This window comes from Phyllostomus hastatus, unplaced genomic scaffold (genome assembly GCF_019186645.2).
Source record: "Phyllostomus hastatus isolate PE091 unplaced genomic scaffold, TTU_PhHast_1.1 phas_scaffold_39, whole genome shotgun sequence".
Classification (NCBI taxonomy): domain Eukaryota; kingdom Metazoa; phylum Chordata; class Mammalia; order Chiroptera; family Phyllostomidae; genus Phyllostomus; species Phyllostomus hastatus.
This window is the reverse complement of record NW_025334028.1, coordinates 7,120,749-7,356,712: the sequence shown is the minus strand read 5'-3', so window position 1 is coordinate 7,356,712 and position 235,964 is coordinate 7,120,749. Positions and strand designations below refer to the sequence as shown.

Sequence of the window (235,964 nt, the reverse complement as noted above, 5' to 3'; positions counted from 1 at the left end):
TCTCTATTATTATTACTACAAAGAAGAGAATCAGCTTTGTCCAGAATTACACAGTCAGTGAGTAAGGAGTATTTCTGGTGCTCATTTAATTGCAGGTACGTTTTCATTCAGGCTCTGGCTCCAGTTCCCTTGGCTCCATTCAGTCCTCCCCCATTAGTCTTCTGTCTGCATCTCAGCAAAACTGATGGAGAAGCTGTGAACTCAGGCCAGCAGATGGACAGCTTGGATTTTAGCATTTAAAAAATATTTCTGGAGCTTCTAGATAAGACCAAGAGACTGGGAGGACAGTCATCAGAAGACAGGAGAGAGGTCAACAACTTTCTAGAAGATGGAAAGAGGATGGAGGAATGGTAATTGAAGAAAAACATAGCAGAAACTCTACTTGTAGAGGAAGCCAAAAAAAAAAAAAATGGGGAGATCCTCTTTCCTGTAAAATCCTGGAGACTCTTGTTTCAGCAATGCTGAAAACAATGGAAGATGGAATTAAAACATGCACTGTCATCAGAAGCAATAACTGAAAGAATATGAGATTTCTTTGTGCTGAAGGACATGTATTGTTTGAGTGAAAGGGCCCCTAAAGGACCCAGCATGATGAAAGAGGGAAATTCTACAACTAGATACCTCACCATGAAATTTCAAAAACACAAGGATAAAGAAGAAAATACTAATGCTTAAAAACGTATCTCTTCCAAAGGAATGAGAATTAGATAGACTTCTCATCAGTCACACCAGCTGATAGAAGACCATGGAGCAATGGAGCAATACTTTCAAATTTCTCAAGGCAATTTACTGACAAGAGTACACATAAGAGGCCCTGACCAGTGTGGCTCAGTTGTTTGGGAATCATCCCACAAAGCTACAGGTCACTGGTTCAATTCCCAGCCATGGCACATGCCTGGGTTGTGGGTTGTAGGTACAAGAGGCAACAAACTGATGTTTCTTTTGCATCGATGTTCTTCTCCCTCTCTTTTTCCATCCCTTCCCCTCTCTCTAAAAGTAAATAAATAAATTTTAAATAGTACACATAACATAAAACAAGGCTTAAAAATAATTATAAAATGAATATCCACGAACCCACCGCTCTGCTAACGATATTTTATATCACCAATATGTGTGATACATCTGAGGACCTGCTCTGATTTTGCCCCCTCTTTCTCTGCCAAAAGTAATCTAAATTGGGCTCTAATAATTTCCTTGATTTCCTTGACAATTTCACCACATATGCATGTATTGTTGACCAATATAATTTTGGCTTTGAAATATATATTTTCATAAAACCTGTATTCTGTATATAAAGTTTCTATAAATATCTTTATACCACATGTACCCTTCTGACTTGCTTTTTCTACTCATTGTATTTTTGGGCTCACCCATGTTAATACAAACAGATGAGGTTCATCCACTTTCACTTCACTGTAATATTATATGTCTGATTTTAATATAACAATATTAGCTTATTGTTGGCTGATTAACTGGTAGAATTTTATCTATCTCTTTACTTTTAAAGTTTCTGTGTATTATGGTCTGCCAAATCTTGATAAGAAACACAGCTAGATTTTTGTGTTTATTTTTAAAATCTGATCTGATAATTTTTGTTTTAACTGATATATTTAATGTGATTATTAATACATTTTGGGTAAATCTACCATCTTATTTTCTGCTTTCTACTTTTCTTTTTCTATGTCTTCCCCTTTCCTTTTTTAACCTTCTTTTGCATTGAGACCCTCTCCTATCTCATCCTCCCCCCACCCCACAGAGGAAAATGTATTTTAAACATAGAATTCTAAATCTAATTAAAATATAAAAGTGTGAGGAATCAAAATATTTTCAGACATGGAAAAACTCCAAAAATGTACTTCCCAGCACCCCCTGTCTTAGGAAGTCCCATTCAATATGATGTAGCCAAATGAGACAGTAAACTAACAAAGATGACTTGGAATCCAAAAACCTTGGAGAAAAATAAAGGAAAGTTCCAGATGGCTAGAAGCACAGCAGGTCTAGAGAACGTATGGTTTCACTTATATGTAGAATCTAATGAACAAAATATAGAAAGACTCACAGATGCAGAGAACAGACTGGCAGCTGTCAAAGGGAAAGAAAGCAAGGGACTGGGTGAAAGATGAGAAGGGAGGAAGCAAAAAAAACAACCTCATGTACACAGACAACAGTATGGTGGTTACCAGGATGAAGGGGGGACAGGTTGGAAGAGGGTAAAGGGAAGATAAATGGTGACTAAAGGAGACTAGACTTTGAATGGTGAGCATTCAGTGCAATGTGCAGATAATGTATTGCAGAATCGTACAGTTGAAACTATATAATTTTATTGACCAATGTAACCCCAATAAATTCAATCAATAAAGAGAACAATCCATCCAAATTGGAGCAAGAAGGTCAAGATTTCAGATAAGAGCTATCAGGGAAAACAGATTCCAAAATCTGTAACCTTTAGCAAGTCACTTAACTTCTCTGCCTGGCAGTTATATCACTCATAAAATAAGGCTAATAATAGAGCTTCCTCATAGGGCTAAGTTGGTTAATAATTGTAAAGCTAGAAAAGTATACAGCAATTAGTGAGGGCATATTAAATTGATAAAGAAAAATGGAGCTTTGTTATGCCTTTAACAATAGTTACGATCATGTTAATACTGCTTCCTGAACTACTTAGATTCAACCATTAGGAAAGTAAAAATTATTTAATTATGGTTACAGAACAGAATGTAAGCTTTATCAACTTTCAAAATACAAAAGTAAAAATAGAGATTGCAGAAGTTGGGAGGTAGAACTGGGGAGGAGAAAAGAAGGAAATCGTAAGGACACTGCACTTCTCATCTTTCAAAACAGGAAATCAAGGAATGCTGTCTAAATTAGAACAAAAATAAAGGTCTACCGATAGCATTTAAAGTTATAAAGGAATTAAAGTGGGAACCAAAAATCATGCTGGGACTATACTGAGAGGACAGAGGAAGGAGAAAGTTATAAATGCATAATACTCCTGCATCATGCAAAAAGTTATAGACAATGACTGAAACTACTAATTAAGAAATAAAAGTATAGCCCTGGCTGGTGTGGCTCAGTGGATTGAGTGCTGGCCTGCAAACCAAAGGGTCACCAGTTTGATTCCCAGTCAGGGCACATGCCTGGGTTGCAGGCCAGGTCAGGTCCCTAGTAGGGGGCACATGAGAGGCAATCACACATTGATGTTTCTCTCCCTCTCTTTCTCTCTCCCTTCCTCTCTGTCTAAAATAAATAAATAAAATCTTAAGAAAAGAAAGAAAAAAAGAAAAGTATAGCCCTGGCTGCTGTAGCTCTATGGATTGAGCACAGGGTGAACCAAAGGGTTGCTGGTTCGATTCTTAGTTGGGGCACATGCCTGTGTTGCAGGCCAGGTCTTGGGTAGGGGGCGTGAAAGAGGAAACCACACATTGATACTTCTCTCCCTCTCTTTCTCCCTCCCTTCCCCTCTACTAAAAATAAATAAATAAAATCTTCTTAAAAACTTTTAAAAAAGAAATAAAAGTATAATATATTAGACAGATTCATAGAGATAAGTCCCAGGAAAACTAAAAACAGAAACAGAAATAATTGAGTGAAAATTATTTCCCTCTGTAGAGCAGGACTGAGACAATAGAAGGGTAGGAGAAGGAGCATCTGCTTTTCTTTATAAACCCTTCTGTATTATTTGAAAAATTTTAATCATTTACATGTGCTACTTTGAAGCAAAATGAAAACTTTTAAAAATATATTTATAATTTTTCTTGAGAAAATTTTGCAATTGTCAAGTTTTTAAGTGGTTACTATAATTCGCCATCATTGACATCCTAAATTGTTTTCAACTTCCTAAACAAAGATTAAATTTCTCCATGATGTGGGGAAAAGGTTGGAATGTGGAACAAATATTCCTCAGTTTGAAGGGGTACAAATTACTAGCTTTTCTAGGGAAATTCTCAAGTTTTGGTTTCTCACTGTTTTAATTATATATTATTTTTATTTTTTCCTTTCTCAAGAATTGGCAGATTTGCATAATAATTAAAGTTTTCTAAGCCTCCAAAAGCTTCTGTGACTGCTACAATTTCTTATATACACTTTGTTCTCTTTCTTACTTGAGATGAGGAGAAAGCTAAAAGGAATCAATGGACTTTCTTGATTTAGGGGAGGGATCTAAAGATCTCTTGAGGGTCCACTAGCCCAGTGACTGAGCTAAGTTCAACAGTCTTAGAACATCTGAGAATGCCATCATGCCAGTGAAGCCAGGAACACACAGCCAAGATTCCAGGTTCCTACTGAGCCATTCCACAGGGACCATGGGACACACTAGGGCATCTGTGTCTTCTTCAGCATACTTCTCCCAAGTTCCAGGGAAGCTTGTGCTATCATAAGTTGAATCTCTGTGGTTTCTGCCACAGCCTGTATAGAGGTATACTGCCACTTGACACAGTTTGGTCTACCCGGAACCATATGCTCACTCCCTACTTCAGAGAATGCCAGTCTGCAATCAAAGAGAACAAAGATAAGAAACAGAAAGAGATCTCAACCCTGTTCAAGTCCTGGATTCTTGTTATTTTGGAGGGCTATTCATATCCAGGCCCTCAGGCTCTTGTTTATTAATTTTTGTGTTGTCTGGGAAAGAAGGGCAAGTAAGTGGGTTCAGTTACCTGCGACCTACACATGGTCTCCCCCTAATGAGGGTTCTCAAATTTCGTGAAGAAACCTGGGTCTGCCCGCAGGCTATTGGGCATGGAGACAGTGTTTCCCCAAGAAATGGAGAATCTTCCATCTTGCTTCACTCAGACAGAAATTTAATCTAAAATTAGGAGCTCCACAACAAAGATAACATTTGCCCAGGGAATTTCACAGTCTCTTCCATAGCACCTACTCATTACCATAAAAACATATTCTCCATTTCAACCTTCTAGAAATGTACCTTACGTTGCAGGCATGAACTAACTGAAAGTGGATAAGGATCTAACCACAGACATAGATTTCCAAAGAATAGTTTCTATAATAGTTTTATAAATAGTTTTATAATATTTATCTTCTCCTTTACCAAGTGAGTTGTAAATCATTTGGTCTTTATCTATCTCATTTTCCCTCTCCCTGAGAGAATGTTTAGGGGGTACCTATGACAGCTTTTCCGTTCTGTGCTTTGGTCAGCGCAGGTTCTGCCACATTTGGAAGACACAGGCTCTTCGGTCTTCGATTCCCATTAAGCTTAATGATGCATATTTAAATTGTTTGCTTTAACTAAAAACAAAAGATACTAAGTAAAAATGAAGTTTGGCATCACATTCCTTTCAGGATATTACTTCATCTGGAGAAATGCCACGATTTTCTAACATTGTTTACAGCAAGGGGCCCAGAGTAAAAGCAGAGGAAATTAAGATTTATTTATACAGGATGTGATACAGGCTAGTTTAAAAATATAAATATTTTTTCCTCATTCACATCTGGAAATGTTATTAATTTTTCTATGAAAATGTTTACACAATGGTCAATTTTTGGTTAGAAGAATGTTAGTTGATTATAATTTCACAAGAAGCTGGCCTTTTGTTTGACAGGAACAACAATTCTAGAACTCTCCACACACCAGATGCTGGTTAGAAAAATGCATGGAATATAGAGTTTAGCTCCAGCTTTTGATTTTCTTTTTAAGAATGAAAAGAAAAGGATTTCTAACTCAAACTTTTCAAAAAATTGAGGATAATTTGTATACCATAAAATTCACCATTCTAAAGTACACTTTCACAATTTGGAGCATCATTTGGGGTGACAGAGCTATTCAATCATCACCACTATCTGATCCAGAATATTTTCTTTTTTAGAAGCTCCTCCCCTGAACCTCTGCCAACCACTTTCTGCCTCACTTCACAGTTTTGTTGGAATTTTTCATGATCCATATAAACCACAAAATTAAGCATTAAATGCTTATATATGTTAGAGTGGACAATAAATAAAAAACCAAAGAATTAAATAAGTTGCTGATAAATATACATATATATTTAATACACATAGTAAATGTCACAATGTTTATTTGTTCATTCATCATTTAACAATTGATTATTTAAAACCTTTTATCATTGTAAGCATAAGCTAGATGTAGGGACACATACAAAGACACACATAGGAGGAAGTAAGACAACAAATTAAAGTACAACAGAAAACAGTACAATAGAAAAGACCATGTGATATATAGCAGCCACATGCTCTGGTGTCAAGCCCAGAATAGAAAAAGGTGAACTTTATTTCTGATAATGTAAAAGTGTCTTATGTAAATATATGTCACATTATAAATGATAGAGAATATATTATTGTTTCTTTTGAAATAAATGGGTAATGGAACAATGAAGGGAAGGAAACTGGGACTCAAATTAATGATTTGGAGCAGAAGGAAGAAATAAATATTCAACCAGAACAGAACAAAGAAACAGGAATTCAAAAAAATGAGGAGAGGCTTAGGAACCTCCAGGACAATTTTGAACATTCAAACATCTGAATCATATGGGTGCCAGAAGGAGAAAACGACGAGCAAGAAATTGAAAACTTATTTGAAAAAATAATGAAGAACTTCCCTAATCTGGCAAAGGAAATAGACTTCCAGGAAGTCCAGGAAGCTCAGAGAATCTCAAAGAAGTTTGGACCCAAGGAAGCACACACCAAGGCACATCATAATTACATTACCCAAGATTAAAGAGAAAGAGAGAATCTTAAAAGCAGCAAGAGAAAAGGAGAGAGTTACCTACAAAAAAGTTCCCATAAGGCCATCAGCTAATTTCTCCAAAGAAACCTTGCAGGCAAGAGGGCGCTGGAAAGAAGTATTCAAAGTTATGAAAGGCAAGGACCTACATCCTAGATTACTCTACCCAGCAAAGCTATCATTTAGAATGGAAGGGCAGATAAAGTGCTCCCCAGATAAGGTCAAATTGAAGGAGTTCATCATCACCAAGCCCTTATTATATAAAATGTTAAAGAGACTTATCTAAGAAAAAGAAAAAGACCAAAAATACAAACAGTAAAATGACAACAAAGTCACAACTATTAACAACTGAACAAAAACAAAAACAAGAATAAAAATAAACTATGCAAACAAATAGGACAGGAAAAAAATCACAGGAATAGAGATCATATGGGTGGTTATCAGCAGGAAGTTGGAGGGAGTAGAATGGAGGAAAGGCACAGGGAATAAGAAGCATCAATTGTAGGTACAAAATAGACAGAGGGAGGTTAAGAATAGTATGGGAAATGGAGAAGTCAAAGAATTTATATCTATGATCCGTGGACATGAAATAAGATGGAGGGGTGATGGTGGGTGGGGGAGTACAGGGCAGAGGGGAATAAAGGGGAGAAAAAATGGGAGAACTGTAATAGCATAATCAATAAAATATATTTTTTAAAAAAACTTGTGCAAAAATAGTAATAGGAACATAATTCATAGTAACCCAAAAAGTAGAAACAACCTTACTGTCCATCAGCCAATGAATGGATAAATGCAAAATGGTATATCCACACATTATTCAGCAGTGACTATGTACTGATTCAAGCTACAACTTGGATAAATCTTATTATTTTAACTGAAAGAAGTCAGTCACAAAAGACTACATATTCTATGAATCCATTTACATGAAGGGTCTAGAATGAGCAAACCAACAGAAACAAAAAACAGGTTAGGGCTTGTTTGGAACTGGGGAAGGTGAGTAGAAATTAGAAGTGCTGACTACTAACAAATATGGGGCTTTTTTAGGGAATATGTGCTAAAATATTCTAAAATTAGATTATGGTCATGTGCAACTATGAATATCCTAAAATCATTGGACTGTACATTTTAAATAAGTGAATTTTATAATTTGCAAAATATATCTCAATAGAGCTATAAAATAAATAGCACACAGAATCCCCATATACACTTCCCCCAGGTTCCCAATTCTTAATATTTTACATAACATAGTATAAATATGAAAACCAGGAAATTAACGTTGATAAACTACTATTAGGTAATTAATCTACAGATCTTTTTCAAATTTGACCAATTGTTCCACTAATACACTGAGGAAGAAAAAAAGCAGCCCTCACCATCCGGGAGCTGGCCAGGCGCTGTCAGCAAGGCTTCAGTGCTGCTGCAAGGTGGCCTGGCAAATGGACCCGGTCTGTCGTTTTTATTAATTGAGGTATGATGGATACATAATATTATGTTAGTTTCAGATCAACAACATAATGATTTGATATTTGTATATGTGGCAAGATGATCACCACAATAAGTCTAGTTAACATCCATCACTGCCCAGTTACAAATTTTTTTCTTGTGTAAGAACTTTTAAGATTTATTCTCTTAGCAACTCTCAAATATTACAATACAGTATTATTAACTGCAGTCACCATGCTGTACATTACATCCTCAGGACTTATTAATTAATTTTACAATTGGAAGTTTGAACCTTTTGAATCTCTTCATCCTTTGCACCCATCCCCAACCCCCACCTCTGACAACCACAAATCTGTTCTCTGTATCTATAAATTTGGCTTGTTTGTTTTAGATTCCACGTATAAGTGAGATCATATTGTACTTGTCTTTTCCACCCGACTTACTTCATTTAGCACAATGCCCTCAAGGTCCATCCATGTTGTTAGTCACACCAGATTTTCTTTTGTCTTGTACATAAAGTCTCACAAAGGATCAACATCAGATAAGGCTACTCTGTGACCATAATGGATCGATATAAAAACACTAGCATTCCATAATTATATTTGAATGCAGATGAATTTCAAACATTCTCCAAGTCACAAAAGGCCAATGTTTTTCTTTCCTGGCTAATGTGAGTGACTGCTGGTGCTTTGGCTATTGCAGGGTTAGCCTTACTCTATAGAGCCTATAGATAAGATTTATTAATATACCCAATCATAGAGTTGTCTCCACTTTCTGGAACACTTCTGTCTCCTTGATCCTCCTCTGAATCACCCAATCAAAATACAAAAATTCTTTCCTGAAATTTTCTTATTGAAACACCCCAGAGTTCCTATGGTGTGCCTTCTCCTAGGCTAACAAGCCCAACCTGTCCAGCTCCAGATGTGCTCATGTTGGGCTCTAGCTAAAGAGCTTTGACAGTCCTTTTTGTGTTCCAGGATTCAATTCAGGATCCCAAATAGCATTTAGTCACCACATCTCCTGGGTCTCCGTCCACCTGGAATTTTTCTTTAGGCTTTATTTGTCACTTACAATACTGACACTTTTAAAAGAGTACTGGCCAGTTATATTGTAGCATGTCCCTTCCTTTGCATATTTGTTTGATACTTTCTCATTATTAGATTCCAATTATACAGTTTGGACAGGAATAACACAGAAGTGATATTGTGTCCTTCGTTGCATGATAATAAAGAGACACATAATGTCAATAGGTTCCATTACTGATAATATTAAGTTTGATCACTTGACTAAGATAGAGTCTGCCGTATTTACAGGCTATAAAGTTGCTACTTTTACCTTTGTAATGAATTAGTAGCCTGCGGGAAGATAATTTGAGATCACATAAATATCCTGTTTATGGATATTTTATTTCCATACTCATTTTAGCCTCCATCCATGAGTCTTGACTGCCACAACTAATACTGTGGAGTCTGCCAAACGGTGATCTTGTATTTCATCACTCCTACATTCACTAATGGGAATTCTACCATAAGAAAGCACTATCCCTTTCCCCTCATTTTTAAATTTTTAAAAGTTATATCAGCACGGATTCATGAATAATTATTTCAGTCTACAAGCTATAACCTAATATTAACATTATTTTGTTTCTCAACTTGTCTCACACTTGGCCACTGGGAGAGCTACCAGGTGGGCTCTAGGATCCTGTCTCTAATCATCTTTGAACCTTTCTTACTTGTTTGTCCCCACAAGGTGTTCCAGGCTTAGCATGTACTTTCCCTGCCCCAGCTCTGGAGCCAGCCATTTCTCCAATGAACTCTGGTTCTTTTGAATTGGAAAATAGTATTTACACATCAAGATTTGGGCATGAGGAATGTTCATTGATGCTGAGGTTGTTGCTTCTATGTCCTGTCAATGGAAAACACTAGGAAATATATTTATGTATATATACATGTACACCCATTTCCATTGGGCTGGCCAAAAAGTTTGTTTAGTTTTGTCCGTACAATGGCTCTAGTAGTGCTTAGTTGTCTTTAACTTTATTCGAAACAATTTTGTTAGATTGTATGGTGACAGCTTATATATCAGCATGCATTTAAAAAAATTTTAAAAACTCACCAAAATTGGTGAATTTTTGTGCAGCCATTTTAATATTGAAGAAGGAAGAAGATATGCAACATATTTGGTATGTGATGCTTTATTATTTCAAGAAAGGTAAAAACACAACTGAAATGCAAAAAAGCTTTGTGCAGTATATGGAGAAGGTACTATGACTGATGGAACATGTCAAAAGGAACTTTCAAAGTTTCTTGGTACTATTGACATTGTAGCCAAATAATTCTTTGCTGTGAGGCTGTCTTATGCATTGGAAGACATTTAGCAGCACCTCTGGCCTCTACCCACCGGAAGTCAATAGCAGGGAGATAGCCAACATACTGAAAATATCCAAATCAATGAAGTTATTGATGAAAATGAAAAATGTGTCATTTATTTACGGAAAAGCTAACGGACTTTTTGGCCAACCTTGTGTGTGTGTGTGTGTGTGTGTGTGTGTGTGTGTGTAAATAGCCATCGGTTCATATCTCTGATTCCAATCCACCAGCACAAGACTCATACTAACCTTCTTCCTTTTCTTATTCATAATTCCTTTCTCTGACAGTGAAAATTCTCAATTTCATTATTCACAATACATTCACTTGTTCAAGCCATATAAGGAATTTTCAGAATTGCTAATCCATATGCCTGTGAAAAACAATTTATTAACTAGAGTACAGTATTTGTTGATTCTTATTGTCCTTAGCTTTATATTATATAGTCAAAATACTGTTTTCCAAAGTTACTTAGGTTAATTTTTCTTTCCTACTCCCTTCAGTGTGGTTATAAAGTTAATTTTAATATAGTTAGGTCCATTTGTTACTGTTTATATTTTGTATCCCTTCACATTCTGGTTGATTTCATTTATTTACATGTTGACTTTATATGTGAAATAGTGTGGTTAAAAGAGTCAGAGCCATGCAAAAAGGTGCACTTAGAGAAGTGTCAACCCCATCCCTACCACTTCATCCCCACTCTTTCCACCCATTTGCTCTGAATGTAACAAATTTCATTTCTTTCTGGTTTATGCTTCCTATAATTCTCATTGCCCAATTAAACACACACTACATGTGTGTTTTCTTATATCCCTGCATTTCTTACATGAAAGATATCATATGATATTCTTTCATACTTTTCTTTTTTCACTTCACTTACATCATGGAAGTCATTCCATATCAGTTTATAGAGATTTTTCTCATTCTTTTTCTGATAGCTTCATAACACTTTGTTGTGTGGATGTACCATAGTTTTATTCAACCACTCTCCCATATATAAGCATTTGGATTCTTTACACTATTTTGCAAAAACAAACAATGCTGCTCTGAATAACTTCATGTATATATATTTTTGTATTGTTTGAGGTATATTTTTAGGGTAAATTTGTAGAAGTCACATTACTGGGTCAAATGATAACTGCATATATAGTTTTGTTTGGTATTCCAAAACTTCCCTCTGAATGGTTGTACCAGTTTGCATTCCCACCAGCAATATGTTAGAGTGCCTGCTTCTCCACCACCTTCCCAAAAGATTGTGTTGCATATTTTTTTTATTTTTGCCACTCTGACTACTGTTTAATTTGTACTTTTTTAATACTTAGTGGGTTTGAACATTTTTAATATATTTATGGGTCATTTTCTTTTTTAAGTATATTTTATTGATTATGCTATTACAGTTATATCAATTTTTCTTTTATCCCCCTCTTCCCTGCACCCCAATCCTACCTCCATTGCCCCCTTTAGTTCATGTCCATGGGTCACACATATAAGCTCTGTGGCTTCTTTATTTCCTATACTATTCTTACCCTCCCTCTGTCTATTTTGTACCTACAAATTATGCTTCTTATTCCCTGTAACTTTTTCCCCATTCTCCCCCTGCCCCCTCCCAACTGATAACCCTCCATGTGATCTCCATTTCTGTGATTCTGTTTGTGTTCCAGTTGTTTGCTTAGTTGGTTTCTGTTTTTGTTTTTAGGTTCAGTTGTTGATAGTTGTGAGTTTGTTGTCACTTTACTGTTCATAGTTTTGATCATCTTCTTGTTATTAGATAAGTCCCTTTAACATTTTATATATAATAAACGCTTGGTGATGGTGAACTCCTTCAACTTGACCTTATCTAGGAGGCACTTTATCTTCCCTTCCATTCTAAATGGTGGCTTTGCTGGAGAAAGTAATGTAGGATGTAGGTCCTTGCCTTTCATGACTTTGAATACTTCTTTCCAGCCCCTTCTTACCTGCAAGGTTTTTTTTTGGAGAAATCAGCTGATAGTCTAATGAGAACACCTTTGTAGATACCTGTTGAGAACCACCCTGCCTGGTTTCAGAAGCTGTAATCCCCCCAAGGCTAAGGCTGAGGGATCGACCTTCATGAACCATAAGCAATTAAGGAGACAAAGCTTATCTCCCTGGAAGGAGATGGCTTCTGCTCCTTTTACTTCATCCATAACTGGCCCCCAATGCTTGGTCAGTTAGTCAATGATGGGTAAGATTCCCCAAGGGAAGAATGACCTAAGACAGGCACAACCACATGGGAAGCCCCCAAGGAAGGACTTGGGGGGCTACAGTAAAAGGGGGTGATGGACCCTCGCCCCTTGGCTTTGACAAAGCCTAAGTCTTTATCCTGAGAGAAGTCTCCTAATCTCTTGGCTGCCTTACTTCCTCTGCCTGACAATGACAGAGGGTGGTGCAGCCCTGTGCTGGAAAGGGCGGGCTCCCTGGGTGATCAGGCCTAAGAAAGAATATGTAAAATCCTGTGAAAACTGCTTTGTTTAGAATGCTCTCAATTAAAAGATAAGGGTCCAAGAAAGAAGTGAGTTTGTTCCTCAAAGTTTTATAGCTCTTTAGCTATCTGACCCTGATTCAAAATAGGCCCTCAGAGTTCTTTGCTATCTATTGTTTGATCCTTACTGCCTGACAATGATTAATGAGCTTTACCTGTATTCTTGTGCAAAATGAACCTAATAAAAGCCCATTGAGGAAAAGGCTCTTGGCCCTTCTCCTTTGAGAGATTGGCCACTTTTCCTCCCCAGGAAGATCATGTCTTGGTAGACTTATTCTCATCCATGGTGACCGGAGGCCCCCCAACCCCCCACACAGATACTTCTCTCCTTTTCTCTTGGTGCTTTTAAAATTATCTCCTTATCTTTAATCTTAGATAATGTAATTATGGCTTGTCTTGGTGTGTTCCTCCTTTGGGTCCAACTTCTTTGGACCTCTCTAAGCTTCCTGGACTTCCTAGAAGTCCATTTCCTTTGCCAGATTGGGGAAGTTCTCCTTCATTATTTTGTTCAAATGAGTTTTCAATTTCTTGTTCTTCCTCTTCTCCTTCTGGAACCCCCATGATTTGGATGTTGGAATGTTCAAAGTTGTCCTGGGGGTTCCTAAGCCTCTCATTTTTTTGAATTCTTATTTCTTCATTCTGTTGTGGTTGAATGTTTATTTTTTCCATCTATTCCAAATTATTGATATGAGTCCTGGTTTCCTTCCCTTCACTCTGGGTTCCCTGTATATTTTTCTTTATTTCACTTTGCATATCTTCACTTCTCCCTCTATTTTGCAACTGTACTCAACCAATTCTGTGAGCATCCTAATTACCAGTGTTTTGAACTCTATATCTGATAGGTTGGCTATCTCCTTGTCACTTAGTTCTTTTTCTGGAGTTTCCATATGTGTTTTCATTTGGGGCATATTTCTTTATCTCAGTGTATCTGTTACATTGCAAGGCATAGAATCTTAGGTGTTTGCCAGGGTGGGGCAACCCTTCACTGTCACTGTTGCACTGTATGAGGGTGAGAGGTCAGACAGGGAACAATGCCACTTGCTTGGCTCTCACCCAGCTTTCAGTCACTTCCTCTGCTACCCACAAGCAAATTGGGCCCTTCTGTTGCTGATTCCCAGGTGGGTGGGTTTGTGTACATTCTAGGACCCTGTGGGTCTCTCCAATGAACTCTCCTGTGAGGCTAGGAGTTTCTCCCTCCACTGCAATCCCCGCATATTTTTACAGTAACAGGTTTTGAGGCTTTCTTTTCCTATGGTGGGATCCTGGATTGTGCAATTTGTCTCATTCCCCAGTTGTTCCCCACGGTTTATCTGCATGTGAATGTGGGACTGCCCACTCCACCAGCTGCCACCTTTCTGGCATGGTCTGTTGTCTTGTAGTGTATCCTCTCCACCCCAGCTGCCCATCTCCACCCCTCCTACTAGTCTAGATGAATGTTTCTTCTTTAACTCCTTGATTGTCAGACTTCTGCATGGTTCAATTATCTGGAAGTTCTGGTTGTTTTTTGTTTTTTAATTTGTTGTTGTCCTTCTTTTGGTTGTGTGGGAAAGCAAAGCATATGTACCTATGCTTCCATCTTGGCTAGAAGCTTATTTATGGGTAATTTCCATGTCTTCTTTCATAAATTTTCTGTTTCTGCCTTTCTATCATTTTCTCAACTTTGGTGCTTTTAAATGCATCTCATTTTAGAGGGTTTAAAAAAAACTTAATATCACATTTTGTACTCATTTTGTGTACTTATGATCATTTTACCAAAACTGAATAAAAAAAAATGTAGTGTTTACATGCTACACACACTAATGGGAGGGGAACTACCTAGAACTATTTTCTGATGATAATGATTTCAACAGCTACAAACATTTAAAAAAATATTTCAAGTCCTTTTCCTTCTTTCAAAAAAGATAATAAACTGATTTTATCCATATCCAAAATAACTGAGCATCCTTTTCATGAGGTTGTTTGCTGGGACGCAGAGGCAGGTTTAGGCATGTTTGAACCATTCCTGCAGGATGTACTTTCAGTTGCGCGAAGAAATATCCAAGATGATACTCTGCTTTTAAAACTGCCCCTGGTTTCACACACTGCTCTCTTGTTGAAGGAAACTGCCAGTCTAACCAGGTTTCACTAAACAATGAGATCTAGAAAGAAATAAGCGACTTCCGGCCAAGATAGAGGCATAGGTAGACACACTGTGCTTCCACACACAACCAAGATAGGGACAACAACAATTCAGAAATAGAATAACAACCAGAACTGACAGAAGATTGAACCGTATGGAAGTCCAAAATCCAAGGAGTTAAAATAGACACATTCATCCAGAACGGCAGGAGGGGCGGAGTCAGGCACTCAGGTGGAGAGGGGTCTCGGCACAAAGAGTGGTGGGACCGGGCGCAGAAGGCATACGGGGCATGCAGGACCTCAGTGGGTGGACCCTGGGTGCGAAGGTGGTGGCTGGCAGACCCTGGCCACAGGGTGGCAACCAGCAGATCCAGCAAGGCAGCGATTGTGCAGAGAGGCACTGTGAGCAACCCAGGGTCCCAAAGCCAGGAAATAGAGCCTTGGGGCACTGATTGAAAACACTTGTGGGGGTTGAGGTGCCGGGAGAGACTGCCAGCCTCACAGGAGAGTTCGTTGGAGAGACGCATGGGGTCCCAGAATGTGCACAAGCCCATCCACATGGTAATTAGCAGAAAGGCCCAGTTTTCTTGGAGGAAGAGGCAGAAGGGACTGAAATCCAACAGAGAGCTGAACAAATGCCATTGTTCCCTCTGACCCCGCCCCCATGTACAGTGTCACAGCCCAGCAACTGGGTTGTCCTGCCCTAGCCAACACCTAAGATTCCGCCCCTCATACGTAACAGGTGAGACAAGACAGAAAAAAAAAATGGCCCAAACAGAAGAACAGATCAAAGAGCCAGAGCAAATACAACTAAGGAACCAACAGGTAGCCAACCTAGCAGATGCACAGTTCAAAGCACTGGTGATCAGGATGCTCACAGAATTGGTTGAATTTGGTCACAAATTAGATGAAAAAATGAAGGCTACACTAAGTGAACTGAAGGAAAATGCACAGGGAACCAATAGTGATGGGAAGAAAACTGGGACTCATATCAATGGAGTGGACCAGAAGGAAGAAGGAAACAACCAAACAGAAAAGGATGAAGAAACAAGAATTCAAAAAAATGAGGAGTGGCTTAGGAACCTCCAGGACATCTTTAAACATTCCAACATCCGAATTATAGGGGTACCAGAAGGGGAAGAGGAAGAGCAACAAGTGGAAACATTATTTGAACAAATAATAAAGGAGAAGTTCCCCAATCTAGCAAAGGAAATAGACTTCCAGGAAGTTCAGGAAGCTCAGAGAGTCCCAAAGAAGTTGGACCCAAGAAGGAACATACCAAGGCACATCATAATTACATTAGCCAAGATTAAAATAAAGGAGAGAATCGTAAAAGCAGCAAGAGGAAAGGAGGCAGTTACCTACAAAGGAGTTCCCATCAGATTGTCAGCTGATTTCTCAAAAGAGACCTTGCAGGCAAGAAGGGGCTGGAAAGAAATATTCCAAGTCATGAAAGGCAAGGACCTACATCCAAGATTACTCTATCCAGCAAAGCTATCATTTAGAATGGAAGGGCAGATAAAGTGCTTCCCAGGTAAGTTCAAGTTAAAGTAGTTCATCATCACCAAGCCCTTATTACATGAAATGTTATAGGAACTTATCTAAGAAAAAGAAGATAAAAGACATGTATAGTAAAATGACAGCAAGCTCACAATTATTAACAACCACACCTAAAACAAAAACAAAAACAAACTAAGCAAACAACTAGAACAGGAACAGAGACACAGAATTGGATATCACATGGAGGGTTAGCAACAGAAGAGTGGGAGGAGGAGAGAGGGGAGGAAAAAGTACAGAGAATAAGTAGCATAAATGGTAGGTAGAAAATAGACAGGGGAAAGCAAGAATAGCATGGGAAATGTAGACACTAAAGAACTTATGTCACATGGAGATGAACTAAAGGCGGAAATATGGGTGGGAGTGGGTATACAGGATGGAGGGGAATGAAGGAGGGTTAGTGGGACAACTGGAATAGCATAATCAGTAAAATATATTTTTAAAAAATCAATAAAATTGCTTTTGACCTAAAAAAAAGAAATAAGCCTATTCAAGAAATAAAGAAGTGTAAAATAATAGGGAACAATAAGGGTAACTTGCTTGCTTTTGACCCTGCTCTCTCTATGAAGGAAATAATACTAAAAAAGTAAATAATATAATCACATAGCCTGCGTATCTGGAGATACTGTTTTTTATTTTAGTGTTTTTCTTTATTTTGTGCTTTTTAAAACACACCCTGAGCTCTGAAGTGGGAGTGTTTTACATCTCAATGACTAGCACACTGTAAGGGAATCAAGCATGTTATGAGTATTTAATTCAGCACGACAATGAAAATTATGTTTTGCGAGCCTAACTTTGTGCTTGGCACTCAAGGAATAAATATGAAAAGAGGGTTCCAGTCATCAAGAGTACAACAAACCAATGACAATGTGACACTGTAATAAGTGCCAGGATGGAGTAGAGCTCTACAGCTGAGGGGCACAGGGAGGAACAGGGAATATGAAGTGAGCCAGAGAAGGATTTGCAATTCAGTCTACTTAAGCTCATGAGCCTCCATTTCCCTATTAAGTCTTAAAGATAATCTCTACTTTGCAGGGGTGTTGCAAGATAAAGTGGACAATGTGAGTTTAGTACAGTGTCTGATATCAAGTAGACTCTCAATGAATATTAGTTGATATTATTGCCAAGAAATGTATGTGCACATCATCAAAAGAAATATCCTTGCTACATGATGCCCATGTTCCCTTATATTTATCTGATTCTTTTTTTTTTAAATAAAGATTTTATTTATTTATTTTTAGAGAGAGGGAAAGAGAGAGAGAAAAAGAGAGCGAAACATCAATGTATGGTTGCCTCTCCCACACCCCACACTGGGGACTTGGCCCACAACCCACGCATGTGCCCTGACTGGGAATTGAACTGGCAACCCTTTGGTTCACAGTCTGGCACTCAATCCACTGAGACACACCAGCCAGGGCTATTTAGCTGATTCTTTATCATTCATTAAACTCATTCCCAGACTTTATCTTATTTAATTCTCTCAATAAACAGCAGGTGACAAAGTCAGAAACCATTTATATTTTACAGATTAGTAAGTGGAAATTTAAATGACTGGTTAGACTTGGCCAGTATGGCTCAGTTGGTTGAAGCATCATCCCCTAATGGAAAGATTGTGGGTTTCGTTCCCAGATAGAGTACATACCTGTATTGCCAGTTTTATCACTGGTCGGATGCGCTGGAAAGGCAACCGAGGCTTCTCTCTCACATCAATGCTTCTCTCTCTCCCTTCAATGAAAAGAAAACGTCCTCAAGTGGAGATAAAAAACAAAATAAAGAAATGACTGGCTAAATGACCAGGCTATTAAATGACTACTCTAAAGATCACACAATTCAAGAAACCAGGATTTGAACAAAGATAGTCTCACTCCAAATATAATCCATATTCCATGGCCCCACACTGCTTCTCATGATGGAGAGAAATTAAGACTAACCCAACAAAATGTACTTCATAATAAACTTTGCAGGAACATACTGTTAGGGCTTGCCCCTAATACCTGTCAAAGGTCTGTCAAGCTAGCACTGACATTGGGGTACAGGCTCCAGGTAAGTTGAAGTGAAGGACCAGTGTGGATGCATGAAGATTGTAGAGGACTGCTGTGACATTGTGATCTGCAATAAGAAACTGCAACCTGTATATTTGGTCTTCACCCCTGTTTATGGCACAAAGCTGTTAAATTCTGTTATTTCTTAAGTGATAAGAGTAATAAAGGTCTTAACAAGCCTCTCTCAACCACAGAGGAGTTTATCTTAATGAAGTGATGTTTGGAAAGTGCTTGAGGATGGAGGCTAGTTGCCAGGGAAACAACCTTGTGATGAGAGGACTGGAACTTTCAGCTCTACCTCCCAGACCTCCAGGAAAGGGAGATGGGGCTAGAGACTGAGTTCACTCTCCAATGGCCAATGATTTCATCAATCATGCCTATATAATGAAGCTTCTATGAAAACCCAAAGGACGAGGTTCAGAGAGCTTTGGGGTTGAGGTGCCAGGAGGGTGGCACATTTCAAACTCTACAGGTTCTTAATATTGCCCTAGGTATCCCTTGATCTGGTTGCTCATTTGCATCCTTTAATATCCTTTGCAATATCTCACTTCCTTTCTTAAATGAATAACTGTATAAGTTAAAAATAACCTTTGGAAGATATGTAAGAATTTTTCATTTATATAGCAAATAATGTATCAAACAGCTAGTACTATGCAGGACACATTTAGGTGCTGTGAGGGACAAAAATAAGCTGGTCCTCATGTCCTTAGAGGCTTCATACTCAAAAAGAAGGGATTTGACAAGCAAGCACTTAAAATGCAAAGTTTGACTAATTTCTTTATCCAAAGTACTATTCTATGTTCAGAGGGAGAAAAGATAATATTCTGTGAGATGGACAAGTGAAAGTTTCTTGAAAAAAGTGATTCTTGATTCCAATGAGGAAGTGACTAACAGGGTCACAATAGAAAATACATGGCACGCAAATTGTGATGACACAAGAATTTAATGAAGACCACTTATAAAGGTATGGGTGAGAGGTGTAGGGAAATGACAAGGAATGGGGAGTAATCTGAGCCAGCAACAGCTACTGAACTGTTACTACCCCTAGGCCTCCAAGAGGAGAGAAGGGAGAAGTTCCCTGAATCCCAAAGGAGAGAGCTCTGTGAAGAAGGCTGCTCTGAGAGGAACAGTAACCTCTCAAAAGAGGGTCATGAGCAGCCTGAAGCAACCCCCTCAGGACTGAGTCAAGGGAATAAATTACCCAGACCTCACTCTCTGATGTCCTTCTGGACTTCCCATTGGGTGAACCCACCAGGAGGGCAGAGGTACAAAAGTATTGCTGTAGTCAACAGGTCAGCAGCCCAGGGCCCAGAGCAGGGCCCACAACAGTGGAAATGGATCCGATGGAGCAAACGGAAGATCTCTGACACAAAATGTGATTTTATTTACTAGAAATAGATGTTGCTTATAATAGCAACACATTAGTGAAACTATATAAGCAAAAAAGATATCTTTATGAACTTAGGTCCAACTTGGTAGGAACAAAATATACCAATAGGAAAATAATGAGAAATGAAAGATTTTTAGAAATGAGTTGGGGCTTTGGCAGGCAATGTCATGAATATTAGGCCAATTATTTGCTGTTTTATTTGCTAAGAAATGGGGAGTTATTTTAGGCTTTAATTAAGGGAGTTACATAACACAGACTAGACAGGATGAGATCAGAAGTAAAGATGTGAAATCAGACCATTTTCAACACTGTGTGTTCAAATAAATACAGGAGATAATTTAAATAAAATATCTACCCACACGGACAGGGTGGGGCAAAAGTAGGTTTATAATTGTTCACATGGAAAATAATATAATAATAAATAATAATGCAAGAATATACCGTGTTTCATGTGCTCATAACTGTAAATCTACTTTTGCCCTACCCTATACACAGTAATGAATCCTAACACCTGAACTTTTATGTTTTTAGCCTTAGAGAAATAATGTCACCAAATCTCTGAATTGATGTGAAGTCAAATATCTTGGTGGTCCTAATTTCTGCTCATCAACTTGAACCCTACAGTGTTTACAGACAATAAAACTTTAGATATACAAATATCTGATAAGGGAGACTCAAGAGACAAAAAACAAAGAATAATATGATTTGCATTAAAAACATATTGAGACAGAGATATAGGAACCAATCAAAAAAGCTACCAATAGGCAAATTAACATTAAGGCACATTCTACAAAATACCAGTCCTCCTCAAAACTGTGAAGTCATCAAAACAAGGTAAGTCCCAGAAACAAAGTTTAGAGGAGCAAGAAAATATAATGCCTAAATATAATGTGCTATCCTGGATGGGATTCTGGAACAGAAAAATGACATTAGGTCAAATCAGAGAAATCTAAATGAAGTATGGATCAATTAATAATAACATGGATTCATTATTTGTCACAAACTGACCATAGTAAAATGTCAACCTATAGAGAAACTGGTACAGGGTATGTGGGAAATTTCTGCTATCTGTGCAACTCTTCTGTGAATCTGAAGTGATTCTAAAGTTAAAAGTTTATTAAAAATAAAAAAGTATATTGAGAAAATTTAAATCTATTTTTTTGTGTGTGTCTCTTATAAGTGAAGAGCTCTTATCAAAGCAACTAAAATCTGCAGACACTTCTTCAGCTTGGGTCCATCTCCACTTTATGCAACTGAAATATGATTAATTTCAACCAATATGTTTAATTACAACCAATGGAGTAAAAAATGGAATTTTGATTTATTTTAAATGAATTTTGTCCCTTAGTTTTGCTAAATGGTCCAGCTTAGTTTCTTCTTGCTTTCAGATTATTAAATTTTCTAGTTTATGAATTTTATATTACATCTTAAATATAAACCAAAAAGATTTCACTAATGCAATTCTTTATGCCTCTTTGCTCTCAATAAAATGTGTCTGTCATTAATTTCAACAGTCAATATCATCATTTTGTTCTCATAGTTTGGTTTATTAATTGGAGATTTTGGTCCACAACAACCCAGCTATCTTTCACCTAAGAACTTTAAAACAGAGGAGAAAAGACTGCAAATAACTATTTTAAGATACTTATGGCGCCTTTAGCCAACTTTTTTTTCCTTTTTCATATTATCTGTAAGATTATTAATGCTGACAAAGCAACAATGTACTATTCTCTGCTTCTCAGTGCATATCTGATGGGTTCCTTGTTATGTTGTGCATTTTCTTTCTCTTTTTAATATGAAGTATCAGAGCAAGTACTACAAATTCAATCATTAAATTCAGTATGACTCAATTTTCATTAAATATTGGTAAATGTGTGAAGCAATTTTTTTACACATTTCTTATCCCATTTGATCCATCTGCAACAGTTTGCCCTGATAGAAAGGCCACTTCCTAATTTCCTTTAGTTCTCTTACACTTCTGAGTCTTTATCATTTGTTGGGGGAGAAGGAGGAAAAATTATCTACTGTATAAGTATATTGTAAAATTTTATTGAGATATAATGTAAAAACACCTGGAATTTAATAAGTATTCAACAAATTGCAGTGCTTTGCCCCTTCCACTACTTACCTTATAGATGTAGGTGCTTTGCAAGATGTAGGTAGGTTCTGTCCTAAGTCCACTCCTTTCACACCTGTTCTTGGCATCATCTACTGCCATGGCTTCCATGGCCTCCTATATTCAAGGACTGTATTTCCAGTTTCTCCCTTACCATTAATCTTCAAAACATCTCTTTAGCTGCCCACTGAATAAGTCCATCTGGATATCCCCTGGGCCTTTAATCAGATACTAATTTCTGTCAGACTTCACTTAATAAACCCCAATGGATGATCTATTTTGTTTGTGACTAAAATAATGCCCGACACCTAGTAGATAAGTACTCAAATCATGTGTTGAATGAATTAACTTGTCCTCGCCTCTTTGTCTTCACTGCCATGGATGTAATCCAAACCCTCATTATCTTTGAACTGGTTTCTCTGCCTCTAGGCATCCAGCTCCCATTACTGTCCCTCCAGTCCATGCTGTACACTGCCTGCCACAAATTAAATTGTGAACATTTGAAAAAAGAGACCCCAAATTTCCCTGGTTTTTCAAAGTATAGCTTCAATTTACCTCTTTAGCCTATTCTACCCCTTCTTCACTCAAAATTTCCTAGATAGGGGGAACACTTTCTGAAGTATACAACTGTCTAACCACTATACTGTACCAAAACAAAACAATATTGAAAGTAAACTGTAATTAAAATAATAAAAATGCTCAAAAATGTGTCCTATTTTCTCTTTCAGCACATATTTTTAAAATTTCAAATTCTAAGCGTCCGTTGATACATATGAGAAATAATTGACTTTTGTATATTAACCTTGTATCCTGTAACTTTGCTATAATTTTTTCCCTAGTTTCCTAAAGTGGAAGCTTCAATTATTTATTTTAGATCTTTCTTCTTTTCTAGTATATGCACTGCTTCCACTGCATCTTATACATTTTTTAAATTGTATTTTCACTTTCATTTAATTCAATCTTTTTAAAAATTTCTCTTGAAAATTTTTCTTTGACCCATATATTATTTAGAAGCGAACTGTTTAATCTCCAAGTATTTGGGGATTTCCCAGCTATCTTTCTGTTACTGATTTGATGTTTAATTTCATTGTGGTCTGAGAACACACATTGTATGATTTCTATTCTTTTTAATTTGTTAAGGTGTGTTTTACAGCCCAGGATGTGATCTATCTTGTTGATGTTTTATATGAACTTAAGAATGTGTTCTCTGCTGTTGTTAGATGAAGTACATTGTAGTCTATAGATGCAATTATATCCAGTTGATTGATGGTGCTCTTGAGTTCAACCATGTTCTTACCAATTTTCTGCCTGCTGGATGTGTCCATTGCTCTTAGAAGGATTACAAAGTCTCCAAGTATAATAGTGAATATATCTATTTCTCCTTGCAGTTCTATCAGTTTTTGCCTCAGGGATTTTGATGCTGTTTTTAATTGAGCATTTTATTATTCCATTTCTTTCTCCTCTCTTATCAATTGCATTTCTTTTTATAAAATGTACAGCGGTTTCCCTAGAGTTTGCAATATACATTTACAACCAATCTACATGCACATTTAAATAACACTATACTGCACCATACAACAGAATATTCCCAATTCCTTCTTTCTATCATTGCTGTCATTCATTTCACTCATCCATATGCAATAATTATCCAAAATTGTTATTATTTTGAACAAAGTTATATATTAGGCTATCTAAAAATAAGAAAAAATTATTTTACCTTCACTGTTTCTACTCTGAAGCTCTTCTTTTCTACATGTAGACCTGAGTTTCTAACCCATATCATTTTCATTCTCTCTGAAGAACTTCTTTTAATATTTCTTACAAGGCAGATCTCCTAGCAACAAATATCTTCAGTTTTGTTGAGTCTTTATTTCTCCTTCATTTTTGAAGAATAATTTTGCTGTATAAAATTCTTTATTGGAGGGGTTTTTATCACCATCTTAAGTATTTCCACTCTGTTCTTGCTTGCATGGTTTCTGTCCAAATAATCCAATATAATTCTCATCCATGCCTCTCTGTAAGTAAGGTGTTTTACCCTCCATAGCTTAAGATTTTCTCTTCATCTTTGGTTTCTGCAGTTTGAATATGATATGCTTAGGTGTAGATTTTTTGGTATGTAGATTTTTTGGCATCCTAGATCTATATTTTGGTGTCTATCATTAATTTTGGAAAACTGTCAGCACTTACTATTTCAAATATTTCTTCTGTTCCATTCCCTCTCCTTCTGGTATTCCCATTATACCTATGTTGTTACACTTCATATAATTGTCCTATATCTCTTGGATATTCTGTTCCATCTTTTTCTTTAAATATGTTTATTGATTTTAAAGTAAGAGGGAGAGGGAAGAGAGAGACATCAATGTGGGAGAGAAGCATCGATTGGTTGCCTCCTGTAGGCACACCGATCAGGGATTGGAATTGCAACATAGATATGTGCCAAAAATCAACCTTCAAACATTTGGTGTACAGGATGACCCTTCAACTGAGCCACACTGGCCAGGGCTCTTGGTTCCTTCTCGTATGTGCCTAGATGATGGATTGGACTCACAACCCAGGCATGTGACCCATCCAGAATAAAACCCACAACCCTTTGGCTATGAGACAGTGCTCCAACCATCTGAGCCACAATGGCCAGGGCTGTTCCTTCTTTTTTGTTTTCCTATCTGTATTAAGTTTGGGAAGTTTCTCTCTTTTTTTTTAATTTTATAAGAGCTTATTTTGGTTTTATGAACCAATGTCACACCAATAAATTCAATTAAAAATAAAGTTTGAGTCAAGTTTTTGAGGACATGCTCAGAAGCAAGATGTCAACAGAATGAGAATATGTCAGCAGGGATATCCAACCTTTTGGCATCTCTGGGCCACACTGGAATAAGAAAAGTTGTCCTGGGCCACAAATTAAATACACAAACAATAATGAAAACTGATAAGCAAAAAAAAGGTTTTAAGTAAACATACAACTTTTGTGTTAGGCCACATTCATAGCCATCCTGGGCCACATGAGGTCTGTGGGCCATGGGATGGACACCCTGCAAATGGCAGCTCTGAGTTCCTTTTATGCTCTTAGAATCAAAGGAGAAAACAAAAGGTAGGTACATGAAATCCGCTGGTGGTAGATTAAAGAAGCAGGAGAAAGCAAAGTGTGGAAATCTCTAGAACTGAATTAAAAGAGGAAATGGAGAAACTCACACTTCTGTTACAGTGGCAGATAAGGATCGTTATTAACGTCTAACAATACACAGACATGGTGTGGAGTGCTGGTGGCTGGTGAGGTGAGGGAACAAGATAACAATGGTGCATTCTGTGGTCTGGTGCTCTGCTGCTTTTATGCTCTGGTACCTGCAGTTTTGCCTTCAAGAGGTCTGGAAAAGGAAATTACCCTGACATCTCAAAGATACGTTATCTTAGATGTAGGGAAGTTTCTATTCACATATCTTCAAACTCACTGATCTTTCCTCAGGCATATCCAGTCTAATGATGGCTGCTCAAAAGCATCTCCATTTCTGTTGTGGTGATTTTTTGAGTTGTAGCATCACCTTTTAATTCTTAGTTTTCATCTCTCTGCTTATATTACCCACCCATTCTTGAATATTGTCTACTTTTTCCATTAGAGCCTTTAGCAGATCAACAGTTGTTTTAATCCCCTGATCTGATAACTCCAACATCTGTGCCATAGCTGAGTCTGATTATGATGCTTAATCTGTCTCTTCAGATTGTTTTGTCATGCTTTGTAATTTTTTTGGATTAAAGCCAGACATAATGTATCAAGTAATAGAAACTGAGGTAATTTAGGCTTTAGCATAAGGTCTCATATTAACCTGGGTAGGAGTTGTGCTGCACTTAATGTTTGCTACAGCTGTAAGTGGCGTTCTTCTGTATCCTCTATTTCCCTTGTTTTTCTTCTTCGTTGTGTTGTTTCTCTAGGAAATCTTACTTAAAAAGTCTTGAAGCTCTGTCATAACCCATTAACTATGCTCTACAGGGTGAATATTCTATAATCTTATGATTATACCTCTATTTTTAATTTTTTTTTATCCTCAGCTGAGGACCTTGTTTTTCATTGCTTTTCTAGAGAGAGAGGGAGAAACATTGATGAGAGAGAACAGCACTGATTGGTTGCCTCCTGCACGAGACCAGACCAGCAATTAAACCCACAACCTTTTGGTTGCAGGACAACAGTTCCAACCAACTGAATCAGCCACACAGGCCAAGGCTATACCTCGATTTTTTGTTTTTATTTGTTCTGAGTCCCTGGGCTGTGACCTTCAAATGTTTCCTAGCCTTTTTTTCCTCCTCTTGATGTGAGGCAGAAATGCTAACAGAGCCTGGACTTACCTAACTACCTTTTCCCCAGGTCAGATAAGGCTCTGAAGAAGTAGTTTCCCTTATAGCCTTTATCATGGAAAATGATCTGGGTGCTATTTCCAAAGAGTTACTTTCTTCTCCCATGATCTGTGTAAAATACAGAGGAATCCCTGATCTTAATCATGAGAACTTATGTGGTTTCTGAGAGTAAATTCTAGAAAGTATAGAGGTTTCTCCAAGAGTGGGCCACTTGGGGTTTTAACTGTCAAGCTAGTCTACAGTAGGACTCCGGTAATCTGTCAGTTACCATTTCACTGTTCACCTCTGTTACTGGCTCAAGTAAATTCTATTTCTAGAAAGATAATTGCTACTGTGATTCTATTTGCCTGTCTCTCCAGTTTTTGGAGTAGTGCTTTGCTCTGTGACCTCAATTCTGTGGTGTAGCTAATAAAAGCCATTGACTTTCAGTCTCTTCAACTATCTTCATATTGTGTGGAGTGATAATTTGCAAGCTTGTTACGTGCTGGAGCTGAAACTGACAGTCACCCACAAGCTTTTTTGAAAGTCTTTTCCCAATTTCTCTATAAAGTTAGGCTGAAAGAATGCTCTCTGAGGAGCCTTCCTTGATCTTTCTCTGCTAAATGCACCAGTACTTGGTACAACTATATATAAGTATTACACTCATTATCTATTGGCTCAGTGATTATGAATTCCTGGAGAAAAGGCATAATGGCTTATCTTTGCATTTCTAGCATAAGGTAAAATTATCTGCTTAACTGAAAGGAAAAAGGAAGAAAAACCACTGCTCATTAATTAAAAACAAAGTACTACTTTAATTTGGCTCACTTCTCCATTTATTAGAATAACCACATTTGGAGAGTCACAAAGCACTTCAGTTTTACATGACTACAAAGTTATCACAAATCCCAAACTTTTTAGCCACAGATATTTCACTTACTCTGTTTAAAGTAAAAGCTTTCAAAACATCTGAGTTAGCTTGATACACAGAGACCTTGAATATATGGGAACTACATTTTTAAATGTTTGTATGTCCTGCTCTAATAATGTCTTCTTTAAGAGGAATCCAGCATCAAAGGGATTGAAATAGATATGCAAATGTTTTAGAGATAGTGAAATTAATCTGTACCACATGGAAAAGGGTGTAGTTCTACAAGGTGTCACTGAGCCATCTGGGCTTCCATGGCTTGTGCTGTCCATTCTGGTGCTGTCTGACTAATTTTCTCCAAAAGGTTATTCACTTGGAAACAAAGCGATTGGATCTGTTTGTCCCACGTTGGCAGGGCTTCCCGTGCTAAAGAAAAAAGAAATAATGTAAAAAACTGAAATTACTCCTTTGCATTCACAGCAAATATCTTAAAAAATAAATATAGAAATATTACTTTTTTAAAAGTTTACTCCAAAAATATTGGCTAATAAAGTTAAGCTAATAAACTAAAAGCTAAGAAAACTACCTAAATCACTGGCACAAAATGATTTAAAATAAAAAATGTGTACACACAATTATTATTCATGAAAGCAAAATAAAACCAACCAACCAACCTCAACCACCACAATAAAAAGATAGCTTCAGTGAAGCTATCACCAATGACTTGTAAGACACTGCCATCTACTGGGGAAAATAGATCTATTTATATATTCCAGGCTGTCTCAACTTGACTCTCAAAAATAAATTATTTTAATATTTAAACCCAAAGCAAACAAATAACAACTCATCATGAATCAATGATGAAGGAACTGTAAATCTTCATCAAGAACATAAGTAACTTAACATAAAATAACTCGCCCTGGATGGTATGGTTCAGTGGATTGAGCGTCGACCTGTGAACCAGTGTCGCTGGTTCCATTCCCAGTCAGGGCACATGCCTGGGTTGCAAGCCAGGTCCCCAGTAGGGGGTGCTCAAGAGGCAACCACACCTTGATGCTTCTTTCCCTCTGTCTCCCCCTTCCCCTTTCTAAACATAAATAAATAAATAAAATCTTTAAAAAAAATAAGTTCACTGTATTGGTTCTTTTCAATTGATATGTAAATTTAAAGAGATTGCAAAGACAATCCTCCTTTTCTTTGTTTTACTTTCTAAGCAGGACAATATTATAATTTTGAAAATAAAAAACAGTAGCAGAATTTTGGTATATCTATACAATGCAATATTATCCAGGCTTAAAAAGGAATGAACTACTGACTACATGCTACAACATGAATGGAACTTGGAAACATCATGTTAAATGACAGAAGCCAAAGGGTCACATATTGTATTATTCCTATTTTATGAAATATCCAGAATTGGTATATCCACAGAGACAGAATACAGACTAGTGGTTGCCATGGGCTGGAGAGAGGGAGGAATGAGGAGGAACTGCTAAACGGGCATGGGATGTTCTTTTGGAGAGATGAAAATGTTTTGGAACTAGGTAGAGACAGTGGTTACACAACATTGTAAGCATGCTGTGAACCTGAATTGTTTTCACTTTAAAATGATTAATTTTAAGTTATGTGAACTTTAACTTTGATTAAAAAAATAGTAGTGAGAGGTTAAGAGATGTTCTACAAATAGTAAAATTTACTATAACTTTATTACCATAGTCTTAGAAATAAGTAGAATTAAATTGAGTATACAAATAGATCCAAATATGTTATATAGAACCTAACATATGTATCAAAAATCAGAAAAGTATTTTATTTAAAAATGATACTTGCATAATTGGCTATGCATCTTTTAAAAAACAACTAGACCACAGCTTAAAATTATACACAAAAATGAGCTGTAGACAGATTAAATTTCTAAATATAAAACAATAAAGAACAATATTAGAAGAATTTTAGAAAAATATTAGTTTACACCACGGTTTAGGAGACCTTCTTATTCAATATAGGAAACTCAAGTCATAAAATTTAAAATGGACATATTTGGCTACAAAAAATTTTTTTAAATGTGTTTATGGTATGTTATTGCCTTAAAGAAACGCAACTGACAGAACAAGAAAAGTATCTGTAACACATAAAATGAACCCAGTTAAAATTATCATTAAACCAAAAGCTACAGCAAACTGATTTTGGGAGAGGTGTGGGAGGAAGAAAACAGGAAAAAGTAACATCAGTTCACAGAAGAGAAAATACTAATGGCCAATACATGGAATGATATTAAATTTCACCAGTGCCAAAGAAATGCACAATAAAACAAGAATATACTAATTTGCAAAATACAAAAGAGGAATAATATCTAGCTATTGAACATGCCATTCTCTCATACTGGTGGAAGTGTAAATGGCTACATCACTCCAGAAAGCAAATAGCAGCTATTAAGAATCAAAATACATATATCCTTTGACGCAACAAGGGATACAACTTTTTAGACACTGTTCTATAGAACTAAGTGTATCAATATACAAAGATATGCACAAGAAAACCAAGTGAATGCCCATCAACAGATGAATAGTTGAAATCTATGAAATACTATACAAATATTAAAACAAATAAATGAGACTTATATCTACTGATTTAAAAATATGTCCAAGGTACATTAACTTTTAAAAATAATTTGAAAAACATTATTTACTTTAAAATATGATGCAACCTAAAAAAACCTCTATATGTTTTTACTCATCTGTATAAGCATGTAGAAAGACACACAAGACTGTAGACTAATATTAGTTATGTCAGGGAGCTGAGATAGAGGAATGTAAGTAGAAGTAAAAATATTTTATTAACTCATCCTTTATTTATTCTTATAATGCTTTATTTGTTATAATGAGCATATATATCATTGTATTTTTTTAAATCTAAGAAAATTAGAAAAATATTCCATATTCTAACAAGTTGGTATACATTAACTTAAGTTGTCTGTTCACTTGGTGACTGGTTGGAGAGACTGGGGAAAGGAGTGAATACTTCAAAATGTTTGATATAGGAAAGAATTTACAACACTAGGAAAAAAACCAAAAAGACCTGTGTGGTTGGTTGTATTGGAAAGAGGAAGCTATAAAAAAATATAGACAACCTTTTGGAAACTTTGTAGAACTTTGTTCTATAAGCAATGGGAAGCCACTCATTAGAGTGTCAAGAAACAGAGTAACAATTTAATAATTTTTAAAATTTTTTGTTTGCATTTTTAAAAGATCATAATCACTCTACTCTGGCTGTACTAGGTCAACTACATGAGAAAGGAGCAATTATAGATATGAGGAAAAAAGTTAGGAGCTTCTTTTTCTTCATATCTATATCTTTTCTCATATCTTTATTCCTCAAGCCCAAAAGTGGTTATGGGGGTTCAGAATAAGCTGGTGACAGTAAGAAATGAAAGAAAGTTTGTAGGTTCCAGATACACCTAGGAGATGAAATTGAAAGGATTCTAGCCAACAAAGAAGAGGAAAGATGGAGAAGGAATGCCGAAGAAAGTGAATGATGTGGTTTCTGGACGGCTGGTGGGCTGTTTGGTTACTGCGGGAGGCAGGAAGAAAGGAGAGAGAATGAATTCATTTTGGCAGCTGCCCATGATACAATCAGGTATGAAATGCCTGAAAATCAATTAGAACCACTGCATGTGGGACTCAGAAGAGAGATTTACTCTAGAAAAGTATATACAAGTGTTGCCTGCATAGAGATGGTAATTCTATGCAGGCAACAACAATGGGAATAGATGAAACTGACTAGGGAAACTTAGTAGAGTGAGGAGAAAAGGCTGAGAAGCAAGCCCCAAATAGCCTCAATATTTAAATTTAAAGGACTTATAGAATCTACTACAAAGATGACTAGAAAGAATATCTGGAGAAGAAGGAAAGAAATCAGAGGAACGAGATGAAGGACAGGACAAAAATCAAGATGATGGGGGTGGGGGGGAGGTATCAAAAGGGAGTAAATAATCAACTCTATTTAATATGTTTAAAAGTCAAAATGAGCCTAAAAGATAAAAGAATTTCTGTTAAAACCCAAGTATGTTTAAAACTAATGGAAAGAGCCCTGGCTGGTATGGTTCAGTGGACTAAGTACTGACCTGCGAACCAGGGGGTTGCTGGTTTGATTCCCAGTCAGGGCACATGCCTGGATTGCAGGCCAGGTCCCCGGTAGGGAAAGCATGAAAGGCAACCACACATTGATGTTTCCCTCTCTTCCTCCCTTCCTCTCTCTCTAGAAATAAATAAAATCTTAAAGAAAAAAAAACTGATGGAAGGAAGCCAACAGAAAAAGGATGAAAACAAAAAATAACTCCCAAGCTCAGGTTCCTAAAAATGTTTATTTGTAAAATTGTTTAGGAAGGAGGGATAATGGCAGCAGCAGACAAGAAATCCAAAACAAAACACAGGTGGAAAACTAGAAAGGGGCTCTGGCTGGGGTAGCTCAGCGGACTGAGCATTGGCCTGCAAAGCAAAGGGTTGCCAGTTTGATTCCTAGTCAGGGCACATGCCTGGGTTAGGGGTCAGGTCCCCAGTAGGGGTCACTCAAAAGGCAACCATACATTAATGTTTCTCTCCCTCTTTTTCTCCCTCCCTTCCCTTCTGTCTAAAAATAAATAAATAAAAATCTTAAAAAAAAAAAAAAAAGCTGGAGAGGGAAACAAAAACCATCTCCAGGACAACATGAAGGAAGAAAGACAGAATTAGATTTATATTTAACACTTATAAATTTATGAATCTTACGAATCTGATAAAGAAGATAATCTCACACTGACAGCTTTTTTTCTTCTGTGAAATATGAAACAAGGGCATCTGCTGAGATAGAAGGGGAAGCGTCAGAGATTTAAGAAATCTGAAATAATCATTGCAGAGTAGGAAAAAGAACAGACTAAAAAAATGTAACAAGAATCCCAGGTAGTGTTGAAGACCCTTGAGCTTGAATTGGCAATGGTGGTCACTTTGTCTGGTGTTCTGACCCTTCAACATCAGTTAGCTACTTAAGTACAGGCCTGGGAAAGATGATGAATAGGTTCGTTCAAGGTGAAGTTTTGCTGGACAGCCAGAACAGGACAGACAAGTGTTTTGGGCATATGTAAAAGAATAATGAATCAGAATCCAAGCTGGATAGGAAGAACATTAAAGATAAAAAAGGGTTGGGCTAACTGAAAGAAGGTAAAAGAGTCAACAGACAAGAGGCTGCAATCCAGTCAAACAGTGCTGAAGGGCAAGTAACTAAGACAGACCCCTAGAAAGAGAGGAAAATGGTTATTGTCGGAGTGGAATATTTCAAATTAAAATTTTACAAGTGGAATGGTTCTGGGCACAGCAAAGTCCACAATGTAAATGATGTAGGAATATGGGCTGAGGAGGTATTAGAAAATGAGAAAGTAAAGAGATCTACTTACTTACCTACCTCCATTAGTTTAATGAGCTGCTGAATCGGAAATGCAGCTGTCATGCCCACTATATGGCATGTGTTCAATAAATGTTTGATGAGTAAATGAACGAATGAAAATTTTAGTTTTAAATTTTCCCACAGCACAGAAAATGCTGCATAAAACAGGTCTATGAATATAAGTTCACAAAAACTATATTTTAAATTATTTGGGTAATAAGCCTATTCTAATAATAAGATTCTAGGTCAAAGGAAATTGTTCAACATATATTAATCACAAATATACAACACCTCACTGATATTTCATTAGGACAGAAACAAGCAAAACTTCTTACTTTCAAAATGAACTATTCCATCAATCTGATCAATAAATCCATTCATTCGTCCTTCCGTTATCATTTGCGATGCTATCTTTTCTGCCTGTTTAAATAAAAAATAAATTCATTCTCAGACACTTTATTTATCTTTTCTAACACATTCACACTTGATAAGACAACTGAAAGCTCTTGGTTTAGCTAACCATCACTCAGCTTACAAATGTATTTATCTACCATTCATTACAAGAGTAAATCTTAAAAATCTTCCTATTATATCAACCCAATTCTTTCTGGGAACAATCCACTATCATTATTTTAAATTAACTGGTATATATTTTGCTTGTGAGACTTTGAACAAGAACTAGCCCTTTTACCAATTTTTATCTCTGCTTAAAATCAAATTAACAATTTTTTTCTCACTGGGATCCTCACCTCAAAAAAAAAATCCTAGTTTTTCTCATTTTATTTCATTTCAATTTTCACGGCATTTATCACCCAAAAACTCTTTAAGAAAGTAATATTTCTGCCCTGGCTGGTGTGGCTCAGTGGATTGAGTGCTGGCCTGTGAACCAAAGGATTGCAGTTTTGATTCCCAATCAGGGCACATGCCCAGGATGTGGGCCAGGTCCCCAATTAGGGGTGTGTAAGAGGCAACCAATCGATGTTTCTCTCCCTCTCTTTCTCCCTTCCTTTCTCCCTCCCTTCCCCTCTCTCTAAAAGTAAATAAACAAAAAAATATTTTTAAATATTATAAAATTAAGAGAATGTTTTATAAGTGATACTTGAAATACCATCTTAATACTATTGGTACTTTGTCTGGATTTGTACATAGCTAACTAAACCCTTATCGTTACAAAGAATGAAATTAATTCTCTAATAACTCAGTCAACTTTTTAGGTTAAATCAAACACAGAAGTTACAATAGACTAGCCTGGTGTATTACCATAGTTATTTTCTCAAAGAGAAGAAATATTTAACCAATCTAAGGGCAGAAAATAGAAGTAACAAGGCATCTATCAAAATCTTTAGTTAGTCAGAAATCAGAAACCACTATCAAATTTAAAGACTCTAAGCAAGGATATGCTCACAAAATGGGTATCATAATCTGGAAACCTTTTAAGATTTCTATTCTATGTCACTTTATCATAAAATATAAACAAAATCAAAGACAATTCCACTACAGCACTATTTTAACATTCAAATAATTTATTTCCATTTTTCTGAGGCTTTTTATGTGTATTTTTGTTGCAGTTGCCAATATCTAAAAATTATATATTTTATTTTCTCATTACATCAACAGTTTAGTCTCTTCTCTTATTTACTGGAAACAAGAAAATACCTTAGCTGCAGGGATCTCTAAAAGAGCTCCAAGTTCTTCAAAGGTAATATTATTATATAATTTGCTTGCAGACAACAAATTGTGCTCAATCACAGCTCTATCCAAGATGCTAGAACCTTAAATAAATATAAATAAGACAGTCATAAGTTTGAAATTAGTTTTATACTCTTAAAAAATGCATCCCTTTTTCTGAAAATTTCTAAGCAGGTAATAAATCATAATCATTGTCTTTATTCCGATCAAAACTTAATTTTTTTAAGATTTATTTATTTTTAGAGAGAAGAGAAGGGCAAGAGAAAGAGAGGAAGAGGAACATCCATCTGTGAGAGATACATCAATTGCCTGCCTCTTGCACAGCCCCCAAATGGGGACTCAGCCCAAAACCCAGGCACGTGCCCTGACTGGGAATCAAGCCAGAGACCCTTCGGTTCGCAGGTTGGCACTCAATCCACAGAGCTACACCAGCCAGGGCCTATCAAAACATTAAACATAACTCAAGTGCTTTATTTAATACAGCTTGAATAATATGCAATTAAATATAAATAACATATTTGGAAAATGAGTGATTGGCAAGTAATTACTAACCAGCTGAGTGAATTTAACCTTTTGGGTTTGAAGGTCTGCTACCTTAGGCTAGCTAGCAGATTTATAACTTTTCTTGCTATAAGCTAACTCTTATTAGCAAACAGCAGCAAAAACAATCATGCAACCTGTTCTGTAAGCTTAATAAAGTCAATACATATCGCTCATCAGAAATATCTCTATTCTTTTGGGGACTCCATGAGCACCTTATTCTAAAGCAAATGTGAAAAATGTGCAGAATGTAGGAACAAGCTAACCCTTCATGTATAGCATCTTCCCTTAAATGAGGTAATACAGGGCCTGATGAAGTTCTGGACCTAAGGCCCCATCCTGAAGGTGTTAGACTGCTGGGTTCACCCAATTCTTTTTTCTTTCTTTACAGTTTTATTGAGATTTAACTGATATATAACATGGTGTTAGTTTAAGGTATGTAACATAATGAGTTAATATATGTACATGTTGCAAAATGATTACCATAATAATTTTTGGTAAGATTCATCACCTTACCTAGTTACAAAATTTTTTCTTATGATGTGAACTTTTAAAATCTATTCTCTTAGCAACTTTCAAATATAATGACCTAAATGTATGGGAAAACATGAAAGATTTGATATTGTTAAGATAGTAATACTCCCCAAATTGTTCTACAGAGTCAATGTAATCCCTATCAAAAATCCAGCTGGCATCTTTGCAAAAATTGGCATGCTGATCTTAAAATACACATAGAAATTCAAGGGATCAAGAGGAGCAAAAACAATCTTCAAAAAGAACAAAGTTGGAAGACACACTTCTCGATTTTAAAACTTACTACAAAGATATAGCATCCAAGACATTGTGGTTCTGGCATGAGCACAGGCATACAGAATAGTGGAACAGAATTTAGAATCCAGAATAAACTCTCACATTTAGCAACAACTGATTGTCAACAAGTATGCTAAGACAATTCAATGGGAAAGTAATAGTCTTTTCAAAAATGTTGCCCCAATAAACTGGATATCCATATAAAATGAGACCTTATCTTACACCATATATAAAAATTAACTCAAAATGAATCAAAGACCTAATGTAAGAGTTACAACTGGAAAACTTATAGAAGAAAACAGAATCTTCATGTCCTTGGATTAGGCAATGGTTTCTTAGGTACAACACTGAAAGCACAAGCAATAGAAGAAAAAAAAAAACAGATAAGTTAGACTTCAACAAAATTTAAAACTTTTGTGTTTCAAAAGACACCATCAAAAAAGAAAGAACAGAAAATGAGAGAATTGCAAATCATTCATCTGATAAGGATCAGATCTAGAATATATAAAGAATCTTACAATTCAGTAATAAAAGGACAAAAGGCAAATAATCTGAATAGACATTTCTCTAAAGATACACAAAAAGGTGCTCAACATTAGCCCTCACGGAAATGAAAATCAATACTACTTCATACCCAGCAGGATGGGTAATTCAAAAACACAGATAATAACAAGTGTGGGAGAGAATACAAAAAACTGAAACCTGCAGACACTAATGGCAGTAATGTAAAATGGAACAGCCACTTTGGTAAACAGACTGGCAGCTCCTCAAAAGACTAAAGAGTCACCACGACCCCTAACTCTACTCCTAAGTATACACTCAGAAAAATTAAAAACTTATGGCCATACAAAGACTTTTATATGAATGTTCATAGCAGCATTATTAGTAGCCAAAAAAGTAAAAAATAACCTAAATATCTATCAACTGATAAAGAAATAAAATGCGGTATATTCATATAATAGAATACTACTTGGTAATAAAAGGGAATGAAGTACTGATGCATGCTACAATAGATAAGCCTTAAAAACATCATGCTAAATAAAAGAATTCAGTCACAAAAGGCCATGCATATGAGGAGGGACCCAAAAAAATGGAATTATCTTCTGGAGCGGGGCCTCTTGTAGTACAGGCTTCCCCTGCTAAGTGATTGTTGTGGTAATACATCTGTATCAGTGTACCAACTGGCATTGTTGTGAGAGGCTGCGTTCAGCTTCAGTGAATTTTTTTTGAAGACTCTTTCAACACATTTGCCCATTTCATGATGGAGGATTTACAAACTCACCTGCCCACACCATGTGCTGAGTTGAATGTTCAGCACTTTTTGACTAAAAACAGCATGACTCCCATGCCCCCCCCTTCACACAATCTCTGCCAGAACGACTTCATTTTACTTCCTTTTGTTTCCCCGGATGAGAAAGGTCCTCGAAGGGAAATGTTTTGCCCATGTGGAAGAGGTGAAACAAAAAACAACAGAAGCAGTAAAAGGTTATTGAAATTGGCAAGTTCAAAAACTGTTTTGAGCAGTGGGAAAAAATCTCAATAGGTATATTACATTAGATTGAGAGTACTTTGAAGCTGCCTTAAGTTTAAACATGTAAGAATAAATACAAAATTTTTTATAAATAGATTCCATTTTTTGGGGGGACCCTCCCTCACATATATGATTCCATTTATGTTAAATATCCAAAATAGGCAAGTCTATTGAGCAGAAAGTAGATGAGTAGTAATGTTCTACAACTCTGGGAATATACTATGTCTCAAGATTGCTAACCTAAGCCAATACAAAATAATAATGAATGTAAAAAAAAAAAAAAGATTGCTAGCCTAGAGTTGTAATGATGGTAAATAAAAATATCCAAGAAAAATAAAAATAAACAAGAAAAACAACAGGATCTAAAATGAAAAAGAAAAAACCTCTGCCCTATTTCTATAATCCTATGTGACAAATTTGAGAATCATTTTCATTCTCAGAATCTAGTGAGTATCCCTCTTTTTAGAAAAAAATTATGTAACTAATTACATCTTTTTTTTTCTTTTCATAGCTGGAAAGCTCAAAGTCAAATTTGAAGCTCAACTATATCAATTATGGAAACTTTTTCTTATTTATCTAGCTTTTAACTTTTTTGTCAGACATCTTCTTGCAAAAGGAACTTAAAGCTGCCTAAAAGAATGCACAGAAGAGCATTTAAAAGTAAAAAAGAGGTGATGAGCACACACTGCAATATACCAATGATGTATTATAATATTGTACACTTGAAACTTAGCTAATCTTATTAACCAATGTCACCCCAATAAATTTAATAATTTAAAAAACAAGAAATTTAAATTTAAAAAAGAAAAACAAGAGTAGCAACAATCAAAACACACAGTATTTACAGGAGAACAAGTTAATTTTAAGCTTTCTAGCAGCCAACCAAATTAAGAATATCAATCAGTTTATCAACTCACAGTGTCTTTAAATAAGACAAAAATCCAACTGCTCAGGAGAATTACAACTAATCTTAAGAAAGGAACTTTTCCTCAGGATTGCATAAAGAATAACCTATAGAAAAAATATCTCCTTTAGCCAGATAGAAATCAAATGGTTTCCTGCCCTGACTGGTCGAACTTATTAGTTGGGCATCGTTTTGCAAAGTGAAAGGTCACTGGTTCAATTCCCAGTCAGGGCACATGCCTGGGTTGTGGGTTCAGTCCCTGGTGTGGCACACACGAGAGTCAACCAATCAATGTTTCTCAGGTTGATGTTTCTCTCCCTCTCTTCCTCCTTCCCTCCCCTCTCTAAAAATAAATAAATAAAATCTTTAAAAAAAAAAAGTTTATTTGAGCCAAAATGATGACGTATGCCAGGGAGCAAGATATTAAGTGCTCCGACTGGTTTCCTTCTTAAAGTAAAATTAAATGAAAGAAATTCAACAGAAGGTCAATGGAATCTCTTCACCAATCTGGTTTAACTCAGGGAAGTAAGATTGGGTGAAGTGTACACCTTTTAGCCGAATCCTACAAAAATGATTCTTTACAGATAAATTGTCTTCAGTAGGATGAAAGTAAATCCAAAGCAGTGAATCTAACAGATCTGAATGTTTATTTTAATCTTTTCCACATTTCTGATGGTCTATGTCTATATTTTTATCATGTGTTATTGTTATAAGCTACTTTAAAACCTATAAAATAACTGATGTTATTATGAACAAGCATCTATTAAAAATTTCTTTCCTGGTAAACACAGTCTAACTTAAGCAAATACATCCCTTAGTGTGGAAACATGACAACAAGTTCTGTTCTTATTGGAAACAATTTTACCCTGAATAACCTTAGCCAAGCTACTGTGCCAAATTTTGCTATATATCTAAAATTAGACTGGATAATTATTAAGCAAACTAATGTTTAAGATTAATTTAGGTACTTAGCAAATGGTTTGAGTTTTTTTAAAAACCAGGCACAATAAGCCTAGTCTATAACTCTACTTCCCTTACAGTTTCCCAAAAATGCATAATTCTACAAAATGCTTTCCAATAGGGCTATTTTTATACATCAAACCCCTATGAGTGTATGATACTCATCTTCAGTCAATATTCTTTTTTAAAAAAGTGTTAAGTTAAAATGTTACAGAAAAATATCAAGATGCTTAAAATTTAACACACTTTCCACTAGCATGTACCTAAATATTCACTACCACATACTTGTAAGACATGATCATTACCATCAGCTGTAGTTGCTTTCTGGTGAGGCATCAGCATGGCAGCAAATTCCTGAAGTTGATTTCCTCTGATGATCCTATCCAGGTACATTTTCTCTAGGATCCCATAAGCAGCAAGTTGCTGGCACCTTTCATCCTTAAAGAGAGTAGCTAGCATTCGAGAACGCTGTTGTCCTAAGGAAAACAAATGAAAATGAACATCAAATATTCTCACTATTTATTTCATCAATGAAAAACAATCTTTCTTATGACCCCATTTTGCCTACTAAAATAAACAAGTTTCATTATTTGTGGCAGTTTTATAAAGTTGAGGCCAACACTAAATTAGTGAATACTCAACTGCTGTTCCTATAGGAATACAGGGTTAGGTCTCTCTGAACCTCTGGTCACATGTTTGTCAGCTAACCATCGTGCAGCCTTGTTTTATGTTACTCATACCTGACTGACACTTACCTAATACATGTATTTTCTCTAGCAGGCACATCATACACTTTCTTCTCTTCAGAACACAAGGGAGTACTTCAGCACTATACTTAGGGGCCACTTTAAGCATCAAAATCACCATAGAAAAGCACAAAAATGTGAAAAATACGCTACTAACAGCCCACAGAAAGGAACTTTACAGTACGAAAGTGAAACCAAGAAGGTAGAGAGCACTGCCTTATTCAACTCCAGCTGAAAACATACATTGGGATGATTCCAATCTTTTCCTTTTCTGCACATATTTGCAAATGACTACGAAAGCACAAGTGTTGACTCTGGGGTGACAAATTTTAGCAAGTAGGCAAATTCATAAACAGGTAATAATGAGAAACAATGGTATATTCATTTGTGAAGAACAGGATATACACCAAAATCCTACAAGTGGTTCAAATTACAGCTAATTGTTATTTTCTTCTCACTTATTTGTATTTCTACAATGAACATGCATTTCTTTGGTAGGAATAAAATAATTTATACAAGATGAACAAATATTTCTCTAATGGGAAACTTAACATTTATAGGTTCAATTTAGATTTTCAAGGATCTCCATTTTTTTAAAACTTTTATTGACTTTTTAAATTTACTAATTTTAGAGAGAGAGAAGGGGAAGAGAGATAGAGATAGAGATAGATAGAGAGAGAGGAAGAGAAACAATGACTTTGTTGTTCCACTTACTGATGCATTCACTGGTTGCTTCTTATACCCTGATTAGGGATCAAACCTATAACCTTGGCATATTGGGATCACATGCTAACCAACTGAACTACCCATCCAGGGCACAAGGATCTTTAAATGGTGAAAAATTACATGACAACTGATGACATTAAAAAATTGAAAGAGTACAATGAACAAATTTTCTTTTTAAATATATTTTTAGCTCTGTATTCTGAAAGGGCCTAACACCCAGTGGCAATGAGCATATCTAGCACCTTGATCTTGGTATCCCCGTTAAAAGAAACTAGGGATCCTTGAAAAATAGCTGATTTCAAGTCCGAGGCAGGAAGAATACAAGATAACCCTAAAGTGTCTTCTTATGCTGCAATGCAGACAAGTATTCCAAGATTAATGGGGCCATGTCAAAAAGACATTATTTAGTCATATTTGGGACAATTTTGAGCATCAAAAAGGACAGTAATTAAGTAACACACTGAATAAATAAAAATCAAAGTCAAATATACAAAAATGTTCATAGCAGTACTATTCCTAACAGCCAATCAGAAACTACCCAAAGACAATAGGATAAATTGTGGCATATTCACACAATGAAAATGAAGAAACTATACCTATATGTAACAATATGGATAAATTTAATAAAGTTAAGCAAAGGAAACAAGACAAGTATATTATCAGTATAAGATTTCATTTATGTAAATATAAGAAGCAGGTACAACATACATACTGATGATTATGCTTGGAGCTTGGGGGATGTGGCTGGTTGCTAGGAAAAAACATGACAAGAGGCTTTCAGGGTGAAAGGAAGCTAGGAAACAGAATTTTCGTAGTGTCAAAGAAGCACCCCAGAAATTATTTATGAAATACAAAGAGGACAAAGTACTTTTAAAATGGAGCTTTTACTTTAACCAGATGACCAAATTTAGCATCACTCACAGTGGCACAACCTGACATTATGTGCTCTCTAATGTGAGGCAACTGCTCAAGGACACAGCATCACTGTGACGCATGCCTGCTAGAAAAAAAATGTAACTGGAATCTAATCAAATCTTTGGCTAACTTACACTTTAGAGAAAGTAATTGGGATTAAGGAATGAATAAACAATATATATCAAACAAATCTAGAATGAAGAACATTCCACACAACTTCAAAAAATCAGTACTTTTTTTTTAAGTGAGAAAACTATACAATGTTGTATGTTAACTATATTGTATCTCAGTAAACTTGTGTTGAGGGTGAGGAATCTATTCTAGACTAAAAAAATCTGAAGAGTAAAAAGACAATCAGCAAATACCACATGTGAATTTGTTCTTTGTTTAGCAGAAAAAAGGCAGGTGTAAAAGATATTCCTGAGACAACTCGGACAGTGATAGACCAAATGGTAAATTCTACAGTGGAATTGCCACTAATTTTTTTAGGAAAGATAATACTATTATAATCATGTTCAAAAATGTTCTTATTCTTAGAAGATGCATGATAATATATAAGGAAGGGAGGTCATAATGACTCACAAGTAACTTTAAAATGATGTATCAAAAATTTGTGTGAGAGAGAAAATGAACATGACAAAAATTCAGAAAAAACTGGAAAAAGTAATAAAGGGGGAGTATGTCTACTAGATAACAAAACATATTATGAAGCTATAGTAATTCAAAGAACAGAGTACCAGTATGTTCATAAACAGAGAGGCTAATTAAAGAAACAATACTATGTCCAGAAATCTACTATAATGTGCTTCAAATCAATGGGGGGGATGGGGGGGATGGACTGTTCAATAAAGGATGCTAGTTCGAACAACTAGCCTTTTAAGAAAAAAAATTAATTTCCCTATCTCATCCCTTACACTAAAACAAATCCAAATGAATTAGGATTTATAGATAAATTTAAGTAAGAACTAGACAAAACTAATCTATACTAGTGATTACTCTTTAAGGGGCAAGAGCAGGAGGCAGTGACTAGGAGGAAGGATGAAGATAAAAAAATGAAACCCTAAATTTAGTGGCAATTCTCAAAGGGGGTCCTTAAGACCTTTCAAGGGATCAGTGAGATTAACATTTTCTTTGTAACACAAAGACACCCTTTGCGTTTTTTCACTACTTTGACACCTGCACTGCTGGTACAAAGGCAATGGTGGCTAGCTAAAACTACTGGCACCACAGCACCAATCAAGGCAGTGACATGGGTGCCAAAAATATATTGTGTCACACACTCAACAGTCAAAACAGAAATATAGTTTCACTTTAAAGTGTCCTTACAGCAGTAAAAATTTATTTTTATTAAATCTTGATAGTTGAAAACATGTCTTTTTAATATTTGTGTGACGAAACGGAAAATGCACATAAAGCAGTTCTGCTGCAAAAGGAAGTGCAATGGTTGTCCCCAGGAAACACTGCAAGCTGAACTAGTCCTTTTTTTCATGGAACACCATTTACATAAATTAATGACTGACAAGTTACAGCTTTTCAGATGTGGGTATTTGGAAGACATATTCTTAAAAATGAACAAAGTGGGCCTGTCACTATTATCAACAATATTTGTTGTCCCCGATAATATTCAAGTTTTCAGCAAAACAATAGGAATTTTTCAAAACTTCAATCTGCCACCATGAGCTTGAGAGCTTTCCAATAATTAAAGGTTTTTCTGATGAGATTAGTGGTAATATATTTAAATATTTTAATATTGTATAACAAAGTAAGTATATCAATATTTGGAAGCTCTGAGTAACTCAGTAAACCACTATTTTCCAAACAACCAATATATAATGGTACAAAATCTTACATGTGTAAAATATACATTCAAAGTGCAAGACAGACCCTGAGTGGTATGGCTCAGTTGGTTGGGCATCCTCCTGCAAAGTGAAAGGTTGACAGCTCAATTCCCTATCAGGGCACATGCCTGGGTTCTGGGTTCAGTACTGGTTGGGGTGCCTGTGAGAAGCAAATGATTGATGTTTCTCTCTCACATGAATGTTTCTCTCCCTCTTTCCCTCCCTCCCCCCTCTCTAAAAATAAATAAATAAAATCTTTAAAAAAAAAACAGGCAAGACAGACCAAGACTTGATCCTAACAGAGTGCAGTGTTCAGTGTTATGGTTTCAGATGCCACACTACAACTAACCTGTAAGAAACTATACTACATGTCTAGTTAATATAGTATCAAAGAATAATATCCACAATTATCTGAAAAAGCAATTAAATATGCCTATTCTTTCCAACTACATGCCCCAGGCTGGATTTTTTTCATTTACTTCCACTAAAACAACATATGACAAATAGGTTGAGCACAAAAGTTCCTTTAAGAATTCAGTTTTGTCTTTTAAACTGAACATTGAAAAGATTTTTAAAATTAAAACAATTCCATTCTCCTAACATTTTTTGCTCTGGCAAATATGGTTATTTATTAAAATGTGTTATTTCTGTTTATATACAATAGATCTATTATTACTACTTTTAATTAATAAAATACTCTAAATTTCTCATTTCAATTTTTAATACAGTAATCAACAGATATCACCTACATAAACAAAAGCGCTTAAGTGTAAAAAGGGTCCAGCCCAGATGATTTGAGAACCTAAAGTACTGAAAGAAAACATGTGGAAATATAAAATATGTCAATTTCAGAATACGAAAGATTTTTCCAAGCAAGTCAACAAAACCCAGAGACCATAAAAAAAGATTAATATAGTTAACTATATAAAAACTTAAAGTTTCTGCAAGACAAAAATTCCATATACAAAGTCAAAAAAGGGGACAATAAATTGGGAAGAAAAATTGTTAAATTTTGTACATAAATGAAGAGGTTTGTTTTTTTTTTTTAAGATTTTATTTATTTATTTTCAGAGAGAGGGGAAGGGAGGGAGGGAGAAAGAGTGGGAGAGCATTGCTCGATTGCCTCTCGCATGCCCTCAACCAAAGTCCTTGCCCACAATCCAGGCATGTGCACTGATGGGGAATTGAACCGGTGACTTTTTGCTTTGTGGGATGATGCCCAACTCACTGAGCCAAGCTGGTCAGGACTAAATGAAGAGCTTTTATAAGTCACCAAGAAAAGGACAAAAACTCAAAAAAAATTACTAATGGGCATAAACAGTTAATTCACTAAAAAAAATGTTCATCAACAATGATTTTTTAACATGAAATAATGCTCAAAAACATTCAAGGTAAATGAAACACAAATTAAAATTAGGATGAAATACAATCTTTCATCTACCAGATTAGCAAGGATAAATATATTTAGCAATACATGTGTGAGGAATCAGGTACATGTGCACATTGTTGTTTGGAGTATAAATTAAAGGGCAACATAGAATTTCTATCAAATTTTAAATGTATATACCCATGGACTCAAGAATTAACCTATACATTTACTCATATATGTGCACAATCATTATAGCACTGTCTGTAATTGATAGCACTGTTTGTAACTGACTAAATCACAAAAAGCTGAACAATGGAAAATCAAAAAGAATGAACTGATATAGAAACACCACTATGACATATAAGTACACAAACAAGCAAGCTGCAAAAGTGTGTATATCACTTTTACATAGAAGGAAATAAAAGAAACTGATAATTGTTGTTTGGAACAAGATGCAGCACTATTCTATATACTGCCTTTTCAGTAACAAAAATATGATTACTGCTTCATAAAAAAAAAATGTATAGTCTGACCATGTCATTAGGTTCTCAACTAAACATAATTCAAGAATAAACATTCTAAAATGATTTAGAAAAGTCATGGCTTAGAATTATCAGCATTATTCTCAATGCCCTTTCTGTTTTGTAAGTTGAGTGATTTACATGCTATAATTAAAAAAAAAAAAAGAACAGTTCATTATTGACATTTATTGAAAAAGAGGATAAATGCCAAGCCTAAAACTGAGGTTTGAAGATTAAAAATAAATCTCGGCCCTGGCTAGGTAGCTCAGTTGGTTAGAGGATTGTCCTACTACGCCAAGATTGCAGGTTTGATTCCCTAGTCAGGGCACATACAAGAAAAAATAAATGCATAAATAAGTGGAACAAAAAAATTGATCTCTCTCTCTCTAAAATCTTTTTAAAAATCCCTGAATACATTAATTATCCTATCAGCTATCTCTAGATTTTAATTTTTAACCCCTCTGTGTAATTTTCACTTAATTTGGTATCTATTTTTTTCAGTGATATTTTAGGAGAACTAAATGTGACATTATCTCCTAGTTATTTCTAATACTTGTAGGTAATAGAGCATAATTAAAAAAATTTTTAAGTTGGTAATCCTAATTTGCTGTTTCTGTTTAAATGTCTAAACTAAATATACCATAACTGCATTAATAAGACATCCCCTTGCTAAATCCTCTAGTAGTAATAAGCCTAAAATATTAAGCAAATTGTTCATTAAAGTATAAATGACATTTTTACCTGCTGACGCTAAGATGGTACAGTGCAAAGCATGTTTTAAGGCCTCTAGTCTTTCACTTTCATGCACTATTGTCTTGTAAGAGAGCTCGTTGTACCTTTGTGCAGCTTCAATAAATTTTCTTCTGTAATCAAGAACACGCGCATAGCATACCTATAGAAGGGAAAAGGTTTCAATTGGTGGGGGGAATTAAAAAGCAAAAGCAAAAAATAAAGAGAATTTCTAATATATAATAGTATTTATGATGTTCTGGAGCATCTTAGTATAGCAGGATTCTCCAATACAAAATTAATTCCAAATCAGTTTAGCTACTTACCTTGTAATGTATCTGTAACTGTTCATTGGTTGATTCATTCTGAAGCAATGAAGCTCGATTTATGTAAGCCTCTGCCTGGACTGGATCATCATCCTCTAGATATAGCCTAGCAATCTTCAGGTATGTTTCCAGTTTATAATCCACATTGTACTGTCTAGGATATAACAGAAAAAGAAAGAATAACTAATTATTTTATCAAGAAATTATTAGGGGTGGTAAAAAAAGTTATCTCTTCCATATATATTGTGTTAATATAATGAAATCAAAAACTTTTTAATGCATCATATACAAAAACTAAGAAATATATACAAACTAAGTTTTATAGAATTTTTATTATTTTTATCATCATTGTTCATGTTACATTTTATCTTCTAATTTTTAGGTAATCTCACAAGTCAATGATCTTACAAGAAAAATTGCCCAGTTCAGGGATATTTATATATATAACTGATGAGATGATAAGTAAGTACAACCATACTGGGGAAAAAATGGCAATGTGTTCTCTAACCATCCTTTGACTCCTTTAAATTGTACTCCTTTATAGTGGGTACTCTTTACTTACTATACAGGTGGGACAAAAGTAGGTTTACAGTTGTGAGTATGTGAAACACAGAGTTTATTCTTGTGGCCTTATTTAATTATTGTATTATTTTTCCATACAAACAACTTTAAACTTCCTTTTGCCCTACCCTGTGTTTTACCTCTAGAAAATAAATCTCAAATCCCAAGAAAATAATCATGGATGTACACATATATGTATATACAAAGATATTCATTTGTAAAATGAATAAATATCCGTAAGTATCTGTAATAGGAAAAAATGGAAATCACCAATTATATTTATGGTAATCAATTGAGTTGTGGTATGTAAAGATAATAGAATACTATATAGTTATTATAATAATTACTATGTGATAACAGTCATCACATATTTTTTGCAAAGTGAAAAACTGGATAAAACACAATTAAAATATAGTTCTTCACACATATATTAAAATAATAGCAATTATCTCTGGGTGGTGAGATTACAAGTGGTTTTCATTTCTTCTTTATCACACTGCTCATATTTTATGCAGGAAATGCATAACTGAAGACTCTACATAATCCCAAAAAAACACATAATTCAAGATTAATCCTCACAGAAAAATCAATCCTATTTACCAGCAAAAGTCCTGGTAAATGGGATTAATTTAAATAGAGAAGAGAACTACACATTACTCAGTCCTCTTCTCTGTCTATAGTTCCTACCTTAGAAATCTCATCCAATCTAACAGCTTTAAATTCCACCTATATATCAGAAACTCCCAATGCGTATCTCTAGTCCAGACTTTTCTCCTCAACTCCAGACTAATATATTCAACTCCCTACTATATATATTTCCACTTAGTTATCACATGTATGAAACAAAACTCTTGATCTTCCCTTAAAACCTATTCTTCACCACTCAGTAGATGGCAACTCCACTTTTCCAGTTGTTTACACCAAAAATTAGGACTAATCTTGGTTCTTTTTCTTACACTCCATTATCTAGCCATCAGGAAATCCTTATCTCCACCTTACAAACATCCAGAATCCAAAATTTCTCAAAATCTCCATTTCATCTGCAGTAGTGAATAAGGCCTCCTAACTAATGGTCCTATTTCTATCATTGCATGCCTGTAGTTTATTCTCAACTCAGTCATCAGAATAAGTCTTAAAAATATAAGTCAGATGATGTCAGTCTTCTGCAAAAAAAAAAAAAGTTCCAATGGCTCCACCTCATTTTACTTAAAGAAAATCTAAAGGCCTTACACTGACTTACAAGACCTCACATAATCTGGTCTCTAGTACTCTGATCTCATCCTCCACCGCTCTCTCCTTTGTTCATTCCATTCCACCCATAATGGTCTCCATGTTCTTCTTCTTCTTTTTTAAGATTTTATTTATTTATTTTTAGAGGGGAAGGAAGGGAGAGAGGGAGAGAAACATCAACGTGTGGCTGTCTCTTGCGTAGCCTCCACTGGGGACCTGGCCTGCAACCCAGGCATGTGCCCTGACTGGGAATCAAAACTGCAACCCCTTGTTTCATAGGCCCGCTGAGCCATACCAGTAGGCTCCTTGTTGTTCTTAAAACACTCCAAGCATGCTCCCATTTTAGAGCCTTTGCAACAGCCATCTTCTCTAACAGGACCTATAAATACTGTTCCCTCAGAGAGCTCATAGCCACTCCCTTACCTCCTTCAAAACTCTGAGAAGGTGGTATCAGTATCACCCTACCACTCCATCACCCTATTTACTGATAAACCTGTCCCCCACTTTGCCCCTTATTTTTCTCCATAGCCCTTATCACTTTCTAACATATTGCCAACTTTATTTCTTAAATTGTTCATCATCTGTTTCCAACACTAGAACGTAAGAAAAAAACAAAAGCAAACAATTATACATATCCTTTGTATGTGTTGTGTGTATATATCTATATATATGTACAAGTATATAGATATGTGTACCTATACATATATATGCATATGTATTTATACCTATATATAGATATATATAGAGAGATATACATATCCATCCAATATCCACTATTTACTATACTTTTGTCCTGTTTCCAAAGGAATTCCCACCAACACTTGGGCAGCATTTCTCCAATCTTCTTCTTTCTCATATATAGATGCAAGATGCTGTCTTATAGAAGCAACCTGAAATAGTAGGTATACATGTTATATCAACTGACATCAGTTAATTAATTATATAAAATAAGTAAATAAGTTTATCTATTGCAACAATGCTCTAATTCAACATATCAAGCTAGCAAGTATAAACAGTAAAAATTTATCTAGACCACCCAAATTTTTCTATGAATTTTTTAACAGAATAGCAAAAGAGTAAACTGAAGTAACACACTGTTACAATGTGGATTATGGCAATAACTTAGTTTATTTAAGTTTTGCTTTTATGTTACTGAATAGATAATGCTAGAGTTTTCCTGTTATCAGCATTATTAACAATTTAACTGATTTTTTAAAATTATCTATAAAGTAATTTTGATATATGAAATCAAACTGTAACTAATGAGCAAACATCAGCTGGAGTTATACCCTAATATTTATTTTGTTATATATTGTAAAACGCTGTTTAACAGTTTTGACAAAATAAAATTAAATGATTATCTACTTTAAAAATGTAGTATCTCTCTCCCTGGCTGGTATGGCTCAGTGGATTGAGCACCAGACTGCGAACCAAAGTGTCACTGGTTTGATTCCCAGTCAGAATGCATGCCTGAGTTGCGGGCCAGGTCCCCAGTAGAGGGCGCTCAAGTGGCAGCCACACATTGATGTTTCTATCCCTCCCTCCCTTCCCCTCTTTAAAAATAAATACAATCTTCTAAAAAATGAATAAAAATTTAGTATCGCTCAAAATAATTGTTGCTATCTCAAGTTAAAAAATCACTGCTCCAGATATTTACCTGCTCTTCAAATGAAATGACTCTGGGCTGGATCTTTTCCAAGGTGAAATGATAGATTTCTTTGGCTGTGCTATCAGGCAAGTTGGGAAGATGTGTGCAAAAATCGGTCAGCAACTGTCGAGAGATCACGAGGCTGACATTCTCATTTACCACTTATCAAAAAAATAAGATAAAAAAATGAATAATTTATAAATTTTTTATTATACAATCTTTACCTAAAATTAATACTAAAAACAATATATATCAGTGCAACCTATAATGCATTATTTCTGGATTTTCACATACCTATCATCTCATATTACAGAATAAGTTTTCCTTATACCTAATTATTTGATTACATAATAAGAAACACCAAAGTAGCAAAACTATTATAACTTTTCTAAGAAATTGAAATAATTGGCAAAAAAAAAGTTTTAACAGTTGAAAATTTGTATTATTCCTTTCTCTTCTTTATTTTTATACAAAGTAAAGGCACAGAAACACTCATATTTTTATTTATGTCCTTATATCTCATCTAGCTACAGAAAGGAGTTTAAAGAAGAAAACAGTGAAATAATTTCATGAAATTTAAATAAAGCAAGTAGTGACAGTTACTACCACTTACACTTTCCAATAAAAGCAACAAAAACTAAATTAAGTAAGTACTAGATGTACTGGCATATTTTACGACATTATTTATAAACATTTATGAGGTTATTATTATACATGATTAAGAAAGTAAGTTCTGGAGCCACACTGCTTCCACCATTCCCGATTGTACACCCTCAGACAAGAAACTTTCCCATGCTTCTTTTTCCCAATCTATAAAATGTGGACAAGATTGTTGTGAAATTTAAATGCAGTACACATAAAGCACTTTGAACAGTACCTGGCACGTAGCACTCAACAACTGTTATTATTAATACTATTATTACATTTTTTAAATGCATCATGCTTGTGAACCATGCTTAAACTGTCTTAAATTAGCTGTTACTATGAAAACACAATGATGATTCAAAAACTGTTCAGTTGACATAAATGATTTTAACAGAAGAATGTTTTTGTTAATGGTTCTTTGGATTCAAAGTTTACATAAAAGTTAAAGTTTACAAAAAGCACCATTCTTTTGCTACTTCAGTGCAATGTTCTCAATAAAGCCAGTCTTAACACTTTTTCTGAAGCCAGTTCTTCTCACATTGCAAGTCCCAATATTTTTGAGGCAGTAACATACAGGCCTTATAAATAATCAGTTTATATTCATTGGAATTCTTTTTTAAACACTGGTTGTGACCTAGAAAACAATTTCACTGTATGGTCCATTGGACAAATAAGTGTTAGAAAGTAATGACTGCATAAACTAGCACTTCTCAGGGAAATGTAAGTATTATAAATAAAGACTATAAGTCAGAAAAGTTAGTGTCCAGTCAGGGCTCTGCCACTCACTAACTGAATGTCCTTGAGAAAATCTTGAGACTCATTTTACATTATACAAGAATATCGATTATCAATACTATGTAGTCACACAGTTATTAAAAAGAAATGTGTGGGATGGATGTGAAAAGCATACTATAAACTATAAAGTACTATCAAGTATCATTGATACTACTTTTTTTTGTTCTTTTTTTTTTCCCCCTTCTATCTTTGATATTGTTAATTCAGTATCCAATCCAGCCTGGATTTTTTTCCCTTGAAGATTTCTCTCTTTTCTTTTTTTTAAATGTATTTTATTGATTATGCTATTACAGTTGTCTCATTTCGCCACCTTTATCCCCTCCGTCTCGCACACCCTCTCCCCCACTTTAGTTCATGGTCATGGGTTGTACATATAAGGTCTTCAGTTTCTACATTTCCTATACTATTCTTAACCTCCCCCTGTCTATTTTCTACCTACCATTTATTCTTATTCCCTGTACCTTTTTCCTCCTCTCTCACCCTCACTCCCCCATTGATAATCCTCCATTTCTATGATTCTGATTCTGTTCTAGTAGTATGCTTAGCTTGTTTTTGTTTTGTTTAGTTTTTTTTGTTGTTCAGTTGTTAATAGCTGTGAGTTTGTTGTCATTTTACCATTCATAGCTTTGATCTTCTTTTTCTTAGATAATTCCCTGTGGGAGGCCGCTCTGCATGGTGTGGGCCCAGCTCCCACTGGACCCACGACCACAGACAGGTTCTCCTGTGGGGATCAGGCCTGCAATGTGCCTAGGTCGCTTTGAGTCTTGCTTTTTGCTAAAACTCCCTCACCCTAAATTGAGGCAGCAAACATTTACTGCAAAGCAACTTCCTAAAAATCCATGCTAAACCTTCCAAGGATGAGTGTAACTGGTTCAACCACTTTCGCCACTTCATTTGCAAATATCCCTCTTCTGTGATGTGATTAGCAGCATTGGATCCTTTGTCTTCTGTAAAAGGTAACCACCTAAAGCGAATCTGTGCACAGTAAATGAGGACCATAATGTAATGTGCGGGGAAATAGAAATAAAGGCCTGTCATGACGGAGGCGACGGCTGTTGCTCCCCTTGAAAGAAAAGCCATGCTGTCCCTTCCATTTTCCTCCACCGGACTCGGTAGTCCATGTGAATGTCTCATTTCATCCATAATAACACAGACACTGCGGGCCTGCATCAATTCCCTTTAATAATTTCATATAATAAGGGCTTGGTGATGATGAACTCCTTTAACTTGACCTTATCTGAGAAGCACTTTATCTGCCCTTCCATTCTAAACGAAACCTTTGCTGGATAGAGTAATCTTGGATGTAGGTCCTTGCCTTTCATAACTATGAATACTTCTTTCCAACCTCTTCTTGCCTGCAAGGTTTCTTTTGAGAAATCAGCTGATGGTCTAATGGGAATGTCTTTATAAGTAATTCTCTCCTTTTCTCTTGCTGCTTTCAGGATTCTCTCCTTATCTTTAATATTGGGTAATGTAATTATGATGTGTCTTGGTGTGTTCCTCCTTGGGTCCAACTTCTTTGGGACTCTCTGGGCTCCCTGGACTTCCTGGAAGTCTATTTCCTTTGCCAGAATGGGGAAGTTCTCCTTCATTATTTTTTCAAATAAGTTTTCCATTTCTTGCTCTTCCTCTTCTCTTTCTGGCAACCCTATGATTCGGATGTTGGAACATTTAAAGATGTCCTGGAGGTTCCTAAGCCTCTCATTTTTTTTTAATTATTTCTTCATTCTGTTCTGGTTGGATGTTTATTTCTTCCTTCTGCTCCAAACTTGATTTGAGGTCAGTTTCCTTCCCGTCACTGTTGGTTCCCCGTACATTTTCCTTTATTTCATTTTTCATAGCCTTCATTTTTTCCTCTAATTTGTGACCATATTCAACCAATTCTGTGAGCACCCTGATTACCAGTGTTTTGAACTGTGCATTTGATAGGTTGGCTATCTTTTCATTAACTAGTTGTATTTTTTCTGGAGTGCTGATCTGTTCTTCCATTTGGGCCATTTCTGGGGGGGGCAGGGTCTCTGGACACCTGTTACGTGGTAAGGGGAGGAGCCTTAGGTGTTCACCAGGTCAGGGGAACCCACTTCGCTGCGTTGTGATGCTGTAATGCAAGAGAGGGGTCTGAGAGGAACCATGCCACTTGATCTGCTCTCTGCCGGTTTTCAGTCACTTCCCCTGCTACAATCAAATTGGGCCCTCTGGTGCTGATTCCCAGGTGGGTTGGCTTCTGTACATTCTAGGACCCTGTGGGTCTCTCCAACAGACTCTCCTGTGAGGATGGGAGTTTCACCTGCTACCGCCTCAACTCCCACAGGTGTTTTCAGTCAGAGGCTTTGAGGCTTTATTTCCCTGCACTGGAGCCCTGGGTTCTGAGGTCTATCTCGATCCCCAATAGTTCCTCCCTGTTTACCTGCACCTGAATGTGGGAATGCCCAGTCCACCAGCCGCAGCCTTGCTGCAAGTCCTCTCCACCGGGCTACCCATCTCTGCCCCTCCTACTGTCTCTGCCCCTCCTACTGGTCTAGATGAATGTTTCTTATTTAACCTCTTGGTTGTCAGACTTCCATACAGTTCAATTTTCTATCAGTTCTGTTTGTTTTTTGTTTTTAAATTTTTTGTTCTCCCTCTTTTGGTTGTGAGAGGAGGCACAGTGTATCTACCAACGCCTCCATCTTGGCCAGAAGTCCCAGCCTGGATTTTGAGTAATTTTCTAGATAACTGAAGTCAGGGAGTGGGGAACAGTATCTTAAAGACTGGATATTTCTAGTTCCTATTCAAAAGGAATGATCTTAGCAATAATAACAGTTCACACTTATATAGCACTTATTACATGCCAAGTACTAATTCTGAGTACTTTATAATGTATAACTCATTTAATCTCCCAACAATTTTATAGGGTATGTATCATCTCCTCACTTTATAGATAAGTAAAGGAGGCAAAAAGAGGTTAAATACCTTACCAACATGACATAGCTAATAAAATAGCAGACTGGGATTTAAATTCAGACTATTTTTGTCATTATTCTATATTGTTCCCCATCAGTTACTATTACTGGCAACTACAGAAAATCTTAATTGGGAATGTAACTCTGAAGACAATTCACAACAAAAATCAAGTTGTAAATAGTTTAAATTCTAAATGTAGAATTTAATTCATCAATTTCAATGTAGTGTGGGGCAAAAGTAGGTTTACAATTGTTTGTATGGAAAATAATAGTCATAAATAATAATAAAAGAACAAACTATGTTTTGGATACTCAAAACTAAACCTCCTTGTGTCTCACCCTGTATACAAATTTAATCTCATGCACTTATAATGATTTGATATTAAACAAGGCTTAAGCAAGCTTTATAGTCCTATTCACTAACACAAAGCAAACACAGAATTTTCATTCCACTTACTTGCTTCCACAAAAGCTTTCAAAGCTTCTAGCTGTTCTGCCCCAGATAACTGAATGGCTTTTTCCAGGATCTGACGATACCTAAAACAATAACAAATAAAAATAATGTTCAGAGGCTACTATATATTCTAATGTTAACTTTGATGTTTATTCATTTCTATTTACTCTGGCATCTTTCACAGTGCTCTCATTTTGTTTTTCTTTATAGTATAGCACAGATTTTTTTTTCTTTTTAAATTTTAGTCCATGACAAGAATCTAGTAAGTTACTGGATCTAAGATGCCACTTTTGCTTGTTTGTTTTGAATTAAAACTAAAAAGTCAATCTATGATTCTAAGATTCCAGTTCTTCTAGTTTGTTTTACCATATACCATAACTTTTAAAAAGTTTTCAAGCCCATCATGAGAAAAGATAAATGTATAAATTCCTAGACCCAAAATGCCACTTTTGCTTGAAAGCTGTAGTTTTGAATTTAAACTAAAAAGTCAATTTCTTTTCAAATGCCTTAAAAGATAAGCCATTATTTTCTTCAATTATATATTACACAGACACACAAGAACATTATTCAGGGAGACCCAGAACCCCTTCCTCTTGTGGACCTAATAAATCTAAGGGTCTAAACAAAAGAATAATGTCAACTAGGCAATGAAATTCAATATTAGAAATTGAATGTCTTAGTGTACAAAATAAACTCCACCAAGCCAAATACACTCATAGAACACCATTTATGCTGTCATTAGTGCCTATTAATTCTTTACTTGCATTCTGTTCTAATAACTATTCTGCCTAATATTCATGACCATATAAGATTCAAATTAGCACTTTTTTTTTATTTTATTTAAGTCATTGTTCAAGTACAGTTTTCTGCCTTTTATTTCCATTCCAGCCTACCTCTCTGAGATTTTGTCCATGTGTCCTTTATATTTGTCCCTGTAAACCCTTCCCATTCTCCCCTGAAATTCCCTCTTCTCTCCCCTTTGGTCACTGTCAGCCTATCCTCTATTTCAGTGTCTTTGACTATATTTTGCTTGTTTCTTTGTTTTGTTGTTTAGGTTCCTGTTAAAGGTAAGATCATATGGTATTTGTCTTTCACTGCCTGGCTTATTTCACTTAGCATAATGCTTTCCAGCTCCATCCATACTGTTGCAAAGGGTAGGAGCTCCTTCTTTCTTTCTGCTGCATAGAATTCCATTGTATAAAATGTACCATACTTTTTTGATCCATTCAATTACTGATGGACACTGAGGTTGTTTCCAGCACTTAGCTATTGTAAATTGTGCTGCTATGAACGTTGGGGTGCAAAGGTTCTTTTGGATTGGTGTTTCAGGTTTCTTAGGATATAGTGCCAGCAGTGGAATTGCTGGGTCAAAAGGCAGATCCATTTTTAGTTTTCTGAGGAAAAATTAGCATTCTTAAAAGGATGGAGGAAATGCTAAAAACAGAAACAACGTAACTATTAAGCAATGACAAATTCCTTCCTACAATAAAAATTCCATAAAAGCAAAAACTGTTCTTTGTTTTGATCACTGCTATATCTACAAAGCTTGCAACAGTACTTGACACATCATAAGCACCCAAATATTCAACAGTATTGGTAACATTTCATTGCTTTATTTCATTTTATTTGTTGGTAATTATTCAATTAAGTGGTTAAGTACATGACTACTATTTTTACTTCATCTGTATTAATCATAATACTTAATAAAAGCATTAGTTAATGCATTTTACAAACCTAATAGCATTGCAATTATTCAGAATGTCATCCAGAATAATTAAGAAATAAAAATTCACAAATAGGGTTCAAACTCATTCAAGTTTATGACTTGTATTTTGTAGGGCATATCCTCAAGCTACCATTCATCATTTACTGATTCTCAATTCACACAATATTGTTACAACCTTGACTATATGATTTTTCAAAACTACAATGAATAAAACTGACTTTGTAAGATAGCAGGTATACTGACAGAAAAGATAGCAAACTCCAAAACATATGAACTATTCTAAGAAAGCAAGGAAATACTGTTAAATTTTAAAATAAGAGCTGTTACTTTAAAAATTACTACATTTCCCTGGCTGGTGTAGCTCAGTGGATTGAGCGCGGGCTGCAAACCAAAGTGTCGCAGGTTCGATTCCCAGTCAGGGTACATGCCTGGGTTGCAGGCCATGACCCCTAGCAACCGCACATTGATGAGTGTGTGTGTCTCTCTCTCTTTCTCCCTCCCTTCCCTCTCTAAAAATAAATAAATAAAATCTTAAAAAAAATTACTACATTTGATGCATAAAATTCAGTTATCCATCTCATTCTCTAAACACACACACACACAATATTCTCCATATCTATATTTATACCCTTACTTTACTGCCCTGGGCACACTTTAAATTAATATAATCAATTTTTTATTTTTTTTTGATTGGCTAATTTTTTCTTTAATTTGAAGATTTTGTTTATTTATATTTAAGAGAGAAGTAAAGGGAAGAAGAAAGAGAGAGAAACATCAATTTGTGGTTGCCTCTCATGTGTCCCCTACTGGGGACCTGGCCAGCAACCCAGGCATGTGCCCTGACTGGGAACTGATCCAGCAACCCTCTGGTTTGCAGGCCGGTGCTCAATCCACTGAGCCACAAAAGCCAGGGCTGATTTGCTTATTTCTCATATTCAATTAAATCAGAGCTTATGGCTGAACTCTTATTCTTACATCCTCATAGATTATTTTGTACTAATAATATTATATTCAAAGATGACAATGCCTCACTTAGTGAAATTTGATGATTAACGTAAGTTTTAACACACAGTTTCATAACTCATAAAGCAACTAATGTGTAATAGGAATACACCAAAATAAATTTCAAAAGTGACCCTGGCAGAATGGTTCAGTTGGTTGAAGCATTCTCCTGGGCATGAAATGGGGGGAAGTTGGGCACATGGTTGGGATGTGTGTCATAGTGGGATCATGTTGCTCTCTCACATCCATGTTTCTCCCTCTCCCTCTTCCCCTTCTCTCTCTTTGTCATTCTCTCTCTCTCTCTCTCCACCCCCCCCAAGGAATCAGTAGGTATATACTCCAGTGAAAATTTAAAAAATAAAAATTAAAAATAAAGTGATAAAAAGCTTTATATCAACAAATTATATAATTTGCCAGGGTCTTCGAAATTGCCTACTCAAACTCTTGACTTTTATAGATTAAGATACAGAGCTGGGGCTACATGCTGACTTGCTCCTTCTCTATGTACACTCTAGTATGTAAGACCAGAACTTACTTTTTCACAATAAAAATAAGGAATGACTAATAAACCGATTTTACATAAGAGATTTAAATAGCCATTTAATATTGCTATAAAAAAATTACCCAAAAATGCTAATTGAGCACCTAGCCTTTTGAAGATGATATATGAGATTCTGTGTATGACATCAAAAATTTTAAATAACCTTAGTCTTTTAAGATCTTATAGCTCTTAATAAAAATAAAAAAACCAAATATGTCAAGTATTAAATTACAATAAAACAAAAACAGAAGTTACAATAAAACTGAATAGTGTAAGAAATATAAGGAGGCAATATTTTAATTCAAAAGAGAGTAAAACCAAAATGGGTTAGATTAGTCAGAGATGATTTTAAGAAAAATAATAATAGCTTTTTATTAAACACTCAGTATGTACTCAGTGGAAAAGATGGGAAAGCAATTGACATTAAGAACACGGCAAGTTCCAAATATTTTTTCCTTAAAAAATATTATAGAGGAAAATAAATTTCATTAATTAAGGTACCTTGCATCTGTCCTATCTCTTTATCAACAAATGTTTGTTGCCTTCCGACCAAGATGGAGGTGTAGGTAGACACACTGTGACTCCTCACACAACCAAAATAAGGACAACAATTTAGAAACAAAATAACAACCAGAACTCACAGAAAATTGAACTGTATGGAAGCCCGGCAACCAAGGAGTTAACATAGACACATTGATCCAGACCGGTAGGAGGGGGAGAGTCGGGCGGGTGGGTGGTGAGGGGTGGTGGCAAAAAAAGTGGTGGCACTGGGCACCCAAGGCAGCATCTGACAAACCCTGGGCACCCAAGTCCGCAGCAGGCGGACCCTGGGTGCACAGGTGGAGGCTGGCAGACCCCAGGCTCGGGGTGGCAACAGACAGACCAAGCAAGGTGGCAATTGTGAAGCAGGGCAAGGTGCACAAGGCAGCTGGCTGACCTCGTGGTCCCACATTCTTGCACAGATAAACCATGCAAAACTGGGGAGCAAGACAGACCATGCAACCCAGGGCTCCAGCGAGGGGGAAATAAAGCCTCAAAACACTGATTGAAAACACCTGTGGGGGTTGAGGTGCCGGGAGAGACTGCCAGCTTCACAGGAGAGTTCGTTGGAGAGACCTACAGGGTCCTAGAACGTACCCTAGCCAACCTACAGGGGAATCGGCACCAGAAGGGCCCAATTTTCTTATGGGTAGTGGGGGAAATGACTGAAAGCCAGCCCTGAGCCAAGCAAGTGCCATTGTTCCCTCTCAGACCCTACCCCCACATACAGCATCATAACCCAGCAACTGGGTTGCCCCACCTTGGTGAACACCAAAGGCTCCGCCTCTCACTATGTAACAGGTGGGACAAGACAAAAAAAAAATGGCCCAAGTGGAAGAACAGATCAAAGCTCCAGAGAAAATACAACTAAGTGACAAAGTGACAGCCAACCTATCAAATGCACAGTTCAAAGCACTGGTGATCAGGATGCTCACAGAATTGGTTGAATTTGGTCACAAATTAGATGAAAAACTGAAGGCTACACTAAGTGAACTGAAGGAAAATGCACAGGGAACCAATAGTGATGGGAAGAAAACTGGGACTCAGATCAATGGAGTGGACCAGAAGGAAGAAGGAAACAACCAAACAGAAAAGGATGAAGAAACAAGAATTCAAAAAAATGAGGAGTGGCTTAGGAACCTCCAGGACATCTTTAAACATTCCAACATCTGAATTATAGGGGTACCAGAAGGGGAAGAGGAAGAGCAACAAGTGGAAACATTATTTGAACAAATAATAAAGGAGAACTTCCTCAATCTAGCAAAGGAAATAGACTTCCAGGAAGTTCAGAAAGCTCAAAGACTCCAAAGAAGTTGGACCCAAGGAGGAACACACCAAGGCACATCGTAATTAAATTAGCCAAGATCAAAATGAAGGAGAGAATCCTAGAATCAGCAAGAGATAAGAAGACAGTAACCTACAAAGGAGTTCCCATCAGACTGTCAGCTCATTTCTCAAAAGAAACCTTGAGGGCAAGAAGGGGCTGGAAAGAAGTATTTGAAGTCATGAAAGGCAAGGACCTACATCCAAGACTGCTCTATCCAGCAAAGCTTTCATTTAGAATGGAAGGGCAGATAAAGTGCTTCCCAAATAAGGTCAAGTTAAAGGAGTTCATCATCACCAAGCCCTTATTATATAAAATGTTAAAGGGAATTATCTAAGAAAAAGATAAAAGACATGTATAGTAAAATGACAGCAAACACAATTATTAACAACCACACCAAAACCAAAAACAAACACAACCTAAGCAAACAAGGAGGACAGGAACAGAACCACAGAAATGGAGATCACATGGAGAGTTAGCAACAGGGGAGTGGGAGGAAGTGGGGGGGGAAGATACAGAGAATAAGTAGCACAGACGGTAAGTAGAAAATAGACAGGGGGAAGCAAGAATACTATGGGAAATGTAGAAGCTAAAGAACTTCTGACACACAGACATGAACTAAAGGAGGGGAATGTGGGTGGGAGAGGATGTGGAGGGGAATAGAGGGGGGGAAATGGGACAAGTGTAATAGCATAATCAATAGAATATATTTAAAAAAAGAAAATTAAAAAAACAAATGTTTTTTGAGCATTTATTATGTATATGTATCTGAGCTAAAGTACAGTAAGTCAATTCATGGTTTCTTAGCACTTGAAAAGAATCTGGAGGTAAATAAAACATACAAATGAAAATGTACCCCAGTCACTATGTAGGACCAAAATGAGTGAACTGGGCATGTATTAATAAAACTTTCATTTACAGTAATGGTGAACTAGATGATTAGACCAACCCTACCTTAAATAGATAGATGATAGATGATAGATAGATAGATAGATAGATAGATAGAAATAAAAAGCATAAAGTCCTAACAGAAAGAGGAAACAGGTGAGGACAAGAACATAAAGAGATGAGTAACAGCTTCTGCCTTAAAACATTTGCTGACTCTGGAAAGACAGCTGAGAGGTAGAGTCATTTTTGGTGGAGGAGTGGGTGGGTTCAGCTTTGGGACATTTTGCCATCTGTTAGAAAAACTAAGAAGCAAGTTGCAATTTCTAGCAGACTAATAGAGCTGGAAGAACAGGGATTTCAGTTCTTTGCCTGCCAAAGGATAAAACACTAGCACTTTGGAAGTAAGGTTACAAAATCTATTCCAAGGATCACCAAGGTAAAGCAAAAAATTCTGAAGTCTAAGTCCTAGACTGCTAGCACCCTCAGGTGCCTGGCAGAAAGAAATGAAAATCCTCTCTGAAAGGTCACATCCTAGGCCTCCTACTGTTTCTAAAAATACATTTTTAGATAATTTGCTCAACAAAGATTACACATGACAATATGAGCTAAAATCAACAAAAACAACAGCCAGTAACAAGAGACTCCAGACACTGGAGTATTGGAGAGACCATAATACAATCATGTATATGGAGATAAAGGCAAGGTTTAAATTTCAGCAAGAAACTAGGAGTCATAAAAAGTGTCATTTGAGCCCTGGCTGGTGTAGCTCAGTGGATTGAATAAGAGCTGTGAACCAAAGGATCACCAGTTCAATTCCCAGTAGGGGCACATGCCTGGGTTGTGTGTCAGGTCCCCCGGTGGGGAGCACGCGAGAGGCAACTAATCTAAAAATAAATAAACAAAATCTTTTTTAAAAGTGTCATTTGAAAAAAGAACCACCAAAACCTATAAAACCACAAATGTACTGTAACTAAACTTAACACCTCAATGGAGTTTTTTTTCCCCAAGATTTTATTTATTTTTAGAGAGAGGGGAAAGGAAGGAGAAGGAGAGGGAGTGCAATATCAATGTGTGGTTGCCTCTCGTGTGCCCCCTACTGGGGGCCTGGCCCACAACCCAGGCATGTGCTCTGACTGGGAAGTGAACCGGTGACCCTTTGGTTTGCAGGCCAGTACTTAATCCACTGAGCTACACCAGCTAGGGCTCAATGGAATTCTTAATGGCACATCTGAAGAGCTGATAAGCTAGAAAGCAGATCAGAAGAACTTATCCAGAATAAAGGATTAAAATGGTAAGTTTAGGAGACAGAGTAACAGACACAGAGGTCACAGTAAGAGAACGTAACAGGGGTTTTAGTAGAGTCCTAGAGGAGAAAATGGAATAGAAAAGAGGCAACATTTAAAGAGATATAGCTGGAGACATCCAGTCAAGCTGGCAGTGTAGGCAGACATTGCTCACCTCTTTGCACAACCACAACAAAATTACAACTAAAATAGAACCATCGCTCAGAACTAACACAAATCAAGTTGAATGGAAGTGTGACAACTACAGAATTGAAGAAACTACATCCATCCAGACTGGTAGGAGGGGCCCAGAGGCAAAACAGGCTGGTCCCACATCCACATGTGGTGGATAAAAATTCAGGAGGGATATCTCAGGAGCCAGGAGTCCCAGCCCCACACCAGGCCTTCCAGCCCAGGGTTCCAGTGCCAGGAAGATAAGTCCTCACAACTTCTGGCTGCAAAAACTGAGTCAGTAGAAGAAACTGCTAGAGCCCCAAGCAGTTCCTCTTAAAGACCCCACACACAGGACTCACCTACTCAGACTCACTCCCTCTGGGCCCTAGCATGGGAGAGGTGGCTTGAGAGGTACCAGTGTTGTTCAGGGGGAGGCTGAGGTGTGTGGCATCAAGGCGAGCAGAGGCCACTGTCCCTTTTCTGGGCCCTCTCCCCACAGAGCTAGCAGACTCATGCCATATCTAAGGTTCGATCAACCTGGCTAACACAGTTTGACCAGCCTTGGAGATCATCAGAGACTCTGCCCCACTGAACTTATGGGCCTACCAGCGTTGCTTTTCCATGTGAATGGCTGGTCTGAAGCTTTGTAACTTCCTAAATCCTACCAACAAACAAGCCAAAGCTGGCTTCAGTGAGCCCCGGGACCAGAACTAGCAGCCTAGATTCACAGCTTGGCTTTGCTTGGAAATCCCCAAGCCCAGCACAAGTAGCAGCCACCTCAGATTCCTTTATAACTCAGGCAGGGTGGCCCCAGGCAAAACACAGGTGGCAGCTGATCTTGGCCTGCAGCACCTGGGAAACCCCAGGACCAGCGCACCCAGTGGAAAGCCATATTGGAGCATATTGGAGCACCACCACTCTGGCCCTGCACAGCTGATCCTCCATGGAAGGTGGAGGTTGGTAGTCAGTGGTCACAGTCAATCCTTGCAGCTGACTGGCCTGGGTAAATCCCTCCCACTGATCTGCCAATAGCAATCAAGGATCAATGACAAGAAGAGGGTGTACTCAGCCCACACAAAGTGTGCACCTCAAGTACCCAGCTTTGGTGATGGGGAGGCTGTGTCACTGGAACCTACAGGGCACTTACTACATTAGGCCACACTACGAAGACACGGAGTCAAAGCACCTGTACCTAACACATAGAAACAAACACAGGGAGGCTGCCAAATGAATACAATAAGAAACATGGCCCAAATGAAAGGACAGATCACAAATCCAGAAAAACAGCTAAATGAAATGGAGATAAGCAATCTATTAGATGCAGAGTTTAAAACACTGTTTATAAGGATGCTCAAGGAACTTAGTGAGGACTTCACCAGCATAAAAAAAATCCAGTCAGAAATTAAAGACACACTAACTGAAATAAAGAACAATTTACAGGAAAACAACAGTAGAGTGGATGAAGCCAAGAATCAAATCAATGATTGGGGAGATAAGGAAGCAAAAAACAACCAATTAGCATAATAAGAAGAAAAAAGAATAAAAAAATGAGGATCATGTAAGCAGCCGGTGGGACAACTTTAAGCAATCCAACATTCACTTCATAGGGGTACCAGAAGGAGAAGAGAAAGAGCAAGAAATTGGAACTCTGTCTGAAAACAATGAAAAAAAAAACTTTCCTAATTTGGTGAAGGAAAAAATTATGGAAGTCCAGGAAGCACAGAGAATCCCAAACAAGATGGATATAAAAAGCCCACCCCAAGACGCATCTAATTAAAATGCCAAAGGATAAAGATAAAGAGATGGGGGGGGGTGGAATGGGTGAGAGGTGAGAAGATTAAGAAGTACAAATAGGCAGTTACAGAATAGTCATGGGGATGTAAAGTACAGTATAGGAAAGGGAATAACCAAAGAACTTACACACATGACCCATGGACATGAACAATGGTGGGGGGGATTGCCTGAGGGAGTGGGGGGTCCTGGGTGAAGGAGAGCAAAAGGAGAAAACATCAGGACAACTGTCATAGCATAATCAATAAAACATAAGTTAAAAAAAAATAAAGAGATATAGCTGAAAACTTCTAAGAACAATGAAAGAAGCCAACCTATTGATTCAAGAAATAAAATGAAACTCAACCAGGATAATGTGGTAGAGAATTTACATAAAGAGGCCACAATTCTTTTATTGTCTCTATGTCCCTTAGCAATGTGAATGTGACTTTGTAGTTCCACAACAAGAGGTGGTTTATTCCCCACTCTTTGATCTGGGCTCGTTTTGACCAATAGACTGCAATAGAAGTGAAGTGCCTGTTCTGAAACTGAACCTCAGGAGGCCTTATATATGTTTTTATCTCTTGGAACCCTACTGTTGCCACATGAACAAGGTCAAGCTAACCTACTGAATAATGAAATATGTAGCTCAGTCACCTTCACTGCCCCATCCAACACACAGAAGCGGAGATGCCTACCTGACCTGCAGCTGACTACAGGCACACGTGGGAGCCCATATGGAACCAAGACCATGTGGAACAGAGAAGAAACATCAGCTGGGTCCAGCCCAAACTGGCAACCAACAGAATTATGAACTAAGGAAATGATTGTTGTTTTAAGCCAGCAAGTTTTGCAGAAGGTTTGCTTCACAGCAAAAGCTAACTGACATAAATAAGTAAAAATATACCCACATAGACCTTCATTATGACCTCATAATGAAGTTGCCAAAAATTAAAAGACAAAAATCTTAAAAACAGGTGTTAACATAATTTTTTAGGACAGAGAAATAATTTCCTAATGAGGTTTATCTTTAAGCATTCTAAAGATTTCAACTTTGTGTTAAGCGGGAAAAAATGCGGGAAAGACAGGCATTCTAGGCACCAAAAAAGAAAAAATCACTATTTGAAATGTATTCCAGTTTGGACTGCAATTTTCCAGTATGGAAAACAATATAGGACCAAAAGGTAGATATGTTTGGACTTAAGGGCTATGAGCCAAGCAAGTTGTATTCTGGCTTCACCACTAGCTATGTGACCTTGGAGCAAGGTATTTCACTTCTGCACTTCAGTTTTCTCATATATAATACAGAAAATATTACTTTTTAAGGCTTATGAAAAATGTAAGTAAAGTTGCTCTTGGTGCAGAGTGAACACTAGATGTTAGGGAACTTCACTCTTGAGATGGGAACCACTAAAACTGCTGGGTGCAGGAATAACAAAAAACTAGAGAATCTGAGTTAGAAGGGGCCTTTAAGGTCATGCAGTCTATTCTCTGAGGTGTGTGTGTGTGTGTGCCTGTGTGTATCCTCCATTGTTTAAGTTTTATTCCATTCTAATCCAAAGTCTACCTCTTTAAGGCAGAGGAATTTATCTTCTTCCAAACAGCTTTTCTAATAATCAAAGGCAGCTAAAACACCTGATGTTACTTTCCTTTCTCCAAGATAACTGCTTATAAAATAAAATGTTTAAATATTTTTTTAATTCACTAATTTTTTTAGAGAGGAAAGAGAAGGAAGAAGAAACGCTGAATTGCTGTTCCACTTATTATGCATTCATTGGTTGATTCTTATAAGTGCCCTGACTGGGGATCAAACCCGAAACCTCAGCATATCAGGACAACAAGCTAACCAACTGAGCTACTCAGCCAGGGCTAAAATGAAATATTTAGACTCCGAAGGTCCAATATCTTCCTCTATACCCTCCATAATCCAGAACTGAAAAGAAAAGAAAAACATAAAAGGTTCTATTTTGCCCTGGCTGGTGTAGCTCAGTGGATTCAGTGCGGGCTGCAAACCAAAGTGTTGCAGGTTCGATTCCCAGTCAGGGTACATGCCTGGGTTGCAGGCCATGGCCCCCAGCAACTGCACATTGATGTTTCTTCTCTCTCTTTCTCCCTCCCTTCCCTCTCTAAAAATAAATAAATAAAATCTTTTTTTAAAAAAGGTTCTATTTTATAGGATTAACTCAACAGATACCTATCATCCAAAGGTAAAAAGTATATGTATGGGGCATAAGAAAAGCAACTAACCAGGTCCTGTGTGTGAATGTGTATGAGTGTGTACTGGTGGTTGTTCAGAGAAGGCTTTAGGAAAAAACAACATATGAATTGAGTTTTGAAAAACCAAGTAGATTTTAGCTAAGTGAATAAGACAAGGCTATCATAACAGCTATCTATTCAAATGTTCCCTCTCAAGGAGCTCCTCCTCTTCTAAAGCTTTGTATGACAAAACAAACACAATACATATATGTACAAAAGCAGTGTACAAATTTACAAAAATGCTTTTCATATAGCCAATTATCACTATCAATTATCAAAACTATCCATTGACACTGCTGTGTTAATTCATAGTTATGAGAAAACATTTTTAATCGAAGTTTTGGCAAGAAAAGCAGTATAGGTTAAAAATGTGCTTTTTAAAGTAGACAAACTTGGATTCAAATTTAAGCTCTAAACCTTTGTAGAATTCACTGAATCAATATTTATTGGCCCTGGCCAGGTAGCTCAGATAATTAGAGCATAATCCCAATACATGGAAGTTGCAGGTTCAACCCTCAGTCAGGGCACATATAAGAATCAACCAATGAATGTATACATAAGTGGAATAACAAATCAATCTCTATCTCTCTCAAGTCAATAAATAAATATATATATATATTTATTGAAAACTACTGTTTTAGATATCTTGTTTATTGCTAGGAACACACAGTATCAATATTCTAGAAACATTTTCCATCATTCCTCAATATGGAACCCTTTGTCACTCAGCTCCTAATATAAACCCAGAAATTATTGATATATTTCAAGAGTGTTTCTATCATAAAGCATGTAGCTGGAGGAACTGTTTTGTTATGAGAATAAATATCCTGACACACTCTTGCTCAGATAGGACCAGATATATAGCTGCAGGCAAGGCCAAGCCTTTATTCAGAAAGCAATGGCTATCAGTTATCAAGCACATTATTTCATTTAATCTTCACAATAATCCAATGGGGTAGATTGTTACAGTAACGGCCTCCAATGAATTGTGCCTCCCTCTGACCATGTACCTTTGCAGTGTAATTTGGCCACTCCTTCCATAAAGAGGTAAACTCACTTCCTCTCCCCTTAATCTGGGCTGGTCTGTGACTTACTTTGACTAGTACTTGAGAACTGATGCTGTGAGACTTCCAAGTCTAGCCTTATGAAGTCTTAAAGTTTCCACTCTCACCCTCTTGGTTCTGTAAGGAAGCCTCAGCTAAACTACTGAATGAGAGACCATGTGGGGAGAGAGACCCAACCAGAGATGTATGGGTATCCATTTTAGCCCTCTAGCCCCACCTAAATTGCCAGCTAACTGCACCTGCATGAGTAAGTCCAGACAACATCAGCAAAACAGCCCAGTTCACCCAAAAACTCCTGAGAAAAAACAGTTGTTTTACAACTAAGCTTTTGGTCTGTTACACAGCAATAAATAACTGAAGCAGCCAATAATATAGGTACTATTGTTTACCTGCAATTCAGAGCTGAGGAAGTAAGTGCTTAAGTTTCAGATATCTGCAAATACATGACAACTATACTTCTTGTGATAACTAATGCACTTATTTTTTTCAATAAAACATAAAGAAAAGCAGACATGGGGCAAGATCTAAGTTAGTTTTACTTTCATCCAAACCTATAAAAAAGTACATGCAAAAAGTATTGAGCTATGAAGGCATAGTCAAGTCATTTTCCAACCCAAAGAATAACTCAGTATGTAGTTAATAACTGTTTAATAATAATAGTAACAAAGATAATCTTATGGCACTTTCTAAGTGTCAGGTGCTGTTCTATGTGATGTAAGTGTGACACAAGTGTATATACACACACATATTGTCCCTGTCAACAAGAAGCCATCTAATCATCACCAGTTTCCTGAGGGGGGAGTTGCCACAGAAAGTAAAGCCCAAGATACACAGCAAAATTTCTCACTGATAGAAGTATATTACACTTACCACCAAAGAAAAGGTTGCTCTGCTATATAAATTAGTCAGTTTCAATGCCCAGGTAAGAGCAGGCATATACCATTAATATAGATCAAGTGATCTCAGCCGTCCGGATGTAAATATCAGGCTTAATATGAGAAGCATACTGTACACAGAATGCATGTCCATTATAAAGCAACAGCACTGTGAAATCTACAAAGAGAAATGGACAATATCTATAGCTATCTATGATTAACACTGCTGACAGGCACATGTCACAATTTTAACTTGGAGTGACCTAAAACTTCTACATAAATTGCGACAAAATTGCCAAACAATCCAGATACCTGTTCTATTCATCCTGACCCATATTATGAGGACATCAGCCCATGTGCTCTTCTTCAGAGTTAGTGGCGGATAGTACACATGGTCCAAGTGGTTTTAGAGGACATGATAACCGGCTATACCTCCTCAACCCCCCACAGCCTCAAGAAACGACCTCGCTAAAAAAATTCTGCATCGAGGTCCCAAAAGAATTTCCCTCAATTGAAAAACAGTCCAAAGAGATACACAATTCGGTGTGAGAGGCCAGCCAGCGATAGGAAGTGCCACCAGGGAAGGCTGAGAAGGCCGTGGGAACAGTCGTCCCTCAGAGCGCGTTTCCAGAATCGTAGGAGACGAGTAAGGATGCTGTCGAGAGCGGAAAAAGTTGCCAGTCACCGCAGGTCTGTGGCCCCAAGGGCTCCCTGCACAAGGTCCCCTCCAGCTTTCTGCTGCTTCCAACATTTGCCTCCACAACCGCAATCAGGCCCGCCCCCTTGATCCGCAGGCCGGCTACTGGCCACACATCCGAAAGCCGCCGGCAACCCAAGGAAAACAACTCTGTGGCTTCCCTCCTCACCTCCCATGGCCCTCGGAAATACTCACTTGCCCGCCAGATCTTTATGAGAGCCGCTCGAATTCATGAGCTGAGCCAAATCCTGTCGCACAGCTGCCGCCATCTTTCTTTCAGCTCAGCCAAGCATGCAGGCCTCAGAACCAAAAAGAAAACGAGAATAGTCCTCCAGAGCGCAGCCAGAGGGAACCCGAGATGCCACCAAGTAGCGTCTGTGTGGGCCAGAGCGCCAAGTGTGTGAGCCTGCGCTTGGTCCGCCCCTAGGGTTGAGTAACGCGAAGCTCCACCCCTGAAGTCCAAGGCCCGCCCAGACCTCTCCCGCAGGCTCAAACTCGCACGCTCCCACTTCGGATTGGCGGATAAACTCCAGGGGTGGGTCATTTGTGCAACTCTTGTTAGTTCCGGGTAAGCAAAAACGACGGCGTTTTCATTAAGTTCCGTGTCTCGCAAATATGGTTTACTATTCTTGTTCATTTAAAACATCTTTTAAACTACCTATGGTTAAGAACGAATTGTTTTTATTGCCAGTTTATCAAAGACAGGTACTTTTGTACAGCACAATTTAAAATGTCCACATGCCCTCTCGTACTTTGTACCCTGTTTATGAGTTGATCGTATATCCCAATTTGTCCAGGACAGTGCCATTGTTGTCCAGACGTAACTGTAGATAACGCGCCCTCTCACTTTGGAAACTGTACTATTTGGAAGAAAACTTACCCGGATTCATTATATCTTTTCATGTAATTGTATTCATTACTTATATAGCCGTACAGGTTTTCTTTCTGAAAATAATAAATGTAAATTTTTATCCTTTCTTGTTTTCACAAATGGTAACACTCCATATCATTATTCTGCTATTGATTTTTCACTTTTTCTGGATATTTCACCATATAAGTACAGAGAGCTTCCTCATTCTGATTTAGAGCTGAGGAGTATTACCTAAAATGAAACGATGCCATAGTTTATTTAATCCTTACAGCTAGACATTTCAGTTGCTTTAAATCAATCAACCAATACTCAATGAATACCCTTGTACATACATCATTTTATATGTGTATAGGTAGAATACATTCCACGAAAAAAGTCAAAGGGGATATTTACTTAAATTTTTTAAAGATCTCTCCAAATTGCATTTTATAAGAATGGTACAAATTTGCCTTTCTACCAGCAATATGGAGGAGTGCGATTTTCTACAGCCTTGGCTACAAAGGACATAAAACTTTTTAATTTTTCCATCTTGATATGCAAAAAAAAATAACATGTTCTCTCTATTGGGAAGAGGAATGAAGAGAAGACTAGAACAAGGAAATACTTTAAGAAAGTGATCAAGTTGGCCTGATCATTTGAACTTTGTCAAATGATCAAGCCTACATCAGTGACACTGGAAATTTGGTTTCCAACTGGGTAAGCTTTTACCCCAAAAAGGAAAGGATGGTTTTAGGGAGATCATCAGCAATCTCTAATACTCTGTCCCTCTGACACCTAAATATCTGTGTGTATACTTCTTGGTACAGGAAAATAATCTCACCTCTAAAGAAGAGAGTTCAAATTCCCATTTAGTTTCTGTATCAGCTCAAAATTCAGGATGTCTGATTATGCACAATCTTCTCCATCAGGTCAGATTGTGGATTTTCATGGTCCAGAGAAATATAGACTATAAAACAAAGTATCTGCCTCATGCCCCATACATGTAATATGAAATGATAGTGGACCAGGAATAGTATAATCACAGTTAAAACTCTGAAAAAGGAAGAATGGGAAATAAAGCGGTTACTTGTTGATAGTAATGGTGGAATCCCAGGTAGGAATTATGAACAGCCACTATCATGATGGTGGAATAAGTTCCTTGGTTAAAACCTAGTTCTGCTCTTTGAGAGAATCTCTATTGTCTATTATGTTCTGTTGGCCCAATCTTTGACCTCTGAATGCAGATTGACTAGATGTTGGAGAGTATTCCCTCTTTGGGGGAATGCCTTGGAGCTTAAACAACTGAAGGCTTTTGTAGGCCAGGTTTTTCAAGGTTTTTATTTTTATTTATTTATCTTATTTATTATTTATTTTTTTATTTTTTAGAGATGGGGAAGGGAGAAAGAGAGGGAGAAAAATAGTGATGTGAGAGAGAAACGTCGATTTGTTGCTTCTTGAAATGCAACTGGGAACTGAACCCACAACCCAGGCATGTACCCTGACTGGGAATTGAACCGACAACCCTCTGCTTTGTGGGACAATGCCCAACCAACTGAGCCATACCAGTCAGGGCAGTGTTTTTATTTTTTTCAAAAATACAATTTCATTGAACATTCAGTAAACTTTGTTTGCTTCCAGTTTCAGGTGTCAGTAACCACACCCAAAGTTGCTTCTAGAAGTAGTTGTTAAACTAGCCTTATTCCCTGCTTTTTTGCTCAACCTATTCTTTCTTTTTTTATTTTTTGTAGTTTTCAAACAATTGTCTTTTTTAAGTATATTTTTAAAGATTTTGTTTATTTATGTTTAGAGAGAGGGGAAGGATGGAAGGAAAAGAGGGAGAGAAACATCAATGTGTGGTTGCCTCTTGAGCGTACCCTACTAGGGACTTGGCCTGCAGCCCAGGCTTGTGCCCTGACTGGGAATCGAACTGGCAACTCTTTGATCCTCAGGCCAGCACTCGATACACTGAGCCATGCCAGCCAGGGATCAAACCATTCTTGCCATCTTTTTAGTGATTGCAGCCTTGAAATCACCTGAAACAATAGACTTAAATGAGAAGAGAACTCTATTAATTTAGTTTTTGCTTCACCTTATCTTTGTTTTCTGCAGTGTGTGTGTGTGTGTGCACGCGCGAGTGTGCACATGCCAGAAAGTCTTAATGGGCTATGAGAAATCTCTAAGCCAAGCCTTCCTGTCTGCTATTTAGGGGTACATTAGCATTTGGCTTTTTAAATTTAGTGAAGCCTAAGAATTTATGCACATTTTATCCCTTTATTACCATGACTTCAAACTTTACTTGTAATACATCGCTGAAAGCAAGAAGAAGCCGTGAGACACAAAATTGCCTCCTTCCAGATATCTCCACTAGAGCTATATGAGCTAGGGAGGGAGGTTGCCTTCCTAATTATTGTAAGCAGCAATTTTACTAAACTTTTTGATATAATAAGGCTTCCCCTTTCTAGACTGTTAATTATCACTGCCCAATTGAGACAGGATGGTAAGAGGCTAGGGAAATTCCTGGGCAAGTGGAATGGGGAAACTGAGACAAGAAAATTAAACAAGGTCAAACAGTTTGAGCAATTTACAGCCAGCTGGTGAATTGCAAGACCATATCTCCCCTAACCAGGGACACTTGAGAGCAAATGGTTTATACCTCTCCTCCTTAGTCAGAGAATATATAACCTCCCTGGTCATAAACCATGGTGTCTGAGGAAGAGGGGAATGCTAATGTAAACAGGAGAAATAACACGTGAACAAAGGGAGCGAGCTGGGGAGGAAAATGGATGACTCCCCTTTCAACTGCCCCCTCAAGAGAAACAGCATGTCTGTGCTCCCACTAGGAATTTCCCCCTTCCAAGTCCCCATGTTTTCCTTATATAAACTTGCTTCTGAAAGCTCAAGGTAAGGTAGATGTAGGGTTTTTACAAACCATCTTCTCAGAATGCTGGCATCTGATATTAATAAAAGCACAATTATAATCCAATAATCTCTGTTTTTTTTTATGAGCAGTGACAGACAGCACAAGCCCTGGACTTGGTTGTCCTCTGGTTTTACAACCTCTGAGAGAAGGCTACATATTTTCAGGTTTTGCTTATAGCAGTGAAGAAAAGAAACTTGCATGGCACTCAAAGCTTATTCTCACCCTCTTTTCAGTTGCTTAGCAAGAAGTTAGCCAAGAATATTTTAATTAACTCAAGGGAAGTGCACAAATCCTATTTCTTTTTCACTGTGCAAAACTGGGTCCCAGCCCTGACCTACCGAGTAAAAACTGTTATTTTAACAAAATCCATCTAGCAATTCCTTCACATTAAAGTTTGAGTAGCCCTGCTGTAGCAGATGTCAACACTACTGGTATAGGATCTCTTCTCTCTAAACTCTCATTGAATAAGCCCATTTTCCTGGCCAGGACACCTCATTTTTACATATTCAACTAGGTGGTCTCAACACCCTCAATTTCCAAAAAAATATGCAAAGAAAGTCATCCTCGGTCCTTTTCCTGGTGCATCTTCCACTCTCTGTCCCATGTGCCCAGTTCATATATACCTAGCTAGAGAAGAAAAAGAGAGCATTGTGTATATTCTGCTGTTTTCTGAGCATTAATCCTTACTGTACATTTATTTCATGTGTGACTAGTGCTGTGTGACAAAATTGTTTTAGAGTGATCTTGTGTGTTTCCTGGCCTAGACCCAGAATCAGCCACCTTTTAAAAAAACCCTGTTTCTATTTCCTAAAAAGATATTTACAGATATCAATATGAATGCTAAGGATTCTCATTGGTACTGTATTGGTCATTTGGGGAACTCTTCACAGGATAGAACTAGGAAGTGTCTACATATTTGAAGGATAAAATAACTCATGAGTTCATACTGATACTTCCAAGTTCAATTTAGGTGATTTTATTTAACCTCTTCTGTATTACATTTGTATCTCCTTCCACATCTGGAATCCTGATTCACAAGTACATAGGGAATTATAGAACCCATATATTCAATAATTATTCATTTCATTCATTCCATGTTACACACAAAACAGCCTCAGTATAACAGTACTAATACTACCACCGCCAAGTTGATTGCTGAAAACGAGTTCAATATTTCCCTGCTATTCCTCTCATTTTTAATTGTATTGTATCTACATAATGAGCACATATAGCTATTACAAACAATGCTGAATTCATCTTAATCCTCATTTAATCTTAGCTTTATAAGTAATATATATTTAATGGTCACCATCAGCTCTTATATTGATATCTCTCCAGCCAACTTAGTAGCCTGAAACTAGTTCCTTAACAGGTTTCTATGGAAGGGCTCATGGAAATCATATTCTTGCATTCTCTTGTATGTTGGTGACATCTCATTGTGTGTTTTTTTTATGTTTAAAAATCAGTTTTAGCCCTGGCTGGTGTGTCTCAGTGGATTGAGAACTGACCTGCACACTGAAAAGTTGCCAGTTTGGTTCCCAGTCAGGACACATGCCTAGGTTGCAGGCTAGGTCCCCAGTTGGGGGTATATGAGAGGCAACCAATCGATTAGAGGCAAAGAGCCTCTAATCATAGCATACCTGAATTCCTTTTCTTATAAAACTATAAATTTTTTCCATTCCATGCCTGCCTTAGACTCCTGGTCGACACAGTAATGGCAGCCGAGTCCATTGCTATACAAAACTCTGTAGAAATAGCCTGTGCCTGATTGATCTTCATGTTTATTTCCACACCTACCCCTCTGCCTTTCCAGTTCATTCCCTCTCCCTTTCCTTTTCCTCTCCTTTCCCCAGCTTCCCATCCTCTTTGTTCTTACTTTTCTTCTTTTTATAAGTAACTTGTTCTTCCCACCTTGAATTTTTAAGATTTCTTTACAGAAGTTTTGCTTGAGTATGCTTAGGTGTGTCTCTCCTCATTGATCTTACCTGAAACTCAGTGACCCCTTTCATCTACAAAAGCAAGTCTTTAGGTCAGGAAAACTCTCTATTATTATTTGTTTAATTGTTATATCTCTCTCTTTGAAAAATAGACAAGTAAATTTATTGTTGACTGATATTCTTTACTAAACTAAAATCATACTATGTATAAAATAGCAATGTATGTACAGAGGGATTAAATGCCATAATATATACAATTATCTTTAAAGTCAGGATGTAAGTTACAACAATTATGAATATAAAATTTACATTAATACACTCTCCATGGTGAATCATTTGCCTGTTCTAGCTTGAAATCATCATTTGAGAATCAGATGATCACTTTCCTTCACTTTATGATCCCTCGAAATCACTTGGCCAAATATATCAATAGGACATGAAGTTTCATTTGTCTAATTTCCATTTGGCCCATTTTGGTTGAGATACATTCTCTTTGTATACTTCTATATCTGAGAGCTTTGAAGAGCTCATTGTTTCAATTATATATTTGCTTTTGATTGAAGAAATGTTGTAAAACATTGCAAAAAGTCTCCAAATTTCTGTAGAATTCCTTCTTTCTTTCTTAGTGTCCAAGTGTACATTAATTGCAGATGCCTGACTCCATAAAGAATACATTTTCTGAGATGACAATCATGTGGAAACCCTCTGTTCCTTTTGTCAGAAGAATCTCTGTGCGCAGAAACAGGAGGCTTCAAATTAATTCTGGGTGAAGTATTCTTATTTTCACATTTCACCAAGTTCTCCTCCATTTCATTACTCTTCCACTTTTGAGCCTTGGAACTCTTAACCATTACTGGTAAAGTACAACCAAGGTGTTTCACTGCCATTTTGTTTGGCCATAAAGGTGTAAACTGAATTTAGGTTTTGGAAATCAAGTGCTTTGATTATTTTCTCTTGACACTTCACAAGGGTTAAGGATTACACATTCATCCTCTACTTCATTGCTGGAAATTTCAAAACTTATAGATTGATATTCAATTTTATCTCCACCAAGATCTGCTGAACTCATAAGTCTGGGCTTGATTGATATCCATAGTTTCTTTTTCTGTTGTAGAAGCCTGTAGTGTGATCCTTGTTTTAATTGTTCAATTTCATTATCTTTTTGTAAGTGACTGGAGATCAGTGCTTTCAGCTGTATTTCTAAAGCCACAAGCAGTTGACCCCATCCTTCTCACCACTTTTGAAGGCTACTATCTTTCTCTGCTATATACTGTAAATATTTCCTGGAAAGACTGGCATGAACCACATGACAAAGCAAGGTATCCGACCATTTCTCCAAGGGGCTCTTGTTGGCTTCAAAAGTCAATCTTAATTCCTTAAAGCTTTTTGGTGACATCCAGAGTCCAGGCATGACTTCATTAAGAGTTACTGAATTCAATCTCTAGCTGTGTAGCTTGGTGAGGAAGAGGCTGTCCACAGAGTCTGAAGAGATGGAAAAGGATTAGAATCCTCTCTCTGAACTTCTCAGTGACAGGGTTAGGGGGTCAGCCTGGGTGACGCTTTCACTGCCCACTGTTCCCCTAGTCACAAGTCTCGGAAGGCAGAGAAGAGGGAGAAACAGAGAATGTCCATGTACAGGCCACCAAAATATTAGGGTGGTCAGTGACATGGGCTGTGAAAGAATTAATAAACAGATGAAAGTGCAAAGAGTAATGTTTTTATGTTACTTTCCCAAGAGAGGGAAAGAGCTAGGTGCGGAGATACGTACCAGCCCATCATTACCTCTATTTTATCTGTTTCTTTCTCTTCTTTTGGAACTCCAACTACTCATACATCAGCTCTCTTTATATTCTTTGCTCTGTGCTTTGAGATGTCTTTTACATTTCTCAGGCCACTTAGCAAGATTCATTCTCCTTCAATATATCTTCAATGTCATGTTTCTAAAATTATGGTTTTCTTATGTTTACCTGTGTAAAAATGTTATAGATGCTTTATTTATAACAGCCTCAAGTGAAAACACCCCAAATGTTCATCTTCAGGAAATTGGATAATCAAGGTGTGGTATATTCATTAAATAGAATACTACTCGGCATTAAAAAGAAAAAACTTCAGACACTTGTGTTAAAGAACAAAATTCAACTTAGTACATATGAAGATATAATTGACTTTATTAGGTGATTCATGAATCAGGCAGCATCCCAACTAACAACTGAAAGGGCACTCCAAAAACTTGTATAAAAAAGAAAGAAAAAAGAACACTTTAATAGGCAGAAAGAGGGTGGGAGAGGAAAGTTAAAAATAGTGGATTATTTCAAGCAATTTCACCATCCTTTAGAGGAAATACTAACAAGCAGATGACTTTACTAATGCTGACCAGGAAATTTTAGACTGATTTGTTTAAAATTCTACTCCTGGGACAGGGTGAAACTGCAATTTGGTTAGCTATTAAGTATATGTGGGGCTTGGCACAAGTGACTCCATTTTGGGTTTGTTGTTTCTTTTGAAGATATGTAATAACATGAATGAATCTCAAAAATAATATACAGTTAAAGAAACCAGGCATTAAAAAATCCATACAGTAGTATCCCTTATCCCAAGGAGATATAGTCCAAGACCCCCACTGGATGCGTGAAATAGTGGGTAGTACTGAACCCTGTATATGCTATTTTTTTCTTATACATATATACCTATGATAAAGTTTAATTTGTAAATTAGGCACATTAAGAGATTAACAACAGAAAGAAGCACTTTCTTCCTGGGAGAGCAGAACACACAGAATTTCAGGGAGCTGGGCCTGCACATGAGGAGGATGCTGTGAGCACTCAGGCAGTGTGACAGCCCTAGAAGTATTGTGAACGTGGCCAAGTCAAGTGATTTGGGGAGGACAGAAAAATACCCAACCTGGGTTTTAGCAAGTTGCAAGATTTGGCGTTCTTCTTGATTACCTGTGCTTTTCAAATCAGGGAGGACCAGTCAGAGAGGAAATATAGATTCTGTATCTTGTTCTAAAGGTTGGGGTAGAGCATTGGTTTCCTGAAGATACTTTGGCCTTAATTTTTCTGCCCTGGCTGGTGGGGCTCAGTGGATTGAGTGCCAGCCTGTGTACCAAAAGGTCACCAGTTTCATTCCCAGTCAGGGCACAAGCCTGGGTTGCAGGCGGGTCCCTGGTTGGGGGCATGCGAGAGGTGACTGATCAGTGTATCTCTCACACATGGATGTTTCTCTCCCTTTCTTTCTCCCTCCCTTCCCTTCTCTCTAAAAATAAATAAATATAATCTTTAAAAAACTAAATCTTAATTTTTCTGAGCAATAAAATTGTCTCAAACTGACTCTGTGAAGTTGTGCCCAACTTTTTTGGCAATAATATCTGAGTTTTTATTCAGTAATATTAGCAATAGATTTCCAGTCAAGGTGGAGGCACAGACAGACACACTTTGCCTCCTCGTGCAACCATAAAAAAGAACTACAACTAGATCTCAAAACAAATAACATCTAGAACTGTCAGAAAATTGAGCTGTATGTAAGTCCAACAACCAAGGAATTAAAGAAGCCACATCAGTCTGGCAGGTAGGAGGGGCAGAGTCACAGAGACACATAAAGAAGCGTTGATGCACAGTGTGGTACAAAGAGGTGGTGCTAGTATTGGAACATATGGTTCCACATTCACATACAGTGGATAAAAACTGGGAGGGATACCTTGAGAGTGAGCAATCCCAACCCAGGCCATATGCCCAGTGTTCCAGTGCCAGGAAGATAAATCCCCATAACTTCTAACTGTAAAAACCAGAGGGGATTGGGGCAGCAGAAGGAACTTCCACATTTTCAGGACACTCCATTTAAAGGGTCCACATGGATTTAGAATGTATGCAAACCCACCAACTTGGACATTTACCATCAGGGCAACAGCTAGAAGGGTGCCAGTAGCATACAGGAAATGGGTCAAGTGACCGGAAATGGGGGAAAGTGCCAAGCAAACCTCCAGGAGCCAGGCAGTGGCATTGCCCCCTTCCAAGCCCTCTCCTAACACAGAGCCACAAAGCAGTGAAGCAGGTTGCCCCACACTGGCAATTACCTAAGGCTCTGCCCCCACACAATTTATAGGTGCCTTTTCTACAAATTGAGGCTACCCTGTTAGGACAGAGAGTCAAAGTATCTCTATCCAAACACAGAAACAAACCCAAGGAGGCCGCTGAATTGAGGAGACAAAGAAATATGGCCCAAATAAGAGAACAGAATAAAACCCCAGAAAAGAACTAAATGAAACAGAGATAACAACCTATCAGATGCAGAGTTCAAAACACTGGTGATCAGGAAGCTCAAAAAACTCACTGAGTATGACAGTCACATAAAGGAAGAAACAAAGGTTATGCTAAGTGAAATAAAGAAAAATCTACAGAGAACCCTCAGCGGAGGGGAGGAAGACAGTATTCAAATCAACGATTTGGAACATAAGGAAGAAATAAGTACTCAACCAAAACAGCAAGAAGAAAAAGGAATTCAAAAAACGACGATAGCATAAGGAGCCTGCGGGACATCTCCAAATATACCAACATCTGAATCATAGGGTTCCAGAAGGAGAAGAGGAAGAGCAAGAGATCAAAACTTACTTGAAAAAATAATGAAAGAAAACTTCCCTAATTTGGTGAAGGAAATAGACATACAAGTCCAGGAAGCACCGAAGAGTCCCAAACAAGTTGGACCCAAAGAGGACCACACCAAGACAAATCATAATTAAAATGCCAAAGGTTAAAGATAAAGAGAGAATCTTAAAAGCAGCAAGAGAAAAGCAAAGAGTTACCTGCAAAGGAGTGCCCATAAAACTGTCAGCTGACTTCTCAAAAGAAACTCTGCAGGCAAGAAGGGACTGGCAAAAAAGTATTCAAAGTGATGAAAAGCAAGGACCTACAACCTAGATTACTCTATCCAGCAAAGCTATTACTTAGACTTAAAGGGCAGATAAAGTGTTTCCCAGACAAGGTAAAGCTAAAGGAGTTCATCATCACCAAGCCATTATTACATGGAATGTTAAAGGGAATTATTTAAGAAAAAGAAAAAGATCAAAATTATGAACACTGAAAGGGCAAGAAATGCACAACTATCAACAACTGAATCTAAAAAAATAAACTAAGTAAACAACCAGAACAGAAACAGAATCAGATATGGAGATCATTTGGAGGGGTATCAGCCTGGGGAGGTTGGTGAAAAACATGCATGCATTAAGGAGCACAATTGCTAGGTACAAAATAGACAGGGGGAGGTTAAGAATAGTATAAGAAATGGAGAAGCCAAAGAACTTATATATACAACTCATGGAACTGTTGTAGGGAAGGCTGGTACTGGGAAGAGGGGGCCATAAGGGGGAAAAATTGGGACAACTGTAATAGTATAATCAATAATATATATTTTAAAAAAGAGGTTAATAATAATAACTAATAGTACAGTAGAACAATTATAACAATATACTATAATAAAAGCTATGTGAATGTGGTCTCTCTCTTTTCAAAATATCTCATTGCACTGTACTCACCTTTTCACTTAAAGGAAGCATTTTACAGCTACTTTTTGGCATATCCAAATTGCTAGCATCACTACTCTTGTGCTTCAGGGCCATTATTAAGTAAAATAAGAGTTACCTTGAAAGGATTATGCAAAAGAAACAAAACAAAACAAACAAAGCAAACCCAGAAACTCATAGGCAGAAAAATAGTATGGTGATTACCAGAGAGAAAGGAGGATGGGGGAAGGTAAGACAGGGTAAAGGTGGATAAATGGTGATAGAAGGAGACTTGACTTGGGGAGGTGAACACACACCACAATATACAGATGATGTATTACAGAATTGAACACCTAAGTAAAGCCTACATAATTTTATTAACCAATGTCACCCCAATAAATTCAATTTAAAAAGTTTCTTAATCACAATCACTCTGGTCCCATCTCAGTCAATCAGGTAACCCAGACATCTACTAAGTGACTCATAGGCAGTAGCATATACAGGTTAAATGAGCTGGACAAAGGGATGATTCATGTCCTGGAAAGGATGGAGCAGATGCCAGGACAAGATTTCATCTGGTACTGAGAATGGCATGCAATTTAAAATTTAAGAATTGTCAGAGCATTTGAGATCTTTCTTCCAGGCATGTCATCAGTTTGGCTCAAATAAATGCTTATAATAATTCTCTATAAAAATTGAAAATAAAATAAAATTTATTAATTATTTCTGAATTTTCCATGTAGTATTTTTGGACTTGCCTATGGATTATCATAGCTTGATTGTCTCAAGTTGCATTCTCTGTTACTCTCGAACTCATTTTGCTGGCAAAATAACTGGATATTGTATTTTTGAGATTGCCATTATGGTTCCATCTACATGTTCTAAGTCAGACAAAACTAATCCATGGTGATTGAAAGTCAGAAATTGTCAGAGGAGGGTGGGAATTACTGGGAAATAGTAGGAGGTGATAAAATATTCTATGTGTTGGTAGTGGTGTAGGTTTTATGGGTGTATAGGTTTATCAGAATTCACCATACTGTACCCTTAAGATCTGTGCATTTACTGAATGTAACATCTTAATTTTAAAAGGGAACAAAACCATGCTATTTGTTTCATAGTCTTGCCTGTATGTATTGAATTTAGTCTTTTGAGGTGTTTATTTGTGCTTTAATGTATTTATTTATAGTTTAGATTGTCTTCTGTAGCAGTTTCAAAGGCTAGTGCTTATCCAGCCTCAGAGGAAGAGAAGCTTCAGTACAATTGTTCTGCTTCCCCAAAGTTCCCCAAGTGTCAGGATCAGCAGGTCCTCTTGTAATGGGGTACAGAGCATAAATCCTCTGAAAACAGGAGAACAACCCCCATAATCCTTGATTGCGTGAAGAGGGGAAATGGATGTTACAGTGTTAAAGATACATTGCGTAACAATGGCAAGTTAATAGCCATGCCTTTCGGAAGGGAAGAGGGCTGTAGTCCAGGGCAAAATGTGAATGAATTGTGTTTGTGATTGCAAAAACCTTCAGGGGCTTGTGATAAGCTGGGATACAGTGCCTGTGTGAAAGGCAGGGGCAGATACCTACCCAGGATTGCCATGCATTTCTGGGAACTTTTGCCCTGACTAAAGATGGCAGCCAGAAGAAGGTAAAGGATATGGGGAAAATGACAGAAATGGTTGGCACTAACACACCAAAGGAAGGGCTAGATATGAGGCCACACAGGAAGTCCCAGGCCAAGCATTTAAATCAGGGTGGGCTGAAAGAGGGGAGAAGCCACATGGTCCAGAGTAAGAGAGAGAAGGTCTGAAAGCCAGAAGTCTGGTGAATTGCAGGCGGTGGCAGTGTGGTACTGGGGGTGGGGAGTTGGGGACAGTATACCTGCCCAGCCACCCAGATTCGAGTCTGCCTGGAGAAGATGGCGGCAGAGTTGATGGAGCTGCTTGGGACCTGCCTAACCACCCAGATTCACGAGGGATGCTTGGAGCTGAACTGTGACCAGGAATGCTGAGCTGCAGACTTCTGCTTTTCTGAAATCTGCCATTATTCTAAATCTGTATAACCTTTAAATAAATAACCCCTTTCTTTTTTCACCAGACTCGGGCATTGGGAGTCATGTTTCTTGGTGGCAGGCAATTGAACGTCACAGCCATTCCCAAACAGCATTGGCAGGATTCTATAAACACTCTTAAGAAAGATGATGCTTGGTCAGGTCTTCTCCCTCCTCTTGGAGGTCCATGAATCTTTATAAGCTATACTCTCTCCATTATCTAGTGTGTTGTGATCCTCTTCCCTTTCTGTCTCTAGACTCATTATAACCTTAAGTTTCATTCATGCCATCTAGTGCCTATTGCATCTGTCTGCTGGTTCCCACATGTCAAGTTGGGTCATATAGTTGAACTGTACGTGGGGATAATTGTGAGAGGGTTGTGATAGACTGGTTCATTTTTGTAAACTACCTGGTACCCAGACATGTGCACTTTGTATTTAGTTAAGTGCTCAAAAAATATTTGTTAAATTTGTAAAGAACATAGTTGGATAAAGAGGAAACCTAGAAAATCCCAGCATCATCGAATGTGATGTTGTGTCCATCTAAATCTCAGTTCTCCAGGGGTGGCATAAAATCAAGGAGTACACAAGTCCAAAGATTGATTAGGAACTAATGTCAGTAAGGTGGGGAATATAGTCTGAATATGCCACCAACTGTGGCAAAAACCAGAAGCAGATAATGAAGCTTGGATTGTAAAGCAAGAACTCTGAGAGATAGAAAGACATGTAGGAAGGGATGGGTTAAGAGAGTTAAGTAGAAGGACTTTCCTGGATAAAAACTGATGAGAGTTGTGGTCCAACAATAGAGACCCTCAGGTTCTCTTAATAAAAATAATACCTGGAGGAATTCCAGCTTCTGCCTCAGGGTAGAAAGCTAGAGAAAGCATTCTTCCCACCATTACAACAATAAGCTAGGTAATCTACAAAATCATTACTTTTACTGAGCCAATCAGGGAATTGAGGTCACAGGGCAACAACTAGCCTGAAATGTAAAGAAAGATTAGAGCTTCTAAACAACAGAAGAGGTGCAAAACCTGGATCATCTGTTGCAGAGTATGGAAAGGAAGGTGATGCAGCCTTACAAAAAAAGAATACTGCTAAATTTAATACTGCCAAAGACTGAGTGTGGACTGGCATGGGAATCTCATAGGAGCCACGATCTTAAGGGGAGTTCACATTCACTCCCAGGCTTTTCTCCAAGGACCTCCAATGGACACCCAGGACAAAGACTGGGGGCTGGGTGGCAGACAGGCATAGAGAAGTAGACTGGCTGCCATTGCAGGAAAGGTAGCATGAAGCCCAAACCCTTCTCCTCTAAGGAACGAAAGGCTTAAACTGATGGAGAAAGGGAGCAAACTTGTTGTTCCTCAAGGGCCGGGTAGAGGCCCATTGCAGCTGAAGGAAAAGAGGAGAAAAAATACCCCAGCAACAAACCCCTAATCCTGAGAGAGGAGTGGGAATTGTCCTGGGCCCAGACCATTAGAGGTCATTATGTTGGGGAGGATCAGTATTACAGAGACCCAGGGACCCAAAGCCTCGGTAAGAATGAAGATGGAACAGAATCAGAGAGAAGCTGTCTTCCTTTTCCTCCCCCCCACAATCAGTGTAGAAAGCACCAAGTAACAAGCAGTTTACTGCTGGAAAAAGGGGATAAGCTTAGATGAATCCTCTCTGAGTGGCAGGATCACAGAAGGCCTAAAGCTGGACTTATGACAAAGGGATTCATGAACAAAGGAACTTCTAAATAATCTTCTGGAAACTAACCTAGTTTGAGAAAATTTGGTCAACTAGTATATACTTTTAGTACCTAGCAGTATACCTGGCACACAATAGGTACTCAGTAACACATTCATTTTGTCAGGTTTTAATTTTTTTAATCCTCCCTTGAGGATATGTTTATTGATTTTTAGAGAGAGACAAAGGAGGAGGGAGAAAGAGAGAAACATTGATGTGAGAGAGAAAAACCAATGGGTCACTTCTTGTATATGCCCACTGGGAATCCAGCAGGAAACCAAGGTATGTAAACTGACCCACAGACTTCACCAATTCCAAGCCTATGCTAATTTCATGTCCTTGCCTTGCTAAATCCTAACAACTGAATTTGAGGTGGAGGTATAGGGTGCTGTTGATTATGGCAGAATAGAACAAACATTTGAGGCAGAGACTGTGTAGCAGCTTGATACCCTCCTCTTCATTTAACCCTCAGAACCCTGGGAAGCTTTATTTTTATTCCATAGATGAGAAAAGTAACAATAAATGGTGTACACTAATAAGTGGAGTTGCCAGAATTTAAAATAAGGACTGCTTGATTCCAAAGTGAGTGCTACTTCCACTGCATCTCACCTCCTCCATTGTTCCAGGACTACTGTATGTTCACACGTTGACCTGTATGTTCTCCAGGCTTCTTTAGCAATTACAGACTGTACTACACTATTTTGCATTACACTCTTTCGTAATTTCTGTTGTTTCTCCTGTTTAATTCTTGTCTTACACGGAGTAGTTGTAAATTGAATAATCTCTCAGTGACTGTTTATCCGACGCCAAATGTAGGCATCTTTTCTTATTTTATAATAAAGGATAGGAGGAAAATTTTAAAAATGACTAAATACAAGGACTTTTGATTGTTCGTCTTAGCAGTATACTGCAAAAAAAAAAAAATCCCTTTCAAAATAAATGTAACTTTGAGTGGTCTCCAGGGACTTTTCAGCTACCCCTACAAAATTAGTGCCTAAAAAACGATAAAATTTGTCATTTGTGAATATTGATCACCCTTCCACGCAAGCACATCAAACAGTAGCGGGATGCTTGAAATCGCCAACAACACTAAATCAGGGAAGCCCGCCCCATTACAAACGCGATCCCGTCCTCCCCCCTCCCAGCCGCGGCAGGATGGAACCTTCGGTGCAAAAGCTTTGACAGATATCCCACTCAGAGTCACGTGAAGCTGGGGCGTACTTACGGCGCCTTGCGGAATGACGCAAGGCCGGGTTGCCGGGGCTGTGGGTGGGAGGCCGGTGGCGTCGAAAGGGCGGGGGCGGAGAAAGTCTGCCAGAGAGGCGGGGCGGACGGAATGGAGGGGCGGGCTGAGAGGGGCGCGCAGGCGGGGAGGGCCTAGCGTATTATGGGATGCGGCGGCGGAATGGCGCTGGGCGCGTGATTTTGAACAAACCCGGGTCTGTGTCTCGGAGGCGCCGCCGCTACCGCGGCTGCTGGAGCCCAAGGAGCGCGGCCGCGAGGAGGAGGCGGCGGCGCCGCCGGCTTCGGTGAGTGTCAGACCTGGGGTGGGGCATCTGGGCAGGCGGGCAGGAAGGGGCGCTGGCCCCAGCTACGAGTGGTGGCGCGGGTCGAGGGCGCCGGACGCCGGACCACCCCCTCCGGGAACCGGGGCTGGTGCGTCGCGGCAGAGAGCGGGAACGTGCAGGCTGGGGGTCGCCGCGCCCCACCTCCGGGCCGCAGTAGGCGGGAGGATCCTCCGGGTTCTCCCCTTCCCGCCTGCACCCGGGAGGGCGTCTGTCACCCGGCAGCCCGCCCTTCCTGGCGGTCTGGAGGAAGGGCTCCCGCGGCTGTTGACACGCAGACTGCGTGGCCGGAGAAGTCGGCCGTGTCGGCCCTGGGTTTCTGGGAACCGGTTTTGCTGCTGTGTCATTTTGTACCAGCCCCTCCTTTCCCTGCTGCCCGCCATCCCGTTCTTCCTACGCCCCTTTGTATGGTATCTTCGTGTGTGTCCGTTTTCCTCGCGAAGCCCACCAGCCAAATGTCATAATGTCCCGGAGGTGCACGGGGGAAGGGAGCGGGCCGGGACTTAGCCTGGCCAAGCAACGGTAAACACCAAGCAGGGTGCGGGTGTACGTGGCTGGCGGTGCGAAAATAAAGTTTAAAGATGAAGACGCTGGGAAGACTTGATACTTTCAAGGCTCTAGCAGGCTGCATATAGACACGGCGATTAGGCTGCTGGTAAATAACACTAATTTAAGCCTGAATCTACCAACTTTTATATGGAGTTGTCATTCAAGCAAGGTAAGGAAATGAAATGGCTTTTTCAACTTACACCTCATTCTTCTTAGACTAACTTAAAAAAAAAATATCCAGTGGCCCTATTCGAAACCTTGAAATTCAATTTGCTCATTTCAGATTGGTCTTTTAGAGCTCATGCTGTAATAGGTATAGAATTCAGACTTTGAATAGATGATTATCAGATTTTTCTGAAATTAGCAAAGGTAGCAAATTTAGTTTTTTAAAAAATTCTGGTTTCGTCAGAAGCCTTGCAGCTTATGTTTTCTTGTTATTTCCTTGATGATTAAAAATATATATGTTCTGTTCTACTTATTTGTTGAACTTCATGATAAAAGGGGCTGGTGGGGGTGGATGGGTAATTCTAGGGTCTTATTCTAAAGCAAATTGTTTTGTTTTCACTGTACTGAACAGCAGATTTTAAAAAAATTTGGTAACAGATCCTAAAAATGTAGCAAAGAATTTTAACTTAAAGTTATATTTTCTATGTTTTAGAAACTGTTCATCCATGAATAGGATCAATACATTTTAAGCGTAGTTGCGCTTTGACGTCTTAAACCAGTGACAAACTGGAAGTTACACTGCTCATGGACAGATATGATTAGATGAAATCTAGTGGAGAGGAAAATAGTTCAGAACTTTGTTTTGACTGCAGTATCTGCATAAAAATCAATGCCTGTAATTTGCAATGTGTCAGAAAGGTCAGGTGTGACTATGGAAATAGCTCGTTGTGTTCAAGTAGTGCTGACAGTGGAGGAAAATGTCAGAGTTGGTGCGTAGCACTGTAGGTCTTGATCTTGTTTTTAGTGCCTGAGATGGGCACAGTGAATACAGTGCATTCCATCACTTCAAGTTGCTAATTTGAAAATGGAGTGATTGGGTTCCTTATTATCCATATGCCGCCTTCTGTACTGCTTTTGCTCTTCAAAACAAAAATAGGCCGGACTGGGGACCCCGCAGATGTCGCGACTTCCTTTGGCGTGGCTGCGGGCCCGCAGGAACACCATTTTTCGTTGTGGGATAGGAGGTCTCGGCTTGGACTGTGTGTGCACTAGTATCCCCCTGTGCATTTGAAGGTTGGCGGGGCCGGCTGGAGGTTTCCCGGGATATGTGGGTGTGCGCCTCTCTGGAGGGGAGGGTCAAGGAGGGGAGGAGGAGGAAGGGGGAGGTTACTGGCGGCGGCTGCGGCTGCTGGGGCTTGGGCTGTTGGGGAAGCTGCTGAGCTGTGATGGTGATGACGAGGTGAAAATGGCGGATCTTTCGAAATACAATCCCGGCCCCTGACATACCAGAGGCGGCGGCAGCGGCGGCGTAGCCGCCGCCACCCGGGCTCTCTCCTCAGCCCCGGAGTTCCCTGTAGCTCTCCACTTCGGGCAAACTGGGAAAGGAAGCATCTGGCCAGAGCTACCGTGCACAGGCAAAACAAACACCACCCCGGGCTCGGAATTGCCTGGGATCTTCTGGAGCCCCCACCTCGGAGCTGGAGGGAGGAGAAAGCAGCAGCCGCTGGAGGTAGAGAAGGGGGTACCCGAGGGCTTCTCTGTTTGGAAATCTCTTTATGTTGGGGGTGGGAGGTAAGAATTGCGTTTTGGATCAAGGAATGACTAGTACGTAGTGCAAAGAATCAGTAGCCTCGGAATGACATCAACATTATTCTTTGAGTGTTAAGAGGGCTCGAGTTTGCTCTGATACCTAAGGCTGCTGCTGAGGCCTAGAGGAACCGCTAGCACTTATCATGATTTCTTGATTTAATATTCAAAACATCCACTCTGGCGGTTATTGGTATGATGTTCAGCAGTTTATGGGGTTGTATGTTTCTTTAGGGAAGCAGAACATTGGCATTTTATTTTGCATTTAATTAAGCTCTTAATTTAGATCATAGTCTATTAACTTGTTGGGGTGTTGGATGCTCACATTTTTTGAGCATATAGACCAGTTTTGTAACAATTAAAAATGTTGTCTTTGTTTTTTATGGCTCTGTCGTCCACAGAGTGATCCCCTTTGCCCCTGACATTAACAAATAACAATTGAGACACTGTCACGCATATTTTATATTTATATTTTTCTCTGCCCCCTCCCCCTTCCATTTCATCAATTCAGAGAGTAAATTTATGAAGGATTTTGCAGTAGATTTTATAATCCAAACGAATTACACCTCTGTGAGCTCTATTTTGGTTCACAAGTTTTGCCTTCATTGTTAAGGAAGTTGTGATAGCCTGATGCATGTATCTGATATGAGTCATTAAGTTAGTAAAGATGAATTGTGAATTTTTATATTAAAAAATACTGGACCCCATTGTTTAAAGAGTGGGAGAATTGGATTGACTTTATGACAGCTATAATTTAATTTTGTTAGGTTACCTTAAGATTCATTTGTGTTTCAGATTGTGCTGCAGATCCCTAAGGAGTCTGTCTCCTTGCACACAACAATAATGTTATAGAAAAGTTAACAGGTGAATCAAATACTTATATATTCATTTCAAGCCCTGTTTTTTCCCAGATTTTGTAGTTAAGGATTGGGTCAGTGCCGTTGAGTATATAAGAGGGAATGGAGAGATGAATATTTAAGACATATCTACTGGTAATTTCATGATTAGCAGTAAATATCATAAACACCATACATGTATTTTATTCAGAGGGGAAGTATTTTGTGTGTGTGTGTGTGAGAGAGAGAGAGAGAGAGAGAGAGAGAGAGAGAGAATTTTGGACATTTGGTTTTTGTTCATTAGAAGACTAAAGGACCCCCCAAAATTTTAGGGGAACTGAGACGTACTCAAAAGTTTTGGTTAACAACTTTATTTATTAAAGTTTTTCTTTTTAAAAAATATTTTATTTATTTATTTTTAGAGAGAGGGCAAGGGAGGGTGAAAGAGAGGAAGAGAAACATCAGTGTGTGTTTGCCTTTCAAGTGCCTTGGCTTGCAACCCAGGCACGTGCCCTGACTGGGAATTGAACCGGCAGCCCTTTGGTTCACAGACCCATGCTTAATCCACTGAGCCACACCAGCTAGGGCTAGTTCATGAATTTTTAAAAATCATTTGTCTGATGTCCTTCTATCTAGTAGGAATTTGCTGCTGCTTTTTTTTTTTTTTAGAGAGAGAGAGATTTTATGTTGCAATTAGTTGGTCTATGCCAACCCAGCTGCTAAATTAGTAAGACTAAGAATTTAAAAAATGATCAAGGAGGGGGATTAAAAGGGTTTTTCCATTGGCTTTCTTTTCCTTTGAATCACAGAGGGCTGTTGTCTTTTTTGTGATTCTTCGTGCTAGTGTTAGATTGTTGTGGTTAGTACAGTTGTCTATTAATAATTAGAAGTGTGTTAGAAATGAAGGAAGACTATGTCCAGTGGCTTTTGGGTAGGAGAGGAGTGTTGCACATTTCCATTACTTCTTTCAAGTATTACTATTGATTATCTGTTATCTATTGTGTTTACATACACTCTAGGGATAGGGGATACCTCAATATCATTGCCTCGTGAAACTTTTAGTTTAGGAATTGTTGGGGGTAAGTTGGAAGGATGAGGTTCAGTAGGGCCTTAATGCAGAAGGCCTTGAGAGTCACAGAAAAATTTTAAATAGGACAATGACAGCCTCAGAGATGGACTTGAGGAAGATGAATCCTATAGCTTTTATATAGGATGTGTTATAGGTTAGAGGAGATGGAAGCAAAATATTGGGTTGGACAAAAAGTCTGTTACACTTTTTTCCATATGATGGCTCCAGTAGCACTTAGTTGTCTTTAACTGCATTCAAAACCATTTTGTTAGATTGTATTGTGACATCTGTCACATCTGCTTGCATTTTAAAAACTTACCAAAATGGGTGAATTTTTGTGCAGCCATTGTAATATTGAAGGTGGAAGATGATAAGCAACATTTTTGGCATATTATGCTTTATTTCAAGAAAGGTAAATATGCAACTGAAATACAAAAGAAGATTTGTGCAGTATATAGAACAGGTGTTGTGACTGATTGAACATGTCAGAAGTGGTTTGAGAAGTTTCCTGGTACTATTGACATTTTGGCCAAGTAATTCTTTACTGTGAGGTTGTCTTATGCATTGAAATATGTTTAGCAGCAACCCTGGCCCCTACCCACTAGAAGCCAATAGCGGCAGGTAGCTGACGTACTCAAAATATCCAAATCAATAAAGGTATTGGTGAAAATGAAAAATATATCATTTATCTTACAGAAAAAACCTAACGGACTTTTAGGCTGAAAGCTTTGGAAATTTGGAAATTGTTGGTTGCAGTGGGAAGGAGACATTGTGATATATGACTAGCTCTGTAGAGAGACATCAAAGATGACAAGACCTTAAACCCTAGTGAATTTTTAAAAATCATTTGTCTGATGTCCTTGTATCTAGTAGGAATTTGATTCTTTTTTTTTTTTTATCTTAGAGAGTTTATATTGTGACCAACCCAGCTGGTCCATGCCAACCCAGCTGCTAAGTTAGTAGTAAGACTAAGAATTTTAAAACTGCTTAAGGAGGGAGAGTAAAATGTTTTTTTCTATTGGATTTCTTTTCCTTTGAATCACAGAAGGCTGTTGTCTTTTCATGATTCTTTCTGTTAGTCTTAGATTGTTGTGGTTAGTACAGTTATCTATTAATAATTAGAAGTGTGTTGGAAATGCAGGAAGTTATAGAATATTGAATGCTATAAAAAAGAAATCGGAAGAAACTAATTTAAATAGAGGAAAAGACTCTTTATTTGAGTTATAGTGTACCACATAACTGTCTTCACAGTTACCTCGCAAATAAATGAGGCTTAGAAATTACTGCTTAGGTTTACATGTTAAGCTACTAGGAGAGCCAAGAATAAGAAATGGATTTTGGGGCATGGGGCGGGGGGTGGATATTTCTGATTTGAATCTCCATGGTTTTTCCTTCTATGTTAGTCTTAGGCATGAATCCAGTCCCACTTTATTATTTTTTTTAAAAGATTTCATTTATTTATTTTTTAGTGAGGGAAGGGAGGGAGGGAGAGGGAGAGAGACAGACAGACAGACAGACAGACACACACACATCAATGTGCGGTTGCTGGGGGCCATGGCCTGCAACCCAGGCATGTGCCCTGGCTGGGAATCGAACCTGCGACACTGGTTTGCAGCCCGTGCTCAATCCACTGAGCTACGCCAGCCAAGGCTTCCAGTCCCACTTTAAAGGGGGAAAATATATTGTGAATCCCCAGCGTTGGACAAAATAATTTTATTAAAATACTTAATTTTAGCCTTGGCTAGTGCAGCTCAGTGGATTGAGTGCCAGCCTGCAAACTGAAAGGTCTCTGGTTTGATTCCCAGTCAGGGTACATGTCTGGGTTGCAGGCCAGGTCCCCAATTGGGGACCTGTGAGAGGCAACCAATGGATCTGTCTCTTGCACATCCATGTTTCTCTCCATCTTTTTCTCCTTCCCTTCCTCTCTCTATAAAAATAAATAAAAATAAAATCTTTTAAAACAATTATAAATCCCAGAAGAAATGAAAAACGGTAAGAAGAACTAGCAGACCAAATAGCAGCGGAATCCACACTCTAAGAGTTGCAACTAATCTGAAAGGGATTTAAACAAAACAAAATAATTTTGAAGAAACTTAATTTTAGATATATATATAGGTATAAAATCCTTATGCTTATTACTTGTATGCAAGTAACAAAAGTAAATTTGTAAATGAAATATAAGCAAAACTATTAAACCAGTAAAACAAATTAAATTTAGGGTGATGGATGGTGTTTGCTGAAATGAAATCTTTCTTTGCACAGTGAATATACTATTGTCTACCTTAGCACGGTGTGGGGTTTTCTATACACTGTGTATCCTATAATAATTTCTACACCACTTTTCTCTATTTGAATTTGCACAGGTTAGGTGGTTTGGCTTTCACGTGCATAAATGTATGATTTACCTTGTAAGACTCTTCTGTGCCTTTTTCTTTAGTAGCTCATCCTAATTCTAGTGTACCATTGATTGTCGATATGAGGTTGTTACCCAAATGATTCAGAATATACTTTTAAGAATATATTATCAAAATGAAAATATAAACTTTTAAAATCTTTGTCAGGACTCATGGCTTAGAGTCTACTGCTCTCAGTTAAGTTTGAGAAACGTTATTCTGTATCTAGTTTTTGAGTTGTTGATGGTTGATTTTAGAAATCAAAGCTAAAATCCAAATGCTATAGTGAACCAGTTAGAGTTGAAAGTATAGTTCTTAAACACTCAGACATTTCTGTTTAAACATCTGGAAATTACTCATCTGTAATAAGTGATAGGTCATCATTTCATATTATTATGTGCAGAATGAAGATTGTCCTCCACCTGTAACTAAGAAAAGAACAGTGTTTCAACACTGGTAATAGTCTATGAGAAACTCTTAAAAATATATAAAAATATAGAGCATTTGTCATTTTTGTGTTAATGTTATTTTTTAAATTCTTACCCAAGGACATGTTTATTGATTTTAGAGAAAGAGGAAGGGAGGGAGAGAGAGACACACACAAACATTGATGTGAAAGACAAACATCTGCTGCCTCTTACACACACCCTGACTGGGGACCAAACCAGAAAACTAGGTATGTGCCCCGACCGGGTATTGAACTGGCAGCCTTTTGGTTTATGGACGATGCTCCAGCCCACTGAACCATACCAGCCAGGGCCATCTTATGTTATTTTTCATTTTATATTTAATTCATTTGTTTTCATTGTTACTATTCTAAATCAGACCCTTCATTTGTCTTCTTTGTCTTGAACTAATTACTGTAATTACCTCCTAACTGGTCTCCCTGCCTCCAGCCCAATAAAATACTGAGATGAAGCTAACCCTCCGAAAGTACAACTGTGGTCATGCCATTCCTCTATTAATTTCTAAGCTCTGTGAAGGCATGGTCTTTGGTTAATTTCCCATAATGCCCTCCACAAAATTGGGAAGCAGTTAGTATTTGTTAATTAGATGACTGATAAAAATCATAAACTTGTTAAAAGTTGAGAGAACCTTGTAGATTTTCAGATGGAATGTGATTGGAGAAGATACTGGTTAAAAACTTAAATCTAAGTATTTAAAAACATTTGAAAGGGAGTTTATTATGACAGTATGTTTGTTATTTTAAATGTTGTAGAGATTCGGAGCATTGTAAAAACCTATCCTGCTCAAATACACAGACCAAAGTTATGTATCTTTCAGAGCCTGTTGTAAATAGTGCTTGAGTTTTAGATGAAACCCATTTTCCACGATTAATTTATGCATCCTTCAGATTTGTATAGAGGTTATCATTTGCCAGCTCTGTTCTAGACATTGGGGAAAGGAAGTACAGTGGTGATGAAGACCGACAACTCCCTGTCCGCTTGGAGCTTGCATTCTAAAAAGTGGGGGAGGAAGAATCAGACTAGAAGCAAAGGTATTTTCTGATTGTTATAGATGCTGTGATGAAAATACCGGGTAATGAGATAGAATGCCTAGGGCAGTGGAGATGAGAGTGGGAGTGCTATTTTAGGTAGATCTTAAAAATGTAATACATTTAGACAACTTTAGAAATCATTAGACCTTCTGAAATGAGTAAATATTTTAAGTCTCATTTGGCTTATATTACTCAACTATTTTCAACTGTGAGGGGGCGACCTCAATGTACTGACTTTCAGAATTGTACTTTGCCTTTAGAACTTTGTTTTATAAGCAAAAACATCAAGGCATGGGGAATGCATTGTATATTCTGTATTCTCTTCCTGCCATTCCTTCATAAACAATCTTTTGTATAGCCAGGGTGAGCTAAACCTCCTCAGTCCTGTTGGTTTGAGATAATACTCTTTTTTTCTTGGAGGGGTCCACACAGCAATGATGAGGTTGCATGTGCTATTACATATCTTCCATTCCTAAGGGATAAAATTAGAGTGATGATTCATGTAACTAGATGGCCATACCCTTTCTGGCCATGCCCACAAGCTCCTTTTGAGAATTTCTTTTAGCATGGTCTGCTCTGCCTGTGACCATGATTGAAACAGATATGAATGTCTAATCATAAAGCAATAATTGTAGTCTGCTTAGGGGCTCATGAGGTGTCCTGACTGCAGAACTTTGCACAGCCCCACACTACAGAGACTGGCTAAACCAATCAGACCTTTTCTTGTTAAAAGTTTGAACTTTATTCCTAGTTCAAAGGAAGACTCAGTCCTGTAACTCCTAGTCTCTTTTAATAAGACAAAAAAAAAATGTTCTTCCTAATGATAGAGCTTCAAAATACACAAAGTAAAAATGCACAGAAGAAAAGAAATAGATGAATCCATAATTGCATTGGGGATTTTAACAGGCTTTCACAGTAATTGATAGAAGAGGAAAAAATAAGTATATAGCAGATCTGAACAACACTATCAGCCAACTTGACCTAATTGACATTTATAGAACACTACCCTCTGTAACTACAGAACACGCATTCTTTTCAAATGCACATGCAGTGTTCAAGATAGACCATATACTGAGCCATAAAACAGGTCTCTAATTTCAAATGATGGGAATGTTATAGAGTGTTATGTTCTCTGATAATAATACGAGTAAGTTAGAAATCAATGTGATAGAAAATCACCAAGTATTTGGAAATTAAATAGCACACTTTTTAATTTTCCAGTGTGAAAGATGAAATCATAAGGAATATTAGAACACATTTGAAATTAATGATATGAAAAACATTAAAATAGAAAGCAGCTAAAGCAGCATTGGAGAAAATTCTTAATGTTAAGTGCTTATTTTAGAAAAGAAGAAAGGGTTGACAAACTTTTTCTATAAAGGGCCAGATAGAAAATATTTTAGGCTTTGCAGGCCATGCTAAAAAACTTATTTAAATATATATATACACACACTCGTAAGTATTTAAAAATGTAAAAACCGTTCTTTGTTGGAGAGTAATATATAAGCAGACCATGGGCCTGATTTGGTCCATAGGCTGTAATTTGCTGAACCCTGATTTATTCTTCCATTTTAAGCTTCAAAGAACAAATTAAACCTAAACAAAGTAGAAGGAAGAAAATAAATATAACAGTGAATTAAATAAAAAATGGACAATTAAGACTATCAATGAAGCCAAAATACTTCTTTGAAAAGATTAGTAAATTGCTAAATCTCCAGCCAGACTGATCAGGAAAAAAATGAGAAGACAGAAATTACCAAAATGAGGAATGGAGGGTTGAAATTTTGATAGACATTAAAATAAAAGAATATTATGTATAACTTTATGCTAATTAATTCAACAATTTAGAGGAAATAGACAAATTCCTTGAAGTACACAAACTTGCAAATATCGAAAGTCATTCCCTGAAGAAAGAGATAACCTGAATAACCCTACATTTATTGAAGAAATTGAATATACAGTTAAAACCCTTCCCACAAGAAAATATTACATCTAGATAGCATTACCGGTGAAGTTTAACATGTATTTCAGGAAGAAACAGTAACAGTTCTATGCAGACTTTTGAAAATTGAAGAGGAAGGAACATACCCTTACTCATTTTATTTGGGTAGCATTATCCTGAGACAGCCACTACAAGAAAAAATCCTACAGACCAATATCCCTCATGAGTGTAGACAAAAATGCTTAAGAAAATATTAGCAAGTAGAAGTTGGCAATAATATGTCAGTTGGGATGCAAATCCTGTTCCTGTGCAGCATCTACATGGGCCTCTCCAGATCTGCTCAATAGGACTTGTGGGCAGCGAGGGAACTGATACACACATGATGCTCATGTTCCTTGCTGTGCTGTGTGAGTCTTGTGTCTCTGACCTAGGACTACTGTGTGGTGTGCCAGTGTCCATGAAACAGTAACAGGCTGCTTTGTTTGCTTGCTTGGAGGATCAAAAATCTGACTCCTCCCAGTTTTTGTCAGCTCTGGGGAGTGCTGACAGAGACATACATGGCTTTCTGAAAGAAGGATGAGACCTGTGTTGGCTGGATTAAAGTATAGGAAAAGACTCTCTCGAGCGATTGTTCTTACCCAAGTGGTGGGCAAGAAGGGTGAACCAGGGCAGGGAGAGTAAGAGTCCTCCAGTGTTTTATCTCTTAACCTTTTGGGCTGAGCTGACAGGTAGGCAGGATGGTACTTTGTGGCTGTTGTACACTCAACTCCATGGCCTCACATGAAAGACAGTATGACTGCAGCAGCTGAATAACAGAGTCTCCAAAGGTGAGAAAATAATGTCAGAAATGAGGATCAAAAGCTTTAGGTGGATTGAAAACATTAAACGTTTGTTTAGTTGAGCTGCAAGTGTGAGTGCTTGAAACTTAAAAGTAAATTCACAATTAGGCCACCATCTCCCTTATGGCCTGACCTTTCCCTCTTCCTACATGTTGACATAAGGTGCTTTAAGTAGAAAGATGAATGGGGTTGGGCTGAAGTCTCCCAGTCCTTAAGGAGGGAATCAAAGGTCAAACTAACATGTCTAAATATACTGGGGAAAATTCAGGGAGAAGTGGGAGTTAACCTTGTATGGTTCTGTTGGATACTGGCACTCAAGTCATTGGCATACTTTATTCTGTGGAGTTGATTACATGGAGTGTTCAGATGCAACTGATAGGGCTTGGGCAAGGATTGCAGTAGGGAAGGAAAGGCAAAGTGACATTTTCCAGGGGGTGAGGTTTGTTGTGTGCTGCTGTAGCTTCTATTGCTAAGATGTAATTGGTATTGATTTTACATATCTGTACTAAGTGCCAGAGTGTATTCTCCTGGTCAGGAAGAGCCACATGTAGAAAAGTTGCTAGTACTTTGGGGTCCCAAAACCTTAGTGATCCCTTTGAGTTACAAATTATTGTGACTAATGATTTTGCAGTGTGTGTGTATAACTCATCCAACTCAATAAGACAGAAAAACAAAATAAAAAAGTATATTAAGAATGCCAAAGATTTTAACACTCACTTTTCAAAAGAAAGTATGCAAATAGACAATACCCATATGAAAAGATGCTCAACATGATTAGTCAATGGGAATTGCAAATTAAAACCACAATGAAATATTACTTCATATCCACTGGAATGGCTAAAATTAAAAAGACTGATAATACCAATTGTTGGTGAGGATGTGAAAGAGTTGAAACTGTTGTACATTTCCCATGGGTGTACAGAATGGTATAGCCAAGTTGGGAAATTGTTTGGCAGTTGCATGTAAAGTTAAAAATACTTACCTTTATGATCTACAAGTTTGCTTCTAGGTATTTTTCAAAAGAAAGGAAATTATGCATTCATAAAAAACTGGAACTTGAGTGTTCATAATAATAGAACTTGAATGTTTATAGCAGTATTATTCCTAAGAGTCCCAAACTGGAAAACAAATGAAATATCCATCAGTAAGTGAATGGATGACCAAATCATGGTAGATTCTTACAGTGAAATATTACTCAATAATAAAAAGGAACAGAACTACTACTACTACTACTAAGTGCAAGAATAAAGAGAAATCTCAACATGCTGAGGGGAAAAGCTCATGCCATATGATCCCTTTATGTCAGGAGTACACAACATGATTCCATTTATGTGAAATTTTAGAATGGGCAAAAGGCAAAACTCATCTGTAGTGATAGTACAGGTGGGGTGGGATTGACTGTAAAGGAGTACACTTATTTTTTTTTTTGTCCATTTAAAAATAGCAGTGGTAGAACTTAAGGCAATACAATTTTGTGATTAAAATTATGAAATAATAATGAAACATATCCTGAGTTTTGAGTCCTGGTTCTTCCATTTACTAGCTGTGTGACCTTGGTCAAATTATTTAACCTAAATTTCTTCATCTGAAATATGGGGGTGATAATGATACCATCTCAGAGTTGTTGTGAGGGTAAATTAAATTGCCATCACTGATAGATAGTAAGGGCTTAATAATGATCAATTTTGTCAGTATTAATAATTGTCAATGCTAATCATCGTAATTTGCAACTCTTCTCTGTTACTCTTAATTTTGGAACAGGTATTGCATTTTTATATTTTAAAAAAGGAAGAAAAATTGTTGGTTAGGTTCCTATGGATTTTTGATATTCTACAGACGTTTGATATTCTAACTTACTGCTATTTAGTCAGTCATAAACATAATGTACTTTCTTTAATAAGTAAAGATAACGATACTGACTCTATTATTGGAAGTTTTGCAGGATCTTTGGCTAAAAACATCACAGTTCTGATTTGTTCATAATCTGCATTATTATTATTATTATTTTTAAAGATTTTGTTTATTTTTAGAGAAGGGGTAAGGGGGGAAAGGGAGGGAGGGAGGGAGGGAGGGAGGGAGGAAGGAAGGAAGGAAGGAAGGACCATTATGAGAGAGAAATATCAGTTGGTTGCCTCTTGCATGCACCCTGACCGACTGAACCCACAACCCAGGCATGTGCCCTGACCAGGAATCAAACCGGCAACCTTTCACCTTGCGGAATGACACCCAACCAACTGAGCCACATTGGTCAGGGATTTGCTTTATAATTATTGCCATTTTTTATGGGGACCTGCTGTGTACCTCTCAAGTGGTGCCCTTTTGATATATTAAATGGCTGAGAGGAATTTGAGAATCTTTTTTCCAAACAAAGGTTTCTTTGGTGTGACTCTAATTGATCATGCTTGGGCCAGATAAGTCTTTTGATGTTCAGTTGCTGAGACAGGTTAATCTAGAAACTCTTTCAACATTAATTTGAGTATTTAATGGATTTAAAACATATATACTTTATTTTATTGATTTTAGAGAGGGAGGGAGGAGAGAGAGAAAGATTGATTTGTTGTTCTATTTATGCATTAATTGTCTGATTCTTGTATGTGACCTGACTGGGGCACCCACAACCTTGGTGTATCTGGACAATGCTTTAACCAACTGAGTTACCTGGCCAGGGAATTTAATGGATTTTTATGAATGCTATTATGCCATCATTTTAAGTCCTAGCTCCCTGGAGATTTGAAGATATTTTTCCAATATGTTTATATTTTATTTTATTTAAATTATATTTTATTGATTATTCTATTACAGTTGTCCCAATTTTTCCCTCTTCCACTCTCCACCCAGAATCCCCCACTCCCTCAGGCAATCCCCACACCATTATTCATGTCCGTGGATCATGCGTATAAGTTCTTTGGCTGCTCCCTTTCCTATACTCTGCTTTACATCCCCATGACTATTCTGGAATTACTAATTTGTACTTCTTAATCCTCTCATCCCTTCACCCATTCCCCGACATCTCCCTCCCATCTGGCAACCATCAAAACACTTTTCGTATCCATGATTGTGTCTCTGTTCTTCTTGTTTGCTTTGTTTGGTGTTTAGATTCAATTGTTGATAGACGTGTATTTTTTGGTGCCATTTTATTCATAGTTTTGATCTTCTTTTTCTTAAATGAGTCCCATTGACATTTCATATAATAATGGTTTGATGATGATGAACTCCTTTAGTTTTTTCTTGTCTGGGAAGCTCTTTATCTGCCCTGTGATTCTAAATTATATCTTTGCTGGGTATAACGGTCTTGGCTGTAGGTCCCTGCTTTTCATGACTTTGAATATTTCTTTCCAATCTCTTTTAGCCTGCAAAGTTCCTTTGAGAAATCTTATAGTCTGATAATCTTATTGCAACTCCCCTGTAGGTAACTAACTTCTTTTCTCTTGCTGCTTTTAAGATTCTCGTTTTATCTTTAACCTTTGGCATTTTAATTATGATATGTCTTGAAGAAGGCCTCTTTGCATTCATCTTCTTTGGGGCTCTTTGTGCTTCCTGAACTTGCATGTCTATTTCCTTCACCAAATTAGGGAAGTTTTCTTTCATTATTTTTTCAAATGGATTTCCAATTTTTTGTTCTTTCTCTTCTCTAGCGTACCTATGATGCAAATCTTGGACCTCTTGAAGTTGTCTCAGAGGCTTCTTACACTATCCTCATTTTTTCTTTTATTCTTTTTTTCTTCTTGTTCTGATTGGTCGTTTTTTGCTTTCTCACGTTCCAAATCAATGATTTGATTCTCGGCTCCATTCACTCTTCTGTTGTTTCCCCGTAAATTGTTCTTTATTTCAATTACTGTATCCTTCATTTCTGACTGGACCTTTTGTATGTTGTTGAGGTCCTCACTAAGTTCCTTGAGCATCCTTATAACTACTGTTTTGAACTCTATCTCATAGATCGCTTATCTCCATTTTGTTTAGTTCTTTTTTTGGTTTTTGATCTGTTCTTTAATTAGGGCCATGTTTTTTTGTCTCTTCATTTTGGTAGAGTCCCTGTATTAGGTAGAGCTGCTATGACCCCATGTCTTGGTAGTGTAGCCTAATGTAGTAGATGTATAGGGTCCAGTGGCACAGCCTCCCCTATCACCCAAGCTGGGTACTTGAGGTGAACCCTTTGTGTGGGCTCAGTATACCCTCCTCTTGTCATTGAGCCTTGATTGCTGTTGGCAGGTCAGTGAGAGTGATTTACCCAGGCCAGTCAGCTGCAAGGATTGGGTCTGACCACTGACCACCAACCTCTGTCCTCCATGGAGGATCACCTGTGCAGGGGCAGGGTGAGGGTGCTCTGAAGTGGTGTGTAGCAGTCCACTGAGGATGGAAGCTCTAGGGTGTCCCAAGTGGTGTAAGCCAAGGTCAGTCCCCACCTGTGTTTTGCCCAAGGCCACCCTGCATGAGTTACAAAACCATCTGCAGATGGATGCTACTTGTGCTGGGCTTGGAAGTTCCCAAGTAAAGCCAAGATGTGAACCTAGGCCGGCTGCTGCCAGTGCTGGATCTGGCATCACTTAGCAAGTGGTTACAGGGGCTGTGGGCTCATAGGGCCAGCTATTGCTCGTTTGAGAGGGTTTAGGAAGTTATAACGCATGCGAAAGACCAGCAATTCTTATGGAAAAAGCCACTATGAACTGCTGTAAGTTGGGTGGGATGGAATCTCAGATATGACACCCACCTGCCCACTCTTGTGGCTCCTTTGGGGGAGGGTTCAGAAAAGGGACAATGGCCTCTGCCTGCCTTTGTGTCTGGGAGAAAGCTGTCCCCCAGCTCTTGCCTTGATGCCAGACACTTCAGTTCCTCCCTGTATGCCGCTAATGCCTTTCAAGCTGCTCCCCTGTTGCTGGAGCTCAGAAGAAGTGAGTCTGAGTAGGTCCATGTGTGGGTTCTTTAAGAGGAACTGCTTGAGGCTTTAGAAGTTTCTTCAACCAACTCAACCCCTGCTGGTTTTTGTGGGGAATTACCTTCCTGGCACGGGAACCCTGAGCTGGGGAGCCTGGTGTGGGGCTGGGACTCCTCTCTCCCCAGATTGCCCTCCCAAATTTTTATCCACCGCAGGTGGTTGTTGGACCAGCCCATTCTGTGCTTGTACCCCTCCTGCTAGTCTCAGTGGTTGTGGTTTCTTTAATTCAGTAATTGTCAGACTTCCATTCAACTCAATATCTGACAGTTCTGAGTGATGGTTGTTGTATAATTTAGTTATAATTTAGATGTGGTTGTGTGAGGAGGTGAGCTGTGTTTTCCTATGCTGCCATTTGGCTGGAAGTGTACCCTGGTTATATTTTAAAAATCTTTATTTCTTTGTGTGCATATCATTACTTTCCAGATGTGTCAATTGGGGGGGGGGGCTGGGAAGAAAGAAGATGATTAGACATGTAAAGATTTAAGTTTTATGAGTGGGCATTGGGAAGGAGTTTCCTGTAATTAAGTGACTTAGTGTTGCCTGAATGCAATGTACTTTTCGAATGAGACATGGTGAATGAGGCCGTTTGGTTCTGGTATTGTGTCTCCTATGACTTATAGTTCAGATTCTTCAAAGTTGAAGATATGTTAAAATGATTTAACCCACATCTGCATCAGGAGTATTCTTCATTCAATTATACATCAATTAAAAATGTCATTTTTTATTTTGTCATTTGCATTTTCCTTGAATTTTTTTTCTTTCTCTTAAATTTGTTCTTGAAATCTAGTAATTTTTTTATTTTTCAACTTTTATTGCAGTGCCTGGTCAACTTCTAGCAGGAGAACGATCATGGAGGTGGTGCCAGCTGAGGTGAATAGTTTGCTTCCAGAGGAAATAATGGACACTGGTATAACTTTAGTGGATGATGATAGTATTGAGGCTGTTATTGTTTCATCCCCAATTCCCATGGAGACAGAACTGGAAGAAATTGTCAACATAAATTCTACTGGTGACTCTACAGCCACGCCCATTTCCACGGAACCAATCACAGTGTACAGTAACCACACTAACCAAGTTGCAGTGAATACAATTATTAAAGCAGATTCTAATACCACAGTGAAACCAGCTTTTCCAAGTGGCCTTCAAAAACTTGGTGCTCAGACTCCTGTGACTATATCTGCCAATCAGATTATTTTAAACAAAGTATCACAGACATCTGATCTTAAACTTGGCAATCAGACCCTTAAACCAGATGGACAGAAGTTAATTTTAACAACTTTGGGCAAGTCTGGTTCACCAATTGTTTTAGCACTACCCCATAGCCAACTACCCCAGGCTCAGAAAGTTACAACTCAGGCCCAGTCAGGAGATGCTAAGTTACCACCGCAGCAAATTAAAGTAGTTACCATTGGAGGGAGGCCAGAGGTGAAACCTGTCATTGGTGTCTCAGCACTGACCCCAGGAAATCAACTGATTAATACAACAACTCAGCCCTCTGTGTTACAGACCCAACAGTTAAAAACAGTACAGGTAAAAAAAAAGGGGGCTTATAAATTAAAATGCATGTTAAAAATTAAATTGATTGGTAGTTGTGTTTGTAGGGTGATTAAATGCTTAGTTGTTACTGATTACTTTTGAATGTTGCATTTAGGAATTGTGTGGAGTTTTTGGGTTTCTTTTGTTTTTTCATTTTTGTAAAGTTTGATATATCTAATCCTTTGAATATTTTTGCCAGAGAACTTTGAGCAAATGTAATTTTGGTTAAATTTCAGATGAGTGTATTTAAAGCTTCTTACTCCTTTTTAAATGCATTTTATTCTTAATAATAGTTTGATTACAAGGATGTTCTGCTGGTATAAAGATGCCAGAATTTCTGATGGGCTGTCAAAAAATCATTCAGACATTTTTTCAGTTAACAGATGGCCAAAGTCTAGGAAAACTTGCTGCTCTGAGAAACCCTTGGAGCCCAGAAATAGTACATACTTGCCAGTTTGTGCTTTTCTTTAGCGTTTACTGTTCATTGCCATCACTCATGTTTGCCTTTTGGAAAAGTCAGTGCAGTGTGATGGAAGGTAACATATAGGCTTTAGAGTCAGACAAACTAGATTTGAGTCGTCTCTGCTACCCTACCATTTGTGGAACTTTGTATAGGTTACTTATCATCTTTGAGTTTTTGACTTTAACTAGAATGTCTATTTGATCACGATGACATACATAGCAACAGAAAGTACTTAATGTAGTTCTCAAAACTTTGAGGATCCTCCAAAATGGTACCAATTGTTAGTATGAATAGGACCTTAACACTGAAGGTTAACAGAACATTTATTAGATGGTTTCACGTTTTTCATGCTCAGATAGGCCTTTTTTAGTCACCACTACTCTTAGAAATACAGTGATTTAGTTAAGACCAGGGAACACAAATACATTCTCTGTTTGAAAGAGTCACCTTTTAGGAAAAAAGGAGAAGGCATGAGTTAGAGAACTAAATCAGTTGTATAAGGAAATAGGAAGATTTGGGGAGCTATCCACTCTCAGCTGATATTAGAAATAATGTTTGACAAAATATTAGAAACTTATCTTTCATGGGCTTTTATTTAAGAACTTTGTAAGATTTCTTAAACCTTGTAATTTGCCCATGTCCCTTCTGCCACTGTTAAACATTGTATTCTTTTTTTTTGTTCATTATCATCTCTTATCTCTGACTTCCTTTTACTTTATTTTTAAAAAATATTTACTTATTTTTAGGGAGCACAGAAGGGAGGGTAGAAAGAGAGGGAGAGAAACATGGGTGTGTAAGACAAATGTCAATAGGTTGTCCTCTGCTCCCCAACTGGAGACCTGGCCTGCAACCCAGGCATGTGCCCTGACCAGGAATCAAACTAGTGACTTATTGGTTTGTGGGATGATGCCCAACCCACTGAGCCACACCATTCAGGGCCTTTTTACTTCTTTTGATGAGGGGGTCTTCAATGAGATATCCTATCATCATCAAGCATCTTGTCCTTAAGCTTGTTCGTTAAATCAGTCTTGAAATTTGTTTTTTATTGTTTTACCAGAGTATATCCAGCTTTGGGGATGTAGATCATAACCATGTCACAAGAAACTGATAATGTAAATCAGAATGTCATATTTTTCATTTATAAGAGCAATATATACATACTGCTTTAATGACCAATTTATTTGTTTCCACTAATGTTGTACTCTGATCACCTAACTACTGACCAAAAAAAAAAAAAAAAAGACAAACTTAGTTCTTATAGCCTCTTTTACTGTGTCACTTTTATAAACCCTGATTCTATTTATTAGAAAGAACTTTGGTTTAAAAAAAACCAATAACCAAAACAAAAGAAACTGCATTTAAGATATTGTTCTACTTGTCTAGTTACTTTTAGGCAACCCTAATCTTTCTAACTCAGAAGTTACCTACGAAGCTTGGAAGCACAGAAAAAACAAATAAGCTACACATCTATATGTTTCCTTTATAGGCACCAGAATATTTGGTTTATTATTACACGGTGTATATGATTCTCTGGTTTTTTTCCTAGACAGTCTTCAGCGTTGTCTTAAGTTTAATGAGTATTGAAACTGTTAGGGTATGGACAGCAGGTAAGGGTGGAAGAAGGAGACCCATCTTGAAAAATGAAGGAAAGAGGTGACAGTTGAGGCCAGAGGCAGTAACAAAGAGGTATAGTTATACTTAATTACAGATATATAAACACCTTCCCATGTTTCTTCTGTATAGTATTTAATAGTGATAACTAGCTATCTGGAGCAGCATGACTCCTAACTAGTTCTTGTATCTATACAATGCAGTGCCAAAAATTATCTGCTTGTATTATTTGATCAAATATTTAGCTATTTTATTTGTAAATTACCTTTTTGATTCTTTTTTGTCTTAATCTGCTGGTTGGATAAATTTGTTATAAAATGATCCTTTATGCTTTGTTTTACTTAATAAAGTAATTTTGTTCTAGGGTAGTTGGGAATTCATAATGCAAAAATCATGGTTCCTTAATAGAACCAGAAATCCTTATTTTTGAGCAAATCTCCATTAAAGAAACATAATAAGAGGGCAGGTTGAGATTGTTCATTTGACAGATTACTGTGATTTTGGTTGTACTGTTTACATTATTTTTTCTGATTTTAAGTATTCATATAGTCATATGATTGTGAAAATCAGTTAAAAATGGGTAAATACTTTAAACTCCTAATCTTTACTTTGTAGCTAAGATCGTTTATTTTGAGAAATGGATTTTAAGGATATCAGTACTTTGACCTCTTGATTATTAATACTATTAATACTAAGTCAATAGATGACATATTCTGATGTACTTTAGAGTTTTAGGCCTGTAAAAACAGTTGAGGAATATGTCCTCTTTATGTCTCCCCAATTTTATCAGTTTCTTTAAAGTACAATTATGAATTTATTTGGATTTATTAGAGTTTTGCAAGTTGAGTATTTTTTAATATAGTAATGGATTCTCTTGTTATCTAAAAAGTGATTTATATTTCATTGACGTTTTGTCAGTAATATATTCTGAGTGTAAGAAAGTAATATATGCTAAGTGTAACAAAATGTGTTATTTAGTTTAATTTATAAGTTGAGCACAAAGCTGATATTTATCTAGGTCTGTGATCTGTTATAGGTTCTGGTGTATTTCTGTCATTCAAGTTAGTCATATTCATTTTGAGTCATTATTTCTGATAATAAATAGTACTTTCAGGGCCTCATTGTCTGCCCAAAGATAAAATTAATATTTAATGTCCTTTATGCTCTAAAAGTCCCTGATATTTTTTTTCATCTTCACCCAAGGATGTTTTCCATTATTTTTAGAGATGGGCAGGGAGCCAGAGAGAGAGATAGAGGAACAATGTGAGAGACGTTGATTGGTTCCCTCCTGTATGCGCCCAGACCAGGGATCATATGTGCTCCAACCCGGGCTCAAACCTGCAACCTGTGTGTGTGTCCTGACCAGGAATTGAACCCACAACCTTTTGGTCTACAGGACAACGCTCCAACCAACTGAGCTACACTGGCCAGGGCAAAAAAGTCTGATTCTTATTATACCTAAATTTCTGCTTTAAACTTTTAGAGGAAGCTATGTCTTTGCATGCACTGATAATTTCATTATCAAAACATTGCTAATTCTCCCCTTTTTGACTGGTAGAGAATTTTAGTTTAAGTCAACAGTGTGCCAGTATATAACCTAAGATCAGAGATGTGTAAAATACTCTCCCTTCAAGGAATTTATAGTCTGGTAAACAGCATCTTAGTAAATAATATTTGAGAGGTTTTTGCCTTTGGAATAATTTTTGTTTTGCCAAAGTTGTCTCTGCATCCTAGGGCATTTAACTTGTTCAGTTCTTTGTTTACCTACCCGTGATGTATAGATCTAAAGCTAAACATCTCATCATGAACCCATCTTTCATATGTATTTATATTTTGCTTCCAGGGGTCAATCTAATTATATTTACAGGTGGCTTCATCATTTGCACTATTTTTCTTGCCTTACTCTATTCTATGTATTTATTATTGAATAATTTTTTATTTTGAAAAAGACTATTGCTGTGCCATAGTGTTTTATTATTACTATTAAATGTTTATTAAATAAACTTTATTATTAACATTACTTTGGTTTTCATCATATGTTTACATACCAGAGACTAAAATAAGGATTTACAATGAAATGCAAAGGTATTACTATATATTGGCCTAAGGATGTTATTTTATTAATATTTGGATGAATGGCTACATTTTTAATGTTTTTAACATTAATACTTATCTATATTTTGTTAAATGAGCTGATTTCAAATGTACTTCTGTATATCAATCTTTTGTCTGATTTTGACTAATAGGTATTTTATACAAACAAATGGTCTTCATAGTTATTTATATATTTCAGATTGCTAAGAAGCCTCGAACACCAACCTCTGGTCCTGTAATCACGAAGCTGATCTTTGCAAAACCAATTAATAGTAAAGCAGTTACAGGACAGACAACTCAAGTATCACCACCAGTCATTGCAGGTTATATTTCTTTATAGTTTATTAAGCTATATATTTACCTTATAGTTTAAACTATATATTTAGGTTTAAGAAAAGGCTATTCCTGCCTCTTTGAACCAAACTCATTAGTAAGAAATGTTACACTTATTAGATGTGTGCTTCAAGCAAAATGCCTTGTCTCAAAATCAGTCCATTACTGTAGTTTCCTTAGTTTTGGGTAGCATTTTACCATGAAAGTAGTACAAAGTCTTAAACTCAAATAATAGTAGCTAATGTAGTGTTTACTAGGTGCTTCTCACTATTCTTAGCTCTTTACATATAGTGACTTCTATTATCCTCTGGCAATTCTGTGAGGTAGGCACTAATACCAGCCCCTTTTTGCCAGTCTGGAAATGGAGGTACTCACCTAATAAATGGCCAAGCTGGAATTTGAACACAGGCAGTGTGTCTTTAAATCACATGTGCTAAGTCTAATAGTTTTAAATTACACGTGGGAATATGGTATTTCGTAGTTTCTCTTTGAATTCTTGGTTTCAGTATTTTAATATGCTCATTTTGTTATCTAAACTTAGGGTTTTCAAATTTTTTTTAATTGATTTTAGGGAGAATAAGGAAGAGAGAGAGAGAGAGAAACATCAGTTTGTTGTTCCACTCACTTATGCATTCATTGTTTGATTCATGTATGTGCCCTGACTGGGGATCAAACAGACCCAGAACCCTAGTATATCAGGACAGTGCTCCAAACAACTGACCTATCTGGCCAGGGCTATATGCAGTTTTCTGTGACTAGCAAATTGTCACAACGATGTAATTACTAAAGTGACAACAGAATTTTAGCCGTTTTTGCTATCAAATTCCTTAGTGTGACCCAGTTCTCCAAGATTTATCATCACCCAATAACTGCAAGACCTCAGGAATCTTAATTTTAGTATTTCATTCTTTTTATTCTAGATTATCAGCCTTTGTACTCCCAATCTGGCAATTCTTTGACTTTGAAATCTCAGATCTATTAACCCTCACCTTTTCTTATTGATAATTACCCTCTTCCTGTCCTCACACTCTTCCTTACTAAACATGGAGTCCATAGCCCATCATTATTCCTGCCTTGTAAACCCCATTGATTATCTTTTTTCTATTTCTATAATAGCTTGGTTAAGTCCATCTCTCTTCTTATGCCTTGGCTGGCAAGCAGCTCAATATTTCTAGAGAAAAATCATGTAGCTGCGGTGACTGGTCTTTAATTCATAGTTAAATTGACATTACTCTTTCTACCAATTTAGAGCTCATTTTTTCCATGGTGCTGTAAGGAAGCACTTCTGGGTGATATACTTTAACTAGAGAATTTCATATGCTAATTACCCATTGCTATGTGTATTTTTTTTAAAGTTTTATTTACTGATTTTAAAGAGAGAGGAAGGAGGGTAGAGAGAGACTGAGAGAAACATCAGTTTGTTGTTCCACTTATTGATGGATTCATTGGTTGATTCTTTATGTGTCCTGACTGAGGATTGGACCTGCATCTTTGGTGTATTGGGATGATGCTCTAATCACTGAGGTACCCGACCAGGGTTCCAAAGTGTATTCTTGATGAGTGTGCTTCAAATGTTAACTAACTATGGGTGGGGGAGGCGGTATGTATTAAAACCACCTATTACTGTTTTTGTTCAATTTATAGACTGCATTAACAGTAGACAACTCTGAAGTCAATGGCATGATTTGCCATTTTTATGAGGTTTGGAATTGTATGTGTAGGGAGGCTTCTCATTTTAGCAAATCAAAGAAGGCATGAAAAGATTGTGATTTGAGGACTTTGTTGGGTAAATGAATGTTCTCATTCTCTTCAGTCCTCAGTAGAGATTTTGTGATGGCTATAGGAAACTGGTGTCTTGAGAACTTTGTGGGAGACAGGTATAGCCCCAGAGGAAAGATTGGGAAAGGGTTGGGATTTGGAGGTAGTTTCAGAAGCGGGCTTCAGTTGGCTGAAAGTGAACAAGGTTTGGATGTGTTGAGGAAAAAGGGGCTGTCAGTCGCCTGGGAGGTTTTGAGTAGGTAGAAAGAGTTAACCAAGAGGAATGTCTCAATGCAATGTTCTTTACTGGTTTTGAGTTTGAGACAGAGTCCTTTAAATTTTTTTAATTATGTGGGGAAATTGTATGCTAAACAGTTGTGGTGTTTGCTGAAGTGTGTGAATGCATTTTTGATTGATGTCCAGATTTCATCTCTTACAATTGACTATAATAAATATCATTGCTGGTCTTTGGGTCATTTATAATGTGTTGCACACTAATCATAGCTTCACTTTTTTTTTTTACAATTTTATTTATTTATTTTTAGAGAGTGGGAAAAACAGCAATGTGTGGTTGCACTTGTGTGCCCCCCTACTGGGGACCTGGCCTGCAACCCAGACATGTGCCCTGACTGGGAATTGATCCTTTGGTTTGCAAGCCAGCACTCAGTCCACTGAGCCACACCAGCCAGGGCTGGTTCACCTTTTAATTACAGATTTATTAACCCTACCAAAATGCATAAACTTCTATAAAATTTCACTAGAATTGTTGGCATTAAGTTCAGTTTGAGGGATAATTTTTACTGTTAACTAGTGTTTTATAGCCTTTTAAATTCATGTGAACCAAATTTTAAACCACCAAAGTTGCTCTCCTGTTGAATTCTCTTATCACAGGAGGTTCCATCATCTTTATATTGCAGCTAATAATCTTCCAAAGTACATTCAGATTATTTCTTAATGACATTTGGGCTTTTCATTGAAGATAGATTTTTTTTGTGTGTGTGTGTTTTTGCTTCTCAGTCAAGATAAATTTGTTTGTATATAAATGATTTTTCTAAAATGGAAATCTGATCTTGTCATAACCTTGCTTAAAATTTTCTCAGCTGTACTCATTTCTGGGCTTCAGGTCATTAGGATTAAGTTCAAAAGCTAGTGCTTCCTTAGCACTAAAGACATTTATTTGTATGTACCTTCTTCATTTCACCTCCCATCAGCTCCAGACCTACTGATTTGACTTATTTTAAGAGATTAACAAATGGACCATGTTCTCTAAGAACTTAGGATTTTGGCCCTGTTTCTTTTCCCTGAAATGCCTTTGTTTGCTAACTCCTCCATTTTATATTTGAATCACTTCTGTCTGTCTTGAAAGGTTTTTACCCTTAGGTTTAGTCAGGTTCCCTTCTTCTGACCATCTCCTATGTATTTTCATAAAACTTAATTATACCTACCAAATACTTAACTTTAATTAGAATTCATTAAATTTCACACTGGCTTTTAAATTTTCTTTTACTCACACTGTATTGCAATACTGTCTCTCTTGTCTGCCCACTAAACTCATTGTTTTTCTTAATGGTAATTTTTTTGTTTTGTTTCCCATCTACTTTTTAACAATTATTTTTTTTAAATTGTGATAAAATATGCGCAGGGTCTGGCACAAATAATACCCATTTTTTATTACAAAATATTTATTACAAAACCATAAGAATGTAATTCTGTAACATAACAGTATCACACTCAAACACACCATATGACATTATAGATGAAATGCTCAAATTACAACTGTAAATTATTACGCCCATGTTATTGCCTTACCAACCACATTCAAGTAGGTGTTACTTCTGCTGAACCCTATATAGCATAAAGCTGACCATTCTAATCATTTTTAAGTGGATAGTCCAGTGGCATTAAATACATTCATATTGTTGTGTAACCATCACCACTCTCCATCTCCAGAGCTTTTTTTCATCTTGCAAAACTGAATCTCTATACCCATTAAATAATAACTCCCCATTCTTCCCTCCTCTAGCCTCAAGGGAAGTTTTCTGTCTCTGTCACTTGAACTTTGTCCTTTTATGACTAGGCGATTTCCTCATAGTCCATCTATGTGATAGCATGTGTATATGTAGCACATTGATGGCAGTTGTTTAATCTTTATCTTTCTAATACATGGCACAGTTTCTGCACATAGATATGGTTCAGTGAATGTCTTATTGAGTGAAGGTGTATTTCATGGAAGCAGTGTAGTAGATGGAAGGAGCAGGAGCTGTTGGGAGACTTGTTTGTTAGTCATGGCTCTTCCTTTGATCTTCTCTTAGATCTTGGGTAAATACACTATCTGTTCATTTTACTTATTTTTGTAAGATACTAATACCAACCACTGCACAAGACTTTTGAGATGGTTAAGTGAGACACAGAGGTCCTTGTTATTAGAACTCCCAAGGTACAAAGTTGCCTCAGTGGAGCAAACTTCATTAATGTGAAAATATTCACTGATGAATTAATCTCTTATAGAATTAGTTCTTGCTCAGGTATGCTAGCTCCCAGCCCCAAACTGCCCCATCTGTAGCTTTCTGGAATATGTCTCCTGCTTCAGGTGGAGACCACCTGACAATAGAATGTAAATGCCTTGCAAATTGATTCAAGGTGAAACTGTATAACTTACATACTTGCTTGAATTTGTTTACAGAGCTAAGGATAAAAAGAGATTTGGATGTTAGATAATCAGAAGTGCTATCTGAATGAAACACAAGTAGGCCCCTCTGTGGGTTTGATTATCCAGCATCTGCTTGAAACATTTTTCAGTGAATAGAAAGTCAGTTGTGTTGAATCAGTCATTTCTTTTTTTTAAAGTATATTTGATTATGCTATTATTATTCCCATTTTTATTCTCCCCTTTATCTCCTTCCCTCTACCATTCCCACCCCTTAATCATGTTCATGTGTTGTACATGTAAGGTCTACAGCTTCTCCATTTCCTAAACTATTCTTAACTTCCCCCTATCTATTTTATATGTACCATTTATGCTACTTATTCCCTGCACCTTTTTCCCCATTCTCCCACTGATAACCCTCCATGTGATCTCCATTTCTGTGATTCTTTTCCTGTTGTAGTTGTTTGCTTAGTTTATTTTTGTTTTAGTTATTTTAGGCTCAGTTGATAGTTGTGAGTTGTTTTACTGTTCATAGTTTTGATGAGCTTTTTCTTAGATAAGTCCCTTTAACACTTCATATGCTAAGGGCTTGGTGATGATTAACTCCTTTAACTTGACCTTATCTGGGAAGCACTTTATCTGCCCTTCCATTCTAAATGATAGCTTTGCTGGGTAGAGTAATCTTGGATGTAGGTCCTTGCCTTTCATGACTTGGAATACTTCTTTTCAGCCCCTTCTTGCCTGCAAGGTCTCTTTTGCAGAATCAGTCGATAGTCTTATGGGAACTACATTTTAGGTAACTTTCCCCTTTTCTCTTGCTTCTTCTAAGGTTCTCACCTTTATCCTTAATCTTGAGTAATTTTTTTTTTAATTTCTCCAGTTCTTTTTTTTTAATATTTATTTATTTATTTTTAGAGAGGGAAGGGAGGGAGAAAGAGAGAGAGAGAAACAGGAATGTGCGGTTGCTGGGGGCCATGGCCTGCAACCCTGGCATGTGCCCTGGCTGGGAATCGAACCTGCAACACTTTGGTTCGCAGCCCGCGCTCAATCCACTGAGCTATGCCAGCCAGGGCAATCTTGAGTAATTTAATTATGATGTGCCTTGGTTCGTTCCTCCTCGGGTCCAACTTCTTTGAGATTCTCTGAGCTTCCTGGACTTCCTGGAAGTCTATTTTCTTTGCCAGATTAGGGAAGTTCTCCCTCATTATGTTTTCAAGTAAGTTTTCAATTCCTTGCTCGTCCTCTTCTGGCACCCCTATGATTCGGATGATGGAACATTTCAAGTTGTCCCAGAGGTTCCTCAGCCTCTCCTCATTTTTTTGAATTCTTGTTTCTTCATTCTGTTCTGGTTGGATGTTTATTTCTTTCTTTTGTTCCAAATCGTTGATAGGAGTTCTGGTTTCCTTCCTGTCACTGTTTATTCCCTGAATATTTTGCTTTATTTCACTTTGTACAGCCTTTACTTCTTCCTCATTTTACATCCCTACTCAGCCATTTCTGTGAGCCTCCTGATTACCAGTGTTTTGAACTCTGCATCTGATAGGTTGTCTATCTCCTTGTTGCTTAGCTCTTTCTCTGGAGTTTTGATCTGCGCTTTCATTTGGGCCATATTTCTCTGTCTTGGCACACGTGTTACCTTCTAAGGGGCAAAGCCTTAGGTTTACTAGGGCATGGTATCCCACATCACTGTGTTGTAGCTCTGTATGCGGGGAAGGGGACAGACAGGGAACAGTGCTGCTTCCTTGGCTCTGGGCTGGCTTTCAGTCACTTCCTCCACTACCCACAAGCAAACTGGGCCCTTTTGGTGCTGACTCCTCGATCAGTGGGCTTGTGTACGTTCTAGGACCCTGTCGGCCCCTCCAACAGACTGTGCTGTGAGACTGACAGTTTCTCTGCTACCGCATCCTGCACAGGTTTTTACCACCAGGGGTTTTGAGACTTTATTTCCCCATGCTGAACCCTGGGTTGCTCAGTCTGTCTTGCTCCCCAGTTGTTCCTCCCAGTTTATCTGCATGCAAATGTGGGACTGCCTGGTCTGCCAGCCACAGCATTGCCTGCCTAGTATGCCAGCCATCACCTTGCCATCCATCCTCTCTGCCTGGCTGCCCATCTCTGCCCCTCCTACCAGTCTGGATGAATGTTTCTTCTTTAGCTCCTTGGTGGTTGGACTTCCATACAGTTTGATTTTTCTGGCAGTTCTGGTTATTTTTTGTTTTTTCATTGGTTGTTGTCCTTCTTTTGGTTGTGTCAGGAAGCAAAGTATATCTACCTATGCTTCCATATTGGCTAGAAGTGAAATAGTCACTTCTAACAAAAATTTCCAATTTTTGATAGTTTTTTTCTTGGTGCTGAACTGAACATTTTTTTATTTTTATGCATTAGTACTATGGAACTGATCATTCTAATCCTTCAACTTGATAGCCTGGATTAGTCAGGATAATCTTGGCTTTCCTGCCACAACAAAGAATCTTTAAATTCAAAAGTTCTTTAAAAATCCCCCAGTGTTTTTAAATTCATACTTAACAGTTATCTCCCTGTCCATTGTGGATTAGAAGGAGGTTATTCTCATCAGTCTCTCAAGGTCTCAGGCTGACAAAGAGCTATCATGTCAGATGTGGCAGAGAGAAAGAACTTTGTAAAACCTTCCATAGGCGATAAATATTCTGGCACAGAAATGACATACCTCACTTCTATCCAAAATTCGTTGGCTAGAACTAGTCAATCATCGGAAGTAGGGAGGGTTAGGAAGTACAGTTCTACCAAGTGCCCAGAATGGGAGAGAACCAGAATACTTGATGAATGGCACTAATGACTATCACAGTCTTTTAAGAATTTGGAAGTGTATCACCTTTTTATTCCTTTCTTGCCTAGGATCAAAATTACTGATATTTCAACTCATCATGATACGATTTCTAATTCTCTAAGCCATCCAGACACACTATTGTTTTTGTTGTTCCTGAAGGGTGTTGTCTAGAAGAGAACAGAGTATGTCTTTATTCTTGTTGGAAACTGTCCAGGAAGAAATTTTTTTTTGTCCTTTTGGTACTATTAAACTAAATAGTGTTCAAGTTAGTCCCATAACTATATGTTTTATAGATGTGGGTTTAACTGTATCCTGTGACGTAAGTTCAAATAGTAAGACAGCTTATGGTAATATAGTGAAAACAGAGACTGAAGTTTTAAGACTTCAAATCCTAACTTTCAGGAGCTGTTACATAGGGCATGTTGCTTAGTTATCCTGAGACTATTTTCTATAGATTTAACAAGATTGATGAGAATGTTAGCAAAAAGTGTTTTCTTGGGCTTTATTTAAAGTGGTGTAAGTTACTAAGTGTTACTAGGAAATACTTTTGTTTCTTTCCATTTATGTTCATCATAATTCATCAGGGACTCATTTGAGTGTTTAAGTTCATATATAGATACATATAAAATAGTAAACATACTATAGCCCTTGTGAATATAGATCATCATCACATACATTGTTGTTGTTGTTTTTAGCCCTTGTGAATATAGATTATCATCACATACATTATTGTCGTTGTTGTTGTTATTATTATTATTATTTTAAAGTCAAACTGACATGCTGCCTCTCATTTGCAGGTAGGGTTCTTTCACAGTCTACTCCCGGGACTCCATCAAAGACCATAACAATATCTGAAAGTGGTGTTATTGGATCATCTTTAAATTCTACAACACAGACACCAAATAAAATAGCCATCTCACCTTTGAAATCGCCAAATAAGGTAAGAAAATGATCCATATGTGCCAAGTATTGTATTTAATGCCTTTATTTTCTTACTAGTCACTCCAGATACTGAATATATTCCCAGGCAACTGAATAGACATTCAGTAAATACCGGATTGATTTAGTAATCAAGGGTATATGACATCAAAAACTTACTCTAAAACACATAGTAACCTAGTCATCATTTCACATGCTAAGATGGTTTTCATGGCCCATATGAATATGGGCATAGCAAAACTCTTTTGAATTAGGTATATTATGTGTTTAGTTCTTCTTCAGTTAATATTTGTGCAAAATTACTCTTCGTGAAAGTCACATGCATGTATAGTGATTATATATATCTAAAATGTTAAATGTAACTCTTTTTGATAAATACTCTGTGTTCTGCTTAGGTTGTCCTGGATTTTAGGGAGATCTGAACTTTTGCTGGGTAATAGACTACACAGAATACTAGAAATTGGCATCAAATGCTGGTAATCATATTACTAGAGTTTTTAAGGTGACAAAGTACCTACCATTTTACTCTTAGGTTAAGTAAGAAGTCTTAGCTCACTTTCTTAAAACATACAGATGTCATTATACCAGCATAATGTTTTGAAAAGGTATGTTTTAAAGGACACACTCAGTTGGAAACCCAAGTATCATTCTGAAAGGTACTACCCTTGTGATGCCAGAAACATACTGCCCTTTGTACTTGCCTTTTCCTTGTACTTCCCTTATGTGTTACTGTTCACAAATAGAATAAACATTTGCCTTACATTAAAAAACATCAGGCTGTTGGTCTCTGTTCTAATGAGACCTGAATATAATGTATAAATATGATGTCTCTTACGTTTGTTAAAATGTGATTCCACCTACATAATAATATAGATACTTATTTACTTAAATGAAATGAATTCAACAGATACTTGAGTGCTTATATATACTATGCATGGTGATAGGTACTGGGGCTAAAAGCATAAATCAGATAAGTTTTTAATTTCAAGTAGTTCATTAGGACAATTAGACTTAAACACTAAGAATTGCCATGCAGAATCATTAACGTTCACAGGTAGATTGATGAGCTTTGCTTTGTGTGTCAGAAAAGGTCTATATAAGGGAGGGTATTTTTGAAAGATATTAACTTTAAAGGTGGTTTGGGTCTTAACTATAGGTGAGCAGAGGAGGATTTCTGGCTTGAAGTAATACTTGACAAAAAATCTACAAGTGTGGCTCTTTCAGGAAACCAAGTTGTTTTGGGACTGTGAGAGATGAGGGTACTAAAGTTAATGGAAAGTCTCATTATCTTCAGAGGAGAATTGTTCTTAAAGACTTTCTGTTTCTTCCCATTGCTGCTAGGACAGTGGTTCCCCAGCCTTGTCTAGGCATTGTAATCACCTAGGGAGCTTTAATATCATTGCCTGGTTTTTATCCCCAGAGGCTCTGTTCAACTTTTTTTAATTGATTGATTTTAGAGACAGAGGAAAGAGAAACATATATTTCTTGTTCCACTTATTTATTGCATTCATTGATTGATTCTTGTACATGCCCTGACTAGGGATTCAACCTGCAACCCTGGTGTGTCAGGACAATGCCCTAACCAACTGACCTACCTTAGATTCCTTTTTATTTTTTTAAAATATTTTATTTATTTATTTTTAGAGAAAGGGGAAGGGAGGAAGAAAGAGAGGGAGAGAAACATCGGTGTGTGGTTGTCTCTCACGTAGCCCGTACTGGGGACCCAGTCCACAACCTAGGCATGCGCCCTGAGTGGGAATTGAACAGGCAACCCTTTGGTTCGCAGCCCGTGCTCAATCCACTGAGCTACACCAGCAAGGGCCTTTTTAATTAATTTTAGAGAGAGAGGAAGCAAGGGAGGGAAAGAAGAAAAACATCGATTTGTTGTTCCATATAACCAGGAATCAAAACTGCAACTTTCATGTATCAGGACTATGTATGCTCTAACCAACTGAGCTACTTGGCCAGGCCAGAGACTGTTTTAATTGGTCCAAAGTTTGGCGTAGAATCAAAATTTTTCAAAGCTCTCTAAGTAGTCCTAAACCACCACCCTAGGATAATATGAGGTTGCATTTTTAAAGAGATGACTGTGGTGACATTATGAAAGATAGTTTGTAGGGAAGTAAGCCCTGAGAGAGACCAGTTAATGTTACCCATTCTCAACCTTGACTGCGCTTTTGAAGCACCTGGGGACCTCTTGAAACAACTAATGCTGGGCCCTACCTGGACCCCATTTAAATTGGAGTCTGTGGGCTGGGGCCTAGGAATTAGATTTAATATTTTAAAATTCTAAGGTATAGGCCAGGGTAGAGAATCACCAAATTAAATTATTGTAGTATCTCCAGTGTGAGCCAGATTAGTAGCCACAGGGCTAGGGAGGAAGAGAGGTGTTGGAAGAGGTTTAAGACAATGACTGGACATCAGGGTCTTAGGAAAGGGATGAATTGATTTGAGTCCCGGTTTCCTTCCTTTCACTGATCATTCTCTGTGTATTTTCCTTTATTTCACTTCATGTATTTTTCAACCATGCTCAGCCATTTCTGTGAGCATCCTGATTACTAGTGTTTTGAACTCTGCATCTGATAGGTTGGCTATATCTGCATTGCTTGGTTCTATTTTAAAGTTTTGATCTATTCTTTCATTTGTGTCATATTTTTTTATCTCCACTTATCTGTTATGTAGTAAAGGGCAGAGCCTTAGGTATTGCCAGGGTAGGCAACCCACGTACCTATGTTGTGGGGTAGGGGTATGAGAGAGAGCAGTGCCACTTGCTCATCTCTTGGTGGGCTTTCAGTCACTTCTCTCACTACCCACAAGCAAATTGTGCCCCTCTGGTGCTGATTCCTGGGTGCGTGGGTTTGTGTACATTTTAGTACCCTTTGGGTCTCCCCAGCAGACTCTCCTATGAGGCTGGGAGTTTCTCCCACTGCTGCATCCCCACAGGTTTTTACAGTCAAAGGTTTTGAGGCTTTATTTCCGCATGCTGGAACCCTGGGTTGTGCAGTCTGTCTCACTCTCCAGTTGTTCCTCCCAGTTTTTCCGCGTGCAAATGTGGAACTGCCCTGTCTGCCAGCTGCCACTTCACCCACCCTAGTCCTCCAGCCACCAACTTGCCTCAAGTCCTCTCCGCCCAGGCTGCCTACCTCCACCCCTCCTACCAGTCTGGATGAATGTTTCTTCTTTAACTCCTTGGTTTTCAGATTCCCATACAGTTTGATTTTCTGGCAGTTCTGTTTTTTTGTTTTGTTTTTAAATTTGCAGTTGTCCTCCTTTTTGTTGTGCAAGGAAGCACAGTATATCTACCTACACCTCCATTTTGGCTGGAAGTCCAGTTCATTTCTTAATTGTGTGGAGTTTGTTAGTGGGCCCATTGAAGGACTTTTTCATCTCTGGTAATTGTCCTTTATTTCTAGCATTTTTATGTGACTTTTTCTTAAAGCTTCTGTCTCATTGCAGTTCCCCTGTGTTCATTGTATGTTGTCTTCCTTTCCCACTAGGTCTGTTAACATATTAATCATAGTAATTTTAAAGTCTTTATCTGGTGGTTGCAACATCTAGGCCATTTCTAAGATTGCCTCTCATTTTATTATTGGAATGATTATCTGGGTTTTTTAAACAATTTTCGCATTTTTAAGCTTACACATCTAGGGTGGAGAAAACATTCTATTAAAGGTAGATGACTAGCACAAAACGTGAAGCTGGGGTATTGATTTACATCAAATCTGATCAGATAGGCTTCAGAAGAGTTGATCTTTTGGATAATTGAAGTTCAGGAAAGGTAAAGGCACTTGGGGTAGTGAATACACAGTGCAATATGCAGATGATATATTATAGAATTGTACACCTAAAACCTATATAATTGTATTAACCCATGTCATCCCAGTAAATTTCAATTTTTAAAATTCCTAATTATTAGAGAGGGGACAAAAGAAAAGTAAGTTAAGGGTCTGCAGACCTTGGATAACTAGATCAAAGAAACAATGGTTAGAAACCTTGAAACTCCTTTTTTCTCATGAATTTGGTTAGTAAATATTCTTAAAATGTAAGACCTGGTTATACTTGATGTATAATGTTAATGGTACATTTTTCCCCTTTAATGTCTTTTTAAAAAATTTTTTCTATTTTTCAGTTACAGTTTACCTTCAATATTATTGTATATTAGTTTCAGGTGTAATTTTCCCCTTAATGTCTTAATGATGAACTTGGATACACCTTCAAAATATCCTCCTCTTCACTTTTGAGAGTTATGCAAGTTATCCTGGACATCTTTGAATTCACCTCACTCTTCTTGCCAGTTTTGCTTTTCTGTCTAGGGGAGTGGGGTTTTTTTGATGGGAGGGGTGTTGCTATTATTTGGCAAACACATTTGCTTGTCTGCCCTATCTGTGCTAAGTAATTGAACTACTTGTAGCCATTCAGAATGCAGAATGTACTTGATTCCAATGTGAGGAATTTTGAAACACAAGCTATGTATATGTGGTTTAAGGAAAGTTTCTTACTTTTCTAATTTCTATAACTTCTTGAACTTTTCCTACTTCTGGGTCTTCTTACCTTGGGTAGAATTCTATGTTGCTTCTATAATTAAATTCTAGATTCATCATTTTATTGTAGTTGCTTTATTATTTATCTATCCATCTCTCTATCCATTAAACATCTTATCTTTAAAAAGCATTTCAAAGAATGTTGCACATGTTCAATATACTTCTCCCCAATTATTTCATCTAATATACCATTAACCAGAATTCACTATTTGTTTAGAGGTTTTTTTCTTTTGAGGTAAAATTATATATACTGAAATATCCAAATGTTAAAGATACCATTGAATAAGTTCAGATGAAATGCAGACATCTGTGCAATCCAAAACTCTGTTAAGGTAAAGGACATCATCTTCACAGGAAGTTAACATTTTTTTTCCCATTTCTGAATGCATCAGGATAAACAAAGCACCTATCATTTGATAGGTTTTAGTAATAAGCATTTTTTATATATATCTTTGAAATTGAAAAATGAGTGATTACAGATTATTAAAAATACTTTTCGTTATAGTTCAGATACATTCTAATTTTTTTAAGTATATTTTCTTGATTTTGCTATTACAGCTGTCTCATTTTTCTCTCTTTGCCCCCCTCTACCCAGTAGGTCCCTTCCCCTAGAATTCCCCCACACCTTGTTCATGTCCATGGGTCATGCATATAAGTTCTTTGGTTTCTCCATTGCCTATACTATTCTCGACATTACCCTATTTTCGCTTCCCCTCCCAGCTGATAACCCTCCCAATGATCTCCTATCTATGATTCTGTTCTGTTCTAGTTTTTTGCTTAGTTTGTTTTTTTAGATTCAGTTGTTGATAGTTGTGAGTTTGTTATCATTGTAATGTTCATAGTTTTGATCTTCTTCTTAAATAAGTCCCTTTAACATTTCATGTAATTAGGGCTTAGTGATGATGAACTCCTTTTGCTTTACCTTATCTGGGAAACACTTTATCTGCCCTTCAGTTCTAAATGAGCGCTTTGCTGGATAGAGTAGTCTTGGATGTAGGTCCTTGCTTTTCATCACTTTGAATACTTCTTGTCAGTCCGTTCTTGCTTGCAGAGTTTCTTTTGAGAAATCAGCTAACAGTCTTATGGGAACTCCTTTGTAGGTAACTGTCCCCTTTTCTCTTGCTGCTTTTAAGATTCTGTCTTTATCTTTAACCTTTGGCATTTTAATTATGATGTGTCTTGGTGTGTTCCTCCTGGGTCCAACTTATTTGGGATTCTCTGTGCTTCCTGGACTTGTATGTCTGTTTCCTTTGCCAAATTGGGGAAGTTTTCCTTCATTATTTTTTCAAATAAGTTTTCCATTTCTTGCTCTTCCTCTTCTCCTTCTGCCATCCCTATAATTTGGATGTTGGCACTTTTGGAGATGTCCCAGTCTTCTTATACTCTCTTTATTTTTTAAAATTCTTTTTTCTTCATTCTGTTCTGGTTGAATTTTTGTTTCTTCCAAATCATTGATTTGTTTCTTTCTTTCCTGGAACTGTTGGTTCCTTGTGGATTTTTTTTTTTATTTCACTTATTATAGCCTTCATTTCTTCCCTTATGCTTCTGCTGTACTTAATGAGTTCTCTGAGCATCCTGGTCACCAGTGTTTTGAATTCGGGATCTGATACATTAGTTATTTTCATTTTGTTTAGCTCTTTTTCTAGGGTTTTATTTTGTTCTTTCATTTGGGCCATATTTCTTTGTCTCTTCAGTTTGGCAGCCTCCCTGTGTTTGTTTCTGTGTATTAGATAGAGCTGCTTTGACTCCCTGTTTTAGTGCACCTGTTAAGTTGTATGAGGCTGAGCGTTCAGTATTTGCCAGGGTAGGGCAACCTGCTTCACTACTTTGTGGTTGTATGGGTGGTTGAGGGGGCAGAGGTGGTCAGAGAGGGTACAGTGCTGCTGCCTTACTGCTGTAGGCTTGCTTGGTACTCACCTGGTTTCCAGTCACTCCAACCACTTCCTATATGCAATTAGTGCCCTTCTAGCTGTTGCCTTTGTGATGGTTCCCAGAGTGGGTAGGGTGTGCTTACCATAGTCTAGGTCCTTAGTCTAGGACCATACAGGCCCTTTAAACAAACTCCTGAGACTCCAGCAGTTTCTTCTGCTACCCCAAGCCCACTTGTTTTTTCAGCCAGAAGTTATAAGGCTTTATTTTCCTGGCGCTGGAACCCTGGGCTATGTGGTTTGGCCTGGTACTGGGATTGCTCATATCCAAGGTATCCTACTCAATTTTTATCCACCACATGGGAATGTGGGATTGCCCATTCCCTGGTCTCTGCTGCCTTGTCACCGCCACTGCCTTTCCTGCACCAACACCGCATCCTCTCCACCGGCTCCCAATCTCTGCCCCTCCTACCCATTTGGATGAATACGGCTTCTTTAAATCCTTGGTTGTTGGACTTCCACACAATTTGATTTTCTGGCAGTTCTGGTGTTTCTAGTTTTGCAGCTAGTTGTGATCCTTCTTGTGGTTGTGCAAAGAGGTAAAGCATGTGTGCCTATTGCTCTATCTTGATTGGAAGCCCCTAGGTTCTAATTTTTTCTTTCTACTAAATTGAAGAAGGACTTAAGTGGGTTTCAGATCACTATAAATAGTTTTCAAAGGTAGAATATAATATGATTTTTGGTATAAAATTCAGAAGGAATTCAAGGTATTAATGTATATTACAGTTAATATCTTTCTGTTCATCTATGTGTATTTGTGAAAGTGGTTTTTGGCATTTATAGTTCTTTAAAAAATAGAACGAGAATTGGTGCTATAACTCATTTTAGCAATATTAATATTCACCTATGGATATAGGAAGCAGTCTTTAAAAATGAGTCTTACGCATCTTATTGGAAGATGTATTACAAAAAAATTTATATTATAATGATTGCAATTTGTAAATAGTTATATTGCTTTGATTAAGTATATACAATAATTGTATTAACTCAATCCAGATGGAATTACTTAACATTTAGAACTATACATAAGGGCAATAGGAAATAATATTTCTAAATTTTAAATTTATTTATTACTATAATAAAAGAAAAGCATAAAATGTGATACTGAAATATACAGATTTTCAGAGGAAAAGGAATAATAAAAATGTATGAATACTAAAGAATGGTTTCTTGTATTTTAAAAAATACAATAGATACCATTGAGTATCAGATCATTATGTTGATTTGATTCCATAGAATACATTTCAGAAAATGATATGACAGTTTTACTTTATAATGCTAATATTGCTCTGGCCAGTGTGGCTCAGTTGGTTGGAGCATCATCCATACACTGAAATTCCCAGTCAGGGTACATCCATAGGTTGGGGGTTTGATCTCTGGTCAGGGTACATATGGGAGGCAACTGATTGAATTCCTCTCTCTCTCTCTCTCTCTCTCTTTCACTCTCACTCACTCACTCACTCTCACTCTCACGCTCACTCTCTAAAAGCAATGAAAAAAAATGTCCTTGGGTGAGGATAAGAAATAATAATAAAATAAAATGCTAATATTTATAATAGGCTAGAAATACAATAAGCTGAATGATGTTATCAATCTCCCTGAAGATTATCTTCATTCCGGCCAGCTGGAATGGAGAAAAACACATGTGGGAAGTTATTAGGAGCCAGACCTGAAAGGGCATATTGCATCCATTCACTTCACTAGCTAAAACTCCAGTCACATAGCCTCCTTACCTTACTGTATGGGAGGCTAGGAAGTAGAATCTAGCAATATGTCTATGAAGCAGAAAAGAGTTGATATTTTGGTTATTAGCAGCAATCAGACTATATCATTCTTATATAGCATCATAGTGCTGTATTAACACAGGTAATTGGCATTTGGGAGATTGGAAACTGGAATAAAATGGTTTCCTGTAATAAAGAGATACTCTTTCATTCTGTGTTTGTCAGTGTCTGTCAATATTTACTGAGTTCTGTGTGTGCCCTTTTGCTGAAGCTGTGGGAACTACAAAAGAGCTTACAGTGGTTGGGCCTACAAAATTGAATGAAGTAAGCCAATAATGAACAATAATGAAACAGGTGCTAAGTTGTGTGGTAATATGATGTAGTAAGGTGATATGAAACTAAAAAGAAAGCGGTAAGTCCTGGTATCCCTTCATTCACCAATCAGCAAATACTTATTGAATGCCTACTATGGGATGGGGTCGTACTTTTGGGGGAAACAGAGAGCAAAAATAGACAGGTGGAACCAAAGTCTATGGAAGTGTAGAAGGGAATGTGACAAATGAATCAAATAATTAAACATGTAAAATTGCAAAAGCAAGAAAAGATGTGATGGCACAAGATCGTATGTAAGGGGATTCAGCCACAGTTGGGATGAGTAGAGCTAGCATCCTCGAGCTAAGGTTTTGGGTAGATCTGAATTAAAGTGGATGTCAGCCACAAGAGTAAAGTACTAGAAGTAAAATAGAGGTACACATGGGAAAGTAAAATAGCTACTCTGATTAAAATTAATAATACTTTGGAGAGAGTAGAAAGCATATAAAGACAGGGTTAGAATATGATAATTTTCAAAACAAAGCAAATTTAAGCTTAAATGTGTCATTAAATGGAGACTCATGGAATGTTTCTGAGGCAACAGGAATGTAATAAAAATAGGAAACTGAAGTTTACAGAAAGGTGGTATTTGTATGGTGGATTCAAGGCAGGTGAAGATGAATCATGAAGCTGATTTTGAATTTGTTTTGCAAATATCCCAGCAGGAAGTGATATGAGTAATGATAGTATCAAAAAGCTGAGAGAACATTTGGAACAGAGGTTTTAAAAGGTGATAGCTTTTGCTGTTGTGAAGCTCTTAATTTTGGGGTTGGCAGTAGTCATGGTGGTAATGAGTACAATTTGAAGTGAAGGGAATTTGTTTTCATAATAAACTTTGACATAGATTGTTGGATGAGTTGGAGGTGAGGTAACTCCAGGTAGCAGGCTCCATTGATTTTGTTACCTGAATTGTTATTTTGTATATAGCTCTTTATACCATTACCCATTAGCCAGGATAAAGGAGCAGAAGGAATAAATGATTGAGACTATAATCTATTTTCTATGTTAGTATATTGGTTTTGTTTTATGCTTTTATAATTGTGTTGATTGAATACCTATGGGGTACTGTTGTCATGTTATTAAAAATGTTTTACTAGAGAAATTAAAAATATGTAAAGTTAGAATAGTACAGTTAACTCCATGTACCCTTATCCAACTTTAGAATTATCAACTTACTTTATTCTCATCTATAACCTTCTCTGTACTTCGGGCTCTTTTTCTTTTAAAGTAAATCATGTCATTATATCTAGAGATGTTTCTTTGTGTATAGAGGTTGGTGCAAAAGTAGGTTTGCTGTTATGAGTGCTTGAAACAGTTTATTCTTTTATTGTTTATCAATTATTGTATTATTTTCCATATGAACAACTGTAAGCCTGTTTGCCAAACCTTTTATAATAGGTTCGGACACTTTTTTTTTTAACTTACCCATATTCCTTTAATGCCTTTAAATACCTACTTAATTCACATTTCACCAATTATCTTTTTTGCTTTTACATTATGTTTGGATTGGGAATTCAGATAAGTTTACAAATGATTGATATTGATATTTTCTTCATCTTCCTTTTTTCCTTCCCCTGCCCCTTCTTTCAAAAACAAAATTGGGTTATTTATATCCTATAAATTATTCAAAATGTTGTAATGTGTCTTCATGTATGAATTTTGAATTTGTGAGCTATTCTTAGACAAGTTTTATTTATGTCAGTATTTTAAACTATCCATCTTTAAAATCATAATTTGATTTTAATATTACTTATTTTACTTAAAAGTTTTTTATTACAAATTAAGTACAAGAACAGAAAGCTTTATTTTTGTTTTTTCCAACTTCATGAAATGGTTAAATTAATACTAGCATCTGTATCATTTTAATTCTGACTGATTTCCATAACCCATCTTGTAAGGCAGATACCTGTAACCATTTTTAAGTATATAGTTTAGTACTATTAAGTGCTTTCATATTGTTTTGCAATCATCTCCATCATCCATCTCCAGAACTCTTTCCATATTGGAAAGCTGCATCTCTGTACCCATTACATGTAATGCCCTACTTTGCTTCTTTCAGCCTTTGGCAACAACCAGTATACTTTCTGTCTCTAAGTACCTCATATTGTGGCATCATACAGTATTTATTCTTTTGTGACTGGCTTATTTCACTTGGCATAATGTCCTCAGGGTTCAGCAGCAGTGTAGCATATGTCAGAATTTTCTTCCTTTTTATGGCTGAATAATTCCATTGTATATATATTCATCTGTCTGGATACTTGAGTTGCTTCTACGTTTTAGCTTGTGAATAATGCTGCTATGAACAAATACCTCTTGGACACATTGCTTTCAATAATTTCAAGTGTACGCGCAGAATTGGAATTTCTGGATCATATAATAATGCTCTGTTTAATATTTGGAGGAATCATCATACAGTTTTCCACAAATGGCTGTACCATTTTATATTTCACCAACAAGGCACAAGGGTTCCAATATCTCCATATCCTCGCTAACAATTTTTCTATAGTAGCTATTCTTATGAGTATGAGGTGGTATCTCACTGCAGTTTTGATTTACAATTTCCCTAATTATTAGTGATGTTTGTGTATCTTTTCATGTGTTTATTGGCCATTGTGTATCTACTTTGGAGAAACACCCATTCAAGTCCTTTGCCCATTTTTTAATTGATTTGCCTTTTAGAAGCTCTCTATACCTATGTATTCTGGATGTTAACTTCTCATCAGATAATATGATTTGCAAGTATTTTCTTCCATTTTGTGAGTTGGTGTTTTACTCAGTGGACAGTGTCTTTTGAGGCACAAAATTTCAAAATTTTCATGAAATCTAATTTGTATGATTTTTTTTTAATTGCCTGTGCCTTTGGTGTCATATCCAAGAAATCATTCCCAAATTCAATGTCATGGAGCTTCACCCTTTTGAGTTAAATTTTATATTTCATATTAGGAAAGTGTCTAACTTCATTCTTTTGCATATGGATTCCCACTTTTCCCACCACCATTTGTTAAAAAAACGCTCTTTTCCATGGTAAATGGTCTTGGCACCTACGTTTGTTTGTTTTAATTTTTAGAAATTGATTTGAGAGAGAGAAACATCAAATTGTTGTTCCACTTATTCATGCATTCATTGGTTGATTCTTGTATGTGCCTTGACCAGAGGTTGAATCTGCAACCTGGGAGTATCAGGACAACACTCCAGCCAACTGAGCTACTAGGCTAGAGCGGCACTTACGTTGAAAATCATCTGAACATACATGCGCAGGTTTATTTCTGGACTTTTCTATTCCTTTCGTATATGTGTCTGACTTTATGCCACTGTTGGTTTTATTTTTTGGTAAATCTTTGATCTATTTGGAATTGTAACAAGGATTAAGTTATTAGGGATCCAGCTGTTTTTCTTTAGATTCAATGGCTAATCCATACAATTTATTGAACTAGCTCATCACTTTCCATTGATTTGAGTTGGTGATGGTAAGAGGGACCCCCCCAAAAAAACTGGAATTTATTTATAAAAAATTGTATATTCTTACATGTTTAAACTTCAGTCACCTTCAAAGTACTTTCCATTTGATGCAGTACACCTATCGAGACATTTTTTTTCCACTGCTTGTAAGAGTTTTTGAACTCATCAATTTTGAAGCCTTTTAGTGCTTGTACCATTTTTTGTTTCACCTCTTCCACATTGGCAAAACGTGGCCCGTTGGGGACTTTTTTCTTCTAGGGAAACAAAAAAAAAGTCATTCAGGGCAGGATTGGGTGGATCCTTAGTGAGGCCCCCTGATCAGTCTTCAGGGTAGGGCATGGAGGTCATGGTGTTTTGAATCAAAAACTGCTGAACACTCAGTGCGATGTGGGCAGGTGAGCTTGTAAACCCCTCATCATGAAATGGGCAAATGCTTTGGAAGAGTTGTCAAAAAGCTTACTGAAGCTGAACACAGCCTCTCACAACAACGCCACTGGTACAGATGGGTTCCTAAAACACTCATCTAGTGGAATAAGCCTGCACTACAAGGGGCCTGCCCTCCAGAAGATAATTCTTGTTTTGGGTTCCCCCCGTTCTATATGATTTCTTTTATCCCTTTGATCTTTAGCACTCTCTTCCTAGGCCAATCCCATACTATTTATTTACCCTATCTTAGTAATATGTTTTAATCCTTAGTGTGGTCGGTTTCTGATTTTTATGAGGCTTATACCTTATAAAGCAAATTGTCTAATTTTGTCTGTGAGGGTCATTTGACCATTTCTTTTTTTTTTTAAGTATATATGCACATATATTTTTTAAAGATTTTATTTATTTTTAAAGAGGGAAGTGGGGGGGAGAGAGAGAGAGAGAGAAACAATGTGCAGTTGCTGGGGGCCATGCCTTGCAACCCAGGCATGTGCCCTGACTAGGAATCGAACCTGCAATGTTTTGGTTCACAACCTGCGCTCAATCCACTGAGCTACACCAGCTAGGGTGACCATTTCTTTAAATGCTTCTATCTAGTACATCATATATAAATTATTCATCTTTGCCACTATAATTCATAACTATGAATAAAATATGTTGGGTTAATATCCATGAAAAAATAGATGATTGCTATAACACAAGAGCTTCAAACTGGGGAGCTGCATAAGTGTTTGTGATATTCCTTAGCAATTTTTTTTTAAACCTACCTCATGGACTAGCAGATGTGGACATGCCTTTTCTTACTCATATAACAGGGGAGTACACCAATGGTGGCAGGTCGATGCAAGAGAGACTGTACCCTTCGTCAATTCCAAGGCTGTTTTAAGGGGTCCCAGACTAAGAAGGCATGTGTCCTACTTGTGACTCTAAATTACATTAACTCAGTGTAAAGAAAAGGTCAAGAAGCAGTCACAGAACAGGGTGCCACTTCCAAAAGGGGATAAAGAGACAGTTATCCCCATTTCCAAAACAATACACATTCCTTCTGGCCAAGGCCCCCTGATCAGCCTTCAGTCATGGGTGGGGGAAAAGGACCATGTGCATTGACCCCCAAAATGCCTTAAATCTATTTAATAATATTTTACCAGTCAGTAAATCTGTGCTGAAAGTTCTGGTATCCATCTCTGTTTGTCACTGTCATTAGTCATATAATACATATAACATTTATCTCTTTATTTTCATTTGTCTCTTCTGGCCTGAAAACATTTTATAGCTTGCAGATTTGCTTCTTGGTAGGCTAATTTACTTTAATAACCTAAAGTTTGGGAATTAGGATAATATAAACATAGTTTTTCCATGATGGTAGCTCTATAAATACTATGTCACAAATTTTTTTTTAAACATATAAAGGCTATAATTTTATTCATTTTTTTTAAGATTTTTTATTTATTTATTTTTAGAGAGGGAAGGGAGGGAGAAAGAGAGAGAGAAACATCAATGTGTGGTTGCTGGGGGCCATGGCCTGCAACCCAGCCATGTGCCCTGACTGGGAATCAAACCTGTGACACTTTGGTTCACAGCCCGTGCTCAATCAACTGAGCTACACCAACCAGGGTACAAATTTTTGAAAAGCATGTTTTTATGGAACCCTACAAATCCCTGGTTTCAACTATACTACAAAGCTATAGTAATCAAAATGGTGTGGTGCTGGCATAAACACAGATACATACAGGGTCTGGCAGAAGTAATGCCTGCTCAAGTATGGTTGGTAGGATAATAATATGGGTGTAATAATTTATAGTTTTAACTTTGACATTTTGCCTAAAATGTCACATGGTGTGCTTGAGTACGATAATGTTATGTTACAGAATTACATGCTAATGATTTTGCTGTAAAAGAGGGGCATTATTTGTGCCAGACCCTGTAGGTAAATTGAACAGAATTTTTCCATGATATAAAGCCCAGAAATAAATCCATGCATATATTGTTAATTAGTTTATGACGAAGCCAAGAATATACAATGGGGAAAGGATAGTCTCTTCAATAAATAGTGTTGGGAAAATTAGACAGTCACATGCAAAAGAATGAAAATGGACCACTATCTTAAACCATGTACAAAAATCATCTCGAAATGGTTTAAAAACTTGAACATAAGACCTTAAGCAATAAAACTCTGAGAAGAAAACATGGGGGGTAAGCTTCTTGACATCGGTTTTGGCAATGATTTTTTGGATTGGACACGAAAAGCAAAGGAAGCAGAAGCAAAAATAAGAGGGGCACATCAAACTAAGAAGCTTCTGTACAGAAAAGGAGCCATCAATAAAATGAAAGGCAATGCATGGAATAGGAGGAAATATTTACAAATCATGTATCTGATAATGAGTTAATATCTAAAATGTATAAAGAACTCATACAACTAAATTAAAGACAATCTAGTTAAAAAAATGAGCAGAGGAACTGGAGAGACACTTTTCCAGAGAAGCCATACAGATGACAGATGAATAGGCACATGAAAAGGTGCTCAACATCACTACTCATCAGAGAAGTGCAAATCAAAACCACATTGAGATACCACCTCACACCTCTTAAAATGACTCACCAAAAATAAAATCTTCAAAAAGAAAAGAAATAAATGTTGATGATGTGGAGAAAAGGGAACCCTGGTACACTCTTGGTGGGGAATGTAAATTGGTGCAGCCACTATGGAGAGAACAGTATGGAGGTTCACCCCCCAAAAAACCCTGAAAATAAAACTACCATATAATCCAACAATTTCATTTCTGGATATTTATCTGAAGGAAATGAAATGACCATGTTGAAACGGCATCTGTACTTCCATGTTCATTGCAGCATTATTTACAATAGCCAAAGTATGGAGGAAATAGCTTGTCTCCATCAACAGATGAATGCATATAGAAAATGTGTTTATTAATACACACACATGCACACAATATTATTCAGCTATAAAAACGAATGAAATCCTGCCATTTGCGACATTATGGATGGACCTTGAGAGCACGTTATACTAAGTACAATTAGTCAGACAAAGAAAGACACATACCATATGCTCTCACTTGTATGTGGAATCTGTAAAAATTAAAATGGACTCATAGATACAGAGAACAGATTGGTTGTTTGCCAGAGGCAGGGAGTATAGACAAAATGTGTGAAGGTGGTCAAATGGTACAGACTTTTAGTTATAAGATAAATACATTCTGGAGATGTAATATACAGCATGGTGACTATAGTTAATAATGTATATTATAAAATATATGCAGAAACTCAAAAAATAAATACTAAAAAATATTGTATATTAGGAAGTTGCTAAGTAGATTTTTCAAGTTCTTATCACAAAAATTATTTGTAATCATGTGCGATGATGAATGTCTACTAAATGTATTGTGGTAATCAATTTGCAATATATACATTTATATATATATAATTATATATATATAATTATATTGTGTACCTAAAACAAATACAATGTTTTGTGTCAATTGTATTTTAATTTTAAAAAAGCAAGCTCTTTCCTCATAATTTTGTCATAAGATTATGCCAAAATTAGCTGCCAGTTATCTAGATTTAAAGCTGAGTCCTAAGTCATATTCTAGGTAGAAATGCATGCATATGAATTGCTACTTTAAGAGATTTCACACATCAGACTTCTATGGTTCCAGTTGTTTAGGATTATTATTTCTGTTCTATTGTTTATTATAACTTCTATGAAAAAGTATTTCCTATAAGGTGTCTTTACATGAATAAATGCTATCTACCCTTCTCTTAGCATCCAGATATTATAAACAAATTTTTAAAAAGAGAGAATTCCTCCAGAAAATGCTGTTGTTTTTATAAATAAGTGTGGGGAATACCATATACCACATCCTTTTACGAAATTTATAATGCTCATTAGTATATTAAAGGTTTTAAGAGATCCCACAACAAAGGCCTTTAACTTTCTTTGCCATAAGATTTTACCAATTGATTTGACAAAAGTCAGCCATTTCATATAATATCTAATCCTGCAAAGCTACTATTCAGTGAAACAAACACACTGTAGTAAACACTATCCAACCAGCATTAAGGAAACTGTTATTCTGATTTTGAAGTAGATTAAACAGATGCTTTTTTTTTTTTAAGATTTTATTTATTTTCAGAGAGAGTGGAAGGGAGAAGGACTAGGAGAGAAACATCAACATGTGAGAGAAACCTGGGGACCTGGCCTGCAACCCAGGCATGTTCTCTGACTGGGATTCGAACCAGCAACCTTTGGTTTTCAGGCTAGCACTTAATCCACTGAGCCACACCAACCAGGGCCAAATGCTGTCTTTAAAAAAAATGTTATTAAATGTATTGGGTGACATTGGATAATAAAATTACATAAATTTCAGGTGTACAATTCTGTAATACATCATTTATATACTATATTGTGTATTCACAACCCCAAGTCAAGACTCCTTCCATTACCATCTACTTTCCCTGTACCCTCTTCTACCTCCCCACCCACTCTTGATCTGGTAATCACCAACAGCATAATGTTCAGTGTCCCAAAGCATTATTTGAATTTCATTTAGTGGTAATGTTCTCCCCTATACAGTTAGAGAAACAAAGGTATAAAGATGCATTAGGTTGCTTGCCAAAATACATACAATACTGAGAGAAACTGGAACCAAAGCCCATATGTCTAAATAATGATTTATAAACCCTGTTTACAAATGGACCAAAATGCAAATTTGCATTGTGGGAGCACATTAATATGGAACCCTACAAATTCAGTGTTTTGGGATATTGGCTGAAACATCTATATATTTGTCTGCAAAATTGCCAGATAAAATAAGAATCCTCATTTGCAGAACAAAAAGAGTTTTACTCTGTTTTTTCTTTTAGATAAACCTTCAGTTGAGTGAGGACTTTTGGAATTTGCTGATTGGAAAATGAACAAAGAAATTTTATATTAAATATATAATTACATTAATCTGTAAACAGAAATGGCTTAAACAAATAGAAAAAATCTTTCAGGACCATGTTTTTAACAGCAGCCACTAATACCTGTTAAATATAGCTATTTTGAATTTAAGATAGTTGCTTTTTTTTTTTTATTTGCACCTGAGGACATGTTTGCTGATTTTAGAAAGTGAGGGAGAGAGAGAGAAAGAGAGAGAAAAATCGATCAGTTGCTTCTTGTAGGTGCCCCAACCAGGGACCAAACCTGCAACCTAAGTATGTGTCCTGACTGGTATTGACCTTTTGGTTTATAGGACAATGCTCCAACCAACCTGAGCCACATTGGTAAATCAGTCACACAGGGTTGTTCATGAATTTAATTATTCATTAAGCATTTGTAACAGCAAGCATTATAATGCCTAACTTAAGAGAATTGGCTTTGGAATTGGATCTGGTTCAAATCTTGGCTCTACTACCTATTTGCCATATGACCTTGGAGAAGATACTTAATTTTCTGAACTTCAGTTTCTCCATCTGTAATTGGCATAATAATGATGATACAAATAGCTGTTTACGTTAATTGAGCATTGTAATATGTGATAAGTTATTTGTACTTTCTACAACAATCCTTTGATAAAGTACCATTTTCACATTTTCAGATGAGGAAACTTAGACACAGGAAAGTTTTAGTTAGTTACACAAGGTCACACAACTAAGAAGTGATATACTCTAGATTGAAACCCAGGAACTCTGGATTTTCTTTTTGGCCTATAGAACTAGCTTGTTGCAGACTCATTCTGCCAAGAACAACTAAAAAGCAAAGTAAAATGTATTTTAAAAATCCTTTTGGCTTTCGAGAAGTACCAAGGGAGCTGGAACATCAGAGGGCCACCATCCTGAAGTGAAGGGAAGCCTAGGGAAGTCCACCCAATATTCATTGTGACGCTTCCCCTTAGTGTTTGTGCTGATTTGTTAAGTTGTGGCTGAGAGACTAAGAAAGTGAGTAAAAGGTGGCCACCAAAGAGTGGAGAAACTAGATGATCTTATAGATCTGTTAATCTTCTAGATCTAATGGACAAAAATTTGGGGTCATGCCCCAACAAGGATGAAGAACCCTGTGAACACACCAGCCCTGATTAGGGCCAGTGAAGTATGATAGGGCCAGAGTGAACCAGAAATAGACAAGGCCTCTTGAAGATTGAAGCTCAGCATCAAATCAGCTCAGTTTGTGACTGGTATAGATAATCTGCTCTCACTCCTAACTGCCTTCCAGCAGTCTAAGTGAATTCTCTCTGGAGGAATATAACATTCAGATCCTCAAATTATCTCCTTGATTTTTCATAAACAATATCTGGCATTTAGTGACAAATCATCAGGCATACCAGGCAACCAGGCCAAATTATTGAAAACCAAGAGATATAGTCAGTAGAATTATCAGGCTCAGATTTTTAAAATACCTGACTAATACATTCAGAAATTTCTTTAACATGATGAGAAACTTCAGCAATTAGAAACTATGAAAAGGGGACACTTCCGGCAAGATGGAGGAATAGGTGGACGCACAGTACCTCCTCGCACAACCAGGAATAGAACAACAATAATTTACAGATAGAATAACACTCAGAACTGATAGAGGATTTATCTGAATGGAAGTCGGACAGCCAAGAAGTTGAAGTAGACCAGTGCATCCAGACTGGTAAGAGATGACGAGCCGGGCGGGCGCGGGGCTGGTGCGGGTCGGCGGCACGTGGAGGTCGGGGAAAATTTGGCGGGAAAATTTGGCGCGAAATCGGTGCGACAGCCATCCAGGGCACAGGAACGCAGCGGTGATCCCTGAGTACACAAGCTGCGGCTGGTGGACCCAGTGAGGCAGCAATTGTGGACCAGGGCAGAGCTCGCAGCCCAGGAGCCCAGAGAAGGGTCTGAGCCCAGGAGAACGGAACTACCACCATTGTTCCCTCCCGTCCCCGCTCCCGCCCCCACATATAACGTCACAATCTAGCGACTGGGGTGACCAGCCCCGGTGAACACCTAAGGCTCCGCCCCCCACCGTAACAAGAGTGACCAGACTGGAAAAAAAAAAAAGGAGAGACAAGGAAAGACATAAGACATGTTTCCAACGGAACAGGTCAGTCCCCCAGGACTCATCCTTTTGAGCGACCAAGAAATAGCCAATCTATCAGATGCACAATTCAAAACACTGGTGATCAGAAAGCTCACAGAATTGGTTGACTTTGGGCGCAATTTAGATGAAAGGATGCAGGTTACCATAAAAGAGATGCAGGAAGATACGCGGAGGAGAGCCAATAGTGAAAGGAAGGAATCTGAGTTTCAAAACAATACAGTGCACCAGAAGGAAGATAGAATCAACCAAGCAGGAAAGCATGATGAAATAAGAATTCAAAAAAATCGAGGAAAAGCTTAAGAGCATCCAGGACACCTTTAAACGTTCCAACATCCGAATTATAGGGGGTACCAGAAGGGGAGGAGCAACAAGTGGAAAAGTTATTTGAACAAATAATAAAGGAGAACTTCCCCAATCTGGCAAAGGGAACAGTCTTCCAAGAAATCCAAGAAGCTCAGAGAGCCCCAAAGAAGTTGGACCCAAGAAGAAACACACCAAGGCACATCATAATTACATTAGCCAAGGTAAAAACGAAGGAGAGAATCCTAGAAGCAGCAAGAGATAAGGGGACAGTAACCTACAAAGGAGTTCTCATCAGACTGTCAGCTGATTTCTCCAAAGAGACCGTACAGGCAAGAAGGGGCTGGAAAGAAATATTCCAAGTCATGAAAGACAAGGACCTACATCCCAGATTGCTCTATCCAGCAAAGCTCTCATTTAGAATGGAAGAGAAGATAAAGTGCTTTTCAGATAAGGTCAAATTAAAGGAGTTCATCATCACCAAGCCCTTATTTTATGAAATGCTAAAGGGACTTATTTAAGAAAAGAAGATAAAGAAAAGACATGTATAGTAAAAGGACAGCAAACTCACAATTATTAACAACCACACCTAAAGCAAAACCAAAAGAAACTAAGTAAACAACTAGAACAAGAACAGAACCACAGAAATGGAGGGCACATGGAGGGCTAGCAGCAAGGGGGTGGGAGGAGGAAAGAGGGGGAAAAGGTATAGAGAATAAGTAGCATAGAATGTAGGTTGAAAATAGATAGGGGGAGGGCAAGAATAGTACGGGAAATGTAGAAGCTAAAGAACTCATAAGTATGACACATGGACTAAAGGGGGGGAACGTGGGTGGGAGAGGGGGTGTACAGGGTGGAGGGGAGAGAAGGGGGGAAATGAGACAACTGTAACAGCATAATCAATAAAACATTTTAAAAAAAGAAACTATGAAAAGGAATCATGAATATTTTTATGATAAATAGTGAATATTTTCAAACTTAAAATGGAAATTAAAAATTTAGTAGATGAGTTTATCAGATACAGATAAAGGATTAGATGTTTTGAGAAAGTAAGTAGAGAAAATTTCTCATCAACAGACTTGCACATAAGGAAAAGACAGAAAGGGTAAATTTGTGCAGTATACACAAATGGATGTCTTGTGGAGTTTAACTTATATGTAGAATTAAAATACTTAACAGCACAAAGAGGGGCAAGAGTAAATGGTGTTAGTGTTCTATGGTTCTTTCATTGTCTGGATGATGTATAAAGTACTAACTTAATTTCTACATTCTAATCTCTAGAGTAAGCAGTAAAAGAACAGTAATATAATATATAAATCACAGTGGGAAAATGAAATAATAAAATATTTAACCAAAAAGAAGGCAAGAAAGAGAAAAAAAGGAACAGAAGAGAATAAGTAGTTCAAATAGAAGTACAATATTTAAATTCAAACATTTAAGGAACTATGTTAGATGTAAACAGACATGCTGATTAAAAATATAATAAAATCTGATTATTTTTAAGACCCAATTATATACAGCTTCTAAGAGTTGTAGGTTGAAGATGAGGATTATAGAAAAGTTGAAAGTAAAGAAATGGGGAAGGCACACACAGAACTGTGCACACTTAACTAAACCGGCCCCTATGCTTGTGCCATGCTGTGGCGTGCTGGTGAAGTGGTCGCTAGGTTTAAGTCAGATCATCTTTAAGCACAGGCATATATACATATTAAGTAACCAGTACACTTAACTGCTAGGTTTAAGGCACTTTGTTTCTTAAGACAGTATTTTTCCCCCATTTAGAGCTGATACAGCAAGGACTGTGTCTTGCACCATTGTATTTATTTGTCCCAACTTGCTTGATTTTTCAATAGCTTCTTTATGTATGCATTTTATCTCTTTAAGTTTTATATTCTAATTTAACTCACCTACTGTAATGGCTATTATCTCTATTTTAAATCTGCTTTGTGGTTCCTCTGCCTAATGATAATGTGAATTATTTTATGCTGAAGTAATCTCCTTTGACTACTACCTGTAGAATTTCCAAACTAAATGATATTTTTCTCTTTTTTAAAATTTTCTGGGCTTTTAAGAAAATGTTCAAATTCTTAAGAATTATTCTTTAACAAATTATTATTCATAACGAATATAGATATCCTCAATCATGTTAGTTGACATGAGGGTTTTTTGAAGAATAGGTAGGGATGTGATTTTTTATAAGATAATACTATAGAAGTAGTTAAAAATTTTGTCTGGACCTTTGCTTTGTATGATAGTCTGTTAAACATTGATTAGAGAAATTTAAGAGACATCTGTTCTGTCTCTGATGTTTCATTTAGTTTTTTAGGAACTCGAACTGAAGGAGAAAATTAAAAATAATCTTACCATCTCAGATCCGAATCACCCAAAAGTAGTTAGTTTCCCTAGACAACCAAGTTGGTGTAATTCTGGGCTGAATTTGGTCTCCTACCCATATGTTAGTGGGTACATTTGTATCTTTGGAATGCTCTGAGCCTTTCAGAAATGACTAGACTTAAAGAGGGCTTTTTTTGGGTTTCTTTCTCCTTTAGAACATAGGAAATAGTCAATTTGGTGGATAGTAATAAAGCTAAGTATCTGTATCCTTTTCTTGTGTGTTGAATATGAGGCTTAATTCTGGGGATTTTAAAATAAACTGTTTCTCATAAATTTTACCTGATATTAACAAAACTGTATGAGTTTTTGTAACTTAAGTAATAATTTCTTCATAGCAAATCATCTGACCTGGATTATCAAGGATGTTAACCACTAGAGATGGAAGACAGAACTCAATCATTGTGGGTTTCACACCTGTATTCATTACTGTTCTTTTCATTTCTCTTTGAACAGGTTATTCCTTTCAACAGCTTTTGATGAAACACAGGAACATACTTTTACTTGAGCGATTGTCTTAAGTTAAAAGGTGTAGGAAAGTTAAATACCAGATTAATGATAGCCATGTTGTATTGTTTAATAGGCAGTGAAATCGGCTGTGCAGACCATTACTGTTGGAGGCGTGAGCACATCACAATTTAAGACAATTATTCCTCTGGCAACTGCTCCCAATGTCCAGCAGATCCAAGTGCCTGGAAGCAAGTTTCATTATGTCCGACTTGTTACTGCCACAACAGCCAGTAGCTCAACCCAGCCAGGTAGTCAGAATCCCAGTACAAACACTCAGCCTCTTCAGCAAGGTTAGTAACCATTTTTTAAAAAAATAGTAATTAATGCTTTGAACATTACTAAAAAACATCAGTCCTTGCTGAAATCCTGATTAAGTATGGCATTTCACTTGAGAGTTTGAGTCAGCAGCTGTTATAAAAAGCAGTGAAATAGAATCGTGGTTTTATATATTCTGTTCGAAGGTGGTACGCAGTGTGCTGTACCACCAGATAATCATAATTATTCATCAGTTTGCATTTGGTCATTTTATTGCTAGTTTAAAAGCCTACTGTTTATGCCAGTGGGATAAATTGAGATAGAACCAAATTATTTATCTTATTTTCTAAACTATGAAGATGCTTGATAAGGTTTGGGTGAGCTGAAATGACCAGTAAAATGATAAGTAGGAATTTATATCATTTACATTCTTATTTTGAATCTGTAATTGCTAATAAAAAGCCATTGAAATGTTCAGTTATTTTGCCCACTTGTATTTTTCCTGGAAGGCATTTCTGTTTATATGCTTTCCATTTTCTGATAATGTTTAATCCTTTCTGCCACTTGAAACCCAGACTCATGCATATAACCTTTCTCCATATTTATACTTTAAAAAGTGAATGTTGTAAAAGAATCAGGGCAGTTTATAATTTAGGGCCTAATTTTTTCCCTTGGAAGACAGCTGCATATTCTAGTGACATCAAAAAGTAGTTGATGGCAAGTGAATGATTTGTTTACTGGCTGCAAATAGAATTGAAGACCTATTCTTTCCCTTTCATTAAGGAATCAGAGGGTTGGAGCTATCTATTGCTGATAGCTACTTTACCTAAGGGAAAGTCTATTTTGTAAATTAGTGATGGGAGAAAAATGGAGGACTCATGAGGGGAACTATTTTAGTGTATATTCCATTAAAATTAGACATGTAATTATATTTTCAAATCCCTCTTTAAACTGATTGTGGAAGAAAATCCACGATCAGTAGTCTTAATGAGAGGGAAAATAAAACATATTGCTGACTAGGGGAATCAAATATTATATTCTCTTAATACTTAAACTTAGCAGGATACTAACAAGTATAGGGTTGGCCAAAAAGTTCATTTGTTTTTTTCTGTAAAATGGCTCTAGTAGCACTTAATTGTCTTTAACTTCATTGGAAACAATTTTGTTAGACTGTAGTGTGACAGCTGTCATATTAGTGTGCATTTAAATTAAAAACTTAATCAGAATTGGAGGATTTTGTGTAGCCATTTTAATATTGAAGATGAAAGAAAATGCGCAACATTTTTGGCATATTATACTTAATTTCAAGAAAAGTAAAAATGCAACTAAAATACAAAAAAAATAAGATTTCTGCAGTGTTTAGAGAAGGTGTGATGACCAATCGAACATGTCAAAAGTGGCTTGCAAAGTTTCATACTGGAGATTTCTCACTGGGTGGTGCCCTACGGTTGGGTAGACCAGTTGACATTGACAGCAATCAAATCAAGACACTGAGAGCAGTCAACGTTATACCACCTACAAAATAGCCAACATACTCAAAATACCCAAATCAATAAAGTTACTGGCGAAAATGAAAACTGTCTTTTTACAGAAAAAAAAACATAAGGACTTTTTGGCCAATCCAATATACAAGTTCAATTTCCTTAGATACCATAAAGCAGTCATTAGATACAATTGGTTATATTTTATATGTGTATTTGTATGTACACAATATGCTGAGTGTCCATTTCCAGTGTAATGTTAAGACTAATTTACTCATTATCAAGAATAAACCTTTGGAATAAGCAGAAAAGGGAGCTGAAGATACAGGAAGAGCAGAAGGATGGGTTAGGCATTTCATAATTCTAGTGTATTTACTGGTGCCTTCTTTTCTAACTATGTGTCTGTTTTTCTGCTTCTCTCTACCTCTCTATTCTCTTTGTCTCCTGGAAATTCCTTATTTCACCCTCCTCCCTCTTCTACTTCTCTTCTCTTTCCTTTTTTGCTTTCCACCTTCAACTTTCCTACTCTGTTCTCTTGTCTCTCTGGCTCCTTCTCTTTACATAACCTCTTCCAGACACATACACTTACTATTCATGCGATTTCCCTTGTAACCACCTGTATTTTTCTCTTTTTACCTTTATCTTCTAGCTCATAAAAGATCTGGGTATATATATTATTTCACAGGAATAATGAGTTAAATTTACAGTTTTTATTAAGAGATAACACTAAATAGTTGCTCTGATTTATCAAATGTATCATTATGCCTTTCTAATGAGTGATTTACTTATGCCAAAGGGAATTGAGCTCATTCTATACATTTTCCCACTAAAGCCATACAAAAATCAGTATTCAAAAGCTACAACTGTTAATTGGCAGGAAGACCCAGAAGAATACTTGGTTAACCTTTTTAGAGTATAATATACCATCTTGGTGATGGAGGAAATCAATTTAAGAAATTAAAAAATCTTAAGAACTTTCAGGTGTGATTTCTGAAGTTTGGAAGGGGCTATTCTGAAAGGATTGTTCAGAATTCCTGTTAAAGACTAAAAAATAAAGGATTATGTCAGCTTCTGTGAAAACTGCAATAGTAGTAATATTAAGGAGGATGAGAAATAAGGACTGCTAACTTACTGTAGAACATTAATATGACACCCCCACCACCCCGCAGATAATTTATAGTGTTCTGTTTTCTTCATTACCCAGGTTTCAGTTAAAACTCAGAATGCAGATGCCAAGCTAATGTAAACCCAGAGTTCCCAAATTTTCCAACTCTTTGTGTGCACTCCAGCACAGGGACAGTTACCCTTTCTTTATTATCCAAATAAGAATTATCTGAGCTTCAGGACAGGCCACACACTCCTTTCCCATTATTTCACAGACCATTAGGAAGTTCTTACATTCTTCTAACTGAACTAGTTTCATAATCGCTGTTCTATGTGCTAGTGATGTAGGGAGTCCACTCTTCTTCTATGTGCCAAGCATGAATTCAGGTTTTTTATTTACCTTTTAATTCCTTATAATATTCCCAAGACCAGTCTATAATAGTATTGTAACTTTACTAAAGATAAAGTAACTGAGGAGAATTAAACAGAATAGGAAACTTTCAAATCAGGTATCAGATGTCACTGCTTCTATAATTTATGGTCATACACTCTTTGTATAGCAGCTTTATTGAGATGTAATTCATACCTACTGCAAACTTCATCCTTATTAAGCATACCATTTAGTTTTTGGGGGGGTTTTTTTTGTTTTTTTGTATGTGTATTCAGAGATATGTGTTTATTACCACTAATCATACACTTTCTGGAGGTTGCTTTCCTTCCCCTTCTCCCTAGGTTGTCACCTTACTACAGGATCCTGCTCCCTTTTAGGTCAGAGTACTCTAATGTTCTAAGACTCTCACCTTTTGGTCTTCGGCCATCAACCCTCCCAGCCTTTCTATCAAAGAAAGACTGTTGTTTTTTGTTTGTTAGTTAGTTAGTTAGTTAGTTAGTTAGTTAGTTAGTTAGTTAGTTTTATGGTTCAGAGCAATTTAGACCCCATTTTCTTAACCTCTGTCTTCCAGACCGGTCTCTAGACTGTTTGCATAAATAAAACCTGAAGGGATTTTCTTTCTGTCTTTCTAAATCCCCTTTTTAGACTCTGGAAGTGGTAGTAGGCAGCATGAACGTGTTTCTTTTGGTCCAAACATGACAGGTGTAGTGCCAATCTGTCTCCTGAATTTCTTCATGGCATTTCTCTGTCAGGTTTCATCTTTCCTTTAAACGTGCTCTCCCCTGAAATTTTAGCTTTAATAGCTGTCATTTTCCCAGCTACTTGAAAGCTTAGCAATGACTTTTCTTCCCTTAGACTTACATTTTTCTACCATCCAAATGATTGATAATTCATGTCCTTTCACCTCCACCATTTTTCTGCAACTGATCTCTTCTTTCCATTCCCAGTGCTGTCACCCCAGATGAGACCCTCATTTTTTGCATTCTTCTAATTTTCCTTGTTTCTTGCAACTCCATTCTGTTTTACACACTGCTTGCAAACACAATTTCTTTCTGTGCTATTTCAATAGTATTTCTGTACTTTAGAACCCTTAGAAACTCCTCATTGTCTACTGAATTAAAAGAACAGGTTTCTGCCCTGGCTGGTATGGCTCAGTGGATTGAGTGCTGGCCTGGGAACCAAAGGGTTGCTGGTTTGATTCTTAGGGCACATGCCTGGTTTGCAGGCCAGGTCCCCAGTAGGAGGCACACGAGAGTCAACCACACATTGATGTTTCTTTCTCTCCCTCTTTCTTCCTCCCTTCCCCTCTGTCTAAAATAAATAAATAAAATCTTTAAAAAGAAAGAGAGATTTCTACCCTAACATTCAAGGTCTTCAGAGTGGCTGCAGTCTGTCACCTTTGTGCCTATACTTGCCTACTTTAACCCTAGATTCTAACCAAATTGTTCTGTTCACCAGCATTTTGTGAAATGTTTTGCAGCTTCCCAGCATCCAGCTTCCACTTCTCAAGCTTCATCCTCAGCAAGGCATATCCTCCAGTCTGTGTGCCCTCTCTGCAACCTGTACACACTGATCAGGACCCTCCTCAGACACAATGCCCTCAATGTGTTATTTCCATATTCCCATTCTCTGCCAGTCACCTATATTTTCTGTCTGCTTTGAACTGCCACAGTACTTTCTCTTTTTATTTTAAACAGTATTTATTTTATCTGGATACTGTCTAATCAGCTCTACTTGTATGCTATCTCTTTGAGCGGGTATCTTATCCTTTAGTTTCCCTGGAACTCTGTCCACAGTGCCATTTATATAGTAGTAATTGTAGTAATACAATGATAATGTCATCAGTCATTTACTGAGCACTTATTATTTGTTGGGCTCGATTCTAATAAAATTTTTTTTTTTGGATTTTATTTATTTTTAAACAGGGGAGGGAGAAAGAGAGGGAGAGAAGCATCAGTGTGTGGTTGCCCCTCTTGAGCTCCCTACTGGGGACCTGGCCTGCAACTCAGGCATGTGCCCTGACTGGGAATCGAACTGGCAACCCTTTGTTTGGAGGCCAGCACTCAATTCACTGAGCCACACCAGCTGGGGTCTAATAAACTTTTATGAATCAACATATTTTATCCTCGTACTCTTTAAGAGAGATACTACCTCTATATTGCAGATGGAGATACAGGCAGAGAGAATTTAAGCAGTTAGAAAGTAGCAGAATTAGAATTTGAACCCCCAGGGTTTGATGATTTATAAGAGCACATACATATTCTTAACTTGCATGCTATGCTGCCTTTTAGTAGTACTCTAAATAATGAATTACATAAGAACGATATTTTCTCTGGTTTGAATATAAACACAGCAAGTAGAAATAGTATAGAACAGCATTGTTACCCAAGTTCCTCAAAGACATGTTCTTAAATTTTATGCAACGTTTTATCTGACTATTTAGCAGTGATTGTATAAATCACCTGAATATAGATTGAAGTACTTTTGGAAGAATGTTTTAAATGAAAATATTCCCTCATAAAGTGACTATAACTACCTGGTAGATGGGCTAAGGAAATTTGATATTTTTCCTGGTAGATGGGTTAAGGAATTTTGAAAGGTAACTGTACTGATTAAAGATTGCTCCAAATAGGAAGCAGGTGGAATTTGTTAAGCTCTTTCATGAAGGTGTCTTGAGAGAACTAAGTAAGACACTTTAAATATTTCTGAAAGTAAATTGTCCCTTTTCCCCCCTTTTTAAAAAAGCAAAGCCCGCCGTCAGCACCACTCCAGTGCGGATGTCAGTCCCACTTGTGTCTGCACAGACTGTCAAACAAGTGAGTGTTCACATAACTTTTTTCTCAGTCTCTCTCAGGTGGACAGTTTACTTCTAAAATTAAAAGTTAAGTTTGTTTGTTTGTTTTAATTAAGCTCTGGCCAGTTTTATTAAAGGCAAATTTTGCATGATCTATTTTAAACCAGTCTGTTTGGGCATGCTTCTAATAATACTGGAATTACCAGGATCAATGATAGCAGTGTGCATACTCTGTAGATTTTCCACACCCCTGTGCCCAATTCAGTATTATTGCCACTGTAGTGATGGACACCAATCTTAGCCCACATGGCTTAGTGCTCTATTTTAGATTTCCTCAAGGCAGGACAGTTGTTGGCAAGGGTGACCAGTTTTGCTTTGCTTTGTCTGATCATTTTCAGAGTCCTCTTGTACTCCAGCACATATTCTTCACTTTTCCTAACAAGTTGGAGTCTAGAGCTGATCAACTCCAGCAACTATTTCGTATTCTTTGCAGCCACCATCTCCTGCCTTAGGTGCAGAATGTACCCCAACCAAGAGCAGCCACCTAGGTGGCCACAGGCAAAAGTTAAGATTTAATTACAAGAGATATATACTGAATTGAGAAGCTATAAAGTTTATTTTTGTAATGATTGACATACTTTTTCTCTTGTTTAGGTTGTTCCAAAACCAATCAATCCAACTTCACAAATAGTTACTACTAGCCAGCCACAGCAGCGACTCATCATGCCTGCCACCCCACTGCCACAGATCCAGCCAAACCTCACTAACCTGCCACCAGGCACTGTGCTGGCACCAGCTCCGGGGGCAGGAAATGTGGGTTATGCGGTGCTTCCAGCTCAGTACGTTACTCAGGTATGAGGCAAAAATGAAGTCATTGCGTTTCCAAAAGGATAATTAGGTCTAAGACATTTAGTGGTGTCACATTTTGAAAATTATTCAAACCCTCTAACTCAGTATTTTTTTTAATTGATTTGAGAAAGAGGAAGGGAGGGAGAAAGAAATGCTGATTGGTTGTTCCACTTATTCATGTGTTCATTGGTTGCTTCTTGTATGTGCCCTGACTGGAATGGCACTCAGATCCCTGGTATATGGGGTGATGCTCTGACCAACTGAACTCCCTGGCCAGGGCAATTTGGCCATCTTTAGATTGAAGCTACAGATATCCAATTGGCTGGCTTGGATTAGGAGTGTTGCTTCTAGGGAGCAAAAGTTTTCTTTTTCAGGTAAGAACCAAGCAAATTAGCACCAATGTTCTAAGCTGTTGAATGGATCTCTTCAGAATGTAAGAGAGAGAAACTGAATGACATGTACTTTGGAGTATATGTACATCAGTATGTGGTACTGATTTTAAAAATTAATGTTCATTATTTTTATTATTATCATCTCTTATGTTTAGAAATCAGTGTTAAGTAGGAACTTAATTACTGTGCATGTAACTTCTCATTTTCTATAACTTGCAGTGTGATGAATGATCAATATAGTAAGTTTTATTTACAAGCAGATAACATAGCATTTTTTTAGCCAATACATATTATTACAATACTTTTAGGGCATTTATAAGTTTCCAACTCTGGTAACATACTCCTCCATGAAAACGTTTATTATATTTGTACCATGTTGTATTTTTAAAATTTCACATTGGCCCTGGCTGGTGTAGCTCAGTGGATTGAGCACTGGCCTGTGAACCAAAGAATTTCTGGTTCGATTCCCAGTCAGGGCGCATCTGGCCAGGTCCCTGGTGGGGGCACATGAGAGGCAACCACACATTGATGTTTCCCTCTCTTTCTCCCTCCCTTCCCCTGTCTAAAAATAAAATCTTAAAAAAAAATCACATTGTTTTCACCTCAGTTAATATTAGTTTGGATCTTCAGAAAATCTCCATGAGTTAGTATGTTTGCATGAAATTCTTCATTCTACTTTTCCTCTTTTAGTAGGTGAATTTGTGCTTCTTACTGATCATTATATCTGAGAATATTGTCCATTTTTGTAATTATGGTATAAAATTGTCTTTCCTTACATGTAGCTACAGCAGTCTTCATATGTGTCTATAGCAAGCAACTCCAACTTTACTGGTACACCAGGGATCCAGACCCAGGCAAGGCTTCCATTCAATGGGTAAGTATTTAGAAAATATGTCAGTTAAGTTGTTGAATCAGGTTATATGCAGCATGAAAATATGTGTGTGTGTGTGTGTGTGTGTGTATTTCATATATATATTAAATTGTTTATTTGATTTTTTCTTTTTTCTCTAAAGCTGTGTGAGCAATGCCTCTGTGGTACTTTTTATCTTGAAATACTTTAACAGAAAAGTTATAGGAATAGTCAAAAGAACTCCCAAATATTTTATTTGAGGGCCACCCCTGAGATGCCTGTTTTAGTCCTATTAGCCAACACTATATCAGTGCCAACCCAGGGTACTCTCCTCTCCCAGCCCTATCCACCACCAATCCCCACCCCCCTGAGGAGCCCTCCACCACACATTGTGAATAATTGTATTTTTGCCAACCTGGAGGGTTTTACTCTGCCTCTGTCCCTCCCCACATCAAGCTAAGCTTTGTGTTCAGGATGAGTTTCCAGCTGAGTCTGGAGGCCTCCAGAGTTTTCCCAGGCATGGCCCAGTCAGTTGTGGGGGTGGGGGAAATTGAGTGATATGTGGTGGACTTTTTAAATTTTAAGTCATATCTTTATTTTCATATTAAATATGTCAGTAGCTCATCAAAGAAAATAACTCCCAAATATCTTTTTCTTGGATTCACCAATTTTTCCACATGCTTTATTATTCTCTGTCTCTCTACTCCTTTATTCCTCTGTCCTCTCCTTTCCCCTTCTCCCCTTCCCTCCCCTCCCTTTCCCATCCTGAATGTACTTTTCAAATGATATGGTTTTTTAAGTTGTTATGTTAGATCCTTGCTTCTTTTGTTTGTTTCTTTGTCTGTTTTTTTTAATCTGTTAATTTTTGCCTTTGCAGTGTTGGATGGAACCAGTCTACTGCTCCCTCCCCTTCCAAATAATTCAGCCCCACATACCCTTTTCTTCTCACTACCTTTTAGAATTGAATCTAAAAAGTTTTGAGGAGCTTGCTACTCTAGTTCTCTGAAGGAAGAGTATTTTTTGGAATCTTCTGTTGAAGTTAATGATAACTTCCTGCCCCCCATCCCCCATATCTTGGCTCTCTGCCTCCCTTTTTGTGTTACAACTTGCTTTTGAACTTAATATAAATGGAACAACATAGTAACCTTTTTATTAGAGATGGATATATTTGTTAAAGCTTTATCTTAGAAACAATTTACAGGTTAGGGACTTTTCTAATTTTGAATAGTTACTTTTAATTGATTAAAATGTGTATCTTTTTGTGTGTGTCTGTAGCATAATCCCATCAGAGTCCACCAGTCGGCCCAGAAAACCCTGTAACTGTACAAAATCTTTGTGTTTAAAATTGTAAGTCTTTTTGCTGTTTTTTCCTCATTTGATATACCTGAAAATACTTTTAAAAATAAATGTAGTTTAGTAAAATTTCTTAACAGACCATTTTCATGAGCCTGAGTAATTTAAATAGACATACAAGTGTGTATGAGAACACACTTGAAAATACTGTTTCATTTGTTCAGAAAGAAATAATTGTAGAGTCTTTACATTAGATGAGGCACAGGTGTAGGGGTTAGGATCACAGCAGCAGGAGACAGACATAGTCCTCTGTCCTTAATAATAATAAATTTGACCTTATTTATGACCTTTATAATTTGGTTTCCTGAATGAGGTGTTAATTTGAATGGTTTTTTAAATTACTGGATGATTAATTTGCTTATTAGTACTGAATTAAGAGATCTGATATGAAACAATTAAATGAAAAGCACTGGTCTTATGAGAGTTTAGACTCCAAAGAAGCACAAGAGTTCAAGTGAGCAGGTTCCACTAACAGAATATAGCCAATATTTCTCCCTTTTCATGATTTTGAAATAACTTTGGGGGCACATAAAATCATGTAGCTCATGTGTTGATAGCTGTTGCTGCTGGAACTAAGTTTCTAAACTAAAATTCTAGGAGCCAGTGGTCTCTATTTTGAGCTTTATCATGTGGTTGACAATATATGTTAACTCTCAGTAGCTCTCAATACATTTTTGAAATGCTTTACCACATATTTAATGCTATTAGATCAGAAAATTCATAGTTGTGTTTAAGTGTCTTTTTTACATAACTTGCACTGATTTTTATATTCCAGATACTGCGATTGCTTTGCAAATGGTGAATTTTGCAACAACTGCAATTGTACTAATTGTTACAATAATTTGGAACATGAAAATGAAAGGCAAAAGGCAATAAAGGTGATTATTTTTTATTTCATTTAACTGATAAACATTTTAGTTTTCACCTCCTTTATGTAGATCTCTTTGTTGTACAAAGAACATTAATTCCCTTTGCAGTATTTAGAGTTAATTTCTTGTGATTAAACTTCACTTGATATTTGATCTGTTTTGATAGGCATGCCTTGACAGAAATCCTGAAGCTTTTAAACCTAAAATAGGGAAAGGAAAGGAAGGAGAATCAGACCGACGTCATAGCAAAGGATGTAATTGCAAACGATCAGGATGTCTTAAAAACTACTGTGAATGCTATGAGGTGAGATGCTGGTTGGGGAAAATAATCTAACCGTTTTTAAAAAATAACATTAGGAAGGGCATACTGTAAAAATTTACTTGAAAATTGGGGAATTGCTTTGCTATGGCAGTTCAAAAATGTGAATAGTTGGTTCCCATCATTTGAGGAAGACCTTCTGGCCTCTCAAGCGAGGTTCAGAGAGCAGGGCTGACCTCATTTTATCACACCTTGGTTTATTGTGCTTCACAGGTATGAGGGCTTTTTTAAAAAAAAAATGAAAGGGAAGACACTGCACAAGTAAAACGATTATATCTTGCTTTATTGTGATACCCGCAATATCTCTCAGGTATGCCTGTACCTTGGTTTTGTTATTACAGTTTGGGTTCTTATTAGCTGATTTACCAGTTTATAACTTCTTGGTCATTATACCTAGAAGTATGGAAATCAGAGCACCAGTTTACTGATTTTCAATAAAAATAACAATAGCAAAGGATTGGAAACTCTATAGTGATTCTCAACTGAGGGTCAGTGCTACCTACCCATTCTGTTCCCTATGAACTTTTGGGAAATACATATGGATACAAAATGGTCCCGAGAGTAGAGATTTATTTTTCCCAAATTCCAATAGTGCACTATTGAAGAACACTGCTCCGTGGAAAACTAAATTATGTTACGAAGTTTGCTTTGTGAACATAAAAGTAGGAAAGGAGGAATGTAGAATATTGCTGGAGGAAAGTATTGGTCAATTGTGAGGTGACTGCATCTGTTTTTACTGTTTTACCAACCCACTTATCTGCTGTTTTTATTTATGGGTCAAACATGTTTTCTGAAGAATTTAGTTGAAACTCTCCTTTGACAGATGCTGTGGTAAATCACCCCCGTCTTGCTTCAGACAAAGTACTATATAGTGTATTATTTTTATTTTCAAAACTTAAGTATAAGAATCCAGTCATGCCCAGGATTAGTCCTAGGTTACTGTAATTGGTACCTTGGTGCACCTGAAGTCATTTCTATAGTTGGCTCTTTTCATCTGGTATATTTTCCTTCTTTCAAATTTCATATTCACTGAGAGACCTTGTTTTTAGTTTTGGAAGAAGGCCTAACCTTGCATTTGGTAAGGTAATACCAGAAAGGACTGTAATCTCCTGGTGAGGTTTGCTGTGCTCCAGCAGTGCACACCTGCAGTTCAGGGCCTCTTTCGTACAAAACGTGTCAGAGTAAAGATTTGTGTACTGAACTCCCTGTGTAGTGAAGTCTTCATTTATGTATTGCGTAGGTCAAATACTCCACTCAAGAAGTATAGAAACATCTTGTTAGTCCTAAAGGCAGTAATAGTGAAGATTGCATATAATCCATATTATTTTTGAAAGTCTCTTAAATAATGTCTCAGAGTCCCACAAGCCATTTTTCATCCAGTGTTGGGAGAGATTGACCTTTTCGTTTGAACTTCTAATCAAATAAGGGGCTTCTGTTTGTAACCCATATCACACAAATACTGTCATGAATATGTAAAAATGTAAGCCATAAAACCAAGTCCACAAAAAGAGAAAAAATGGAAATCAATGTCAAGCTGGGTCAAAAATGTAAAGAAACCCTTCTGTGCATATGGCAGTGAACAATCAATACATGCTAGGCATATGAAATTCAAACATACGCAGACTAATAATTTAATTGAACTAGTTTACAAATCTGTGAATCAACGGAAGTAAAAACAGCAGTAGATTGGTTGAATATGTTAACACATTGTTTGCAGGTAGTTTTTATCGCACGCTCTACTACCAGTCAACATAAAACGTATAAATACGTTTCCTGCATACAATGTGTTAAAAGAGAGAGCCACCCTATCTGTTGCAGTATAATCCTTGACATTCTGGACATATACAATGTCTAATTAATTTATTGTTCTAAAAGACCAAGAAATAGAAAAACTTGGAATATACTGAACTATGACTAATAGTGGCTAATTGGCTCACTGTGAATTAGCTGCGATGTTGTCTGACAGTTTGTGTTGAATTGTTGGTCTTTTGAATTGATTAGGTTTTTTGGTCCAATTGGTCTGCATTCTGGATAGCATATTTATGTTCTTTTCACAGAGCTTGTTGATTGAATTTGTGACTGTTTATATTATATAAGTGGCTATGCCTTTTCTTGTGACCTTTTTCTTTCCCCTCCTCCCCTTTTTTTTTTTTTGACCACAAAAGGAGTTGAATTACAAAGCCAAATGGATGCCTGGTCATTCTAATTTCTCCCGCCTGAGTTCCTGTTAGATATTAGTACCTTTCTTATGGTTCTTAAAACTTTAGTCTGAATTTATGTTATTGGTTCAGTGATTTTATCTCTTCATCATTAGGTACTTCTTAATCTTGCTTTAGGTGAGGAGTCCCGGGATTGGCTGTTAGTAACCCAATTAACTCACAATGTATATTCATTTTTCCCCTTGATAAATGGAATTTATTAGTGTATTGTAAGAAAGGAGTAGGGTAAATGTGTTCATAATATGATGTTTATCTTGCCAGGTGTTATGGAGAGAAGTTGTTTATTTAAATTCCCATGGGGTTCACTGAAGAAAATGCAGCCAATAAAAGATACTCAAATTTACTAGGAGTCTGCAAAATGTAAATTAAAGGACAGTGCATCTCACTTTATTTTCCCCCAGTCAGATTGGTAGGCAGTAAAAAGAGCTATAACATACATTGTTGGATGTAATGTAGGACAGGCTTCCCTTATACACTGCTGATGAGATGTGGTGTCACAGCCTTTTGAAAGAACAATCTGGCCACTTCTATTAAAATTAAAATATATGTACCCTTCGACCAGTGAGCCCAATCCTAGAAATGTAGCTCATAGAAATAAAAACCATTTTATATATATATACACACACATATATACAAATATATATATATATATATATTTTACTATCTCAACCATATTTATTTATTTTTAAAGATCTTATCTATTTATTTTTAGAAACAGGGGAAGCGAGGGAGAAAGAGAGGGAGAGAAACACTGATGTGAGACAGAAACATCAATGTGTGAGAGAAACATCAGTTGGTTGCCTCTTGTACTTGTCCCGACCATTTGGGACCACCAAAAGTATTTTTATGAATTGTTTGTGCTCCTCAAAAGCTAGAAACAAATGCCCATCAGTAGGGGAATGACCAAATAAGATGTGGCCCATCAATACCAGGAATTAATACCCACCCATTAAATCAAATGAATTCAATCTATGTCAGATGACGTGGAAAAGGGGATTCCTTGAGGCATGGTGTGAGAAAAGGAAGATGCGGAAAAGTGGGAACATGATTTTGTAAAACTACAAAACTACTGGGTTGGTCAAAAAGTCCATATGCTTTTTCCATAAATTAAAAGACACATTTTTCATTTTCACCAATAACTATTGATTTGGATATTTTGAGTTTGTCGGTTATCTCCCTCATGGTATAATGTTGATTGTTCTCAATGTCTTGATTTAATTGCTGTCAACGTCAGCTGGTCTACCTGACCATGGAGCATCATCCAGTGAGAAATCTCCAGCACGAATCTTTGCAAACCACTTCTGACACTTTCGATCAGTCACAGCACCTTTTCCATACACTGCACAATTCGTTGTTTTGTTTTTGTTTTTGTGTATTTGTTTTTTGTTTTTTGCATTTCAATTGCATTTTTACCTTTCTTGAAATACTATAGCATAATATGTTGAAAATGTTGCATATTTTCCTCCATCAATATTAAAATGACTACACAAAAATTTACCAGTTCTGGTGTTTTGTTTTTAGTGCTTGCTGCTATGACAGCTATCACAGTACAATCTAACAAAGTTGTCCTGTACACCAAAAGGTTGCCGATTTGATTCCTGGTCAGGGCACGTACCTAGGTTGTGGGTTTGAGTGGTTGGAGGCATCCAGGAGGCAGCTGACTGATGTATCTCTCACATTAGTGCTTCTCTCCCACATGCTCTCTCTCTTTCTTTCCCACTTTCTCTCCCTTCTTCTCTCTCTAAAATCAATAAGCATATCCTCAGGTGAGGATTAAAAATTATATAGGCTTCAGATATAAAATTCTATAATTAATTCATCATGTTTATTGTATTGTGTTCACCACTCCAAGTTCCCTTCCATCATCATTTATCCCCCCTAAGCCCACTTCTATCCTCACCTATTATCTTGTGGTAATCACTGTACTGTTATATGTTTCTATAAAGTTTTTTTATTTTTTGTTTTTTTGTTCTTAAACCCTTCACTTTTTTCCTCCAGCCCCACAACCTTACTCCCCTCTGACAACTGTCAGTCTGTTCTCTGTATCTATGAGTGTATTTTGTTTGCTTGTTTATGTGGTCCATTAGATTCCACATATGAGAGAAATCATATGATACTTGCCATTCTCTGAGTGATGTATTTCACTTAGCATAATTGCTCTCCCTGTCCATCCATGCTGTTGCAGAGGGTAAGATTTCCTCCTCCTTTTATTTTTTTTATTTTTACGACCAAGTAGTATTCCATTGTGTAAATGCACCACAGTTTTTTTTATACATTCATCTACTGATGGGCACTTGAGGTGTTCCCAAATCTTGGCTATTGTAAAACTGCAATGAATATAAGGGTGCATATATTCTTTCAAATTAGTGTTTTGGGCTTCTTCAGATATATTCCCAAGAGTAAAATTGCTGGGTCATGAAGCAGTTTCATTTTTAATTTTTTGAGGTAACTCCATACTGTTTTCCACAGTGGCTGCACCAACCTACATTCCTACCAATAGCGCATGAGGGTTCCCCTGTCTCCACATCCTTACCAGCACTTGTTATTTGTTGATTTATTAATGACAGCCATTCTGACAGGTGTGAGATGCTATCTTATTGTGGTTTCAATTTGCATTTCTCTGATGATTAGTGACATTGAGCATCTTTTCATATGGCTATTAGCCATCTATCTGTATGTCCTCTTTAGAGAAGTGTCTATTCAGGTCCTTTGACCATTTTTTAACTGGATTGTTTGTTTGTTTGTTTGTTTTTTGGTGTTGAGTTTTATTAAGTTCTTTATTAATTTTGGATATTAACCCCTTATCGGATGTATAATTGGCAAATATGTTCTCTTACCATTTTGTTGATGATTTCCTTTTCAAAAACATTTTAGTTTGATGTAGTCCCATTTGTTTATTTTTTCTTTTGTTTCCCTTGTTTGAGACAATAGAAGAAAAAAATTGCTGAAAGAAATGTCTGAGATTTTACTGCATATGTTTCTTCTGGGATTTTTATGGTTTTGAGTCTAATATTTATGTCTTTAATCCAGCTTGAGTTTATTTTTGTGTATGGTGTAAAAAAGGTGGTCTAATTTCATTATTTTGTGTGTGTCTGCCCAATTTTCTCAGCATCATTTGTTGAGTAGACTCTCTCTACCCTATGGTATGTTTTTGCCTCCTTTGTCAAATATTAATTGACCATAAAGATGTGCATTTATTTCTGGGCTCTCTCTTCTGTTCCCTTGATCTATATGTCTGTTTTTATGCCAGTACCTTGTAGTATATTTTTATGTCAGGTAATACGATTTCTCCAACTTTGTTCTTCTTTCTCAAGATTGCTATGGCTGCTTCAGATTCTTTTGTAGTTCCATGTACAGTTTTGGAATATTAGTTCTAGCTCTGTGAAATATACCATTGGTATTTTGATAGGTATTGCTTTGAATTTATAGATTGCTTTGGGTAGTATGGACATTTTAATGATGTTAATTCTTCCTATCCATGAGCACAGTATGTACTTCCAGAAGAAGATGTTTTTCATACCAGGAGAAAAATCTATAGTTTCTAGAAAAGCTATAGTGAGAGGTAGGAGAATTGACATGGAAGGGCTCTCAAACACAAGCATTGCATAGCCACTCTCAGACTTAAGAATACCTACCTATGCACATGGAGAATTACCTCATTTAGTGTTTGTCAGCAAGAGATGTTTCCCTCTAATCTTATGTCACTTGATCAGTTATGTTAGTTGACCAGTTAACTTCATTATCTGTTGATTTGATGATGGAGCCTATATTAATGTGTTTTGGGTTTTAATTTGAAAGCTTTTCTTCTGTAAATCTTTTAGGCAAAAATAATGTGTTCCTCAATATGCAAATGTATTGGCTGTAAAAATTTTGAAGAAAGCCCAGAAAGAAAGACATTGATGCACTTGGCAGATGCAGCTGAAGTAAGGGTACAACAACAAACAGCAGCGAAGACCAAGTTATCCTCTCAAATTTCGGATTTGCTTACTAGGCCAACACCAGCTTTGAATAGTGGAGGAGGAAAGTAAGTCAGTAGTTCATCTCTTTTTATAGTATGACATGAATATTCATTTTTGGTAAAGTTTCTCTTTTTGGGAAAAATTGAGTTCATGCTTTTGTTGAAAATCTGATTTTTGCATTTTCTTTGCATTATCTTTAGTTATTTGTTATGAAGAAATTTAAAGGCAGCAGAAAAACCATTGTCACATATGTTGTAGTTCTAAAATGTACAACCATACTTTAGTGTACTCTGCTTTAATTTCATTGGCTTTCTCCCTACTAAGCTGAGTAATTATGTACTTTGACAAACCTTTAAAAAAAAAGAGTTTTCATATCTCTTATTTGTTGTGTCATCCATATTTTTATACTCTCTTTCCTTATCTTGCCTTTTCCGGCCCCTCGTAGCACTCTCTCCACCCTGTTGAAGCACCAGTCATACACTACATTATTGTAGCTCCATATTTCATAGACAGCTGAGCTCTGGAGCAGAAAAGCTGGAGATTCCTTTAAAGTCAGGCTACTACTGTGCTCTGCAATAGTTTGTGAATTCAAGAACTTCATCTTTCTGTGACTGTTTTCTTAGCCTTCAAATCACCCTTACCAGGTGGCTGTGGGGAGAAAGCCATCTCAGTTGCAGCACGGGCAAGGCTTGATTCGACAAGTTACTGACTTGGGTTTGTATTAGAGAGTTTGTTAGAGGTTAATTTGAGGAATTATTAAATGGAGCCTTGCAAATGTATATCATGTAAAATGCCTAAGTTGAAATTAAGATGCAATGCTTATAAAAGTTAGGCTTCTTTTGTACAAAATATCTCAGATATTAATTCTAAAGAACTCTTACAACAGCATTATCACCAGCAAACGGTTCTTGACTGAATAAAGTGGAAATGGGTAGGCACCTTAATAAGGGATCCCTTTCTGGTCAGCTGCTCTCAGTAAGCCATCAGAATATTAAATTTACTCTCCACGTGGAGATGAAAGGTATTGTTATACTCAAATATTTATAATTAATTTTTTAATTCATTTTCATGAGGAAATGTTTATATTAAATCTAAAATAACACAAAATTATACACTATAATGAAAACTGTATAAAAATTATTTAAAATGTTATACCAGCATATAACATTTGCTTTGAATGGCAACATTTTGAAGTTTTCCTTTCCTTTTACCTTTCTGATTTCCAAATGCAATATGAGCCCTGCTATTATACAGTATTATTAATTATACAATATTATTGCAATAGTGACATGATTATAATATTACATTTTCTAATTTAAAGTGCTTTTTGTATTTTAAAGATTTCTATAAAACTGTATAGCAGTCTAAATCCTGAGTTACCCTCTTTTGTCATAAGGCTTCATTTTTTTGTTTTGTAGTTTTTTGCTTAAAAGTTGTTGAGTTAGTGGTGAGATTTACATTGCCCAATTTTGTCTCTTGAAGGCTTTTCACAGTTGGCTGTGTATTGCCAGCCTCAGGATGGATTGTTGTAATTCAGTACTTAATAGTTCAGGTCTTTATGAATGAAACACCAAATACAGAACAACATTGGGTTTCCCATTGTTTTGTTTGTTGTGATAGAACAATGCAAAATTTTGGTATGCTTGAATATTTTTTTGTTTTTACAAATAAATGAAAATATGAAAAATGCTTTATTTTCAATGTTGACCAGGAGATAATGCTTTCGATTCGCAATAATTCATTCATTTATTCAGGAAATATTCATGGAGTGTCTCTGTGTCAGGCACTGTTCTAGACAGTGAAGAAAGAGCAGTAAAGAAAATACTGCACTCATGGAGCTTACATTCATGAATAGGGAGGACTTTTGTTAAAGAAATATCAAGTCAACATGTAGAATTACATTTTTTAGTTAATTAGATAACTTCGTGTAGGTAAGAAGACATATATTTTATGTAAAATGTTATGTTTTCTGAACAATATTTTTAAAATATGCTCAATTTTCAAATCAGGTCTAAGCATTTAAAGCCCTTTTGTATGTGCTTGTCCTCAGTGCATAAACTGTGATGCTCAGTGTGCTGGTGAATCATGAAAATGTCACAGATTCCCAAATGAAACAGTGTCATCCACTATTGCAGTTATTCAGCATCATCATCATCTCTCTCTCTCTCTCTCTCTCTCACAAATCATTTCAGATTGCCATTCACATTTGTAACTAAGGAAGTAGCTGAAGCCACGTGTAACTGCCTTCTTGCCCAGGCAGAGCAGGCAGACAAGAAGGGAAAATCAAAGGCAGCAGCTGAACGGATGATACTTGAGGAATTCGGACGATGTTTGATGAGCGTTATCAACTCTGCAGGAAAAGCAAAAAGTGATGCCTGTGCTATGAATTGCTAACTCTTGCACATGAGACTGATAAGTGGAACTGGACAGAAAATTCAAGGTGCAGGGACACTTGATTTTCTGAAAGATAGTTTAACAATTATTGTATAGTTAATTCAGTCCTTGTGAGACCTGAAATTATAATATTGAGAGAGAAGAAATTTTAAATGAGGAAATTAGTACATTTTAAATCTTAGTTAAATCTGCTTATGCCCCTTCTAAAATTGAATTTTTCTTTATTGTATTATATATATTTTTAATTTGCTTGGGTTTCTTAAGGATTAGATGTTCTATCCTTCTGAATCTATTGACAAAGAACATTTATAAATTACTATAATTTATAATGTATGGCGTTGTATGACTTTGTTCAGTAGAAAAAGCCAAAGCAGCATTGATGTTACCCAGTCATTCTCTGGTACTAGACCTAGAATATAAGCAGATAGTACGTCTACATAAACAAGTTCTTATGAAACATATTGCAATAACATTGTGTTTAGAACAGTGCTTTTTAAAGAAAAATCGACTTTTTAGGGTGGATTCTGGAATAATATCGTATTGTCCCTTTGGGAATGTCAGAAGGGGAAGTAATCCATAGGCACACATTTAAAATAAAAATGTTATTTTTTTAAAAAAAAAACATAAAACATTAAGGGGGGGTAGTAGATAATTCTCAAAGGACGTGCAGTGTGTTTTTATAATAAGTGATTAAGAAATGCTCTGGGATGTTTCCATTTTCTTTCAAGGAAGTGGTATGTATTTGAAATGATAATAAATTGTCAGTGATTAATGGGTACTATTAAAATAAAAGGTTCCTATAAATAGAAGCTAAATGTATTATTAGGTAGTGGTAAAATAGAATTTATATATAATTATCAGGTATAAAAGTTGACCAGGATGGAGAAATAAAGAATATTGAAGCTCTAAGAGATGAATTAGGAAAGGATTTTTCATTCATACAAACAATTCTCTTTATAGAATTTTGAATTAAGAAGTTTCAAACCAATGTATGACTTGATTTGCTGAAATGGGCCTCCCAATAACAAAGCTTTCAGAATTGTAGTGGGATTTTTTTTTTATATAAGAGAAGCTTAATATGGCATTTTTAGCCAGTGATTTGGTAAGCTGAAGGTATGAGTGTTTTCATATAATTACTAAAATAACCTAAATCATTTTCACAAATTTAAAAGCTTTATGAATTTTTGAGTCTGTTATAATAGGACTCTAGATTTTATGACAAGAAAAACCATGTTGGAATTCAGGCATTTTGTTAGGTACCTTAATCCTCAACAATTAGTATATGAATATTACATTTCCTATAAGCAATCTGTAGTTGTATGTATTGTGTATATATGTTCATATGAACACACAAGATATAGGCAATAGGGATTAAGTAATCCAAAAGAAGGTTCCGTTATTCATTAGAGTATCTTCCTTTTGAAATTTGGATTTATAAAATTATAGTGCAGTAAACTTTAAATGTAGATAATGCAAACATTCTTACACCTCAATCTACTATGTTTAATTAAAATCTGTATAAATGTAAATTAGTGTAAGAGGATAAAAATATCTAATCAAGTTATTTTTCAAAAGATTACAATACCTTTTTGGTCTAAAACTAAACTTTGTTCATTTTGTACATATTATGTGTTCAATTCTAATTGCACCTTTGTGATGTGTATTTATATACAGTGTGCAGAAAATGTCTGTTAAATTTGGATTACAATTATAGATTATGTATGATGGCATTGCTTGAGAATGTTTTGCTTGTAAAAATTTCAAGGTGCAATCAAATGCTAGTAGTTTTTCTGATTTTCAAGAAGCTGAAGTATTAAGCCTTTTCCTTTGTGTGTAGTATTTACTAAACAACTTTTTGTACTTAGGCATTTGCATCAAATTGCTGAACAAGACTAACATCCACATTAATTAAACGATTTTAAAAGACTATTTGGGGAGGGTTGGGTATATAATTTTTTAGCTCTATTTACATCCCAAAGTAGAAAGATTAAATTTATATTTACTAGAGCTATTCAAAGAATACACTTTTCTATATTGTAAAAACAAGACAGCAAAGTAAATCAAACAAAAAATAAACATTTTTACTATTCTGTAACAAAAGAGATTTTGCACTTTTTCTTTAATAATACTTTTAACCACTTAACATGCAAGAAACCTTTTAACATACCTGATTTTAGGTAAATTTAACATTACCCTTGAAAGCACACAACTAAAAAAAAAAATCTGTCATTTTGCCCAAATATCAGTAATGTAAATGTAAATTGTTTTTGAAATGAGACATTCTCTTATTTCCACTGATTCTTTTTTTTTAAAAAAAATATTTATTTTTTAGAGAAAGGGGAAGCAAGGAAGAGAAACATCAATATGTGAGAGAAATGTCTGTTGGTTGCCTCTGGCAAGGCCCCATCTGGGGACCTGGACTATAACCCAGGCTGGGAATTAAACCAGTGACTGGCAGCCTTTGGGTTGGTAGGCCAACACTCAGTGCACTGAGCCACACCGGCCCGAGCTCCAGAGTCAGCTTTTAAGGGCAGAAACTCAATCTTTTTCCTTTCTTACAATGTTTGATGTTCCTGTGATAAACAACTACTTAAAAAAACTAAAAGCAACTTGTAGGTCTTATCTTTGGACTATGTGGGAACCAGAATCTTAAGGTTAGAGGTAATAAAACTAGCAGAGCAGCAACTTTTGAGAGAGACTCCTGCCTTAGTCTCTGCATTCTTTGATATGGACAACTGACATTTTTCTCAATTCCTGTGTAATGTGTAAATAAAAATATCTTTAGGAAAGTCTTCTATTTTATTTTGTAACACAAAAAGCTAAGAAAATGAGTATTTGTTATGTAAATACAGCTTGAAACCAGGACCTCCGGCCGCACCTGTGTGATCATATTGCATCCCTTTAAGCATTTCACATAGGAATTTTATAGCAGCAACCCAGAGAGGGAAGCCAATCACTAGAAAGCTTTCACTGTTGTAGTTATTTTCTCATTATGTAGTTTTATATAAATTATTCAGGTCTTTTAATTTTTTTGTGAGGCTTCTTTAATGCTCATTTTGTTATTCTTTATAGACAAAATGTGACTTTATGATCCAAGTAGTAGTATTATTAAATGTAAGTTACAAAGTTTTTAAAGTTTTTAAATTCAAAATTTAGTTTTGAATAGTTTTATGAAGGCATTTAAGGCATTTTTAATTTTTACCAAAAGCAATAAAAATATGTATAGTCAGGGTAATATTTATTATAAGGTCACAGACTTTAATGTAACTCTGTAATTTATTATATTAGCAAATAAAATCTGGCAATATATGAAAACAACACATCATGACCAGGATGGGTTTATCCCAAGAATAAAAGGTTGACCCAACATTAAAAAAAAAATCAGTATTATGTATTAACATGCATAACAAGAAAAACTGATCATCTCCAAAGTTGCAGAAAACAAACTCTTGAATATATTTTAAAAAACTACTGAATTGTATACTTAAAAAGGGGTGATATTATGGTATGTCAATTATATCTCAAGATTTTCCCCCCAAAAAGGTGCAGAAAAATTATTAAACAAAATTCAACATCCATTTATGATTATAAAACCACAGCACTTCAGCATATTGGAAATAGCAGGAATCCTTAACCTGATAAAGAACTTTTATGAAAAAGCCTACAGCTAGCATATGAATGGTGAATACATTGTTTTTCCTCTAAGATTGGGAACAAGGCACTCCTTCAACATTGTGTTGGAGGTCACTATACAGTAAGGAGGGAAAAGGCCATAGATTGGAAATAAAGAAGACAATATCTATTTGTGGATGCTGTGAATACCTATACAGGAAAGTCAAAGGATCTTTTTTTTTTTTTAAACTACTAGGGCTAACAAGTGAGTTTACCAAGGTCAGGTCATTTGTACATAGTAGCAATCAACATTTAGACATTGAGATTTTAAAATTACCATTTATAGCAGCACCACCACAAAATATGAAATGTAACAAAAGATATGTGTAAGTAGAAAACACTGATTTAAAAAAATATCGAAGACCTTCAAACAATAACATGTTTGTGGATTGGAACATTCAATGTCATTGAGCTGTCATTTCTCCCCAAATTAATCTATAAGTTCAACATCATTTGTCAAAATACCAGAAAGAATTTTTGTAAAATTCAACAAGTTGATTATAAAATTTACATGGAAAGGTACAACTAGAATAGCCAAACATTTTTGAAAAAATAATGAAGTTGGAAGATTCCAACCTGACTTCAAGACATTAAGCTAATCAAGGCTGTGGTATTATTGGTGAAAGTTAAACTCATGGATCAATAGAACACAATAGAGTCAGAAATATATTTCAATTTTTGACATGGATTCAAAGATAATTCACTGGAGAAAGAGAATAGTCTTTTTAACAAATGGTGCTAGGAAATCTATATGTAAAAATATGAACTTATACCACATACCAAAATTAACTGAAAGTGGATCATGGCATAAATGCAAAACTTAACACTACAAAATACCTAGAAGAAATGGAAAAAGTCTCTGTGACCTTGAATTAGGCAAAGATTTCTTAGATATAAAACTAAGAAATATGATCCCTAAAGGAAAAATAAATCAATAAATTAGGCTTATCAAAATTAATGTCTGATCTTCAAAGCATACTAAGAAATAAGAAAAGCCAGACTAGGAGAAAACAATTTGCAAAACATCTGATAGTGCAGTTTTGTCCAGAATATGTAGCTAATGCTCAGGAAGAATAAAACCAATGTTCCAAAATATGGGCAGAATACTTGAACAAACATTTCACCTAAAATTATGTGGATGGCAAATAAGCCTACAAAAAAATACTCATCATCATTAGCTATTAGGGGAAATGAAAGCAACAATGAAATATCACTGCACACCTATTTCAGTGACTAATTCAAAACAAAACCAAGTACTGGGGAGTAAGTAGAGCAACTAGAACTTTCATACAGATGAAATGCAGAGTGGTACAGTCACTTGGGGGAAAAAAATCTGGCAGTTAAAAAGTAAAATACATTTACCTTGTGACCTATTGTATGGATACAGCACATTTTTACTTATTCATCAGTGGGACATTTAATCTTTTTCACTTTGTAGCTATTATGTTACTAGCTATTTATGTAGCTACTATGTAGCTAATGATATGCAAGTTTTTACATGAACTTGTTTTCATTTCTCTTGGGTACATGCCTGTCAGGTGAACTGCTGGGTCATATGGTAACTCTGTTTAACCTTTTGAAGAACTACGACGCTGGTTTCCAGTGTCTGCATTCCCACCAACAGTATGTAAGGGTTCCAGTTTCTCCACATTCTTACCAACATTTATCTTTTTTACTATAGCCATCCTCCTAGTGGGCATAAAGTCGTATCTCATTGTAATTTTTTTCCCTATTATAGTTTTGATTTGCATTTCCCAGATGGCCAATGATGTTAAAATATATATTCATGTACTTATAGGCCCTTTGTATATCTCCTTTAAAGAATGTCTACTCACAGTCACTACCCATTTTTAAAATTGGGTTCTTGGTTGCTTATTATTGTGTTACCGAGTTCTTTGTATATTCTAGATACAAATCCTTTATCAGGTAATATTTGTAAAAATTTTCTCCCATTCTGTAGGTTGTCTTACTTTATTGATGGTGTCCTCTGAAGCACAAGTTTTTAATTTTGATAAAGTCCAGTTTTTTGTTGATGGTGCTTTTGGAGCCGTTATCTAAGAAACAAACTATCACTTAATAAGTCCCAGCTCTCTTTTCTTCTGAAAGTTTTATAGCTTTACCTCTTACATGTAGGTCTTTTATCCATTTAGAGTTAATACTTTTGCAGGTGGATATTCAGTTGTTTCAGTACTATTTGTTGAAAAGTGGAAAGGATAAATTTCTGAAGGGAATGTTAGTTTTCTCCAAACAAAAAAATGACAAAGGTACTGAGTAGAATTTATAAACTAAATAACCCTAAACAAATATGAATATTTTTAAAAATTTCACCATGAAGCATGTCATACCATGTAAATCTGATAACACACTTTCACTAGGGCAAGAGCAATTAACTATATTAAAGTCAGTGATGGAAATATTATCTGCAATGTTTGTCCAATTTATCTGGCACTTAAATAATACAAAACACCAATTTCTTAAAATACAGAATATATTAGTACTTTAGCCAAATGTAACAGCAAAGAACATATAAGACACTATAGATATGAACCTACTTTTGAGTAAAGGCCAGGTACAAAACTTGAAGTATATAAGTAATAATTTAAGGTGGTGACTTAGACAATTTTCCTTTAAGATTTATCCTGGTGAATCTAAACTCATTCTGTTGCAAACAAAATTCATATATTCATACTTCTCAGCAACAGCTGATATACAATGTAGTATAACTCTGGTTACTTTTCAAAACATAAGCCTTTGAAGTAGAACAAATATAGAAATATATCAAAATATACTATTTAGGGTAAATTTCAATTAATGAAACTCAATTTTCACCTAGTCATTAATCTTTCACAATGTTCAGTTTTCATAGTAACTGGACTGTATGAACATTCACTCAGTAACAGAGCAGCCCACAAACAGAAGTGACAAACGTGCTTCTTTCTTCTTTTACCCATTAAATACTCCCATTTGTGAAACTACATATACCTCTTTTTCTGTTTATCTTTTCAAATCTGGGTGTGAGAGAATGGAGAAAATTGCCCTTAGCACATTTCCATCTTTAAGTTTCTTCTACATTTCTGAAAAAAATACATAAAACAAATTGTTTCATACCTATTGTCTCAATTTGACCATCTTTTTCTGATTTATTACTCACATGCTATGAAATTTCATTATTCATTCAACACTGAAATATGTTTCATTGTTTTAGCTTCCCTATAAACACAAGTAGACTTCAGAAGGAACAGCAGTTCAAGTAAAGGCTTCTTATTCACTGATTAGCATTGAGCTCTTCCAATAGGAGTCAAGTAAGTATCTACTCTATTAAAGTAGTATTTCAAAGTGCAGGGGCAATGAATGATAGAGATCACATCCCCTGTGCACTTCCCCAAAACTGGATTCCCAGCCTCACTGCAGGACCAGGAACCATCTCATGGCTCATGTGTTTACCTTCTGCCTGGTAAAGCACAAGTATTTCTGTTTTCATGTGCACTTGCAAAGAGATTTTTGTGGCATTTGGATATTTTAATTTAGCCAATTCTCAAACCATACCTCAATATTCATATGTAAGTAAAAATTATATTCAAGGTTTCATAGTCTGTAAACATTCTTAAGAGCTATAAACCAAAGTTCTTTTAAGGAATGTAGTCTATTTGTAAAAGGAGTCAATATGTTGGTGACTCCTAGTCATTGTTATTCCCTTGTTTTTAAAGTAGACTAAACAAGTTTAAAGTGTGTCCAGTCATATTATTCAGTGTTACAATAGTAAATTGAAAGACAGTACCTCTTGGCTAGCCAGTTGTTAACTGCTTTGAACGGTTTGGGTAACTGAGTACTGCAAGCAATACCAAAGTTCAAGCAGATTTTATAATACGCAAACTACAGATTCTAAGTCAGAAATGCAAATGTGTCCATTGTGCAGAATGGCCTATTTTGAAAATATGGTAAGTTGAACTTTAAAATAAATGTTGAACAGTTACTCTTAATATAAATTTAGTATATTTTAGGTCCTTCATTTGAATGGATATCCATCGTAACTTAGCAGATGCCTGAATTTATTGGTATTAGTAAAACTTGAACTTTTGTAATCCTGTAGAGGTGACCGATATTTCCTTGACATTTTTATGTCAGTTCTTTCTGAATGGCATTTTATAGGGAAATGAGCTATACCTTTAGCTTTGAAATGTAAGAAACAGATTATTTCCTTTCTTAACTTTACAAAGTGATTGATGGCACGCACTTCTCCATCAAAGAAATGCTCATCTAAATCTACAGAAAGATAAATATATCCAGAAAGCTCACAATATTTCCTGTTGAAGGTAAAATTCCCTGTTTAGGAGGTCATTCATAAACTCCATTCTTTTTATGTAGTGGAAATGAAATGGCACGTTTATTTACGGAGCACACTTGCACACAAAGCTGCAAGTCGGCACCCAGCCAGTCTGAGTGCCCCGACTGTTGGGGTTTTATGCTTATAGCCAGCTTCTAGGTTCCCCCTCCTCCTTCCCTTTCCAGACCTGGAGATTAATAGAGAGTTTCAAAGGCTTTCCTCCCCTCCTCCTGTGCTATCATGATTTTTCTTGTGATATGTGAACACCTGGCAATCTTATTGGACCAGGCTTAGGACTGCTGAGTTAATTGGTGAGACGTGTCTCCTTTTTTCTAGGCTTCTAAGTTTTTTGTTAGATTGCAGTGGGTGGGGCCTCTGTTTTCATTTTGCCTCTCTTCGTTCATTCCTAACTGCTACCTAGCAAGAGCATAGATCAAGCAGAGCACCATAAACTCCGATGTGATCATACCATAATGGTCCTTTCGACCTTTTCCGTAATGAGGTAGAAAGACCTGACCTATTTAACAAAACACTATTCTTACAACTTGCTCATCAATATTTATGACTCAACATAAGCTTTCTGAGGAGATATGTAAACCATTCCTCTTTTTAACACACAACAGTGATCCAATTTTTGAGGCTTTGAGATCCAGTGCATACAGTGCACTGATGTAGTCCTTACAAGCTAAAAGAGCTGATAACTTATCTGCAATATAACCAGCACAACAGATGAGATTTTGCTTATGATCTGATAGGTCTAGCAATACCTCACTTTAGCAAACAAACCAATCTTGGCAAATATCTTCTTTTTGAAAAAGTGTTTATAGTATTGACACCGTATTGATGTTGAACTGTCCAAAGGGCCATCCGTGTCCTTCAAGCAACTGAAATGTCAAGGGTGCTCAGGTCACTTGGAAAAGCTTCATCTTGTAATCTGTGCCTGGAATGTCTGTGCAGGTGGGGTTAGAACTGGTTGCTAATATCTGTCTAAGCATCTTTAGAAATAATTCTAGATGGTCTTGACTGAATTTGTAAGTCAGAAGATATGGAAAAGGCAATATATTTGGGAAAACATAATTTTGACAGCCATTTTAAGTTCTCAGCATTAAGCAAAATCCCAGGAATTCTAGTTTTCACTTACCTTTAATTTTTTGATTATTGCTAGTGTCAGATAATGTAAAAAAATAATCTTAGCTTCAATTAACACATGATTTTTTTAAAGTTGCAGGCATTAGAGGTCCTTCAAGTCCCTTTCCATAATAGTTCCTACTATTAAAAATGTCAAACAGGTTATTAGTTAAGCCTAAGAAATGAATGGTACCCACACAGTTTTGAAAAGGAGGCAGCCTACTGACAGCAGACATTCTGAGGCGCTGGCCGTGCCCTCACTGAAGAGTTGTGCAGCTAAGTTCAATTTCAGTATGTGGTTTTCCAAATTTGCAAGTTTTCTTGGGATTCTTTCCATGTTTGATCATTCCTGTTCCCCCAGTGCTACAGACTCTGCAAGGTGCTGCCAATGTGCTGTGCCATTAATAAACTGAAAGCTTTGAAAATTCTGAAGTGCATTTCTTGTTAACAACAATAAAGTAATTAAAAAAAAAGAATCAAAAGAGTATGCTGTCTGTTGACCAGAAAGATGCTGAAATGTACACTTCATTTTGTCTCCATCAATGTGTATCCTCAATGCTTTTGCCACCTGGACGCTGTGAGCTGTAGCATCAGAGGTAACAGCCACAACTGTGATCCCTGTGTCACTCAGTTTGCCAATAGTGAGACAAAGGAGCTGAGCTTGCAAATACCCAGACACACTGTTTACAAAAAATAACCAAGAGGTGTTCCCCAATAACCACCAATACCCACTGCCATTAACAAAACAGTTTCTGAGGCGAGTGGCATTTCATCAGCATCAAGTTTGCCAAGACCAAAGTCTGTAAACCCTTGCAAATGATGCCTGCTGGGGTCCCACTGAAGTTGTTGCTTGAAAGATACACCTTTTATTATCAGTGAACAATACTGATATAGCTGGTCTCCATTCTTTACTTTTTGTGGAAGAAAAGAAAAAAATGTTGCCGTTGAAAACTGGACTGGGTTTGCATTTGGATAACCACATAGAAAATATAAAAAATGAAAAAATATAAAACTTGAAGAATTTAAAAAGAAAATGCCTTAAGTGGTACTGAAGTCACCTCAAATCCCTGTAGAAATACAGCCAAGTATAAGTAGCCAAATTCTGCACATATTTTCAGGTAAATATTCAGTTATCTTAAAGTAGTAAGATAACAGGGAAAGAGACAGAGTAGTATTTTAAGATACAAACATACTTTTAAATAATTTTTAATTTCTCATTTATTTCTTTTAAAAGTATACAAGTCAATTACCCAGTTTGTTCTAATTGATTTGTTTAGAATTTAGATCATAAACCAGTCTTAACTGTAAATTCACTGAAATGAGAAAATTGTTAAAAGGGAAGGTAACTTTAGGAATATTTAGTACATCTACCTCATTTTGTAGTTAGGAATCTGGAACAGAGGGAGAGGTTAAGCCTCTTGGCCTATATTGTGCTGCTAGTTCTGTACAAACGTGAAACCCAGCTCTGATCCCTGTCCAGAGTTTTTCTCACCATTCCTTATAGCCTAAAAAGTGTGCCCTTAGGTGCCACTACAGTATCTGCATCTGTTTGTACCTACTACCTAAGGAGTTCTTTTGTAGTGTCCCTGATCTTCCCAGACTGCTGGTTATTCTTTCCTATTACTGTTAGTGTTGGCCTTCAGAATTCTTTTCATTTAGTTCTACTTTCCTCTTTCTAGTTTGTTGTAGATCAGGGAAGGAACAGCCAGCTTTGATAATAGTCTAAAATAAGACTTTGATGCCCTGGCTGGTATGGCTCAGTTGGCTGGAGCATCTTTCTATAAACCGAAGGGTCATGGGTTCCATTCCTGGTCAGGGCACATGACTGTGTTGTGGGTTCAGTCCCAGCCGGGCATGTGTGAGAAGAAACCAAATGATGTTTCTCTTGCATCAATGTTTCTCTTCCTCTCTCCTTCCCTCCCCCTCTCTCTAAAGTCAATAAGCATGTCCTTGGGTGAGGATAAAAAATAATAAAGTATTGTCTAAAATAAGATTAAATGGATTCCGAAGTAAAGACTGATGTGCTCATCTTAACTGAAATTTACTTCTGTAATTCAAGTGACTGTTTTTGGTTAAATTTCTGATTTGGAGGCTAAACTCTTGGCTGCCAAGTTTTCTTCCTGGACAGCTGACTTCTATTTAACTGAGATTTTAAAGTTTTTTCCTAAGTACTTCAGCACTGAACTTTCCAGATATTTTGCTGGAACCCATAAGTTTAATGAACATAATTTACCTTTATTACATGCCATGCACTTACATAATGCATATATAAATATGTGTGTGTGTGTGTATATATATAATTTAATGCCAATTGTGACCCAGTCAATTGATTTCAAGATACATGAATGGGTTTGAAAAGTACAATTATAACATGCAAAAGATACACTTTAACTATAAATAGCTTATAATCTATTTGGGGGACAAAAGTACTAATCAATTGTTTATGTTTTAAAACAGGGCAAAATACTATGACAATGAGAAAACAGCACAGTGGCTCTTTACCAGTGCACTGCTGCCCATGCTGAAAACCCTTAACTAGAGTGTCATCAAATTTTAATCAGTTGTTTAAAATGTATCATTTTGCATTAGGATTTTCAAATGAACAATGAAGGTACTAACTGTGTTGCATATGTAATGAATATGTAATGAAACTATTTAATGCCTCTATGTAAAACTTTTTTTTAAAGATTTTATTTATTTATAGAGAGAGGGGAAGGGAAGGAGAAAGAGAGGGAAACATCCAGCTGTGGTTGCCTCTCACGCGTCCCCTACTGGGGACCTGGCCCGCAACCCAGGCATGTTCCCTGACTGGTAATCAAACTGGTGACCCTTTGGTTTGCAGGCCGGTGTTCAATCCACTGAGCTACACCAGCTAGAGCTAAAACTTTTCTTTTAAATAGGTTTTTAAAAAGCTTATGTTCTCATTGAAATTAAGAACAATCTGACAGTAACCAGAGGGGAGGTGGGAGGGCATAATGGGGGGACAGGTTTTCAGGAACTACTATAAAGGGCATATGGACAAAAATAAGGGGGAGGGTGGAAGCAAAGGAGGGAGGTGAGTTTGGCTGGGGGGGAGTGGTGGGGCAGGGGGGAATGCAGACAACTGTAACGGAACAAAAAAAATAATTTTTAAAAAAAGCTTATGTTTTGTGAGCTTGATTTTTAAATGGAAGTCTAAATGGTATCTTAATGTCCACAGTTACTAGAGTGATCTTTTGCACAGCAAGCAGAATATGTGGACTTATATGTGATTTATTTTCAAAAGTATTCATAATTAAGAGTAGAGGTACCCAAATCATATTTGTGAGTTAGAGAGTTGGGAAATGACTGATTACTCTTTTAAACTTTTTCTCCCCCTAAAATGTTTTTTAAATATTCTGATTAAAAAGAAAATGTCAGTGTACAAAGTGAAACAATACAGAAAAGGAAGCAAATATCACTTAATATTTCAGGGAAATTCTTCCAGATCTCTTTATATACAAATACCTAGATATAATTTTCAAAAATTATACTGAATCATTTTTGCTTTACTTAATAGCACTGTTATAGACATGTTTTACATGTCCTTAACTGCTGACCTACAATATTTTAAATGTGTCCACAGTATACCACAATATAGTTAAACCATAAATAATTTAACCAGCCCTAGCTGGTGTGGCTCAGTGGATTGAGCACCGGTCTGCAAACCAAAGAATCACCAGTTTGATTCCCAGCCAGGCACATGCCTGGGCACATCCCAGGCCAGGTCCCCAGGAGGGGGCGCTCAAAAGGCAACCACACATTAATGTTTCCCTCCCTCTCTTTCTCCCTCCCTTCCCCTTGCTAAAAGTAAATAAAATCTTTAAAAATGATAATAATAATTTAACCAGACTGTATTAAAGGACATTTAGGTTGTTCTCATTTTCTAGACAATGTAAATAGCACCAGTGTGTTTGTGTGCACACATCCACACATTCATGTCATTTCCACAATTCCTAGGAGTAAGGTGCAGAGGTAAGTTTACTTATGCATGTAGGAATAAATGGACTTCACTTATATATGAAAACAAAAATAAACTTGGACCTCAGGTACACATACATGGATAGGTCAATTTAAAAATAATTCGCATTCTCAAATTGTCTTTCAAAAAGTTTATACAAATTATAATTTACATTCTCACCAACATGGTTTTTTAAATTAAACAATAGCTAAGTTATGGGATGATTATAGGGAGCCATTCAAGTGGCTGAAAACTCTGCCTGGGAAAAATACAATGCTAAAGAGCCATTATGCTAAGCTGAGTGTTTTTCTTTAAGATACTAGCTTCTCACACTGTCTTACTTTCAAATTGCTCATACCACCCCACCTTTAGAGGAAGCTAATTCACTAAATTGCAATGAGTACAAAAATAGAACATTAGAAAATAATATCTACTAAGATTGTACTAAATGGATCACTATTACAAAAGAAAGGATGAGACTGTTACGACATCATCTCAAAGGACTTGTGAAAACAAAAACTACCTCAAAGACCCAAAGTATTGGAATTATAAGAAGCCCAGCTCTGGAAAAGTTCTGGACATAAAGAATTCAAGGGAGAATTGTAAAAGGACTCAACATCAGAACAGAGAAAATTAGATGAATTAGAGAAAGATATAACAATTAGAAATTAGTGAGGTACCCATCTAACAGAAGGAAGGGTTTTTTAAATGTTAAGTTGGGCTTAGTCTGTCATCATGTAATTCTTTACCATGTAATGGTTTCTCCATCACCAAAGAAGGAAAAATAACTATTCACATTTTCTCCTCAAACTTCTAATGCCTTCTTCCCCAGCTCTCAGCTATTAACTTTATGTCACTGAGACCAGAGGAGCAATTCAATACAACTAATTTTCCTACAACTAAATCTGTTTATCTACAGAATCTGTATTTTCCTTTGTCCTGTTTCAATGCGTGAATTGTCCCTGCTCCTAATTAAGGCCAGACCTCCCTCCACTATGGTGTAGGATGTTACCCTCCTGCAATTGTCCTTTCCCTTGCACATTGCCAGTTTTCTTCTGTCTGCTAGATCATTCCCGTGAGCAGGCAAACGTGTTGGAATCTTATCTGCCATCTCAGCAAACATCGGCCCTTCCACCTGCAGACACATTTTTCTGCTCCCTTCATAACAAAACTCTTTGACAGAGTCTATAATCATTGCCTCTGCTTCTTTGCCTTCCAGTCTCAGTTGATCTCACTTCAGTCATGCTTACATCTCCACCATACCTAGGAACTGCTTTTGCCAAGGTCACCAATTTGGCCTCCAACTTGCAAAATCCACTGGTCTCTGTGCTCATCTTACTTGATCTCCCAGAAGCATTTAACACCGTGGACTACTATCTCCTTAAATGCTTTCTGCACATGGCTTCCACAACCCCCTGGTATTCTTCCTGCGTCACTGGCTGTTCCTAATCAACAAATACTTATTGGATAAATGAATATTAAATATAAAGAGATCTGATACTTAAGCAGAGATGTGTTAAAAGTACAAATTTTTAGAAGTACAAATTGGTAGTTATAGAATAGCCATGGGGATGTAAAGTACACCATAGGAAATGGAATAGCCCAAGAACTTACATGCATGACCCATGGACATAAATACTGGTGGGAGATTACCTCAGGGAGTGGGGGGTGCTGGATGGAGGGAGGTAAAGGGGAAAAAACTGGGACAACTTTAATAGCATAATCAAGAAAATACAATTTTTAAAAATAGAAACATCTTTTAATTGGAAAATGAATGGAAATGTAATTAAGTATGAATGGACATGTATGACAGGTCAGATATTTTTTAGGATGAAATCTAGGTACTTCTAATATATTGGAATAATAGACAGCCATTAAAACAAAATTTTATTGATAGCTAGATTTTTTAAAAGTCTGGGAGAATATACACCAAACTGCTAACCATGGTTATCTTGCAGAATTAGGAGAATAGAAGTATTATGAATATTTTTCACTTCCTGGTATTTACATGCTCACATGTTGTTTGAATGTTTTATAACAAACATGTATTGCTACCACATTGAACAAGGTACCTCAGTTTCAGACAAAGTATCCAAAGAAATAAGCAACTTTTTGAGTACTAAAATTGTAAATTTAAATAGACAATGTCAGAGCAAAGGTTACAAAATGCAGGATGACATGAAGAGAAAAAAGATCAGTGTGAGTTGGAATTGCCAGAGAAGACTATCCAGGAGTTGATGCAGATCTATAAGAAATGAAGAACATCATGGAAAAGAAAGATAGGCCATGGGGAATTTCCTACATAAACCAGACCAGTGCAGAAGAGAGAACTTGACTTAAAAAGGTGTAGGAAGGACCCTAGCTGGGTAGCTCAGTTGGTTAGAGCGTGGTCCCTATACACCAAGGTTGCAGGTTTGATCCCTAATCAGGACACATACAAGGATCAACCAATGAATGCATAAATAAGTAGAACAACAAATCAATGTTTCTCTCTCTAAAATCAATCAATAAAAATTTTTAAATAGGTGTAGGAGGAAGAATTATCACCATAGCATCTATAAAAATGTCTCCTTCTTAGAAGAAAACTGACATTTATAAGAGAGTATTAACCTCTTCCCTTAATGGTAAAATAATATGGAAGAAAATGAATAAGCCTATACACAAATGTTCATCTCAATATAGGAAACAAGAATTACAACCAAAAACTAGAAACAATGTAAATGTTCAATAGTTGGAGAATGCCCTTGTCAATAGGGTACAACTAGCTGCTATTATGCAGCTATTAAAGATCATAATTAGCCCTGGCAGGTGTAGCTCAATGGATTTAGTGTGGGCCTGCAAACCGAAGGGTCGCCGGTTCAATTCCCAGTCTAGACACATGCCTGGGTTGCATGCCAGGTCCCCTGTGTGGAGCATGTGAGAGGCAACCACACATAGATGTTTCTTTCCCTCTCTTTCTCCTTCTCTTCCCCTCTCTCTAAAAAGAAATAAATAAAATCTTAAAAGAGTAAATAAGGGTTATAATTATATAAACAAACAAACAAACAAAAAACTAGTAAGTTTAAGCACAGAAAAAAGCCTAGAAGAAAATTTTCTGAACATTGTTAGCCCTGACCAGGTAGCTCAGTTGATTATGGTGTGGTTCCTATAAACCAAGGTTGTGGATTCAATCCCGTCAGGGCACGTACAAGAATCAACCAATGAATGCATAGATAAGTGGAACAATAAATCAATGTTTCTCTCTCTCTCTCTTTAGGATTAAATCTAGGTACTCTCTCTCTCTCTCTTTTTCTCTCCCTCTCTCCCCTTCTTTTGTTGCTCTAAAAAAATCAAATAAAATTTTTAAAAATTCCCTGAATGTTAATAGTAATAGTTTACAAATAACTTACAGGAACAATTAATTATTTTTCTTCCTTTTCTCTCATCTCTAAACGGTTTAGTAGTAGTATTACCTCAATAGTGTACATGAAAAAATTCTCATTCATTTTTTTAATAGGGGATATAATGTACAGTATGGTGACTGTATTGTATATTTGAAAGTTGCTAAGGGGCTAGATCTTGAAAGTCCTCAGCACAAGAAAAAGGAAACTATGTGTGTGATGGGTGTTAACTATACTTGTTGTGGTGATCGTTTTACAATATATTCAAATATTGAAAAAAGGTTGTATACTTGAAACTAATATCATGTTATATATCAGTTACATCTGAATTTTTTTAAAAAACAGATGTTTTCCCCAAAAGAGAAACACAATGTCATGATAATTAAGTCCCTTCCTCCCACCAAGCCTCAATTTGCCCTTCTTTACAGTGAGGGGCTTGGCCTACATGATCTCTAAGAGTTTCCCTAGCTCAGAGCCCCTATACAACTGCTTCCAAGTTGAAGCCATGAGAAACCAAGAGGCACCTTCCAGGAGAGATGACTCCCGCCATTCCTAGCTGGTCTCTACTGCTTTGTAGACAGCAACTTGAGATCTACTGCATTTCTTTCTTATAGCTATTCAAAATCCTACATTGCCATCTAGGCATTTCTGTCAAAGAAACAAGGGACCGTTGTGTTCCAGGCAGCACTCAGGGGTTAGTGTGTGTGGGTATGACAAAGAACCAGACACGGGCCCCATATTTGGGCAGTTCACAGTACAGTGGGGAAGATGGTGTGGAAGTACTAGGATTTGGTTCAATACTGTATGTGCACAAGAGGTGCCTAATCCACAATTGGTAGAAGAATGGAAGCCAGGCTCCTGAAAGGATGATAGCTAATCTGAGTCTGAAAGGTGAGGACTAATCACCAGAACTAACATAGGGAGAATGGGCATTTCAGGCAGATGAAAAAGTAAGTTCCTAAAACAAGACGTAAGAAATGTCTTACAACTGGAGCATGGAAAGCAAGAGGGGATGCAGGGAGGGAAGAGATAAGCTGTAGAGCCCAGCAGGAGCCACATCACAGGAAGGTCAGTTAGCCCCAGGAAGGAGTTGGCCTTTAGTCTGCATGTAGCTGAAGGAAAACGACTGGTATAGGTTGAATTGTGTCCCTCAAAAAAGTCATATCATGATCCTTATCCCCAGTGCCTCAGAACATGACCTAATTTGGAGACAGGGTCATTACAGAGGTAACAAAGCTAAAATGAGGTCGCTAGGGTGAATTCTAATCCAACATGACTCATAAAAGAGGAATCTAGACAAAGAAACACACATGCCCAATGGAAGAGGAGGTGAAAAATCACCAAAAAAGACCACCATCTTACGAGCCAAGGAGAGAGGTATGGCACAGGCCCTTCCCTCACAGCCCTTGGGAGGAACTGACCCTGCAGACACCTTGATTTTGGACTCTGTAACTGTGAGATAGTAAATTTCTGTTGTTTAAGCCACGAAAAATAATGAAAATAAAAGTTAAAAGGAGTCTGTAAAACCAGTGTTAAAACACAGTAAAAATTGAGTATTAAATTTATAACATTATAATAAAGATACTGGTTTTTGCCTTAATGTCTAAAATGCAATAAAAGAGCAAAAGATTACATCTAAACAGTAATTCACTTACATTCTCAGAATGGAAGAATGAGGCAGCTTAAGAATCTTTCTTATATAATTATAGACTTTGCTATTGCAAGGTGTGTAACAGGGTACAGAGCATGTGTCCCCTGACAATAGAGGAACACCCCAGTAATCCTGCCTTCAGTCTGGATGTTACTGACCACACTGTGGTGGGGGGATGATATACTATTACAGAATGGACCCCCCCTTCTCCCGGGGTCCGTCCGTACTGGGTCTGCCTTGCCCACTGCAGGGAATTATAGCTCTCAATACCAGAGTTTGGTGAAAAGGAAAGGGATTATTTATTCAAAAGTTATACAGACTTAAAAATAATGACTTAATATCTTCATTAAAATCCCAAAGTCCCTTATTACACCGACAAACACACACAGTCCTTCCTTCCCGGCTTTGCCTGGTCCAGGGTACTGTATCTCAGGAAAAGAAATAGAGGTCTGTGGCTCAAGTAGCCCCCGGTGCTTCCCAGTAATCCGCACTTTGGCTGACAGGCCTCCCTCGGTTCCCAGCACCATCAGCTGTGTCGCTGTGATCTCCAGTTCTCAATCCAAACCCACATGGCACCTTCTCATGGCCCACCAGCAAGAGTCCTTTTACCCCTTTCCTTCCTGCAACGTCTCTCCTGCATTCTTCTGAACTGCTGAGAGAGAGCTCTGCATTGCTGCTACATCTTGTTTTCTGGCTTCCTAAGCTGAGTGGCAAAGGTAGCCCCAAAGCTGTGTGGTTCTCCTCTGCTAAAGCCATGTGGTGATTCCCATCATGGCTGCCATGCCTGGGTTTAAACCCCAGTGCCAATCTTCCTCTACAGCCCCATTTCTGACACCTCCCACATTGCCTATACCTGCCAGCATTCCTGTATTTTTCTAGCTTTTCTGAACTTCCATAGTGAGTCCAGGCAGGCGTGGCCCGTGGCTTGAAGCAAGTCATCTCCACATGTCCAAGCTCTCATGCAGGTGCTGTAACCAGGGGGAGCTGCCTCCCAGTTAGATACTGCTTCGAAGTCACTCCCACCTCCCTGGCTCAAAGCAAGGCCACAGCTGCTTAACAGCTGCTTAACATATCCATGAAACCAGTCAAAAGTTATAGATATGTTAAATGACCATTCCTGAGGTTTTATGCAAAACTGTTGCTACGCAAAACAACTCTCAAGGGCTTTGCTCCATGAGTCCCATCCCCCAGTTCAGACTATAGTGTGAGGACATCCTATATTTTTAATATTCCCAAGACACCCTAAGTTCTGGACCCCATTACAAATACCTCTTCAGCCCCCCCCGTCCCCCCACCCCGGCTGTACCCGGTTACGAGGACTAGGGACAGGGACCAGCAAAAGGTACAGCGTTTAAGACACATTGCAAAAGAAAGGCAAAATCAATAGCCCTGCCTTCCTGATGGCAGGAAGGAGGCTGCCCAGGGTGAATTGTGTACATAACTGTGAGAACATGTAGTGGCTCCTGACATAGCCAGGGGGGCAGATGCCTATCCCAATGCCTGTGTATCACTGGGAACTCTTGCCCTGACTAAAGATGGCAGCTGAAAGTGTATCAAAGACACTGCAGAAGTGACAAAAATGGCAGACACTACTGTTGATGGGAGAGACCTGGTTCTTCTTGCTGACGCATGAAAAGAATTACAGATCAGCAAATCTATTAGTGTGTAATCAGTTTGTTAGTGACCCGTTCCCATAAAAGAGAACAGGACTGAGTAGAGTGGTGACTGAAAGGCAAAGTTTCAGGGCAAAGCAGGGCGACAAAAGTAAGTGCAGCTGAAGACCTTGGTGGCAAGCCCCCAGGTGGCTAGAGGCCTAGTGGCCTGAGATCCAAGAGTGTCAAGAACTCCCCAAGCCTGCTAGAGAGCGAGAGCCAGAGTTCTTTGTTCTGAGGGCTTATATAGTTGGTGAGATAGGAGAAAAAAATTACATATTGATTAACAGGTAAATGTGGTGCCAGCTTTCCTGGGGGAACATGACTACCCAAACTTAGGTATGTGTGGGGGTCTGTTAGCCCAAATCCTTATCTTGCTCCAGACTCCATTTGTTCATCTTATTGTAAAACAGACACGTGACAGGAGGCAGTTAATTAAAATTGCAGCACTTTCCAAAGTTATTTATGGGCTCTTTCTGTAAGCATCAGGGACTCCCTCGTAAAACAGATAGTGACCAGAGGTAGACAATTAACCAAAGTAGTTTTATGGGCTCCTTCTTTGGGCACATGGACCCTCTACCGCATTCCAGGCCCTGAGATGAAAGCACAGATTCAAGGCCTTCTTTCCCAGATAGTGGAAATGCTACATAGAATTTCAAGGACTTCCCTTCTTTCTTGCTAACATAGTGTTTCTTGTGATGTTGGAACACCTGGCAATATTATCAGACTAGGCTCAGGACTGCTGAGTTAGTGTGTGAGACATGTCTCCTTCCTCCTCCCTGCCTCGGTTTACTATTTCATCTACTTAATTGGTAAAAGGTGTTTCCAGGCAACCAGGATGCTAGACGCTGGCCAGTAACAGTATTGCAGTCTCAAGAGTTCTTCTTTTGCTGTCTCCTGCCTCACTAACTGCACCATAGGAAGAGCCAGATATGAGGTCCCATAGGAAGTTCTGAGCCAAGCATTTAAATTAGGGTGGGCCGTAGGTCAGCAGGGAGCCACGAGGTCAGAGGAGGTCTGCAGAAGGGTCAGCCACAAGGCCTGCCTGCCTGGAGAAGACAGCAGCAGAGCTGATGGAGCTGCAGGGATCTGCCAGGCCAAGCACAGACACATGAGAGGTGCTTGCAGCTGAATTGTGACAGGGAATGCTGAGTTGCAGAACTCTTATTTCTCTAAAGGATGTATGGAGGAGTCATTCTCTTGGTATGGGACTTCAGAGTTTGGTGCAAACTCGGTTGCTCTTTCTCTTGGTTTTTGGCATTTGGACATTCTGGGCCTCTGGCCCTACTCCCCACACAGATGAGAGCATTCATGGGACTAGGCTATGCAGGGCCCACCAGGGGCTTAGAACCCACAGAGGTGGGGAGCCCACTCCTGGAGGTAGGGTCCCACAAAGGGACATGTGCCTCCCTGGGCTCCATCCTCTGGGACAGCACAACAGGGCACACTGTTCTGGGACTGCTACATGGAGGCCGAGAACAGCACACCCCAGATCCTGAAGGAGAGCTGCTTTGAGAGGATGGGGGCTCTGAAACCCACAAGCACACATTCCTGAAAGGATAGAGATCTTTTTGAGAGACTGGCTGATGGACAGATAAGGACATGGGGGTATTTCTGGGTTGGTTTTGGCTTGCAGCCTTTTGGGGAGCAAGGGAGGTTCTGGGTCTCATGGGAGAGGAGGGCTCTGAGCAGGACTGGAACCATGTAATAAACACCTGTTTCCTTCAACACTAACTGTTGAGTCATGGAGAGTGAAGGTGCCAGTGGCTGAGCTCTGGTTTGCACAGTTACAAGTAGAGTGTACAACATGCAAATTGCTTCATTTCTGCGGAGTACTTGGACATTTCTTTCCAGTGATATAATTCCCACTTAAAATCTGTTAAATTTATTTGTTCCTTGTGATGAAAAATGTGTACAGTGACACTTTCAGGTATAGAGCATAGAACTTTTATACAAAAGGCACTGGGCACCAAAATTCAAATACAGTGAAAACTCAGTTCTCGAACTTAATGTGTTCCAGAAGGCTGTTCCAGAAGTAATTTGTTCAAAAACTGAATCTCCATTTTTTGTCACTGGAGAGATGTGTGACTGATCACGTAAGTATCAGCATGGAAATGGTCGTTAGGGAGAGAATTGAGACCCAAAGTTTTATCAGACAGCTGAGACATTTTTTTTTTCCATGAACAACTTGGTCAAAAACCAATTGTTCAAGAACTGAGGTTTCACTGTACAATCACATTTTAACTGAGTTTGTACAGAGACGAATATCCTATCTTTGAGCCTGTTGATGAATTTATCCTGTTCCTCTTGAATTATTTCACTAGCAAGAAGAAAGAAAAAAGTTTCAACTTGAAATACTATGTTTAACTATTCACTGACTGCCTGAGTGGGATTTTTATAGGAACAGGAAAAAGTATATAATAACTGGATAAAGTTGAGTCTCTTAATTGTGAGGACATTTATGTTTCATTTTGTTCCCTTGTTATATTTATCTGAAAGTAAAGATTAGAAATGAGAAACATTTTTGGGGATAGGGCACTATTCAGATGGAAGAGACAATCTTGCCTACCATTCAGAGGGAAAACAAATAAACTAAATATACCCTAAACTCTGTTCCATGTGAGGACATCTATTTATTACCTCCATTCCACTCTTGGAAAAACACAAAATATTCTACTTCTTTAACGATACATATTCTTCTTCTACTGACAGGTTATGCTTGTTATTTACCAGAATGTAAAACCTCAATCTCTGCTTTTTTCATCAACAAATAAGTTGCCAATTCTTATTTTGCCTCTCTTAAAACATCCTGATTCACAAAGACGACAAGTTAGTTTTTCAATGGATGGACATATTTACTCTATGAAATATTTTAGAAAATAATTTGGAGATTCAAACTATTTTCAAGCTCAAAGTGATTCCACATATCAAGTAGTTCAATTCCATATTAAAAAGACCTTAGTGAGCCCTGGCTGGTGTAGCTCAGTGGATTGAGCGCAGGCTGCAAACCAAAAGGGTCACTGGTTTGATTCCCAGTCAGGACACATGCCTGGGTTTCGGGCCAGGTCCCCAGTGAGGGGCGTGTAGAGGTAACCACACATTGACGTTTCTTTCCCTCTCTTTAAAGAAAAAAAAAGACTTTAGTGATAAATTATTTAGCAGTTAAAACTGTGTATAAAGATTTGGAGTAACATGGGTAAGTGCATTATAAGATGAGAAAGGTACAGTATATGGTATAAACCATATGATCTCAACTCCGAATGGTAGGATTATCTGTTATTTTTTGCATTTACATATTTCTTTGCTTTTCCTGTAATAAACATATTACTTTTAAAATTAGAAAGCCATAAAAGGATTTTGGCAACTACTTTTCATTCTTCTCTCTTATGCTACTAAGACTTTTCACTTCTCAGGCAGTGAAAAGCCAATGGTTTTCAGCCAGTGTTTTCATAGGCGATAGTAAAGAACTTAATGATATTTCAGAAAAATAAGAGCTGTTTTATAAATAGAATAGGTCATTGGGGGACATACCTGAAAATAGTGCTTGTAGCATCACTTTCTTCAGAGAGTAGTTTCTGTTCTACTGGTGCATTAGCTAGTCGTAAGCCCTTTCTCGTCTTCAACATCCTGTAGTCTTTGACAGGAACAAGTCTTGTATTGGCCATTGGTAGCATCTCTTGCACTTCAGCCTGTTTCTCTGAACCTATTGGTAAAGGTCTCTCTTTAAACTGTAGTTATGATCCTCAGTAGCAACCTTTTCAAAATCACCAGGAAATGGCTCTTTTAGGATTTTCTGCCTTGCTTTACCTTTAAGATGTACACCTTGGAGAACCTTTGACAGAAATAAAAAAAATGTAAGGTTATTTTAGAAATTATCACACAAAAGATTATCTACACTAATACCACTAATGCAAAGCACTTACCTGGTTGCTGTGTAGTTATGAAAGAAAGGTCATAATCTCTGTAGGAAAATGCAAACAGGGTTGGGTGGGTTTGTTTGTTTGTTTGTTTGTTTGTTTGCATCTATACAGAAATACTAGCATGATGCTGAAAATTTCTGAAATGATCAAAATAACTAGAGAAAGGTGGCAATTTTGAAAGTCTTCAAGATATGCTTTGAGCAGTTCCTTGAAGGAGCAGGATGGCTTCATGGAGAGGAGAGGACAGTTACTTGTGAAAAAAGGAGGGCACAGTGGACAGAGCCTGAGCTTTGCAATGAAGTCTAACCAGGGTGCAAATTCCAGCTCCCTCACTTGTTAGCTGTCACTTAACCTCTACAACTCCTCATCTCCTCATTCGTTTTGAGGTTACAAAAGTTGTTTGAGAATACAAGATAATTTTTGTAAGTCTCCTAGCACAATGCCCGAACCACTATATGTCTCAATAAATAGTAAGTACTATTGATTTTACACAAAAGCATGAAAGAGAGTCAATTTAATAATATACAGTGGATAAGTGTATGTATTCAAAAAGATAGTTCAAAGCTGTTAAAATGCACAAGTTGGTTAAATAGGAAGCTCTTGGAACTTAGGAGTTTGGATTCCCAACATCAACTGTATTCTTTTAAATAGGAAATAAGAAAAAACAATACACAAAAAAGGAGGGCTGGGGGATGGGCTGGGGTGGGAGCAAAAGGCAGAAAACTGTACTTGAACAACAAAATAGATATTAAAAAAGAAAAAACAATACATAAGAAGTAGACTCCATTGAACAGGAAGAAGTTAAGGGTAGTGGCAGGATAGAACAGCTAGATGACTATTGCAGACAGTGACTGAGCCATGTACAAGGGTGTGACTACGGGGTCAAAAGGTAAAATAAAAACTATAAAGAAAACACCCATTAGAATGTTAAGACCAACTGGTGACTGACTTATGGAAAGTCTCCTATTTCTCTACACCTCTCTCTGTATCAATGCTAATAGTTAAGTACATCTTTGATCAAGATCAATAGCATTATTGGGAGGAGCCCAAAACAGGACAGATCATTTCAAACTATTGTGAAAACTGTCTCATACATGAAAGTACATAAAAGCCTGAATTCTAAGTCAAGGCTTTTTTATGTCCACCAATTGATTTTTGTGATCAGCTTAGTAACCTTCATATGATTTGCCTTTATACACCTTACTTTTTAAAGAGCTTCAAAGCAGAATCACTTATATTACATTCTAGATTTACAAATAAACAAAGCAAAACTAATTTTCTAAGCATTTGAAATCTGTTGTTGGATTTATTTTAAGATGTAGGGATTTTAAATTTCTGCAGATTCTAGCTATAATGTAAGCTAGCTTGGCTTTTAAATGCTCTGTAAAATTTAGTTTTGTTTACACCTAGATTTAAGTGCCTTGCATAGAGAAACAGAAGGCACTGTTCCTTTTTTCAGCTTTCTTCTTATGCCCTGTGACTCAAAGTCACTCTGGTGAAAACATTTGGAACACAGCTTAGCACTTGGTCCTGGAATCCAAATCTTTCTTCTTCTGGGGTCCAGATGATGAATAGCCCTGACCTATTTTAAGTGCTGTATGGTATCAGTTGGAAATCTATAGCAATCATATTAAAATTCCATTAACATGAAAATATTACAGTAATGTTACAGTAGACATAAACCCATTTATTATTTAACTCCTTTATATAAGCATTAAGTCCAGTTAAAGTTTAATTTACTTAATCTGATTTCATTTTTCAAATTTCTTTGATTCTATTGTTCCATTTCAAATGCGTGCGATTATTATATTAAATAGTCTACCACATTTTGTCTTTACTGCCTATATCTAAAAGAATCGGGTCAAATTCGGTATGTGTCTTTTCCTTTCCTGTGGCCTTCCCCCTCCTCCTCCTTAGCAATTTTAAACCATGTCCACACATTCTTTGGCACTCTTCTTTCCAAGGGGGGGAGCCTAATTCCCCTCCCCTGAGTGTAGGCTGGGGTTAGTGATTTGCTTCTAAGGAATATAAAAAAAGGGAGTGATAGTAGGCAATTAGACTGGATTATAAATGGCCCTGGGGCTTCCTCCTTACTCTATTGAATGGTTTTTGTCCCAGGGGAAGTTATCTGCCATGTCATACACAGCCCTATGAAAGGTGCACTTGGCAAGAAATAGAGGCCTCCAACCAGAGGATGTTTGAGTGAGCCTTTTTGAAAGAAGACCCTTAAGCCTCAGTCAAGTCTTCAGATGAGTGCATTCTTGGCTAACATTCTGACTGAAGTCTTATGAGGCACTCTGTAACACCCAGCTCATCCACTCTGAATTCCTGACCCTCCAAGATTTTAGAGTATAAAAATCTGCATTTCTCCATTTTTCAGTCCCAGACAAATTATTGTTTTGAAATGAGTGAAGAAATAATTCATTAAAGTCAGATAATGAAAATCACAAAACTACTCTTTCTGCATCCTTTTCTTTGATTTATCTCAGACACAGATCTAAGCTGTATGACTTTTGTATATTCTAATTGAGGCTTTAAAACATATAGTTGTTAAGAACTGAAATTGGTAACAATATTAATTTCCTCAACTAATGATTAGGGAAATAATATAGCAGTATGGCATAACACAATTCTGATATACTCTCAATCACCTTGAGAAAAAAACATTAAAATGGAAAAACCTGCACTTAAGCCTCAATTGCCTTTTATCAGCCATATGATACTAGATCCATCTCTCAATCTTTGAACCCCCTCAGAAGGCTGTAATAAGAGTGCATTAGGATACAAATGTTCAAAGCACTTTGTAAACGGTAAAGTACTACCCAAATTTTATACTTTCTTAGGTACAACTAATTCTACTTTTGGGACTTTCTTTTGACTGTCCTAGGAAGATAATACTGTTTGATCAAGAGAATATGTACTTAGAATTGCTTCTCTAATAAAGGAGAGGCACATCTCTCCCTTTTCATCAGGTTCTTTTCTTACCTAATGGCATGTTTGTGAGGCAGCATTTCCACAGATTGGGTGTAGTGTCTAACCATGCAAGGGACCATCAAACATTGGCTAGTCCACCAAATTATATTATTAGCCTGGTCCTCTAAAGCAAAGCTTCCCAACTGGCATGCCTGGTGAGCACAGGCATCCATCAATCCCCTCAGCCCACAGGGCGACCTGGGCTACCTGGAGCCCTTGAAGTAGTTACATCAAGCCAGTCCCAAATAGCTTGGTTGGTTTGCATTAAAGTAGTACATAAATATCCCCTATGTGTAAAATAACATTAAAGGGTTAGGAAATACTGTAGTCTAACTGGAAAGAATAATTAGAATTCTGGACAAAATAAAATTGGCAATAATAATTGAAGCTGCTTTTAGCCCTGACTGGCATGGCTCAGTTGGTTGGGCGTTGGTCTGCAAAGAGAGAGGCCACCATGTTCCACTCCCGGTCAGGGCATGTGCCTGGGCCACCAGGTTGGTCCCTGGTTCTTTGAGGCGGATCAGACAGGCAACAATATGTCTTTCCCTCTCTCTCCCTCCTGTCCACTCTGTATAAAAATAAATGAAATCTTTTTTAAAAATTGAAACTACTTTTAAAGCATTTACCTTGTGATATGTACATTTTAAAGACTTAGTTTTAGTCTTGCAAAAACAGCAAGACAGGATTATTTAATATATATTTTATTGATTATGCTATTACACTTGTCCCATTACACCCCCCTTCATTCCCCTCCACCCTGCACACCTCTCCCACCCACATTCCCCCCCTTTAGTTAACATACATGTGTGGTAAGTTCTTTAGCTTCTACATTTCCCATACTACTCTTGCCTCCCCCCTGTCTATTTTCTACCTACAATCTATGCTACTTATTCTCTGTACCTTTTCCCCATCTCTCCTCCTCCCACTCCCCTGTTGCTAACCCTCCATGTGATCACCATTTCTGTGGTTCTGTTCTTGTTCCAGTTGTTTGCTTAGTTTGTTTTTGTTTTGTTTTAGGTGTGCTTGTTAATGATTGTGAGTTTGCTGCCCTTTTACTATACATGGTTTTTTTTTAAATCTTCTTTTCTTAGACAAGTCCCTTTCGCATTTCTTAAATTAAGGGGTTGGTGATAATGAACTCCTTTAACTTGACCTTATCTGAGAAGCACTTTATCTGCCCTTCCATTCTAAATGAAAGCTTTGCTGGACAGAGCAATCTTGGATGTAGGTCCTTGCCTTTCATTACTTGGGATACTTCTTTCCAGCCCCTTCTTGCCTCCAAGGTCTCTTTTGAGAAATCAGCTGACAGTTTGATGGGAACTCCTTTGTAGGTAACTGCCTCCTTTTCTCTTGCTGCTTCTAGGATTCTCTCCTTCATTTTAATCTTGGGTAACTTAATGATGATGTGCATTGATATGCTCCTCCTTGGGTCCAACTTCTTTGGGACTCTGTGAGCTTCCTGAACTTCCAGGAAGTCTATTTCCTTTGCCAGATTGGGGAAGTTCTCCTTTATTATTTATTTAAATAACTTTTCCACTTGTTGCTCTTCCTCTTCCCCTTCTGGTACCCCTATGATTCGGATGTTGGAACATTTAAAGACATCCTGGAGGTTCCTAAGCCTCTCCTCATTTTTTTTGAATTCGTGTTTCTGCATTCTTTTCTGTTTGGCTGTTTGTTTCTTCCTTCTGGTCCACTCCACTGATTTGAGTCCCAGTTTCCTTCCTATCACTATTGGTTCCCTGTACATTTTCCTTTATTTCATTTAGTGTAGCCTTCATTTTTTCATCTAATTTGCGGCCAAATTCAACCAATTCTGTGAGCATCCTGGTCACCAGTGTTTTGAACTGTGAATCTGATAGGCTGGCTATCTCTTTGTTGCTTAGTTGTATTTTTTCTGGTACTTTGATCTGTTCTTTGGTTTGGGCCATATTTATTTTTCTGGTCACGCCTGTTGCATATGAGGGGAGGAGCCTTAGGCGTTCACCAGGACGGAGCAACCCACATAGCTGGGTTGTGAAGCTGTATGTGGGGGCAGGGTCCAAGAGGGAACAATGGCACTTGCTCCACTCTCTGTCGGACTTCAGTCCCTTCTGCCGCCTCCTCCAAACAAACTGAGCCTTTCTGCTGCTAATTCCCGTGTGGGTGGGCTTGTGCACATTCTAGGACCCCGTGGGTCTCTTCAACAAACTCTCCTGTGAGGCTGGGAGTCTCTCCCGGACCGTTGACCCCCACATGTGTTTTCAATCAGTGCCCTGAGGCTCTATTTCCTGGTGCTGGGACCCTGGGTTGCTCGCAGTACCAAGCTTCACAATCACTGCCTTGCTGGGTCTGCTGGTTGCCACCCTGCGCCCAGGGTCCGCCTGCTGTGGTCTTGCACACCCAGGATGGCTTACGCGCCTGGTCCCACCACTCTTGAAGCCTCAACCCCTCTATGCCCGGCTGCCCGACTCCGCCCCTCATACCAGTCTCGATGAACGCGTCTTTTAACTCCTTGGTTGTCCAACTTCCATACAGTTCATTTTTTCTGTCAGTTCTGGTTGATATTCTGTTTAAGAATTGATGTTTTCCCTATCTTGGTTGTGGGAGGAGGCACAGTATGTCTACATATGCCTTCATCTTGGCCAGAAGTCTTGCAAGACAGAATTTTATCCTTTTACAAAAGAAGAAACCAAAACCAGAGCCAAGTATAGCCACACTAAATAGTCAGTTGAAATGGGAATTCATGTCTTCTCCTGCTGAAAGCCACCTCTGGCAGAAGAAACCAATCACCTCATACACACAGTAATAAATTGGTTTACACTGTTATTCAGAATTCATTTTCTTTCTCCTGTTGACTATACCTTTTTTACACTCTGGCAAGAATTTACCTTTGGCTCCCTGTGCATCAAATATTTTCCAGAAGAGTGGCTAACAAAACCCCCTTCTACAGGAAGCTGCCTCTGGGCACAAGGGATGGGCGAAGGAACTGAGGTTTAAGGCTTTAATTATACCTGTAACTTAAGTGTCTTCTACAGAAAACAAAAATCTGAAACTAGGCAAAATGTTAACAGCTGCTTAATTCAAGTGATGTGAAATAGGTATTTGTTAACGTATTATTTTGTTTGTTTGCCAGTGTGTTAAAATGTTTCATAATTAAATGTTTAAAAACAATTCATTTCAACAATTCTGGCAAAAACTCTTCCAAATTATTGTTCATTTATTTCTTTGGTTATGAAATAAATTTAATTTTTTAATCTCTTTACAACAATGAAGAGAATGAGTGAAAGGGTCACTTTAATTTTTAACTTGCCAGCCTCACTTCACACTTAGCTGTTTCTCTGTTTGACACAGCACCAATATTCCCTTGCAGTCCCCACACCTTTGAGTCATGTTGATTCATGCTTTTCAGTCAGAGCCTTTGCCTATGTCCTTGCAACTTCTGTCACAAGATGGTGATTGTATTGGGAGATGCTGGGGAAGACTTCAGAGGAGATAATATTGGGTCTGAAGAGTCCCCAGGAGTTTGCCACTGCAAGCAGATGCAAAAACAGAGACATAAAATCACTCCTTGGATGTTACTGGCAGATAAAGCATTAAAAAATAATCTGTAGGCTTGAAATGAGAGTACCGAGGTAGCTGGGAGTTTGTTCCAGGTGGGCTGGAGAGGTAGCTGGAGGCCAGATGATGAAGGTTTTTTTCTATGCTAATGAGTCGTGGAGCCATCCTTCAGGTCAGCCGCAACAACCGAGATTTCAAGAAAATATTAGAATTTCTTTTTATAATTTTTTCACCTCATTCTTTAATTTTTGATATAGGTATACTGGCATATCACTTTATACATGTAATTTATAAATCACTATGCATTAGCCCTGGCTGTGTGGCTCAGTTGGTTGTAGCGTTGATCCAGGCCTTGAAAATTTGCCAGTTGGGGACTTCCGGCAGGATGGAGGCATAGGTGGACACACCGTACCTCCACACACAACCAAGATTGAAACAACAACAATTTAGAGGAAGAATAACACCCAGAACTAACAGAAAATTTATCTGAATGGAAGTCGGACAGCCAAGAAGTTGAAATAGACCTGTTCATCCAGACTGGTAGGAGGGGCGGAGACAAGCAGCCAGACGCGACAGCCAGGCGTGGAGAACAGGGAGAGTTGGGCACATAAGGTAACCGGGGAGTGCGTAAGGCATCTGGAGCGCGCAAGACTGCAGCAGATGGACCCTGAGAATGTAGGCGGCAGCTGGCAGACCCAGCGAGGCAGCGATTGTAGAGCAGGGCAGAGCGCACAACCCAGGATTCCAGGGAAGGGACTGAGGTCCCACGGGGAACGGAGCTACCGCCATTGTTCCTTCTCAACCCCGCCCTCACATACAATGTCACAATCTAGCGACTGGGGTGCCCAACCCTGGTGAACACCTAAGGGTCCGCCCCTCACAGTAACAGGAGCAACCAGGCAAACCAAAAACAAAAACAAAAACAAAAACGAAAGAAAGAGAGATGGCTCAAACAGAAGCACAAATCAGTGCCCCAGGACTCATCCTTTTGAGTGAGTAAGAGATAGCTAACCTATCAGATGCAGAGTTCAAAACACTGGTGATCAGGAAGCTCACAGAATTGGTTGATTTTGGTCAAAAATTAGATGAACAAATGCATGTTACTATAAAAGAAATGAAGGAAACTGCACAGGGAACCCATAGTGATGGGAAGGAAACTGGGACTCAAAACAATAGAGTGGACCAGAAGGAAGAAAGAAATAACCAAACAGGAAAGAATGTAGAAATAAGAATTCAGAAAAACGAGGAGAAGCTTAGGAACCTCCAGGACATCTTTAAACATTCCAACATGCGAATTATAGGGGTACTAGAAGGGGAAGAGGTAGAGAAACAGATTGAAAATGTACTTGAACAAATAATAAAGGAGAACTTCCCCATTCTGGCAAAGGAAATAGACTTCTAGGAAGTCCAGGAAGCTCAGAGAGTCCCAAAGAAGTTGGACCCAAGAAGGAACACACCAAGGCACATCATAATTACATTAGCCAAGGTAAAAATGAAGGAGAGAATTCTAGAAGCAGCAACAGATAAAGGGACAGTAACCTACAAAAAAGTTCCCATCAGACTGTCAGCTGATTTCTCAAAAGAGACCTTGGAGGCAAGAAGGGGCTGGAAAGAAGTATTCCAAGTCATGAAAGACAAGGACCCATATCCCAGATTACTCTATCCAGCAAAGCTTTCATTTAGAATGGAAGGGCAGATAAAGTGCTTCTCAGATAAGGTCAAGTTAAAGGAGTTCATCATCACTAAGCTCTTATTTTATGAAATGTTAAAGGGACTTATCTAAGAAAAGAAGATTTAAAAAAAAAACATGTATAGTAAAAAGAACAGCAAACTCACAATTATTAACAAGCACACCTAAAGCAAAACCAAAAGACACTAAGCAAACAACTAGAACAGGAACAGAACCACAGAAACGGAGATCACATGGAGGGTCAGGAACAGGGGAGTGGGAGGAGGAGAGAGGGGGAAAAGGTACAGAGAATAAGTAGCATAGATTGTAGGTAGAAAATAGACAGGGGGAGGGTAAGAGTAGTATGAGAAATGTAGAAGCTAAAGAACTTATGACACATGGACATGACTAAAGGTGGGGAAGTGGGTGGGAGAGGGTGTACAGGGTGGAGGGGAGTGAAGGGGGGAAATGGGACAACTGTAATAGCATAATGAATAAAATATATTTTAAAAAAAAGAAAAAAAGTAAGTTTGCCAGTTCAATTCTGACTCAGGGCACATATCTCAGTTGTGGGTTCGATGTCTAATTGGGATGTGTACAGGAGGCATACTGTCCATGTTTTTCTCTCTCTCCCTTCCTTTCAAAAATCAATGGAAAGGCATCCCAGGGTGAGGATAAAAAAAATCAGTATGCATATATCAGAGGCATGTACTCAAAAACTTTTTTTAATGGACAGAATTTTTGATAATGGTATCAAAAATTGTGATGATGGCAGCTTTACATGATGGGAAATTGACTAAGTCTCTCCTTTCCATATTACCTCTTTTGCTGAGCCCTAAATTCAGATTAATACTACCTTGTTGCTGTTGGGACTACCACCATAGTACTCCAAGTCCTTTACCTATCTCTGTTCTCTCCTGCCTTCCTTGCAGTTTCTTAGGTGGCAAGAAGACAAAGAGGATTCCTTCCTATTCATGCAGATGTGTATTTAATTCAGTGTATATGTACAGTAATAGAAATATTATAATTCAGGTTGGAAGAGAGGTATATGAGGAAAGACTTCACAGAAGAGTTTGTACTCTGTCTTTGAGGCATGGGAGAGCCCAAAGGATATAAATTCTTCCTTTAGGGAACCAGCATGATGAAACTTGCATTCTTAGAAAAGTCATTGCCAGGAATCTAGAAAATGGAATGGAGGCGGGGAGAAAATTAGGCTGGAAGAATTGTAGCACACTAGTGTAATAATGCATCATTTAAAAAATTAAGCAGGATTTGGTCCTCAATATAACAAATAAAAGTAATACATGAGTTCTTCTCCATGTAAGGAACCTAAGGAGAAGGCACAGGAAAAGCAGGGCAGCAGAAAAATCGAAGAAATCAGAGATAAGGAAGAGAACTAGAGTGTGTCAGTAAAGCCAAGGGAGGTGAAAAGCTTCAAGGAGTAGCAAATGATTAAAAGTTAAAAAGAGGTCAAAAGAAGGACTTGGAAGTGTCCACTTGGATTGAGCAAGATTATCAGTGACCCTTTGTCAACTCTGTTTCAGTAGTGCAGTGATCACAGGGATATGGCTGCGGGAGGCTGAAAAGCCGAAGAACCTGGTTGTAAAGGGAAGGGCAGTGTAGAAGTGCACGTGGGCTCAAGAGTTTCCGTGTCTGTGTTTACAAATATAAGTACAGGTATCTCCCATTCTGAAGTTTCAATCAAGCTACTTCACTTCATGAAAGACATAATCAGTACAGTCATCACTCCCCCCACCCCTGTAAAAGTGAAAATCCTCCGGATTTCTTTCCGTTAGCAAGAACAGGTATTAATGTAGGTCTCTCGTGAAAGCGAACTTTCTGAATGCAAACTTACTGTTCGTTTCATGCCATTTCAGTTTATGAGGTTTCATAGAAATGCTCTACTCTTGAAACTGGAAAACACTGGCCTTCGTGCTGCCTGTCACATACTGAACCCAATAACCAGAAACAGGGATTGAATCTTTCTGGGTACTTTATTTAGATGGCAGGTGATCCGAGAAGATGGAGCGTTCATACCCTAACAGACTGTCTAAATTCCATTTTAAAATGGCCCTTTTTATAAGACAAGATGTAAGGGGTTTGGAATTCAGGGGAAAGTTAATTGCATTAAGAAAGCCGCAGTATTCCCCCCCTGGGCAGTGGTCATTAGTTGTGTCTTGGGCTGTGGTCATCTCACCCTGGAGGACAATGGCTCAGATACCATCTTGATTTCTTGCAGTCCTCCTGAGGCACAAAGGTGGTGGAACTGCTTAGAGACAGGGTGGAACATACTTTCAGTTCCTGGCACAACAGCTCTTACATGCATTGATTACTAAGCTTATTAGCTATATTACTTAAACTGAAATTTTCCAACTCTTGAAGCCCTACCATTTTCAATAGGGGGAGGGGGAGGGCTGTAATATAAGCTTGCTTACCGACTTGAGGCAAGTAATCTGTAGAGAGAACAGTGCAACTGACGGAAAGAAATCCCAGTGGGAAATGGAATGTATACAATTATAACTGCTTAAGTGGAGAAAAGAGCCCTATTTAAAAACAAAACAAAAAAACAAAAAAAGTGACTACAAAAAGGCCTACCATACATGGGTGAGATTTCTTAATCTGAGTTTTCAATTTTGAAAAATAATTTGTTTCTGCCCTGGCTAGGGTGGCTCACTGGATTGAGTGCTGGCCTATGAACCAAAGGGTCACTGGTTTGATTCCCAGTCAAGGCACATGCCTGGGTTGCAGGCCAAGGTCCCCTGTTTGAGGCCAGCAGGAGGCAACCACACATTGATGTTTCTCTCCCTCTTTCTCCCTCCCTTCCCCTATCTCTAAACATAAATAAAATCGTTAAAAAATAATTTGTTTCCAAGCTACTTTTTCCACTTCTGTATATTTTATCTGCAGTTAAGTGCTATCTTGCTCCCACCCCATCCCCCAATCTCGGTAAGGTTCAAGGTCCAACTCAGTTACCACCATTCCCATAAAGCTCCTTTTGGTCTTCTAGTAGTGCTCTGTCAACAGCTTAACCCTACATCTCACATTACCTTAATAGGCCACCTCTTTTCAAAGTGCACTTCTTTTGGTCCCTGAGCACATTAACCCACGTTTCTATTTCCCATTTTACCATGAGCATTGATTTTAATGACCTACCTACCAGCCCGGACCATAAATGTGGGTTCAAATTAGTTTGGGCTGAAGATCTGCCCTCCTCTAGAGCTAAAGGAAACTTCTAGCCAATGACCAGATCCTGCCAGAATACGACCGGCCTCTTCGAACTCCGCGGTGTGAAACCTGATCTGTGCTCAAGATCAAGGACAACCCACACATTCTAAATAGAGGCGCACGCCTTCAACAGTTCTCCCAAATTTCTCTCCTTCCCCATCTCTTCATGTTAAATCCCAAGAAAGGAAGCAGAATTCCTTCCGAGTAACTGTCACTCAAAGCCACGGAAGCGGCAGGCAATCAGAAAGTATGAGAAATTTGGAGGCAATCACTGAGCCGGAAAAGCTGGAACAACCTTAACCCTCCAGGTCCCCCGGTTTCCTTCCCTCGCCCCACGTTCCGCAGCTCCAGCACCTCACTTCCACCACGCGAGCCCGTTCGGCCCCCCCCCCCGCCCCACGCCACCCCACCCCCACCCCACCCCCACCCTGGCCTATTGCCCGCCTGGCAGAGCTGGGTTTTAAAGCAGCTCGGAGGCTGCTCTGACGCACTAGTGGTAAAGAGTAGCCGCGCTGGTGGCTCAGCACGGTGTCCCGAGTGCTGCAGCCCACTGCCGAGCAAACTCGGGTCATCGTGCTACTTCGGGCTGCGCTGTCCAAGTTCCAGGGGTGGCGTAATTGACGATAAGCCCCGCCCCGCCTCAAGGATCTTCGTTCGTGGAGAGGGCGGGCTCTCAAGTCTGGCGCAGGGCTCTCATCCTTCCTTCCGGTGGGCGCTGCGCTGGGCGCCTAGTGAGCAATCACAGGTCACGTCACGTAGCAGCAGCCAATCGGAAAGGCAGGGGGACTCCCGGATGAGCACTTGGTCGCACCTCCCTCTCAGTTGCCGCGTGGTTTGGGGGTTTTGTCGTAACTGGCTTTTTTCTGCTGTTTCCCCTCCCTGTGGTTAAATCCAGTGCCATCGCTGTTCTTGTGACGCCCGGCCTGAGGATGCGAAGCGGAGTGGCAGGACGAACGCTGAGGCGAGTTCCGGGGCAAGCGATGGGTCTCCGGCAGCGAGCTCTAAAAGGGAATGGAGGACTTGAAGGAAAGAAGGGATAAACGCGTGTGTCCTAGAAATACTGAAGACAAATCGGGCCAAAAGTAAATTTACTAAGACGCACACACACACACGAATGTATTTTTTTCGCGTTTTACTTGGTCGTTCCCTATTGCGGAGATAATGTAGAAGCTGTTGGTATGGTCGGGCATAGGTATGTGACCCCAAAGGAGCATAAGTGAGTCTAATAGGAGAAGACGTCGACTTTCAGTTCAACGAACAGTTTGTTTGTAAGACCCTTTCAAACAATGCGGGAACTAAGAAGGAAATAAGGTAAGGTCCTTGGGGTTTGGTAAGCTCAGGGTCTAGTGGGGACTCATCAATAGCAGTCTTAGGAGGGACAAGAGAGAAGGGTTTTGTTTAAGGTGTGGGGCATCATAGAAAGCTTTCAGGAGTGGGATTATTTTAGGACGATGCTGTATGTTTACGGTATGAAATTGCAGTTTTCATAGAAAAACAAAATGGGGCCAGTTAGGGCATAGTTTCTATTTTGCGTCTTGGAAGAGCTCCTTAGCATATTAAGTGGCGTATTTATTTTCTGTTTAACAAAAATGTAACCTCTTCGTTTCCTTCTCTTGCTCGCAAGAATGATTCCAACATGTCCAAGCAGTATTGCTTCTTTTCCCCCTTTTTGTTACTTCGTTCAGATTCCAGTCAGAAAGACTCAGCTCAGGGTATTATTTATTGACGTGTCCTTTGAATTATAATACGCCTACATTTTATTTGACTGAAATTCACAGAGGTGTTGGTTATATAGCTTTTTTAAAAGTCACATTAGGGGAAAATTGGTCCATGCAGAATGAGCTTGCTTGTCGTACAAAGGGTAGGACCCGGATTGATTAATTAATTTATAAAGATTGTATTCATGTTTTGGAGAGCGGGAAAGGGAGCAAGAAAGTGGGAGAGACTCGTGTGTGTGTGTGTGTGTGTGTGTGTGAGAGAGAGAGAGAGAGAGAGAAAGAGAAACACAAACACCAGTCAATTGCCTCTCGCACGCCCCCAGCTGGTGACCTGGCCCACAACCCAGGCATGTGCCCTGACAGGGAATGGAACCAGCTTTCTGTTCCCAGGGCAGCAGCGCTCAATCCACTGAGTCACGCCAGCCAGGGCTGGCTGGACCTGTCTTTCTCATGAGTCTGTACCTAAGGGTGGAATTGCTGGGGTAATATGCTAACTCCTTATGTCCAACCTCTTGAGGAAAGCTAGCAGAACTGTTTTTCCAAAGTGGCTGCACCACTTTACATTGCCACTCGCAGTGGATGAGAGTTCCAGTTTCTCCACAGTCTCGGTCTGGTAGGTGCGAAGTTGGAGCTCCTTGTGGTGGCTGCCCTAATTTTAAGGACTTAGAGTTTGTAAGGAACCTGCTAGAAGATGCTCCTTGAGTGCAGAAACAATGTCTAAGGTGAATTTGTCCTTTCGGCCCCTGGTACACAAATAGATATGTCTCAGATGTGTTTCTGAAAAAACCTTCTGTCCAACCAGTTGTGCTTTTGAAAGAAGCAGGGCTTGTGGGGAAACCCTATGCAATTGGATAATCTTGAAAATAAGCATTGATCAGCATGGAGAAGTAGTCTTAATGCCGTCCTACCCCATCAAAGGTAACTTTAAATGGAGATCGCCATAGAGTGTAGGTGTATTAAAACAGGAAAGCTGGTGGGGCTAGATTTTACAGATGGAAGTGGAGTTCTGGGCGAAAGGGCTTCTGTTCAAATGGGTTCAGAAGCAGGTAACCTACTGAGAACATAGACGGAGGTGGGTGGGGCCGGGGAGGGCACCAGGAATGCAGGCACTCAGTTTTCACTTTTTTAAAGATAGAGTGAAAGGAAAGGTGCTGCCAGTTCGTCTCAGAGTACCGAGGAAAGAGGGCCTTTTTTCCTTTTCTGCTCAATTGGATTCCAGGTGTTGATGTTCTCTTAGGAAAGATGAAATAGTGGCTGTCACATTATTCTGGTGCATTCTTTGTATTACTGCAGAACAGATCTACTCAAATGTAGACTGCTTAACTGCAAGTCACTAATCCAGGGAAGCCACAAAGGGTCACTGCCATAGGTATTGTCGGTGTACTTGTGGATAGAGAAGTTTGTACTTTGTTATAAATGGAAATTTTTTTAGTTGAGTTGTATTTATTTATATGTTTATCACTTTTGCATGATTTTTGTTACTAGTTTTTATTGTTTTACGATGACACTGAGGTTCTCATTTTGATCATCTTTGCTTCCTCCAATAACTTCATATCCAGTGATTAAACCTTTTCACTGCTGTTCACATAATGAACTGTTGTGATTACTGAACATGTTAATGAGGATATGTAAGCTATTATAAAGATATTATTTGCAAAAGGCATTGATTATTACACAAAGTAATTTAAAAGAAAACATCTCCTTTCAGGAATTACATTCTTAGAGATGTCAGAAGAAGATTCCTGGGTCTTGGAAAATGACCTGAATATGCAGAGGAGGTAGTGTATCTTTCTGTCTTAACTGTACTTCTGGCACAGTAATGATGAGTTGGAAACGAAGGGTTGTCCAACTAAAAGAAAATGGATTGATAAAGGTGAAATCTATTTTGTTGTCCTGATATAATGAAGTATATTTCTAGTAACTGATTTACATTCTTGCTGAGTTTTTCATCCCTTTAGATCTCTGGGTTGTTGTGGGATTTTTAATTTTTATTATTTTTTTCTTCAGAAAGCCGTGGAGATTTGAAGTTACTGGTGACCAAAGGTAAAGGCAATTCTGAATTTTAGACCTTTTCAGCTAATTCATAAGTTGTACATTTTACTTTTTGGATATGGATTAGGGCCCTCTATTATATATCACTATGTAACAAATTACTCAAATCTTAGTAGTTTAAAATAACAAACACTTATGATGAGGGGTGGGGGGACATCTCCTTCCAAACTGTCTCACTTGGCATGTCTCAGGTTTTGTTTTTGTTTTTTTTAATCCTCACTGGAGGATATGTTTATTGATTGTGGGGGGGGGGCGGTGGGGAGACAGAAATGTCAGTGTGTTTCCTCCCATACATGGACTAAGCAGGGATTGAACCTGCAGTGTGGGTATGTGCCCTGACCAGGAATGGAATAGGCAGCCCTTTGCTTTGCAGAGGGTTCCCAACCAACTTGAAGCACAGCAGTCAGGATCCTCTTGCTTTTTTCTTAAAGTTTTAAAACTTCTGATCATTGGAAACCTTGTCCAGTAACAAAAGCATACACATAAAGCAAGGCATAACCAGTTTTGGAATGTACTGAAGTATGATTACCCTTTCCGTAGCAAGTCTGATGGTGAGAGTATGCCTGTAAGTTTCCATAACACAAGCTGTGCAAAGTAGATAGATGATATACTTGAGATGATCTTTGTTGTGGTTGTTTTCTGATCAGTGAAATTAGGGCTCTTATCTCTTCTACCTGAGAGAATTGAAATGTATAGAAATGTGCATGTGTTATGTATTATTTTTAAAAATGGCTAAGCACTGAAAACCTTATGACTAGAGCATAAGTTAAAAATGAGAAAGCATAAATGTCCAATGATTAAACTTTTTCCACTGCTGTTCACATCATGACTTGTTGTGATTAATGTATGTGGATGAGGACATAATGGAAAATGCAAAGTGTGAGGGTCATAATAGGTATCAGTTTTTTGTACATTGATTTACCTGTAAATTTCTTTTCATTTAGGAATAAAGTTGCAGGATGTTTTTCTTAAGAAAACATTTGTATGCTTTATCTGATTAAGAAATCAAAGATTTATTTAATAAGGTAAGAAGTTTGTAAATTAGTTTGGATAAAACATTTAAAAGGCTGAGCAAAAAAAAATTGACATTTGATCAGAATTTTGATATTGTACTCGATTAGTACTTTTTCCTTCATTCAGCTTTCAAAAGTAAATATGATTTCAAAGATAGTATAATTTTCTGAATGAATAGATTAGTTTAAGAACAGGCCATTGGCTGGGTGGGGGGACAGACCTTTTAACCACAGTCATCTTTTCTTAAAAATAATGACATAATCCTTTCAGCCCCTGAAATTCTCAGAGATCAGATGTTCTGGGGTTTACATTTGCTGAACAACTAGACATTTGATAAGTACTCTTTGATGCGCCAGTGGGTGATCATCCTATGACTTGAGCTTTGTTCAAGTCATAGGCAGGTGGTTGCAAGCTGGGAATCTCGAATCTAATACCAGGTTCATTTGTCATTAATTAGGCATGTTGTCTGAGGGGTTTCTCAAATATGAGAAATATAAAGGGGGGAAATTTCAGTAAATACTCAATGTTCATTCTTTCATTCTCATTCTCTCGCTCTCCCTTCCCTCTTTCTCTTTCCCGGATTGACTGTGGACTAATACAAAGTTTTCTTTTTAGATGCATGTAGTTCTTACTTTGCACCATTCCAACATGCATTTTTCACAGCTAAGTAACACCAGCCCCCAACATGGTTGAAATTCAGTTACCGATTATTAACTGAATTGTTACATAAACTTTGCAGCTCGCTCTTTATTCCATAAACCATTATGGAACTAAAAGATGTGCGTCATGATCAGAAACCAGTTGCATCACTTCTTTCAAAGTCTGTTGGTGGTGGGTCAGTTCAACACAGCTAGTAAAGAATAGTTGTATTGCTTTCTTGTCTTCCTGTGATAAACCTGTATGACATCTTATAAAAGTGGATAATCAAAAGAGGGAATTGGTCCACAAAGAGGACAGCAGTAAGGAGGCAAAAAGTGATAACACTGGAAGTGAAATTGAATGTGGTTAGATTTGTAAATGGTGACAGCAAAGCAAAGACAAGGCGAGACCTAGGCCTACGTGAAGCTACAGTACAAACTATATTCTAAAAGCCTGATGAATGTGAAAACTAAGGTAAAGTTGCTGCAACCTCTTTTAGGTTAAGTTGCATTAGGAAGAGAAAGCTGCTTATGATTGAATTGGAGCATTTTCTTGTACTTTAGGTTGAGGACTGTAATGAGAAACAAATCCCAATCCGCTTCACTAGCATTCAGGCCAAGGTATCTTAGTGCTACACTGAAGGGGAAGGTAATTACAAGAAGACAAAAAGAACATTGTATTGCCAGTAAAGGCTGGTTGTATCGTTTCAGAATCCTGCATGAGTTGATTAACCATAAACCATCTGGTGAAACTGCAAGCTGAGGTTAAGGATGCTACTATGAAATTTGCACCCAGATGCCAAGAGTTCCAGACAATGCTGGCACCTCACAGTCAGGCAAGACAGCTGTGCGAAAAACTGTAGGATGTGGATGGAACGTAAATGGAGTTCCAGAAGTAGTAGATGACTCTGGGAAATTGACACTGCCTCCACTGAAGAAGTATTCCTGGGTATGCAGCCAGAGGAAGTGATGCAGATGAGAAACTTCACTAAAGGAACTCTGTGATTTTTCTGCCATTGAAAGCACAAATAAAACTTCAGAAGCTGGTCTAAATCTGCCATGGCATAGAAAGGAAGCTCACAAAGAAATAAAACACTATCATTCTCAATGTTTAATGTTTTAAATATTTTACTTTTTTTTTACGTTTATAACCAACATAAAGACAGCTTACTGTTTTGATGTAAAGTCACAGTAATCATAGATTAAGATTGCTTTCCACAACTTAGGCTAGGGAGTCTTTATATTTCACCAAATATAAATACATCAGGTTTAGAAACGGGTATATTTGCATCCTACCGGAACCAATTATAGTTGACATTTCTCAAGTTGCCTTTTTATCCTACTATATCAAGTTTTGAAATAATTTATAAAACTTACATGTCTCATTTTTTACTTAGGGTATTAATCCAATTGTAGGCTGAATCCTAACAACAGGGTTTGGCAGACTTTTCCTGTAATGGGCCACACAGTAAGTACTTTAGGTTCTGTGAGTCTCTTGCAGCTACCCTACTTTGTCCTGATGGCCCAGAAGTGGTCATAGGCCATTGGAGAATGGCTGTGTTCTCTTAACCTTAAGGAATATTTCTCCAACAAAGTGAGTTTATTCTGGGACAACAAATTGCAGTTTGAGGCATCTGGTCTAATGGCGAACCAAGCGCAAATCCAGAAAATAAAGGTGAAGAATAAACAGGGAGTGCGGGTGGAGTATTTCAGAGGGGTTGTTGTAACCAGTTGATTGGAGCAAACAGTTTGCAGTGTACTGAGTTTTGGGCTGGTTGTTGGGGAAAGACATAGTACTTCCTGCCAGAGTAGCACAGTAAGACATCTTCCTGTTCAAGGTGGAAAGTGCCTCTTCCTGTTGGGGCAGATGGACCAGTGGAAGGGACTAAGCTCCCACTACAGGCCCTCAACTACACCTTATATGAGGGTTCTGTTTATTGAAGAGTTACTTAAAACTTCATGTACACTGGAATTTGAATTTCATATAATTTTCTCATCGTGAAATAATTTTCTTTTGCCCAGAGTTTTTGTGTTTATGATACTGTTAGCTCATAAGGCCTTAACAAAAGTGGGTGGGGATGGGGAGAATTATAGTTCAACATAGATGTAAGAGGAGCAAGTAGTTGGACCATATGATTATCTTTCAAGTGTAAAGCCATCTGCTTTAATAGGATTACCTGAGAAACGGGAAGAAAGATTACTTTTTAACATTACAGGATCCAGCTACCTTGCCAATTCCGTTATCAGAAAGAGTGATTTTAATACAAAAGAGTAACAGATTGAGATCAAGGAATCATACTTCTAAGAACTAACATTTGTAGAGCAGTGACTGAGCCAGGCACTTCGAGCACTTAGCAGGCTCACCTCAGTCAGTCCACAAACATACCATCCCTACTTTGCACACCTCGGGAGATTCCATGCACTCAAGGGCCAAGAGCTGAAGAATGGGCACAGTAGGCTTACTAAGCATAGGTCATGGTGCATCTCACCCACGTGACCTGCTCTGGTATACAGATCTACGCTGAGGACCTCAAGATCTAGGGGGTGGCAGAATGACCCAGTGGTTGCCACGTGGGCTCTGGAGCCAGACTGCTCTTCTGTTTCTATCCCAATTTGCCTTCAGTTTCTTAGCTCTGTGCTCGTTTGCTCACCTGAAGAATCATCACAGTAATAACCACCAAGGTGACAGATGTTTTTTTCTATGCATTGGACAAGGTTCCAAATCTTCCTGAAGGAACCCATGTAATGGGGCTGCCACAGCCTCCCTTACATGGAAGTATCTGTATAGTGCTCAAAGCCCTGCCTGGCGCAGATTAAGCTCTATAAATGCTAGCTTTAATGGAGAAGCCAGTCTGTGCCTCTGCCAGTGCTGGGGTCCCTAATCTTGGCTCACTGCTAGGTCTTCATAGCATTGGCACATGGAAGGCACTTGGTCAACCTAAGTGGTGGTAGCCAAAGTTTAGACTGTGCAGACATCCTCAGTCCCCCAGAGAAGAGCAGATGGATCACCAGGAGCTCCAGAGGTACGTGCTCAGTTCCATAATACCAGGCACACAGTGCAGCTAACACTTCTCATGTTTGCCCTGGAGGGCCTGGGCTGATCTCCCATGAGGTCTGCCACCAGGTTCAACTGCCAGTCCCTGGGTGTCCTTCCCCTTGCTGTTCCAGGCTCTTAGCAAATGCCTCAGCCATTCATCCAGGTTACCTGGATACTTCACCTTGAAGGCATCAATCTTGGTCTCAGACACTTCAAGTTGAGGAGTCAGCCTTCTCCAGCCCTTCCCTGGGTGATCATAGATTACATAGGATGTCGAATGCAGCACTCAAGTGTTGCTCTTCCTGCATGACTTGGCTGGCCATGTCGGCTTCAAGGTCACCCAGGAACCACAGAGAGGTCTTGGCTTCACAGGGAGGCCAGCACATGGTGTGCTCAAGATCCATCTTGCCCTGTGAGGAGAGGTTGAGGCTGCTCTGTCCGAACTCCAACTTCCTATTGTCCATGGGGCCATGGCACAGGAACTTGAGCTCAGCCAGTTCACTGACTGATCAAGTGACCTTTTGTTTGCAGGAGGACACCCAACCAACTGAGCCACTCTGGTCAGAGCCTTGTTAACCTACCTCTATGATGAGCCTTATCCGGTCCTGGCTGGTGTGCATTGCAGCAATGTCCCATACGTAGATTCTGTCCCTGGCAACTCACCACATGGATGTTTCGCTCCATCTCTCCCTCCCTTCTCCTCGCCCTAAATTCAATAAGCATGTCCTTGGGTGAGGACTTTAAAAACAAATAATTGGAGAATGGGCTGGGGTGGGGGGGGAAAGGCAGAAAACTACTTGAACTCAACAGGGAAATCAAACAACCAAATAAGCCTTAACCACCTTCAAGAAAGCACATAACCCTAACCTGTAATCTACCACCACCCCCGCACCTTGCTTATTTTCTTCTGTCCCCTTTTTAATTTCAAATACATTTTCTAAAATTTGCAATACCTATTCTCTGGAGCACTTGCGATCTTGCTTCTGGGCATAAGTCATCAGTTTGGCTCAAATAAACTCATAAAAATTCTCTACACATTTGGACATTTTGGACACAAAGAGCCATATTTTACTTTCAGTGTACAAGAAAGAGAAACATTCCTTCCAATGAAGGCACTTACGGCTTTAGGAAAGAGACCGTTGACTGGTCCCTAGTAAAAAGAGAACTGGTCTAGAAGTTGCCAGAACTTGTATCTAGGTTCTGGTACTTTAGCAAGTGATTTTCTTCTGGTACTTTCTTCACTGGGAATAATTTCCCCCTAATCTAGGAACAACATCCCAGGCATCACACTAATTAGATGCCAGGCTCTCATTAAACTATTTAGTAAAGTTCCAGTAACTGGGGGCAAATTCTAATAGATCTCAAATTGTACTATAGGGTATTAATGGAACACCTTACCCATAATGCCTCTTTGGAGTAATGAATCAAGTAAGTCCAAGACAGCCCTTGGGTGTGGCCAGATTGTAAGGATTTAAAGTTCCCCAAACACAAGGTTACAGAACCACCTAAGAAGTTTTAAGAACTCAATCACAAGTTACTGCCCCTGCAGTTAAGGCCCTTGTAGCCCAATTTTCATGTGGTTTTTACCTTGAAACCCTTGTGCACAAAGAGGTGTGGTCCCCAAGGGAGAGGGAAGGAAACAAACCTCAGGATTCCTTTGGTTTGGTTAGAATTTTTTGTGTTTTAACTGTTGCCAGATTGAAAGGTTGGCAGGTTTTAACTGAAGACTACTGTCTTCAGCCAGTATTGGTTTATTTTATGGGCAGTAGTCCCTAATCTCAGCCTATACCTCAGAGGAAGTCTCATGAATGCTGTAAGTTTTTGCTAATAAATCATAAGATGGTAAATTATGGGGCAGGTGCAAAATAGATCAAAGTATTGCCTGGGCTTGTGGGTACTATAAACGTCTGTTTGTGCAAGGAACTAATTTTATGTAGGTCTTTGAGTGATGGTTGTGGTAAAATTATTTTTCTAAACTGCCCTATGTAAGTATAGAAAACTGAACTGTGATTGTCTTTGTCATCAACTGTAACTTTTTAATTTATAATTAGAGACTCCTCCTTGTATTATACTATACAACATTTTCTGTACGTACCAACTGTTCCAGAGTTGGCTAAAAAAGTTTACTCCTCTGATTTGTGATTCTTCTGTGCTCCTTGTTTCTCCTTGTCCCTTAATTACAACTCTGGGAAAGGCTTGTAGGCTGTAAGAACTTACATGAGATTTGGAATGGATTTAGAATTATACTGCTAAATGTCATATAAGTAGGGTCTTTTCTGAAACTAATAACGTAAGAATAGAAAGAAGTTTGTAAACTGTAAAGAGCAGTGATTGTTAAGCTTTTGGGATTCTGCTCCCTTTTGAGGGTCTGATGAAAATACTGGGTCATTGTCCCAGAAAAATGCACACACAGGTAGGATTTTCTATATAATTTCATGAGTTTTGCCAATCCCAAGTTAAAAACTCACATGAGGTGATATTATTAAATTGTTTTTTCCATTGTTTTTAGAAATGTCATTCTTGAATAGATTAATTTCAGCTCAAAAAGTTTATATTTGTTAGACTCCAGATACGTATGACACTTTCTAGTTCAGTGGTCAGTTGCTTCTTTGGTTTTGGTTGAGTGAGATGAGCCTAGAACACTGATCAAACCAAATAACTTCTGTAGAACAAATGTGCCCATCATGATGAGATGTTTTTCCCACACAAGATGGGTATTTTTACTAAATGCAGTGCGAGCTAGGGACTGTATTTCTGGTTCGGGAGTTAATGTTTTCAATTCTATTACCATCTACACTTTTTACCTTCTGACATGTAGGTCCTCTCTCTGTGTCGCATTGTAAGGTTGGTACTTTTTGGGGAATAGTACTGTTTTGTTTTAATATTGTTTCACAAAATTATCATTTAGAAAATGAGCAGAGCCCTGATGAGTAACTCAGTTGGTTAGAGCATCATCCCAGTACACCAAAGTTGTGGGTTCAATCCCTGAGGACATACAAGAATCAAGCAATAACAGAATAAATAAGTTGAACAACAAATTGATGTTTCTCTCTCTCTCTCTCTCTCTCTCTCTCTCTCTCTAAAAAAATTAAAAAATAAGAAAAAGAGCAGAAAGAAAAAATTTCCACTTAACTGCATGCAGTTATTGTGGAATGTTGGATGAAAATAGTAAGAGTTCTAGTCTGGAACATAAATTTTCTTCAGTAGATGTATTCATGAACATTCACTGGGATAAAGATTTTATTTTGCTTTTAATTCTCACTGGAGGATATATTTGTTGGTTTTAGAGAGAGAGAGAGAGAAACATCAGTTGAGAGAGAAGCATGGATTGGTTACCTCCCACGTGTTCCCCAACCAGGGCTGAAAACCTCAGCCTTGGTATGTATCCTGACTGGTAATCAAACCTGCAACCTTTTGGTGTAAGTATGGCGCTTCAACCAACTGGAAAACCCAGCCATACTTATTTATTAAATATTTTATTTATATAGTTTTAGACAGAAGGGAAGGAAGAGAGGAAGAGAGAGAGAGACAAATCGATATGTAGTTGCCTTTCACACTCCCTGTACCGGGGAACCTGGCCCACAACCCATGCAGGTGCCATGACTGGGAATCAAACCAGCAACCCTGTGGTTCACAGGCCAGTGCTCAATCCACTGTGCCACACCTGCCAGCCAGGGCAAGATAAACTTTTTAAATTGTTTAAAGAAATTGGAGAAAGAAAGGAAGAGATGCATCAATGTGTGGTTGCTTCTCACACACCCCCTACTGGGGACAAGGCCCACAACCCAGACATGTGCCCTGACTGAGAATCAAACTGTCAGTACTTTGGTTTGCATGCCCATGCTCATTCCACTCAGCTAAACTAGCCAGGGCTGAATGATCATTTCTAAGAGAAGGAAATATACATACATCCAGATGAAGCTGTATTTCAAGAGCATTCTTAGTAGTTTTGAGAATGATTACACTAGGTAGATTATGGTACACTTGTTTAATTAAATTCAGGCTGCATAATGTATTTATAGCCCATTTTTGTACTATAGTGATTTTTTATTTATTTATTTTTCAGATAGCATTGAAGCCTGTGTTCAGTACAGGTTAATCTGCTTCAGGTGGCACATAGAGTACTAAGACAAAAAGTAGACATTTATAAATCTTTTGAATCCCCACTTAACCATGTTATGTTTTAACAAATTTATCTTTTAGTAAATGTCACACATTAAATGTTCATGAATTACATAGCCCTTCTATCTTTGTTCTTTAGAGATACTGTAATTCTATTCAGTTGGGTTTTTTAAAAAAATTTATGGATTGACTTTAGAGAGAGAGAGATGTCAACGCACACACATTTGTTGTTCCTCCTATTCATGCACTCATTGGTTGATTATTGTATGTGTCCTGACTGGGGATTGAACCCATAACCTTGGCAGATGGGGATGGTGCTCTGACTAACTGAGCTACCTGGCCACTGCTTCACCTCAGTTTTTAAAATACATATAGCTATTTTTTTTCACTTTTACACATTATTCTAAAGGCATTTCATAAAACCCCCTTCCTCCCTAACAATACCTGCCTCTATTTTTTAAATAAGAAAAGCTTTCAAACAGCTAAGAATTTAAAAAGTAAATGGTTTACCTGAAATTAATCTAACTCATTAGTCTATTTCAATTTCCCTAAATATAAACATTCAGAGGAAGAAAAATTTCTGTGGACCTACCCCTTTGTGCTGAGTAATTTTGATCCCCAAAAGGGTAAAAACTGTAACACTCATTGAAAAAATAAATTCTTTGTGTTTTCAATGTGACAAAATGACATATAAAACTATTGGTAAAAAGGCAGTGGGGAAAATATGTCAACAATATATACTAGTATAATGTTACAAAATTTTGTTAAGATAGAATAAGACACTTTTGTATAAAATGCTGAAAGTGTGGTACAGACAAATATAAACAGTTAGGAGGTTATTTAGATCAGTGTGGATTGGATCATTGGGCAATTTTCATGAGGGGGTTGGAACTTGAACTTGACAGGTGGCTGAAAGGAAGAAGATGGCATTTTATATAAGGAAAATAGGCTTCTTTTCCACTTAGAATATTGAGGTTTTTCTTTTTTTCATTATAATCTTAGGAAACTACATGTATAGTTTTCCTGATTAACCTCATGATAGTAGTAATTTTCAAAAGTAGTTAGCACATTAAAACACTTATTAACCTATGTTCAAGGCACTGAGTTTGGCCCTCGATAAAATAAATTATTTCACTTAAACCTCACAGCATCCCATGTGGTAGCCACTCTTAACCCAGTCTTACAAATGTAAAAACTGGAGCTCTGAGAGGTTTCAATGATGTGTCCATAGTGTCATACGTAGCAGAGCCAATATTCAAACCAAAGATTGAGTTTATAGGCCTTGGCTTTTAACCATGAGTAATTCAACCTCCTAATCCACTCTTGTCTAACCCAGCAGTTTCAAAAATACATTTTTTCTTCTCCTAATTTCATCATGTGTCATAGTTGCTTTGCCATTAACCATTTCTTCCAAGTGTTAATATTTCATCTGTGATTAAAATAGAATATCTGAACTTGTTGAAGCAACAAGTAAATATAGTTGGACTCGAACTGAATTCCTGAGTTTAAATTTTGGCTCTGCCTCTTGCTAGCATATACAGATTATTTCATCTCTCTATGCCTTAATTTATCATCTTTAAAATGTTCTTCAAGTATATAAACATTTAGAACCTGTAAGACACAGGGCATATTATTAGTCTAAGGTCATCTTAAGGATACTAGTAGAGGATGAACTTTATCCTCTAGAGATGAGTAAGAAACTGGCAATAGTACTGTTGGGGAGCACTGAGTGTATTTAACCAAAGATTTAAGACTAAAAAATAGGGAATAAGGAAGAACAAATAAAGTCTATATATTAAGTATTTGACAATGTAGGAATTAGTTATAAAACTTGAAGACATTAAGAGAACTGGCTGTGACTGGTATGGATCAGTGGATTGGGCATCATCCTGCAAATTGAAAGGTTGCCGGTTTGATTCCCAGTTAGGGCGCATGCCTGGGTTGCGGGCCAGGTGCCAATTGGGGGTGTGTCAGAGGCAACCAATGGATGATTCTGTCACATATTGATGTTTATCTCCCTCTTTTCTTCCCTTCCCCTTTTAAAAAAATAAATAAATAAAACATATTTCTCTTTTATCTTTTCATTACCATTTAACTCCCTTATACTCCCCTATAAATAAATTCTTTAAAAAAATATTAAGAGATCAGGAAAGTAGGAAGAAAAGTGGGGATAGAATAAGTTTGTGGATTGCCTCATCTGTAATAGCCAGGAGTCAAAGGACATCATTTCAAGCTGACAAATCAGTTAGTAGAAGTATAAGTGTATTTAACAGTACAAAGGTAAACACTGAGAAAGATAATACTATTGACTGTAACTGTGTAGTGCAAGAGGGACAGTAATTTTATACAAACTCATTTCTTTTGTGCCCATAGTTACTTTTAGACAGTTACTGGTATTAAATGAAAATATTTAAAATCATAGTTATAAAGATAATACCAGAACTACATATTAGAACAAAAGTAAAATATCCTAATTATCAGAAAAATTATAAATACACACAAAAAATAGACAACAGTGAAAGAATTTTTTAATTATAAAGCCAAACACAGCAAAATGAGACAGAACTAAGAGCTACCTTATCTGTCATATTAATAAATTTTAAATGGCCTTGTTAGTTGACCTATTGGAAAGATTTTCCAATTGAATCACTAAGCAAAGCTTTTTTTTTTTGTGATCACTAAGCAAAGCTTAATTTTTTTTTTTGAAATTTAAGACACTGAAAACACAGTGGTTGAAAAGTTGAAAAGGATAAAAGTATACTCATAAAAGCAAATAAAAAGGAAACTAAGGTATTGATCTAAATAGTCACCTTAATATGATATGATCTTAAATCAGGCCCAAAGGCACTATTTAAAACTAAGAAAAATACTTTATAAAGCAAAAATGATTATTTGACAGTGAATATCTTACATTATAAGTATCTGTCTACCAAATAAGGATGTATTAAATACAAAGTAACTTTTATAAAGCAAGTTTCAGGAGCTACCAGGAGAAATTGGCACAAATGCATTAGTGAGGAGACTTCCTTTTAAAGATTTTATTTATTTATTCTTAGAGATGGGAAGGGAGGGCAAAAGAGAGGGAGAGAAACATCAATGTGTGGTTGACTCTGACACACCCCCTACTGGGGACCTGGCCTGCACCCCAGGCATGTATCCTGACTGGAAATCAAACCAGTGACCCTTTGGTTCTCAGGCTCTCAGTCAGTCCACTGAGCCACACCAGCCAGGGCTAGTAAGGAGAATTTTAATTCACTGTTGGTTCAAGACAGATCAAATGGAAAAGAATTAGTATAGAGAAGATGTAAACAATTAAGTAATGGTGTTGATTTGATTAAGAAATATTGAACTTGATCCTGAAAACAGAGCACCCTTTTTTAAAATGTTCAGTGACCTCTGAACTACTTATTGGCCTCCTCTCCACCACGACATGCCCCACTTCTGTTGTTTTAATGCCTCAGAAGTTTGGTGTTGTTGACCTCAGATAGCACTTTACTGTCCAAAGTCCCGTGGGTAGCGGTCTCTTGGATGGATTTCAGAGTTGCTGCTGTCCATGGAGTTACCAGGACGGAAGTCCTCCCCTTGTTCCAGCAGGTAGTGGTAGGTGGCAACCTCACCCTCCAGTTTCACCTTGATGTTCATCAGGGCTCTTGTATGCAGGGTGCTGCCTCTCTGCCTAGGTATGGGCCAGCTCTGACTCCAGGTGCAGCAAGATCTTGTTGATCCATCTGCATGGCATAGCGGGTCTCCACCTCCCTCAGGCTGTTCTCTAAACTGGCCTTCAGATTTCTAATTTAGTCCAGGTAGATCTCCAAGGACAGGACTGTAGTCTCAGCTCTGTGAGTGTCATCTCAGCAGCTCCTATCTTAGCAGGCTGTGAAGTGACCACTGAGGTGCTCTCCTCAATCTGCTGGGACCAAAACTAGACTGCTCCTCTCAGCTATTCTGAGCTAGCTCATTATCCTAGGCCTGGCTGTCTGCTGTGATCTTGCTGAGGTCCTGAAATCTGAGGGCATTCCACTCCATGGTCAACCCAGAGCTGGCAAAACCCAGTCTGGGTTTTGTAGACTACTTCGTCCTTGCAGTTCTTTTTGAAGACCAGCTCCTCCTTGAGAGCCCTGATCTTTGTCTCCAGCTCCAGCTGAGTGATATTGGTGTCATCAGTGACCCTTTGGAACCCACTGTTGTCACTCTCCACAGACTGGTGCATGGCCAGTTCCATTTCATGTTTGACTCTGAAGTCAAGATGGGCAGCAAGATGGGCATTGTCCAGAGAACTTGCAGAGATCTCAACCCTCAGGTCCTCAATGGTCTTGAGATAATGTCCCCAGTGTCTGACCCAAGGTCCCTTCTCTAGGTGTTCCGGGATTTTGCTTTCCAGTCTTCGATTATCAGCCTCCAGACTTCTCACTTCTTCAGGTAGGAGGCCAAGTGGCCATGCAGGCATTGCATAGTCTCTTTGTCTCTCTGGATTCCCCATGTGCCCCTGGCCATCCTTGGCCATCCGCACAGCCAGGCACCCGGAACCTCAGAGACTTTGCATACTTGTGGAATGGGACACAGAGTTCCAGGAGCCCAAGCCCCCAGCACTTGCATAGAGTCTGGCCACACTGTTGGCTTGCCAGGCCTGGTGGCTGGGCAACTGCATGGAATCCAGAGTCTGGTAATTTGTGGAAAAGCTGGAGAGGGTGTTGAAGTTCGTGTTGCTCAGGGAAGAAGGAAAGAGGACAAGACTCAGGTTTGAGTAGCCAGAGCTCTGCCCTGTTTAGTCTCCTGGAAGAGTCACAAAAACACCTATGTAGGTCCCAGAGAAAACTTTAGTTAAGTGTCATAAAGGAGAAACAGTATCAAAAAGTCACAATGTAGTAAAAATTAAGGCTCTTCCACTTGGATATTGAACTCAAACAATTCTTGGATCAGTGGAGAATACAAATAGCCATTGTAGAATGTATAGGTAATCATAGTAATGAAAACACAGGGAAATATGATTTACCAAAAATGACCTTGAATAAAGAAAATTCAAATAGACCAATTTCCATAGAAGAAAGAGAGAAAATCACCAAAGAAGCAACGCCCCCAGTAGTATCAGGCCCAGGTGTTTCACAGGAGAGCTCTCTAAATCCTTAAACAATCAGTAATTCCACTGCTGCCTTTCAGACTGTTCCAGAGCATAGAGAAAGAAGGAAAACTTCCATATTTGGGGGAAGCAAGTATAAGATTGATACAAAAACCTGACAAAGACTGCACAAAAGAAGAAAACCATAGACTGAATCTCACTTTTGTGACTCTAGCTGCAAAACTCTTTTAAACAAATGGAATCCAGCAGCACATCAGTAAAATAATGCATCATGATCAAGAGAAGTTTATTCAGTTAGAAATATTTTTCCTGCTGTACTACTCATTTAGTTTAACATCCACATATGCAGTGATTTGAATTGGTAAAGTACTGTGGTCATTAGATTAACAGCTTAATTTAAATATTCAGATAACAATGTATGAAAACATCATTACCAGTAAGGATTTTGACTAGTAAATTGACATGGAGTGCTATGTGAAGTTGGTGCCATTTCAGAATGTGTCACATGGTAATCTTATACCATTATTTGCATAAAACTGATAGAAATTCATTTTGAGATGTTAGTATATAATGTACTATACATTACTGTGGTGTACATGTTGTAGATATATTTAGGTATTTGGTTACATGGTTTCACAATATGTTACAATACCTCAGGCTCTAGGACCAAAGGGGGAAAAAGAGAGAGAGAGAAGTTTATTCAGGGTATGAGATAATGTGGTGTTAGGAAATTTATTAGTATAATTTGTTTTATTGATAGGTTTAAAGAAAAAAATCATGGTTATCTCCAATTACCTAATGAAAAGCATTTGACAAAATTCAACAGCCAGTCTTCATAAATAGCATTCAGTAAAAGAGTAATTAATGGCTGTTGCCTTACATTATATATACTTAATGTGTACACATATGTATATATATCTCAAATCCCAATATCATGCTCAGTGGTGATACAGTAGGCTTTCCCTCTGAAAAGAGAACAGGATAAGAAATCTCACTGTGATCACTATTGTTTAATATATTACTTCAGATACTAGCCAAATGGGACAAGAGAAATTAGAGGAATAACCATTTGAAACAGAGGTAACTGTTACTACTGGCACATGACATGAGTCTATATGTGGAAAACACAAAAGAATCTACTGAGAAACTACTCCAAAATGAGAATTCAGTAAGATAACAGGAAAAAAATTAATTGAAGAGATCATTAGCCTTTATATATCAGTAACAAAAATATAGACAGTATAATGAAAGGGGGGGGAAGCCACATTTATAAGCAAAGCCAAAAGGTGAAATAGGAATAAGCAAATCCAATGTCAAAAAAATTAAAATAATACTGAAAGATACAAAAAGAAGACTTGAATCAAGACACCATGTGCTCTCTAGGAAGATTCAGACATTGTGTTAGTTTTCCCTAAATTTATTAATTTGATGTAGATTCCATAAAATTACTAACACTTTTTCTGGAATTGACAAAAACTTTTCTAACATTTATGTAGTAAAATAAAAAACAATAACAAAGAAAATAGGGTTGGGGGAAGCAGTGGGTTGGGATTACTGAAATCATATATAAAGTCTCAATATTTAAAACAGGTTTGCTTATTGACAGGTTGCTGAACCTGTCAATAAGCAAATGGGCCTATGGACTGGAAATGCGGAAATAAGCCTAAGCATATAGAGGAATGTGAATCCTAACCTACACCCTGATACCTACAGGAATATAAACCTAATTAGTAAATTCAGAAATAAACCTAATAAAAAGAATTTAGTACATGATGAAAGTGATACCTAATTTAGTAGGAAAAAGACATTTCAAAAAACAGTTTTGGAGTGATAACAAAAAAAAAGAAACTTGGAACATCCATTGTATCCCAGGATATGTTCCAAGTGAGTCAAAATTTAAATGTAAAGCATAAGCCATAAATGGATTTTCTAGAAGAAAAATATGGGTGAATCTATTCATAATCTGAAATGCACAAGTCCTTGCTAACTAATCAATATTCAGCAACCATTTTTAAGTGAGAAATTTGAGTATAAAAAATAAAAATCATGGTACTTCCATACAATGGAACTTTTTTCTATGCTAAAAAGAATTGAGCTGTCAAGTCACAAAAAGCTATGGAGAAAACTCAAATGCCTATTGCTAAGTGAAAGAAGTCAATCTGCAAAGGCTAAATATTCTATGATTGTAACTAAGTGACATTTTGGAAAAGGCAAAACTATGGAGGCAGTAAAAAGATCAGTGGTTGCCAGGAGGGAGGGAGAAAGAGAGGGGTGAATAGGTGGAGCACAGAGAGCTTTTAGGGCAGGGAAACTTCTACATGATACTGTCATGGTGGGTATGAGTCATTATACATTTGTCAAAACCCATGGAATGTATAACACAAGGAGCGAACCCTAATGTACATTACGAGCTTTGGGATATAATGATGTGTCTCTGTTGGGTCTTTGCCTGAAACCAATAAATGTACTCCTGTAGTACAGGGTTTTGATGGTGGCAGAGTGTGTTTGGGGCATGGGGGAGAGGTATGTGGGAACTTTCTATGCTTTCACTCAATCTTTCTGTGAACCTGAAACAATTCTAATAAATAAAATCTATTTTTAAAAATAAAATCTTGTGAAAGGTAAAAAAATACGTAAACAAAACCAACAAATAAAGTCTGAGAGCATAATGCAAAGATAGGCAAATGATAGCGATAAGAATAGATAGAAAAGATGACAGAGACAGAGAGCCCTTGCCAGTTGGCTCAGTAGGTTGGAGTGTCATCCCATACGCCAAAGGTTGCGGGTTCAGTTCCCAGTAAGGGCACACAGCTAGGTTGCCCTTTGATTCCTGGTTGGAGTGTATGGGAGGAAACTAATTATCGTTTTACTCTCACATCAATGTCCTTCTCTGAAATCAATAAACATATTTAAAAATTTTTTTTTGAAAATAAAAGTGAGAGAAGGAAATAATGTTCAACATTCTTTAGAGTCTGATAATTGCAAATTGTACTGCTATACAGAGCTAATATTTCACTGATTGGTCCTGTTTTTAAAAGTCAAAAAGTGTCCATCCCCCCCCGACCCCCCCAAAAAAAGTGATATTCTGGTGAGGCTGTAGGGCAGCAGCTATTTTTATATTACTCATGGGAATGTGGAAAAGTACAGTTACCATGGAGGGCAACTTGGCAATATCCATCAGAATTGAAATCTCATTTGTCCTTTAACCTGGCAGTTTTACTTCTGGAAGTTTATAGCTATCCTTGCCCCTTAATGCAATAATATGTACAATGGCCCTTTATTTCAGTCTTTCTTTTTGCAAATATAGCAAAAGATTAGAAACAACTTAGGTGTTCATCATTACTGAACTAAGCAATGAAATTATGGTACATCTTTACAGTGGAATACTGTGTTATGTGAATGCATTTATATAGAATAATATTTTTTTAAGCAATAGCACAGTACTTCCTGAAGTTTTCTACCAAAGTAACGTTAAATAAGAGAATATATAAACTAGTAGTATGGGGATTGTAGGTTGGAGTGAACAGGTCTTTAAAAATTTCTGCTTTATCTTTAAAATCTGTGGGCTTATTATAGTCTTCTTTGTAGTTATTCTGTTTAATTTAAAATTAATTTTAAAAACTGCTCCTATTGAACGATCCTGCTCCAGGAAGATGCACCTTGTGCTTTGTGTGCCTTCTCTTACCCTTTGTACATTGCCACGTATGCTTGTCTGAGAAGCATATAGTGCAGCCAATTTTTTACCACACTGATTTTCTAGCTGACAGACTATATTCGGTAAATGTCAGAATAGCCCTATATTTGTCTCAAAATAATTGACCAAGTATCTCTCCTTTCTAATATTGAACATTCCCAAAAAATGATACTAAATTGGATTTATTGGTGTTTGGACATTACTAATGATGTAATGGTTTGTCCAGTATATTTTTATGTTCTATGTTACATGTTCAGTATATTTCTGTGTAAAATATTCTCTTTAGCAGGATGAAGTTAAAGGAAGTAGATCATACAGCTATGCAGGCATGGAGCCCTGCTCAGAATCATTCCATTTACCTAGCTACAGGTAAGTTCGACAAAGATAGTACATCTGATTTATTCACACCTGTTCTTTAAGCTTCAAGTCAAGCTTCATCTCTAGAAAGCCTCTTCTTCCCTGGCAAGATACCTCCCTCCTGGCTGTCAGCTGGATTCAGTGACCTTCCTCTCTGTTCCCATAGCACCTCAGCATCACAGCATTAATCACAATGCATTTATAGTATCTTCCCCACTTTATACCAGTTGTGTTTTATCTTTATTCCTCCAGTATTAAGCACAATAGATATTTGTAAACAAAACTGTTAAATATCAGTTTGAATGAAGATCAATTTTGATGCTAGCTTTTTTACATAAACAGACTTGGAGTTATATCATTTGTGAATATAAGGAGGCAGAGTAAATCACGGTACTGTTTTTACAGAGAGCTTTTAAAGGATCTGTAGGCTTAAAAAATTATCTGCACTCTTCCCTCTTATAAACATCATCTCTGAACCCTGAGTTAGGATCTCATTGCTGTAGTGATTTGAACATCTGCTCAGTGGTATATGTGCTGTGATTTCAGCCACTATTACAGCACTCATGGGCGAGATCACTGAAAACATGCATTTAATTTCTATGTTGTATGGTTTCCTGAGAGTCTTATTTTTTGTGTGCATAGTTACCATAAATGTATTTTCTGTAGGAACATCTGCTCAGCAATTGGATGCAACATTTAGTACTAATGCTTCCCTTGAGATATTTGAATTAGACCTTTCTGACCTGTCCTTGGATATGAAATCTTGTGCCACTTTCTCTTCTCAGTTATGAGATTCAACCATAAATTCATGTGGCTATATTTGAATGACTGTTGTGATTTGTGCCTAGTTTTTCTATAAATATATAATCCTTAGAAACTGCAAAGAATATTACCAACAATGACATGAAATATTCTGTGAAAAAATATATTAGTGAATTTCTGTGAATGTAAAGAAGAGTCTGGGAACTTCTGGCCAAGATGAAGGCATATGTAGAGACACTGCATCCCCTCACACAACCAAGATAGGGACAACAATTTATAAATAGAATAACAATCAGAACTGACATAAAAATGAACTGTATGGAAGTTGGACAACCAAGGAGTTAAAATGGACACGTTCATCCAGACTGGTAGGAGGGGCGGAGTCAGGCAGCTGGGCTGAGAGGGGTCACAGAAGAAAGAGCCTTGGGACCAGCTTAAGGCATCCCAGGCTCACAAGACCGCAGCAGGCTGACCCTGAGTGCGCAAGCAGAGGTTGGCAGACCCTGGCCGAGGGGTGGCAACCAGCAGACCCAGAGAGGTGGCGATTGTGAAGAAAGGCACTGCATGCAAGGCAGTTGCCTGACCAGGTGGTCCCCAGGTCTCAGCGCTGGGAAATGAAGCCTCAGAGCACTCATTGAAAACACCTGTGGGGGGTTGAAGTTCAGGGAGAGACTCCCAAACTCACAGGAGAGGTCGTTGGAAAGACCCACGGGGTACACACACCCACCCACATGGGAATTAGCACCAGGAAGACCCCAGTTTGCTTTGGGGAAGCGGCGGAAGGGACAGAGAGCAGAGCAAGAGCCATTGTTCCCTCTCCAACCCTGCCCCCACATACAGCTTCACAACCCAGCTATGTGGGTTGCCCCGCCCAGTTGAACACCTAAGGCTCTGCCCCTCATATGTAACAGGTGAGACAAGACAAAAAAAAAAAAAGATGATTCAAATGGAAGAACAAATGAAAGCCTCAGAACCAATATTTTTAAGCGACCAAGAGGTAGCCAATCTATCAGATGCACAGTTCAAAGCACTGGTGATCGGGATGCTCACAGAATTGGTTGAATTTGGTCACAAATTAGATGAAAAAAATAAAGGCTACACTAAGTGAAATGAAGGAAAATGCATAGGGAACCAATAGTGATGGGAAGAAAACTGGGATTCAGATCAATGGAGTGGACCAGAAGGAAGAAAACAACAACCAAACAGAAAAGAATGCAGAAACAAGAATTCAAGAAAATGAGGAGAGGCTTAGGAACCTCCAGGACATCTTTATACGTTCCAATATCCGAATTATAGGGGTACCAAAAGGAGAAGAGGAAGGGCAACAAATGGAAACATTATTTGAACAAATAATAAAGGAGAACTTCCCCAATCTGGCAAAGAAAATAGACTTTCAGGAAGTCCAGGAAGCTCAGAGAGTCCCAAAGAAGTTGGACTCAAGAAGAAACACACCAAGGCACACCATAATTACATCAGTCAAGGTAAAAATGAAGGAGAGAATCCTAGAATCAGCAGAAGATAAGGAGACAGTAACCTACAAAGGAGTGCCCATCAGACTGTCAGCTGATTTCTCAAAAGAGACCTGACAGGCAAGAAGGGGCTGGAAAGAAGTATTCCAAGTCATGAAAGGCAAGGACCTACATCTAAGATTGCACTATCTAGCAAAGCTTTCATTTAGAATGGAAGAGCAGATAAAGTGCTTCCCAGATAAGGTCAAGTTAAAGGAGTTCATCATCACCAAGTCCTTATTTTATGAAATGTTAAAGGGACTTATCTCAGAAAGAAGATAAGAAAAAGAAGATTAAAAAAAAGTATAGTAAAATGACAGCAAACTCACAATTATTAACAACCACACCTAAAACAAAAACAAAATAAGCAAACAACTAGAACAGGAACAGAAGCACAGAAATGGAGATCACATGGAGGGTTAGCAACAGGGGAGTGGGAAGAGTAGAGAAGGGGGAAAGGTACAGGGAATAAATAGCATAGATGGTAGGTAGAAAATAGACAGGGGGAGGCAAGGGTAGTATGGGAAATGTAGAAGCTAAAGAACTTATGACACATAGATGTAATCTAAACAGGGCGGGATGTGGGTGGGAGAGGGTGTGCAGTGTGGAGGGGAATAAAGAGGGGGGCAATGGGACAACTGTAATAGCATAATCAATAAAATATACTTTAAAAAAGAAGAGTTCATGTCTATTGATTTTCTAATTGTTGACTGTTATGTGTGGGATAGGAAGGAGAGGATCCATTTTCTAGTATTCCCCCCCCCATGATATAGTAGAATTACTTTTTAATATTTATATAAAGATTTTATTTGCCCTGGCTGATGTGGCTCAATGGATTGGGCACCATCCCGAAAACCAGAAGGTTGCGGTTCAATTCCAGGTCTGGGCACATGCCTGGGTTGCAGGCCAGGTCCCTGGTTGGAGTCATGCAAAAGAGGCTACTGATCAATGTTTCTGTCCCACTCTTTCTCCCTCCCTTCTCCTTTCTCTAAAATAAATAAAATATTTTTTTTTTAAATAAAGAAAGCAGAAGGGAAGGAGAAAGAGGGACAGAAACATTGATGTGTGAGAGAAGCCTTGATTGGTTGCCTCTCGCATGCACCCCAACCAGAAACCAGGCCTGGAAGTCCGGCATGTGCCCTGACCAGAATTGAACTGGCAACTTTTGGCATTGTGGGATGGTGCTCAACCAACTGGGCCATGCCAGCCAGGGCTTTCTTAGAAAATTTTAGGTGATTCCCTTCACATTTACTATTTAACAAATCACTTGTTAGTGAGCACTTCCATAGTCAAATAGAGTCAAGGGAAGTGGTTGATTAGCTCTATTTTTCAGATAAACCAAAAGCAGCCTAGAAAGATCAACTAACTTGCCCAGGCCTAACAGTTTCTAGATGGTGAAACCACTTGTAACTCCGTATCTTTGACACACAAATCAAGTACACTTTGTCATAGTCTATTACCTCTTACAAAAGCATATTTTTACTCTTTTAAGTTACAAAATCAAATATGAACATGAGTATAATATCTAAAGTGCCATTTCACCAAGTCATTCACAGCTACCAGGACTAGAGGAGAAGCAGTGTTTTGGCAGTATTTATGAATATGTGAAGAATTAAATGTATGATTTCAAATTAAATTCTACATTTATTTGACTTCCAAGATTAATGGCTTTACTCATTTTCTCTTAAAGGTAACATAAGTTTATTTGGGGGCCTCATAAGATGGATTCCAAAGGAAATATCTCTGGAGTTCTGATTGCGGGTGGTGAAAATGGAAATATTATTCTTTATGATCCTTCTAAAATTATAGCTGGAGAGAAGGAAGTTGTGATTGCACAAAATGACAAGCATACTGGCCCAGTGAGAGCCTTGGATGTGAACATTTTTCAGGTTAGATTTTTGACATTTATTTATAATCCTTGAGATATGGGCTACATATTTGCAATAAGTATATGACTCTATTATGTCTCAGTCTTGGAGTGAAAAGTTAAGAATGTGTGCCTAAGCAGATTGATGAGCGAGTATATGTGTTTGAAGAATGTGTTCAGGATAAATGATACTAACTCCATGGAAGGGATCTGGTTGATTTAATTCAGAGAAGTCTGGAGATGTTATACATCTGATTGGGTAGTTTTTAAACATTAGGAGCCCCATAGTTCAGAAACCTTGCTTTTTAAAAGTTTGTATAATGCAGCATTGGGTTGATGCTGTGATGTCTGGGTTAATCCACTGTTTTATTAATTGAGAAATTTGGTATTTATGACAAAGAGGTCACTACTCTATGACATAATTAGAAATGTACACAACTATAGTGCAAATTTAATTGGTAGACAATTAAGAGTCTACTGTTATAAACATAAACATTACTGAATATTAATTTTATAAATATATAGGTTAATAAAGATCTTGAGTTAATAGACTACTAGAGCCTATCAAGCAAAAAGAATAACTATTATCTTAAAGTTTATATTAGTTTATAAAGTTTATATTAGTTTATAGTGTTATATGTACATACTTAAGATATAGAACTTAAAGCCCAAAATTCTTCGTTTCTGCCATCATGGTATTTATTCTTCAGATTAGAAAGCTAGTTCCTTTGTGACTCGAATCAAACAGCTGCTGATTTTTGGTTAACGTCTTGTATTATAGGTACCTATTACCATAGAATTCCTCTATTTTCAGTTATATGTCTGTTGATTAGAGAAGAATTTATGACAGTGAACAATAAAGGATGAAGATTAATACATGAAACTCATTATCTTGCTGTACTTCATGTCAGTTTTAGGGTCTTTTTGACCATAAAGGTATGCAACAGAGAAAACCTAGAAATATTGCCACCTGCAACAAGATTGAGTATAAAGGAAATAGAATTATGTGAGGGATTTAAGAGGAGAGATTTTACTAGCACTACCTTGGTCTGGCTCCGGAAGCTGGGTTTGCAGTCCCCGGAGATAGATGCCATTATTTTAGGATTCAGTATTTGCCTGAAAGCAATAATTGATGATCTGTTTTTGCTTTCCACAATCGGATTCCCTTCCAGTGATTTAAAACCACAAATGATAATTCCCATGTGGTTGCATGAATTTAGCCATGTAATTATTTTTTAATGTCTTGTATTAAAATGTCAATACACACATTATCTTTTTGAGTTAAATAGAATTTTATATGTTTTCTAAGAAACTATTTAAATTTTACAGTTATTCATAGTAGTTAGAAATTCATACTTTCTGCTTCTTTATTTAAATAAAAAAAATTATGACCTAAAACTGACAGATCCTTCCAGGTATGAACTGAGTTAACCTGAGTTCTCTCAAATTTTTAAGTGCTATTTAGTTATTAATTGTCTCTTATTGCAGACTAATCTGGTGGCCTCTGGTGCTAATGAGTCTGAAATTTACATTTGGGATCTAAACAACTTTGCAACTCCAATGACACCAGGAGCCAAAACACAGGTATTACAGATTTTGATGTAATCAGAAGAGCCAAAATCAGTTCTTCTATCCTTAATGTATTTCAGGTTTTTTTTCCCACACTAAATATATTTGTTTAAAATCCATGTTTAGATGTCATTGACTTTTCTTCAGGGCAGTGGAGTATTAATCAGTCTTTTTTCAAAATACCAGTGAGTCTTTCAACAGCAAATATTTATTCAGTGCATCTGCTGGAGACTGTTCATTGTAGTAGACACACAATAGTGAATAAAATAGTTGTCTTTAATAATTTTCTTAGATATAGTATTTTAACACAATCCAACCTTAGAATAAAAAAAATAGACTCTCAGGGGAACTTATTTTATTTTTAAAAAGATTTTATTTATTTATTTTTAGAGGGAAAGGGTAGAAGAGAGAAGCATCCGTGTGTGGTTGCCTCTCATGCACCCCGTACTGGGGACCTGGCTCACAACTCAGGCTTGTGCCCTGAGTGGGAATCAACTGGGGACCCTTTGGTTCATAGGCTGGCATTTGATCCACTGAGCCACATAACCAGGGCAGGGAACTTATTTTTAAAAAAGCAACCCAGCCCTAGCTTGAAGTCCAGAAGATCCACAGGATTATTGAGTTCTGGACAATTTCAGGTTCCAGGTCAGTCACCTGTTTTATTCTGGTGTGATGGCTCCAAGGCATTATTCCCTATACTTAATAATTTTTAAAATATTTCACTTATTATTTACTTTTAGAGAGAGGGGAAGGGAAGGAGAAAGAGAGAGAAACACTATTCGGTTGGCTTCTATACACACCCTGACTGGAGACTGAACTCTCAACCCAGGCATGTACCCCATCCAGGAACTGAACTGGCGACCTTTCGCTTTGAGGAATGACCTAGCCACACCACTCAGGGCTGTACTATGTATTCTTGATAAGTTGAGAAACAGCAGTTCTTCTGCTGCCTCTTTGAGTTTCTTTGTGTTGTGTAGACTACTCAATTTGAGTAGCCATTACAATGATAATGGGACCTAACATTTGCCAGTCTGAGGTTGGCATGATGATAGCGTGTGGTTGACCATTATAATGATATTTTTCTAGTTGTCTAGGCTATAACTTTTGCTCTGCCTAGTTGTTATATGGACCCACATCTGCTTTGTGGTCCCCTATGTACCTTGCGGCACTTGCAAAATAAAGAAACAGGGCTTTATTTATAACAGGAGCTTAATAAATCCCTAGTGGATGAGACAATATGAAATTGTTGTATATGTTGAGAGTTTAGGAATGTAAAGCAGATTTGTGGAGTAGACAGATTAGATTTTTAAGTAATCTGTTTTTTAAAAAGGAGGATCAGATGTTATGGTTAAATTTGATTATAATTGAGAAATGGTTTTTAATAGTTTATTCTTTATAGCCCCCAGAAGATATCAGCTGCATTGCATGGAACAGACAAGTCCAGCACATTTTAGCATCAGCCAGTCCCAGTGGCCAGGCCACTGTATGGGATCTTAGAAAAAAATGAACCTATCATCAAAGTTAGTGATCATAATAACAGGGTAAGTGTATGATTGATTTGTGATGAATATTTTGTAGGTAATCCTATTCTTCTGTAGGTAATCCTATATCGTTTGTCAGAGCTGGCAACAAATCAAATTTCTGTAAAGTCAAAGCCTATATTTTCGTGGACCAGTCATGTTGGAACAATAAGACTTTTCCTTAGGGAAAATAAAGTTCTCAGTAAACCATGTTGGATATTATTAATGATGAAGAGAGAGATTGGGGCCTTATTCCATGATATGCTGCTTGTTCTGCTAGCTGTTCCAAATCATTACAACTTTTTAAAAATACATTTTATTTATTTTTAGAGGGAGTGGAAGGGAGGTACAAAGAGAAGGAGAAAAACATTGACATGTGAGAGAAACGTTGCCTCTTGCACATGCCCCGACTGGGGACCAGCCTGCAATCCAGGCATGTGCCCTGACCAGGGATGAAACCAGTGACCTTTCACTTTGCAGGAAGACACCCAACTGAGCTACATTGGTCAGGGCTACAGCAACTTTTTAATTCAGCTTTACTTTTCTCTAAAATGTGAAGATTTTCCCTGAAAGTAATTTTATAACTGAACTTGTAGTTTCTAAACTCCTGGCTTCATCCCATCTATTAGGTACTGCTAAAGTGAGCTAATGTTCTTCTACTGCCTAGTCGATGCTGCTCTATAACACATTACATTTTTTACCCCAAATTTCTTATTATGTCATCATGCCCTGTGAGATAATTTTGATACCATTAGGGCCTTGTTTTATTAGTTTGTTTTTAATTACATTGTATAGCTGGACATTTTCAAAAATAAGTTTGCTTAAATCAGAGAATACATATATGATTTTTCTTTTTTATTGTTTTTTAATTATATTTTATTGATTATGCTATTACAGTTGTCCTGACTTTTCCCTCTTAGCCCCCCTTTACCCAGTGGGCCCTACACCCTCGGGCAATGCTCCCACCATTGTTCATGACCACTGGTCATGCATATAAATTCTTTGACTACTCCATTTCCTACACTGTAATTTATATTCCCATAGCTATTCTGTAACTATACCTATTTGTACTTCTTAATGCCCTGTCTCTTCACCCATTCTCCCCTTCCCCTTTCCATCTGGCACTAATTTCTAGTAACTATTTTTTTCTCTTGCTTTTAAGAGTCTCTCTTTATCTTTATCCTTTGGCTTTTTAATAATGATGTGTTTTAGAGCGGGCCTCTTTGCGTCCATCATAATTGGGACTCTGTGTGCTTCTTGGACTTGCAAGTCTATTTCCTTCACCAAATTATGGAAGCTTCCTTTCATTATTTTTTAAGATAGATTTCCAGTTTCTTGCTCTTTCTCTTCTCCTTCTGGCACCCCTATGAGACAAATGCTGTATTGGTTAAAGTTGTTCCAGATGCTATTTATACTATCCTCATTTTTTTTATTGTTTTTCTTCTTGTTCTCTGTGGTTGGGTTTTTTTGTTTTGTTTTGTTTTTTTGTTTTTTGTTCCTTATGTTCCAAATCATTGATTTTTATTCCCAGCTTCATCCATTGTACTTTTGTTTTCCTGTAAACTGTTTTTTATTTCAATTAGTGTATTCTTCTTTTCTGACTGGGTCTTTTTTATGCTTCTGAGGTCTTCACTAAGTTCCTTGAATATCCTTATAGCCAGTGTTTTGACTTCTGCATCTGATAGATTGCTTATATTGATTTCATTTAGCTCTTTTTCTGGATTGTGATCTGTTCTTATATTTGGGCCATGTTTCTTTGTCTCCTCATTTTGGCAGTCTCCTTGTGTTTGTTTCTATGTATTAGGAAGAGCTTCATTGACTCTGTGTCTTGGTAGTGTGGCCTAATGTAGTTGGTGTCCTGTGGAGTCTAGTGACACTGTCTCCCATATCACCCAAGCTGGGTACTCAAGGTGTACCCTTCATGTGGGCTGAGTACACCCTCCTCTTATAGTTGAGTCTTGGTTGCTATTGGTAGATCAATGGGAGGGATGTAGCCTGGCCATTCAGCAGCAAGGACTGGCTGTGACCACTGATCACCAGCCTCCACCCTCCGTGGAGGATCAGCTGTGCAGGGGCTAGTTGGGGGTGCTCCAATGTGATCTGCAGCTGTCCACTGGGTACATTGGTCCTGGGGTTCCCCGAGTACTGCAGGCCAAGGTCAGCCCTCACCTGTATTTTGCTGGGGCACCCTGCCTGAGCTGTAAAACAATCTGAGATGGCTTCCCCTTATGCTGGACTTGGAGATTCCCATGTGAAGTCAAACTGTGACTCTAATCTGGCTGCCTCTAGGGTTCACTGAAACTAACTGTTGCTTGTTTGATAGGATTTAGGAGCAAAGACTAGCCATTCTTATGGAAAAGCAGCTTGGGAGGCCCATGAATTGGGGGTGGGGTGGAGTCTCTGGGGATCTCCAAGGTGTGTCACACAATGTTAGCCAGGTTGATGGAGTTTCAGATATGGCACCAGTCTACCAGCTCTGTGGGAGGAGGGCTGAGGAAAGGGACACATGCCTCTGCTCAACCGTTGTGAGATACTTCAGTATTTCCCTGTACACCACTGGTGCCCTTCAAGCTGCCACCCCAGTGTTTGAGCTCAAAGAGAGAGTCTGAGCAGGTGAGTCTGTATGTGGGTTTCCCAAGAGGACTGCTTAGGGCTCCAGCAGCCTCCTCCACTGACTCAATTGCTGCTTGTTTTCGCAGCCAGAAGTTGTGGGCACTTATCTTCGTGGAGCTAGAATCCTGGACTGGGGGTCCGGGTGTGGGTCTGGGACTCCTCCCTCCCAAGATATCTCTCCCAGATTTGTATCCATATTAGTGTTGGGCCAGCCTGTTCCATGTCCATGCCCCTCCTACCAGTCTGGACAGATGTGGTTTCTTCAATTCTGTAGTTGCCAGATTTCTGTTCAACTTGGTTTCTGGCATTCCTGAGTGATAATTGTTCTATATTTTAGTTGGAATTTTGATGTGGTTGTGCGAAGAGGTGAGCCATGTCTGCCTATATCGCCATCTTGACCAGAAGGTGCACTATTTTTCAAACACTCTATTGTCAATAAATGATTGCAAAATTCAGTTGCATTTTGTTATCTCTATTTTGTCATGTGGCCTTCCTTGAGCCAATCTCTGTGGTCAGGAAAATGGAATACTCTAATTAGTTATGCTCCAAGTTACATACTAATTTCTGGAATTGAGTTGAGTCAACTTCACCCCAACTATATGGACTAAGAATTTGTAAAGATTATTTCTGTTCCAGAGAGTTACTAGGAAATAGATTTCACTACAGCAGCAGAGGTGAGTAGCTATGACAGAGACCTTATGGCCCACAAAGTCTGACATATTTACAGTGTGCAGTTTGACAGACAAACTTGCTAACTTCTGATCTAGTCATTGCTTGAATTTTTTTGGTGACAAAAATTCTTTCTGGAAAATAATTATTTTCTAAAAGATCTAAATATGTACATATATTTATTTAATGTGTCATCCATGAAATAATAAAGAAATATACATATATAATTTCATGTGTCATCCATTTTACTTGCCTGAAATAGGATCCCACTTAGAAAACTATTTCAGTTACAACTCAAGATTTCTGGATTCATACCTAAATTGTACCAAATTGGACTCACTTTTCTTGTGCAGAAGGTATTCCTTGCATAAAAGTTAAATTTTAAAATATCCTATAATCCTCTAGCAGCTTCATAATAAGATAAGATTTTCTCTGAATACTCTTAGCTTTTTAATGACAAGATGAGTTATAACATGTCAGAATTATCCTTTAAAAATACATGATTCAGTCAGTTGCATTTACTTATTAAAAAAACTTTTCTTAAAGTAATTAATTGACTAAAATATGACTGTCCTGCCTCAGTAGTTTCACTAAAATTATGCAGTATAGATATTATAATTTACTCATGATTTTAGCTATAATTGAATTATAAATACTTAATTTGATATTTTTGTCTTAATATTATGTAACATTAACATGTTACTACTGCTACAAATCTTCATACTTTTAGAATATGTAAAATATCTACATTTATTTTTATTGTTAGGATCATTTCACATTACATTTTATTAAAATTCTGTGGTCAATAGGGAGTAGATTACATTATAAAAATATTACAACATCTTATTGCCTTCTGCTGTGTTATATTTTTCCCATGTGTAAATTTACCACAGGTTATACTACAGGTTGCCTTACAATTTTTAATTCTTTCTTTACAAATTTGTCATCTTTTATTAATCATCTAATTTTTGAGATCCAACTGTATTCTGTTGATTTATTCTGCTCTGCTGTCATTGCTGAAATTACACCCCTTACTTGATAGTCTCTAGACCACTGTGCAATAGAAATAGAATGTGAAACACAAATGTGAGCCACTTATATATTTTAGGCATTCTAGTGGCTACATTTAAATTAGTACAAAGGAAGAAATATTAACTTTAATATATTTTTAACCTGATATATCCTGAATATTACCATTTCAACATGTAATTAACATAAAATATTAATTTTAGAATTTACCTTCTTATTTTTATTAAGTCTCTAAAATCCAGCTTCTAGCTTACACTTTTAACATTTCTCAAGACCATAGGGCTCACTTGAAATTTATTTGAATTTTAAGTATTTTTGATCATTATTCTCCTAAATTAACTTTTTAAAAAGTTGGGTGCTTTCCTTGGGTTGCAAATAAATAGAATCTTACTTGAATAATCTAAGTTTGAATGTTTTTGATTTATAAAGTAACAGTGCAGACAGTACAAATTAGTCACATCAACATAATAGGATTGATAAAGTCCACAAAATCTATATTTAGATAAACGAAATTATTATTTGTCTGTCTTGCATAAGATTGATAAACATTTATCTATTCATTTATTCATTTTTAAAGTATATTTTATTGATTATGCTATTACACTTTTCCCAATTTTTCCCCCTTTCCCACTTCGCCCTGCACCCTCAACCCTCCAACATTCCCCATCTCCTAGTTCATGTCCATGGGCTGTACATATAAGTTCTTTGAGTTTTCTGTTTCCTATACCATTTTTTATCTCTCCTATTTTATGCCTACCAATTATCCTTCTTCTTCCCTGTACCTTTTCCTCCCTATTCCTCCCTTCCCCTCCTCATTAAAAACCCTCCATATGATGTCCATTTCTCTGGTTATATTCCTAGTAGTTCACTTACTTTTTGTTTTCTTTTTTTTTTTTAGTTTCCTTTGTTGATAGTTGTGAGTTTGTTGTCATTTTACTGTTCGTAGTTTTGATCTTCTTCTATTCTTTAGAAAAGTCCCTTTAACATTTCATATAATAAGGGGTTGGTGATGATGAACTCCTTTAACTTGACCTTATCTGGGGAGCACTTTATCTGCCCTTCCATTCTAATTGAAAGCTTTGCTGGATAGAATAATCTTGGATGTAGGTCCTTGCCTCTCATGATTTCAAATACTTCTTTCCAGCCCCTTCTTGCCTGCAAGGTTTCTTTGAAAAATCAGCTGATAGTCTCATGGGAACTCCTTTGTAGGTCACTCTCTCCTTTCCTCTTGCTTCTTTTAGGATTCTTTCTTTATCTTTGATCTCGGGTAACTTAATGATGATGTGCCTTGGTGTGTTCCTCCTTGGGTCCAAATTCTTTGGGAAATCAGCTGATAGTCTCATAGGAACTCTTTTGTAGGTCACTCTCTCCTTTCCTCTTGCTCCCTTTAGGATTCTTTCTTTATCTTTGATCTTGGGTATCTTAATGATGATGTGCCTTGGTGTATTCCTCCTTGGGTCCAACTTCTTTGGGACTCTCTGAGCTTCCTGGACTTCCTGGAAGTCTATTTCCTTCACCAGATTGGGGAAGTTTTCCTTCATTACTTGTTCAAATAAGTTGTCAATTTCTTGCTTTTGTTCTTCTCCTTCTGGTACCCCCTATGATTCTGATATTAGAGCATTTCAGGTTGTCCTAGAGTTTCCTAAGCCTCTCCTCATTTTTTTGAATTCTCATTTCTTCATTCTGTTCTGGTTGGATGTTTATTTTTTCCTTTTGTTCCAAATCATTTATTTGAGTCCTGGTTTTCTTCTCTTCACTGTTGGTTCCCTGAATATTTTTCTTTATTTAATTTTAGATATCTTTCATTTGTTCTTTCATTTTTTCAACAAAGTTCAATCAGTTCTGTGAGCATTTTGATTACCAGGGCTTTAAATTCTCCATTAGATAGGTTGGCTATCTCCTCATCACTTAGCTCTCTTTCTGAAGTTTTGCTGTTCTTTATTTGGGTCCTATTTCTTTGTCTCAGCTCACCTTTTAAGTTGTAATGGGGCAGGGCCTTAGGTATTCACCCAGGCAGGGAACCCTCCATGCTGTGCTGTGGGGCTGCCGGTTGGGGAGGGGCCAGAGAGGGAACAATGCAGCTCACCTGCTTGGCTCTTGCTCCACTTGCCAGTAAACTCTTGTGTGAGATGGAGTTTTTCCCACTGTGGCAACCAACGTAGTCCACAGTCAGCTCTGAGTCTCAGTTTCCTGTTCAGTCAGCCCTACCTGTGTGATCTACAACCTCGCCTGGGGTTCTCTCTGCTAACTTACTGGTCTGGTTGTTCTGGTTGACTGTTTCTTCAACTCCTTGGTTGTTGGAGTTCCATGAAGTATGATTTTCTGGCACTTCTGGTTGTTTATTGATTTTAGATTGGCCGTTATACTCCTTTCAGTTGTTTGAGGAAGCAAAGGGTTTCTATTTATGTGTCCATCTTGGCCAGAACTCCCAAGATTAATAAATATTTAAATACTACCTACTCACTTTCAGGGGGTTGTTTTAATATTAAGAATTATGGAAAGTTTGTAAACCAAGTTTAATGTCAGTTTAATTTTTTTTAAAGATTTCATGTATTTATTTCTTAGAGAGGGGGAAGGGAAGGAGAAAGAGAGGAAATGAAACATCAGTGTGTGGTTGCCTCTTGTGCCTGGCTACTGTGGGGGACCTGGCTGGAAACCCAGGCATGTGCCCCAATTGGGAATTGAACTGGCAACACTTTGGTTCGCAGGCCCACGCTCAATGAACTGAGCTATACCAGGCAGGGCTCAGTTTAATATCTTAATTGATTTAGGTCAGCAGTGTGTTAAGTATTATTTATTGTATGCTTTTATTCAAATAGTTAATTCAGTTTCAATCTAAGGAATAATCTAATTAATTTTGATAGTATACCTTTATTCTATTCTAGATTCAATTTTGAGTTTCCCACCAGTTATTTACTTTAGTGTGTACATTTATGTACATCTATATGTGTTTCAAAAATGATTTTAGCATCATTACTTTTAAATATAGCAGTAATAGAAATAAAGATGCCTAAATTTGAGCTTATAGTCTAAAAATCTGCCTTCAGAAATGATCCTATGCCAATATAGTTTTTTAAATAATGATTTATTTAATGGCTATAGTGATAATAGATCATATTATTAAATTATTTATCATGCTAAATAAATGAAAACAAGACAATGCTTCATAGAACATGTGAATGTGATAGCTATTAGAACAAAGAGAAGGAAACCTTAACTAGGATTGTAAGCAGACTATAGAGAAAATTGGGAGAGAGTTCTGGCCAAGATAGAGGCATAGGTAGACACTCTTCATTTCACACACAACCAATAGAAGGATAACAACCAACCTAAAAACAATAAACAACCTGGAGTGCCAGAAAATCAAACTGCATGGAACTCTGACAACCTATGAGTTAAAGAAACATTCACTCAGATGGGTAAGAGGGCAGGAGGGGCAGAGATGGGCAGCTGAGGGGAGAGGATGCGAGGCAGGGCAGCAGACCCCTCAGGCGAGACAGGGCTGGCTGACAGGACTCATGGCAAGGCAGGGCTTGCTGAACAGGAAACCAAAGACTCAAAGCTAGCTATAAACTACTGTGGAGATCACCATGGTGGGAGAAACTCACAGTCTCACTCGAGAGAGTTCATTGGAAAATGGGGCTACAGTGGAAGAACTGAGTAGAATTATTCTGTCTCTGACCCCTCCCCCACAGACACAATGCAGCAAAGAGGGTTGAATACCAACTACCCTGGTGAATACCTAAGTCTTCACCCCCTTACAATATAATACATGAACCAAGACAAAGAAATATGGCCCAAATAAAGAACAGATCAAAACTTCAGAAAAAGAGCTAAGCAACAAAGAGATAGCCAACCTATCTGATGCAGAGTTGAAAACACTGGTGATCAGGATTTTCACATAACTGATTGAGCTCAGTTATAAAATGAAGGAACAAATGAAGACTACCCAAACTGAAATAAAAGAAAATATACAGGGAACCAACAGTGAAGAGAAGAAAACCAGGACTCAAATAAATGATTTGGAACAAAAGGAAAAAATAAACATCCAACCAGAACAGAATGAAGAAATGAGAATTCAAAAAAATGAGGAGAGGCTTAGGAAACTCTAGGACAACCTGAAATGCTCTAATATCAGAATCATAGGGGTACCAGAAGGAGAAGAACAAAAGCAAGAAATTGACAACTTATTTGAACAAGTAATGAAGGAAAACTTCCCCAATCTGGTGAAGGAAATAGACTTCCAGGAAGTCCAGGAAGCTCAGAGAGTCCCAAAGAAGTTGGACCCAAGGAGGAATACACCAAGGCACATCATCATTAAGATACCCAAGATCAAAGATAAAGAAAGAATCCTAAAGGGAGCAAGAGGAAAGGAGAGAGTGACCTACAAAAGAGTTCCTATGAGACTATCAGCTGATTTTTCAAAGAAACCTTGCAGGCAAGAAAGGGCTGGAAAGAAGTATTTGAAGTCATGAGAGGCAAGGACCTACATCCAAGATTACTCTATCCAGCAAAGCTTTCAATTAGAATGGAAGGGCAGATAAAGTGCTCCCCAGATAAGGTCAAGTTAAAGGAGTTCATCATCACCAACCCCTTATTATATGAAATGTTAAAGGGACTTTTCTAAAGAATAGAAGAAGATCAAAACTACGAACAGTAAAATGACAACAAACTCACAACTATCAACAAATGAACCTCAAATAAAAAAAAAAAAAACAGGACTTCCAGTCAAGATGGAGGTGTAGGTAGACACACCCTGCCTCCTTGCACAACCAAAACTAAGGACAACAAAAATTTAGAAACAAAAAAATAACCAGAACAGAGAGAAATGAACGGAGCAAAAGTCTGACAACCATTCATCCAGACCAGTAAGGAGGGGTGGAGTTGGAGTTCTACAGAGAGGGGTTGAGGGGTCCCGGCAGGAAAAAGTGGTGGTGGGCAGATGCAGGTGCGCAGGGCACTGGCAGCAGTTGGCGGGCCCCATAAGCGCAGGGGCTGCTGATGGACCCAGTGGCAGACCCTGGGCACAGGAGGCATCAAGCAGACCCAGTGAGGGGCACAAGGCAGCTGGCTGTCTGCAGTCACACATTCATGCACAGATAAACTAGGCGAAAACGGGCAGTGACACAGACCGAGCCACCCAGGGACCCAGCGCCCAGGAACAAAGCCTAAAATCACCAACTGAAATCACCTGTGGGTGTTGAGGCTGGGAGACTCTCTCAGCCTCACAGGACAGCTCCTTGGGGAGACCCACAGAGTCCTAAAAAGTACACAAGCTCACCCACCCAGGAGCCAGCACCAGAAGGGCCCAATCTGCTTGTGGGAAGTGGCAGAGGGGGCTGAAGTCCTAGAGAGCAGAACAAGCACCATTGCTCCCTCTCGGACCCTGCCCCCACATACAAAATCACAACCCAGTGACTGAGGTGCCCCGCCCTGGTGAATAACTAAGGCTCTGCCCCTCATACACAACAGGCGCTGACCAGACCAAAGTTGGAGGGTGGGGGGGAAGATTGCTCAAATAGGATTAAAAGCCCATCAGACAATACTTTTAGGCAAATGAGAGATTGCCAACCTATCAGATGCACAGTTCAAAGCACTGGTGATCAGGATGCTCACAGAATTGGTTGATTTTGGTCACAAATTATATGAACAAATGCAGGCTACAATAAGTGAAATGAAGAAAAATGCACATGGAACCAATAGTGATGGAAAGAAAACTGGGTTTCAAATCAAAGGAATGGACCAGAAGGAAGACAGGAACAATGAAACAGAAAAGAATGAAGAAACAAGAATTAAAAAAATGAGGAGAGGCTTAGGAACCTCCAGGACATCTTTATACGTTCCAACATCCAAATTATAGGGGTACCAGAAGGGGAAGAGGAAAAAACAACAAGTGGAAAAGTTATTTGAACAAATAATAAAGGAGAACTTCCCCGATCTGGCAAAGGAAATAGACTTCCAGGAAGTCCAGGAAACTCATAGAGTCCCAAAGAGGTTGGACCCAAGGAGGAACACACCAAGGCACATCATAATTACATTACCCAAGGTAAAAATGAGGGAGAGAATTCTAGAAGCAGCAAGAGATAAGGGGACAGTTACTTACAAAGAAGTTTCCATCAGACTGTCAGCTGATTTCTCAAAAGAGACCTGACAGGCAAGAAGGGGCTGGAAAGAAGTATTCCAAGTCATGAAAGGCAAGGACCTACATCCAAGATTGCTCTATCCAGCAAAGCTTTCATTTAGAATGGAAGGGCAGACAAAGTGCTTCTCAGATAAGGTCAAGTTAAAGGAGTTCATCATCACCAAGTCCTTATTATATGAAATGTTAAAGGGACTTATCTAAGAAAAAGAAGATAAAAATATGAACAGTAAAAAATGACATCAAACTCACATCTAAACCAACCACATCTAAAACAAAAGCAAACTAAACAAACAAGTAGAACAGGAACAGAACCACAGAAATGGAGATCACATGGACGGTTGGCAACAGGGTTTGGGAGGAGCAGAGAGGGGGAAAAGGTATAGACAATAAGTAGCATAGGCAATAGGTAGAAAATAAACAGGGGGAGCGCAAGAATAGTATGGGAAATGTAGAAACTAAAGAACTTATGGCACATGGACATGAACTAAAGGGGGGAATGTGGGTGAGAGGGGGTGGCCAGGGTGGAGGGTAGTGAAGGGGGAAAATGGGAGAACTGTAATAGCATAATCAATAAAATATATTTTTAAAAAATGGAAAAAAGAAAACAAAAACTAAGCAAACTACTAGAACAGGAACAGAATCAGAGAAATGGACATCACATGGAGGTTTTTCAGTGGGGAGAGGGAGGGGAAGAATGTGGGGGAAAGATACAGGAAATAAAAAGCATAATTGGTAGGTACAAAATAGACAAGGAGAGGGTAAGAATGGTATAGGAAACAGAGAAGTCAAAGAATTTATATGTACAGCCTGTGGACAGGAACTAAGGTGGGGAATTCTGGAGGGTTGGGGTGTGCCTGGTGAAGGAGAATAAAGGAGAGAAAAAAATAGGACAACTGTAATAGCATAATCAGTAAAATATACTTAAAATAAACAAAAAATATATCACAGATATTTTTTGGAAATATTTTGGGATGTTTGGTGATACTCAAATGAGATTAGACTAACTTCCACTAAGAGAAGATCAGTACAATAGTTTCTCACATTTACTTTCTAAAGTTTTTCAAAAAATTGTGAATCTAGTACTATCCTATTTATCTCAGGATAAAAATTTAATGTTTTATTACATTTGAATGTGACAAATTCTGTATTATGTGATATGCTTTAATGTATTTAGCAAACAGTTCAGTCCCTTATATTTTCTTTATCATGTCTGACATGATTAGAATAGAAATTTTTCTAGAGACAATTATGACTCTTCTTTAATTGACGGTTTCTGGTGGTCTACTGAAACTTTTTGTAAAAATTACAGTATTTACAATTTCTTTGTTATTAGTGATAACTATATTGTTATTCTTTTTTTAAATATTAGAATTAAGGCTTTAAATAATAATTTAAAAGATACAACAGAAATTGAAAAGATGCAATTTCAAATTATTTAATCTTTCTTGTTGAATAATCATTAAGGGAGTTATCATTTTGTACAAATTAATAGACCATATTGCTTCTTTAAAAATTATTTTAATAGTACCCCTTGTAAAGGCAATGTATATATTGGCTATACATTTTAGTTTATCTTAACATTCTGAATATTAACACTAAATGCCTGTTTTTCAATTCTTTTTTTATTGTTCAATTACAGTTGTCCTGCCTTTTCCCCATTGCTCTCCCCTGCCCCGTCCCACCCCATGCCTACAGTTGACCCCCTCCCCCATTCTCCATGCTCATGAGTCCTCTATTCATGTTCCATGACTTACCCCTTACCCTTCTTTCCCCCAGTATTCCCCTCCCCCCACCCCTCTGGACACAGTTAGGTTGTTCTTTATTTCCATGTCTCTGGTTCTATTTTGCTCATGTGTTTGTATTGTTGATTAGATTCCACTTACAGATGAGATCATATGGTATTTGTCTCTCATTGTCTGGCTTATTTCACTTAGCATAGTATTCTCCAGTTCCATCCATGCTGTCTAGAATGGTAGGAGTTCTTTCTTTCTGATGCATAGTATTCCATTGTGTAAATGCACTACAGTTTTTCATCCACTCATTTATTGATGGGCACATAGGCTGTTTCCAGTACTCGGCAATTGTAAATAATGCAGCTGTGAACATTGGGGTGCATAGGTTCCTTTGAATTGGTGATTCAGGATTCTCAGGGTATAGTCCTAGAAGTGGGATGCTGGATCAAAAGGCAGTTCCATTTTTAGTTTTTTGATGAAATTCCATACTGTTTTCCACAGTGGCTGTACCAGTCTGCATTCCCAACAACAGTGCACTAGGGCTCCCTTTTTTCCACAACTTTGCCAGCACTTGCTTGTTGATTTATTTATGGTGGCCATTCTACCCAGTGTGAAGTGGTATCTCATTGTGGTTTTAATTTGCATCTCTCTGATGGCTAGTGATGCTGAGCATCCTTTCATATGTCTCTGGACCCTCTGTATGTCCTCCTTGAACAAGTGTGTGTTCAGGTCCTTGCCCCATTTTTTAATTGGATTCTTTGTCTTCCTGGTGTGGAGTTGTGTGAATTCTTTATGTATTTTGGAGATCAAACTTTTGATTGAAGTATTATTGGCAATTATGTTTTCCCATAAGGTTGGTTCCGTTTTCATTTTGTTGATGTTTTCTTTAGTTGTGTAGAAGCTTTTTAATTTGATGTAATCCCATTTGTTTATACTTTCCTTTAATATCCCTTGCTCGAGGGTATGTATAGATGAAAATAGTGCTGCATGGAATATCTGAGATTTTCCTGCCTATTTTCTCCTCTAGGACTTTTATGGTATCACAACTTATATTTAAGTCTTTCGTGCATCTTGAGGTAATTTTGGTGTGTGGCATAATTTGGTGGTCTAGTTTCTTTTTTTCTTTTTTTTCTTTTTTTTTTTTTTTTTTGCATGTAGTTGTTCAGATCTCCCAACACCATTTATTGAAGAGGTCATTTTTATTCCATTTTATGCTCCTTTCCCCTTTGTCAAATATTAATTGACCATAGACACATGGGCTTTCTATTCTGTTCCATTGGTCTATGTGTCTGGTCTTATGCCAGCACCAGACTATTTTGATTACAGTGGCCTTTTAATGTAGTTTGATACCAGGTTTTGTGATCCCTCCTACTTTATTCCTCTTTCTCAAAACTTCTGAGGAAATTTGGGGGTCATTTATGGTTTCATATAAATTTTTGCAATGTTCTTTATCTGTGAAATACATTACTGGTAATTTGATAGGGAGTGTATTGAACATATAGATTGCTTTGGGTAGTATGGACATTTTGATGATGTTAATGCTTCCAATCCATGAACATGGTGCCTGCTTCCATTTGTTTGTGTCTTCCTTAATTTCTTTCTTCAGTGTTCTGTAGTTTTCTAAGAAGAGTTCTTTTACCTTCTTCATTATATTTATTCCTAAGTATTTTATTTTACTTGTGCTGTAGTAAATGGATTTTTTCCCTATATGTTTTTGTTAGTGTACAAAAATGCCTTTGATTTCTGAATGTTCATGTTGTATCCTGCTGTTTTGCCAAGTTCATTTATCAGATTTAGGAGTTTTTAGGTGGAATCTGTAGGGTTATCCAAGTACACTGATAGTTCATGTCATCTGCAAACAGTGACAGCTGTACTTCCTCCTTTCCAGCTTAGATGACTTATTTCTTTTTCTCATCTGATTGCAGTAGCTAGAACTTCCAACACTATATTGAATAGAAGTAGTGGAAGCAGACATCCGTGTCTTGTGCCTGATCTTAGAGGAAAAGCTTTTTGTTTTTGCCTGTTGAATGTGATGTTGGCAATAGGTTTCTCGTATATGCCCTTTATTATGTTGAGGTATGCTCCCTCTACTCCCACTTTGGTGAGTGTTTTTATCATAAATGGGTGCTTTACTTTATCAAATGCTTTTTCTGAATCTATTGATATGATCACATGGTTTTTGTCTTTAGTGTTGTTTATGTGATGTATTACATTTACTGATTTGCATGTATTGTGCCATGCTTGCACTTCTGGGATGAATCCCACTTGATCATGGTGTATGATGTTTTTAGTATATTTTAGGATCCAGTTTGCCTATACTTTGTTGAGAATTTTAGCATCTATGTTCATCAGTGATATTGGCCTGTAGTTTCCTTTCTTTATTGTGTCTATCTGTTTTCGGA

General features: G+C 37.6%; 3 protein-coding genes, 1 long non-coding RNA gene and 1 pseudogene across 10 annotated transcripts; 3 read left to right on the top strand and 2 right to left on the bottom strand.

Annotated features, from left to right (window-relative positions):
• Positions 1-27,364: 27,364 nt before the first annotated feature.
• Positions 27,365-69,251, bottom strand: COPS4 (COP9 signalosome subunit 4). 2 transcript variants are annotated; one of them, XM_045820205.1, is made up of 10 exons: positions 69,047-69,250; positions 54,715-54,794; positions 49,885-50,036; positions 49,014-49,117; positions 46,437-46,590; positions 46,123-46,273; positions 39,572-39,742; positions 34,489-34,604; positions 33,168-33,252; positions 27,365-27,840 (listed from the first exon to the last, which is right to left on the bottom strand). In XM_045820205.1, the coding sequence occupies exons 1-10, from the start codon at positions 69,118-69,120 to the stop codon at positions 27,707-27,709; spliced, it is 1,221 nt and encodes a 406-aa protein (XP_045676161.1). In that variant the 5' UTR covers positions 69,121-69,250; the 3' UTR covers positions 27,365-27,706. The 2 variants fall into 2 exon arrangements, with proteins under 2 accessions (XP_045676161.1, XP_045676164.1); XM_045820208.1 differs by lacking the exon at positions 33,168-33,252 and having other exon boundaries at positions 69,047-69,251.
• Positions 69,252-85,174: 15,923 nt separating this feature from the next.
• Positions 85,175-159,431, top strand: LIN54 (lin-54 DREAM MuvB core complex component). 6 transcript variants are annotated; one of them, XM_045820319.1, is made up of 13 exons: positions 85,175-85,354; positions 102,020-102,071; positions 107,105-107,228; positions 115,244-115,386; positions 138,176-138,392; positions 144,079-144,149; positions 144,782-144,979; positions 146,151-146,242; positions 147,494-147,565; positions 148,347-148,449; positions 148,607-148,744; positions 154,800-155,002; positions 157,130-159,431. In XM_045820319.1, the coding sequence occupies exons 1-13, from the start codon at positions 85,218-85,220 to the stop codon at positions 157,329-157,331; spliced, it is 1,752 nt and encodes a 583-aa protein (XP_045676275.1). In that variant the 5' UTR covers positions 85,175-85,217; the 3' UTR covers positions 157,332-159,431. The 6 variants fall into 6 exon arrangements, with proteins under 6 accessions (XP_045676275.1, XP_045676271.1, XP_045676273.1 ...); XM_045820315.1 differs by having other exon boundaries at positions 102,020-102,731; XM_045820317.1 differs by lacking the exon at positions 85,175-85,354 and adding an exon at positions 85,492-86,108 and having other exon boundaries at positions 102,020-102,731.
• LOC123806876 lies at positions 144,281-144,627 on the bottom strand (annotated as a pseudogene).
• A 33,874-nt stretch (positions 159,432-193,305) lies between the features above and the next one.
• Positions 193,306-198,971, top strand: LOC123806678. Its single transcript, XR_006783525.1, has 5 exons — positions 193,306-193,752; positions 195,868-195,937; positions 196,167-196,202; positions 197,156-197,236; positions 198,575-198,971. It is a non-coding gene; the product is annotated as an uncharacterized LOC123806678 (long non-coding RNA).
• Positions 198,972-218,110: 19,139 nt separating this feature from the next.
• LOC123806915 (protein transport protein Sec31A-like) lies at positions 218,111-221,378 on the top strand. The gene is made up of 3 exons (XM_045820389.1): positions 218,111-218,309; positions 219,776-219,871; positions 221,256-221,378. The coding sequence occupies exons 1-3, from the start codon at positions 218,142-218,144 to the stop codon at positions 221,361-221,363; spliced, it is 372 nt and encodes a 123-aa protein (XP_045676345.1). The 5' UTR covers positions 218,111-218,141; the 3' UTR covers positions 221,364-221,378.
• Positions 221,379-235,964: the final 14,586 nt, after the last annotated feature.

Bases quoted from the DNA above. Each gene is read 5' to 3' on its own strand.
- COPS4 (XM_045820205.1), bottom strand. From the start codon at position 69,120: ATGGCGGCAGCTGTGCGACAGGATTTGGCTCAGCTCATGAATTCGAGC. The intron at 50,037-54,714 runs GTAAGTGGAATG...TTTTTTGATAAG, and splicing joins GAAAGCTTTTGTGGAAGCAA to TGGTAAATGAGAATGTCAGC. The intron at 46,274-46,436 runs GTAAGTAGCTAA...TCCCTTCTATAG, and splicing joins AGTTACAGATACATTACAAG to GTATGCTATGCGCGTGTTCT.
- LIN54 (XM_045820315.1), top strand. From the start codon at position 85,218: ATGCGGCGGCGGAATGGCGCTGGGCGCGTGATTTTGAACAAACCCGGG. The intron at 85,355-102,019 runs GTGAGTGTCAGA...CTTTTATTGCAG, and splicing joins CGGCGGCGCCGCCGGCTTCG to TGCCTGGTCAACTTCTAGCA. The intron at 155,003-157,129 runs GTAAGTCAGTAG...AAATCATTTCAG, and splicing joins TTGAATAGTGGAGGAGGAAA to ATTGCCATTCACATTTGTAA.
- LOC123806915 (XM_045820389.1), top strand. From the start codon at position 218,142: ATGGATTCCAAAGGAAATATCTCTGGAGTTCTGATTGCGGGTGGTGAA. The intron at 218,310-219,775 runs GTTAGATTTTTG...CTCTTATTGCAG, and splicing joins TGGATGTGAACATTTTTCAG to ACTAATCTGGTGGCCTCTGG. The intron at 219,872-221,255 runs GTATTACAGATT...TATTCTTTATAG, and splicing joins CACCAGGAGCCAAAACACAG to CCCCCAGAAGATATCAGCTG.